The 269740-nt window shown below is 42.3% G+C and overlaps 15 protein-coding genes across 21 annotated transcripts in view; 10 read left to right on the top strand and 5 right to left on the bottom strand.

Moving 5' to 3' along the window:
- phc2a (polyhomeotic homolog 2a) overlaps window positions 1-4863 on the bottom strand; it is a 36849-nt gene extending 31986 nt beyond the window's left edge. The window contains exon 1 of the mRNA XM_083675165.1: window positions 4796-4863. The gene's annotated coding sequence lies outside the window, so the exon portion shown is untranslated. The remainder of the gene's footprint in view (window positions 1-4795) is intronic.
- Window positions 4864-26834: 21971 nt separating this feature from the next.
- Window positions 26835-41241, top strand: LOC310807748 (solute carrier family 2, facilitated glucose transporter member 1-like; the record flags this gene model as incomplete). Of its 2 annotated transcripts, none has more annotated exons than XM_083674339.1 (10): window positions 26835-26852; window positions 33241-33333; window positions 35543-35703; window positions 36290-36530; window positions 36819-36981; window positions 37695-37882; window positions 38162-38266; window positions 39852-39953; window positions 40188-40391; window positions 41035-41241. In XM_083674339.1, 10 exons carry the CDS (start codon window positions 26835-26837, stop codon window positions 41239-41241), a joined length of 1482 nt encoding a protein of 493 aa, XP_083530465.1. The 2 variants fall into 2 exon arrangements, with proteins under 2 accessions (XP_083530465.1, XP_083530464.1); XM_083674338.1 differs by having other exon boundaries at window positions 33238-33333.
- A 5046-nt stretch (window positions 41242-46287) lies between these two features.
- Window positions 46288-48908, top strand: trappc6b (trafficking protein particle complex subunit 6B). The gene is made up of 6 exons (XM_083674352.1): window positions 46288-46650; window positions 46791-46858; window positions 47002-47119; window positions 47224-47307; window positions 47431-47524; window positions 48592-48908. Exons 1-6 carry the CDS (start codon window positions 46570-46572, stop codon window positions 48621-48623), a joined length of 477 nt encoding a protein of 158 aa, XP_083530478.1. The 5' UTR covers window positions 46288-46569; the 3' UTR covers window positions 48624-48908.
- Window positions 48909-51385: 2477 nt separating this feature from the next.
- Window positions 51386-59579, top strand: tpx2 (TPX2 microtubule nucleation factor). Of its 2 annotated transcripts, XM_083674550.1 has the most exons (18): window positions 51386-51472; window positions 52120-52263; window positions 52377-52517; window positions 52749-52866; window positions 53291-53374; window positions 53676-53720; window positions 54008-54115; window positions 54246-54355; window positions 54589-54731; window positions 55039-55207; window positions 55340-55478; window positions 56008-56227; window positions 56412-56507; window positions 56747-56920; window positions 57418-57564; window positions 57855-57966; window positions 58485-58672; window positions 59059-59579. In XM_083674550.1, the coding sequence occupies exons 2-18, from the start codon at window positions 52143-52145 to the stop codon at window positions 59167-59169; spliced, it is 2226 nt and encodes a 741-aa protein (XP_083530676.1). In that variant the 5' UTR covers window positions 51386-51472; window positions 52120-52142; the 3' UTR covers window positions 59170-59579. The 2 variants fall into 2 exon arrangements, with proteins under 2 accessions (XP_083530676.1, XP_083530677.1); XM_083674551.1 differs by lacking the exon at window positions 53676-53720.
- A 1578-nt stretch (window positions 59580-61157) lies between these two features.
- mylk2 (myosin light chain kinase 2) lies at window positions 61158-69773 on the top strand (the record flags this gene model as incomplete). Its single annotated transcript, XM_083676045.1, has 15 exons — window positions 61158-61199; window positions 61293-61650; window positions 62341-62630; window positions 63007-63079; window positions 63376-63733; window positions 63893-64116; window positions 64850-64955; window positions 65349-65442; window positions 65593-65702; window positions 66386-66527; window positions 66963-67033; window positions 67604-67732; window positions 68420-68572; window positions 69438-69570; window positions 69693-69773. The coding sequence occupies 15 exons, from the start codon at window positions 61158-61160 to the stop codon at window positions 69771-69773; spliced, it is 2364 nt and encodes a 787-aa protein (XP_083532171.1).
- Window positions 69774-71970: 2197 nt separating this feature from the next.
- Window positions 71971-75940, bottom strand: plagx (pleiomorphic adenoma gene X). The gene is made up of 2 exons (XM_083674710.1): window positions 75834-75940; window positions 71971-73941 (listed from the first exon to the last, which is right to left on the bottom strand). Exon 2 carries the CDS (start codon window positions 73455-73457, stop codon window positions 72132-72134), a length of 1326 nt encoding a protein of 441 aa, XP_083530836.1. The 5' UTR covers window positions 73458-73941; window positions 75834-75940; the 3' UTR covers window positions 71971-72131.
- A 13329-nt stretch (window positions 75941-89269) lies between these two features.
- On the top strand, window positions 89270-101612 carry asxl1 (ASXL transcriptional regulator 1). 2 transcript variants are annotated; one of them, XM_083675504.1, is made up of 10 exons: window positions 89270-89380; window positions 89730-89886; window positions 92017-92138; window positions 92633-92717; window positions 94715-94831; window positions 95833-95999; window positions 96383-96479; window positions 97054-97159; window positions 97281-98280; window positions 98541-101612. In XM_083675504.1, the coding sequence occupies exons 1-10, from the start codon at window positions 89294-89296 to the stop codon at window positions 101466-101468; spliced, it is 4866 nt and encodes a 1621-aa protein (XP_083531630.1). In that variant the 5' UTR covers window positions 89270-89293; the 3' UTR covers window positions 101469-101612. The 2 variants fall into 2 exon arrangements, with proteins under 2 accessions (XP_083531630.1, XP_083531631.1); XM_083675505.1 differs by lacking the exon at window positions 94715-94831.
- A 2508-nt stretch (window positions 101613-104120) lies between these two features.
- On the bottom strand, window positions 104121-113819 carry pcmtd2a (protein-L-isoaspartate (D-aspartate) O-methyltransferase domain containing 2a). Of its 2 annotated transcripts, XM_083675636.1 has the most exons (8): window positions 113669-113819; window positions 113533-113567; window positions 112414-112727; window positions 109208-109310; window positions 108853-109024; window positions 108542-108665; window positions 107630-108077; window positions 104121-106312 (listed from the first exon to the last, which is right to left on the bottom strand). In XM_083675636.1, the coding sequence occupies exons 3-8, from the start codon at window positions 112718-112720 to the stop codon at window positions 106282-106284; spliced, it is 1185 nt and encodes a 394-aa protein (XP_083531762.1). In that variant the 5' UTR covers window positions 112721-112727; window positions 113533-113567; window positions 113669-113819; the 3' UTR covers window positions 104121-106281. The 2 variants fall into 2 exon arrangements, with proteins under 2 accessions (XP_083531762.1, XP_083531763.1); XM_083675637.1 differs by having other exon boundaries at window positions 113533-113819.
- Window positions 113820-115437: 1618 nt separating this feature from the next.
- myt1a (myelin transcription factor 1a) lies at window positions 115438-133045 on the bottom strand (the record flags this gene model as incomplete). The annotated part of the gene is made up of 23 exons (XM_083676044.1): window positions 115438-115581; window positions 115866-116009; window positions 116560-116663; window positions 116886-116974; window positions 117663-117884; window positions 118103-118198; window positions 118315-118377; window positions 119097-119165; window positions 119521-119583; window positions 119862-120016; window positions 120375-120599; window positions 120840-121060; window positions 121700-121914; window positions 122264-122386; window positions 122938-123028; window positions 123246-123365; window positions 123758-124930; window positions 125288-125523; window positions 126132-126194; window positions 126412-126442; window positions 126734-126788; window positions 128537-128628; window positions 133021-133045. The coding sequence occupies 23 exons, from the start codon at window positions 133043-133045 to the stop codon at window positions 115438-115440; spliced, it is 3819 nt and encodes a 1272-aa protein (XP_083532170.1).
- Window positions 133046-146534: 13489 nt separating this feature from the next.
- On the top strand, window positions 146535-159312 carry LOC310807915 (protein-serine O-palmitoleoyltransferase porcupine-like). Its single transcript, XM_083674572.1, has 13 exons — window positions 146535-146562; window positions 147162-147326; window positions 148625-148817; window positions 150820-150863; window positions 151610-151791; window positions 152253-152383; window positions 152659-152784; window positions 154239-154339; window positions 154677-154753; window positions 154956-155019; window positions 156533-156618; window positions 157254-157364; window positions 158678-159312. The coding sequence occupies exons 2-13, from the start codon at window positions 147191-147193 to the stop codon at window positions 158777-158779; spliced, it is 1353 nt and encodes a 450-aa protein (XP_083530698.1). The 5' UTR covers window positions 146535-146562; window positions 147162-147190; the 3' UTR covers window positions 158780-159312.
- A 1771-nt stretch (window positions 159313-161083) lies between these two features.
- Window positions 161084-166236, top strand: LOC310808015 (organic solute transporter subunit alpha; the record flags this gene model as incomplete). Its single annotated transcript, XM_083674712.1, has 7 exons — window positions 161084-161150; window positions 161381-161532; window positions 162341-162414; window positions 162637-162792; window positions 165034-165145; window positions 165355-165607; window positions 165770-166236. The coding sequence occupies 7 exons, from the start codon at window positions 161084-161086 to the stop codon at window positions 166234-166236; spliced, it is 1281 nt and encodes a 426-aa protein (XP_083530838.1).
- Window positions 166237-167588: 1352 nt separating this feature from the next.
- suv39h1a (SUV39H1 histone lysine methyltransferase a) lies at window positions 167589-173525 on the top strand. The gene is made up of 6 exons (XM_083675460.1): window positions 167589-167640; window positions 168297-168442; window positions 169410-170069; window positions 170594-170740; window positions 171585-171714; window positions 172176-173525. The coding sequence occupies exons 1-6, from the start codon at window positions 167622-167624 to the stop codon at window positions 172307-172309; spliced, it is 1236 nt and encodes a 411-aa protein (XP_083531586.1). The 5' UTR covers window positions 167589-167621; the 3' UTR covers window positions 172310-173525.
- An 8570-nt stretch (window positions 173526-182095) lies between these two features.
- On the bottom strand, window positions 182096-183369 carry gpr173 (G protein-coupled receptor 173; the record flags this gene model as incomplete). Its single annotated transcript, XM_083675824.1, has 1 exon — window positions 182096-183369. Exon 1 carries the CDS (start codon window positions 183257-183259, stop codon window positions 182096-182098), a length of 1164 nt encoding a protein of 387 aa, XP_083531950.1. The 5' UTR covers window positions 183260-183369.
- Window positions 183370-200390: 17021 nt separating this feature from the next.
- Window positions 200391-216747, top strand: foxp3b (forkhead box P3b). Of its 3 annotated transcripts, none has more exons than XM_083674359.1 (14): window positions 200391-200417; window positions 201087-201146; window positions 207602-207791; window positions 208573-208650; window positions 209290-209404; window positions 210292-210469; window positions 211217-211321; window positions 211834-211921; window positions 212045-212119; window positions 212268-212415; window positions 212733-212809; window positions 213807-213908; window positions 214132-214253; window positions 216068-216747. In XM_083674359.1, exons 3-14 carry the CDS (start codon window positions 207633-207635, stop codon window positions 216123-216125), a joined length of 1305 nt encoding a protein of 434 aa, XP_083530485.1. In that variant the 5' UTR covers window positions 200391-200417; window positions 201087-201146; window positions 207602-207632; the 3' UTR covers window positions 216126-216747. The 3 variants fall into 3 exon arrangements, with proteins under 3 accessions (XP_083530485.1, XP_083530483.1, XP_083530484.1); XM_083674357.1 differs by having other exon boundaries at window positions 210289-210469; XM_083674358.1 differs by having other exon boundaries at window positions 200401-200417; window positions 207631-207791; window positions 210289-210469.
- A 13467-nt stretch (window positions 216748-230214) lies between these two features.
- On the top strand, window positions 230215-268053 carry sema3gb (sema domain, immunoglobulin domain (Ig), short basic domain, secreted, (semaphorin) 3Gb; the record flags this gene model as incomplete). The annotated part of the gene is made up of 18 exons (XM_083676042.1): window positions 230215-230322; window positions 245129-245259; window positions 258381-258541; window positions 258721-258783; window positions 258934-259053; window positions 259696-259789; window positions 260214-260333; window positions 261129-261274; window positions 261375-261489; window positions 261845-261914; window positions 262145-262289; window positions 262959-263181; window positions 263580-263668; window positions 264781-264822; window positions 265243-265400; window positions 265712-265779; window positions 267300-267427; window positions 267643-268053. Exons 2-18 carry the CDS (start codon window positions 245160-245162, stop codon window positions 268051-268053), a joined length of 2253 nt encoding a protein of 750 aa, XP_083532168.1. The 5' UTR covers window positions 230215-230322; window positions 245129-245159.
- Between the last annotated feature and the right edge of the window lie 1687 nt (window positions 268054-269740).

Here is a 269740-nt window from a genome sequence, read left to right as displayed (position 1 = left end):
TCGCAGATCTCCCCAAATGCGATTCCAGTTTTGAGCCTAGTTTTAGACTTTTTAAACCTAGATACAGTTTAACTGCTGGCATATCCAGTTTGTTGCAGATGTGTCCAGCTGTCCATCGAGGTTAACGAGATGACGCAACGGTGAATTTAGTTTGAAACCTATCAACCCTGCAATGTGCTGACCCCTCCTACCACTTCTCCTACAGGGCATAGCCCACTGCTGCTTCTCTATCAATCCCAGGGCGTGTGAGGAGACAGGTTCTACTGGGCAGATAGGGGGAGATTTGTGACCCTCATTTCCTAAAGATCTCTCATAAACCTGCCTGCTTTGTCTTCCAGGCAGGGCCCTTTGAGTGAGGGGAGGCGCAATGATATACAACCTCTGTTGTCTTGGTTTCATTGATCAGGAGGGAGCCACGCACAGAAGGGTTGTTACTGCATTGAGGATGTGTCTCATTTCCGTGGCTACTGTTAAGGTAGAAAAACGAGATAGCATCTGGAATCTGAAGGTGTCCTCCTACTAATTGGTGTCATCTATGGTGATTACATTCCTGCTTAAAGGGAGTCTGTCTGTCGACCCTTCTCAACATTAAAATGTACTTTCCGTCTCACCACTTAATGATTCATTTAGACAAAGGGATTTGGTTGCTTTTCAGTAGTCTTCGGAAACCGACCAGTCTTGCAAGATCACTTCCTCTGGGTTGCAAATGTAGGCAGGGAACATTTCCAATGAACAATATCATATTGATTGGGAGTAGTCAAGCTTGAAATCCATATATTTTTTTCTTCTCATTTGCATATAAATTAGCTTTCTGCTAGAGGTAGGGAAGGGAGGGCTTGTGTGCTCTTCAACTGGAGAAATGGGCAGTGAAGGAGATACAGTGCCCTCCAAAAGCATTTTGTCTTCTTTTAGCTCTATACTCCGACAGTCTGTATTTGAAATCAAACAATTACTATGAGGTTAAAGAGATTCTCAGCTTTAATTCAATGTGTCTTGACAGGTGTTTCTGGCTAGTCAGATGTGTTCCGTCATTTGTGTAGTCATAAGAGAGCTGCCAGTGTCTAGTATAGATTCTAGGCTTTGCATTTGCCTTTGGAGTCTTCTATTCGTGTTTGTTAACGTGAGGACTAAAGGGGCGTCAATGAAAGTTAAGGAAGTGATTATGAGGCTGAATTATTAGAAACATATATTTATCCAAAACCTTAGACTTACCAAAATCAACAGTTTGTAAGATCATTTAAAAGAAATAAAGCACTGGTGAGCTCAGCAATTGTAAATGGGCTGGTAGGCCGAGGAAGACTTCTACAGTGGATGACCGAAGAATGCTCTCTATAATTAAGAAAAAAACTAAAAAACAACTGTCCCACAGATAAGGTACACCCTCCAGGAGGTAGGAGTGAATGTGTCAGAGACTACCATCCACAGCCAAACTACAGAGGCTTCACTGCAAGGTGCAAACCACTAGTTATCCTAAAAAAATATGGTCAGTTGGACAGATTATTAATATAATTAATATTATCAAGTACCAGAGTGATTGCAAGAGGTTTGGGGAAAAAAGGATCTGCCCAAGATCTGTGAAACATGGTGAAGGAGGTGCTATGGTTTGGGCATGTATAGCTGCCACAAGAACTTGCTAACTTGTCATAATTTATGATGTTACTGCTGACAGCAGCAGCAGAATGTATTCTGAAGTGGACAGAAACATCTTGTCTGGTCAAGTAAAAGCAATGCTTCCAAATTCATTGGATGGTACTTCATCATACAGTAAGACAATGACCCCAAACATACTGCCATAGCAGCTAGGTAGTTTTTCAGGGCCAAAAGGGGAACGTTCTTGACTGGCCAAGTCAATCTTCAGAGATAAATCCAATTGAACATGCATTTCATTTCCTGATGATGGCTGTAGTACAGGCCTGGCAGAGCATCACCAGAGAATATACCATTGGGTCAATGGGTTTCAGACTTCAGGCAGTTACTGCAAATGATTATTGACCAAATACTAAACGTGAGTACTTTATTTGGACATCATATGATTTTTACTTTTGGAGCCCTGAAATAGGGGGAGTCTGTTTAAAAAATGTTGTTCTTTCTATATAACCCAATCTGAAAGAAAAATCATTGAATTAAAGCTGAGAATATCTACTTTGACCCCATAGTAATTGTAATTAATTTAAAGTTTGATTTCTAATCCAAACTGTTGGAAAAATAATATTTATCCAATATCCAATATTTATGGAGTGCACTGTACATTGGGATGAGTGAGGCCATGTTTGAGTAAGGCCCCATTGCTGCATGTTCATCTGGCGTTGAGAGCAGAACACTGGAGTATGCAATAGCACAGGTTAAAATGAAATGCTTGGAGATTCCACAATACCATAATAAGGTACTTTTCTAATGTACGATCAGGGAGGCATCACCACATAACTAGTGTGCAAACCACATGCCAATCTCTCAATTAATGGAGGACACTGACAGCTATCTATCTGTCTGCAGATACCTACGTATCTGTCTGTCAAATAATGAGGTCTGTTTTTCTGTCTGTTTAACTTGTGTCTGTTTAACTTTTAGATCCACATAGGGATAGACCACCTGGCTGTCAAACATGCCATTTGGCATTGATTAGTGCAATGGGACAGGTCAGCCCAATTAGTGTAGTACCCTGTGAGCACTGCAGTGACCATTTAAGCCTGTCTTTATGGGCCACAGAACACCTTTTCTAGATTGCTTCGGCTTTTTAAGTGATATTTCTGCACAGATAAATACATCTACCACAGACACTATTCAATCAAAACAGGCAAGAAACAGTAAGAAAGCATGTTTGAAGTAATAGTCAGAGGGGTACCTTTTGATTTCATCCTGACTCACTGTACATATTGTTTTGCTGAGCACATGAATCTAAACTCATGCTGGAAATCCGGTGACCACAGCTGACTGGATAGGGCTCTGTTTTCTTTCTCCACAAACCCAAAGCCTCATTCCATGATATCATGAACCATGCCTCACGCAGGTGTGAGTGCCTGGGGTCCAAGCTGGACTTTCAGAAATGGGAGATTTACTCAAAGTAAATCTGCTCCTGTGCCTGCTCCCGTATTTAGGCAGGAGACTAACTAACACATGGAGATAAAGGGAGAGCAGGAAGAGAGAGAGAGAGCAGGAAGAGAGAAAGCAGAGCGACTAGGAACACCTGGATGTGAGAGGGAATGGGGGGGGGGGGCCAGGCAAGAGGGTGGGAATTACTTTCATCTGCTCCCATAAGCACTCTGGACCAGCTGAACTGACACCTAAGGGGGGAGCGGGCATGAACATAGTACTCCGTACTACGCCTAGGCACTCCCACCTTTCCACACTTAGCTCCAACGACACCACCACCACTAAGCTCAGCTGTCAGTAGGTCTCTCACTGGACTTTTATGATCAGCGTTCATATACGTCTATAAGTTCAACCAGGTGAATGGACAATGCACTTAAAGTCTGCAGCCCTTCATTCACAGATCTTTAAACACAGAGAGCATTCCCTTGGATATGATCAAACGTGTGTTGGGGGAGTGGGTTGTGAGTTCAGAGAAAAGCACACTGCTATTTAAAGTAACATGTTAGTAGTAATGAGAGATATAGCAATGTCTCTAGCTGAAGTTGGTGAAACTTACACACATGCACACACGCACACGCACACGCACCGACACACACACATTTGGATTATCTCTGTTGGGGAGCGGGTGAGACATTAAAGTTCTTAGGGGTCCCAACGCCACTAGAAAGGTAATACTTCCAGAAAAGTCCAGATGGACCAAACCCGTCTACTGAGTGGGTTTACCCCCAATAAACTCTTAGTGAACCCAATGGGAATGAGGCAGTCCAATCTTTCCTTCAATGGCAGTATGTCACTAAGGGATCCTCAAATTCATGCATGCATCCAAATAAATGCAAATACATGGAAAAGGATGTCTGTTTAACATGTGTTTAACCTTTAGATCCACATAGGGAGAAACCACCTGGCTGTCAAGCATTCCATTTGGCATTGACTCCAATGCATGATCTTAAGTCAGGGTTTAATCCATTGGCCATGTACTGTACGCATAGCATATGCATAGCAGTCACTCTCCTTCAACAAATACATAAATAAATGCCCTGTTTGAAATCACTGGATTGTGATTTGAATTTACTCCGTGAATTGAAATTCTCTGAAATTCAATGGACCCAAAGCCCTTCAGGCTCGCTTGGCTGAGGAAGGAAGAAAACACAGACTCGCCCTTGCAAGTCCTGATCCAGTCCTGACACTCTATAGATTCTAACTGATTGAACAGCTGTTGCTTTTCTGTTTCTTTGCTGTCACCACAAACTCTTGCCGATGTGCCTCAATACACAGAACAGCAGTGCAGCAGTTGCAGTGGTCAGTCAAGATGTTGGCATAAACACATGGGCTGACTCAACATGCATAGTCATACCTTGTCATGACTCATACTGTATCATTGCTATGCTATGCTGTCAAACAAACTACATACACACACACAAACACACACACACACAATTCAGACACACTCACAAGCATAAACACACACATGCTTACCTTAATTAACACTTACATAGATCACCAATGAATCAATACACAAGCAAGCATGTGCATGCATGCATGCACACACACACACACACACACACACACACACACACACACACACACAAACACACACACACACACACACACACACGCTCTGACTCTGTGAGCCAGGGGTTCAGTAACAGCAGCAGCCAGGCACAGATCTACTCTTTGAAAAAGACACAAAGCCTTGCTTCCATACCTTCAACACAGACCTCCTTCCTTGCTGTTGGTTTCTGGTTTCTTTCCTGTTATCCTACACCATATCTGGGGCTTGCTCTGTGTGCCACCCTCGGAATAGACCAAGAGGAGAGGAGGAGTTGGAAGTGAAAAAAACAAATCCATCCAGTATGAATTAGCATTCCAAAGGCAGTCACGTGATTCCTTTCAGCCAATGGTTGAACTCAATTTGCTTGTGGCCATCCCCCTTCCCCCTGGCCCTCCTCTCTTGTTGTCTTGTAGAATAGGGATGACAGGGCCGTAGGACTGAAGGCCTGTCATTGTCTCCATGGCAGCACCGAAGGACTTAACCCTTACTCGCAGTTTTATAGCATCTCCCCGCCAAACTGGGAGCTGTGTTGAGAGAGAGAAAGCCATTGCTATGCAGTTTCCATGCATTTACTGTAGAATCATGCAAGTCACACTTTAAGAAAGTGTGTGTGTGTGACAGAGAGAGAGAGATCCCGACTGCACGTGTGTGTGTGTCTGTGTGTGCGTGTGCATGCGTGTGTGTGTGTTTAAGCGAGTAGGAGTGCGAGAGAGAGAGGGGGGGAGAGAGAGAAAGATGACAAGCCCCACATGTTATTACAGGGTTATATAGTCTCATTACTGGGGGCTGTGGGGAACCTCTGGGGACTGACCCTGAACCTATGTTTATGGCTGCTTTCAGCATAGTGCAACGGAGAGTCATGAATGATTGAGAACAGAGTACTAGTAAGCACATTATTTGTGAGTGTTCATTTTCAAACGACTCAAATATTAACGGTTTTACTCTCAGCCTTGGGGTAATAAAAGGTTCTGAAATTAAATTCTGTCAAAGAACACCCGAAGGCCTTTCAGTGATTGTGCGAGTAATTGTGTTTGGCACACAGGTGCACTGGCAGCAGAGGGGTAATTAGCTAGGCCAGGAAACGAACGGCTGAGGGGCTGAAGGAGGGGATTGTGTCGTATTCTCCGCAGGTAATAAGTTTTGTGTACTCTTTGTTGACGGGAGGACAGCTTTTATGAAATCATCCTGTGTTTCACAGACAAATGGGGAGAGAGAGGGAGAGAGAGAGAGAGAGAGAGATAGGAAGAAAGAGAGAAAGATAATCACTCAAAGATAAGCAAAATATGAGTTTTGAACTCACCATTGACATGGAAATATTGTTCAAATATCATATTTAACTAATGTATTTGTTTGTATACATGTATAGCATGGCCCAAGTTGGTAGTAGGCTACTTCACTGTTTAGGGCAGTGTGTTTTCGGACAGTCAGAAGCATATCATTTGCATATTCCAATGATTGGTATCCATTTTAATTTAGACAACTCTATGTATTTGCCTATTGAATTAATTATTGTAATGTTATGTTTGCAGGTATGCGTTAGGTGATCAATCCAAGCAGTAGAGAGTGGTGATATATTGAGCGCCAAAGCTTTTTGTTGTCCCCCTCTCAATGTCCTGGGTCATGATTGACAACTTCCTGTCGTCACCACTTCCCTGTTGATACAAATCTAGGATCTCTTCCTCTCCTTGTATCACTTATTTCATCTGCACTGACATGACAGAACTAGGCTGGTGGAGGCAAATTTATGGCAAACACGGCCATTTTGTTTTCATCTGTCCTGTGTCATCATGGCCCTGCATGCAGAAACCACTGACATTGCCTTTAATGATACCTTATCCCCATAGCTGGGGAACAAAAGGGTCTGGCAGGCAACCGGCTCAAAGGATGAGGATCCATCATGCTTTATGGCTGCCCTGTCACGGGCTTCTCCAGCTGTAAACACCCTTGTGTCACTCTAATTGCCCCCCCGCAACACACACACACACACACACACACACACACACACACACACACACACACACACACACACACACACACACACACACACACACCATACAAGGGGTCCTCCTCTTCCCCACCCATCTCTCCCACTGCGGGAGGCTATAAATCAGTCACACATCTCACAATGAGGCTATGAGAGGTGCTGTGGTGGCCATCCCAGCACATGGCAAACAGAGGTTTGATGATGCACTACGTGACCATAGTGCCAAACATGTACATTTTGCCAAGATTCCTATATCATTGATCTAGTCTGTGAAGTGTATTCATGTTTTTAAGCATTGAGTTTCGTTGAGTCTCTTTGTGATACATCAGTGATGCCCATATGAGCTGATAGATTATGAGTTATTGTATTTAGAAGTTCAAAGTTGCCGATGAAGTACTGCTGAAGTGTCTGAGCAATATCAACATGGCATGTAGCCCCACTAAGTGGCCATTTTCAGAAGTGCAGGTTTGGGTAAATGATGTTGAGAGTGAAAGATGTTAGGGTAGAGCAGGGTACCAACCCTAGGCTACTGTTCTCGACCAGCTCTAATTCTCTTCATTCAATTTAACAAGTTATAATCAAATATAATTTTATATTAGTATATTTCTCATCAGTGCTCAAATAATATGGGATCATAACGATTTGCTAGTTGAATTAGTGTTTTAATGCCGGACAGGAACAAAAGTCTGCGGACACTGATGCTACCTGAATTTGCCACATAGTAATTTTACAAATGTTCCATTCCGAGAATAAATTACCTTTGTCCCGGGTAACCCGGGGTTTATGGAGGCTATGTCTCTCTCTCTCTCTCTCTCTCTCTCTCTCTCCTGAATTGAATTTTCCTGAATTGTTGACATTCCAGGGGCGTGTTTGAATGTTTAATCTCATATTTGTATTTACTGTAGGTCCATATACTATGTCTATCTATTTAGCGCTGCCCATAGACACCGCCGGCCGTGCGGCCTCATTTTTAATTTGATCATACAATGGAGAAAAACTGGTGGGAGCCGCCGCCGGTGAGTTCGCCTTTAAATAGGCGGTAAAACTTAAATTGCCCGTGTAGTAACATTGTAGTCGTAGTCTTAGTAGTAGTAGTAGTAGTAGTAGTAGTAGTAGTAGTAGTAGTAGTAGTAGTAGTAGTAGTAGTAGTAGTAGTAGTAGACTAGTAACTACTAGCAGCTAACTAACAACATATGAACACTAGCAGCACCCCGTCCCAGTGAGTTGTCAATAGACGTATAGACGCGCCTTTACCAGCTTGACCAACACCTCTGATATAGAAACGGACACCATGGAATACTGCATACACCCCATCCTCAATCATTAATTTGACTAAATGCATTCCTAGGCTATTACTTGTCCCCCACGTCCGTTCGTATGTGACACGCTTTTGTGACCCATTTTTATATTGTTCTGTCAATCATCGTTCTTCGATACTCCCTCCTCAATAGGTTACTTGCGTTTGTCAAGCTGAAAACAGGGAGCTGTCTGGTGTCTTGGAGCCACATTTCTCTCTGTAACAACGATTGAGCGCGTCTCTTTTCACTTTTAAGGCTGTTACGCTGCTCTTTCACTGACAAACAGCTGTTTTTGCGGGGGAAATGTTTTTTTGAACTGGAGGCTACTTTCACTGGACGATACCATACGAATACAAACAAGTGTACAGTAAACATGTTGTCACCCACGGATGATGTAGCGCCCCTCCTTGTGTGAATTAGTGACAATTGTTCAACGTATAACTGAACAGTTAACGGAACGTGTAGTGCTGATTTCATTCCTTATCAGTCTTGCTTCTTACAGCTTTGCTTTTGCTTGAAGGCAGTCCACGGATTTGAAAATATACCGGAGCTTGTAGGCCTAGTGCTTATTTGATTAATTACAAAGGAGAAAGTGGAGAAAGTGGCAAAGGAGATGGAGGAGAGGTGTCAGAGGGAGATGGAAAGACCAATAGATGAGATGAAGAGGAGAGAGAAAGAGGTGGAGGAGAGAGAGAGGGTGCTGCAGGAGAGAGAAGGAGGTAAGGAAGAGAGAAGAGAGATTAAAGATGAGTGAGAAGGAGACCGAAACAGTGAGAGAGGAGATTCAAAAGATCAAGACCAGAGATGGAGAGAGAGGGAGAAGATTGAGAAGGAGAAAGAAAAGGATATTGAATGGATGAGAAAGTAGATGGAGACAATGAAGAGGGTAGAGGCAGTCGAGAGAGAGAGAGAGAGGGAGAAAATCCTGGAGGAGAAAGAAGGTGATGCTAAAAGGGTGAGAGAAGAGATGGATGGGATGATAAAGAATATGTTGGAAAGGAGAGAGAGGGAGGTGAAAGAGGAGATAAGAATGATTACAGAAGATGTTGTGAAGAGGATGAAGACAGAAATGTGGAGAGATTGGGAAAAGATTGAAAAGAAAAAAGTAATGACGGCGAACCTGGAGTTAGCAAGAGAGAGCATGGAGAGGGCTTTTCATAAAGGAAAACAAAATACAGGTATGCCCTCCATTATCTGCTTACAGTGCATTTCAAGCATGATCCTTATTAGATAGTCTGTACCAAAGCAGAAACTACCATCAGGTTTTGTCAACAAGGAGGCAGGGTGTACTCCAAGCACTACAGCTGGGTTCTGTGATCTTATTGTCAAGCATGTACTGAACCTCCTTCTGAAGGTGAGCTCGCTTCACAGGATTTAATCTGTAGGGATGTTGTCTAATCGGCGGGGAGTTTCCTACGTCAATATTATGCTGAATAAGTTTAGTTCTTGTTGGCACGTTGGGAAACAAAGACAAATGCGACTCCATTAAACAGACAATATCAAGCTTCTCGAACATGGGCAAATGCAACAGACAGGTCTCAAGATCACTCAGGATTTTAGAATAATTTAGTCTACCTTCTACAAGGCTCTTGGCGGGAGCAACAACATCTTTCTCAACTTCTGCCACAAAAAGTCAGATCTCCCATCTTCTCCATGTAGTGTCACCACTGGTTAGCTCTGCAACATGGCCAACACCAGAACCAGGCTTCAGCACAACAGAGAGAGCCACAGGCTTAGGAGTAGAGGCGCGAATACAGAGTCGGACAAGCATAGCAGGTTTGGGTATTTAATGAGGGGATAAGGGTAGGGGGTAGTCTGGCAGTGGACAGGCGGCTGGAAGGCAGGTAGCACCGGCAGCGTGGAAGGGTAGGCCGGTGAGCGGACAGGCAGGCTGGTGGGTAGGTGGAATCTAATACGAGGAACAGGGAGATCAGAATGGTGAAACCAATTTGTACAAATATTATCAAATAAAAGCTGTGAATCTCTACCTCAAACCTCATACTACAAACAACATACTTATTTGATTTAAAATCCAAACTTTTGGAGTGTAGAGCCAAAAGAAGAAAAAATGCTTCACTGTCTCGTTACTCACGCAGGGCAATGCATTTAATTTGTGATTACAGACTGATTGTCTGTTGAACAATGAAAGTTATGGAGTAGAGATTTACTACCATGGAAGAAATAGCTATAGTGTTTTGTTTGTGAACACTTAATAGATTTGTCTGTCTTATGTTGAGAGTGTTTAACAAAAAGGTACTTAACATTTGCATTTTGTTTCAAAGCAATTGAGAGGAGAGAAATTACTAACTGTTTTGCTAAAAATGTCACTGTTTTGCTCATGTACTGTATGTTATTGCTGTGGGCATGTGGACGTCACTTTCATACAAATGGTGGAAGCAATCAAGAAAAACTTATGAAAACTTATATTACAATGTTATTAACATTACAGATAATTAAATGCCAAAGCTCACTAATTGCTGGATGTCATGTTCATAGTAGCCTACAACAACAGCTACAGTATAATAAATTAGGTTACTTATTGTTGAGTTCATATTGGTCTAGATTAGAGGATTGAGGTCACCAGTAAGTTTGTGGGTCAAACACTGTTCAAGGTCCACAGGTATGTCAGTATTGCTAGGTTATAGGTGTGCATTAGGTCAGGTAATATTGGTATGCCTTGGTATGCCTGGTAAGACTTGATGAACAACTTTAAAAACAACCATACAAATAGTTAAAGATTAAAAGCAAGTTTAAGAAGATGGGGTTCGAGGGATCTACTGCAGTATTGTGATGCATCCAAAGAGAGGGGAGAGGCAGAGGACGTGAATGGAGAAACTTCAATGGAGGGATTAAAATAGAGGGATGTAACACTTGAATACTGCTTTTGACACTTATTGTTATGCAAAGTTTTACTTGCGATGACTGTGATGTATAGCTGATTCACTTACTAGACAAATGTACTTATTGTAGGTTGCTCTGCTTAAGAGCTTCTGCTTAATGAATAAAATGTAAAAAAATGATTCCTCAGCAAGTTATGTGATATAGTTACCCTGCCTTCCAATCAGTCACTCTAAAGGTGATGTTGCCCCAATAGCTCCTATGTCAGTGAAGCCACTGAGTGGTGGAAGGGACTCACTCCTCTGGCTTGGCTCAGACCATTACAGGACTTTTTATTAATGCAAAATGTATGTAATGCAGTGACTGCGGTGCTCTTCAGACATTTCAACATGATTTATACAGTTGCCTATGTCATCCAGAAATGTACAAATACAAATTAGCTTAATGCATTAAATAATGCATTAATTATGCATTTTTTATTCATAATAAGGTTTGTGTGTGTGTGTGTGTGTGTGTGGCCAGGGGGGTGGGGGGGGGGGGGTGTCTGTGTGTGTGTGAGAGAAAGAGAGAGAGTGTGTGTGTGTGTGTGTGTGTGTGTGTGTGTGTGTTGGGGGGCCGTCTCAGTGGTCTTCTTCTATGCCAGAGGAGCACTTCATCATTTTCCAGACGTGTCTGAAGAACCTCCGAACTCCTCCCTTCTTCTTCTTCTTTGTGAGCTGGTCGGCTCCATCCTCTGAGGAAAAAGGACAAGATACTCTTCCATTTATGATATGATTCATTTAACTGTTTACAAACAATGATTTGTGTGATTCAGTTTCATGAGGCCAGCATTAACTTTTGCCCCATTGTAAAATATGAACACTGAAGGTTATTCACCGCTGCACTCATCAGATGCCACCCTGCTGCAGTCAGCAGCCATGAGCTCGGTGGGCTGTAAACAGACAGAGTAGAACAGTCTTAGAGGAGGAACAACAACACATACTATCCTGTAGTAGACAACGGGATATACATTCAACTTTGAGGACTTTTCCTCACCATGAGGAGATGTGGAGCCATGATTGGGCTTTGAGATGCAAGAGCCAGGAGTGTTTCCTCCTCCTTCTGCACCTCCTCCTCCTTCTGCACCTCCTCCTCCTTCTTCACCTCCTCCTCCTTCTGCACCTCCTCCTCCTTCTTCACCTCCTCCTCCTTCTGCACCTCCTCCTTCTGCAGCACCTCCTCCTTCTGCAGCACCTCTGCCAGGACAGCTGTGCTGGTGCTGTCGTCGTCAATGTTAACCCGGGCCATGGCCAGCTGGTTGAGAACAGCTGTGTTTAAGGAAGCGTTGATGGAAGGCTGAGCTGTGGCCAACAGTGCAGCAGTGGCATCCTCAACTCTGTCCTCTTCTTCGGCCACGGCCATCTGTTGTTTCTCACTGCCGATGACCTCGAAGAAGATTAGGACCTCCTCCATCGCCAAACGACTGACCAGGCGCTCCTCTGCGCTGGTTGAGTATGTGTCTGGGACTCGCTTCCCTATGGCGATGCCCACCAGGAAGGCAATGTGCCTGTTCGCACTCCCATCACCCACTGCTCTCTTCAGTGCAGCCTTGTTGTAGGCCAACTCCTCCAGCTCGGAAATGACGTTTCTGACGACGGCCATCTTGTCACAGTCTTGGAGGAGGACATTCGCTAGTTCCTCCACCTCTGTCACCTGGACCCACGGCAAGAAGTTCGACATCGTCATCACATCAGTTGTCAGAACGTTGACCTGAGACTCACTGTCCCGGCCAACAAAGGCCTCCTGGTTGAGAAGCAGGAGTATTTCACTGAAGATTTGTCTGAGAGTGATGTCCAGAACTACGATCTGCCTGGGGATCTGCGGCAGACGAGAAGCAGCTGTCTTGACCTTCATATCCATCTCCCACACCGCGTCCATGGCGATGACCCTGGCATCCAACGACTGCCCATCAAAGCCCAACAGGCGAAAGGTTTTCGCTCCCTCTGTCAGCTTGACGGAGATGGCACGGACCATGTCTAGGGCCACTGCCTTGGTGACTGCAGAGAGAATGACCTTGGCCACCTCATCTCCATACTGGGAGAGAAAAGGGATGGCTGCTTTCTCCACCAGCTCCCTGATGTCCTTGGCAGCAGCAACCTCCCACTTCCAGTCCCTAGGATGGACTCCCACGAATGGGCCCTTCTCCATGGTGGGGGTCTTTAGTTCGGCATCTGACCTGGCCTCTGTTTAGGATTTTCACAAGTTAGGACACTTCTATAAAATCTAAAATCCAAACTGCAGTTGAAATAAGGTTAAAATCCTAACTGCAGTAGTGTGGTGCCATGTTCTGTCATACCAACACAACTAAATGCTGTTCATAAGTGAGATAAATAGGATTTGACAGTCGCGATGCTTCTGTATTACCCACCCAGGAGATGTTTATAGGCCATCTTTACGATCTCTGGGGAGAGATCCTCAGCCATTTTAGCCACTCTGTCCTGCACATAGAGCTCAGCAGAGCCCCTCTTGACCTTCATGAAGCTGGTCAGGAGTGAGGAGAAGACAGGAAGGAGGATCTTCTTGACCTCCTCCTCTGCAGCCGGTCGTGTCTTGCCCAGGAACATGTCCAGCCCCTCCATGGTTACCTTCACGTGAAAGAGAGAGAGAGTTAATTCAACCACGCATGTTGAGGTTTGTCTCCAGGAAATGGCAGTGGTGTGGTGTGTTGTGTTGTCATACCCTTCTGCCCAACAGCAGTGAGAGGCGGTGTTCTTCCTCAACCTCCCTGCGGAGTTCCTCCTCCATCTGCTCCATCCTGAGGCGCCTTGTGGCTTTCCAGAGCTGTGCACAACATCACACATTATCTCTCGCAGGAGAGTTGGGGCACTATTATGTCAATGAAATGAATTTAACTGTAAGCTTATTGCTTATAACCCTGCCTGTTATTGCTGTGTATGTCAGTAAACATGTTTGTGTGTTGTCCTCGTAGGCCACTTACCAGTTCAAGGAGATGGAGCTGTTTTAAGTTGGGCTCTTTCTCAGCCATTTCATGATACCTTCATGTGAATAAAATAATGTATCAGACTGCTATCCATAGAATATATCAATCTATCTGTACAGTTTGATGAAATCACTCACTCATCCAGCAGGAAGTCCCTTCCACTTAACAGCCACTTCCTCATGTTTTTAACTGTGATGTAGGATGGGACCTCCTCCTGATGTTTCATCATCATGAAAGCCTTCATGAGCTTTTTCTGTAAAAGAGGGGGACACACATTAAAATTTGAACAGTTTGTCTCCTATGCATTTGTGCCTGACTTTTGTTTCAACTTACCTCCCCGTGGAAGAGTGCTTCATATTCATCTTCCATATTTGATGAACTGTGGTCATAAAAATGAAGGAGAGAGAAACATGAAAAACCAACAGTTTAAAACAGCTAGTAACTGTAAAGTAACTGTAAAGTAGAGACACATATCAACATATTATACTGAGCATGTCATTTCTGATACATTGGAGGAATAAATACCTAATGAAGAACAATAAATAATGGTTATTGATTGTGAATACTCAATAAAAACGCAGTGATAAAATAATTTCGCTCGAGAGCTGAGTATATTCTGGCAGGTCAAAACTTCTGCCTGTGAATTTGACAATGCGCAAAACATTGTGACGTATATATTATTGCGTGGATTCAGAGCCATACTTTCTAATCCATTATTGCGTGGGTTCGCTCAGAGATAGGTATTAATTGGAGGGCGACAGCGACACTAGGTGGTAGAACGCTGTTACTGCACCGTAACTTGACTGAGATGCCGTCTGTTTGAGTGTTATAACGAGCTCACTCTTGAAAGTGGGCCTATCGCCTGACGGTGTTTAGTTGATTACAACTCCAGGTACGACACATCCAGACTGAGGAGCTAATTGGAGGACTTTTGATAGAACCATGCACGTCTAATCGATATGACACTTGACCTTGGTGCTTTGTCACAGAATCGTTGTGCATATGTATTAAACTAACATCATTCTTTCATTATACAGTGGCACCATGCACAAATAAAAACTAGTGTGATAACAGATTTATTTTATATTATATATTATTATATATTACATATTCCAAGGTCATGCTACACAGTCAAGGCGCAGTAAAGCAGCAATAAACAGTTTACTTCATGTGATTGTTTCTCCTAATATTGTGGTATTATGATGTATTGATTTGTGTATTGAACTGTATTTTTTTGTGTTGTTTTGTTATTGTGTAAATATTATGGACAGGTTGGAACTGCAAAAGAGGCCTTGGTCTCAGTGTGTTTCCCCTGTAGAAATAAAGGTTAAATAAAATACATTTAAAACAAATAACATATTTTTGGGAGAAAAAAAAAGAAAATGAACATAAATAATGTATGTGCGTTCTATTTGGCAGTGTAAACATGAACATTAAAAGGGTCCATATACTCACAATTTAGTGGGAAACATGGGCCTGTGCTTCATTGATGAGTTTAGTCATTCTGGGTGGCAGGAAGGCAACTGCAGTGATCAGGCTCTTTTCCAGGCATAGCTTGTTTCTTTGCTTTGTTTTAATTTGGGTCATTGCCAAAAAGGAGGTTTCACACAAATAAGTTGATCCAAATGGTAGTAGCTGCTCCAAAGCTTTCTTTCCCAGCTCAGGGTGTTCCTTCTTCACACACACCCAAAACTGTGTGAGAGTGGAGCTCTCAAACTTCATCTGTAGGCCACGGTCAGATGACATCAATGAGATTTTCCTGAAGACTGGCAGGAAGCTTGATTCTCTTGCTTTCAGCCAAGAGAAATGGGTTTCTCACCCAGTCCAGTTGTGCAGATTTCTCTTGAATATCAGGGAAGTAAGAATTAAAACCACTAGTCAAGTTGGCCAAATGTCCCTCTATTATTGCCTTCACTGGAGCTCTATCCACATCCACAAGTTTTGCAAGCCAGTGCATGTCCTCAAACAAGGTGACATGGGGAGATCCATGGTCTCTCAGAAAGGTGCGCACTTCCGAGCGTAACTCAAACAGCCTGTTAAGTATTTTGCCTCGGGAAAGCCAGCGCACTTCTGTGTGGAGCAGCAGTTGCGTGTGTTCAGCGCCCATATGTTCACAGAGGCTGCGAAACAGTCGCGCATTAAGTGGCCTTGACTTGATGAAGTTAATGATCTTGACAGCGTCGTTCAAAACTAACTCAGGACTCATTCTCTTTGATGCCAATGCTTCCCTGTGTATGATGCAATGATTCCACAGCACATTAGGGTTCTTCTCCCTCACTCGCGCAACCAGCCCTTTGACGCGACCTGTCATTGATGCGCCGCATCAGTGCAAACACTTGTGCATGATCTCCAGTTCAGACCGTTTTCACCGAAGAATGCAACATTAAAAATATTTTAAAAATGATTCGCCAAGTTTTCCCACTACTTGATCAACGATGTCTGTGCCCATCGTATCAATTCTGCGGCTAACTGTGTCATTTGACAAAGGCTGGAAACAGCAGGTCTTCAGCTATGGTGAATGGCTTTTTAGCTTTAGCTACAAGCAAAGACACTGCATAAGAGGCCTCGAGTGCTTTGGCTGATGTTGTGGAGGCTTTTCGCATCACTTCTTGGGATGATCTGAAGTCGGAAAGTGTTCTCTGAAAAAACTCTGGTGGCTTACCGACATGACATTGATGCTTTGTGCTTAGGTGTCTTTGGAGGTGGGCTGGCTTCATGCAACTGTTGGCTAGTTTCTCCCCACAAAAGAAGCACAACGCCAGGGGAGGGTCAGAGCATGTGGAGGTGAATCCCATTAAAATATATTCTTCTTGATATTGACGGAATTTTGGCGTTTCTGGATGAGCTTTCTTTTTCACTGGTTCTCCTTTCTCATTGCTGTCAGATTTGCGTTTTAACCACTTGTCCATTTTCTATTATCTTGCTTTCAGAATTACTCTGGGTGAAAAAAAAATGTATACAGTTAGCTAGCTGGCGCGAAAGTATTTTTTGATATGTTGACATACGTCATTGTCCCGAACGTGATATGCTCATTGCTTTTTTAAATAAAGATTTAGGCTATCAAACTTGTATGTTGGTACCCAGATTTAACTGATTTTATTAACGTGGGATTATTTTAGAATAGTCTATAACCAATACCTTAAAAAGTACCAAATGTTTCTGAGTACCCCCTGCAGTACTCCAAAGTACCCCTAGGGGTACGCGTACCCCCATTTGAGAACCACTGGAACATGCGTCCCCAAGTTCGCGTCAATACCGAGAGGATTGCTACAATTATTCACGAAGCCCCCAACAGTAGTTTAGTTGACCTAAAACGGACTATGCACACCAATAGTATAAACTGTTACCTCCCAAAGCACTGTATAACAGCGCATGCACGAAAGCCATTTAACATTGCTTCAATCTAATCGCTGTCATTAACGTTACAGCATCATCGAAGTCCAACGCAAAAATCGCAAAACACAACGCTATAGATAAAGCGTTCAAATGCTGTAATATCACGGGCATCAAAACTAAATCTGAATTTATCTCCGAAGCTGCGCGGCCTAAAATAGTTAAATGACGCACATGCGGAGAAAAATACATTTAGTCTAGGGGAAAACAAAAAGGTGTCTCAAATCACGGACAAGCGCCCAATTTATGTTGCGAACTGCCCCAGGCAACTCACAACATGAAATACGCCACACAAAAAATAGCTCAAAGATAAGAATATTTATTGATTATATTAAGAATAAAGCGTAGAAAAGAAAAGGAGAAAATTCACAGAGCTGCCATGGAAACATGCGCCATCACCCGATGTGGAGGGGCATAACAGTACCTGACACATAATTTGGAAAAGTGCATACACACCAATTAGCATGGCTCACCACTCAGTGTGCAACGCCCACCACTTCCTGTCTTCTATAAAGAGTCCTGGATTAGATTGATCTCCCAAAAGCAAAGCCCCGCTGCAAGATTCCTCCTGTCCAAAAGCCCAAATGGTGTGAGTTTTTCTATGCAGAGTGGGCATTGTAATATAGAACAGTTGTAGCCACAACTCCCTGCCTGAGTGACCATGCGCACGTTTACGCTGTTTTCGGACCAAGCCGCTCTTTACTTGACCTGTGAGCTCTGAGCTGTGCCTTTTATTTTCCGTATGTCTGTTTTCTCGTATGCACCGTTAAGCGAACCTTCTGATACCCTTATTTACTCCTTTGAAAGTTGTTCACTTCTTTTGGTTAGTTTCTCCTACTGACGGGTTAAAGTCTCAAATGTCATGTGCAAAAAACATGATAAACCACGAACAAAGCTGAAGAAGCGTGAACATTTTAGTGAACTAAATTCACAAAGTATTTATTTACATAGAGGCATTATTTTATTATAACAGAAGAGACATAATTGTTAATTATTGACCCTGTATGCTCTGAACCACCTTCACTCCCCATTCAGCACATTATTCCCTGTGCAGTATTTAGGTTTTCTTTGTTTATTCCATTGTATGGTTGATTACAACCTGCCACCCAGAGTCGGCTCTTAACGCTGCACGTAGTGCCCCAGAGTGCTAAATCAATAAAGATATTTTTAGTATTGGGGGGGCAGGGGCGTTGGGGGAGTCACGGTGTGCAAGGTGTGTGAGGCCTGTGTTTGCTTTGGGCCAATAATGGGTCAAACTGGCTCTGGTGGTGTCTGAACTAGCTATACAAGATATCTATGAAATAAGTACCGCTGGGTCCAACACCCAGTAGCAAGATAATGTAGATATTTTATCATATCAAATATACAAAAAAGCATGTGGCTTTTAAAAAGCTGGCACGATGCATGTCATCTGCTTTAGAAGTTTGGTTTGTAGGGGAGGTCCGTTGGGCTGTTTGAACAGCTACCCTGCAGTGTCAGGTGATGGCAGATATAGTGGTGGATGAATGGGAGATCTGATTGTCTCTCTCTCACACACACACACGCACACACACACACACACACACACACACAGAGGGAGGGAGGGAGGGAGTGTCCTGATCCTGTGAATCCAACCAGGAACATCAAACAGTTCCCTCCCTCTCTTTCCCTTACGTTTTCCCCTGGACTGCACCTCTGCCACTGACCCATCAGCCCCTCCACATCCAGGACCATGCCCACCACGGAGGGCAAGACCCCCGCTGCTACAGAGGCCACCAGCCTAGTCCAAGGCCCCAGCGATGAAGGGGTAAGCGCCCTACCTAGGGCATCATTTAATTTCCTATTATTTTTTCCTATTTTAGAAATGGGATTTTGTTTACTAGTATATTGGTTTCAAATTGATTGATACTTTTTACATCAGAAAATTACCAACACTATTGCTGTCATACTTCATTTTACACACCTCAGGGGAGGGATTGATATTGAATAATTGTGCATTGAGTGCATTTACTGCATATGAACACGATATTTTCTAGTGATGCAGCCTGGGACTAGAATTACGCTGATATTTGTTTCGCTGAGTACCCAAAGCAAATCATCAGTCAGGTTCCAGACAAGCTCACTTGAAAGATCTAAACAAATCTAACTTATATTCATGATAGCAGAGAGAGCAGTCCCATCACATGGTTGATGTATAACGGTGTGTGGTTCTTGGATGTGTAATCGGATTACTGTACTGTATGTACGTACATGACATGATAACATAACCATGAGCACACAGCATAATCCAGTTAGCAGGCTGGTTATGGAGGATTAGAACTGGGCAAACTCTACATGAGACACTTGGCTGACAGTTATGAAAGTGCTGTGCAACATTTAATAAAAAGGCAAAATGAGAGTGCATCAGTGCCACCCGGACATGTAAGAGGGTAGTATTGTGCTTCTAACCTGTATGTTTAGACACAAATGCTGAATATTAAATACCTGAATCATCCATCTTTGAAACGTTGATGCTACGTTTTTAAAGTGATGCAGGGAATCAATGTTACAGGCCTCACATTGTGCATGTGCACATGTAACATGCATTTCAATAGACTGGTGTGGCTTCCTCTTCCCACCCCCTTTCCTTCTTCACTGATGCAAAATAACTGGAAAGCTGAAAGCAGATTCCTTGTTGGGATCCTGCATATTGCTTGCACCTATATTCTCATTCACTGCAGATGAAGTAGAGGAAATGTGGAGATGAGGTCTTTAAACTACGGGGATGCAACCTCAAACTGTATACAATATCAATCCATCAATCATCAGTCAAATCCAGCGATTTGTATTCTTCCATGCAGAAATGTACTGTACCTGCAATCAAAGGTAACAGAAACTATGAAATCCACACACTGTTAAAACAAACAGAACAAATAATGACATTCATTCATATTTGATAGATGCATTTGTCATAATACTGCATTTACACATTTCTCTTTTTTACCTAGTAAAAAGTGCATGTGGGAGCCTACTGGGTATGGGAAAATCTGCAAAACGTTTTAGTCTTGTGTTTCCTACAATGTTTTGGTAATCTCTTGTCATGTGATAAAAATTAGAGAGGCAGAGGGGAAATATTTGATGTGACATAATGGTAATTGGAGGCCCTTTGCTGCGTACCCTGGTAAAAACAACACAGATGAAGGGGAGGTCTGTCTATGTGAACAGTGAGGCACTGTCGACTTTGGAATCATACACCACAACATTCTGAGTACCACTGGCCTTGTTGCTCCATCTGTTTACACAAATGCAATTATGCCTGGGGCAGCAAAACCTAATTAATCTGATTAGTCTGTTGTTAGTTTCCTTGTATGATGTCTGTTATATGAGACATTTCTTTTTCGAATTTTTGTTCATCTGAAATATTATATGTAACAGAAACTACGGTGGTATTTTACACACTATCATGAAAGTGATCACTGGTTTGATCGTGTATGGAAACACTGTCATGATGTTGTCACGAGATGCAGAGATTACTTCAAACACCAACAAGCAAGATATTTAGCTTGTTAGCAATGCCGTAATCTGCTCATGTGCATGGCAATGCAACGTGATGGCTATGTGACCAAAAAGGATAGCGTGTGAAATGTCTTGCTTCGTGCCACTGTCTTTGTTTGTTTTGGAAAGTGCCCTGTTACTAAATCTACTTATAGGGACCTTGTTGTGTATAATGATGTCACATGCATTTATGCTGCATTTAACTTCAATCATTCTTGGCTGTCTGGGAGGAGGTCATAGTACAGTTCTCTACTGTGATGGAGAAGTCTTGGGGAGGGCAGGCTTTCCCAGGGAGAAGAGCAGCTCAGTCTTGTTAAGGTTGAGCTTGAGGTGGTGGGCTGACATCCAAGTAGAAATGTCTGCAAGACACGCAGAGACACATGTTACGTCACCTGTGAGTCAGAGGGGGGGGAAAGAGAGAAAGAGAAGAGTGTCATCTACGTAGCAGTGGTAGGAGAAACCATGTGAGGAAATTACCGACCCAAGAGATTTGGTATAGAGAACAGTAAGGGCCCTATGAGGGAGCCCTGGGGGACCCCAGTGGTGAGGGCTCGTGGAGAGGACAGCGATCCTTTTTTTTTCTCTAATAACAAACTACACACACTGACACTGTTTCTGAGGAATTACCCACTAAATGGTCAATAACTGTTCGATGTACACCTATTCACTAGATTGGTCAGCAGATGTCCCTCTTAATTTTCTTTCTTTTTTTCTGTCATGCCAGGCTTGTATGACTCATCATTGAACTTAATGATTCTGGCCAAATGCAGGACTACAGCCCTGTTCGCCAATTTATCTCAGTGGCAGGAAACCAAGAGGCAATTTGGTCCTAATTAGGCCAAGGGAATAAGGGGGCGACAGTGTTTCACCATGGAGGAAACAAGGCCTCTGGCCAATTGCACACACCACGGTGGCATAAAACAGTGCCGCATTGGGTTGATGTTATCATCTTTGAAGTCTCGATTTGACAACCCTCTTTCATGCTGTGCCATTGGCGTTTGGACTGTGTCAATCTCAATAACAAGATGGCAATGCTGATGGCTGGGATGAGAGGGATGTGGGCGTATTTGTTGCCGGTACATTGGTCACACTCTGATGCCCCCGTCCACCCCAAACACTTCCTGTTTGAACTCTGTGAATGTGTTGACCACATTGTGCCACATACAGTACAGTACAGTAGATACTGGAGAGGGTGGGGGTGTTGGGAACATGGTGATCAGCGAAAGGATGGAGGACCACACAGTAACAAATTGACATTGCCATGGATGCAGAAAATTCACACTGTTTTCTTAGACTGAAAATATGTGTTCACTACTAAGCTGCTTGCCATTGAGTAAATTGATTGTTTTAGCATAAAAAACAAATATCATGGTGGTTTACCACAGTTCAGCTGAAGTACCATACTTTATCTCCATTTTGTTCAATGTTTTGGTGATACAGGTATTTGTAGTTGTGCAGTCCATAAGATTCATCCAGAGTTTTGATATCATGGACAGGCTATAAATGTACAACATGTACTATGTATTTCCATGTTCCTGTTTAGAACTCTAATCTAATCTAGTAAACCATCTGAAAATGAAAAATGCACATAGTATATGGTTATTCAGATGGTGCAAGTACAGTATGTGCTTCTTTGATTATTTTATTATTTATTCATTGTGCATTTGCCAATTTGTTCTCAATCAGTGTTTTTTACTGGCAAGTTTAATCTCTCCTGTGCTTTTCCCACCTGGCAAAGACATCAGATCAATGTTGAATCTTGGTTGATATGTGATTGTCATTGATTGATATTGAGTTGAAATAAATCAAACTTTGAAACTCTTATTGTTATGTGGTTTTCAACTTTGTACATTAATGACTTTTTGCTAATTTAAAACTATGTTGCCTCCACCATTTTTTTCCATGGAGTGTCCTTCTAAGGTGGTGGGGGGAGGATACATGCAGCAGGGCTGGCCTCAGGTGTCAGAGTCGGCAGATTAGATGGATCAGGTTCTCATCATGTGAGGGTGAGTCAGCATGGGGACAGACCTGCTCCCAATGAGAGCATTGGGGAGGGCACATGACCACCTAGATTAGGTATCATGTCCTGAATTGAGCTCATGTTCTCTCAAGGGAAGTCAAGATGGCCATCAGCCAACACAGTCACAGCCCTCACAACCAAGAGTGTGCAGTACAAACGCTTAGGTGAAGGTCAACAGATAAAGTAATTTTTCTTCCGAGCCCTGATAGAGATGTTAAATATCATACCATCAAGTGTTGATGTAATGTTTTTGTTGGTAGGACACCTACCATTGCAGCAATCAAAATGCAAACAGAAATAGTTAGTAGTTCCATAGTTTCTCGTGAAGGATTGACTAGGATTTACCCAGACAGAAAAGTTGTTTTCAAAAGCTGTTTTTCTCCCAAACATATATAAAACTGCCTTGTAACTTTGACTCTACAATTTAGATGACAAGATTACTTAATATGCACACAGTAAGAAGATTCACTCGGTCTTGGTATATCTGGTCCTAAGATTGGTTAGGGTTAGGGTTAGGGTTAGGGTTACTGTATATACTCTGCACATGTATATACAGTATCATGGTATCATCTTGTTTGTTATTTCTTCTTTCTCTCTTTTATGTACAAATAAACTAAACTAAACTCGATGAAACTCCACTTCGCCAGTGCATCAGTCAAGTGTCAGAGGGCCTGGTATCCACCCATTCAGAGGCGCTTCCTTAAAAATAGCTGCTGATGTGCTATGGGGATTACAGTAAGTGGTAGGCTCTTCTGTCCGCTGCACAGATTAGTACACTCTCACCTGGACTTAGATGAGAGAAACAGTGCACCACTACAAGGACAGACAGACAGGCAGGCAGGCAGGCAGCCAAGCAGTGTGAACCTGATTTAGGCTCTTGACAATGCATTTAAAAGGTCCAGTATTTAACATTCAAGCTTTTAGAAAGTTGTAATGATTATGTTCTATTGGTAGCGATCAGGGAAGTCCATTTCAGGGGTTTATATTATTATTAGGGAGGATATTGTTGTTTGGAACTTCTAACTGAATTTCACTGCAGTGGCCGGAGGTGGTAGATTTCAGACAAACTTACGCCCTGCTTCTTTAGAGCTGTAACATGGGTCCACTTGGGTGAACATTTTGAATATCAAAGTGTTGATGGAGACACACATGCACATGCACACACACACTCGCACACTATTCTCCTATTTTGAATGAGTTGGTATCAGGTACCGGGATCCTACCACAAGTTGGCATGCCGGCTCTCTGAAACAAATGATCGGCGTCAGAGCAGATCTTGTTTCTCCATGTGAACTTCACAGGAGTAGAAAAAGTGATGATTTACATGGCCGCCTTTGCTCGCTCCGCGATCCCAGCCAAACAGAGGCACTCTTTCATTCAAAAGAAAACCTGCCTTACCAGGGCAAACCATTTTCTGTGTCTCATGGTGAAGGCTATTTTGTATATTGTTTGGCTAGCATACAACCTGCTAAAAGCGTAATGGCCTCGCTGAATAACTGCAGCATCTGTTGGGTGGAAGCCCTTTTAGTGGTAGATGACACTATGTTGAGAGTGTTACGTTGGGAATGTCCTCAGGGCTCTGACCAAGGAACTGGTAGTCAATTCTAGAGAGAAGAAGGAGGTTATCAAACCTTCAGTGATTAGGGGCATGGAAATGTAAGTAGTGGAGTTCTAGTATCTACGAGTCATCATCATAAAACTTTTTTTTTTTAAAAGAACTGGAAAGAGAACGGTTTACGAAAGCATAATCTAGCCTATACTTTCTAAGAAAACTGCGGTCATTCAATATCTGTACTAAGTGTTGTGGCTAGCATGTTTATGTATGCTATAGTACTGTATGCTGGTGGCAACTTGACCAGAGAGTATGCATGCAAACTGAATAAACCTGTCATAAAAGCTAGCTCAACAATTGATCATGATTTACCCTCCCAGTCCCTTGAGTCCCTATTTGTGCAGTGACAAGGAGGGTCCATCACCCATACAGCATAGCATCTTAGTGAAGCAGCTTAGTCACAGGTTCATCATTCCCAAATGCAAGATAGAAATACTTGGATGCTCCTTCTTTCTGACAGCTATTAGACGTCTAAACTCCCAAGCCCTGACCTTGACAACCATCGACAGCTTTAGCTGTACACACCTCCTCCTCAACCGGAAGCGATATCTGATATCTGAAACACAATGACTCTTTCATGGTCACACTGACAGATGTCTTCAACTTCAACATCACCCCACTCTGCACAGAAGGTGTCAGCTAAATCAATATCCAAGTCAACCTGCAATCCGCTAGAAAAAAAACATCCTGGTCACTAGGTGGAGCTAGTTCATGATACATGAGCTGTCTATTTAGGCAAGATTGTCTGCAAGTGGCACATTTGAATAATCTGCATCAATAATCTGCACACACTCCAACTCATCCTTAGACCATGAGTGATAATTAGATTCAACTTATGACCGTGGTTGTGAGTCGGCCCGTCAACATGTTGAATAAAGAGCTCATCAAATTTAGATACTCAAGCGGCTTTAGAGTCGGCCGCATTATCCACATGTAGATTAAAATCACCTATGACCATAATGTTGTCATAATTAGTACTGACAATAGACAACATTTCTGTGAAGTCATCTGAAAAGATAGGACACTGTTTGGGGGGTCTATATATTGTTATAATAAGCACAGGGGGTTGGGATTTTAACAGTACAGCATGATGTACAAAGGGGCAAAAATCACCTATAGGGATATTTCTACAGTTTAGGGCGTCAGCAAATATAGAGGCAGTCCCACCGCCTTTTCTTTTTACCATGCCTTGTAGAATGCTCTAAACTATAGCATGGAGGGGACGTCTCAATAAGAACAGCAGGTCCGTCGCCATTTAACCAGGTTTCTGTTAGAAACATGCAGTCAGTTTTATGTTCAGATATGAGTTCGTTAATAACAAAAGTCTTATTGCTTAGTGGTCGAACATTAAGAAGTGCCATATCCAAATCAAGGCTGGAGCCACCAAAATCTGTCTACAGTCATACTATCCTTGTAGGACTCCAGGCTGAACTAAAGTAGAGATTCTTAAAAACTAGGGATACCTAGCTTTTGACCTACAGAACACATCTGGAAGCTGTTTCACATGCCCACACGTTCATAAGGTGATCTGGACAATGATTTTGAGGTCAAAATTGGTGAAGTGTCTCTTTGATGTATTTCTATTCCAGACTCTGGGCCAACAAAAGGTGAACATTTTGAAAGGCGGTGGAGACTTTCTATCTTTGATCCACATAGAGTAGCCTCTGCAGAACCCCCTACCTAATTCTATCTCATAGTTTTATAGCACCTGTTGTTCACATGGTTGAAAAAAATCCAGTAATAAATCCTTATTTATTTGGTTCTGAAAAGTTACCATATTTAAGGTAGCCTAGAGCTGGTGAAGGAGAGTGGCTTCGGAAAAATAATTAATAATGCTTCAATTACTAAACTTTTTAGTATTCAATAAAAGGCATGCTGAAATTAAGGTTAGGCCTGTTGATAATTTAAATAGCCAACATGGTTGGAATTGATGATAGAAATATAAACAACCATGAACGAGTGCTTTTGTTATGAGAAGTACACTGGAAGACAACCTTCGTCAAGCCCGTTTGACGTCAACACGTTTGAACTGAACTGGAAAAAGTAAAAGAGTAATGCCTCCGACATCGAATAAGAAAAAAAATCTGTCTAAAATGCAACAATACGTCATCTGCAGTTCTTCAACAGCCAATCATCAATCGTGTTACAACCAAGCCCCCCCGCACACCTCCAGGAGGTAGTCGCCCGACAGCCAATCACAATCCAGGCAGATTGAGTTATGTTAACCGGCTTATGTCCACCGGCCAACAGCATGTCAATGGGAGACTATAACGGATCGGTATACAAATGTAACTACATGAGACAAGAGATGGCTGGAGAATGAAACGCTCACACTGAATTGTGGATTTTAATATTTTAATAGTTTTTACTTTCATATCAGTAGCCTAATAGGTCTACGTAGTAGCCTAATAAGAAGCCTAATACATTGGATTTCATGCATAGAGGATACATAGAAGATCGCTTGTCCGGCATTTGTTTGTGCTCCAATAACCTTGCAGATTGTCCTGAGAGACTCTAGTTCTCTGCTATCGATCTACAGCGCTGACCTCTCACAATGGACTCCGGAGGCAAGGTAACTGTCCCACGATAAAATGATTACTTACAGTAGGCTACACCACTGGTATGACGGCCAATAGACAATGCTGCGGCTTCTTTACTTGTGCCCTGTCTATTGTATCAGCTTTATTCATAGGCTATACTGTACAAAAGACAACTATGGAAACGTTCTATGCACACGAATGCACCTGCTCGTGGTTGTGATATCACGTACAACTTTATAAAATGTTATTACGATGCATTACATGCCACTGGCATAGAAATGCATGTACCCATCTATATCGATTAGTGATCGTGTTATATATTTAGTGTATATGGCATTAGTGTTTTATAGTAGCCTAATTTCCTTTCTCACGTAATTCTCATGTACCATAAGTTATTGTCTAAATTATCTAAAATATTTAGGATGTTGCTGTGTCCTGTAAATACATAGGCAAATGGATGATTCAAGAGGTTGTCACAGTGAACCTGTTTGTTCCTGAGTACTTAGTTTATGATCAGTTTGGGCCCTGACTCCGCATATATGAAGCAGAGATCAATGTTGCCTGTAGCCTTTGAGTTGAATACAGCTGTTCCACTTTTGCTTGTGATTGGCTGTGGGCCACCATAAAAGTTAGTTTTTTATTTTTATTTTTTGGAAGGCGTTAAAGCCACACTCGCAAATGCATTCCATAATAAAAAAATGTACATGTAGATAGACATTTATTTATATGATACAAAGCAATACAACAATGCATCTGGGTGATGCTATTTCTACCGCCCCCCTCCCCCCCCACCCTAACCCTAACCGTAACCCCAACCCTAACCACGTGTCCGTTCATGCAGACGTGCAGATGTGCATGTCTCCCTGCCTGTCACCAATTAGTGGAACCTTACGTTTCTTTATTTCATTTTGAGTCATCACTAACTCTCGGGAGGACTGTTCTACATACTGGGAAACTACCTCCAGTGTCCTTATAGGAAAGGTTAAGGTTATAACGACACTGTTCTGATCGATGACATAAATAAAAATAGGGCCAAGTGGAACAAAGAACTGTTGAGGAAGCATTTTAATATTGGAATAATACAGTGACCTATCTTATATACATCATGGTCACACTTTATACTAAGTTGCCCCAATACATTCGTAAAATGTAATAAAAATGTACATATCATATATTTCACATATGTACAGTTAGTTAACTACCAATTCGACTTACTTTTGCTAGCAATCCTAGCTTCGTATTTCCAAAATGACATGGTGTTTCAGGTTACATTCTGCAGTTTCTGACGTATGGACTTGCATAGTGTGTCTGTCCGTCCGTTTCCATGTGCGCCAAAAGTTGCAATTAGTAGATTGTTTGATGGATAAACAGATGCATTCTTCATGCGTTTCATCCATCTGAATTTAGCCGTATGCTCCAGGGTGAGAGAGGTTTGACCTCCCCTGTCCAATGAGATCCAATTTCAGGGAGCTGTTCACTAGCACCATAGTAGCCCAGTAATGGCAGACAGTTTCTTTAAACTTTTTCACGTTAGCTCAGTATTAGTTTGTTTGACTTCAACATATTTACAGTTGACTGGTATATGATTCTCTGTGTATAATCAGACGATTGCCTGTCTTCTGTCCCATATGTCAGCACACAAATGTTAGTTACACTTAGTTACATTGACCCACTTCTCCCTTATTATCATCAATGTGGCCTATAAAATGGGGTTGCCTAAGTCTCTCTCTCCCTCTCCCTCTTTCTTTCTTTCTTTCTTTCTTTCTTTCTTTCTTTCTTTCTTTCTTTCTTTCTCTCTTTCTACACTCTCTCTTGCTCTCTCTCTCCCTGTCTATCTCTCTCTATCTATCTCTGAATGTTGTGCCTCTCAAGGCTGAAAAACACATAGATACCATCACAGTCAGCCTATTCAGCCCAGAGTGTGCAAGGCGGTATTGAATGTGTCACTGTCACCTTGAAGACTCAACAATCTATCTCTCCTCCTGTGCACCTGCATTGTAAACTTTCATGTGTAGGCTAGGTTGTAGCAATCTCACGATGGGTATAGGGTGGGTAAATTCTAGTATCATGCCTGGACTGGGTAAACCTATCAATATTACATTGAACTGGGTGAACGGAATATTAACGCAGTCATCCAGTATGTGTAATAGAAATAAGGCCTTTACTCATTTAAAAAAAACAACAACAACAACATTATCCTAATCTTCAACGGCACCAGCCACAACTGGTGTGTGTGTGTGTGTGTGCGTGTGCGTGCGTGTGCGTGTGTGTGTGAGAGTGTGTGTGCGTGTGCGTGTGCATCATTCCTGTTCAAAAGCAAATGGGTTCTTTTTAGAAAAAGTGTTTAACCCTCGGGATTGAAACTCATGTTTACTGACATTTCTACAGCCACTGACCACATGACCTTACAATGAAATACACTCACTGAACACTTTATTAGGAACACTATACAAATACTGGGTACTTTGCTCTCGAAACAGCCTCAATTCTTCATGGCATTGATTCCACAAGATGTTGGAAATATTTCTTTGAGATTCTGGTCCATGATGACATGATTGCATCACTCCTGCATCATTCCTGGAGATTTTTCAGGTGCACTTTCAAGCTGTGAATCTCCCATTCTACCACATCCCAAAGGTGTTCTGTTGGATTCAGATCCGGTGACTGGGAAGGCCACTGAAGAACACTGAACTCATTGTCATGTTTATGAAACCAGTTTGAGACGACTTTTGCTTTGTGACATGTTGCATTATCATGCTGGAAGTAGCCATTAGAAGACGAGTAAATTGTGGCCATGAAGGGATGCACAAGGTCAGCAACAATACTCAAATAGGCTGTGGCATTCAAGCAATGATTGATTGGTATTAACGGGCCCAAAGTGTGCCAAGAAAACATTCCCCACACCATTACACCACCTCCACCATGAGAAGGTGTACAGGTGTTCCTAATAAAGTGTTGAGTGAGTGTATATGCTGATGTTTACACCTGAAAACCAAAGGAAATAAGTTGTGAGGTCATGTGGTCTGTGCCTGTAGAAATGTCAGTAAACATGGGTTTGTGTGGTATATCTTTATACGTTTATCTTCTCTTAATTTCCCGATCTGCTAATAAGACCTTTCACCATCACTCTTTCTCTTTCGCTCACACACACACACACACACACACGCACCTCCCTCCTCCCCTTCAGAGTCCCCCTGTCCTTCAGCGAACATACCTCTGCTGCGCCCAGCAGAAAAAGCTAAAGGTGATCTAGGAAACGTCTCCATGGCAACGGAGGGTAAAGCTGGGACTGAGTGAGCATGACACAGCAGCAGTGGCTGATCCCTCAAAGCCGCACCCTGTATGCTGCCGCACTGGGTACAACCATTGTCACACACAAGACAGGTACCAGATTAAAACACTATTAAAAGGCTACTGACGTAACCTCCTCGGCAGATAAGAGGTAGACTGGGGTTGTGTGTTTGCGTGTGCGTGTGTGTGTTATAAACAGAACCTGGCTTACAGAAGAAAAGAAAAAACCCTCCATGCCCTATAGTATATATTGTACAGTGTCTAGAGAACATTTTTCATGGTCACATAGTGAGGGAATAATGAATGACCCAGTCAGCCGAGTTGTGGGCCGGATCTGGTCTTGTGATGGCACATATGGTTGAGTGCCGGCAAGTATTTTATGTGACAGACCTGGTCCAAATGTAGGAGACCATTTCTGGATGAGAGTTGGCACTTTGCTCAAGGGCCAGCTCTGGGATTTAATATCTGGTCCTGATATGTTCCTGTAGTTACTGGGCAATTTGTGGTTTAAATGTGGAGGACCAGTTCTAATTGAGAGTTGACACTTTGCTCATGGGCCAGCTCTGGGATCTGATATCTGGCCCTGATACATTCCTGTAGTTACTGGGCCATCTTTGGTCTGAGTGTGGTTGACCAGTACTGGGTGACAGTTGGAACTTTGCTTATGGGCCAGCTCTGGTACTGTATGCAGTGTATTGCTATAATATGTTCAGATTGTTACTAGGCCAGTGTAGGTCTCACTTGGTACCAGAACCAATAGAAAGCTATACGCAAATAACTTCAAACTTTCATTTTAACACAGAGGTTCCATGTTTTTGACTTGTCATCAATTTTTGTTTAAACAAACTACTGCTGACATCAGCTAATTTTAGCCCCCGTTCGACAAATCAAATTAAATACCTTAGTTACATGTGAATTTGTGGTGATTTGACCACAGATTTGAAACTTGGTCAGTATTTCCATAGCACCTTTTTTTGTTAGCAGTGGTTACAATTAGCTGAAGTTAGCATTGGATATTTCAGCACATGTGAATGTTATGTTTCTTCTGGCCCATACATTACTTTCACGGTAAGGAATCATATGACTATTGTGAAAAAGTATTTTAATTGGGTATCTTGTCAACAATAAGCACATAGTGAACCCAATAACTAGTTACCATACACATGTGAGATCTCTGACAATGCAACAATGATCTGGTTAGCATACATAAGGCTGGATTTCAGCACACTTGACAGTTCGTCTCTAAATGGGCCTGTTATGATTGCCATCAGTAAATCAAATCTTGGCCACAATTCAACCATAAATGGGTCTGATCTGGTTGCAGTACAGGGCCAGATCTGGTTGTCATAACTAAGCCAAATCTGATTTCCATAACTAAGCCAGGCCGTTGCCACAAAAAGGCCAAGCCTGGGCCAGAATGTTTGTTCCCTGGGCCAGAAGTGGACCAGCTCTGGTGGCCATATCTACTGGCCATTACCGTGAAAAGGTCACATCTTGGCTGGCATATGGATGTGGCCCAGTAAGAACTTGGAATGATGGTCCAGAAGTGGACCAGGTCTGGTTCCCATTACTAAGCCAGGCCTTTGCCATAAATAGACTGGGCCAGAATGCTGATGTGGCCTAGGTAAAATTTTGTTCCCTTGGCCATAAGTGGACCGGCTATGGTCGCTATACCTAAGCTGAATCCTCACCATGAAAATGGCAAATCTTCGCCAACATGTTGATGTATAAAACATCCACATACCGGCCAAGGTCTAGCCTTTTCATGGCAAAGATCAGGCTCAGGTATGACAGCCAGAGTCAGTCCACTTTTGGCCCGGGCAACAAAGTCGTACCTGGGCCACATCCACATGCTGGCCAAGGTCTAGCCTTTTCATGGCAAAGATCAGGCTCAGGTATGACAGCCAGAGTCAGTCCACTTTTGGCCCGGGCAACAAAGTCGTACCTGGGCCACATCCACATGCCGGCCTAGGTCTGGCCTTTTCATGGCAAAGATAAGGCTTAGGAATGGCAGCCAGAACCAGCCCACTTCTGGCCTGGTGATCAAAGTTGTACACATCCGGATGCCGGTAGAGAAAAGACATGGGCCAGATCTGGGCTGTCATTTCCTTGCTGACTGGAGAAGGTGGGAGGTGCACTGGCAATAACAACACTGGATTTGTAGTCGTGACATTTATCACACCGAGTCTATGTTGTGTTTATGAGATGATGAGCGATTTTTCAGAGGATACTGTATGACAAATGAAATGCGTCAGTGTGGGCCCAGCTCCTCCACGTGTGGTTTTGCTCTTCCTGTACAGCTGATGTCTCTGACGCATTACTAATTCTTTCCTCCATATTGCTGCCAGACTATCATTCACTAACAGGCCTCAGAGGTATGTTTAGGTGTGTTGGTTTCTTAAGGGCTTAGTTTGTGTTGAGCTCACAACAGGAATAAAGTGTGTGGCCTCTGTTGACAGACTGCCTGTGTGCGTGCCTAGGTCCTGATGTTCCTTTGTTTTAGATTAATGCACCAGATCCATCTGTTTACCTTTTGCTAGATGAGACTTTTTCTTGGCACTTTTTTATTGTTTCTGTATTGGATGTTGTGGTAGTTGTCTGTATTAGCAGGTGGAAATCCAATTTCCCTTTTGGGGATCAATAAAGTACAATGTTAGCGTAATTATGTAGTTGCATGTTTCAAAACATCTTCTTGATTTGTAATTCCTTGTTTGAAATTTGCAAATACATCTGCACACTTTATCAAAGTTGCCTATATGAGTATCAGTGGTCACAGGGAGGTCATTAAACCTTAAAGGGTATGTTAAAGGGTATGTTAAAGGGTATGTTGTGGATGTGAAGTGCCATGGGAAGGCAAAAATACACCTAATTATGGATGTTTCTACTGTGTTTTGAGGCCTGCTCATGTGTTTTCAATTGCAATGTTAGTTGCAAGGGTTTGGGGATAAAAAAATAAATAATAATAATAATAATTATGATGCACTAAAGTGGTTTCTAACTATGGGAAACAAGGCCCTGCTCATCTATTTGAGCATAATGCTTGTGTTCTGAAGCCAGTGACAGCTCAGGACTTTTATTTTGAAATCAACAAGACTTTTATGTGTGTTTTTCCTCTGTCCATAACAGCAGGTGACAATGCAGCTGATGTTGGCAGTGGGGACTGCCGTGATTGGTTCGCTGCAGTTTGGCTACAACACAGGGGTCATCAACGCACCTCAGAAGGTGAGTGGGTTGCACTTTACCATATGGTTTACACTGAAATGTTCCTGGTATTAACCAGAACATGATGAGGTGATAATACTTTCAGTTATTAAAAGCTTCTTTGCATTGGTAACTACCTAGTGGTGCTTCCCAAAGAATCCCAAAGAAACAAATAAGTATTTCAAAGGCTACTATCCTGTAATTATCATTTTACTATGTAATTTCTAAGTGAATAAGTAGTCATTTCTGTGTACTGTAGGTGAAGTGCTACCTGTGAGTGTTTGTCTATGTCTTTGGACAGGGGTGCAGTACCAGTGGCTCTGTTTGTGATAACAATATGTCTATCAGGTTCATGGCATACTTCTCTTTTTCTTAGATGTCCAAGGTATCCTTTAGGAAGTCCCTGAGTGGCTGTTTAGTGTTGTCTACATATTGTCCTCGTGCTCCAATCAAATAGCACCCTGTCTTCAAATATCTTGAGTGTTTGCTTGAGCCTAGCTGGAGTGCCAGATGGGGCGGGGTTTGCACAGTTGGGATTATTCCATTGGTTGTATTGTGCCAGGCAAGCTCACTCAGTATTCAGTCAAGGTCTGGAAGCTATGTTTGTGTCCCTGCAAAAACCAGCAAACCCTGATATTCTTCCTCCATATTCTTCCGCTCACTTTGCGAGTTTTACAGTAAGATGTTCCTTGTCCACTTGACTAAGTGACACATAGACATTGGTATTATAAGTGATATATGGAGCCCCAGCTTTGTGTGTGTGTGTGTGTGTGTGTGTTTGTGTGTATGTATCTGTGTTTGTGTGTGTGTGTGAGAGAGAGAAAGAAGACAAGCCCTTCATGTTATTACATGTGTGTTTGTTTGTTTATGAGTGTGCTAGCGTGTGTGTGTGACCATGTACATATGCCAATGTGTGTGAGCCTGTGAGGACACCTGACCAGATAGGCACTGTAAATAGAGTTGTGTAGATTACGATTACGTCTGTGTGCAGGTGCTTGGCCAGAGTTAGCCAGCAAGTCCAAGCCTCTTTGATACCTTGTCATGTGAGACATGCAGCAGCCTCCAAGGTCTAGGATGGAAAGCCACCCATCTATTGTAACCAATTTACTGGCTATCTACTCAGGGCCGTAACCAACCAAAGCCAATGGAACAGCGGACAATGGTTTTCCATTGTGACCAGTTCACTTTCAGTCTCAAATCTCTTGTGGTTCTCCAATAAAGAAGAGGTTCATAGTTGTAAGGATTAAAGACAGGAGGGGCGGAGTGGTGTAACAGCAACCTTGACAGAGCTTATTCTGGACACGCTGACTGTTCTATTCTCATACACAGTAGGGCCTGGAGTTTGCCTGACTATGTGACCGACCTGACCAGGAAAAACTCTGGGTCCTAGTCACAGCCAGAGTTGTTCTTGATAAGGTCATGTGAGGAGGGGGTAGGCTGCACAAATTTCACCTTTAAACTGAAGTCATCAACTGTGTGGGGTATTCATAGCCTGCAGTCATCATCAACACTTGTAACACTTGATGCAAGGTGAGTGAAGAATGCAGAAAGCTTAGATACTTTAAGTAGCTGCCTTATCCACACATACATAGAGGATATAAATATCCTCTGTCATAGCCTACTGATAGAGGATATTAGAGAATATAAATATCCTCTATCATAGCCTACTGATAGAGGATATTTATATTCTCTAATATCCTCTATCAGTTGGCTATGATGAAGCATAGTTGCAGGGCTATGGAACATTCTTTGAAGGGCACCCTACTCTGCCTGACTTATATTAACGGCAGTCTGGCATCTGTTTGACAACATGAAGTCCTCGTGTGCTGAACAATCCGACTTCCTGGATCTCCAGCCCCCTCTGCTGGCCAAAAAAAGGATCCCAAAAAGGTTCTTCGGCTGTCCTTGTGGAAGAACCCTTTTTGAATTATTTTGGGCTCCATGTAGAACCATTTTGGGTTCGATGTAGAACCCTCTGTAGAAGTGTTATTTGGGTCAAAAGCTAAGTTGACACTTTGACACACATTTTGCATTCTGGTTCTTTGCACTGGCAAATAAAAGGCTTTTTTTTCTTGTAGCTTTTCCATTAAGTGTTTATGTTGCATCCATCAATCTATCACTTCTCTCTGTGTCTGTCTGAAGATTTATGACATTATTGAACTTCAAAAAACACCTTTAAAGACGACGATGGTAAAGTATGTTCTTTACGCTGTGTTGTGTTGTGTCATAGATCATTGAGAGTTTCCTCAACGAGACCTGGATGAGTAGGTACTCAAAGCCCATCCCCCCCACCTCCTTGACCACTCTGTGGTCCATCTCTGTGGCCATCTTCTCTGTGGGAGGCATCTTCGGCTCCTTCTCGGTGGGCCTCTTCGTCAACCGCCTGGGAAGGTACGTCTACAGGAACACTTTATCTCCAGCTGCTGTCTCTATCTGATATTAACAGACAAATCATGTGATAACATTGGGTATTAACTGATGGTTGCAAGATTGCAACACAACTGGTAACCACCATTGCTAATGCTTGTTTCATTGAATTTAAATACGTAGCTAATGGATAACATAATGACCATTTCTACCATGAAAAGTGAAGTGAATACCAGATAAATACGTAGTTGACAGGGGCCAGACTGATAATTTGTTTCGTTTCATTCAGCCTGGTGACAGGCTAGGTTTATAGTTGCAGACAGTGAAACAAAGTGTAACCAAAGTCTGATCTCGCAAGTATAGGTATAGATCTGTCAACTTAGAAAGCAATGCATTTAGTCTCACACAGCCTACAAGATGTATTGTTCTGCTGCTCTTTTTTGTAAATTTGTAAATTTGTTATTGCTATTTTGTTAATACTTTGCTATTTTGTAAATTCCTTGTCAATATATATATATATATTTGTTTTGTTTTGTTTTGTTTTTTATTCTGATTGTCTTGAGGAACTGAAGCCATCCATAGGTTCCAACTGACTAGCTCTCTGTTACAGGAGGAACTCCATGCTTGTAGCCAACGTGCTGGCGTTTATCGCCGCTGGATTCATGGGCTTCTCCAAGCTGGCTGCGTCCTGGGAGATGCTAATCATTGGGCGTTTCATCGTGGGGCTCTATTCGGGCCTCTCCACGGGCTTCGTGCCCATGTATGTGGGGGAGATCGCACCCACCCCTCTACGTGGCGCTCTGGGCACTCTGCACCAGCTGGGCATCGTCATTGGCATCCTCATGGCACAGGTAGGCACAGTTTGAAAAAATAAAAAGATATCGATGAACCCAGTCCAAATGCAGCACAGGAGATAGGCAAAGAAATTCAATGAAAAGACAGTTCAATCTTCATTTACTCCAACTACGTTTTGACCATCATTGTCTTGTGTTTCAACCAAAATGCTAAATCAATGAATCTGTCAAAAATAAATGTGCACCTCTGTGGGTCCCTCCCTAGAACCAGGATTTGAAAAAACCCCACCTCTTTAGAGTCAGGGGGGTGTGTTGAAGCAGCTAAAGCCTGTGGTTTGTGGCCAGGTCTTTGGAATCGAGTCGATCATGGGCAACGCGTCTCTGTGGCCCTTCCTGCTGGGCTTCACCGTCGTCCCGGCCATACTGCAGTGTGTCCTGCTGCCCCTGTGCCCAGAGAGCCCCCGCTTTCTCCTCATCAACTGCAACGAGGAGGAGAAGGCCAAGACCGGTGAGACACTCAGCGGCTGGTCCACACACACACACATACACATACACACACACACACATACACATACACATGCACAAAACATGCACACTGACACACACACATGCACGCATACACACATAACTGTATGAACCAGGGGAGCAATCCTACTGAGAGACTTTGAAGCTGGCTATACTGTACCATGTGGCAATGAGGAGAACTGCAGGGCACTGAGATCATTTTTTTTCATTGCCCACAAACCACGTCTGAAGCATATTCGGGTTTTTTTCACTGAATTGAAAACACATCATAAGCATACTCACACTTCAGAGGCGAGTGCATCGGTAAAAAACACACCTCTACTTTATCTGCATTTGCATTGGTGCCGAGATTGGTGCCACCAATCAAATGTTGCTATGAACACTATGGCAGCGCCCATTAACGGCATTTCCTCGATTTACTGGCCAATGTACTTGAACACAGACATCTCTGCAAGCCCCAGTTCTATCACATAATGATATCCTATAACCACAGTAGTAGACTAGAGCCTCTTTATAAAATAAGCCATTTAGCTGACGCTTTTATCCAAAGGGACTTACATTGCATAAATTTTTCAGTATATATGGCCCCAGCAGGAATCGAACCCATAACCTAAGCGTGGTTAGCGCCATGCTCTACCAACTGAGCCACAGAGGAGCCTCTTGACTATGTGGTGTGGTGTGTGTTTGTTGCCGTAGTGCTCATCAAGCTTCGAGGCATGGAGGACGTGAGCGCTGACATGCATGAGATGAAGGAGGAGAGCAGGCAGATGATGAAGGAGAAGAAGGTGACCATCTTAGAGCTGTTCCGCTCGCCGGTCTACCGGCAGCCCATCTTCATCGCCATCATGCTCCAGCTCTCCCAACAGCTGTCTGGCATTAACGCTGTGAGTGGGGATGGGGGACGATACACACATATACACACAGGCAGACATGTACATACACACACTCAAAGGTAGACATGACCGTAGACCATAGTTACAATTGTACTCTTTTTCTAACTCGTGTGTTACAAATGCATACTATAATTCACACACATGCTGACTAATGCACACATACACGCTCACACAAACAGCCTGGAAACAAAGATGCACACACAAAAACACCTCAAATTATATCAGACGGATTAATGGCTGTTAATGGCACTGTGTCCTGTTATGCCGCAGGTTTTCTACTACTCCACCAGGATCTTTGAGAAGGCGGGTGTGTCTCAGCCGGTCTATGCCACCATCGGCGCCGGAGTGGTCAACACTGCCTTCACTGTGGTGTCGGTAAGCTATGAAAACACTGTACGACCGTAAACACACTGTGTTATGACCAAAAGAGGGAGCGGGGCTTGTTTCGGTCAAGCATAGACGCAAATGAGCCCTCTGGATTTCAAGGATACCGAGAGTAGAGAGAAAGGAAAGCCATGGGAGGTGCCGTTGTAGGAAAGTGACAGGGTCGTGTCCTGCCAAACCTTCTGGCAAGACAACCAGTTTTAAGATTTGGGTGACAACTGTGGTCTACCATCTGCCAGATGCATTCTTATCGTTTTTGGATCTCTGGAGGTGCCGTTATTCTCATCCCCATTTGTTTTGATTTGACTTTATTTGGGATAAAAAAAATAAAAAAAGAACATACGATAAAATGAAAACATGATAAAATGATAAACATAACCGAAAACACATTTATCATCACCTGCATTCTGTTCTTTAGCTGCTGATATAATCCACCATGCAGAGCAGGCATAGTCAAAATACCACTGGATGATGGCTCAGCTAATTGTTTCATTATTTCGATGTTCAATGATCTGGTCTGACCCTATGAGACTTTAATTTTGTTCACAGTTTTGGTTACACTTCCACTTTAGCTCTTTACTCAACGGTTCTTGGATGGCTGGCGTGTCTTTCCCTGATACAACTAAAGTTCAATCATCAACGTGAAGGAGAAGTTTACACTTCACTGCAGCTGGCATAAAAAGAACAAAAGAGGCCCTATGTTAGACCCCTGAGGTATTCCGCAGGTAAACTCTTTAGCCTCTGATATAACATCTCCGACATTGCATACTTGTGTTCTGTTAATCAGATACAATTTAAACCAGTTTACTGCCAACTCAATTAGACCTATGCATTTTAGTTTCAATAAAATAATGTCATGGTCTACAGCGTTGTGCCGCTGTTCTCTCTGCAACAAGTCGGTGCGGTTCGTCAGCGTAAAACTCAGTATAGGACAATATGAACAAGTCCAAATCCTTGGGTACGGCTGTTAGATTTGTATCGATCAAGGGTTGAGAGAGAAGTTTTCAGTTCCCTGACTGAAGTCATCTAGGAAGTGGTAAAAGTTGACAACATTATTGCAGAAAGATTGGAAAAATATGTGCATGATTTCATTCAATTTGACCAAATTCAGTGGATTATAAGAATATCCCATCCTCGCTCTAAACCGTCCCCCTAACCCCATTTAACCTCATAAGGACCAGTGGGGTAGACTAGGCTAAAAGCTTTAGTTTTAAACACAGAATAGGCCTGGAGTAAGCCCTGTTGAAGCCCGGGAATGACTGTGGAAAAGCATTTGGCCTTGGCACACACAGTGTATGTATGCCCTCTTGTGGAAAGCCAGCTAATGACCTCTTGCACTAGTCCTCACTGTCCCATTTTCCCCCCATTCTATTTGCCTTGTCTCTTGACCTTGCTCAGGCTGTGAGACAAAGTCCAGATCTCTGCCCTACAAGTGTTAAAAGGGGGTGTATATATATGTATGCAAATATTTCTAACTTCATACCACATGCTTTTCAAATATTTAAAGAGACATCAAACTCCCACTCACACTCCCATCCTCTTTCCTCCCCTCTTACTCTTTTTCTCTCTCTGCTAGCTGTTTGTGGTAGAGCGTGCAGGCAGAAGATCCCTTCATCTCATTGGCTTACTAGGAATGGCTTTCTCAGCTGTCCTGATGACCATCGCCATGGCACTGTTGGTATGTGTCTGACAGTACATGATGATAAGAAAATCAATTGTTGTTGATTTTACCCTTGTGTCCTTGCTATGTTCACAACTTGGTCCCGCATACTATCATGGCCACCTACAGAGGAAAACTTGCCCTTGGACATTACACCACCTTTGATAAACTTTGATTAAAAAGTGAACTTTAATTTTAAGTCTACCACCTTATCTGACCAACACCTCAAATGACAATGTGTGTGTTCCTCAGGACCAGTTGACTTGGATGTCTTACGTCAGCATCGCAGCGATCTTCAGCTTCGTGGCCTTCTTTGAGATCGGCCCTGGCCCCATCCCCTGGTTCATCGTAGCAGAGCTGTTCTCCCAGGGCCCGCGGCCTGCTGCCTTTGCCGTGGCAGGCTTCTCCAACTGGTCAGCCAACTTCATAGTGGGCATGAGTTTCCAGTACGTAGAGGTAAGGAGACGGAAAATCAACCCCCACGTAATTTTCTGATTTGTTGTCTCTTAAACTGTTTTGTTAAGGTAATTGAGCTGACGGTTCTATTCAAAGCATACCTCCAGCCAACTGATTTTGTCACAATTGGGTAAAGGTTGCTATGTACAGTAGGTCACTGTTTCAAATATGCATATTGTCATCGTAGCAGTGGGATACCTCAATGGTGCTACTGCGGCAGATAGTACTTTACGTTGGTAAAAGAGACAAATGCAAAACATTTGCTGTGAGGATAAATACCTCAGTTTACTGTGAGAATAAATTACTCACTTTAATTAGGCCTATAATGACTTTACATACATATAATTTTATGATATAGAGATATTCCCTCTAATACAATGTTATAGTATATTTCAATTCGTGTGTCAATGAGGTACAGTAAGCCTATCCATGAGCATTGCTCAAAGATGACCAGTTTTGGTGGTTGTAATACCCCCAAGAAAAAGGCAAATAGACTGTTACCACTGTCTCGATAACCGTACTCTGCTGTCGTTGACAAATTCATATATTAAACACTGACCTACTGTATACATACGTACATCCCTACATACTGTATGGCTTTTTAATTGATATTCCTCCCCCTGTGTTTTAATCTTCTCTCTAGCAATTGTGCGGCCCCTACGTCTTCATCATCTTCACAGTGCTGCTCCTGGGCTTCTTCGTCTTCACTTTCTTCAAGGTGCCCGAGACAAAGGGACGGACCTTTGATGAAATCTCTGCTGGCTTCCGCCAGGAGGCAGGACAGGGGGAGGAGAAGTACTTTTCACCTGAGGAGCTCAATAGCCTTGGGGGGGCTGACTCTCAGCTCTAAGACACCCCCCCCCCCCCAACACCCCCAGGCCTCCTAGAGCAGAGCTGTCCAGTTGGACCATGACTGCAACTATTGATAGACTTGATGGGCAGCCAGGGCATTTCCAGGGTTTGGGGGCAGCGCCCCTTAATATACAGAGATGACCACTGTCTTTGGTTGCTCAAGTTGTTGCTCAAAGACTCACACATATGTTGCCTATGTTTGCACTGGCATACCACTTAGAATGCACCAGCACATTGCTTATTTCTAAGGCCCCGGCCACACTAGTCCGTCAGAAAAGAAAAGTCACTGTATTGATGTGATCGGTGGAATTCGGGCGTGACATCAAACAACTCAACAGTCAAGTAACTCAACAACGCTTCCTCGTTTCTAACGGACTGTCAAAAGTTCAACTCCTCGGAACATTTCTGTCCGTAAAAAAAAACACAAATGGACACGGACAAACCCTCATCTCCGATGTCAGGTGGAAATTTATTTCGACATCCCCCCAGGGAAAGTAAGGATAGAGCTGTCTCTCTCTCTCTCTCTCTCTCTCTCTCTCACCATTTCATCAAGGTGACCTAGTCAAGCACTGAAAGAAACAGTGACTACAATCCCACACACACTGTCATTAAACTGTATTTATGATATATCTGTATGTCCCTATCTAACATATATTTAACTATAATATATTAATAATATATTAACATGTTTCCCTATTTAACATATAGCTAGTATTCATTCTTTGGAATATGCATTTAAACTGCATTAAATGTCCAGCCATGCCAGTGTAAAGGAGACTTCCAAGGATAACCTTTTCAAATTAATTAATGGGCATAATTTCTATCTGTGGTCCACACAGAAAAGACGTACTGTAGCCATTGCAGTTACCACAGTAAGTAGTAGATTGATAGACTGTATATACTTTTATATTGTAAGCAAGTGTAAAATGTACTCAACCTTAAGCTGTAGAATCTAGAGGGGGACTGTTCTGTGAATACAGAGGGGGATTTTCTTGTCCGGTTATGAAGATGCATAGAAGAATTATTCGTCTCTCAATCCACTGAGTTAAGACCTTTGGGTATGGAATGGTATTCCATGTGCTTCATGCATGTCATGGGTATGTGAGTGTGTGCTTGCGTATGTGTCTGTGTTATTACACGTGTGTGTGCACAAGAATGTACATGTGACATAATGTAAAAAGTTGTTAAAGATGTATAACCAGAATAAGAGTAAATATAATATTTGTACAGACATTTGTCATATAAGATATATACTGTAGTTGTGTAGCGCACTCACCTCCAACGCCTTCCAATGCAAAAAGGGCTAAAGGTATCTAACACAATAATCCCACCTAAACTCTAATTAGTCTGGTACTAAGCAGGGACACTCCTAACTTATCTTCTAAAATATAGATTTTATGAGTGAGTTGTACAATTGTATTATGTACCAAAAACAAAAAGCTAATCTGTGTGTGGTGGTGGGAGGATTGGTAAGTAGGAGTCAGGTGTTTTTTTGTGTTTCTTTTCTTTTTTCCTTTGTTAAACCATGTGCCAAGACGTGGTGCTGTCCTGACAGTTTCCCCCTGTGTTTTGTGAACAGTTGTATGGTAGCTAGATACTTGATCAATAAAACAAAGCTGCACACAGAGAACCGTATTCATGTCTTTTCCTACTGTTCCTATCATAGCATTGTCATTGGTCAGTGTTTTACCTAAATATTAATGATGATGAGAGAGGGACACAAACACATTGTCATTGTTGGATGTGAAGTCAATGTTTATTTTGAACTATTATAGCTTAGGGTTACTACTTAGGTGTGTGTGTGTGTGTGTGTGTGTGTGTGTGTGTGTGTGTGTGTGTGTGTGTGTGTGTGAGGATGAGGGTGAATGTGAGGGTGAGGGTGTGTATGTCTGTGTGTGTGTATGTGACAGAGAGAGCGAGAATATGTCAGTGACTCGCTCCGATCTCCTCTTCTGTCTGGCTGGGAGGGCTACTGAGGGAGCGTTTGGGTGAGCTGCAGTCTCCTTCCTCAGTCTGGCTTGCTGCTCTCTTGCACCCCCTGCTGCCAGATGCCTCCTCGGAACACATCTTCCCCCGTCTCTTCTTCGGTGGGAGCGTGCTGGGGTCTTTGAATGCACGGATCCTGAGGACCCATTGAGGTCTCTTGAGCTGGCTCACTCTCAGAGTAACAGGACTGTCCCTCAGGCCCTCCCCTGTCAGGGGGCAGGAAAGATGACCCAGCACCTGACTGGCACTGCCCTCCACATGCTGCACAGCACTCTGGGACAGGCCTGGACACTGTGAGACCTGCTGGGGCTGCTTGGGACAGGACACAGTCTTCTGAGAGGAGCTAACTCCAGGAACCCTTCTCAGGATCATCCTGATGGCAGTAGGGTTGTTGGGGTCCTCAACCAGGATGGACTCCCAGTGGACAGCCCCAGAACGGCGACACTGAGACTGTGAGACCTGCTGGGGCTGCTTGGGACAGGACACAGTCTTCAGAGAGGAGCAACCTCCAGGAACCCTTTTCAGGATCATCCGGATGGCAGTAGGGTTGTTGGGGTCCTCAACCAGGATGGACTCCCAGTGGACCGCCCCAGAACTGCGGCCAGGCTTTGAGCGGTGGCACCGCTCTGCTTTTCTAGCAAGGCGAGCAGCTTTGGGTCTGGCACCAAGAGGCAGAACGGTGGCTGGCCTGTTCTTGCTGGAGACCAGGGACACCTCCTCTGGTCTAAATGATATAGGTACCTGAGAAGTAGATAGTCTATTTATAGTATATCACATATAGTATCTGTGAATTACCTTTTCTCAAGCATTCAATTAATTAATTTGGGTACATGGTTCTGGAGGGATGGGTTCTAATAAGGAAGAGGAAATAATTACACAAAATGAGTAGTTAAAAAAAAGAAAAACAATTACTCACCTTTCTCATTTCTATTTCCATTTCAGATAGATGAGACAGGAACTGATAAAGGCTCTTTTATGGTATGAAATGTTGTGATCAGAGCTGCGTTTTGGCGTTGTCAGTGAAAGCACAGTTGTGGCTTCTAACTTTGTTGTTGCCGCGTTTTAAAAGATACTGGAACGAAGTGTCAAAATCTAAGAACGGTGGAATGGGGCGATGGAACGGGTGCGCACAGTCCATCACCATTGTTGTGCGGATCGAATTATAGGCTGCTTTTAATTGTTATTTTTTAAATTGCGCTACCATAGAAATGAAATATATACATGTTTTCAAATTCGAGACGCTCATTATTATGACGTTGCATTCTAGAACATTAAAACGTCGGTCCTTACATAGCTATATCTGTCTAAAATGAAAAGGTGCGTTTTTTTATCCCACTTTTATTTCATGTATGATCTCGCTAGATTTTACAGTATAGGCCTACCCTATTTGATGTGTCCACTATCAGCTGAGCTGACACAGGAAAATGGCCTCTAGGTCTAGGCCTATTTTAGGATTAATTCAAATAATTATACGGGAAACAAGTTATCTCAATGTCTAATAACACTAAATCTTAGCTTCTATACTAAAAATAGACATTCTCCATGTTTCAGGTATCTCTGATGGTGTCTATGGAGAATAGGCCAGCCATAGTTCTGTCTCTTGGTGCCAAACTCAAAGCTGCTCGCCTTGCTAGAAAAGCAGAGTGTTGCCACCGCTCAAAGCCTGGCCGCAGTTCTGGGGCGGTCCACTGGAAGTCCATCCTGGTTGAGGACCCCAACAACCCTACTGCTATCAGGATCATCCTGAGAAGGGTTCCTGGAGATATCTCCTCTCAGAAGACTGTGTCCTGTCCCAAGCAGTCCCAGCAGGTCTTACAGTGTCCAGGCCTGTCCCAGAGTGCTGTGCAGCATGTGGAGGGCAGTGTCAGTCACATGCAGGGTCACCTTTCCTGCCCCCTGACAGGGGAGGGCCTGAGGGACAGTCCTGTTACACAGAGAGTGAGCCATCTCAAGAGACCTCAATGGGTCCTCAGGATCCGTGCATTCAGCACAGTCTCTCTGAAGAAGAGACAGAGGAAGATGTCTGCCAGTTCAGAGACATCTTGCAGCAGGGGGCGCAAGAGAGCAGCAAGCCACTCTGAAGGGGAAACACTATCTCATCCAAATGCTCCCTCTGTATGCTTCCTGAGACAGTAGAGATCGGAGCTAGGAGCTGACATTCTCTCTCTCTCTCCCTCTCTCTTTCTCACACACACACACACACTCACACACACACACACACACACACACACACACACTTAAGGACAGTATAGTAGTTGGTAAATTGAAATTGACATTACACAAACAAATTACCCTGTGTTTCTTTACTAATTTCTGCAAATAAACAAATATCAAATCCCCCCATGATCATGAAGCAGTGATACCAGTGTCAATAGAATAAATATTTAATTATTGTCCATTGTGCAAGGTAGGTTCTTCACTCTTTATAAACTGTCAGATTGCAAACAATTCTTACATGCATGTGGTCTCTGAAATCTGTTGAGAAAATATGCCATCATATGACATTGCGTTTTCATAAGGGGTAGGCTATGGTTAGATGCATAAAAATTGGTCTATTTTCATTGTCATGTATTGAAAGAATTTTCCAACAAGTTTTGGACAACAATCTTTTGCAGTATTTGTCCGTACCATGCATAGTTTGACGCTTAAGGAAAATTCAACCGAGAGTCCAATGCAATAAAAATAAAAATAAAAATAATTAGATTGATGAGTCATTTAGGACTTGCCTCTTGACTCCTCGCTCTGAGGTAAGTACTAGATGAGGTGACATATTAAAACTATTCGGACGTAGCCGGCTAATATCTTTGTTACTACCGCGTATCACATGTGAAAACCCTGAAGAGACATTTAACACATACAATTACATGATTGAACTAAATTGTAAAATGTAGCTACCAATGATGAAATCGTGGCCTATAATATTAGAAGATAACGTAACATTTTCCTCATTCGATCTGAAGACTAAAGAGGTTTTCTATTCAGGCATACTTTTGGGCGACGTTTTGTTGATGCTGAAGGACCCCGGTTGTCTCTCTGGAACCTGTCATTTGAAAAAGCAAAAATATTGATGTTTATTGTTGCTTATTTTATGGGCGATTAAACTTAGCTCGGCGTTTGATGATTGCATAAGAATTCACATTAGAGCGCAATATAATTCTGGCAATTTAGATCAGGTTTTGTGTTCATTTTGTCTTGATCTTTAGAGGAGGTTTAACAGTTCCTACATCTAGACGAGCTCTTATTACAAATATACAACTATCTAGGTATAAATTGATTGTCTAATTAGGGTGGTTTCACCGTCATTAATTAGTGGTCTTTGACAAGGTTGGAACCGTCCAGGATGGCGGACGAAGCTCTTTTTCAGTTTTTACACAATGAAGTGATACAATACATTTACAAATCAGATGAACATGGGGAATTGGTAAGGTTTTCTTTCATTCTTTGTTTTTAGAAAATGGAATGAAACACGCATAGACCCAGTTAATCCTACCATAAATGTTGTAACGATAGTCCTCTATCTCAGTTGAATCAATCAATCAACTCAACCTCCTACTCCCTTAGGAAAATGGAAGATGCATTACCAAACTGGAAAATATGGGATTTCGAGTGGGTCAAGGACTAATAGAAAGGTCGGTTGATGTACACCTGCTTCTCTAAATTACACTCGAACCATTGTGTTTTTAGCCCATATGAGCTAACTCCTAGCCTTTGCACTTACAACTTAGCTCTTGCACTCAGAATTAGGTGAAAAGATTATATCCTTCTTCTCTAGGTTCACCAAAGACACAGCACGGTTTAAAGATGAGTTGGACATCATGAAATTCATCTGCAAAGACTTCTGGACCTGTGTGTTCAAAAAGCAAATTGACAACCTCAGAACGAATCACCAAGTAAGACTCAACTTTCCAATCACCTTCATTCACCTAGCAACTGTCATGGAAATGCTATGTTGCCAAATATTTGAGCTTAATTGTCATTTGTGGTTTGTTTGCAGGGTATTTATGTGCTACAGGACAACAAATTCCGGTTACTCACTCAGCTCTCGGCTGGTAAACAGTACTTGGAACATGCCCCAAAGGTGAGGAAGCATGTTCATTAAGTTTGTGACATCCATACTTGTGTTGCAAAATTCCTGTACGTTCGGAAACTTTCCCTAACCATGGTTATTTACCGCTAATTCTGGAAATCTATGTCCCTGCAGTATTTGGCACTAACCTGTGGCCTGGTGAGAGGAGGGCTTTCCAGCCTGGGAGTGAAGAGCATTGTGACAGCCGAGGTGTCTGTCATGCCTGCCTGTAAGGAAGTCTTTTTTTCTGCGTGACAATTTGTGCGCCCCTCACCTCCTTGCCTCTCTCGCACTGATTTAATAGGGGTGATTGAATAGGGGTCTTCACCAAAAGGTACACAAGATTGCGTGTCCCATAGTGAGGGGTCTCTCTCATCATCTTAAGAGAGCCTGGGTTACATTTGTGACCTTTAGTTTTCATGCAACAACAGACTGGTCCAAACCATTCGTCTACCATTACTCAACCACTTGACAACCAACTAAAAATGTACCTCATGAACGCACAAACCTGATTCCACAACATTTATGTTGTATTGTGGGTCATGAGACTTCAAGTTTCAAGTTTATTTGTTATGTCTCATACACAAGTGCAGGGAGTAAAATTCTTGGGCTCGGTTCCTTGACAATGCAGCTATGCAGCATACAAAATACAAATAATACAAATACGCAGTAGTGCAATGAGGTAAGGCAAGACTTGCTATGTTAATAGTTAGATCACTGTTTTTAAATGAACATGCTAAGATCACTGCTGTTTCAATATGGGTTTCAGATCAGGAAACTGCCATTATTACATGTCACTACTGTATAATAAGGGATCTCTAGAACATGTCATTTTACTGTCCGGTTTCAGGTGGGATTTGCCAGGTATTAATTGGAAATGATGATGGTTTGACGTACTTACCCTAAAGAATTCAACATATCACAAACTACCTGGCTGGTAGTTAAACAAATGACAAATAATCAAGACTTGACTTGACTTGGTACTGTACTATATGGTATTGTGGTGACCAAACCGTAATTACCATCTGACAGCTTCATTTCTGGTAAATGTTCTCATCATTTATAGGTAAATGAAGTACAATAACGCAAATTGAATATCATTGCTGACACATTTTTTTTCACATTACTTCACATCATATCATATCTTAGCAAAGTGATCTCAATTCCTTCATGACAAGTTAACACTTGAATGGACTGTTTATGCAACTGAGTCTATTGGTTGTATGTGATGACAGATGTGATATCATGACAGAGCAAGATGATAATCATATTTTCCCTGACTTTATTTCACCACAGGTAAATTCCAGGTCATGATCCAGAAAATGTAGCAGAAGATGGTGTGGCGTATTCACTCCAACCATCCATCACAGATGATTTGCCTTCAACTATTGCTTAGTAAAAAAAAATAATGCATGCAGACAGTGTTGTGGCATATACATGATTTATGTTTGTTTTCATCTGATTTATTTGTATTATGATTATTATTATGATTATGATTATTATTATTATCATGATCATTGTTGTTGATTATTATCATATTGTATCAAATCATTTGCCTTTATATCAGAAGTTGTTAAAGATTATTTGCACTGAGTGTTGATTAAAGACTGATGACAGTAGACTTGAATTCATTCATGATTCAAATCATTTCATGGGTTGTTAAAGCCGCTCTGATATTTGTGCATAGACAGTGGGTCACCAGAACAGAAATGTAAACAATTGAGCCAATGCATCGAAAGACATTTTCACATACAAATATTACTTGATTTCTATGATATATATATGTGTGTGTGTGTGTGTATATATATATACACACACACACACACACACATACAGTCATGAGAAAAAGTTAGGACACCCCCCAAAATATTAAGTTATTCTCTTAAAAATATGGACATATCAATATGTTATCTTCTTTCTAACAATGTCTATAGATAAAGGGGATGTAATTGAACAAAAAACTATGAAAATGTAACTTTGTAATCATTTATTTAACGAAAAATTAACAATAATGCCAATTCCTACTGAGGAAAAAGTTAGGACACCCTATGCCCTAATAGCTAGTATTGCCCCCCTTGGCTGAAATAACCTCAATTAGACGTTTCTTATAACTGTCTACAGGTCTCTGACATCAATTGGGAGAAAGTTTTTCCCACTCCTCCTTGCAGAATTCTTTCAGCTGTGTGATGTTCGAGGGGTGTCTTGCATGCATAGCCAGTTTCAAATCAATCCACAGCATCTCAATAAGATTAAGATCCGGGCTTTGACTTGACCATTCCAGAACTCTCAATTTATTTTTCTTGAGCCATTCCTTGGTAGATTTACTGGAATGTTTTGGGTCATTGTCATGTTGCATGGTCCACATCTGCTTCAGCTTCAACTTTCGAACAGATGGTCTCACATTTTCCTCAAGCACCCTCTGATACAATACAAAATTCATAGTGGATTCTATGATGGTGAGCTGACCAGGCCCTGCTGCAGAAAAGCAGCCCCAAACCATGACATTTCCACCCCCATGCTTCACAGTTGGTATGAGGTTCTTGTTCTCAAATGCTGTCTTGGTTTTGCGTCAAACATGTCTACTCTTACTGTGCCCAAATAGTTCAACTTTGGATTCATCTGTCCAAAGCACATTGTTCCAGAAGTTCTGGTCTTTCTCTAGGTGTTCTCTGGCAAACTTTAGTCTTGCCCTGATGTTTTTTTTTGACAGCAGGGGTTTCCTCCTTGCACACCTCCCATGTAATGCAAACTTGTTCAGTCTCTTTCTTATGGTGGATGCATGTACTTTGACATCAATTGTGGCAAGAGATACCTGTAGGTCTCGTGATGACATTCTGGGATTGTTGGAGACTTCTTTAAGCATCTTTCGGTCAGCTCTTAGGCTGAACTTGCTTGGGCGGCCTGACCTGGCCATGTTGGTGGTGGTTTTAAATGTTCTCCACTTGTAAATTATTTTCCGGACAGTGGAATGGCCAATTTCGAATAGTTTGGAGATCTTTTTATATCCCTTCCCAGACTCATATGCATCTACAATTTTTCTTCTGAAGGCCTCAGAGAGCTCTTTTGATCTCGCCATGGTGATGCAACTCACTTCAACAATCAAGAGCAAACCAAACTAAATATCTGAGGCTTAAATAGGACAGGCTCCTCCAAAATCCTCTGTAACGCTGTTCTAATCATTTGCACCTGATGTGGTGCTCTTTATTATAATTTTAGGCATTTTAAGTGGAACTAAATGTGGGGGTGTCCTAACTTTTTCCTCACAAGAAGATTGCATTTCTATTAATTACATTTTACCAATCATTTTTTAAATAATTTGTTTCAGTTGTATTTGTTTAGTTATATTACCTCAATTTTTCAATATTGTTCAAATGAATATCAAATGTCCATATGTTTGAATATGTTGAAGAAGACAAAGGTTTTCATAGGGTGTCCTAATTTTTTCTCATGACTGTATATATATATATGTATATATTGTTTAAGCAATGACATTAATGGAATTATTCCATTTTAAATTTGCTCACAAGTACCTGGACTATGCCCAACAGTCTCTCGGCTATGGGATTTTAATACCCTGGTGCTACTTTTTGATTTCCTCAATACCTGAATACCCAGTATCTGTTTGTGTGTTTGTGTGTTTATTAGCCCACCAAAGGCATATCTCACAATCCTTCCTCGACAAAATAAATGAATACAATGCATAGTGAATAAGGAATTCAAGAACAATGAATCAAAACACATTTTACACAATGAAATGACACACAAAAAAACACATGACAACAATACTTTCATCTTATTTACACTGTAACCCAATCACAGTACTTATTGTCTATATGTCTATGTCTATAATATGTAAAAATCGTATTATTTGAAAGATATGACTGGTACCTCTACCCATGATAATAGTATTACCCAAAGAATGTCAAAAATGTGTGTTGGGACAGGAAACGGTATTTGGTGTTTTGATATGACGTCAGTTAAATTAGCTCCAGAAGCCAATCGCTAAGCGAGGAATCGAGACAAGGCTGACCATTGGCTAGTTCAAAAAAGAGAGGAAATTTAAACGGTAGCTAACGCCAGTCCTTCATTGTGTTGTCCTTGTGCGCACAGTTCAGTCCAACGGCATACATTTTATTGTGTTTTGAAGTCTGTCTGTACCAAATAGGTATACGTTAAGGTAAGATGTTATAATTTTAACGGATACCGTAGCTAACTATGTATTCTGTAAGTGTTAAGGCTAAATAAGCAAACAGCGTTTTAACGAAAGCTAAGATGACGTTGCGGTGCTCATTTTGATTTGGGAAGTTAGCTAGCCCTAGAGCTAGCGTTCTTGCTTTGTGATTTCTTCTGCTATGAAATAATAACTTTGCTGGCCAGCCAGCCTGCTTGCAGTTACTCGATACCAAAGCTAAGGAAACAAATTATTCTTTCTTCTCGGGCAAACTTATTAGTGTTGTCTGAAGAAGGCGCATTCCCGGACTTGTAGGGTGGGATCTAAACAACTAGCTAGTTATGTAGCATAATGTGTGGTTCCAGAATGAAGTAATGAGCCTAACCCTAACTAAATAGTATTTATGCATTAAATCGCATTAATACGAATTACCTTGTACTATAACACTAAGTGAATAGACGCACAGCTTTTCATTACTTAAGCATGTTATTGATGGTTCCATGGCGGGGCGGCTTAATTTTTCGTCGCGTTCAAACCAGCCAGGCGAGCTAGCTAACTGGAACACAGCTTACTAACTCAAAAGCAGCTAGGCTTCCTAGGTTGTTTTTTTTTAACAGACAACTGTCGCTCACTGACAATGATGTGATGTTTAGGATAAGTCCTCAGCTGCTGGGAGATGGATGCGGAGATGGCTCAAAACGAGGGCTCTGCTGATCACTACGAATTCGATGCACCGTCCCATGTCATGGATTTCAAAGCTTTGGACACCGAGGCGGACAATGCAGACCATTGGTTTGGTAAGATGTTTGCTTGTGAGCCATTTTGGCAATGCATGTCAGCATGCTTTGGTAGATTTGTCACATTCACACATGTATGGTAATATAATATTGCTGAACGTAACTTTCTGCAGACCAATGTGGCTCCGTGGAGGGTGGAACAAGTGCGCATCTTGCCACCCCTATCAGAAGTGGCATGCCCTTTGGAGGTACCCTAAAAGCACACTTGCCCAGGGCTGTTGTCTCACCCCTGGTGATCAAGGAGTCAGGCTCTGGTTGGTCCTCAACTACTAGTTACTTTACCATCGACCTTTTAGCACAGAGGACAATGCTGCATTTGCACATCAGAGGACTTGCAGCTGTAGTTTGTTGGTGTTGTTAAGTTCAGCCTTCATAGTACTTCATGAATAATTGAGTGGTTACCTAGGTTTACTCACATTCACAGTCTCACCAGGGGTAGTGTGGTCCTGTGTTGTATTTGATGTGTGAACAATCTTCTCCCGCAGTAGATGCCCCAAGCATGTCATCTGCGCCCACTTCCAACATTGTTACTTCCTGGGGTAACAGTGGGCCAGCTCAGGTGGCCACCAAGCCAACCAGGGCACCCCCTGCTCAACCACGCAGGTAGGACAGTACTGCATTTGTTAAACATTTGCTTTGCTGACATGCTTGCTTGTTTGAAAGTTTGTTGACACTCTACCGGTTAACCTGATGCTCCACAAGCCACATTTATAGAATGTGAAATGTAGAGAATGTGCCTGTTTGAAAATGTAATTACCCACAGCTGTGTCTAAAGAACACCTCTTAATTAGCGCTGATGCAAGTGTTAATGCTATTAATTGTTTCCTTTTTTGGAGCCCTGCTGTTGTGGAATAAATGAGTGTTTCTCAAATGTTATGGGAAAAAAACAAATGGCCCCTTTTGGACTCAAAAGCCCCCCCTCCAAAGCTTTTCACCTCAAATTTTATATTAAACCCTTATGTCCTGCTCTACATAAGCTTACATTCCACACAATTTACACATTAATGAAATGTTCTCTCCACAAAAGGGTGTCAAAGCGCAAAGAGGCAGCCAGTACTGCAGAAAGGAATGCCACCATCCCAGTCGCACCACCTTCCAAGAAGCAAAGAAGGTCAGTCAAGTTTTCAATGGCTGGCTCTATCCTGCCCTCAGCCACCGTTATCCATGATAACCATGAGAATGTGTGGCCTGGTTTATAAACCAATATCTACTCTTGAATGTTGTCATGGCAGAAAAGGAGAATATTTGCAGTTCTGATATGGCTCCCTCGATGAAGATCCCAGTGGGTGTATTGTATCCGAGTGGAGGATAATCCTCTATTTGCTTCTGTCCAACACCTGAGACTATAGGATGTGCATGTTTGCTGTTGTCATGGCAGACTTGGATTCTCTTGACTGTATTACTCTTTACAGCAGTAAAACGTCCACTGTAAGAACAGCTTACCGTCCATTTCGAAGGTAAAGCTGCAGTGTCTTCCCCTTTCACAGTGGTGGCAAACCCTTTTTCAAGGGGTTGTTTTGATCAATAATGCACTGACTTGGAATGGCTATCAGAACTTAGAAATTGGGACTCTTAATGCAACATATTCTCTCACACTGGTACACTAACGTTTTGTGGCACGGTTTCAACTTGTAGTGTTTTGAGCAATATGCAATCAGTTTTGAATATAGATGCTTCTGATCAAGTCGGATGTTTTCTTTTGGACAATATAGCAACCTGACCCACGTTGTGCTTGTTTTCCCAGGAGCTCCACCTCGTCTCAGCCAGTCAGACGCAGGAGTGCCCCCCGTACCAGCAGGCGTCTGGACCCCAGAGCAGCCAAGGCTCGTGCAGCAGCTAACAGCAGCACCAAGTGAGTTGGGCAGAAAGGCAGTCATGGGCTGGTTTGATGTCTTTTTAAAATGCGGTCTGTAATATGTTTGTACTGACCTGTCTGAAAGGGGGGGAAAAAAAGAATATAATGAATTGTATGTCTACCCCAGGCAAACGAGCTCTGAGCAGCAGGAGTTGGAGCGCATGAAGAGTCTTCAGAAGGAAGTGGCGGAGCAGAGAAAGAGAAATGAAGCCAGCTACAAGGCTGCTATGGCAGGCAGTAAGTGGTCCTTACATCTCCCTAGTGCCCCAGTAACATCTGGGATTGGATGGGTGTAGGCAGCATGGTGGTACTGTTTTTTTTCCTTGACTACTAATGCATTGCTTACGCCTATCCAAACCTGGAGATCACCTCAAGTGCCTAGGGGGGTTAATTCAGGTTTGGGTATTCAAGTTGAGTGTTGCAACTGTCTTGTCTGTCTTGTGAAGAGGGATTCCAACTTGTGTCCTCAGGCCAGCCCCCTAAGAAGGTGGTTCTGTCCACCACGGTGCCCAAAGAGTTCCACTTCAGCACGGACAGCCGAGTGAAGGCAGGCACTTCAGAGGTCCACCGGCAGATGGACTTCAACGCTCAGCTACGCAAACACCCCTCTCCGGTATAACCTCAACCTCCACTACTGCTCTTGGGCTATACTAGCCCTAAATCATGACTTCATGTCACAGCATGTTGGAAACACTATTCTCTGAATCAAAATAAGGCTGTTGCTGGATTGCTGTTGGTCCTGTCATGTTGATTTTTCCTTTGAAAATTTGAATGGGTCACATATTACTGCAGCTTGGATGGTGGAGATCCACATTTTGGACTATAATAGGCAGTTTATTGGCATCCGATATTTTTCAAAATGTCAACTTCTTGGGTAATTTGTCCCCCCCCCCATCTGAATTGATCTACTTTCTTCTCAGATGAAGGCGTCAAAGGGCGCCACTGTGCCAAAGCCCTTCAACCTGTCGACTGGTGGCAAGCGGAGGGGGGATGAGGCTGCCTATGTGTCCGTTGCCCAGCAGGTTGAGCAGTTCCACAAACGCACCCCGACCCGCTATCACCTGCGCAGCCGGCAGAGTCAGGAGAAAGGTACCCCCCCACACATTCTGATTTGCTTCTTGAATAATCAATTCTGTGTCCCCATCATGGCTGGTATTCCTAGGCAATAGACAGATCTGACACTCCAACTGAAATATGCTACCTCACCTTCCCTCAATCCAGGTCCGTCTCCAGTGAGATCTGAGCAGCTAAAGAACACCATTCCTCATACCCCTCAACTGATGACCCGACAGAGGAGCCGCCCCACCACAGTGAAGAGCAGCGCTGAGCTAGAGGATGAGGAACTGCAGAAACACCAACAGTAAGTGGAGTTTAGTCCATGTTTTATCTGGTCTGCCTCCAGTTTTCTCTTATTTCTGTCTCAGATCTTATTTGTTGTTGTCGGTTTATTAGCTACATGGAAAAATGGGTGCATAACTGTGCTTCAGGTCAGTGACTGTAGATTTGAACACAGCTCAGATGTGTTGTGAACCAGCCATGGAGAAGGGTTGAGTTGCGACCAGGGCAAAAAATTAACACCCACCAAATGTGGCACAAGAAGCAGGGGAAATTATTTAGTGGTGTTTTGACAGGGAAGATCCTTAAACTTAAAGCCTACTGGAGGTTTGTTCTGTGCAGGGAGTGATTTTCAATGCTACTGAAGTCATGCTAATGTGTTTGTGACCTTTGCCTTATAATATTGGTTTAAAAATGTGACTGGTAAAAAAAATCTGTCTGAATTCTCATCCACCGGCCACCTTGGCTGGTAGACCAAAAAGTAAATGTAATGCCCTGATTGTGACAGTCGTGATTTGGGAGTCTCGGTTCTCTAACTTGTGTGGTTCTCCCAGGTTTAAGTTCAAAGCCCTGGAATTGAACAGGATGATCTTGGAGGGGGCGCTGAATCCCAAGAAGCCGGCGGTGAAGGAGCCCACGCGGCCCGACGGCTTCTTCCTGCAGATGGAGAAGAGGGCCCAGGAGCGGCAGGCCAGCAAGAAGCCTGAGGAGCCCGAGGAGCAGCACACTTTCCGCTCCCGCCCGGTGCCCCTCCGCATTCTGGACGAGGTGGTGGTGAGTGCTGCTAGCCAGGCCTGATGTTGGCACATGACCCACAATCGAATGCTGATGTGAGGTCATTTGTCTGGATGACGACATGGTTCTCAATGTTCTGCAACCTTATGCCACACTGAAGACAGCCCTGGTCTAATGCTGGGGTGGCTCTTGCATAATGGTCTCTACCCATACTTGTTGACAGGGTGTCCCAGAGAAGAAGATGGTGAATCCCACAGTCCCAGAATCCCCTGCCTTTGCCCTGAAGAAGAGGGTGCGCATAGAGAGAAAGGTGGAGGAGGTGAGGCAAACGAAGTGATGTTTGAAGTGAAACTAGTATGGCATTTTCTGACCTAAACAGTGGTCCCATGTGGAGCTCCATGGCCCACACCTTCTGGGTTGAGCTGTCAAAATGGCAGTCATCTAATTTCTTGGTTTTATTCAGGACTGACCCTTTTTTTTAAAGTTTGTTTTCGGAGTGAGTATCTACAGCTTTGATTTTTGAAGCCGGGAGTGAATCTGACCCAACTCTGGTTGCAGGTGGAGGTGTCCGCCCCGATCAAGGCCCACGGCGCTCCCCACTTTGGGCTGCCATTCCAGCCCAGGCTCCAGGAAAAGAACCAGGTTGAGGTGTGCCCCTTCTCCTTCGAAGAGCGGGAGAGGGAGAGGAAGGCGTTGAAAGATAAGAGACTGGAGGACCTGCGAAATGAAGAGGTACATCGTCTGACAACTCTCTCCTGAACCAGTCATAAACCTAACCCTAAATAAAGTGGGGGAAACATTTGAAACTGATGACTGGGTTCAAGCCAGTGCTGATTTTGCCAGTGCTGACTTTGATAAAGGTTCCTGCTAGGACCATATATACTGATGTATGCACTCACTGCAATGTAAGTCGCTTTGGATAGAAGCGTCATCTAAATATATTATATAAGCGTCAATGGCATGCAAGCTATGTACTGTGCCACTGGAGGTCATGCTGACATCTTGAAAAATATTAAAGGTCGGTAGAATTGGTAGCAATAGAACTACAGAATGAATAGTGAACAATATCAGAATATGCCTGCCCTACTGACCAGGCAAGTATTGCACCAGAGTTTGCTACATGGCTAAATTACAGCAATGGTCACTCCATTTGTGTGCACACCAGACTCCTGGAAACAGAGCCACACTGCCCTATACAATGTCAATGTTGTTCCTCTGGAACCTCGCAGGTGCCAAAGTTCAAGGCCCAGCCACTGCCAGACTTCCATGAGGTGGTCCTGCCAGAGAAGAAAGTGGTAGAGCCCACCAAGCCCGAGCCCTTCAGGTTGATGGTGGACGAGAGGGGGGCGGTCAGGAGTGATCGCTTGGAGGTCATGGTAAGAAAGTAGACATTGACCTAATTTGAGAGAATGTTCAACCTGAAGGTCTCTGCCTATTCAGATTGGTAATGTTTTTGTGGGAGACCGAATAGATAATCAGCATAAGATAAGATTCAGCATAAGAAGACTTGGAACTGTAGGCCTGTCTTATACAGTGTTTTGTTAGTTATTTGGAGAAAAATAATTACAACTTGAACCAGAAGCTTCACCCCCCCCCTGTTCTTAGTGCTCCATTAACAAACACACAGGTGCAGACGCACTAACGTACACATGCCGTTTCCTTCCAGATCAAGGAGGAGCAGAAGCGTCAGGCCGAGGCTGCTTCCTTTAAAGCTCGGCCAAACACGGTCACACACAAGGAACCATTCCTCCCCAAGAAGGAGAACCGCTCGGCCCTTGGTAAGCATGACCACCCACGTCTGTATCCACAGCTTGGCTCCTCTGCCTTTTGCACGGTGGTAGTGTTAGACAACCCTGGTCCATGACATGGGTTAAGGTTACCCTCCTTCACTTGCAGGGCTCCACAGTACCCCTAACATGAAGATGCAACGTTAAAGAACATTCTAGTTGAAATGCATTGTAGAACAGCGATCATTTCAGCTGCTCCAAGTGTCTTCCCTACGTAACATTTTGAATATTTGGTCTTACTGAATAAATGCCTCTTGGCTCATAAGCCACCTCTAGCGCAGAATGTATGAGTGTAGAGCCAAAACATGCCAGAAAAGTAATGATGGACCAGGGTTGCCTACTTTTACATGGGGATTTGTTTGGTTAACACTGCTTGCTACGCCTAACCTGTCTCTGTTTTGCCTCCCACCTTTTCAATCTTTCATTTTTCCCTCACGGCTACCACCCTCCCCCCACCTTTGGAAACACCCCCTGCCCCTTCATAACCTCCTCCGCTTGGCTCTCTTCAGAAGACATTAACAATTCCATAGTTCCAGAGGGCTTCCAGCTGTCCACGGAGAGGAGGGCTAAGGAGCGTCAGGAGTTTGAGCGAGGGGTGAGTGAGAAGGCGGCGCTGAGGGCTTCCATGGAGGAGGCGGAGCGCAGGGAGCAGGAGGAGTGCCAGAAAGAGGAGACCGCAAGGCTACGCCAAGATCAGGTGACCAGTTCATGCCTTGAAAAGATGGCATGTTTTCAGTTACTTTGAGACTTGCTTTAAAAGTGGATGTAGTGTGAATGACAATTGCTTGCTTTTGGGAAGGAAAAATTTATAATGGAAGAATTATGGAAGCATTGCATTTGAGGGCAGACTATTCTCATTGATGCTGGCTGAAACAAGCAGTTTCTTCAGAAACTTAAAGCATAGTTCATTTGTCATGCACTTGAAATTGAACAGATTCCTAGATCCCAGATTGTGCCTTTTGATGCAAGCGTCACATTTTGTTTAGACATTGTGATGGACTATTTCTATTAGTAGGAAAGCACAGGATGTTTTCGGCTGGTAAAACCAGACTTTGTCTGAAAGCTTTCAATCTCTCCCTACAGGTCCACAAGGCTCAGCCAGTCCGACGTTATAAACAGCTGGTTCTGAAGAAGAGCGACGTCTCTCTCACCGTACCCCTCACTCCCAACTTCTCTGACCGTTTCCGCATGTGATGGCTGGGGGATGGATTTTGTTAATATTTTTAACCACTTAATTGTTTTGCTGTTCTTTTCTCCTTCTTGGGTCATAAGTTCTGCCCTAGACTTTAACTGCAGACTGTTTCTGGACAACCTGACTTCACTCCCTCTTCCAACTGTATGCCCTGTACATTTGTCTACTTTTCACTTGTATTGTTAAATAAGTCATGTTTTTATTTTTTTTATTCAGATACTTCATCTGACAATGGTGGTATGTTTTACATTGAGATGTCTTAATTTGATAAATGGTCAACTGAATAATTGACTACAAAAATGGTCAAGTTGCAGCCCTCGACTTTATATCCTGAGTATTACTGTCTAATACTAGGTGTTTTAATGCTGCAATGTAGCAGGCAATTGATATACTTTCTGCCGATTAAAATGGATTATTACACTCATGAAGTAAGTTATTTTCTTTTGTACCGATTTGAAGTTCTGATTGGTTGTTCCGTATGCCTCAACCAATCATTGCATGCCATGTCTTCAACTGCAGTCTGACATCAGATTGCTGTCCTGCTGCATTTACTTATTCAGGAGTAGTGATGTCTGGTAAGTGACTGTGATGTTGTTGGCCTGGAATGCCCCCCTTTTTTTTTTCCAGCAATTTATTTAGGCAGGGCGGGACCTCCTCAGACCAAGGTCTTTTTCAGCTGAGTCCTATGTTATGAACATACAATTAATTAAATGTCAATTTATGGAATTGGATGACCTAAACTAAAGGAAGATTTACCTAGTTCAGATGAAATGTGCGGTACTTTGATGGTTGATAGTCTCTGGTTTGATATTCTGAGAACTGCAAGTGGAGAAGGGAAGTGAGGTAAAGTTTCTTTAAAAAAAAAAAAAAAAAAAGCTTCATATGTGAAGAGCTGGGCCCTTCTACAAGACAGGGATGGCCATCCTACATATTGATAAGTACATTGGAGAGTATGAAACCCATCACCAGTTATAAAATGGATTATATAATTGTATGTTCGTTCTTAAGTATATATTTTTTTTTTGTCTTTGTATCTGAGAAATGTTGATTGTTTCAGTCAACGTGTAACATTGTGCAGGGTTTCAACCCAACCGTTCATTGCAATGTATACTCATCAGGTGATAGCCCAAAATTTTATAGTAATGTATATGGATGTAATGGTGTAGTCCTCATCTGAATGCCATACCTTATTTCCACACGAGTCAAGGTTTTAAATAACACATGATGAACATCATGGGTCAGAGTCAAGCCAGTGCAGCCCAATAATGAAGTCAGTGAACACTAGACAGATTTTATTCCTGTTGGAAACTACACTGTGTGCTGGGCAGATGTTTATAATGAAATTCCATATTGGCTCCTGGCCCCTACTCCATACGCTCTGCTGTGGATGGGAGACGAAGTGGATTGGTCAACATGATTCATTGAGTCTTCTGATATATCAGAGGTGCAGTGGAATTTTTGATAACATTTTGGAAATGTTGGGTTTTTGAAGGTTATGGAAAAGGTAGACAACTTGTATATAAAGAATACATGACAGCTTGGTTAGTAAGAAGTGGTCCCATGCCAGCAGCGACTGTTTGTAATAAGTCAAGCTATATCAAACATTGTTTGTGTGCTCTAAAGAAGGTGTTGTGACAAAAAGCTTGGCAAATCAATTGAGCCCAAAGTGTGTGTGTGTGTCTTCTCCTGCATCAGAAAGACTGCATGTGAATCCTGCTCTTGACGTCTGTCTGGCCTGCCATGCATACCTCAGTTATCTGGTACTATTCACTGGCACCCTTTCCCCCTCTCATGCCTATTTCTGGACCCGAAGCTGGAGCTGATAGAGATAAAGCAGTCAACCAACTAGCATACTGCAGCTTCTCTCTGGATAGGACCAACCATACCGTCTCATCAACACAACTCCATTTGCTCATGGACAGGACAACCTAATTCTACCTACTGGGCTTTCTGCCGCTTTCCTTGACCTACCAGGTAGGTAAGTCTGAACATGGGAGAGGAGAGGAGAATTGATGACCTGATAGTGTGTTATGTTAGTTGGAGGATCTGTAACTATCTGACCAATTGTGTCTTTGAACTGGGTTGTGGCCTATCGTGACTTTTCTTAAATTTCTCTCTCTTCTAGAGGCTAAACACTTGGTTGACTGCTTGTAAGCGGTGCCTCTTTCTCCTGTGCGACTCGTGTTCGAGGAGGCCTGCCAAGGACTCCCGGTCATCATTCGTCATGGGTTCAGTGAAGTGTCCAACGCCTGCCTCTACTGTAGACCTACCTATACTAGAGGCCAAAGTAGATAACCTGGCTCACACACTGGAGCAGATCCTCTCTAAAAGAAATGGTGGTTGCCCCATCTGCTCCACCTGCAGTCTGCACTCCAGCCAGCAAGGGGCCACAGAGAGACAGCTGGCAAGCCAGTCCAGGCTACTAGAGAAGTTGGAGAAGGAGGTTGACAAGATGCAGAGGACCCTAGAGGGACTGTCCAAAGGTCCAGTGCTAAGTCGCTCTGAAACAATCAGGGCCGCTTCCCTGATCTAGATAAGCCTACTCCTAGATCTGTCTGTCTAGGGGCTACTTAAAGGGGTAGTTAAACCACATACCATGGCTGTGGTCGATTCTCTTTCCTCAATTCCTTCTCAAAAAGCATTGGACAACATCTAAGGTTCCTGTCCTTTAATATACTCCTCCAAAGAGTTTTGAGAAGGATGAGAGGGGTAAAGGAGAGACTATAGGGGCACAGTTTTGGGATATTTTATTCTCTAGCTACTATTACACAAGTGTGCTTCTGAATCTAAATATCTACTTGAGATTTTTCACTTATTGCACGATCATCAACTAACTCTATTAAATGTTGTTGTTTTAATGACATGACAACGTGAAACCCCACTCCATGATAAAACAGAACAATTAAGAACAGATTGTGTGAATCGCAACACTTCAATAAGGTTCAGCCATAATTCAGTATTCAATGACTGAGATGAGAACTGTGAACTGGCTGAACTACCTGAGTAGAGGTTTTTAATGTGGAAAAACGATTGTGGAGTGGATAATTATCATGTAGAATGATTTTTGTTCATTGTGGCTTGACTTTGAATTTTATATCAAGATAAGAGACTGGAGAGGGAAACGTGTTCAATGTCTGTTGAGGGTAAATCTGTTTTGTCTGGCCACTGTGTAGGTTTGGATGGAAGGGTCCTTAATGCCCTACAGGGGGCTGCCCCAACCATGGAGACACAACCCAGTATAACATCTGGGCCTTCCAGAACCCCACTCATCACTGGGAAGGTAGAGCAGCGGATTGGAGGGAATCCCCAGGAGATCAGCAGTCCACCAATGGCCAGGTCCCACAGACCAAGTGAGGAGGAGGGCATGAGAGAGGTGGTGGTGGCGGTAGTGGTCCCATCAACGTCGATCATTCAAAAGACAACGACCATAACAACCGCAGTGACTGAAAACAAACCAGCTACGGTAACTGTTCCATTAATGCCGGGACCCCATCAAAATCTGGAAAAGTGCTCTTTAATTTTTTTTCATCCTCGTTGCATAAAGGTTAAAATATAGTAGATAACACGTTATCTGTTGTATTGACATCATAGTGTATATTCATGGCTAAAGACCTTTGCCTTTGTCATTGCTTGGTCATGACACAGCAGTGACACACACAATACTACATTTCAAGCTCTGCGTGAATGGCTGGATTGGGCCAATTTAGATATAGGTATGAATGGCCAAACTCTTGCGGGAGCTAATGCCAGCATCTCAATGTTAGTATTTTCCTAGCAATCTGGTATGAAACGGAGTGTGACATGTCTCTGTCTGGTGCTGTATTCTCTCTCATCCTCAGGATGAGACCTCAAATCAGGTGGAGACAAACCATGTCACAAAACAACACACTCTTACCACTCCTCACAAGAAAGGTGAACTCAGTTACATTACAGCTGCATGACTTTGTACACTATTTGTGAGATTCCTTATTCTTTAAGTCTATGGTTGAATTAAGGTGACCAACATCTATGAATTAAATTGGCATTTTTGCTTGTTTGTCTCAAGACATTTAGATCTGCTTGGTATTATGAATAATTTACAAGACCAGTCATTCAAGACCACTCTCACAGTTACCAGTATAATAATGTACATTTGTTATCACGACACTTGTTAGCTCTTTAGAGATGTTTTAAAATGACCTCTGAAATAAAATATATTCAAATTGAAGATAATAGGCAAATGAAGCGCCTCAGTGCAGGTCCGGGGGCAATGCAGAGAGACCACGGAGGGACCACAGCAGAAGAGCAGCAGTTTGGAGGGAATCCCCATCAGGTCAGAGGTCCGAGGTCAGAGTCCCTCAGACGGAGTGAGAGTGAGGGCATGGGAGAGGCGGTGGTGGCGGTAACAGAAGCGGTCCCATCAACATTGGTCACTCAAAAGACAAGGACCCAAGTGACCGAGAACAAACCAGCCACGGCGACATCACAGCTCGCTCCACACAAGCTGTCTGGGTTGGCTGTCCCCATGGTGACCATGCAGAGCTCCTCCTTGAGACATGTGCACAGCTGTCCAGACTCCTTGCAGAGGTAACAGGCTGCACACTAAGGTTGGGGATCAATTCCATTCACAATTCGGTCAATTCAGAAGAACAAATTGAAGAGTGTCAGTCATAGTAAAGAGGATTTTTCATTGCTTGAATAGGAATTTCTTTTTATTCAGGCAGTGTTTTCTCTCTCTGGTCGTAGGCTCCAGAGCACAGGGCCCAAGCCCTTGTCTGTCTGCCCAGTCCCTGCCCCTCCACTGGAAAAAAGCTGTCCAATCCTGGCCCCTCTGCTTGGGAAGAAGTCCAGTGTGGTGAGAGGGACTGGCCCAGTCCCAGCCAGTGGAATCCAAATCAGATTAGTCCCAGCCACAGCAGACAGGACCCAAGCCAAGCCCCCACCCAAAACTAGCTGCCACAACGTCATAGGTAGATGCTCACTTATTGTACGTGCAGACGAAAGACTAATACTCAATTCATTTTTCAACCTTGTTTCCAATTGGAACCCCAACTCCACGACATAATGATTAGTCCGTAAGAGTTAACTGACAGAAAAGTACCTTCCATAACTTTTCCCCAATATTTTATTTGAATCACAGATATTCAAAAGGCTCTGACCAGGCTTTGAGTAACTTGCAGATCAAAGCCAGAGAGACATGGTTATTATGCTAGCTACAGGAAGGGAGTATTCGGCATTAAAGTGTTTTAACTAGAATACGCTATTTTGCAGGATTCTGGGTATCTCTAGTTGCCTACTCCGACTTCACCACCAGTAATCTATCTCTCTCTCTCTCTCTTTCTCTCAATTTCAACTTGTGCTTTTTTGGCATGAACAAGCAAGAACAACAAAATACAACAACAATAAGAATCAGCGGAATCAACAATAAGGACATAATGTGTAGCTAATGTGAAGTTATAAACAGTCAATACACTGTCACTTTTTATGATGTGGAAAGAGGTCACATACTTAGCTGCCAATGTGGCACACTCAGTTTTTCCCCCAGTAAATAGAGGAGCTTTTTATCAAATGGAAGGTCTTTAAAATTCTCGTAAAATATGTTGGAATTGGGGGAAGTTAAATGTTCTAATGTGCTCATAATTTTTACAAAATAGGAAAAAGTGTTTTTCTGTTTCTACTCCTCTCTGAATCTCTCTCCCTCAGATGACATTCCCCCCCAGGCAGCCACTTTCCTTCACCGCTTTGTGTCGTTGAGATCCAACCCTCCATCTGACGCTTTCATCATCCACATCGAAGAGGTCCTGGGGGGGTGAGCTGACATCTACTGTCGTCTATTTTACCATCCTATTTCCACTGGTATTTACTCAGTATTTCCTAATAATTACAACAGTAACGATGTGCACTTTCTGGCACTAACTTTAATATTCAACGTAATTCATTTTTTTGGTGCGACACTCTCCAGGATAACATCAGTGCTGATGACCTACCTTGTTAGATTACTGCAAATATATAGAAGTGAGGTGTAATGTTGTACTGGGACTCTTCATCACCACATGTTAAACAGCAACTCTTGTGTGACAGTGGGTACAGAAGTTGACAACTTCTGTGGGTACAGAAGTTGATACAGTGGGAACTTACTTCTAAGGCCTCAGTACCTACTTCTGTGTATGACTGAGTGAAGACAGACTTCTGTTTCCCCTAGTGGACGCTTTGGCACAGTGCACAGGTGCACTGAAAAATCATCTGGACTGCGACTGGCAGCAAAGATCATCAAGACACGAAATGCCAAAGAAAAGGTTAGTGTGCGTGCGTGTGTGTGTGTGCACACGTGTGTCTGGAAATGGCAATTATCTGCCAATGGTACAATTACATATTCATACAATATACTATGTCCATTTGTGTGTTAATGTACATACATTATGTGTTTGTTTGCGTTGGTCTGGTAGGAAATGGCCATCAACGAGGTGCAGGTGATGAACCAGCTGAGTCATGCCAACATCCTCCAGCTCTACGACGCATTTGAGACAAAGAACCAAGTGGTCTTGATCCTGGAATAGTAAATGACCACTGTTTATACTTTCTCAAACCTACTCTGTGTGTGTGGCAGTGTTGAGGGACCTGTTCTCTGTCTGTGTGTGTGTGTGTGTGTGTGTGTGTGTGTGTGTGTGTGTGTGTGTGTGTGTGTGTGTGTGTCTTGTGGTGGGGGAGTGGGGGCACCAGCAAGACTTGTAAAGACTTGTGTGCTTACTAATGTGCATTTTAGCTTAACACTATGGACGATGAAGGAAGATCATTAATCGGACATAGTGTTCAGGGACATATTTTCTGGTCAGATAAAATTATTTGATCTCTACATTTAGACTAAACTAAAAATTCCAGTCCCTAGTCACACTTATTAGTGGTTTCAGGTGTGAGTTAGTAATTCTGATATTTGGCAGCCTTGGACAGCCTCAAATTGCAGGCCTCCCAAAGAAAAAAGCCAAGCAGCTTGCAAGATATTGTTCTGTGTCAGCTGTTGTGGGAAGCTTAGCTGTGTAGTGAAGATGGTGTTACCTGTAACCATGACTACCTGTATGACCTTTGTTATATTTTGGGTTCTTTGATGTAATGCTTTAGTGTGAACCAGTACTGTAATAAAGTATTCAAATGTGTCAGTGTTGAGCGCCCTGGTCTGTGTGTATGTGAGGCGGTGTTGATGGAGCTGTTTTGTGTGTGTGTGTGTGTGTGTGTGTGTGTCAGTGTTGAGGGCGGAGAGTTGTTTGACAGGATCGTGGACGAGAGCGCACCGCTCACAGAGGTGGATGCCATGGTGTTCATCAGGCAGATCTGTGAGGGGGTTCACTACATGCACCAGATGTACGTCCTCCACCTCGACCTGAAGGTGAGTACTGCCGGCCATCTGTGTTACCTAGCCATGGCTCGATGTAGCCATCAAATACCAGGTGCACACACACTAACACACACAAATGCCAGGTGCACACACACTAACACACACAAATGCCAGGTGCACACACACTAACACACACAAATGCCAGGCGCACTTTAATCATCACAAAGCAAAATCTATAACTGCTTTGGCCAAAATGCGTTAAGAAATAGTCCATTTTCAACCATAAAACAAAAAATGCGCACGCACACAACACACGCGCACACACACACACACACACACACACACACATTCATTGAAGCCAGTGGTACACAATTGCAAATACCCTTGCCCTCAGTCTTGCTGGATCAATATTTGAAAACACAGATTGCACCTTTAGAACTTTGCTGTTAGTCTAGTCATTAAAATGAGTTGATGCTCTGTTCACAGCCTGAGAATATCCTTTGTGTGAATCGCAATGGACATCAGGTGAAGATTATTGACTTTGGATTGGCCAGAAGGTAATGCTTCTCTTTAGCTGTGTGTGTGTGTGTGTGTGTGTGTGTGTGTGTGTCAGACCTGGGTCGAAAAGTACTTGACATAGTTTCAAATACTTCAAGCCTTTGCTTGAGCCTGCCTGGAGTGCCAGATGGACAGGTTTGCCCTTTTAAAGGATACAGTAGGTTTGGATTTTTAACCAAATCTCTATTTTTTATGTAAATGGCATGTTGTAGAAGGGTACAGACACTTTTGTCATGAATTAGCTTGGTTTTGAGAAACTTACCGGCACCAGCGATACCTTCAGCAGGCAACAATGGAATTGATGCGGGCATCAGTATAAAAACACAGAAATAAGCCCTTTTTGAAACTGGGGTTTCATCCCATTGGTTCAATTGTGCCAGGCAAACTCAATTGAGCACAGGTAAGTATTAGAAATTATTTTAAATACTAAACCCAGGTCTGAGTGTATAAAAAAAAAAAACAGCAAAGATAACACACATCTGTATATCATGGTTGCTTATTTATTGGTGGTACTGTAGGTTTTCCCTCAAAGAACACGTTGATCAATGCTCTTCCTGTCTGGCCACCAGATACAGACCGCGGGACAAGCAGAGAGTCAACTTTGGAACACCTGAGTTTCTGGCCCCAGAGGTGGTGAACTTTGACTTTGTGTCCTTCCCTACGGACATGTGGACCCTGGGGGTCGTCACCTATATGCTGTGAGTCTGCCTAGAAGGACCAGACTTAGTGGCTCAGGAAGCCCCTTTTTTGATTCCCTGTTAAGGGAAAACTAAGGGATAAACTTTAAGACAAGGGTATTCATTCGGAAATGATAGAAAACCATTATCACTGCACTCAGATGAACGTAGTTTAACTTATTGTGTAACTTAGCTGAAGATATCTTAGCATTTGAGTACCACAGCAAAGGGGGTAAATACTTATGCAACCAGGTATTCTTTTTTTTTAATTTTTTTTTTTTATAAATGTTATCAGTTTCTTGTTTTTTTTTAATTTTATATTTATAAAACTTCTGTGGGGAAAATCAGAATTTAATGTATATAAATGTAAGGCTAATAGTGCAGGGGAGGGTGGATACTTTGCAAGGGACCGTATAAGGACAGTATAAGAACGATGGTAGTCGCTCCACTTTGCCCTCTAATAGGCTAATTAGAATTGTTGCCATCTTGTTTCTCGCTATCAAAGCCTTTCAGGGCTGCAGTGTCTAGGGAATGGGGGCTTGGGGTGTTTTTGGACAAGGCCCAGGACTAGCCTGATCTACATGTTCCCTAACTTTGATATCAGTTCCAAATGCTGTCCCCCACCATGCTGGTGTGTGGAGACCAGTGTTTTGTCCAACACTGTGTACTGGACTATATGTGGATGTTGTTTTCTCTGCCACTCTGCAGGCTGAGTGGCCTTTCCCCCTTCCTGGGCGATGATGACAGCCAGACCCTCAACAATGTCCTGGCTGTCAACTGGTACTTCGAGGAGGAGGCTTTTGAGCACATCTCAGCTGAGGCTAGGGACTTCATATCCAACCTGCTGATCCGAGAGAAGGGGTGAGGGGCACTAGCCTGGCTTATAAGCAATCAATGTCTCGGTTTTTGTTCACACTGAAAAAAATACAATGAAGACTTCATGCCAGTTGATTAGGCAGTGGAAGACCTCATGCAACAAAGAACTGTTATGTGCTAAAGAGGAACTGAAGCAAAAAACCTACTTTCCTGTTGAAGACATGGCCTCGGTAGTAGTCATATACAGACAGTGTCAAATTATAGCCCCAAAATTGACTAAAAAGTGTAAAAACTATAACTTTGGACATAAACTCAGTATTTTCATGGTTCCGTTGTTTCTGTTCTGAGAACAGAGCGTGATTGGCAGTGAATTGTGACATCCCGATTCACCCTGAGAAGTGTTTACTTCACTTCCCACTTTTTAACATCATATTCATCATCTTCAGCATCATGCAGGTGTCTGCCTATGTAAAAATGGCGATGTTCTAATATAAGGAGGCGTGAGAACAACGTGGTTTGAGGTATGGCTACACGAGACCAACCAACAGGAGTCTAGCCAGACCCCAATACTGAAAATAGTTTTAAAAAGCCACAATCTTTAAAAATAGTAATACTTTTTCTTTCATAATCATGATTTGTTTTGCCCCTCGCCCATGTACACACTTTAATAGTTTATAAGATAAATGGGGTCCAGAATGGGGTTCAAGATTTCCCATGCCCCTAATCTTCAAAAATCACTTGAAAACTATTTTTAAGACACAGGCAGTGCCATGACAAGTTGTACATGGGGTCTTAACATGTGCCACAGTAAGATGTTCTCTGGGGTCTTAACATGTGCCACAGAAAAATGTTCTCTGCAGTCTTAACATGTGCCACAGTAACATGTTCTCCCTGTTGTCTGATTGGCCAGTGGGCGACTCAGCGCTGCACAGTGTCTCAATCACCCGTGGCTCAACAACATCTCAGAGAAAGCTAAGCACCGCAACATCGTGCTCAAGTCCCAGGTCCTGTTGAAGAAATACATGGCCAAGAGACTGTGGAAGGTCAGTTATACAGAGTCTTTAGCCACACACACACACATTTCTTTATTTGAATCTCAGCCACACACCGACTTGTACAGTACCTTCTTGCTCACTCTGGGTTGTCAAATGTGCTTGTTTGACAGAAAAACTACATTGCAATAGCAGCAGCGAACAGATTCAAGAAGATCAGCAGCTCTGGGTCTCTGACCTCTCTGGGAATCTGAGACTCCCACATACAGAAACTACCAGTGATGATAACAGCTGTTCCCTTTTTGACACATGTTCAGTTTTTTGTGTTTTGTTCCCCTTAAATGTTATGTTTTTACTTTATTGTGGTTCATGAGAGTGCTATACAAATAAAAGATGTTATTATGATAATGAATAATATTAATATTGATCTATTAATAATAAAATGGCCAATGTGTGTGAATCATTTGGGGTTACGTCACTTAACTGTCAAAATTATCAGCAATAAGATACTTTCATATTTTTACTTTTCCATGTGAGCAGATGTGAGTATGTACTTGCAAAAGAGATCACAATTTGCCATTCCGTTTGTTTTACCGTGCGTTCTCTTCTAGGTTTTCACTGTGCAACCACTTCAAAGAAAATCGACTATGGGTTATGAAAGACATTCAATGACAGACGAAACAAGACAATGAACAGAACGAAAACACTAATAAGTCCGATGAAGGCCTACTTGGTCACAACTTTTCAATAAACTACAGTGCTGCATTCCAAATTATGCAGGTCTTCTTCTATCTTTCTATCAAATACATCTACAGTATACTCTGAACCTGCAAATAAGATGGACATGCGTACATTACTTTTCAGCAGATGAATAAAGACATCCACCCTTGAAAAATACATATTGTTCAGTTTCATCTACCCTTTGCTGTGTTTACTCAACCTTTGGTCATTCAATACAAATAATCGAATAATATAAAATTAGCGATTAGCATTTCTGGATTAAAAAAGGAAAGGTAGTTCATTGTGAAAGAAAGAGAAATCTATCAAATCTAAAAGAGTACTTTATTATTTTACATTCTGACAATAGGAAAACGCTTCAATGATAATGTGAAAAGAGCAGTTCGGCCATTCTCCTTTCTTCTACACTACAGGGTGATAGTACAAACAGCTAGAACATTGTCCTAAATTAACAAAATTGAGGAAGTGATACCTGCATATCAGAAGTGCTCCGAGCAAACAAACCCCACAATACAATTGGATAGAATCCAATCATTCATCATGTTTGATGGGAACATTACTGTTGTGCTAACATCCCTTCATCAATGTACTAGGCTAACCTCAATACAAAACTATAGCTATAAAGAATGTGCGTTTGTTCGACTGAAAAAAATAAACTGTTTTCTCTGTAATTACATGGAGAGTAACCAGTTGCACTTCTCTGAGGTAGTCAACAAGTATAAAATCATCATGGGCATGGATAAACTGATATATATCAGGTTAGGTTACACAACTACTGGTAAATGAGTAAAAACAGCAATGTTGAAGGAGGAGAGGTGTTTTCCAAATCATCTTCCATACCTTCATTTGTCAAACTGCTAAATTGTTACATATCCATGTACTTTAATAGGAGACGATAGAGGTAGCAAGTTTATGGGTCACTGTCTGTTGTAGCAAAACAACAACAACCTTTAGATTCATAAAATCTACATTTTCACTTTAGACCTAATGGCACTTAAGAGCCAAAGAAAGTAACTAGAAAAGAAGATTACAAAAAGTATCATAACCCACAAAGTTGTAGGAGCGCTTGTTTGTTGAGGTAAAATAATGACAAGTTGTTTTTTTTCTTATTTCATAAGACATCAGCTCTGTCTTTTCATAATGTCATAAGTGCTTAAACCCAGTCAAGAGATTAGTCACCCTAAAGAGGCACGGCAGTAGCATTTTAAGACATAGGTGCAACATTTCAAGGCTCATGACAATGTTTAGCTCTGAATACAAGATACGGTCAATTCTATGCAAGTATGGTGTAACCCAATCCAGTAACAAATTAGGCATTTCTGGTATCTATGTAAATATAAGTATTACGTGACACACCAGTAAACTTATATGGAAACGGTTGTGAAATATCTAGCATTGAACATTGTCATAAGAAAGTGACTCCCACGCACCTTATTGAAAATAAAATATGAGTGGCAGGTGTCACGTAGCACGTGTCCATCATTGTAAAAAAAAAAAAAAGAAAACATGTGGACGTTCCTTTCCTAAGTGCAACCATTATTAACAAGTTCCGGCAAAACATCTTCGATTTTGGTTGCTTAAAGATAACTCCATATTTTCCCTACTCTCAAGTTTCTTTTTTATTGGATGAGGTAATACTGATGAGGTGATTTGTTGTCGACATCAAGAAAATGTGCTCAAATTAGCAATTATAGCACCAAAAGCTAAATTAGCATCATTCTTAAGGACTAAAGGCTCATGCAAAATACCCCCCTCCCCCCCGCCCCCCATTTCAAAAGAGAATACCATTTTGTCAGTCATGTATTCCAAGTCTTTCTGGAGACGTTCCTCTCGTGTGGGATGACATGTTGTGGTAACGTACAGTATCAAGCTGCTCACTGTTGGAAGGCCTGGTAATATCGAGGTAGGGAGGTGGAAGTGCTCATGCCAGGGCTGCTGAACCCCTGAGGTAGCTGGTTGTGGTGGTGAGGTCCCAGGCCCTGGGGAGGGTGGGCTTGTGGAGGCTGCAGGAGGGTGAAGGGTCCTGGGGCCTGAGAGTGCAGGGGGGTGGAGGAGGAGGAGGGGGCAGTGGAGGTGGAGGTAGCGGGGTAGCCCATCACCAGCCCTCCCATACTCATATGAGCGCTGTAGGGGGGCAAGCCGAAGGGCAGGAAGCCCAGGAGAGGGCCAAGGTCCATGTTAGCAGCGCACGAGAGCTCAGCCGAGGAGAGAGTGGGGCTCCTGGACAAAAGGTGGGTGTCCCCGGCCCCTGGCCCGGCCTGGGCCTCCTGGAGCACCTCCCTCTGGGGGGAGGCAGAGGAGGAGGCGGAGGAGGAGGCTGCCGTTAGGTGTGGGGGCAGGCCGCTCTGCAGGTCCATGAGGAAGCTCTCTATGTCAGTGCGGGGGTATGAGGTAGATGCATGCTGGTACCTGGGCATGTGGGTGTAAGGCTGCTGCTGGGCCTGAGGCTGGGCCTGGGCCTGGGGCTGGAGGTGGTGGGGGTGGTGGTGGTGGTGGGGTGAGGGGGGCGGCATGTGGCGGCCCACCCCCATGGACGTGGACAGGGAGCCCTGCATGAAGGAGTGATGGTGGCCTATCCCTGGGTTGGACATGGGCTGCAGCGGGTACGAATTGTACATGTCTAATGGGAAGGCCTCGGGGGGCTCCTTGGAAGAGGGCCCCATGTCACATGTCACCGGGCTGGGCTCCTCCTTCACAGGGCCGGGGGTGGCGTGGATGGGCGTGGCCGTGGGGGCGGTGGGTGTGTCCGTGGGCGTCAGCGCCGCCTCCTGGGCGTGGCTCTTCTTCAGGTGGCGCGTCAGGTGGTCCCGGCGGCCGAAGCGCTGGGCGCAGCGCGGGCACAGGAAGTCGCGGCGGCCCGTGTGCACCACCGCGTGGCGCCGCACGTCCTTGCGGGTGTAGAAGCGCCGATCACAGCGCTCGCATGAGTACTTCCTCTCCCTGACCGGAGCGGCACCCTCCAGTGGCAGAGGCCTGTCAGTGTGACTGCCCAGCTGCTCCAGCAGGGACGGCACCCCCTCCGGACAGGGGAGCTCGTCAGAGAGGGCGGCGGCGCGGGCAGGGGCGTGGGCGGCCAGCAGGTGGCGCCTGTAGCCCAGCTGGGTGTTGTACTGCTTGCTGCACTCCTGGCACTGGAAAACCTGTCTGTTGGGGTGGTTGGCAGGCAGATGACTCTTTAGGTGGTCCTTCTGTTGGAACATCCTCTAGCAGAGGGGACAGCTCTGGCTCTTCTGCAGAGGGCGACTGGCCATAAGCCTGACCAGACGGACAGAACACTCATGGAGTATTTGAAGAGTGAACCATCAAACTTGAGACCTTTGGCACTGTCAATGGAGAGAGGTGTGTGGAGTGCCTGGTGTTGCTTGTTGAGTGTTTTGTGTTCCTTCAAGACGATGTACAGTCCGTGCTCCCTTTCCAGTGCAAGCTTCTATCCGGCAGGGGGTTTCCGTGGCAGCAGCTGCCATAGCAACCCAAAAGGGCCGAACAGATGGGAGGAGAGGAGTCACACAATCAGCCTTCAAGGCTCTGACTGGATGTGTGTTTGTCTGTGTCCCAGTGTGTGTGTGTGTCCCAGTGTGTGTGTGTGTGTGTTTCCAAAAGGGTGGCCTGGACTCACTGTCTCACCGAGCCACCACAGCCAGAGCAGTGGTTGAATATGAGCGGCGGTCTTCCATGATCACAGCCCTATAAAAAATAAGAAAAAACACAAAACATTATGATAAACGACTCTGGGGTAACCTTCTAGGAGCATTTTAACAGATAACCGATACAGTCCACTACTTGATGTTGTTGTGAGGCATTAACAACTCTGTCAATGCCTCGCCCTAACCTTTAAACTAAGCCTAGTGCAAATGCCTAACCTAAACCCTTACCCTCTCCACTCAGTATCTCACCATAAGCACTCAGTGAAATGTAAATAATTTACTTACAGCTGCTTTTCTTTAAGTAAACACTTATATTGTATGGCGAAGTACTGTAACCCTGTATAACAGTGAGATTACTTTGTATCGATACAGGGTGCAATTAGCTACATGAATAAGGCTTACTTGGCAAGTAAATAGTGTTTATTTCATACAGTACATTTCACTTGACTTAATGCTTGAGATTTGACAGTCATCAAACACTTTAATCGTTCTGGAGACTCTCCCGCCCCCTCTCAACCCTTTGTTCCAATACTCACTGGTCCCTTCATTCTGATTAAACCAAACTGTATCAAGGCAGGTTATCTTATTGTACAAACTTTGTGAATCTGAGTTTCAATATGTCATATTAGGGTTACAGTACTGTATTGTATACATTGACGTGTCAAAACGCATCATCATCTCACTTTTCCAGGAATTAAATATAAGCTTGTCATTAGGATGTCTATGAGGCTTGTATGATATATATCTATATATATATCTAATTATATTTAGGGACCATACTTATGGTGGACTGATGAGAAGAAGAAAAAAGAGAGAGAGAGAGACTTTTTGAGTAAAGTGCTCTTTCATGTAGTCTAAAGTTGCATATCCCCTGCATGCAATAACATTATCAGTTGGCAGTGTGACGTCTCTGGATGCCTTTGCAGTCTGTTTTAGGTATTTTCTTGCCCAATGAGTCTTGGGACATGTTAATATAAGTGAGCAGTCCGAGGACATGTTTCTGTTACTTCTAAATTAATTCTGATGTTGCTGAAACGTGAATAATATAAGAATAGAGTTAAGAATATAAGAATATAAGTTACAGAGGCTAGAGCTACCAAAAGACAACCACTCCTAAATCAAGACCAAAAGGGTTGGGAACCTAGGTTGCTGTAAATACAAAGATGAGTTCTGGAACAAATGTTTTTGGACAGATGAGAGTGATATTACGAATGTGTCATTCAGTTTTATAGATAGAAGCCCTTCAGGTATTGCACTACACTACCTTTCATATTCAGGATAGACAGTGCCTTCCTGCGGGACCTGGAATGGTGAGTCTCCAATTGGTATTGAGTCTATTCGTTTAATTTATTGGGCCACTCTACAAAAAAAAGAAAAAAAAAAGAAAAAGAAAATCCGATAATAAAAATGTAGTTCGAAGGGTTTGTGTCAGTGGAAACCAAATCAAGGGTGTCCCAAAAATATCATCACATCCTACTACTAATTAATTCGAAGTTTCATTCATCAGGTCATTTCTGAAAATATGTTCATCAGAACACATGAACAATGAAACTCAAAGTTTATACGTGATAGGAAGTGTAGTAGCAGTAAGAATACAGACAAATCAGCTTCATTAAACCTGACGTATTCATATTATGTTTGAAAATGAGGCAGGCAGCGTTCACAATACGCGTGATCGCATAAAAACGCGATTTACATTTCTGCATTCTGAAAGAATTATAGCCTATGACACCGCGGAAACGTGCTTATTAGTTTCAATAGCAGTGAAAACAAAAACACAATCAAGATCACTGCTGTTTTTAAATTTAGGGCAATTCAGCAAGTTTATGTCATCGAACTTGGGCTCACAAGTCGGCAGCATGAGTCGATTTTACTATCAAGTTGGCAGCGTATAATGTGATCACTTTCCCTCCAAACTTGGCGAAAACGTACCTTGAGAACTTTCCGAATGGCTTCCTGGGTCCTTTTCTCTCAGATCGTTGATCAAATAATTTTACCAATTTTTTTAAATCATATTCTTTTTGGGGCCTGGCTCTCCTGCGCGGCGCTGAAGTTGGAGAGCGCGTGCATTGTGGGAGCGTGACGTCACGCCACTTTGACAAACTTTTGGCGTTAAAACTGACCCACGATCAGCGCTCAGAGGGAACTTCACTTTGGATAACATGCATCTCAGGTAGGTACACACCACCCAGATTTCTTTGAACTTTCGGCGCTTGTGAGATGTATAGGTACATTTTTCTATTATTCCCTGAAAAAGTAGACCCACTGTTGACTGGTTATTACAAACAACAAAAGAGGAGTATGGGTGGGGGGACTGAGACAGGGAAGTGTGTGTGTGTGTGTGTGTGTGTGTGTGTGTGTGTGTGTGTGTGTGTGTGTGTGTGTGTGTGTGTGAGTGAGAGAGAGAGAGAGAGAGATTGAAGATAGTCCTTGTGTAACATTTTAGGGTTGGTATACCCATCATTATGATGTTACTGTTTTGTACCACAGGTTTTTGTTAAATGAGAGGAAATCCAGGCTGAGATATATATGCAGAAAGACACTAGAGTAGCACAGAAGCAGGAAATCTTGCACAAGTATGTTTGCTCACACACACACACACACACACACATACACACACACACACACACACACACACACACACACACACACACACACACACACACTAGGGCTTGAAGTGGAATGAAAACGGTAGGCTACTCATTTTAGGTGCTGGTTAATTTTACAGGACCAGTGTTCATATTTTCGAGTAAATATTCTGTAAGAGGTGCTGGTACCATATACCGTCAACGACTGGTAGTCAAGCAGCAGTGTTATTTACTGGCCTAACTCAAGCACTGACAGTGACATACATTCACACACGGTTCTGAATATCTCAAATAGGCAGCTGATAGCTGGATAGCCAGCCAGTATTAGCATGCTAAATGCTATGGCATTCTATAATAACCATTTCATTCACACCAGGTCTGCTATCCACAGTCATGTGGAGCCCTGGTTACTCAGCATAGTAGATAGCTTGAACTTGCAATCCGAAGGCCCACCCTCAGGCATAAAGAGGTGCTTTGCATAGACAATATATCATGAATCAGAATATATATTTCTGTTCTGCCGCCCCTTGCCTCTGGAATGAGCTTCCGGGGGACCTCAAGACAGCCCTGACACTCTCCTCCTTCAAATCAGGCTCACAGACACACCTCTTTAGACAGGCCTTCCTGTATTGCTCTTTTTGTTTTTGTTTTTAAGTGTCTTGTTTGTGTTTCTGTTTTTAATGCACTCAGCTGTATGTACTTTGAGATTGTACAAATGAAAAGCACTACAAATGAAATTTATTATTATTATTATTATTATTATTATTATTATTATTATTATTATTATTATTATTATTATTATTATATGGGATTTACTCTCCATTTAACTCATACATAAGGACCTGAGGAATTGTTGACTTGTTTTTTTCTCTTGTAGTTCCATTCCCCAGCATCAAGAGGACGACATAACGCTCTCTCAAACCATGTGTTGACACACAAGTTGCAGACCCATAATACTCACAGCACTTTAACCAGAATGCATATAAACTTCTCTTTTAACAATGTTTAAAGGTGGGTTAATTATATAAGAGAAAATGTCAACTTAAAGTGTGGAAATCTGTTTACTGCTTACTGTCTGGAGACAGGCGGCACATGCAGTGCCACCTTGAGGATAAACTTTGCATTACATGTTGATAATATGGCAGGTCAGGTGGTCAAGAATTGACTAGGTACTCATACAATCTAATGCACGCGGGACACAGAGGTGTATTTGGTTTCGCACACTGTTGTAATAAATATTGGTCTGCTTTACGTTCCCTGTGAGTGTTATTGAAGTGTTAGAATTGGTACCACACTAAAATTGGCATTTAACTCTCAGTTTCCCAGACCTAGTCCTGGACTCAATCACACTGCCAATTGAAAATCTCATCAACCTCATCAAACTTCACTGGCTGCCTGTAAAATACAGCATTGACTTAAAAACTCTCCTCCTCACATATAAAGCTCTCCACCACCTGGCACCATCCTACCTCTCTGACCCCCCTGTAGGCCGACAACCTCAGAGGGTCTCCTCGCCTCCCCCTTCCAACCTTCCAACCCCCATGGTTGTTTGAGCATTCAGTTGCTCAGCACCCAAGCTCTGGAATCTTCTCTCCCAACACATTAGACACACTGACACCCAAGCCACCTTCAAGAACCATCAAACAACACACCTATGTAAACGTGCCTATTCACTGTCATGTCTTGTCAAGGCCCTTTGGATAACCTTCCTTGTGCTACCTGCCCTCTGTGTTCTGTCCTGTCTTGGTGTAATATTATTTTATAGAAGCAGCATTGAGAAGAATGCTTAATTAATGACTGTGTTATAAATTGTGTGTGTGCGTGTGTTTAATGTGTGTTTACATTTCCTCCTCAGGAATTTGCTCAGTCCGACATGGCAACTGTAAAAATGTGAATTTTCTCACTGAAGAGCCGTACACTCAGAAATTCGGATCTCAAAAGAATTCATTTGACATATTTTCAGTGGTGCCGTTGTGGCTCCTTAAAAAAAGAACAGCCCAAAAAGAGCCCCAATAGCTTGTTCTCTGTGTCTCCTAATAGCATCGCATGATTTGTAGGGCGACTGAGGGGGAGGGAGTGGGAAAGGGGGTGGGGAAAGTTGTTTTGTGTTGCATTCCTGCAGTGAGTTTGACCTTTGACCCCGTTGTTGTGTTCTCTCCGCCTTGCATTCCAAAGTGAGGGTTTCCTGCAGTATGCTAGCTGGCTACACCAGAGGCGCTCGTCGTACTACAGGGCTTCGCTGGTTACCGTTACTGCCCCCGGTGTGTTTACTAGGTAGCTTAGCCTTCAGTCACATACGCTACTGGTCGACTGCGTTAGAGTAAAGCCACAACACATTTAGATTTATAGCCAGCGGTAGCCAGCTCGTAAGGCTTGTGTGAAGACGGGGAGAAGACGGCTAGTTAGCTTGCTCACTAGCGCACACGGTTTCCTAACACACCGATCGTATTTTGCTAAGCTTCGGTTCAGGCGGTTTTGCTTGGAGCCAGCTGAGACACGGACACAGCCCAAGAGGACAGCCTAGCTACGAAGAAGGGAGGAAATGAAGGACAAACAGAAGAGAAAGAAGGAACGCACGTGGGCTGAGGCGGCTCGCATGGTAATATACTTTTATAATCCGTCTTTAATTTGGGTTCTTAGTCACTGACAGCGTCAGGGGAAATGACCACAGCAATCGAACAAAGATTGCTTGGAACCTCGGTAATCTTAGCCTGCTAGCCCGATCACGGCTTGCTGTGCTGGTGATGCACGCAGCAAGCTAGATGGCTAGCTAGCGAGGTGTACGTTCTGTACGCGAGGGGGGTGTTTGAGATGTGCACTGCCAGGCAGGCTTACAATAACACTATTCGTTTTTAATTACATGCTCCTATGCATCTGAGGGCCACACACCAACGTAGTAAGCTATATTCTTCGGACCAGCCATCCCCTGACCGGTGGCTTGTAAGCTAGCTAAGCTAACGTTCATTGTTGACAGTATCAGACAGCCTGAGCTGACGAGTAGTTGGCTGGCGAGCTAGCATACGGATACGCCTGCCTCCCCGTTTGACCCTTTGTTTGCTAGCGAGTTAGCGAGCTGGCTAGTAGCTCGCTAACATACCACACACCACACACAGACTAAAAGGGCTAGCTATTGCCATTGTTTGACAGTGAAACCCCATAGTCACTGTATTCTCAACGCCATGCACTATTGCATGCATTGCTAATATATTAGCCAATTTGAATTGAGCTGTCTACAAATGAGGTTGTTGTTATGTCTGTTTGCATATAGCTAGCTACTAAGCTAGCTAGGCAGGCCTTTTGTCAGGAGTAGCTCGAGAGGTCGGCGCCTAGGGTCAGGGAATAACCCCAGCCTAAGGTTCCGATCCGCTGGTTGCGTAGCATAAAGCCATCTTAACGGCCGGGGTTCTTGCTTTAGATAGAGATGCATGTATTTAAATGTTTTTGGTTGACATACTGACGCGCTAACTGATTGGAATAGCACCACTTACAAACGCGCCCTAGCTAGTTATTCCAGTGACAAGACATTGACTAGGTGGTGTTTAGCTACACATTTCCTAATGCAGCATTGTAAGTCCATGCGCATTCTCCTTTAGATCCTTAGAGAAAGAAATCTTTTTTTTTTCCAGCAGATATTTCCTCTCCCACCCCCCCACCCCCCTCCATGCATGGCAGAGGAGTATGATGATATGGTCCCAGATCATTCTATTCTTTGTGAGGATCTAGGCGGATTGATGGTTTCAGAGAGCATTCAGACGTTCAGGGATATCCGCTCGGTACAGGGATAAGAGCATTTATATGTAAGGGATACAGGATGGACAAGAAAGCCAGGGAGTGCATATAGCACTCCCAAGATGTGAATCGATTCAGAGCAGGATGATCAGTGGGACCAAGTACCTTTGCATATCAAAAGGTGACTGCATACATAAGGTAGGTTAGGGGATGTTTTTTTTTTTTTTTTTTTAAACAAGTAATTGCCGGTTAGCTAGTTTGCCAAACTGGCTGAGTTGAGATGATTGTTTTAATGTAAAACCACATACCATTCCCTAACCTATTGACACAGTTAATTGAATCTTGCATCATATACGCTGTTGGCAATTATATATAGCTGCATATGCAGAAAGTGTACAGATCAACAGCAGCTCACTCTTCCTTCCTTCCAAATATGGGATCATTTGCCGTATGCGTCTTGTTTTAACAGTTTTAATCTTTTTGTGAGGCACATTGCATTCATGTATGAAATGTGTTACATAAATGACATTTGAATGACTAATTGATCCGGTTCAGGGCGGGGCCGGGTTCAGGAGCCAGACCCTACTTGACTGTTCCCTGCCTGTATCAGCATCCAGTGCTACAAAGCCATGTGCCATTTATGGGTTTGACTGTGGCCAATGCATGTATTTATAAACTGGGCCCATATGTCACTGCAAAGCCTTGTGGTAAATACATTTGGACTGAGCGATGAAGTCTGTCTCCAGACTGAGTAAGTTAATTTAATCTGGTTTAACTCAGTGTGTTGCTGGTAGTATTGCTGTGGCTATCCTGCCTGAAGCCATGGGACCTAGTTTCTGTTGAAAACAATCTGCTTGAAACCAATTGCTGTCAATCTCCAGTGGGAGGGGTTGAAACTTCTCTGCAAGGTATTTAAGTCCCTACTCAGCTTTGACTAGAACTAAATACATTTGGACTGAGTGGTGAAGTCTGTCTGGTCGTGAACTGATCGTTAGGTGGGAGGTGCTGCAACCCTGCTATGTCATCAGCAATTACAGAATCTGCACTTCTATCCTGACGGTCAAAGAGCGACAGCCTCATGACACGAAATCTGTGGAGTCCATGGAGGAAGGTCAAACAACTAAGTATTTTTATTCTATTTGATAATTTTTTCCGCTACTCTGACTATATTGAGCGCTACCTACATCTTGTATTGCCCACAAACCCTCTGTCTCTATACCGGCAAATATTACAATGTGCTTTCTCCCCATTCCTGTTATTTCATCCCTCAGGAGGACACATAGATGTTACACCTCCGCTCGCAACCCATCTAATCTACCCACCATGCTCAACTGACCACAACCTCACTGTCACGGGAGGACTTTGGAACTGCCGGTCAGTGGTCCGGAAAGTAGAGGCTGTCTTAGCTTGTGCCTACTTCATGTCCCTCCACTTCCATGGTCTCACAGAGACATGGATTACACCGGAAAACACAGCTACTCCGGTAGTCCTCTCTGATGCCTGCTCCTTCTCTCATTCCCCTAGACTCTCTGGTCGAGGGGGAGGCATAGGACTCCTCATCTCACTAAGTAGTCACATAATGTCCTTCCCCTGTCGCACCTGTCCATATCCACCTTCGAATTCCATGCTGTTTCTGTCACCTCCTCTGTCAAACTTTGCATTGTTGTTATCTATCATCCCCCAGGTCAGCTTGGCGACTTCTTAGAAGAGATGGATGTCCTTCTCAGCTTCTTCCCTGAGGACGGCACACCGCTCTGACCTTACCCTGTCCCACTCTCCTCCAACTCATAAGGCGGGCTATCAGCTCGACCTTGTCTTCACCAGATCCTCCCATACCTTCAACCTTACTGTTACCCCTCTTCCAGTTTCTGATCATCAGTTTGTATTCTTCTCCCTTCCCCTCAAATCCACCCCCTACCTGTCAGACTCTACCCACAGTGTGTCCTCTCATCGCAACCTGCGTACCCTCTCCCTCACCGCTCTCTCTTCCTCTGTCTTATACTCCATACCCTCTGTTGAATCCTTCTCCCTTCTATCCACTGATGCAGCCTCCTCCAACCTCCTGTCCACTCTTTCCTCATCCTTCGACTCTCTGTCCACTGACCTCAAGGCCAGCACTATCCTCTCCACACGCTCCTTGGCTGTCTGAAACCCTGCAAGCTTGTAGAATAGGGCTCCGGGCAGCTGAGAGGAAATGGAGTAAAACCGGCCTTCCTGATGACCCAAACCATATCTCTCTCTCCTCCTCAACTACACCTCCTCTGCATCAGCTGCTAAAGCTTCTTACTGCCATTCCAAATCCTCTGCCTCTGTCCCAAGGAAACTGTTCTCCACATTCTCCTCACTCCTCAACCCACCTCCCCCCCCCTCCCTCCTCCCTGTCTGAGAATGACTTTGTCACCTACTTTGAAAAGAAGGTTGATGACATTAGCAGCTCTTTCTCTCTACCTCTCTCCAACACTGCTACCACTCCTCCCAAACCCACTGCGCTACACTCGGTCTCTGATTTATCAGCTCTTTCCCCTCTCTCCCCTGATGATATTCTAAAACCGGTCACATCCAAGCGGGCAACCACCTGCCCTCTCGATCCTATCCCCTCCCCCTTTCTCCAATCCATTTCCAAATCAATTTCCATTTCCTCCTCCTGTTCCTTACCACCATAATCAATTCCTCTATCCACAGGATCTGTCCCAGCTGCCTTTAAGACAGTCAAAGTCAAGCCTCTTCTCAAAAAAACAACTCTTGACCCGTCTGCTGTTCATAACTATAGACCGGTATCCCTTCTCTCCTTCTTATCTGAAACCCTTGACCTTGCTGTCTCTAACCAACTGTCTCACAATCTCCTTCAGAACAACCTCCTTGACCCTCACCAATCTTGCTTTAAGACTGGGCACTCTACTGAGACTGCTCTCCTTGCTGCTCTCCTTGCACGGAGGCCCTCCACTCTGCTCGAGCTTCCTCCCGCTCCCCTGTTCTCATTCTTCTGGACCTGTCTGCTGCATTTGACACAGTAAACCACCTGATCCTTCTCTCCACCCTCTCAGAACTGGGCATCTCGGCCTCTGTACTCTCCTGGTTTGCATCCTACCTGGCCGATCGCTTACCAGTCGACGTGGAGAGGATCGCTGTCCTCTCCATGAGCCCTCACCACTGGGGTCCCCCAGGGCTCTGTCCTAGGGCTCTTACTGTTCTCCCTCTCTACCAAATCTCTTTTTTCAGTAATGTTGGCACGCTCCTGTAGATTCTTCCTCTACAACATCAGAAGGATACGTCCATTCCTCACAAGAGAAGCAGCACAACTCTTGGTCCAGACACTTGTGATTCCCCCGCCATGACTACTGCAACGCACTCTTGACCAGGCTCCCCACCTCCGCCATCAAACCTAGGCAGCTCATCCAGAATGCTGCCGCATGTCTGGTGTTTAATCTCCCCAAATTCTCCCATCCCCCCCCTCTCATTCGCACCCTTCACTGGCTCCCAGTAGCAGCTCGCATCAGATTCAAGACCCTGGTGCTCGCCAGGCGGCAAAGGGAAAAGCCCCTCCCTACTTGCAAGCAATGGTCAGTCCCCAAACCCCTGCCCCCCCCCTCACTCCGCTTTTGTACCTTGGCCGGCCGCCTGGCACCGCCGCCTCTACGTGGATGTGGCAGTCGCGCTTTTCGGTCACAGCTTTTCACTGTCCTGGCGACCTGCTGGTGGAACGACCTTCCCACTGTTGTCAGGACCGCAGACTCACAACCTACCTTCCGCCGTAGACTAAGACCCATCTCTTCAGGCTACATCTTGACTGTCCCTCCAAAAGACCTCTTCATCCCCACTTACCCCCCTGTACGGTTTCTCGACTGTAAATAAATTACATGCATTAAAAAAAAAAAAAGTAGTTCCTTTTTCTAGCATTGTAACTGCCAATGGCCCCTGGTCCGAGCATAGATTTCTTTTTCTGATGAAGACTTTCCTCACTGACTCCATGTTCAGGGTGTCGCTCAGAACGAGTTATTTCTGGTCAACACATATCTAGCAAACTAGCGTGTGTGCCCTTCTCACCGCTGATTGGACTGCACCGACTTGTGTATACTTGAACTACAGAAACACATGAATTGCATCCTTTGCATCAGAGGGAGATGATGCATGAGGGAGACAGGCATGTGTGGACTTGTGCAATGTGCAGCCCCATCTCGTCCACATCATTTGAAACAAGCCCCCAAAAAACACATTGATATTTGCTTAATACATTGCATGTCTGTGGATTTCATGAAATATGGATCGCCACGCCACACTTGTCTTTCGACAAATAACCACAATCTCTTGTGCAGCCTGCCAATTCCATCTAGCAGAGATAGATTGATAATTAAGAGAACCAGACATGGTAGTATCTATTGTGCTATTGATATGTGCACTTGTGGAAAAGGACTGGCTGAGCTTATAGTTGGCCATTGTTTTCAAGTCAGACTCCAGGTTTCTTATTTGAGAAGTACAGGATTCTGGTGACATTTTCAGGGAAATGTGCCATTGTGTATGTGAGTGTTTAAAATATGTGGGACAGGAAGGTCTTTGAACTGGTGTTTAAAGTGCCTCCCTTTGGAGTGGGGAAAGCTGCAGGCGACAAGAGTCTGATCTTGCTAATCACAACGTTTCAAAGGAAGAGGAGGGGCCAACTATTAACACTGGAACACCAGAGCTTCTCTAGATAAATAAAAGAAATTAAGGTAGAAATCTACTGGGTAGATCAGACATTCCTTGTCTGACATGTAGAGTAAGTAATCTACTCACAGCTTTTCAATCTGCAAAGTCCTAGTTCCGTGCGTTGCCATCTCCTCCTGAAAGCGACCCAGGCATGTGTTGAGGAGACATGGAAGGGATTGGTAAACGATGAGCGTCTTATTGGGTCAGGACAGGTAGGCCCTGACCAGAAACAACCCCGAGCCCCCTTCACCCTCGACACCCAACCCTAGCAGAGCTACCAGTTATGTATTCAGGCTGAGTCAAGGACCTCACCATAGAATACGTGTCACGTTACAGGGCTCACGATACTAGTATTGCAATACATTGCGATCGCCCAGAGGTTCCTCAAATGTTACTTGTTAGGATGTCACTTGATATTCTCTCCAATTCATTCTAGGCTAGTTGTCATTGTCACTGACATAATACAAAGCCTCATAGACTCCACCACTCAAATATGGAGACAGGCAGAGTGCGTTTGCTCTAGTTCTCTGGGTGGGTGTGTGAGGATTTTCTCCATCTTCATACTGTGGCATAGGTTAGTCTGTGTCACTTTTTCTCTCCAGACATCTAGGAGAGCCCCGACAGGCCTAACTTATGCACCATCTGGCCCCTTGATTCCTTATGGATTCCGTTTTTAACTTTCCCTTCTTTGCGGGAAGAACATAGTCTTGTGACAGAAATTATGTCCGTTCTGTTTTTTGTCAATAGTCAGTTTCTACATCACACAGCTTCTCACGTGCGTGTTAGTGTGTGCACGAATAAGCTTTGTCTGCATGCTTCTCTCCCTGACTGAAATGCCCTTCCTCTCTGTCCCATTTCCTGTGTGTATGTGTGTATTGTGTGTGTGTGTGTGTGTGTGTGTGTGTGTGTGTGTGTCCTTCAGTTGAATTGAAACAGTGCCCAGTGTGCATTCTGTATTGTTGTTGCTGGAGGAGCCTATCCTGTCATGACACATGAAGAGGGGCTTGATGGTTGTCAGAACCTCAAGCACCTATCTGGCAGAATTACAACAAATCAATGCATTCACTGGAAATTCAGGTTAGTTGGGGAGGAGGTTTTAAATCCACAGATGAAGAGTGTACCCTCACTATAGGCATCGTTAACAGTAATGGTATAATGTATAAAGTTGTGAACATATTTGATTTAGAGCGAAAAACAAATCCTCTGAATTTGATCACCACACGCAGTAGGGTTCCATTCCCACTCAGGCTGTGGGTACAGATTGTGTGTTTGGGACGGGTTGCTCTGCTAAATGTACATGGCATATCCCTCACATTATAGTCTTCTTACGGTGACAGCCCAGAAGGCTGATGTTGGAGAGCCCCATCTGAAAAAAAACAACCTAAATGGCAGGAAACACCATTCTAAGGGGGCTAAAATGTAACCCCCCCCCCTCGACAAAAGGAGATTAAAATCACTCATGGTGATGGTGTGTTTGTGTCAGCATAACACTGAGCACTTTATGGGAACACTATACTAATACTGGGTAGGGCCTCCCGTTGCTCTCAAAACAGCCTCAATTCTTCGTGGCATTGATTCCACAAGATGTTGGAAACATTCCTTTGAGATTCTAGTCCATGATGACATGATCGCATCACGCAATTCCTGCAGATTGTTCAGGTGCACTTTCAAGCTGTAAATCTCCCGTTCTACCACATCCTCAAAGACTGGGAAGGCCACTGAAGAACACTGAACTCATTGTCATGTTTATGAAACCAGTTTGAGATGGTTTTTGCTTTGACATGGTGCATTATCATGCTGCAAGTGACCATTAGAAGATGGGTAAATTGTGGCCATGAAGGGGTGCACATGGTCAGCAACAATACTTAAATAGGCTGTGGCATTCAATCGATGATTGATTGGTATTAACGGGCCCAAAGTGCCAAGAAAACATTCCCCACACCACCTCCACTATGAGAAGGTGTACAGGTGTTCCTGATAAAGGAGTGTATTTGTCAAGATATAGTGCATAGAATCGCATATGAAAAATCCCAAACAATTCCCTCAAAATACACCCGCGGGTCTGTAGGTCATTGACATCATGTTGTCTAATGTCACATATGACTTATTCTATTTCACTCGTTCGGCAATGTGAAAAGTGTGGGTCTTGTAAAAGTAACCAAAACCAAGCTTAATGCACTCATTATACCTTGTTATCTCCCAGCAATTTGGCTATAAACCTTATACCCTTAAGGATTGTCGTGTTGGTAAACAGCCTCCCTGGTTACTTTCACTTCATGCAATGCCATGTTTTCCACATTGTGATAATGGTGCATGAAGCAGGGTCGCGGTCAGTTCACATGCAAAATGGAATTGAAGATTTTTTCCACAACGATTGTTCCATGCGTTAATAGCATTATTAATTATCTATTTATTTATTTAAATGTGAATGGTCCCTAACCTGGCATGCAGATGTGTATAGTCACTGGAACAAGGGGGCTGTAGTGTGGAACGGTGGTGCTGCTAATGGTGAACTAGTGAGCCATGGTGTAGGCAGCATAGCTAGCCCACAGGCCTAAGGGGAGGCTGGCCCACAAGCCTAAGGGAAGGCTGGCCCACAGGCCTATGGGAAGGCTGGCCCACAGGCCTAAGGGAAGGCTGGCCCACAGGCCTAAGGGAAGGCTGGCCCACAGGCCTAAGGGAAGGCTGGCCCACAGGCCTAAGGGAAGGCTGGCCCACAGGCCTAAGGGAAGGCTGGCCCACAGGCCTAAGGGAAGGCTAGCTCAGTCGACAGACGGTAGTGATATCCAGCTTAAAGGTAGAGTCAGCGATGTGACGTTACCACAGGAAGTGGGGCTTCAGAGATGTTTCAAATTCATCTAAGCAAGATGTTTCACTCACTAGCGCTTCAGTCTGTGCTCAAACACGGCAGTGCAACAGGATAGTTGGTGTCATGCTGTCCTCCCACTAGAGTCGAGGATGCTACATCGTTGATGCTCCTGGTGCTGGAGTGCTACTTCTGGCATTGGGTGTGGTGTTTGTGTGTTGTGTGCGTTCTCAGTTTTTGACTTTTTTTCTATTTTTTTTTGGAGATTGAAGCCATATGCTTTCTGCTGGCAAAGCTTTCGTGGTTAGCTCAAGTGTTTGAAGCATTTTAATAAGTGTGTGCTTGTTTTAGGCACCGTCTTTGTGGGCCTTTCACTCTCGGAGTACAAATATTTTCATTTTGTTGCTGTTTTTTGACCTACTAGGCCACTAGACCAAGACTCACTTACTTAAACAAATGTATTTGTTGCAAGTCGCTTTGGATAAAGGCGTCTGCTTAAATGCCGTAAATGTAAAATGCATACACTGGATGTTAAAGGGACATTTCACACATATTTTTTACTTTGGCAATTGTTTACATAATTGTTTACCTTCCAAGTGCTCTGTAGTTGGCCTGTGTGCAGGTACAATATTGCAGCATAGATGCAATACTTCAATTGAAACGTCACGTCACATTTTCCCATAGGAACTGATGGGGGTAGGTTACTACTCTAGAGTTCACCTGGAGTCGGAGTCAGCCGGCTAGTAGCCTAGCTAGCTACCAATGCTAACACGTTATTTGACAGAAATACCGTCTTTAGAATGGACAACTTGCCATGTGTTTGTTGTTGTTTGCTCACCTTTACAAACAAGTATACAACAACGGACAACCGTACTGATTTTGAGAAACATTTATTGAAGAGTGAATGGAGCTGTCATGCTGCTGGTCTTTCCCATTCTGTTCTTAAAAAAAAAAAAAGGGTGAAATGTCCCTTTAAGTGTGCTTTCAAAGTTACGTATTTGATAATTGATTGTTTTGTATGTTTTGCAGGTCCTAGAGAACTTCTCAGATGCCCCAATGACACCCAAACAGATACTGCATGTTATACAGACCAAGGGGCTCAAGGAAATGAGGTAACCAAACAGTGCAGTACACAAACGCACGTGCCAAGCATTCAATATCCGCCCACCTGCTGCCTCTCTACAGAAATGTAGCCTACCAGCAGTAATGTCATACAAAACATATTACCCATAATGTGTTTTGGGACAAGTCAGTAGAAGTGGAGTTGTGGGGATATCTGGGACAAAGGAATGGGGTTTTTTTTGCTTTTTTTTTTTTTAATCAGTGTAATTTTCTTCCCTTTCCTCCAACATCTCAACCTGGATTGATCCGAACACCGTTCTCCATTAAAACAGAAGGTAAGATGGTTGAAGTAACGAACAAAAACACAATTTTGGATTTTAAGTTTTTTGTTTCTTTGAATGTCAATATTTTTCTTGCCCCCCTCCCCTCCTGCTTTCTCGTTCTCTTTCTCACACTGTTCTCCCCCCCCCCCCCCCTGTGTCTTCCCTCTCAGTGGTACGGCTCCGCTGGCCTGTCTGGTGACCATGCTGCACTCCCAGGTGAGGGGAGACCGAGTCAAGAACAGCATCTTCTTCAAGCTGCCCGGCAGGATGAGTCTGTTCACACTAAAGGTACGGGACCCACCACACACACCGCTCACATTCCTACCCCGCAAGGGACACACACACACCGCTCACATTCCTACAGAAGAACTTCATGACCCCCCCCCCCCCTCGCCATCACCTTATTATCTCAATAAATCATCAGATTACCACAAACATAGATTCTAAGCAAGTGGCACTTTCCTTTTTAATGAGGCATGAGTGACTTCTGCTGGAAAGTTGTAGGCAACTGGACCCTCATGTAATGCACACACCGTACCCAGCACACACACACACACACACACACACACACACACACACCGTACCCAACACACAGACACGCGTATCTCAAAGCAGTCAACCCTCTGTCCCATTGCAGAAGAATGCCCCACAGTGGACCAAGGGTTCTGGAGAGCCAGAGACGGCCCCTGCCACGGCCGCCACTGCTACCATGGCAACAGCAGGGCCGGCAGAAGGGGCGGAGCAAGAGAGTGGCGACTCCTCCGAGACTGCAGCCGCCAGCGGAGAGAATGATGGTGTGTACTAGGGCTATACTAGGGCTATACTAGGGTTGTTGTACTAGGGTTCTACTAGGGCTGTGCTGTACTAGGACTGTATTATACTAGGGCTGTCTGTACTAGGGCTGTACTAGGACTGTATTATACTAGGGCTGTCTGTACTAGGGCTGTACTGTACTAGGGCTGTACTGTACTAGGGCTGTCCCAGTGTCCTTTTACTCTTATCCATACTCGTACTCCTTCATTTGGACTTGATACTCATAGTTGGATGATACTTGTGATCGTTCAACCAGAACTGCCATTTAAATGCTTACAGGTCAGAGGTGTCCACGTCTGTCAATCAGGCACATCACACACATCCATGTTTACATACAGCTAAACTGGCCAATGGAGTCATTCTTTTGACATATAAAGGAATCCTCTCTGATAATGATGATGATCGTATCTATAAAATGCCCCAAATCTGTGACAAGTATTAGTTTTGGTTGGTCTCTGCATCCCCTGCCACGAGAGAACCACACCAAACACTCGTCTCAGATAAAGGCAGAATGCCCTTGAGAGAATTCATTTACGTGTCCTGAACTCGAACAACATGGCAAACCAGAGACATGGATTATTTTTTTCCTCTCCTAAGGATGTGTTTGTTGCCATGGTTGCATGTGCACATGACACCGCTAGCTGTGGCCTAGATCAGAGTTGTGTGTGATTGGGTGTTTGTGTGCGCATTTCAGTGTGTACAGTATGTGTTTCATTTTCTTTTGTTTTGCAGTGATCTTTTGTTGCGCAACCAGGTTGGATTAGTTGGCTACTTTTTCAACATAGCACACAATAGACATTCACAACGGGCACATAGACAGACATTTACCACAAATGAAGTTTCTACCATATGTACGGAGGAGAGTTTGGACCAATCGGATGACGAGACTTCAGCGACTCCCCTGCACACCCAACGGATCAGCCCCACACAGTACATTACCAGAACTCAACCTCAACTCACTATCTGCTTATCTCTGCGTCCCCCCCCCACCCCCCCTGCTCTCCTCCTCTTTTCCTCTCCTTCTTTTTGTCCGGAGGGTTACAAACAACCTCGGCCCATGGCCCAGGGCTGGCCCCCGCCAGATGGGAGGGTCTCATACAAACTCCGTCAGTCATCCGATTGGTGGAAACTCTCCTCCTGAACATGTGTTTTAAACTTTCATTTGCGATGAAGGAGTGACTCTACCCACAGGGAGGGACACGCTGGTCCTCTGGTCACGCCTGATAAGAGTAGCATTCAACCCAAAGCACATCGTACAATACTCATACACCCACGCATAGGCATTTAATAGGGAGAAGCCCAGCTTGTGAAATATGAGTCATATGTGACATTAGACAACACGGTGGCAGTAACAGACCCTGTGTGTGTCAGGCTTCTCCCTCGGATGTTTGAACAGAGCGGCGCTGGATTGTAATATCAAAAAGGCAAGTCGGGGTTGTCACGTCAAAATGCACCAAAAAAGACCGCTAAAACGCTGAATTCACTGAGGAACACCGTAGCGCTTTCAAGCTCACCGCACGGCACAGCGGCACTCGTACATTCTTTAGGGAGAACCCTGTGTGTATTTTTGAGGGAATTATTTGGGATATTTTGTATACCAGTCTATATACTGTATGTTGACGAACATACGGTGACACAAACACACCATCACCAAGATAGTGATTTTAATCTCCCTTTGTGAGGGGAGGGGGGGGGGGGTGTCGTTTAAAGGGAACTTTATCTTCCCATCACAATGGTTTTTCCTGCCATTGGGGCTCTCCAACATCAGCCTTCTGGGCTGTCACTGTTAGAAGAATATAATGCTAGGGATATGGTATGTACATTTAGCAGAGCAACCCGTCCCAAACACACAATCTGTACCCACAACCCAACCCATAACCCTTTCATTGTTTGCAACTCCTGTTGCGGTGTGTTGTGCTTTTGCTCAAAGACAACATGAGCGTTTAGCTCATGCTTTTATCCAAATGATGTAGTTATTGAGTCCAAAGTCCCAAACTGACTGGTGTACTTGCGCTAAATGGTCCACAGACTATTTCTCCACAACTAAGCCAGAGGAATGATGTACAAATATGGTAATATGGTGTCTGCCCCCCCCCCCCCTCCCCCTACAGCGTCGGTAGATGAGACCTCCTCCAGCGCCTCCTGCTCCACAGAGCCCCAGCCCCGCCTCAGCAGGTCCGGACAGGCCCGCTCAGAGGCCCAGGCCCAGACCCGGCTCAGCAGATCCAGACAGGTACAGTACTGCACCTGAACTTAAATGCTTTTATTTTAGGATTTTGGGTCATTGGTGTTTGTTTGTCTGTCTGTATGTTTTTATTTATTTAACCTTTATTTATCCAGTGTAGTCTCATTGATGTCTCTTTAGAGATGTATGAATGTTAGCACGATTTCAGTCTGAATGGAAGGGCACAGTGTTCTTCTACCCCTGGTTAAATTCTTAAAGAGTTATCTAGATGTGCCAATAACTCTAGGACTAAGTGTAAACGTCTGTGTGACTTCTCAGTGTTCTATAGTGGACCAAAAGTGTGTGTGTGTATGTGTGCGCGTGTGCGCATGTTGTTGGACCTAATATATGTCATGACGTCTCAAACTTTGTATAACCGCTTTTGTCTGAAGAAACCTGCAGCTATTTGTGATCATAAATAGTCGCCAGTTCCTATGTTTCTTTTTTTTTTTTTTTTTTTACCCTGCTGTGCCTCTCACCGGGTCCTTTCCCCTGTGCTGCAGTCGGGGAGACAGAGGAAGAAGGCTGTGATGATGCCGCGTGTGGTCCTCACTCCACTGAAGGTCAACGGTGAACACGTTCCATCAGGTTAGGACCGCTGTTTACTCCCCCCTCCCCCTCCCTACACACACACACAAGCATTTGCCTCAGCAAACTTCTATGCTCCTTTTCATTGGTCTCTTGCTGCTACCCTGTCACAGCTGCAGTCTTAGACAGTGAACTGCCTGAACACTCTCTCTTTAAAGGTAGACTCTGCAACACAACATGGTCTTAAACACCAGGGCAACCTCTTGCTCACAGACATCAACAAAAACTGAATTAAAGTCAGTCTAGACTGCCAGTATTGGCCCTTCCCAACCCAGGCATCCAAAAGCCTTTCTTGTTGTTGAAGTCCTTCAGTGTTAATGCTGAGTTGATGTTGCTGCGTTGCTTTCTGTTCCTCAGTCATTTCTACGTATCCCAGAATGCCCCCCCTGAATGATCTCCCGAGTCTTTGGCATAGCACAGTATGGGAAAGGTTCCTGGGATGCACCTTTTGTTGGAGTCCCTAGTGTCTCTGTAGGTGCGAGGTGATGCACATTCTCCCTCCTCCAAACAGATGGGGCGTACGCTTAGTTCTGACTGCTCCTCATGTGTGCAACCCAGTCTTTCTCTCACTTCTATGACCGAGACGGATGAAACTGGTAGTGTTCGGATATGCTTTTTGAATTTAATGCGTAGTGGAGGTGTGTGTGTGTGTGTGTGTGTGTGTGTGTGTGTGTGTGTGTGTGTGTGTGTGTGTGTGTGTACACGCTACTGCCTGTCAAAAGTAGAAATCTTAATCTTTTTACATATGTCAGACATACCAGTAAAAACAGGGCAAGGAAAAAACACAGCTGTATTCTGAGTCTGAAGTCCATCAACGTGTAAGCCCCATAGGAAGTGATTTGCTCCATCCGTTTTTTTACGGATACAGAAATCTTGTCTTGTCTTGCCCTTGCCCGAGCTAAGGATGATACAAAGCAAGAGGCTGGACATATTAGCATTTGTGGCTAACCCTGCTTACACCTAGCATTGGAGTGCATCATGGTATACAAGGAGAAAAGATTCTCATTAGGCCAATGAAAATGAATGAATAACACCGCAAGTGGTCATTCAGGGGAGTTTTGTAAACAACAAAAAAGAAACATCTAGACCAACATGATAACCTAAAAACAATTAGTTTGGGAATAAATGTAACTGACATATTTCAAGTTGTTTCTACCTTCTGTTGAGGAGGAAAGTGGGTTTTAAATGCAGGAAGCACACACGTTCAGGAGTAGTCGGTGTAGCAGCAACGTACGAGACTTGCTAAAACCACAGTAATTCACCCCAGAACAGTATTTCCTCTACCCTACAACTATCGTGACTCAGAGGTGAGGCTATAAAAAATATATATATATATACAAGCTTATTTAGCTTAGCTATCAGTTACTAGCCAAGCTAGTCAAAAACCAACTTGTTCCTGTATGGTGGGCGTTACTTGTTGCTATGGGCAATGCTAACAGTGCACACTCTTTCCTATGTAACCTCTGTGGAGCTATTCTGAAAACTTTCCCTCCTCCTGGTTGGTTGCCTGTCACTATGCGTGCAAGACATATCTCTCTTCCTCTCAGTCCCTTAGTGCATCTAAGGGACTGATATCTGCCCCCCCCGCCTGTTTATCACCTGTTTCTGTTGTGTGCCCCTGGAATATGTTTATCTGCCAGAGACACCCGACTGCTCTGTTTTTTCACGCTTTGGAGGTGTGTGGTGTGGTGGCATACGTCCTGAAGGCCCATTCCAAGATGCACAGCTGGGATGACTGCTTACCCCGCTCCCTCTTCTCCCTGTGTCTACTGAGCCCTCGGCACCTGGCCCGCTCCCCCTTGCTTTGTCTTACTCTGTGCGGACCTGCTCACTCTCCCTCCCCCAGTGCTCTGGGCTTTGCTGCCCCCCCCTCCCCCCCATGGCCTGTCTTGCCTGACCCGCCCGCTAGCCCACCCTGTTTGTCAGTCTCCCCCCTCTCACACATGAGCAGAGTGTCTGACCAGCCCCCATCACACCCTCCCACCTCTCCCCCTCAGGAGCAGCTGGGAGGCGCAGGGAAGGCTCTAGGGGGGGTCCGGGCCCCACACTCCGTGCCCGCCCCGAGCTGGGTTGGAAACTGCAGCACTTCAAGAGCATGCGTGGCCTCCGCTCAGGTACAGGGCTGAGACCCACCAACACCAACCCCCCCCCCCCCTCCAGTAACCCCTAAAACACCAACTCTACCCTCTCCTTATGACTAAGTCTAATCAATTAGCACCAGGATGGTATTTGTAATACCTCCATTAACCAGTTGAAATCCACTGGATCTGTGAAGGGATGGGGTTGAGGGTCTTGCTTTGGGATTGAATAAACAACAAAGTGCAACTTTCTCACGTCATGGAAGCCAAGATGATAGTTTGAGAGTCTCTCCCTCTAATTCAGAGATTGTACATTTGAGGGTGGTTATATATATATATATATATATAATGACTGGAATATGTCTGTCACAAATGAAGAGGCGAAACTGTATAACCTGGGTGGGTGTAGAAGACAACTACTGGACATAATGGCTCAGTTGGTAGAGCACAGCACTAACAACGCTTAGGGTGGGTTCGATTCCCGCTGGGACCATATATACTGAAATGTATGCACTCGCTGCAATGTAAGTCGCTTTGGATGAAAGCGTCAGCTAAATGGCATATATACATGCTGTGCAGTCGACTCATCTGCAGTGTACATGTTGCGAGAGCAAAACCTCAACTTTGACCCAGACAGTCGCACAGAGCAGAAACAAAAAAAGCCCAACCTTCCACCGCTAACCGGTGCCCTTCTGCTGGTTGCCAACATTGGCGGCAGGCTGTGTCGGTCTCGAATGCCAACTGAACACCAATGCTTCACGGTTTGCCAACTGAATGCCGGGGTCAGGTTACAGGTAGCTATGTGAACGCTGGCCGGGACTTAACCATTCACTGACTGTTGTTGTGATCGTGTTTGCTGCCCTAACTAAAACGCCTGCCTGCGCTCGCTGCTGGGTACTTAACTGAACGCTTGAGTTTATGTTGGCTGGCAATGGAACGCCTGGTTGTGCTTGCTGTTGTTAGGTCAAATGAACGAAGAGCTGGAGTTTTGTAGCGTTAGACACTTGCTACGCTAAAAGGTGGGTTTTTGTCTGCAGGGCCCATGAAGAGGAGCAGAGGAGGGGTGGAGGTGGACTTTGAGACTCCTGGTTCCATCCTGGTCAACACGAACATCCGTGCCCTCATCAACATGCGTACCTTCTCTGCCTTCCCGCAGCATTCCCAACAGCAGCTCCTTCAGCTCCTCCCTGAGGTCGACCGCCAGGTCAGTGTGTGTGTGACTCAAGGGAGGCTGGTGGAGGCAGAAATTGGAGGACGGGCTCATTGTAATGCATGGAATAGATGATAGATAAGGAATGGTATCAAAGACACGTCTGATTCCGATTCTACCTCCACCAGCCTCTTGCGTGCAGTCTCATCATTTGTCACTCATGAAGGCCAGGAGTTTTTCAGTAGGAACGGTCAGAAGCACTACGGTTGAAAGGACGAGAGATGAATTGTCTCAGAATGTCTCATCCCTCTGTCGTCTCACATTGTTTGATATGCATCTTTCAAGTTTGTCAGACCATGTGCTATTGTCACGTTTTCTCTATCATCTATACCTCTTCATTGTGTGTGTGTATGTGTGTGTGTGTGTTCCCACTCCAGGTTGGTACTGATGGTCTGGCTCGTCTCAGTGGCTCAGCTCTCAACAACGAGTTCTTCACTCATGCCTCCCAGAGCTGGAAAGAAAGGCTGGCTGAGGGTGAGTACCAACATCCACTTTAAATTACCTGACAAACTCAAGGGACAAGGGGATAGTTGGCTTAAAAAAAGATTCCAATGTTTACCAACTTAGGCTACCTTGGCTGCAGTCGATTCACCAAGACAGTGTGGGGATTTTTAACACACTTACTTATGTACTTGATATATATTGATGTACTTGGCATATATTGTCACGTGAGTGTCACAAAAGGGCCACATTCATTCTGACAGTATGTCGGAAACGCCTTGTAAACACACCAACCCGACTCTGCTATGCATTTCTGAATCCAAAAGCACTTTTTGTCAGTTTGAAAAGGCACTTTGTTTGGCTGTAATCCAGCATTGAATTTTGATGTTGTGATGTCAGCAACATATCACAATTTATTACAGCGCAGTAAAGTTACTTTTCACCCAGTCAGAGAATCGTTGCAGGGATAGTTCAAGGGAAAGTTGACTGAAAGATACAAATGTGTATTTTGAGTGATTTATCTCTAAAGGTGTGTGTGGACTACAGGTGTGTGTGTGTGGACTAAAGGTGTGTGTGGACTAATCTGGACTAAACGTGTTCAACCCAGGTGAGTTCACCCACGAGATGCAGGTCCGCTTCCGCCAGGAGATGGAGAAGGAGAAGAAGGTGGAGGCCTGGAAGGAGAAGTTCTTTGAGGAGTACCACGGTCAAAAGTAAGACTGCTTTGTGATTTCACCAACCCATTTTGAAGAATATTTAGAGATGTTTAAATGAACTTATTCTCTATCGTTGCGTGTGTAGCAGGTGTATTAACGCTGTGTTCTATGACTGTAGGTCTGGCCTGACCAGAGAAGAGTCTCTGAAGTTGACTATGAGCGAAGCTGCAGATGCCGCTGCCAGCGTATTGGACAGTGATGTGACCGCGGCGGCCGGAACCCCCAAACGCCGCAGTGTGGGCCGCCGACGGCGCGACGGCAGGATGAGGCGGCGCTCGCGGGCCGACCTGAGGCGCAGGGCGCGCCGGACTCTCTGCAAGGCCACGCCCCCAGCCCTGCAGTCGCCGGAGCAGCCAGAGGGCGTGCCCGTGTTGGATGGGACCCCGGCCTCCGTCTCCCTGGCCTCGCCCCTGGCAGAGGCCACCGCCGTGCAGGGAGAGGTGGTGCTCCAAGCAGACTCTGGACTGGAGGTCCTGGCCGAGTGCGTCTCCCCAGAGCGGACGCCCTCCCCTGCCCCTGTGCCCGCCGCCGTTCCAGAGCCCACGCCCGTGGCCACCCCCACCCCCAGCCCTACGCCCAGCCCCAGTCCCACCCCCAGCCCAACGCCCAGCCCCGCCTCCATCAGCGCCACCGACGAGCCCGAAGTCACTGCCCGCCTGCTCCCCGAAGAACCTACACCTGCCGTGGCCTCCACCTCCTCTCCTTCCTCTTCCTCATCTTCCTCCTCCTCTTCCTCTTCCCCGTCTTCATCCCCCTCCTCCACCTCCGAGAGGCAGGGGGCTTTCGCAGCCGGCCTGGACTCATCTTCCTCCTCCTCCTCCTCTTCCTCCACCGCCGCCGCCACCGCCGACCCTCTGGACGACGGGGCCTCCGTGGTCACCTCCGTCACCGGGGGAACGGCCACCAGCAGCCGAGAGAGCAGCCCCGCCACCAGCCCCGCGCCTGCCGCCCAGCCCAAGGAGCAGAAGAGGAGACCAGACCAGCCCCAGGCCTTTGCCAACTTCCCCGAGAAGAGGCCGCGGCTGGACGACCGTCAGTCCTTTCGTACCACAATCGACAGTGTCCACTCGGAAAAGCCGCAGCCGACAGCAGAGGAGCCCAAGGTCCCACCTATCCGGGTATGAGCTCCCTATTTGTAAGTTCTTTGTTTTTGCTGTAGCTGTGCAGTGGCAGAAAATGTCCTGGCAAGCCTTAATCGTTATAAGACCTGGGATCCACAATCTGTAATGTAAGTTGTAATGTGGCTTTTGTTTTGTCTCAACTAATATTACAATACTTTACAGCAAGTTGCAATGAGGAATTTTGTCATTGCACAAGATGATTGACTCCAGTTTTACCTTTCTAAACATTTGACATGCCTTTTTTTGTCTCCCCCCAGATTCAACTCTCCCGAATCAAACCGCCCTGGGTCAAAGGGCCGCCCACCTACCAGATCTGTCCCCGCATCGTGCCCCCCGGCGAGGGGTCGCGGCGCTCGGGGACGGGGGCGCGGACCCTCGCGGACATCAAAGCCCGTGCCCAGCAGGCCCGGGCCCAGCGCGAGGCCGCTGCTGCTGTTGCAGCCACTGGGGACGGGGCAGGGCCGGGCGGGGGCAGGCCTGCTGCTGGGGTACCGGATCGCAGCAGTGGACGACGAACGCGAGAGCACCCAGGACCTATCGAGCCCGGAGGAGGAGGAGGAGGAAGAGGAAGAGGAGGAGGTGTGGAGGAGCAGGAATCGCCTGCGGGCGCTCATCCGTCTGGAGCACAACTACAGTTGCCCAATGTAGAGCCCTCGGAAAGGGCCTCAGTGCCCACTCCGCAGACGGCACCATCCCCTTCGCTGTCCACCTCCTCCAACCCTTCCCTGTCCTCCTCTGAGCCCCCGCAAACCCCCACCCCACCCCCCGGTACCCAGGAGGACAGAGCAGAGAGCGGGGAGGTCAGTGGAGAGGAGGGGGCAGCGCCACCGGTCAAAGGCACCTCCAACGGGCTCTCAGACAAGGTGTCGGGCTCGCTGGCCCTGGAGGCCACGGTAGGCAGCCTCCGCAGGCGAGGCCAGGTGGAGGACCACTGTGATGACAGAGCTCCTGTCCTTAACAGCGCTGTCTCCCAGGCAGCAGGGGGAGGGAGTGAAAGCTTGCCCCTGGCCCCCACCTCCATCCCGGACTCTATGCCCAGATTCGGAGCCCAGGGTGTGGACGTGATCAGGACCCTGGCGGCGCCCTCTCAGCTGTGGGAGGGAGAGCAGGCCAGGGGTGAGCACCGGGGCGCGGGGGGAGGAGGTGGAGGCGTCATCCAGCATGGTTCCCACCACGTGGGGCCACAGGAGACACCCCCCTCGGCAGCCAGAGAGTGCCGCAGCCAGGGGGAGAGACAGCAAACGGATCCCACCGAGACGCCCTCCCTCTCGCGACTCCCCTCCCTGGCCAGAGACCGAGAGGACGAGGCCGGGGCACACAGCGACTCCACAGAGACAGCCTCCGATTGCGAGAACGAAAGCCAGGAGGAGGACCACCTGAGCGACTGGCGCCACCACCTGGCCGCCGCCCAGCGCAACGGCAACGCGCACCACCACGGGAGCTCGTTGTCGCAGGCTCACGGCCAGCCCGTGATCCGCAGCCCTCCCACGCAGAACCAGCAGCCGGTTATCCAGGCCCACGTGTCCAACCACCACGGCCACGGCCCCACGGTCATCCAGCCCCGCTTCCCCAATGGCCTGCCCAGCCCGACGGCACTCCAGCCTGGCCACCCCGGACGCGCTCACCTCCACCCCGCAGACGGCCAAGCTCAGAGGGGCCGCAGGCCCAGCGACAGCAGCAGTAACACACTAGCCAAAACAGACACCCATGACGATTCCAAAGCAGCCGAGGAGGAGTGTAGAGGGGGACAGAAACTCTCTCAGACGCCCTCCGCTGCGACGGCGTGCTCCAAAAGGCTCCCCAGTGCAGCCCGGCTCGTCTCCACCGTGGAGGCCAACAACCCCCTGGTCACCCAGCTGCTCCAGGGAAGCCTCTCTCTGGAGAAGGTCCTGCCCCAGACACACACGGCCAGCAAGCTGGAAATCAACAGACTCCCTGGGGGTCCCCAGCCTCATCCCCAACCCAGGGGAGCTCCCCAGACCGGTGCTCTGGTCAGAAACACAGGTCCCCGCTTCAGGGGGCCCTCTGAGGCCACGGGAGCAGGGGAGTCCCCCGTCCCCGAGGTTCAGAACCAGCAGAAGTCTGCGGTGGGCCGGGGCTCCCCTGGAGTGGGCCTGCCCTCCCGCATGGCCTGCCTGATAGAGGAGGCCTCCTCCCGGGCCACGGCCATGCAGCAGTACCTCTCCCAGCAGCCGGGTGGCGCTGTGCCACCGGGGGCCGTGCCCGTCATCACCTCCCTCTCTTCCTCCTCCTCCTCTGCTTCCTCCAGACGGAGCTTGGACTTCAACTCCCAAAATGCCGCGGCCTTCGAGTCTGCCGTTATCAGAGAGTCCCCGGGGCCTCAGCCCTCCCGGGGGGCCACTCCGGACCGGCCGGCCAGCCTCCAGCAGCACCTCAACAACCACCACCCTCAGCCCCCCTGCCGGACCGCGCCCGACGCCCCCTCGCCCCTGCACGGAGACCTCTGCCCCTCCGAGGTGGTGCCCACCGTCAAGATCAACTGGCACCCCTCCAAAGCCCAGCAGCAGCAGCCCCATCCTCACCCCCTCTCGCCCGCGCCCAGCGTGAAGAGCGAGGTCACCTCGCGGTCCTCTTGCCAAGCTCTTGCCAAAGCCTCCCCTTGTGGCCTGAAGGGAGGCGGCGGGACAGCCGGGGTCCTCACCAAAAAAGAGCCTCTCAACTCAGTGGACGGTTACCTGAGTGGAATGGGTGGAGGAGGGGGGGCAATGGTGGGACTGCTGAACATGATGGCAAAGAAGGAGCAAAACAAACCTCCATACTCCTCTGCCTCCCCTTCTTCCTCCTCTTCCCCTTCCTCCTCCTCCCCGGCCTCCTCCTCCGTTCCCTTTCAGCTGTACGGGAGGCCCAGTAAGGCTGGCGGGCTGGGCGGCGGCGGGGGGACGACCCCGGGCTTCAGCTACACGGCCAACGTGTCGGTGGTGGACGGCAGCGGCTTCTCGCGCAGCATTGCCGACGGCGTCCTGCAGCTACGCCAGCGCCACGGGACGGACCAGAGCGCCGCACTCAGCATCCAGGCCTTCGCCGACAGCGCCGCCGAGGAAGTGGCCCTCAAGTGCTCGTGCCGCCTCAAAGCCATGATCATGTGCCAGGGCTGTGGTGCCTTCTGCCACGACGACTGTATCGGCCCCTCCAAACTGTGCGTCTCCTGCCTGGTGGTCAGATAGTATGTTTTCTGCCCGACAACAGTAAAGTCATATAACACCACGCCACCTCCAGTATACCTGCTCAATGTGTAGTGTTACGCACCCAGGACTTGTTAGTGAGAAAGATGAGGGTGTTGGAACGTTGGGCTTTGACGTGTACAGGACCCTTGGGGAAGGGTGGGGGTGGGGGGGTTGGGGGGGGGTCACAAGGGCAGGATGTTGCCTTGTATTATAAAATTGGTCCGTATTTTTTGTTGCATATTTTTTCTAATGCCGTTATGATGATGTTGTTGTTGTTATTATTATTATTATAATAATTATTATTATTAATATTATGTGAATTTACTGGGCACAGTTGATTGTGAATTGTGCCTTTTTTTTCTTTTTTTCTTTTCTCAAAAACATTTACCTCATCTTATCTCGACACACTTGTCATCATGTTCAGTGTGAAAATGGTGGCTGTTATTGTTTGTTTTGATTTCCTCTCCTGCCCGGCATGGAGAGACTTGTTGTTCTTGTCTCTTTCTCGCAAAGAAATATTTTTTTAATCATTAAAGCAAGCAAATGACATGGTTTTGTTTTCTCATACGTGCTTTCATTCAGTAGTTTTCTCCCCAAAGTCAAGTCTGTACTGTGTCATTGAGATACCGGTATGCTAATATGCTATGAAAGTCCATAAGTGCTGCAGAATGTAAACATAACTTGAGACTTCTTCAAGGCTTCACAGATACGATTGCTAACAAAAGTGAGTTGGACTGGTAGTTAATTAACAGTACACATGTGGACTGGTTCGTCCCAAGGTTAACAAAGTTTGGCAGATAAATAACTAGTAATTTGTATAGGCCTATAGTTAGCTACTGTACCACCTCCGACCTTTTGCTAGTGTCGTAAAGTTGCCGTCTGTCCTTAAAAAATGACTAGGCGTCTCACATTATGATCATACACAGCAGGGCAACTTTCTGTTGACAGATCAACATTTAATTGAATGCGCACACATGATTTTCAACCTGTGGGTAGGCTAATTCTGCCAGGTTGGACAATTTCAACTTTTTGAGCCTCGTGGCATATGCCGAATGACCTGCAATAGGGGTGGGGGGGGCGGTATTCCAGAAAGAGCTCTTAGCAAATTAGACAGAACCCTATCTAAAGAATTGTGGCTTCAGCTAAAATGAAGTTCTAATCCAATGATGCCACTAAATCACACCTGAATTGACTTGTTCACATTGTTCACATTGTGCACTGAAAGGCACAAGATAAGAACACTGAACATTAAAGTAATGCAAGCTGCAACAATGTGCCAAGTCAGCTGCCGTGTCTGAATGCTCACATTGCCTCCTATTTTTAATAGGTGTTTTCACTATGCAAGATTCTATGTAGTATTCTTTCACAGCACGACTATTTAGGAAGTCGTCTCCGATTTTAGTCCCACAATTCAAAGGAGCAGGTAAGGGAGGCGGGCAGGAGCGAAAATGAAACAATTAGCATGAACAACATGGTTGAGCTACAGATGACATTGGATGTGACCGAAAGCTCATATTGCCTACTGTTTACTAAAAATATCTACTACATACTAACCATACTACATACCATTTAGAGCCTACTGTTCAGTCAAATGTATGCAGTAAGCAACACATGTCAACATACTACACCTCATTCATACTGAAAAACCATCTTATGACGCTCAACCATGTTGTTCATGGTAATTGGTTGTAAATGTAAATTGGTTCCGTTACACTACTTCCGGCATCCCTTACCATTGAATTGTGGGACTAAAATCGGAAAGGGCTTCCTGAACAGTGCAGAGAATTCATACTACATCGAAAGGCAAATCTAGTATGACATCCTTGCATTTTATCAGGGATGTGAAGTATATTAGGTTAATCGGGTTCATTTGAAAATGAATCTGTTTTAATCAGATGGATGTAAATCACCTTACTGTACCTGATTTACCTGTTTTGCTCAACCTTAGGTGCCGCCGTCATTACCACCTGTATTCCTGTTGATAGGTTACGAGCTGTTGCATATATAATGCTGAATTTGCTAAACAATCTAATCATATTTACTTAATATACACCCCACCCCTGATTAATCTGTATCTTAATCTTGCACACTGAAAACGCCTACTAAATAGGACACAGTAGGACCATTCGGTCACGGGCAGTTTCTCAGTATGAATGAGGTGTAGTATGTTGTTGCTTACTGCATACATTTTTACTAAACTATAAGCTCTAAATTGAATGTGGTTCGTATGTAGTAGATACTTTTAGTAAACAGTAGGCAGTATAAGCTTTCGGATACCGCCAGTGTGGTCCGCCAGAAACATTGAAGAAGAAAGCCTCTGAATATTGATTAATACAAATTTCAGCATGTCTAACATCAGAGACAGAAGCTATCATTGGGGGTGAACACAGCCATTGAAAACTACAGCCACAAACCCCTTTCCCTGGCTGTTTGTTTGTAAATGACCCCTGATGACATCATAGGTGGTTGTTTTCTTATGGCCTTTTCTTAACATAGGAAACTGCAGTTTTCACATATGTTGACACTGGTACAGTGCTGGTTATAATGTATGAGGTTAAAATGTGGTGAAGTGCCCCTTTAATTTCACAATTAACCACAATCACATTTTCAAAGCCGCAGAAGTCAGAAATGAGTGTAGTCCATTAGTTTTACACCTCAAAATACAGTTTATTTAAAATCAACACCCGTCAAGGTTAGTATATTTTTTTTCCCAAGGCTACAGTCTTTTTTCATCACACATACATATTTATTCTATATGCAGATCATTTTTACATTCGCTTAACAAATCGACATATTGAAGAACCAAACATCTATAGAAGAAATATTTGGGCCCGTCCGGTGCTGGATAAATTTGGCACTGAAAACTTGTCAGACTGACAGAACATTAAAAGAAAACAACTCAACACTACAGCATCAACAGGACAACACCAAGTATTCACACAGAAGTTTCTACCTGTTAAAAACCACACCCAAATTCTTCTGTACCAATAACTATTGAGAAAACCTAAAATCTGTGGCGGAGTGCACATTTGAAATCATGTTACCTTGATAGTGTAAAGTACAGTACCAAAACAGATAGTTCACATTTCTCTAACCCACCAGGATTTACCTCATACAAGTGAATACATTTGCTGGCTTACCCTATGACAGCATATTAGTAAAACCATCATATCATACACCGAATAACAAATCCAGCCACTGCCCCTACTTGTAGAACTGAAATGATTGGATAGGTGGAAAGAACAACCTATCAGAGAGCATGGTAGAGCTAACACCTATCCCACCTACCTTTTCAGATCTACAACTGCCTTTGGGGCAAGGAGTTGATTTGGAATGGGGCAATTGAAGCAGCTCCAACAGAGGAATAAGCATTCAAAGGGCACGGCTAAATCGTCAAACGGACAATATCAAGGCATACAGTTTGATGCATGGTCCTTGCAAAACGGTCAGCCACCGTTTTACAACTGAAACAGGGAAAAGATTTCACCAACATATGCAGACCCATAAGTGCAAATACACAAAGTGCTTTAACTTTTCACTAGTGAATATACGTGCAGTCCTTTTCTTTGATTACACAAATTTCACTCAAGATTAATACGTTCCATTTGCCATTCAAATATTTTAATAATCAAGCATGTAGTTTTGCGCTTTGTGGCCACACCAAAAAAATTTGAAAACGTAAATATGCTACATTTTCTAAAAGCGCAAATATGTGCATATCCTAGCAAACAAACAAAACGTCAAATCGGTACGTAAAGGCCAGTGGTCCACCACGATACAATATCTTAGGAAAGGGCTTTGTTTGGACCAAAACAGCGCTATTCACTGACAACCTTTATCATGCGATCTCATTCCTTGATTGCTACCAATTCATCATGGCCATTTAGCCCTATATTTAAGCTCAGATCTACATACTGGACCTTTAAAAACATGATTTGAATATATTTATATTATATATGAATACACCTGCAATAAACTGTCTTGTGGAATAAACATTTCAAAAGCATTTCAATTGCATTGCAACAACATTTAATTGCAATACATAAAGGCGTCAATTCCGAGTTCTGGAATTTTTTAAAACTTTTTTCTGCAGATTGATTTACGCACTTTGGAGATTTTGGTTATCAGACCAAGCTTGCTTCAGCGCATACCCTTTGTGGGTGGCTAGATACATTTAATACAACACCCGAAAACCCAACCACTTGCAGTCGACAGGTTTGCTAATTGTATTCCAGGTTCTCACACCTAAGGTTGGTGGAATTATGCCAACCTCAGAATGCCCGGATCTGTGTACTCAAATGGACACTTCTGTCACACAACCATTTCCATCGATCTCCGCCCCAATCACGTACTGTATCTGGCTGGCACCTACATTTCCTAATGTTTAAATCCAATGTCAGAACTAGGAGAGGAAAGTGTGGGAAGTTATTGAGCGTGTTTGAAAGGATCAATTTTGAGCAGTTGCCTATCAATACCTGTTGTATGATGGGGATAAAATCTGCCTCACCTGCTAAAAAAATTCAGCCGCTCATGCAGTTTTTAGAGCGACTGAGGCGCAGTGAATCACACAGCTACTTCTCACAGATTGCATAAAGCAGCAAGTGACTTCATTGTGGGAGGCACTTTTCATGGCCAACTATGAATGTTTTCTTGATACGTGTTGTCACCGCCGTTCTGCAGTCAGAATTACACTTCATTGTCCAACTTGAGGCTGCACAGATACCCCACCTGTTCTTGCCTAGCCTAGCCTTGAATTATCGTCGGATTCATTTTGAAGTCAAACAAGCCCATTAAGTTCCACTTCATGGACACCTTATCTCAAGTTGGAATTTAACCAACAGGACCTATAGAAAGTAAAAGAAAAATTATTTTCAGAAACATTTCAGAAATTGATTAGAAATGGGAAACTGAGAAGACTTTTCAACATTATCAACACAATACATATGCAAACAGGTCTTCTCAGTTTTGTGTTTGTTTTTTGGGATCAATTTCTGAGAATCTATGTCCAGTAAGCTGTTAATCAGTGGAGGGGGAAAATTGTAATTGAATGTGTTTCGATTTCAGGCTCTGAGGCATCATAATGTGAAAAAACTGTGCAGGGGTTTGAATACTTTTGCAAGGCACTGTATAGTGATTATTTCAGAAATATAACTTAGAAATGCCTTATGAGCTAAGCACAACTGTCTATTCAAGTAATCCGAAATATAAGGTTTTATTTCTCCGTTGTTCACAAACACAAGACATAAACAAACAATGTATAGCTACAACATATGTTTAAAATATGGCATGTGGATGTCATGGACTGTGAATTTGAGAGCGGTTACATTTCCCCAGCCCCAACCCCAGCTGTATTCCAAAAGAAGTGGAAGGGCTGCCGTTTTGTGGACAAACGAATCCCAGATTGTGGGTTTAATGTTAGGGAAATAAAAATTCACAAAACAGGTCTGAATTATGTAGTCCAGTTTTTTTTTTTCCACCAATCTGTAGCCTTCCTGACGTTTCCCTTTACAGGAATGGCCCCTTCAGCAAAATGAATTACACAACCCTGCTCTCAACAAATACTGTACTTTCAATGCAGACCACAAGAGGATATGAAGACAATGACATTACGAACACAGTCCATGAGCAAATATCCATACACCATTTTGGACTTGAAGCAAGTCCGGGTCAATAGCTACACTGAATCGTTTTGCCTGTCAATCCACATGATTAGATTCTTAGAGAAAGACAAATCCAATAGACAAAATACAAATAGGGAGAACTATAAGTAGAACCTTAAAAGGGTCAGTTTCTGGCTCAAGACAGAGGATGCCTCACAGACACACACCCAAAGGGCGTGAAGAGGGATATAAAGAGTGAAAGGGTTTTGCAGTGAGAGGTTGGGTCTTCAGTGTTCAGTGGGTGTGGTGAGGGCTATGGGGGATACAGCTGGACCTAGCTCCACTTTTATTCGCTAACTCGCTGCCCTCTTCATTGACTCTCCCTCCAAAATCGGAAAGGATTGGGTACGTTTAAACAATATAGTGGAAACTCAGCTGAGCCATTATCCTAATTCTTATGCATATCCAATGCTTCAAGATCCAGAAAGGGATGCCAAGGAGGGCGGTAGGGCTAGGAAGGAGTTAGGGACATTGAGCACACAGCCTCTGGTCCTACCCTACTTCTCCCTGTAGTGCAGCAGGTACATCTTCAGGGGCTCAGGCAGGGGCAGGCTCAGGATCCTCTCTCTTAGCAGGTTGACTGGAGCCTCATGCAGCAGGGCTCCACCCTCCCTCCTCTCTTCCTCTCCCTCCCTCTCCCGCTCCTCCCCTTCCTCAGGCTCTCCTCCAGCCCTGCAGTCCTCCTCCTCCTCTTCTTCTTCGGTGTCTGAGCCAGAGCGGTTGTTGTTGTCGTCCATGGGCCCCGGGATCATGCGGCTCATGAAGACGTAGCGGTTGGACAGCAGGGCGGAGCCGCGTGGGTGAGCCCGCCTCAGTCTGATTCGCTGCCCTCCACCGCGGACCAATATCTTTCTGGGTAACGGCCCTGTACCCGCCACAGTTTTCTTTAGAGTGTGGCGGATGGAGATGCGAGCCAAGTCCTGCAGAGTCCGCACCTCAAACATGGCCGCTGAGGACGTACAGGTACACACACACACACATAATACACATACATACACATACATACACATACACACATACACACACACACACACACACACACACACACACACACACACACACACACACACACACACACACACACACATTAATCGAGTGAAAATGCACATGAAAACTATCACACGGTAATCTTAATATTAGATTAGATAAGAACTAATATTAACTAATAATATTTGCTGCATTACCTTTTAAACATGATTTGAAGCTATACACAATATCTTTACAAAGTCTCCTGTGATAACCACATTAGCCAACTGAGCTCAAGCCTGAGCCAGCCCAAGTCTATACGCATCACACGAGGCTAGCTTAACGAACCACCTCCGCTACATCCACAAGTGTAACAGAGTCCCTGGAATCTAACTCGCGTCCTTTATACAGTCACACAGTGTTCTCTGAAGCACAGTAAAGGCTTACGTAAAGGCACTGCTCTGGGTTTGCTGTTGTCTCGATGTTTCGGTAACACCAGCGGGGCGAAGGACACAGCAATGATCTTTTTGGTCTCCCAGCTGTTGTAGCCTGTCCGAGTGATCTTGGTCAACTGAAAAGGAAGTCGTAGAACAGGTTTATGAGTCGTATACCTGTAATGTTTGTCATGTAGAAACAGTGTGTTTTTAGAGAGTGCTTTTAGAGGTGTGTGTGTGTGTGTGTGTGGGGGGGGGGGGGGGCTGAGCTTTTGAAGTTAAATTGCTTAACGGATGCTGAACCTGAAAAGTGTGTGTGCTGACCTTTTCCTCCAGTGGCAGCACCAGGATTCCTCCCACTTTCAGCAGGTTCTTCATGTAATCCTCATGCTCTCTCTGCACCCCCGCACCACAGTACACCCTGTCATACTGTCTGCTCTCAGGGGCGATCTCCAGGCAGTTCCCCAACACAAAGGAGGGCTCACAGAACTCAAACCTAAACACACACAGCAGCACACACACTTCTCATGCTGAATCACACAAGAGACGTTCTAAAACTTTGTAGTTCAGGCCCAATACGATGTTCCTAAAACCGTCTGGTCTCATCATTCAGCTGTTTGATCTGAACCATCCATAAGACACACACTGTAGTGTAGTGTCTCTCTCTCTCTCTCGTTACCTGTCAAAGCTGTCACTGCTCTTGATGAAGAATTCCAGTTTCTGATATGCATACTCGATGACATCTGCATGCAGCTCAACCCCATGGTTCACACCAAACGGACCTACGGGGCGAGGGAGAAACCTGGTCAGACATGGATTTTCTTTTCTCATTTTTGACCAGTTGAGAGTTTTTTTATCGCTTTTGATTTCTAAAAACATTCTTCAGTTAAACCAAGACAAGACTAAAGTCCTGCTTGTTGTAGCTAAAGCCCAGATAGAGAAAATGGTTGAAAATTCGAACTCAATGTTTGCTGACAGGAAAGTGCCTCCTGGCTCTTGCCATATTGCTAGTGGTAGAGTTATATCTCTTAGAAAATAACGTAGTAGTCGTAAAAACCAAATAGATACATCTATTGTGTCAGGGCAAGAGTGTACACTGTGGCTACATTATTTTCTTAAATAAGGGGTGAAAATCGTTGTTTGTCACATGGTACACCTGGCAAAATGAACTTTTCAGGTGAGGTCGACTCCCACTCAACACTAATGACGGTGCAAGACAGGGGGCGGCAACGACCCCCTCAATCCCTGGTGAACCGTGACAGACCAGCTCCTTAGTCCGAGGCAAACAACGACAATAAGAGCAGCTTCTTGTCCGACTACAGCGTTGATGTAGACTCAAGTTGATGAACCTTCCCTCCTTCGCTATCCTGCCTTCTTGTTTTTTTACATTTTAGCATTGGTAGAATTTTGAAATTTCAAATAGAATAGGCCGCTAACCTCCAAGTATCTAAAACATTGGTTTCCACCAAGCACAAATCTGTCTCTCCTCACTGATGACAATGGGCCATCTAAACTCACATCGAATCAATATAACACTTGTAATTATGAACATAGCTGATATGATTCAATTGTGGAACAATGGTGTAATTGTAGATGGATTTGGAAGACATAGTCATTTAGTCATGCGCTCGTGTGTGTGGGAACCAAAGTTTTGACTTAATGTACATGTGGCTGATACAATGACAGTGCTGTTTTATCTCCTATTGTGAATGGTCATCAATGCCCCCCCCCCCCCCCCCCCCCCCCCTGCAGGATCTGCCTCCTGCCTGTAGATACAAATTCCATTCCATTCCAATCATTCGCCAAAAGGCTTCCCCCATTTGATACGGATCTTTGATGTTTCTATTGTTGGGATGGTATACAGAAACACATTTATTGAGTTGGTTTAGGCCCAGAGCACTAACTCCTGTGTTACAACAGTCTTATCATTTATTTTTATTTTTTTCACTATTCAATTGATTATTTTGTACTGAGTTATCCTATTTTGCCTCAATCTAATATTGGAATATTGTATATCTAATACACCACAACATACTCATGACCAGGTTTTTACATTGAATTTATTTTAATGTTATTTGTCAGTGAATATAGTTTCTAAAATAAAGATAGTCATCAGACTTTAGGTATTGCACCAAGTGCCGTAGACATCACGATTCCTTGCAACTCTAGCATGGCAAAAGCATATTGTGATTCTTCTCTGTAGCCGAGGCTCATATATGACTTTCTGTCATGCAGCGATGACCAAATAATTATCAGTCATATTATTCATATCATCTTGTGGTGTCAGATATAACTTAATGTTAACTTGTGTCACTGTGTCCTGTGACCATTGTTATGTAAAGTCTGCTTTATTATGTCCATAACCGTCTGGAGTTGTTGAGGGAATAAACGTACAGCTCTTATGACTGTTGTGTTAATATCTTCCTCATGACAGGCATAATAGGAGAGGGAGAGACAATGCTCTGTGTTGGCTATCATCTATGAAATAATAGCCTGGTTGGGACCATGAATACAAACATGGCGCAAAACAAGGCAGACGTCCAGTCATTGAACGCTTTTAGCAATGGCTCAGAAACGACCTTCAAACTGCACAGAGAGACATTCAAATGCTATCCATGAGTTTATCTGACTCTAGGTAAGTAGGAAATAGGGCTTAATTGCCAAAATGTCCCATTACATCTGGTGCCTTGAAATAGGAGGATTATGTATAAAAAGTGTTGTCATTTCTAAATGGTGAAACCAATATGTACACCTCAAATAAAAGCTGAAAATCTCTACTTTAACCTCAAAGTAATTGTTAGATTTCAAATCCAAACTTTTGCAGTATGGAGCAAAAGATTTACACAGGGCACTGTATTTATAGAGGAGGTACTGGTGGTATGAGGGACTATCCTCGACGGGCTACAATTGCTGTGCTCGTCATGATTAAATAAGTTTCTATTTTTGGCTATTGGTAATTATCATTATAATAATTGTTGGACGTGGAATGGTTTGCCAACTCTCCTTGACAAGTCCGCCGACACTCCCATTTACTGCCCTGCTTATATAGGTGCTAAATTTGGTCGTAGCAGACGCATCTTGAGGTGTCACCAAATTACCAAAACGGTATTTGCACATAGCTTTTACCACTGTTCAGCGGAAGGAAATTGGAGCCCTAAGTCTTTAAGGACTAAGCGAGATGACATCAAACAACACTTAACTTCCTGATTACAGATACAGGTACACTGCCCACTAGATCGCAGCTGTTGGGTCCATAAATGGAAGAATTCGCGAGGTGGAATAATAATACTATATTTAATGAAACCCTGCCGATGTCAGCTATGGAACACAAAACAGCACACCCAACAACACAGAGGCTGAGATGCCGGTGTGCTCTTCAGCAGCTGCTTTCTCACAGCAGGATGTCCAACAGCAGGGGTGGGATTTTCAGGACAGACAGGATGTTTTCTGCTGGTAGCAAAAATAACGATCACACTTCAACTATTATTAGTCAATAATACACCAATTCATTTGGGAACCAACTTAGTGTGAGTTTATACAAATACATTGAAGTTATCAAGGGGGTGGTACAAATAAAAATGAAGCTGCACGTTTCTCTTCCTCTCACCCAGTATGAGTCCACTATGGTGCTGAGGTAGTGTTGAAGTACAATGAATTGAGGAAGACTGAGGCAAACCCACACAGTAAGAGACCCAGTGCCCAGTATGAGGCCCACCATGGTGCTGAGGTAGGTAAACTCACCCAGTATGAGGCCCACCACGGTGCTGAGGTAGGTAAACTCACCCAGTATGAGGCCCACCATGGTGCTGAGGTAGGTAAACTCACCCAGTATGAGGCCCACCACGGTGCTAAGGTAGTGTTGAGGTAGTGTAGAGGTAAACTCACCCAGTATCAGCCCCACCATGGTGCTGAGGTAGCCCGTGCCGCTGCCCAGGTTGAGGAAGGAGAGGCCCAGCTGCAGGTCCAGAGCCTCCATCACCTCAGAGTAGATACACGGAGCCGACAGGTGGATGTTGCCGTGACGCCAGGCCAGGTCCTTGTAGGCGTTGTCCCGGAACTCGTCCAGGTAGTAGTCGGCCCGGTCGATGGCCCGGAAGGCCCGCTCCACCAGCTCAGAGCGGATGTACTGAGCCTCCTTCAGGTTGTCGATCAACTCATCATTATCCTCCCCAGCGCTCACGGCACCACCCATCCTCTCACTGAGAGAGAGAGAGAGAGAGAGAGACATAGACATACCGTAGAGCAGAGGTAGAGGGGTGAACTATGCTTGGGGGTGCAAACACACACACACACACACACACACACACACACACACACACACACACACACACACACACACACTACCACCACCACCACCACCACCACCACCACCACCACCCTCTAATAAAGGGAATACAGGTTTTGGATTTGAAAGGTATAAGCGTTCAAGTTTCTATATTTAAATTAACCCTTTTTTTCTTTTATCAGATCCTACCATCTCCACTCCAATCAAGTAAGAAGCATGTCAAGGTTAACAGTTTTGCCCTATTTTCGGGCATATGAGGAAAAGTACAGGTTTGATACAAACCAGTTGTTACGTCTTTCATAATATGCTGTTCATATTATACAACATTCTTATACTTTGGTCCCGCGTTTTCATGAGCAACCGAGCGGTGGCGCTGCCACACAGGCGCTTCCACCAGTGACTCCTGGGGAACTGCAGAAGTGATGTTTCCCACCAATCAACGCACACAGAAAATACAGCTGCGCCACTGAATAACAAGAGCGTTTTTGTGTCTCATATTACATAAACATGTCCGATGTCTACCAAACTGCTGCGACATACGTGTCGTTCAGAAGTTACTACAGTTGACACGCATGGCCAGGTGTTTTTATAGACGTTCTTTTACAACAGTTTGTTAGAAGGCTGGTTATCAAAACCCCACTATTTCCACTTATCTCCAACAACATAAATATCAACAAACAGTTGACAATGCAAGTCACACAGAATAACACCATAATTACCTTCGTCTCTCTTGATATGCCGTCTATAGAGCGCTCTGCAGAGGTGCACATGAGAGATAAGAACAGCTAAATGATCATCTGGCCGCATCAAACAAAGAAGATCGCCATCAAAACATGAAGCAGCTTTTTTTTTTACCTAATGGGAGTGACGTTTTATCGACGGTGCTTAAGAGTAGCAACTGTCCATTTGGCAAAATGAGGTTGAAATCGTGTCAGTGTTCCCTTCTGGTTTCTCAGCGGTCTCTCTCCCCCCCCCCTCCAACTCACCACCATTAACATTCAATACATGTCACCCCAGTTCGGGATGTAAACAATGACCAGCTGACAGCCTGACGTCATTCACAAAAACACACCAAAATGTGCGCTGTTCCTCGCAGATCTGCTCTGCTCGGATAGGCTGAGAGGGTCACAACAATGGCAAATCTGTCCAATCAAACGTAAGCAAGGCATGAGTGCGATTGGAAGATCATTCAAAGTGAAGATCGATCATTTAAACCAGTGTTCTATATCTCAAGATGTGCGCGTTATATTGTTGCCATATTCGCTTCTACAGTGCAGCTGCCACCTTCAAATAACGAAATATTTATCAAGCTCACTGCGCAAATAGTGGACATTTATTATCAATATTTCCTGAATTGTCCGACAGATGTCATCGTAGTACAGAAAGAGTCTTGTTATTGTAAGCCATCTCAAGTAACCATGTAATCATTTCACACAAAATAACCAACGGCAAAGATAAATAACATTAACACACTTTCACAATAGTTATGCTCCTCATTATCATAATAAATTATGACCATGTCCATGATGCTAGTCTTAGGATGGGTTTTCCTTTATTTCAGTGTCAACATATGGGCAAAGACTAATCCATACACGGCCATCACTAACACATAGATACAAAATAAATTAACATCAACATCTCCATTCACTTTGTTCTTCATAACCAAATAAATATTAAATACATACATCACATTTTTCTCAGTTCATTGCAAGTGTTTCAAAATACTTCTATGGAAATAAAATAAAATTATATAAACAAAAGACAAAATCTTTTAAAAAAATTATCAAAACTCGTCGGTTACAAAATATTTGCACTTAAAAAAGATCCCAGTATTTCAAATAAATAATAAGATATATAAAAGAATTTATAGTTGATATTTTTGAAAATATTTCCTCTTTTTCAACAATGCAGAGGAAAACCTCCTCTCAGTGCCTCCTTAAAAATGTCTTCAGTAGCATTTTGTTTTGTAAGAAAAATAAATAAGTCAATAGATGCTGAATAAATAAGCAAAATTAACACAAGGACATGAATAAATAATATATTAAACAGACATTTCAAAGACTCAAATAGTTACACAACAATAGTAATGAAACTACAAACTAGACCTGGTAGTGCAACATCTATGCTCATAAATACTATCAACGTTACTTGATGGGATTGAAATACATATACACTATTTAAGAGAATATGGTATGGTGGGGTCAGGGAGTCAGTATACTGCATTCTAAGTCTGTTCTGGACCATTATAGTAGGTGGCAGGATATCTGATATGCCCATCAAAACGTTTCCTCACACCAACACAGTTTTACTCCAATGCACTCAAGAATACTTGAGACTTAATTGACACTTTCATACTCATCCATACACAAGTCTGTCCATTGATCCTGATAAACGGTCATGCAAAGAGGGAAGGAAGCGATGTGAAATGGACACCACGTTTGCTTCCAAAAATAAATAAGAGAATAACCAAGTATGCACTCCAAAAGCACCTTCAAAAACTGATGAATATGGGTGGTTTTGGTACACCACTCATATCATGACACCCTCTCCTCTCTCCATCTCCTTCCTCCTCCCTCTGTCTTTCACATTGTTCTGTTTTGCCTGTCCCATTTTTCTTTTCCAGATTATACTTCGATGCCTTTCACTGCCTGGTTGATAGACTCCAGTAGAGCACGGTTCTCTGGGTTCTGGTAGCAATCTTTATTTGAAAACATATGGGTCAGGGTATCCACGTAGGTATCGAAGTTCTGCTCAGTCATTGGTTCCTGCTGGAGTAAACACAAGGAAGAAGTCAGAGACTGAGCGTAGGGGTTTGATATTGTCTGCAGAAGTCTATAAATGAGTAGTACCCATGTGCATTGAGAGTGTAAATCTGTGCATGAAGGTGTGTAAAGCTGTGATTGTCTGAACACAAAGCTGTGTGTGTGTGGGTGGGTGTGTGTGTGGCTTCAAGAGTCTGTTGTGATGGTGTGACATGGTACGGTGTGTTTTTGTGTGCAATTGAGTATGTTCATTTGCATGTATGTACGTGGGGATTGGGTGTGTAACTCACTATGTGTGGCAGACGGATGTTGGAAAGGCTTCGGATCAGAGCCTGGCTCAACCCAGAGAGCTCTACAAACAGAGCCTCATTCCTCTCCTCAATCTGCTTGTTCTCCTCCTCCATGCTCTTCAGGTTCTTCTCCATTGATGAGATCTGGAGTGAAGACCCAGAAAACAGTCAGTAACAGACCTCAGGTCAACCAGAGAACAGTCAGTAACAGACCTCAGGTCAACCAGAGAACAGTCAGTAACAGACCTCAGGCCAACTAGAGAACAGTCAGTAACAGACCTCAGGTCAACCACAGAACAGTTAGTAACAGACTTCAGGTCAAACAGAGAACAGTCAGTAACAGACTTCAGGTCAACCAGAGAACAGTGTGTGTCACAGGGCAGTGACAAACTAGTCTCTTTCCACAGCCGTTGTGGCTTACAAGAAGAGCCCAAAGCAAGCAAGACTTGTCACAAAACAGCCAACAACAGGCCTTAGGTGAGCCAGAAACCAGTCAACCACAGACCAGAAACCAGTCAACCACAGGCCACAAAACAGTCAACAGGCCTGAGGTCAGCCACAAAACAGCCAACAACATCAGTTTGAATTAAAAATGGAAGGTTAAGACATTGGTGGTTACTGTTAGGGCCAGGTCTTTTGTCTTGACCAGGTGAGCTGAGCAGGAAACACTCTGGGCTAATAAATACAGACTGACCTGTGTGTGCAGATTCATCATGTCTGACTCCATCTCGCAGTTGGACTCGCTCAGGTCACTGATCTCCTGGTTCAACTGCTTTATGTCTTCATCATTGTCCAGAACTGAGGAATCAAACCCACCAGTTAGAGAACCAGACAACCAGACAACCAACCGTGATCCAACATCAGCACTCACTTGATGCGATTACTCACAGAGCTGTTGCCTTGTTTTAAAGTGATATACAAAGATAACACTACAAAGATAACACACCACAGTAGAGTTGTCGTAGATATGAAATAAGTATTCTGTACAATCAAAAACCTAACAAGGGTTGTCAGTCTTACCATCGCTGGCCCTGAATTTAGCTGTGATGTACTCATCCCCAGGGAACTTGGCTCTCTTCTTAGCAGACGCTCTAGGACAACCCGAAAGACTGAGGACGAGAGAGAGGAGAGGGGGAGGGATGAAATTAGAGTTGGAGCACTGCTAAAATTAATTAACACTGATAAAATCAATTATTTGCATGCAAAGCAGACATGACACGTGCAGTAAGAATTACAAGACAGACGAAGACGGCGAAAACATCTCCTATTGAATATGCTCAATGGGAAGTATATTTTGGAAATATTATTGAATAAAGTAAGCGAATGACAATTAATGAATGACAACTATGGCTATGACAACCTTAGTTTGGATTCTTATTACTATTATTTAACCATTATCTTAACCTTTATTCAGGAAGTCTTATTGAGATAAAAATGAATCTATTTTCCAAGGGAGACCTTGTCAAAAAGACAACTACGAAGTACAATATACAACAACCATATATTAAGGATTATTTTGTAGGATTTAGGTCTGCATTGCTGTGTTCATAAAGTCTATGTTCATAAAGACATTCAGATTTTACATTCTGATGAAGGTCATGGTAGCCAAGACATCAATGTTTCAACTTGTAAAATATGAGATAGATAGACAGACAGACAGACAGACAGACAGACAGACAGACAGATACTGTAGATAGATAGATAGATAGATAGATAGATAGTTGTTAGATAGAGTAAGAGAGAGAGAGATAGATAGATAGTTGTTAGATAGAGATAGAGAGAGAGAAAGAAGTCTACCTGCGGTGTGTGAGGAAGCTGCCGTTGGCGTGTCCAGAGCCGTCACACCCCGGGGTAGGGCAGGAGGGCCCCTCCGTCTTGAAGGCCTTCCAGGAGAACGGTGAGCCGTTAAGAAGCCCCTCCTTCTGCCGCCTTGCTGCCAGCGGGCACCCATAGGCACTGCGATGGGTGGCATACTTCCCACTGATGTGACCCAGGCTGTCACAGCCTGGCACAGGGCATCTATGGAGGACAGAGAAAGGGAAGGCGGGAGGTGGTAGAGAGCAGGAAAGAGAGGGAGAAAGAGTATTAACACTTATTGTTCAAAACTTTGTTTTGGCAATTGCTGCCCCCAGTGGCCACACTAAGAGTAAATATGCAGTTTTTTAAGTTTAAGTTTTTTTTTTGTAGTGGAAAATACAGTACCCTTCAACCTTAATGTAAATAAAAATTGTACGTACTGTGGTACCAACCTTAGAAGCTCTGAGTCTTCTTTGTCATCCTTGGTGGGTGTTAGTTTGACCCCTCCTTTCTTGGCACGAGGGCATCCAGACAAACTGTCAGAAATGGATAAACACCTCATTAATGACGTGCTTTAGAGTATTAACCCAGTAGGACTTTTTTTGTGCTTGAATGAAACCAGAACCAAAAGCAGCAGCACATGTTTGCCTACCTTCTGTGGGAGGCGTAGTTACCAGTGATGTGTCCTGATCCATCACACCCTGGGGTTGGACACCTGGGGTGAACAAGACAGAGCTAAGCACGATTTAACTACATACATGTATCATGCATTTGTGATCGGTGATGTCTTGGTCTTACTACACTGACAAACCGAATCGATCAATTGATAGTTGTCTGTCTGTCTGTCTGTCTGTCTGTCTGTCTGTCTGTCTGTCTGTCTGTCTGTGTATCCATCTATCATAGCACTGTATAATAGAACAGTCTACCACTGTGAAAAATAGCATAGGGAAGCACAGAACAAAACAGAATCGAATATAGCCCCTAGCTCTGTTCACTTGGATGGATTTGAGGAGACAGTATTTAATGATTAGGTTAATGATCATTCTCCTCTTTGTATGTTCATAGTGGTTACATATTTTGACATCAATATAAACTATTTTATTTCTCCAAATAGTAGTCCTCTTTCTCTGAGAGACATGCTGTACAATACAGGAAGTATCATCGTAGTATTGTAGTAACAAAGAGAACACCTGTAGGGGTCAGTAATGTCAGTGTACAGTGTACAAGGTGTAAGGACAGTGGTGGGCAACTCTGGTCTTGGAGAGCTGCAATGTGTGCACTGCAGACTTCCACTCCAGACCAGCACTAACACACCACATTAAAAAAAATCTGGACTTCAATTTAGGCCAGAATTAGGTGGCTATTGCCTACTACAGCCCTATTCAAAGGCAATCGCCGGGTTAGTAGGAAGGGGGAATTCAATCACAGACATACTTCAGTTCAGCAGAGTGGGCAGCCATGAGGGTCCGAAGAGACTTATCAGCAAGAGGACAGCCTGACAGACTGGAAGATATGAAAAAGAAGAGAGAGAGGGAGAGAGAGAGAGAGAGAGAGAGGGAGGGATAGGAGATTGTATTGATCTTAATAAGTGCAGAAGTAGGGGAAAGGGTAGATCACTATCTTTAACATGGATATGAATTTCAAGATTAATTGGGATTAGAGTATGGGTAATTATTGAAAGAACAGGACTTGTATTACAGATGTATAGATTAGTTGAGATACAGCATCAGTTCCACAAAGGAGGACCACACATGAGATTGTATTTTATTTACAGAGGAGAAGAGATGGAAAACCGTGAAAAAGCACTGCCGACCAGCAGCATTGGGTTGTAGTTGAGGATAGTGGGTCTGTGCCTTACCTACGATGCGACGCGTAGTTTCCAGTGATGTGCCCACTACCGTCACAACCTGGTGTGGGACATCTAGAGAAGAGAAGAAAGAGTGGAGGCAGATGAGATGATGGCGGAATTCATTAGAAATGCATTCCCTTCCAATCCTGTTATTTCTACTGTCAGGATAGATACAAAAGAAAGATAGATAAAAAAAAAAACACCTAACATGAAAAACAAAACATGACATGGCATGTGCTGATGTTATTGTTGTTGTTGTTGTTGTTGTTGTTGTTGTTGTTGTTGTTGTTGTTGTTGATGTTGTTAAGGTTAGGGTTAGTTAAATTGTACTGCTCTTCACACAGACTTACAGTAGAATTTCTTTCTTGCAGTCTTTGGGCTGGAACTTGACGTTGAAGCTGGAGGTGGTGACCTCACCAGGGTACTTCCTGTCCTCCATACGCTCCTGACTGAGCTCATCGTCCTCTCCATCAGAGGAGGTGTAGGAGTGAGCCACATACTCCATCTGGGGAAGGCCCAAATACACCGGTATGGATGGACAATAGTGTTATGATAGTTATCAAAATTCACCCTTTCTTCATCCTTTCCTTTCCTTTCCTTTCCTTTCCTTTCCTTTTCTTTAATTTCCTTTCCTTTCCTCTCATTTCCTTTCCTTTCCTTTCCTTTCCTTTCCTTTCCTTTCCTTTCCTTTCCTTTTCTTTCCTTTCCTCCCCTTTCACGGCTCTACTATGATAGGTGAAAGCAACATTTCCCTTGTAGTAAGCTCACCAATCCTGGCCCGTTGGATCCTGAAGCAGGGCCTATCTCACTCCCATTATCTCTAACCATCACATGTCTGTACATATAGGGATAACTGGTCTTACCTCATCTTGCTCCTCCTCCTCCTTGGGACAGCTTGGCTTGGTGAAGTCCAGAGGCCCCTCCCACTCCTCTTGGGCATTGCCCTGGGCTGTAGGCGGGCCTCCCAGGTGCTGAGAGGAAGAGGAGGAGGATGAAGAAGGGTCCAATGATTGCATCCCTTCCATGTGAGCAGGCTTCTTCATGCTCAGGTCCAGGGTTCCGTTCTCGTCCACTTCAATGCCCATCTCCTGTGGACATAACATCGGTATCGTCTTGTCATTTCTTGAAACAATTTACAAAATTATTGGTAAACAAAAGAAGTGGTACCTTCTATTCTTCCTTACAATGGGTACCCCCACTACCTTAGAGGTCATTCATTATGTAATGACAATGTAATAACAATGATACCATCGTTACCATATGTTCTGTGCTCAGGTAAAGTTGTTGTTATAAAAGGTGTTATAGCGGTAGTGGTGTAGTGAGCCTACCTTGGTGGCTGGCTCTATAGCTGGGTCCGTCTCCTTGGTGCTGAGGTTCTCTGGTCTCTCCCAGCAACGTGTGGACAGGTTGAGGATGGCTGTGGCGGCCATGTGAGCGGCCTCTGCATCGTGGGAGTAGTCATACCCACTAGAGGAGGAGGAGGAGCTGCTCTTGGCGTACCCTCCAGACAGGCTGTGACTAGGGGACGAGGCCTTAGGGAACGGTTTCGCTGTGAAGGGGGAGAGAGAAGAGTGTAAGAGAACACAACGTTGACCATGGGCCCTGGCATGATCACATGCACCAAGCTGCGGACACAATTGTCCTACATTAGTGGTCTGGAACTCGTTTTCCCGGAAGGAACATATGCATGTTTGTGTTCCGCCCCAGCCCTAGAACACCTGATCTGACTGGTTAAGAAGTTAGATCAAGTGTTTTAGAGCTTGGCTGGAACAAAACTCTGCATACACACACACACACATCGGTCCTCCAGACCAATGGTCTGAGACCACTGCAGTACAACCAGGCTGGTCAGGATCAGGGTCATACAGTATATGGAGACCAGACCTGGGCAAAATACATATCTGAAATGGTTTAGAATATTTGGAAAAATGTGAAAAACAATTAAACCAATGGAATAGTCTCAGAAGTGCAAGCGCCGCAAAAGTTAAATCAAGCACACCTCAAGTTTTTCAAATAGTTGTCATTTCAAATACAGATTTTGCTGGACACCAGGTCTGATGGACACCATTTATGGAGAGGTATGGCTCTGCTCAGGATCTTAAACGGTACCGACCCATTTCTAACCAACACTGAGCAGAAAAACAATGCTGAAATGACCCTGAAACAGAAACCTATTTAGAGTCCTTACATTTGAAGGCTTTAGGTGAGGTTTCGCTGGTGGGCATCTTTGGAACGAGCATGGGCTTGCCGAACACCTGGACGTCGAAGCTTGCATAGTCGAAGGAGACCTTGGAGTACTTCTCCAGCTCCTTGGCCAGGTTGGCGCGGGGCGTGGCGGGCACCATGTTGGGCCCGTAGCTGCCGTACTGAGGGATCTCCAGCTGCTTCACAAAACACATGGGCCTGTAGGAGATAGGGAGAGAGGGAGAGAAGGGGAGAAGGAGAGAGGGAGAGTGAGTGAGGCAGAGAAGGAAAGAAAGAGGTAAGACACCGGAAATTGAGGAAACTGGGGCACACTAAGAAGACTACACAAGCGTTATGATACCAGAGTCATCAGTGGAATAAGCCTGTAACAAGATAACAATAACATCATTTGGAATAGAATAGAATAGAGAATGTGAAGGAATACAGTAGAGAGTAAAACTAAAATATACACATCTCTGAACAGAGGAGAGGGGCTGGAGAGGAGGTGTATAGAGATGTCATGGAGTATGAAGGGTGGAGAAGACGGAGGAGAGAAGGGAAGGTTTACCTGAGCACTCTGTCTGAGTGGGGGCTCCCCGTCGGTGGGTCGCTCACTGAAGGCTGAGGGTGACTCTGCTTCTCATGGCACTTAGAGAGCTTCTCTGCCGCTGCGATGGGGCAACCGGACAGACTGACAGGGACAGGGGAGGATAGCAGAAAAAAAGTGAGTGACGCTTTATTTCCCAGTTCTAATACTACTGGTTCTTACATGGTAGTTACTATGAACTTACGTGCCAAAAAATGCTGGTAATTGCTTGAAATAATTACTAATTACTCATTTAATTAATAATACAAAATTGGTAACTTCTTGATTAAAATGTGTACCTTCTGGTATTTGCTACAGTGAATTCCTAAAAGTCATAATGGTTACCATGTCGTTTTTAAAGCAGCTATCAGCTAATTAGAAAGCTATAAACTGTGAATGAAACAAAATAAAATATTTCATGAATAAAAACTAAATATTGGGGATCTCAGGAGGAGTTTATGTGTGAATGCCCAGGGTAAACTGTATTTGTTATTGGATGATTGGCTGTCACCTTGTTTTAGTTTAGTTTTGTATTTGTATGTTTACATTTGTAATAAAATATATTGAAAAAAATATAAGAATATTGAACATATCCTAACAGACACGGAAAGTTGCAGCGTTAAAGTGGTAAGTGAAGAGTTCTAGACGGTACGTACCTGCGATGTGTGTTGCGGTTGCTGTTGACATGACCCTGGCCTGTACATCCAGGAGTTGGACACTTCAGCACGTTCTCATGCATGGCCAGGACTGGGTGGAGAGGGAGGCATGCAGAGAAAGTTAGACATTTACGCATAGTCTACATATCTGGTCTTGTTCAAAATAAGTATGTAATTACTCTGTTACATAAAATAAGATTACTTCCCAATACATTTTCATAAAATGGAAATGTTCCCCTTTCCCTTAAATGTTAAAAACAGACATGGACAAAACATAGAATACATAGAAGTACTTCCTCAGTACTCACTCTCAGGTGGGATCCTGTCCTTGTGAGGGCAGCCAGAGAGACTGCGGTGGTGGGGGTACAGTCCAGTCACATGACCTGCCCCATCACACCCTGGGGTGGGGCATTTCACTTCCTTCTTCTCTGGATGGACAAATGGGGGTCAGAGAGAGAGAGTGAGAGAAAGAAATGTAATGCCATGACTAAAGGATACTCCGGTCTTTGGAGAGAATGTTAGTTAGTCTTGAGACATTCTGTGAGCTTGGCTAGATGTTAGTGTAAATGTAGTCTTGAGACATTCTGTGAGCTTGGCTGGATGTTAGTGTAAATGTAGTCTTGAGACATTCTGTGAGCTTGGCTGGATGTCAGTGTAAATGAAGTCTTGAGACATTCTGTGAGCTTGGCTAGATGTTAGTGTAAATGTAGTCTTGAGACATTCTGTGAGCTTGGCTGGATGTTAGTATAAATGTTGTCTGGAGACATTCTGTGAGCATTGTGTGACATTCTAGGTGGTTTAGAGAGTGTGGCGGTCCTACCCTTGCTGTGGTGTCCTGCCCTGCGCGGGGCTCCGTCCATGCTCCTGTCAGAGGCCCTGTCCTCTGGGCTGCTGTGGTAATGCTGGTGCCCTGGGGACGACGGCTCCTCCTCTGGCCCTCCCACCTGCTCTGCCTTCAGGGCGATGGCCTGCTCCAGCAGCCCCAGGTTCCCCCGCGTCATATCCCATGTCTCCGAGTCATCCGTCATCCCCGAGCTCTGGGACAGATGGTCCCCTTCCTCTTCCTCCTCCTCCTCTTCCTCCTCCTCCTCTTCCTCCTCCTCCTCCTCCTCGTCCGATCGTACCTCGATGACCACAGTAGGCGAGGCTTTGTTGGAGTTGTGGTCCTCTTCCTCCACCTCCCCCGCTTCCGTTTCCTCCTCCTCCTCCTCCTCCTCTTCTTCCTCTTCTGTCATTGGGGTGCCAATCTTTACTACACTATGTACCATCTCGGGTTCCTCTGACTCCTGAGCAGGAAGGACGGTAGGCTGTGGATGGGCCTCCTTCGCTCCCTCCTCCTTCTGCTCCTCCTCTTCCTCTTCCTCTTCCTCCTCCTCTTCTTCCTTCTTTTCATCTTCCCCCGCTTCTTTGGCCTGAAGTCTACTGTAGTCTCCGCTGGAGTATTGGTGATCAGAGTTCTCCTGGCTCATACATTGCCTCTCCTCCTCTTTCTCCTCCTCCACTCCCTCCTCTTCCTCCTCTCCTCCTTCCACCTCCTCATTTTCCTCTTCCACAACCTCTGCCCTCCCTGTTTCATCATCTCCTTTGGGCTCCTCTGTTGTCCTGTATTCGTCAACCGTCTTCTCCTCTGCTTGCACCTCCTTTTCCTCTCCCTCTTCCTCCTCCTTTGCCTCCTCCTCCTCCTCTTCCTCTGTAGTCTGAACATCTGCCACTACTTGCACCTCCTCCTCTTCTTGGTTCTCTGTCTCTGCCTCTGTGATAATCTGCTGTGGGGTGTTGGGAGCTGTCTCAGTAGAGTCGTGATGTGGGGTTTCGGGAGCTGTCCCAGTAGGGTCCTGCTGTGGGGTTTTGGGGGCTGTCTCAGTAGGCTCTTGCTGTGGGGTTTTGGGGGCTGCCTCCTCTCCGTCTTCCCCTGCTGCCTCAGCTCCAGGTGCGGCTACGCTATCGGCCACTACAGGCGTTTCTGTGTCTTCAGGTACCACTGGGGAGCAATCTGCTGGGTAGAATGTGTCGAGTTGAAAGATTGATGATTACGATTGATTGAAAGGTTGATGATTATGAAATGATTAAATAATTCGCTGTACCCTGTATTTGCTTTTACTTAGTGTCATTATGTCTGACACATCAGCACCCACGCATATAATGTTGTAAACTATGACATTAGCATATTGATATATGTATCATGTGTGTTGTGTGCTGGTCATGTGTCATGTGTGTTATAATATTCTTTCTGCATTGTACAGATATTGAATGTGTTATTTTTATCTCTTGTGAGTACCACCAAGAACAACGACATTTTGTTGGCATGACAATAAAGTTTTCTGATTCCTTGCCTTGTCTGGTGACTCACCTTGCATGGACTCCTGTGGGTTTGCTGTTTTACTCTTTGCCGTCTCTTTGAGCTCCTCCCCCTCTGACTCCTCCCCCTCTTTTTGCTCCGCCTCACTGTCAACATCGCTGTCTGCGTTGAAGCCCTCGTCCATGGCTAGTTTCAGGGGCGGGGCTTTCCTCTTAGGGGCGGGCTGATTCTCCTCTGCCTCCGCCTCCTGGAGTTTCCTCTTCTTTACAATTGGGCATCCCAGTACGCTGTGGGGGCGGAGCATATTGCTTACAACCAATCCTTTCGGATCTACACAAGCTCCTAGGGAATATCTTTTTGGAACTGAGCATATTTTAGGGGGAGAAATCCAAAGATATACTGGCACAACCTTCAATAAAGGATAAGAGAACCCTTAATCACACACATACAGTACCAGTCAAAAGTTTGGACACACCTTGCCAAGACTGTGCAAAGCTGTCATCAAAGCAAAAGGTGGCTACTTTGAAGAATCTAAAATATAAAACATATTCTGGTTTGTTTAACACTTTTTTGTTCACTACATAATTCCATATGTGTTCCTTCATAGTTTTGAAGTCTTCAATATTAACCTACAATGTAGAAAATAATACAAATAAAGACAAACCATTGAATGAGAAGGTGTGTCCAAACTTTTGACTGGTACTGTATATATATATATTAGTATGATTCATAGTGATGCTTTTTTATCAGAAACCAAAAGTCCAAAGGCTTTTATTATACCAAAAAGTTCTCATTTCATTAATTGTAAGTGACGGGTATATAATAACACACAGATAGTATGTGTTTACAGAACATCTTCAGCACTAAATGTTGTTGGTGATAATGCTATTAATACCTTCTATGTCGTGAGTATCTTCCACTGACATGGCCTGAACCATTGCAACCAGGAGTGGGGCAGCTGTTTATGGAGACAGACAGTCCACAAACGTCAGTTTCTTCACTTTGTTGTTGTTTCTTCAAGCTACAGGGAATAATATAGCTTACATGTTGAACATTGATAGATTGACAGTACTCTACATACATCTATAGCTGAAATGGAATACAATACACATGTATACAATATAATAATTATACATGTATAAGAATATAAAATGTATGAAAACATGTTTTTTTACCTCATTTCTTGTCCCACGTGTTCGACAGGTACTGGAGAGTGGAAAGAGAGGGAGGAAACTTTATTAGATACACACCGAGTAATATTCGAGACAATCTGAAATGAAACCCCATTAATTTGCATGTTTTATAGTATTATGCTATTAGGATAACTGTGTGTGTGTGTGTGTGTGTGTGTGTGTGTGTGTGTGTGTGTGTGTGTGTGTGTGTGTGTGTGTGTGTGTGTGTGTGTGTGTGTGCGTGCATGCGTGTGTGTGTGTGCGCGCGCGCGCGTGTGTGTGCGTGTGTTTGTGCGAGTGCATGCTGGTGTATCGTGACATTCACCTCTGATGCCTTTGGAGCGGGTTCGTGTTCGTGTTTCTGCTGCGTCCTGACTCATCTGAAACAAAGAGACTAGTGTCATACACACGCAGCAACACACATTTGCTGGGCTGGGCAAAGCACTGAATGGTGTTGACAAAACTCTTGAGTGCACAGCAAACCTGTTTCCTCCAGTTGTTTTTCATGCTGATATCACCTGTTTCCAAAGAGGAACACAGACCCACCTCGCCATACTCCTTTACAGACCCACCTGGCCTTACTCCTTTACAGACCCACCTCGCCATACTCCTTTACAGACCCACCTCACCATACTCCTTTACAGACCCACCTCACCATACTCCTTTACAGACCCACCTCGCCATACTCCTTTACAGACCCACCTCGCCATACTCCTTTACAGACCCACCTCACCATACTCCTTTACAGACCCACCTCACTATACTCCTTTACAGACCCACCTCACCATACTCCTTTACAGACCCACCTAGCCATACTCCTTTACAGACCCACCTCACCATACTCCTTTACAGACCCACCTCGCCATACTCCTTTACAGACCCACCTCACTATACTCCTTTACAGACCCACCTCACCATACTCCTTTACAGACCCACCTCGCCATACTCCTTTACAGACCCACCTCGCTATATTCCTTTACAGACCCACCTGGCCTTACTCCTCTGGTCTGCCATATGAGATGGGCCTTTGTGGCATTATAGGAGTTTACTTTACTATTACTATACTACTATATTTACTTTACTAATAGGAGTAGTACTTTACTCAAAAATTATTTCCAAGTATATTTCTCATCAGTCCACTGTTGATATGATAAAAAAACGTCATCATCTCATAGGATATATATGAGGCTTGTACTCACAAAATAATGACGTTTTGACACTATACTTATGTTGGACTGAAATATACTCCAAAAAGTAAAGTACTCCTTTTAGATTGTCGTTATCATCTGAGCCGTTTCCCAAAAAACATAGTTGCATTAAAAACTGATGAATAAAGAGCAGTAAGTCACTCTCTATGATGGTTGGTGCATTCATCTAATATGGGGCAATTCAATTACAGATATTTCCAGCAGGCGAGAGACTCTCTGGTGTTATTTGAGACACTCAATATCATATCCATGTTAGTAATTATGCGACATACAGAAAGACCATCACATATGGGATACCCGGCCATGTTGGATACACTTCCCTTTGCTTCAGAGAGCATTTTTGTGTCATTTCTCTGCAAATACTCTGCACAGAGGGTCTCCAGATCTGGGAGAATACAAATTTCTCCGTCCCTCTATGAATTTCCTTTCGCTACTTCCCACACAAAAGTATTTTGATCATACATCTATAAACACCCATAGATATGCAAGTATAACATTTCTACTGCTCCCAAAGAGGTGTGGGAGAGACCTTCCCAAGAGCAAGATCTGGTTACAAAACCAAAGCCCTTATCAACTCTAATAAAAGCTTTTAAAAGGACAATTCAATTACCTCCTTCCATTTAGGGAGGTGAGCAAGGGAGAGAGAGAAAGAGAGAGATAGAAAGGCGAGAAGGCTTTGTGCTAAATGAGAGGGTCACTGCTCATAAGTATTACAAAGCAGTAACTGTCTGCCCCTCTCTCTCTCTCTCTCTCTTATGCACGCATGTACACACACACACACACACACACACACACACACACACACACACACACACACACACACACACACACCCATACACACACACACACACACACACACACACACACACACACACACACACACACACACACACACACACACACACAGTGCTGCTTCTCACTTTGATTCGAAGGCTCCTCTTGGTCTCACAGCTGCTGATTCTGTCCCCTCTTGTCCACCTCTGGCTCAGCAGCTGGCCTCTGAACTCATTTTCTATTGGACAAGACACATAGGGCAAAAAAAAGCAGCATTAGCATAGCCATTCTCCAGTGTCTCTGCCTCGCAGGCCCAAATGGACATGTTTCAAAGGCGGGTGTGAAGTGTTACAGAGGTGGTTCAGTGTACCACATTTGCGTGATGGGCAACCTTGCCTGAGACCTAAGCTTCAGCTCAGCCGGTTAACAGTTTAAGTGACTCAAGTGACTCAAGTTCAAACCTAGTCATTCACACATCTTCATTCACACATCATCTGGGCAACCTGTAATTTGGCATGGTTGACGATGAGCAGGTGGTTGTTAACGATGACTGTTATTGCACCCAAGAGAGACGATGACACAGGGAAGTGCGAGTGCCAGCAGTAGGCCTACATCCTGACAGGGATGCTACGATTTTGCACAACGGGGGAAGAAACGCAGGGCATGGCCCAGCTGCTCCATACGCGCACTACATCCGCAGCAGTTGCGTCCTATGGGCACCTGGTGCCTCTCTGTTCGCCAATGGGGCTGTGGGTGAGATTCCCCCGGAGAAATGTCACGGCCAATATGACAACAACACTGCTTTTACATACAGTACATCTCAAGGAATCGTGGTAGGCCCATTTCAAGATAGGCCAACAGCCTGGTTTTCCAATAACCTACAGTATATGCCAGCGGTCAGTAAAATGTCAAATGAAATGTCAAATGAAATGTGATCAAATATACAAACAGCACATCCCATGTTAAATTCTTATTATAGATTTTAAGCTATATGATGGGCCTTTGTGGATGGCTTTGGCTGGTATTTGTCGTTAAGACCAGTTGAAAGGGTATGTGCATTGAAACAGCTCAACATCTTACATGGCATTACCCAATAGCTCTCTCGCACATTTGATACATATAGGCTACAAGCCTACGACACATTTGTATCCATCATTCATTTTTGATGGTGGGTTTAATGAGAGAGAGGAAGGCTATCAGGCTACAGGCTTTGTTTTGTTGAAAGGGCCTTGCTCACAACATCACGATATAAGCAAACACTTGCTTGGCACCACGCCTCGATCGGGTCGACGGAGCTTAGATAGCCTTCAAACTAGCATGCGTGGGTGGGGTGGTGTTTTTTCTACTGCCACTAGATTCACAAGCTCGTTTTAATGGCACTCTCAGCGCACATAGCCCCGGGAGATGGTGACATTTTAAGGGGCGCATCGGCTCTCGGAAATGTAGCCCCACCTCCTTCTGTTTCCTACCGACACACTTTTTAGTCCTCGACTTTACACACGACCTCCTGTGAGCCGAGCGGAGCGGCGAAGCGCTGAGCAAAGGCATAAAGGAGCACTATTGCGAGCCGAGGCAGCTTTTGTCACTAGGCTAGATAATGGCTGAAATAAAGCCTTATAGGCATGTAGTGAAAATCCAATGGTATGAGAACTACAAGGATAAAGAAAAAAACTACGAGATACTAGGTGATTAGAACAAACATAATTGAGGCTATAGCTACTGTAAAAGGCCTGTCTCTCCTGGTTGCAAAAAAAACAAAAACGACGCTCATAAAACATGCATATTTTAGGCCTAGCCCTATATGAATGTTATAAAGCCAGTGCCTCTTTAGCTATTTCATATATCACTTCTAGATTTATGGAGAAAAAGATAAGATTAGAAACAGAATAGTCGAAATTGCAAAGGCACATTGTCACGCAATAGGCCTATATTTCAAACTTCTCAACAGAATAGGTCTCTTCTCTCGAAGTTTAAGTAGGCCAAGGCTTAAGATGTCTATCTACTAGCACTTAAGTTAATACAACATAGGCTATTCATTCTTTTAAAAACAATCAACATTAGCATATCCTTAAACTCATAGTTTAGCCTACAAACTGAGAGTTTAGCCTTCGTCAGTTCGTCTGCTTGACAGAGGTTATGATCGTCGCTAAATAATCATAAAGCCTTATTGTGAAATAAAATTGTAGCCTAGTATTATACTGTGTATACCGAGGGTACTTCTCTAATAATTATGACGAGGTATGTTATAAAAAACAACACGACCCTAGCGAAAAGGGAGCCTAACAATTCGATTGAAAATACATTAGAGAAAAACACTAGGCCTACACGATTTAACAGTACTGATGCCAAACAAATAGATTAGAATAAATACCATTGTGAAATGTCCCTGGATGTTGTGTTGTTTTCAAGTTGGTAAGATGGGCCTCCCGGTCCCTATATCTCAACTTCTGTTCAGCGTTGAATAGGCGACTACATCCACTATCCCCGCACCTCCGTTATTGACCGTTAGAGACATCAAACATAATCCGGCGATAAGCGCTATTCGGCTACGTCTCCACTTTACAAAAGCGACATTAGTCCAACCAAATACCTTTCGAATAGCCTATTCTAAATTCATCATAAAAACATGGCTTCATTTGCCTTTGTCAGCGAGATGTAGCCTATTATTGCCTTACCTTTCGCTCATGGGCCATTGTTCACCCCTCCCCCCTTGCTGTGACATCACCATAGCAAACCCCACAACATAAGAGGGGCAGGGCTTCTGGTACATCGGGTAATTTTTGATATCAGTCATCTGCTGCATCAATCATATTATTATTATTATTATTATTATTGCAGTCGACCCCCTCCATCCAAACCAGCATCAAAGCAGATCTAAGTACTGGAGCAGAGTAGTTCAGTACCCGGGACAGCGCCATGGCGTGTCTCATAGTTTCAGGACCATGGACAGTAGCAACCATGTTTCACCAACAAGCATGAAATTTGATCGCAGAATTGTTCTCAGTGCTCAATGCAAAGCATATTGTAGACTGCAACACTAATCGAGTAAACTTCGGACGACTCTATTCTTTGCTTATTGAAACACTATGTTTCACCTTTCTCTGTGGCTGGCAGAGTTCGCAAGGTCTACCATTTTGCATTTCATCGAAAGAGAGTTAAGTTTAGGACAGGGAACTAGTTTTTCTTGCGTAACGATACACAGGCAGTGACCCGCAAAATATGATTACTAGCCCGGATAAAGTAGGCTATGATATGCTAGGAGGCTACGTGCTCTTTGCTGCTTTTGTGGTGATGAAAATCAACGAGAAAGTCGCATTGGCATGACCTTACAGTCTACAATCCACCACTACTGAACAACAAGGAGGCTATATTAACGTACTGACACCTAAACAATACAACCTACAATATCCAACGGTATGGGTTTATTGACAACACCCTAATATGATATTAAAATTCCCCTGGCTAAAACACAATTACGTGCTATAACATATATAGGCTAATCCGATTTCAATAATGTAGGCGTTTACTCCAATTTTAGGAAAAAGTGTCCTGTAGGTGTATTTCTGAATAGGCAATACAATACGTGCTTTTTGTGCTTCGCCTTACATTGGACAAGAAGAAACTCTTAACTTTGGCACTGTGAAAGAGGGAGTAACTTCGAAAGACTTTTGCATATTTAAAGAGTCTCAACTCTTCTTCGGGTACCAGCTGGGGCCCTTTTTTTTTTTTTTTTTCTTTCTTTCTTTTTTTTTTCTTTTTTTTTTTTTTACATCTCCGTCGTTTCTTAGAGCCCCAGTGCAGATGGACAGCCCTGTAGCTCTGGAATACAATTAGCGTCGGGTCTGTGACTGGGACGGGCTGTATAAATATTACATTGAACGCCACCGACAAGAGGGTAGGCGACACACTCTCGACTGCCCACAAACAGATGGACCAGTCTGACAGACTCCCCCACCCTGTGCCACAGAACGTTTTAATACGCCTGCAGACTGACGTCGTCTATACAAAGTTAAGAGCCACTAATCCCTGAGGGGACAAAACTTTCCTTTGTCTAAAAAACTGTCTGGACCGGCAGTGAGTTCAGGAAATCTTTTGGCCGGCACAATAGACCTTGTATGGTTGGATTCAACGTTGTTTTTTTTATTTTTATTTATAAAAAAGAAATTTATATAGCCTAATATGGTCCAATGTTTAGTGTTCCATTAACGAAACGATAAGTGTCTGCTTGATAACTTAACTTTATAAAAAATAAAAAAAAGTTTACCAATAATGTCGAAACTATTGAGTGAGGGCAGGTTCTCCGTCCTATCATTCTAATGCATCATCAGGAAACGAAATGAGCAGTTTACAACACAAACAATCTAACCTATACACTAATCCAACTCACATAGGCCTATAGCAGAGTAGCCTAATGACATGTTACAACATCAGATTTCAGACTTTACAAAATGATGCAAATGCAGAAAGAGCAAGTTGAAAAGAGCAGGTTATTACACCCCTCCAAAATGACTAAGTAATGACAGATGCTATCTCGTCACATCTGTTCCTTTGGAGAGAATTCAGTAGCTCATACACCCACACCCACACCCCTTGGTGAGACATAACAACCGAAATGAGTAGGCCGACTCACCTAAGAAAGTTTTACACAGCTTCATCTTTGCGGTGATTTTCGCCCTGCCACCGCTTCCAAACACCGGCAACTTTACTGGAGAAAGTTTGGGAGAAAAACTTACTTGTAGCGGAGGGGGTGTAGTGGCAGCTGTAGTAGCTGTTGGACCAATCAGATCGCGGGTTTCGTGATCATCTCCAAAATTAGCCAATGAGGGCGAGGCACACCGCCAGCGTTCCAAAACAATGGCCATTGAAAACGAACACAAAGGCGTTGCGGTGTCCCCCTGCAAGTCACATGGCAAAGTCCAACTTCTTCCCCTTTATCTGTCTGCAACTCCTCAAAGATGCTTGAACTATGAAAGAGCCAATTAAATGAATGGAAGCTTTAATTCCACAGAATTTCCACCCAGAATACGATCAGCAGGTAACATCAAGGTATACACATTTTTAATTTTGAGCCAAAACATGCCAATACGTTGCCAATATGCAATTGTTTGCAAATACATACTTTTTAATTTTTTACTAGAATGTTTATTCAGACTAATTTAAAGGGCCAATATGGGATTCAAACAACAACAAAGCGGTCTCCCCGTCACTTTTTTGGTAAACAACTGAGGGATGGGGCTGACCATCCATGAGATGAAAATGCTATCTTTAACCATGTTTTGAATTGTTGACAAACAATGGAGTAAAACAATCTTATATTTTGGGTTCTGATGGGGTAAGACAGTTGAACTAACCTCATGAGGCATTTATAAGTCATATTCTTCAATAATCAATAGCTATATATTATTAATTTAAAAGTTAAAAAAAATATATGGATGCACAATCCCAGATTGTCCCTTTAATCAAATGCAAAACTAAAATGGAGTAGACTAAAGGCCATCAGTCTAACAATCATTCAGCCACTCATTCAAATATACAGTATCATATTTTACTCAATGTTTATTCAGATTAAGGGATCTGCAATCTGGGATTAAACAAGAACAAAGCAGTCACCCCACCACCTTTTCTGGTTAACACCTGAGGGATGGGTCTGGAGAAATGTAACCACTCTCAAATTCATAGACGGAGCTATGGATGCAAGGACTGACCATCCTGACCATCAAAATGATAGTTTTAACAAACAATGGAGTAAAATAATCTTAGATGTTGGGTTCTGAGGGGTAAAACCATTGAACTAAGATCATAAGGCATTTATAAATGATATTCTTCAAGAATAAATGGCTATAGAACATTAATTAAATCCAAGATTGCCCCTTTTAATCAAATGCCCCTCTTAACTCAAAAAGGTTATTGTCAAGGCCCAGATCCTCAGTCTAGCAATCATTCAGTACATTTTCAATTTTCTCATTTTCAATGAGTATGGACCTAAAGAAAAAACCTGAACACTTAACTTGACCAGGAACATTATTTATATCTATTTGTCTATTTGTCTGCCTGCCTTCCTGCATGCCTGTATGCCTGTATGCCTGCCTGCCTGCCTGCCTGCCTGCCTGTCTGTCTGTCTGTCTGTCTGTCTGTCTGTCTGTCTGTCTGTCTGTCTGTCTGTCTATTTGTCTGCCTGCCTGCCTGCCTGCCTGCCTGCCTGCCTGCCTGCCTGCCTGTCTGTCTGTGTGTTTGTCTGTCTGCCTCTGCATTTACTTATCTGTCTCTCGTGAGTGGTGTGCTCTGAAACTTTGTGGAAGTAGCATATGTCCTGAGTTGCTGCTACTTATTCTCAGGCTGAGTTGAGACTGAGTAACCCCCATACACCCCTATGGCAGATGGTACTGCAGATAATGATGACTGCAGCCCCCCCCCTCCTCCCTTCTGAGGGGCATCTGCAGAGCCAGGGGCCTGTGGGAGAGAGGGAGGGAGGGAGGGGAGTTGTGTAGCTCTAGTCATCAGATAGACAGAACCTCAAATGCAGAGACAATAAAAGCGAATACAATGCCTGTACAATCAATGAGTGTGAAGTGTATAGTGTTGCTAAGATACGTGATTTTAAAAGTGTGCAATTGTGGTACTCTATCATGTTTTCGGCACAAATGTTCTGAGTGTGACTCGTTACTGTGACTCGTCATGTCATTTGAGCTAAACAGAGTTCTTTATCACTCACACTTGCTAGCCTTACTTCCCCGCTTATACTTCCCCCGCACAGTTGGATATGGCTATGAATGGAGGCCGGGAGGAGGCCTTATACATTGCCAAAACTTGCTGCACTCCACACACACACACACACACACACACACACACACACACACACACACACACACACACACACACACACACACACACACACACTCATGATGTCCCCTGCACACACCCTCATGTCAGTGCCTGATTACAATGACAAAGACTGCTCACACTTTGGGGCGGAGCCAGCAGGATGATTTCCAGGCCATTGAACAAGAGCCTGGTTAATGAGCACTGTGTGTGTGTGTGTGTGTGTGTGTGTGTGTGAGTGTGTGTGTGTGTGTGAGTGTGTGTGTGTGTGTGTGTGTGTGTGTGTGTGTGTGTGTGTGTGTGTGTGTGTGTGTGTGTGTGTGTATAGTGAGAAAAGGATTCTTTGACACAGCTGGAGCAATATCCGTCTACTCTCATCTAAAATTTGTGGGAAAAGAAAAAACTAGTTCAAAAAATAACATTTTCAAGCTTGTGGATAATACAAACAATGGTATATAATCAATAGCCCTGCAACAATAAAATGATTCTTTGTACATGAGCCTTTCAATAAGTTATACTAGTTATACAGTTATACTATGAAGTGACTAAAACTAATATATATATATTTATCCAGGTTAGTCTTCTTCAGATAAAATCTATTTTTCAAGAGTGACGTAAATTACTCTTGAAAAAAAAAAAAACTTTTGAAGTAATTGCAATTTTAGTTGTTACAAATGCTTTATTACGAGTAGAAGAAACCCTCTGGAACTGTGGAAGTGCATGCAGTGGTGCCCTGAGGATAAACTGTGAATGCAGGTAAATTATGTGACAGGTCAGGTGGTCAAGAAGTTCTCTGGGCCTTATGCATAACACAAGGTTGCAGGGCCTAGAAATATTCATGTTTAGGACTGTCAGAATCTTGCAAACATTGTCAACTTGCAAATGAGAGCTGTAAGAATAACGCTAGCAACAGGAATAGTTCACAATATGACCATCAAAACGATAATCTGGGATTCAAACAACAACAAAGAGTTCACCTGCCAGTTAGGGATGGGGCTGGAGAAATGCAACCACTCTCAAATTCAGACTGAGCAATGAATGCAAGCACTGACCATCCATGAGATCAAAATGATCGTTTTAACTACATGTCTTGAAGCTATACAGTGTTTGTCTACAATTATTGTTTAGAAACAATGGAGTCAAACAAGATTATATTTTGGGTCTGATGGGGTAAAAAACAGTTGAACTAAGTGCATGAGGCATTTATAAGTTATATTCTTAAAAAATAATTGGCTATATATAATTCATTTCAAAGTAAAATGGAGGTACCAATCCTAGATTGCCCCTTTAAGTTTGCTGTGAAGTTTGAGAGAGCTGTACACTATGTCTTTGCCTAATAGGCTTAGCAGATGTCCCAAAGTATAGGTTTACTGGGTTTATTTTTTTGTTTGGGGGGGGGGGCAGGGAGACGTGCTCTCTCATTCATCCGTCGACCAACCCGTTACACTCCCCACACCCTCCCAATAAGACAATTTGCCTTCTTCTCAAGAAGTCCTTACCACCTGCCCTCGTGCAGCCACCCTCCCACCCCCCCTCCCACCCCCATCCCAATTCACATCTCCTTAATTAATCACACACTTTCTGGACTCCAGATCTTTTTACATGTGTCACTTTGCCCTAGGCAATACCAGCCCAATCTTCCCTCCATTAAAACAATGCTTGATTAAATAAAACTCTACCTGCAAAGTCAGACTGCTCAGGTCCAGTCATTATTGCACTGGGTTCTTCTGGATTCAAATATCCTCAAAGATTGATTAACCCCACCCCACCCTCCAAAGTATCCATGGTAATTTAGTTTCCACATTCCTGTCACCATGGCGCTGGGCCAATGGGCCAGCAGGCTCCAGTCCCAGAGCAGTGACAGGGGTGCTGAAACCCCTCCCCCGCCTCTTTCACATCCAACCAGCAGGCTCGAGTTGGCATCTGTATGCAAATGATCTTAATGGTATATGGATAATGTATGGTGGGTGAGGGGAATGTAGGGGCTCCCCCATACTTATGCACTTAGAGGTAAATTGTCTATTACAGACAGCTGTCCCCCTTCTATTAGTCTGGAACCATCCGTACCAGCTAATGCGGTACGTCTGGAAATAATGGTTCCAGCTTTTGAGAACTTCGAGAAGGGAGAAAAAAATCATCCTGGGAGACTGACACCTCTATCAGCAAATCACGAGTTTGGGAAGGTGGGGCTCAGAATGAAGATGGGAATTGTGTTCTCTGCAAATATAAATATATCTATATAGCTAGTGCAGACAGCTAATGAGAAGCCTGGTGAAGTTAGTGACTCATTTGGTGTTGGGAGACGAATAACGATAGGCGGATTTCCTGCACCTGGATGTCCCCTCCCCTCCCCATCCATTTACATTACATTTATGGCATTTAGCAGACGCTTTTATCCAAAGCGACTTACAACAAATACATTAGTTTTAGTAAGTGAATCATCTATCCAACAGTCATCATAAGACAAAGTAATCAATGCTCACACCAGGGGCCATTGGCAGTCGTAATGCCAGAAGCCCTTTTTTCTTTTTCATTTTTTTCATTTTTTTCATTTTTTTTAACAGGAGAGAACTTGTACAGGGGGGTAGTGGGGGTGAAGAGGTCTCAAGGGTTGGGGTTGGGGTTAGTACAGGGGGGGTAGTGGGGGTGAAGAGGTCTTTAGGAGGGACTGTCTATAGAGCTTGGAAGACGCCTCTAAACAGTATACCAGGAGCATATGCAATTTGTGTGAGGCAACATGTTGGAAGAGAACACACAACAGAGTCAGTTGTTAATTGTAATTAATCATTGTTGTACATGTACCGGTGTCTATTGACATTGATATTTGCTCTGTGTGGACATTTAAATCCTTGAGAAGGTGTTTCTAATACACTGTTACGTCTCTTATCTAACGTTTCTTATCTCTTAATTATTATGACAGCCACAACTTGGTATTGCAACAAAACATTTTTGTCTACCTTGATATGAATGGCTTCGGTTTTAATATTTGTAAAAAGTATATGTTTCGTTTAGCCCCGTTCAGCTTTAATATGTATAGACCCCCTTAACTGGTGAGGTTTGTCCTTCTATGTTTAAATATGAGTGGTACATTTCTGTGGGAAATTACCTGACAAAGATCCTTGTTGGATCGAAACGTTGCCTGTCCTGTGTGTCTGTCACACATTAATACATAGTTTCTCATAATCCCCTTTTCCTTGCCATTTCCAATGCTAATATTTTCCTGAATCATGGTTTGAGACAGTTTTGTGGCTACTGCCTAGGCCTTATTCATAATAATAATAATAATAATAATAATTAAAGCTGCAAGCAGCAATTAACGGGGTCTAAGCCTCATGGCAAGGTCACGGGATCAAACAGCTGTCTGAGAATGGTCAAAGGAGAGAGCCTTTGAGATGTCTACCAGGTTTATAGCAAAAGGATAGACCATCTTTGATTTATCAGTTTTTATGTGACTGGTGTAAATGCGTAAATGCTCTTTTGCATCTGTAGATTAAAGAGTTACTTCATGAGTAATGGTTTTGGACCCCATTGACTTTTTGAGAAAGGGAGACAGTTTGAGTTCATATTGTTTTTCATTAGATTTGAGTATGCTATTGGTTTCACAATGTTATTGGGGCAGTACATTGATAACCATGGGGTACATGAAGTACATTTATATTTACATTTATGGAATTTAGCAGACGCCTTTATCCAAAGCGAGTTACAACAATACATTTGTTTAAGTAAGTGAATCATCTATCCAACAGTCATCATGAGACAAAGTAATCAATGCTCACAACAGAGGCCATAGGCAGTCGTAATGCCAGTAGGCTATTTTTAATTTTTTTATTAGCAGGAGAGAACTTGGTAGCGGGGGTGAAGAGGTCTCTAGGGTTGGGGTTAGGGTTAGTATAGGGGGGGTAGTGAGGGTGAAGCGGTCTTTTGGAGGGACTGTTAAGATGTAGCCTGAAGAGATGGGTTTTCAATCTACGGCAGAAGATCGGAAGTGGAGTATATACTATAGCGGTTAGACAGCCAAGATGAGCTCTATGAATGTTCGAGCTCAACAGTAACCTAAAGACGTTAAAGAATAAGAAAGAAAAAGTGGCCACAGCATTACAAACACTCCTTGTTTCTCACAATACGTTAAAGACAAGAATATCTACACTAGAAAAGGAGAATAGTGTACTACAGGATCGGGTCAACGATCAACGATGACCCCACCAGTGCCCCCCTCAAGTCACTCACACACTCACTGACATCATAACACACATGCACACACATAAATATCCATTGCAGACTCATCTTCCACTGTAATTATCTGTACTGTCAACCTGTCATTGCCATTGTATATAGCCATTCCATTGTGTACATTGCTTCACCGCTGTTTATACTGCTTATACTGTTTATACTGGTTATATTTTTTATTATTTCTATTTTATTTTATTTTATTTTAAAACTTATTGTTGCACTACTCTGTGGCATTGTCACTTTTGCATTTCACTGTATACTTGTATGCACGTGACAAATAAAGAATCTTGAATCTTGAATCTTGAATCTTGGTCGAACAGCAAGCTTCTGCAATCAAAACATGTCAATCTCAGACTAACCTTTGTGCAGAAGTTCAGTTACAGCTAATGAAGGAAGTTTCTGGGCAAAAGGAAATCGTTGCTGCCACACAAACAGCGTTAGAGGACACATCTGTAGCTTTAGTGAAAGTGCAGACAACTTATGATTACATGCAATAAGAGGTTTGAACACACTTTTTGGGATAGACAAACAGAGCCAGACACACAATGGCGGGGGGATAGATTATCTGTTAATAGAGTAAGGTTCCCCGTAGCCCCAGTGCATAAGTCAACCACTTATACAACAGCTCATGCTGATACACTTAGGCACTCAGTCATCACCACAACAGTGAAATCCATGTCTCCCAGAGACATATAATCAATAGTTAGGAATATTGGGGAGTTTGGACCTGCTCAGCGGGACCCTGTGGAATTTTTAGCTACTTTAGAACACCAGGCTGATTTACACAGCTTAACTGATTGTGACACGTGTGTTGTGTTGATGGTTTGTTTGCCCCATTCTTTGGCCAGCGCGCTTCCTCAGAATATACGGACTAAGAACGCAGATGCAGAAGCTAGGAAAAAGGCTTTGCTTGCTGTATTGGGTACTTGTTCAGTAAACTGGCAAAAGATAAAGGAGGTACAAATGACACCAAAGGGCATCCAGCAGTATATGCATTTAGATTGTGGGAAGCTTTCAATTCATACAGTGGCATTGTTGGGTTAACTCAGCAAGACCCCCTTTTCAAGTCAGCACTGATTGCGCAGAGCGATGCTAACACAGGACAAGCCTTTGCATTATGTATAGATTTTAACAACCCGTACACAGACATAGTGATAAAAAATGACCAAAGTCTACAACACTACTGTCAGAAACTTAACTACCCTGTAGCTGTTTTTGGGGATACACAATGTACCCCCTTTGGTAGGAGAGCATCAAGGAAGCGTAGAGGTTACAATACCCCAATTGAAACAAAGCGGCCAAGAAGGGAGAGACCCCCAACATATGACTCAGATGGAGTTATTATTTGCCTTAAATGTGGGGAGAGTGGACACATAGCAAGACATTGTAAAAGCTTTCACAAGGAGAGATCCAATGGAATGGTTGTCTGTTTTGCATGTGGTAAGTTAGGGCATATTGCTAGACAGTGTAAAAGCGTTGTTTGTTTTGCATGTGGCAAAACTGGGCATATTGTAAGACAATGTGAGTCCCATTAAGGTGATAGGCCAAGCTATCAGGACCGTTTGAGGAAGGTAGAGGAGTTGCAAACTGACATGGCAATACTTTTAGCAGCAACAGATCACAGCCATATACATTTTTAACTATTACCCGCAAGACAAATGTGGCAGCAGCGACACAGTAGGACATTTGGTTTAGTATGAATTTGAATTTGAATTGGATAATTATGATTGTGACCAGATATTCAATCCTGTTCATAGTCAAGGGCGGAACATCTGGAGGTATAGAGTGGGTTATGCAAAATGTAGCTCTTGATACAAGGCAGAGACTCAATGAGGTGTGATAACAACACCTTGGGGATAGACTGGGATAACATGATTAGTAGACTTCACATGACACTGCAGTCAATGACCATTACATAATCCAGGAAATGTTTACAGAAAGAGCAGAATCAGATGGACTGATGGAATCACTCTAAAGACAAGTCAGACATCCGAGGAAATGCAACCTCATCAAAAACAATGGTCACTGTTTCTAAAGACATTGGACGATGTGTGGATACATCAGATTTAATATTTTCTCAGATGGTGTTTTGAAGTTGGATTTAACATCTAAGGAGATATTGCATGAACTGTTGCACAGTATGGAACCTCTGAAGGAGAATCCACAGCCTTAAACTGGAAGGACTGGCATACATATTTTCTCAGATTGCATTCTGAAACTGGATGTTGGTATTTGGAGACTATGAACACTGTTCTGTTGCACAACATGGAGCTCAGGAGGGAGCAGCTGGATCATTACACTTGAAGGACTCCTCGATGGCCAGAACAATCATGGATTACTAATTGCCCAATTCTGATTTATTTACTTTTGTCTGAGGCAGATATATTTCAATTAAAAGTGAAAAACATCATCAAAGGGTGGAATGTAAGATGTAGACTGTGAGAAGACATACTAATCAGGCCAACCATTTGGAACCATCTGGAACTTTTATCATGATTGGATGAATTGTCTTTTATTTATAACCATTTATGTGAGAGGCCAAGATAGGTTTGATGCAGATAGGTCAAATCTGTAAAAGCCGTAGTGTTTCAGGTGTTTTTCACAAAATTCAAAATGGTGGTCCAAGAGGCTTTTTTGTTCATCATGATGAGGGGGCCTATGGACCAAATTTGGTGACTCTAGGTCAGGCTTATTATTTTGAACATTAATAAACATCTGCAAAACAATCCCAGCCCAAATCTGATATTTGGTGCCAAAACGAACCAGTAGGAGAAGTGTTTTTTCCCTGTTGTCCCGCCCATTGAGTAGTGCCAATCTGAGGCAGGAGCTTCAGTCTGTGGGCTGAACACCCATTTCCTCCTAACAAATGAACACTGTCATCATTGCCTGAGAATTGCCATATAAACCAAACCTTTCTGCTCTTGCCCAGTCAAAGAAGTGCAATTTCTCTCATTAGAAGGGGAACAGATCACTGTGTGCTGTGTTCATATCCAGCAAATGAGGAAAGTGTTATTCAAAAGAAAGTATGTACTTATATAGGCCTGTAATAAGCAATTTTAAAATACATTTGTAAATAAATAAATTGATTGCATTAATTAAAGGTAGTCTACTTCGTAGGAATATAGTGGTGTTTGTGTGTTGTTTTACAAGTGTATACAGTTATTGGAAAGAATAATGCATGTAGAAAATATCTGGCCCCTTTGCAAATAACATTTTGAAAATCTGGCCCCCTTATCAATAGAGTTCAATGTAGGAGATAAGGAGATAAAGTTGGCAATTTAAAAAACCTGTTATAGTGCCTCCATTAGGCCAATGGGGGTAATATTACATTTGGGGGTAGTGATCACCACTTCCTATCATACTGTACTGCCAAGTTTCATCTTCTCACCTATCTATCTCATCTGTCTCACAGAAAATTGAGTTATGGCATCTGAACAATAATAATAATAAAACCCCTAACAATAGCAATAGGGCTCTACTCCCTATGGGGAAAGAGATAAGACGGACCATGCCTTGAAGAGCTGTTGATAGTGAGAAGGATCTTGCATGTGTGTGTGTGTGGGGTGGGCTGAACAGGACTTCCAGGTCGTGCTCCGGTCACGCAGAGAGAAGCAGGACCGTTGATGTGCAGCCTCACTGGTCACTGTTTGACCCTTGACCCAGAGGAGGTGTGTGGTAGCAGAGGTCACCACCCTTGAGACGCTTGCCTTTCTCTATTTGCAGGAGCAGGTGTTCCAACAGGGATGACCTCTTGAAAGAGAACGACTGCGATTCGTTGATTTGCTGGGTTTGAATGCGCCACACGTGCCATTCTCCCAAGGGTTGAGGGAGACACAAAAACAACTCAATCAAACGGTCCTTATAACATTGCATGGTTATTACATATCACAATATTGCATGGAAAGGAACCACGTGATCTGACCAGGGAAACCCTCTGGGCCCTTGTTATAGGTGATGATTATGATATACCAATGGCTTCTTCGGTGCTTCTGCACATTTGTGTGAATCGTATCGAGTATTTATGACGTTGTGAAAACAAAAGGTGTCTGAAGAATAGGTGTCCCTCTACCCTCATGGTTCTCCCCAACTAATCCCGCTCTCCAGCACAGAGGAGATAAAATGAGATTAAATCAGGATCTCTTTAGGGTCTGACTGCTCTCTGCACACAGAACAAACAAGCATCTGAAAAGAAGTGGATCTACAGCCTCCGACCACCCGGAGGTGGATTCATTATGCACTATAAAAACCTTCTGCTAGCACAGTCAGTCCTTTCTCCACTCCGCCACCACAATAACAACAGCAACTACCAACTTCGCTAAACAGAAACACCTGCCACAATAGGAGCTTCTAATTAGCAGAGCTTTGCCGAGTCACAGGGACATATGCTCCTGGAATAGGAGAGGGGGAAAGGAGAGGAATGCAGCAGGATTAGCCCTGGGCATTAAGACAGAAGGGCTTGTGATTGACGGGAGAGTCATAAAAAATGACAGAACAAAAGAAGGGGGAACCAAACCAATACCGCCTGTGGCTCAGAGGAAGGAAACTCCATATCACATACCGCTAGAGCAGGGGTGCCCACACTTTTTCGGCTTGCGAGCTACTTTCAAAATGACCAGGTCATACCTATTTTTGGAGCAGTCTCAATCTCTCTCTGACAAAAAAGACTAACTTTACATCAGTAAACACTAGCATCTTTGTTGATACATGTAACATGACATACCTATTTCTTATGTCGGCACTGAACTAAATAGAATATTACATAGACATTGCATGCTATTTGCCATTAAGCCACTCTATGTCACATTATAAGAGCACATGTGCTTTCCACAGGTGCACAATGACAGCAGGGAGAAGAAGAAGAAAACATTTATTTTCTCAGTGAGCCCTGTCCCCGTCTCCATAATGACGCATAATCACAAAAAGGGTAGTTAACAATCTGTTTGCCTTGGCGAAGCATGAAATCAAACCACTATTCAAATCTTCCTATCCCTTCTAGACATTTGTAAGGTTTATTGAGAACGCCTCAGTAATCTGGAAAATAATAACTTTTACTATTGGGGACCCCCAATAGTAAATAGTAGAAGTTTAAGGCATAATTCAATTGATCTGAACTAGTAATAAATAATGGTTAACAGTTTATTACTTTTATATTAATATTAAGCTCTATCATGTTTTTCAATGAGTGCATTGCTCTCTCTCTTTCTCTGTCCTGTGCTTTAATCTACTACTTATACTATCAGCACAAGTAAAGCCAATTAATCACTCATATTCCACTTCAAAATGTCTATGCCCTTCATGCAATGATATACTGTGTTAGGCAGCATTTTTAAGAACATTTTTGGTCGACTATTTAAGCATGTACAAGCATGCCTCTCTTCTTGGATGTATTCCTACCCGTGGAATTTTGTAAAAGAGACACAAAATGCAGGGACGTGGTTAAAGATGGGATAGTGGTGGGAGAGCCATGCGAGATGGAGGGGTGTGTAAACAGAACTCTGAAAACAGAGAGGGAGAGGGACGAAGGGCAGCAAAATACCGTATATGATTAGATCTTACCTAGTTCATTCTTTGGAAGAGGCAAGTTGTAGCAATGTTGCAGCATGTAATTCATGATTAAAAAATGCATCTTTAGGGTCTTTGATGAAAACAGTACCTTTAAAAGAGTAAATAAGTGTCAAATATGTTTTATTACTAATGATTAATTCACTCCATATGGAGTTCAGAGTGCACCAAAATACAGTTTTTATACACACTCAAAATGTAGAGCTTTCTAGAACGGGGCATGGCGTTAAAGGCATAGCCCTGGATTTGTGACAATTTTACATGTGAGTTTTATCCATCTGTGAGAGTTATTTATCTTAATTTAGTTTTACCCAATTCAATTAGCACTTTGTCTGTTCATAATACAGTCTGAAACTCTAGAAGTTGGTTTCCCGGACACAGATTCAGTTCAATCCTAGACTAAAAAACATCGTCAATACAGATTTTCCATTGAAAGTGTGATTAGGACTAGGCTTAATCTGCGTCTGGGAAACTGCCCCCATGTGCCATAGTTGCACTAAAATTGAATCTAATCTCCAATGAAGTGCCAAAAGACAAATATTGTAACCAACTACTTTGACGGGAACTCTGCATTTCCCCATACATGATGCAAGAGAGTATATGGCTTTAGTCTGGGTCAAAGAAATAACTGCTGTTGCTGAAGACTGCCCCCTGCTGCTTGTTTAATTTTTGTCATTATGGATTTTACATCACAGCAGAAGTATGAAAACCACATAATGTGCATCATCCAATTAATAGATATCAATAAATAGTTAAGATAAAACAATATCCTTGTAATGAAAACAGCACTGAGATAGTTATCATGTATCAGCACTATTTATTGATATATATATATATATATATATATATATATATATATATATATATATATATATATATATATATATATATACTATACTATTTATAGAGTACATCCTAAGCTTTCAAAGAGTGTGTCAATCTCTCAATTTTCCAAATGACGATATTTGAAGATTGACCAGAAAGAGGAATGAAATGACGAAGGAGAGGATGAGAGGATGGAGCATAATCTTTCTCTTTGGGAAGATCTTTTTCCTCCCTGTGAAGTGGGACTGAGCCAGCTACTGAACATGTTTTATCACACAACACACACACACACACACACACACACACACACACACACACACACACACACACACACACACACACACACACACACGCACAGACTGCCATGACGATTATATTTCATTGTCCCGAATAAGTCCTACTTGACATGACCCTAATCAGTATAGGCCTATCTTAGGGTGAGCTATGGGGGAATGTGGTTTTTTGTCACTGATTCTTGTGAGATTGTCACTGATTGAGAACTATATTTGACATCATCCTATTAGGGTGGTGATGGAAATCCGTGAAAAATACACTTATCATCAAAACAGTAGAAACAGAGACAGTCTTACTTTATTTCTGGTTAAAAACAGCCCTATCGATAGGGGGATTCTGTTAGGGAGACAGACCAGGCAACTTTCGCCAGCAGAATCCTGAGAGGGATTCTGTAAGGAAAACTTGGCAACTTCCGGAGGTACTCAGCAGCATCAACAGTCAGGTGAGAAAAGTCGAACTTAGCCAAACAATGTATTTGACATCCCGAAGAATGTAACGGTGACACGGAGTGATACAATAATAACCACGAAAAAACACAATGTTCTGTCTCGTTGGCTCGCTAGTTGATGTTTGCCTAAACTTTAGTAGCTAGCTACCTAGGCTATCGTTTGCTGGCCAGATTCAAGCAGGCTACTCCTACTGTAGCTAGCTAGCTACTTTCCGAACGGTCCCTACTCGCTAACCTAGGTTGAAAACAACAGAATCTCAGGTACTGAAGACGAGTTCAGAAGACGAGATCTCCATCGAAAGCAAGATTTGCTAGCTTATATACTTTCCATCTAGCGATCTTGCCTTTGTTTGACCAGCCCCTCAGCGACATAGGTTATTTGCCAGTCTTTGTCTTTCTAGTGGATCTCCTTCTAAGTTCTAACACATGAATCAGAATCAGAATTCTTTTATTTGGCCAAGTATATTTGCACATACAGGAAATTGACTTGGTGAGGTTGGTGCACGGGACAGAAAAAAACATTCATGCGTGAGATGAAAGAAAAGTATGAAATGCTTCCAGATTCCAGTCTGTATTGTTGTTCTCTCCCTCAGCCAGAGGCAGTGTTGGAGGGACACCATCCATGGCCTCTTTTAACAGACTGGATTTCCTCCAGCAGCTAGCAGAGAGCTGTGTCCTCCCCACCGTCCAGCAGGGAGTGGGCCAGGTGTGGCAGCTGCTCCTGCTCTGCCTGCTCTGCAGACTCCTCTGTAGACAAGGTGAGTGGAGCATCAAGAATCACTAACATGGGATATTATATCATCTAATATCAGGGAGTGGGTGATGTGGTCACAATTTAATCGAACATCATTTTCCGCATTTTGAACTATGACGATATTATGTCATGATATGTGTTATTTTTTCCTAGAACTACAGTTTTGTTTTATGAGCAATGCAAAGAGTGGATTTAAGTTCATGAATGACGAAGATCCAGAGTGGAGACCAAGAGTAAATTAATGCCAGGGTGTCAACGACTGGCTGTCTCCATATTTTTTGTTTATTCCAAGTCATTATAATAACCAAATCTATGAGGAACTTTTACTCCATTGCTGTTTATGTTGCCATAGCTGGAAACTTACCAGGCCAAGTATCACTATACCAAGTAGTATCATGATAACTCTGTCAATGATGGCACACTTTAGTCACCTGTTCACTGCCATAACATCTGATTTTGAATGAATGGCACTTCCAAGATACATGGGAGAGAGATGGAGTGTCCTCTGACTTAACACAAATAAGAGGCCTTTTTAAAATGTTCACATGACACATATGGAAACATGTCGTTGTCTCCTCTCCCCTTGTTTCTCTCTCTCCCTCCCTCACACACACACACACACACACAAAAACACATGAAAAACAAATCGGTCAAATCAGAACACTAAATAATAGAAATCATAATCGCATTATATATTCAATAGGGAAACATGCCTTTTAGCACCAGCCTCTGCAGTGCCCCGTATGGCCACATGGTATTGCATGCTTACATATCTTCAAAACAGCAATGCATGGCTGGATATATCCTGGGTCATTCCATGTCGAATCAATGGACAAAAGGCAATTTCGTCACCCACCATCTCAGATTGTTCTGAAATTGCTCCTGTAGTTAGAAACAGATAAGTATGCCTGCGTCATTATTTTGTAGAAATCTAGTTTCATCCCTGATAAATAAGCTAATTGATTGTACCCAAATTTACCATTTTAATTTTGTCCTACCTGATAATGATTAAGACATGAGGAATCCAAAACAATGGTCAAAAGTCACCCATGAACCCTCCAAACCCCTTATTTGAGAAGATTTTAAATGTTAACAGCCCTCGTATTGTTTCCCAGCATTGAAAATACAGCCCAGTCCTTATTTTTCCATAGGCTGCGGACGGAAATGGATGCAGAGTGAACTGTCTGGCTCCTCCTTTCTCGGTTGCATTAGTCATTGAAGTTGTGTGTCTGTCCCATTATACAGTGTGATAGTACCACTGCACTGTCCCTTGATAAGTTGATCTTATCTTATTTTTTTCAGATGTCTCGCCCCTTGTGAAACACCTTGGTTCCGTAGCGGGGGGCCTGTATGCCCTCTACCTGTTCTTTGAGGAACACATGCTGTGGGTGTTGCTGCTCAGTGTGCTCTGCTACCTTGTCCTATTCCTCAACCGCCACTCCAGCAACCACGGCATCATCCTCACAGGGACCATTCTCATCTATCTACTCATGGGGTAATACATCAGGTTGTGTGGGCAGACACAACTCTTTCACCAATGTGTAGCAGCCAGGAAATGCTCTGTGTTGAAATGTAGTATTCTTTGGACTTGTAGCCGACCGACATCAGTATTAGTCGTTTTTTTAACAATTGTATTTCCCCTACTGTATGTCTTATTGTTTGTGTTGTATTGGTGAAAGTGCCACTCACCGTTGAATGGTTTCCTTTTTCTGAGAGCTATTCTACTTATCTGCAATTTCAGATCCAGGAATAAGTTAAAAATATCGATGCGTAGCAAGAATGCATGTATTGTACTTGTATGTAGTTGAGTGTCTATTTGTTACACACTGTAAACACTGTTGTTTTTGTATAGTGCATTCGAATGCAATCATACCATTTAGTGTAAGAATAATTATGTTTCTGACTTTAAAGATTCAATTGAATAGCAATCTCTGGTTGCAAAAAGTGCCCTTATACAGTGCCCTGCGTAAGTATTTGTAGAGTAAACAATTTTGTCTTTTTTTGTCTTTATACTCCAGAAGTTTGGATTTGAAATGAAATAATTGATATGAGGTAGAAGACACAGATTGTCAGCTTTCATTTGAGGGTATTTGTATAAATAATGGTTTCACAATTTACACAATTTAACACTTTATACATACTTTTTATACATACCTATTTCAGGGCACCAAATATATTTGGACAGATTAATATTATGTCCAAATTAACCACTAATGTTTAGTATTTGGTCGCATATCCTTTGCATGCAGTAACTGCCTGAAGTCTGCAACCCATTGACCCCACCAGATGCTGGGCATCTTATCTGGTGATGCTCTGCCAAGCCTGTACCGCAGCAATCTTTAGTTGTTTTTTTTGTTTTGAGGTATTTTTGCCTTAAGTCTCATCTTCAGCAAATTCAATGCATGTTCAGTTGGATTTAAATCTGGAGACTGAGTTGGCCAATCAAGAACTTTTCCATTTTTGGCACTGAAAAACTTACTTGCTATTGCAGTATGTTTGGGACCAATGTCTTGCTGTACAATGAAGTGCCGTCCAATGAGTTTGGAGGCCTTTTTTTTGTGCTTGAGCAGACAAGATGTTTCTGTACACTTCAGAATTCATTCTGCTGCTGCCTTCAGCAGTTACATAATACACAAAGTTCAGTTAACCAGCTACAGTGGCAGCCATACAGTACATGCTGAAGCCATAACACCCCCTTCATCATGTTTCACAGAGGAGGTGGTATGCTGTGCATCTTGGGCAGTTCCTTTTTTTTCCTCCATACTTTCCTCTTGCCTTCACTCTGGTACATGAGAATCTTTGTCTCATCTGTTCACAAGACCTTTTTTGAGAACTCTGCAGGCTCTTTTAGGTACTTTCTAGCCAATTGTAACCTGGCGTCTTCTGCCAATTGTAATCCTGAAGTCTTCTGCAGAAGTCTTCTTGACAAATCCACACCTACCTCCTGGAAAGTGTTTCTGATCTATTGTTTTTCAACAGTTTTTTATTTTTATTTTTATTAATTATGGTGAGCATTCTTCAGTCATCCACTGTAGAGGTCTTCCTAGGACTACCAGCCTGTTTACAATCGCTGAGCTCACCAGTGCTTTCTTTCTGTTTAATGATGTACCAAACTATTGATTTTGGTATGCCTATGGTTTGGGCTATGTCTCTGATTGATTCTTTCGGGTTTTTCTTTCGGGTTTGGTCCTAATGTTGCCAGACACCAATAGCAGACTCCTTCACAAATGTCCAAATACTTTTGTTGCCCTGAAATAAGGGGACTATGTATAAAACGTGTTGTTTTTTCTAAATGGTGAAACCAATATTTATACAAATACCTAAGCTGACAATCTGTACTTAAACCTCATAGTAATTGTTTGATTTCAAGAGCCAAAAGAAGAAAACATGCTTCAATGTCCAAATACTTACACAGGGCACTCTATGTACAATTGTCTCTGTGTTACATTGATGATAGTACCATCCTCTACTGAATTGTTGTTTGATCTATTTTTTAGAGAGCTGCATTTGATTGACACCGTAACCTGGCATAAATTGAGAGGTAAATCTACATTTAAAGTGATAGTTCACCCATATTACAGAGTCACATATTTGGTTCCTTACCCTAAATCAGTTAGTGGTTATTGACAGTGACCACACTGGCCAGATAAAAAGATCTAACGTTTTAACTGAAATCTGTCCTTGTCCATAGACTCAGGAACCAAAGGTATGTGATTTTGGGATTAGGGTGAACAATCCCTTTTAAGTTTATATTTTGTCCATGTGCTAAATACACAATAGCCATTATCATGCCGATGCGGTGTCTGGCCAACATTGATTTGATACAAGTCCTAAAGCTTGGTACTGTGTAAACCTTCACCTGGCCAGGGATTTTTAAGTCTCACATTTATATAAGGTTCCTCCTCGATATGCCATATTCACCATTGCTGTTCGTTTTTCTAACTGATTCCACATGTGAAATTGCTGCACCCCTTCACCAGTTGGCTCAGTTAGGGTCCTAGGAGTTGGCCAGGCTATAGCTGCCAGGCTATAAGTGCAGTGTTTCAGCAACTGATCAAGCTTCCACCAATCACCCCTCAGGCACGTCACTTGAATAAGGAAATGGCGCTTGACTTGTGTCAAATCAATGTTGGCCTGATAATGGCTATTGTGTCTTTAGCACATGGCCAAAATATCAATTTAAAAGGGATTGTTCACCCTGAGCTTGCCCTGAGCGCGGTAGTGTAAATGATTGATCATTGACCATAGGTGCAAGTCCAAGTGAAACCTGTCACCGGTTCTCCCTAGGTTCTCAGATGGTGGTGGCTATGAAGTGCATCTCTCTGGCGTTCGATATGGACAGAGGTGTGGTGCCTGCGTTGCCCTCCCCTCCAGCGTTCATGGGCTATATTCTCTTTGTGGGCACGGTCATCTTTGGGCCCTGGATCAGTTACTCCAGCTACAAGGAGGCCATTAAGAGCCGCATGTTGGTAGGTCACAGCCCCAATCACCACTGGTTTGTGTTCTCACTCGTCTCACCTGGTAAAGTAAAGCTGAATAGGTAAGTAGATGGAGAGATAATTAAGGTTCAGTATGGTACATAACGTAGGTGTGTGGAGGTCTGTGGCTCAGTTGGTAGAACAACGCTTAGGTTGTGGGTTCGATTCCCGCTGGGGTCATATATACTGAAAAATGTATGCACTCACTGCAATGTAAGTTGCTTTGGATAAAAGCGTCAGCTAAATGGCATATGTATTATTATTATTAGGAATGATGGCGGTCCTACTGCTTACATGAAACTCTAGGCACACCTCCTCAATCGCTTCAATTCGCTTCATACGAACAATTTCTCTCTTCATACTTTGGGCTCAATTCAACAAGGGTCCACTCTGAAATAAGTATCCTGGTGTTTGTGTACGAACCTTTCTTGAACGGGAATTCTCTTCCTTAGAGTTGGTCCTGGTTCCAGAAGATTTCTGTCAGCGGGGTGAAGTGTCAGGTTTGCTTGGTGATCTCCAACTGCATTGCCCCATACCTGTTCCCTTACTTCATTCCAATCTATGGAAGCAGACCACTGCTCACGTGAGTCTCTCGCTTTACTGAGGAATTCCTCTCTCATGCCATTCCTGTGTCAGTGCTCTTTCTATACAATGTACAGGACGACAAATGTTTTTCATGTAATTGTCTCCCCCTGCTTCTAAGAGGAAAGTAAGCAAGGTAAGCTTTAAGTTGTTGAATAATGATAAATGAATGAAGGAATATCTTCACAGTCACTGATAGCAGTAGTGTGGATGTGGGTGGCAGTGCTGAAGGAATTAGAGGTTGTACAGTATGTTGAGTATTTTCTGTGTGTGTAGGTGGCTCTCTGCCTACCAGAACGCAGTGTCCTTCCACTTCAGTAACTACTTTGTGGGCCATCTGAGTGAAAGCACAACAGTGTTGGCAGGAGCAGGCTTCACTGAAGAGAAGGACAATGTTAAATGGTGAGTTCTGTGTGTGTGTCTGTGTGTGTGTCTGTGTCTGTCTGTGTGTGTCTGTGTGTGTGTGCGCGTGTGTGTCTTTCCACATTTTGCTGTGTTATAGACTCAATTTAAAATGGATTAAATGAAAAGAATTTGACATCAATCCACACACAATACCCCAGAATGACAAAGCAAAAGCACATTTTTTTAATTTCTGTAAACTATTAAAATTGAAATACAGAAATACCTCATGTACATAAGTATTCAGACACTTTGCTATGACACTAGCATTAGCTAAAATGCAAAAATGTCATCAACAAATCACTCAATAAGTTGAATGGAATCCATCTTAATGCAAGGATAATAGTTCCTGTAATTTTGGAATTAATATCTTTGTTTTTATAGGGTCTCTTTGCATAGAAATCAATTACACACTGTGTGGATTAGGATGTCACTACCAACTCAGCAAATGTCATAATTTTCTTTTGATCCTGACAAACTCCCCAGTCCTTGCCAGTGACAAACATACCCATAACTTGACGCAGTTGCCACTAGTCTTCACACGAGAGATGGTGCGGAAACTGCATTGCATGTGCTGGATTTGCACCAAACTTAATGCTTTGTAGTAAAACCAAATAAACACATTTCCAGCCACTTTCTTTGCTGTATCACTTGAATTCGTTGTTTCAAACACAATTATGGATATGAGAGAGATTATTTTCCATTAAGGGATTCTTTTTGGCCACTTGGTTATTGACCATTTTTGTAGAGTGGCTGAGATGATCTTGTCCCATCGACTGTGCCCACCATTCAACTTTGTAGATTTTTGTATGTCTTCCCAGGCCTCAGGGTCACATTCCTGAGCAGTTTTGTTCCTCTCCATTTGCTCAGTTTGTAATGACAACCTGATCCACACGGTGTGTAATTGATTCCTATGCAAATCAGAGACCCTATAAAAACAAAGATATTAATTACAAAATTACATGAGCTATTATCCTTGCATTAAGATGGACTCAGTGAAATGTATTGAGTGATTTGTTGATGACATTTTTGCATTTTAGATCATTTTAAGAGTGTCATAGCAAAGGGTCTGAATACTTATGTACATTGAGGTATTTCAATTTTAATACATTTTGCGAAATTTCTAAAAACCTGTTTTCGCTTTGTCATTCTGGGGTATTTTGTGTGGATTGATGGCAAATTCTTTTAATTTAATCCATTTTAAATTGAGTTTATAACAACAAAATGTGGAAAAAGTCAAGGGGTCTGAATACTTTCCGAAGGCACTGTATGTGCATACTGTATATATGCTAGGGTTATTGAAACTGTTGATTTGATTGATGTACTAATGGGAATAATCTGTCTCTGTCTGTCTGTCTGTGTGTGTGTGTGTTTGTGTGTGTGTGCGCGTGTGTGTGTGCGCGTGTGTGTGTGTGTGTGTGTGTGTGTGTGCGTGTGCGCGTGCGCGTGCATAGGGATCTGAAGGTCACAAAGCCTCTGAATGTGGAGATGCCCAGGTCAATGGTGGTGGTTGTGAGCTCCTGGAACATCCCCATGTCTCGCTGGTTGAACACTTGTGAGCATCATGATACCCAGCTCATTCTAAACCCGTAGAAAAATAATAACCTGCCAGACAGTTAACAGGAGGTTTCTTTTTTCATTCTGTAATGTCCCATTTTTGTTTGTTTTTGTAAATCCAGTTGCAATTTTGAGCAATGCAATCAATTTATTATTACGGATTTTACCCAGGAAACTGGAAACCAGGTTTGAATGAATATGGAGTCAACTGTACTTTTAACAATACACAGAGACTCCATGCAATGGTTAGGCTTTTCTCTTCTTACCAAATGTGCTTTGGACACGCATTTCCCATGAACATCTGTCAACTGTCTCTATCCCCATATGCCATACAGATGTTTTCAAAAGTGCTTTAAAACTTGGCACATTTCCTGCCATCCTACTGACTTACACAGCCAGTGCCCTGTTACATGTGAGTATGAGCCATCAACTATGTCAATGCAGTTGTTTATAACAGGAAAATGTATGAATGTTATCTGACAATTCATGTTTGGTGTCTTAATATGACTATATGAAGAATGACAGGACACAACAAGAACAGAATGGATTTAGCATTTTGAAACTCCCCTTTTGTTCTTCTGCTATGAGCGAATCCACCATTTTGTGTCTTCCAGGGTCTCAGTTTCCATCTTGGGGCCGTGCTGCTGTCCCTTGGCTTCATCACCTATGTGGAACATGGTACAGTCGGCTCTCCTTAGGGGCATCTCAGATGCATCATTAATCACCTCTAGCAACCATCAACCATATGACTTCCAACATTTTTATTTGACCAAATAACTTTTTTTTAACAATTTCTGAAAGGAATAATCCACCATAATGTCTGAACATTTACGAGTGCATCACTGCTGACAGGTGTGCCCACATTATATTAGTTTAATATCAAACTGAGTGTCTAAGTCTACTTTATTAAGCATTTGGTAAAATATATCCTTGTTGTTTCTGATCCTTAGATGTTAGATTACCATTCAAAAACATATTTCTCTCACTTATTGAACATAGAAGACTATAGAAACCAAATGCATTTACTCCTGGTGTGCATTATTTCTTTAATGTCGTGTATGGCCATGAGTTTATCCCGACCATGTGACCTAACCAGGATAGACTTTGGCCCTAGTTATAGGCTATAGGTTGTATAGGTCATAATAGGGTCCAGATATTTTCCTGGTAAAAAAAAACACATTGTGTAAATTAGATTGATGGCTCTTGTTGCTTTCAACACATTTCCATGGATCAGAATTGGCAAAATATAAAAAGAAAACAGAACAGAATAATCAGAGAAAAATTGTGAGTAATAAGGACATAAAATGTTTTACTGATGTGCAAATCATTGCTACAGTAGGTTACTCACATAATTGCATTTACGCACGGCAAAGGAATCAATGGCAAGAAGGATCTGAATCTGGCTTCTCTTCACTCTGCTGGAGGCGAACTGAACTTGTCCAGGCAAAACTCTGAGGCCAAACTACAGGACGTGATACAGAGGAGTGCCAATCTGAAGGCTTACGTAATCGAACTATATTACAGGACAGAGCAGACTGGCTTTCTCACAGTTACGCATTTGCAACAGTGATACAGATCATTTTTTGGTGATACTATTTTTAAGTTTGCTATGTGAGAACAGTTTGCACTTGGACAAGCGTTGGACAACAGAAAATAATCAAGTTTAAAGGCCGAGTTCACTGGAGAGAAATATTTGTCTTCTCTTGTCTTCAGGATGCAGTATTCTTCAGATGATTGCCAGCCCATTGCTATTGGTAGATCTAACAAAACATATTCTAGATTTTCAATTAGGGATGTTTTGGAGGGGTTATATCTTTTTCCCCATTCAATATTTCATTTCTGAATATTCATAGTTGATGTTGAATATTACAGCAGCATCCCCATTTGTATATTCAGTATGTTTACAATAAGCAGTTCCACATTTCCAAACATAACATGCAAAACAAAATGAACCAACTATTGGGTTCAACGCGTATTTCACTGTGTGCTTAACTATATTCTTAACGCTGCCACTCCGCTGGCTTTCTGTGAAAACACTGTCAATCAATTTTGCCATCCCAGTCTTTTTTTATTGTTACCATGTCTTGTGCCCTTAGATGAGTCTCTTGCATAGGGCTATGTCACATTTTCATTTCTTTAAATGTATGATTTTGCTTCATAGATGTTTGGGTTTTGTCCTTGTTTCTTTCAGTTCTGAGAAAGAGGCTTGCAGCCATCTTTAGTGCCTGTGTGCTGTCCAAGCGTTGTGCCTCCGACTGCCCTCATCAGCACAGGAAGGTGTGTACAGCACATGGTTCATTCCATCAGTAAAGGATTTTCTGTTGTGATAACCTGCTATTTGTTCCATAGGATTACATTAAAATGGAACAACTGCACATTTTCGGAAATGTGTCTATGCCTAAAAGGTCCTTCAAGCTTTCTAAAAGCTTCCTAATGGTTGTAATGGCTGTTTCGTCTGTAGTTTTCAGGGACTGAGAACCCTTCAAATATATTTTTCATTTACGACTGTGTTTTGGTCCTGCAAACACTCCACTTTCTAAAATGGAGTGACCTACCTGATACTTGATACGTTTGTATACAAACATGTTGTTGTAGCCAGGGGAGTTCTAGGGGATAGGGGAGTGGACTCACAGATTTTCACTTTTCTGTCTCTGGTGGCTGCCTCTTCGAACGTGCCTGTATGCAGAATCACAACAGCTAATGTCCGACACTGCAAGTCCATTTCGGGGGGTTGTCATTATTATTTGGGAGGATGTAAAAAAAAAAAAAAAAAAATTGATAATGACAACATTTTGACATGAAAATTCAAACCTTTGAACAAATTCCTCCTGACAGCTGCCTTGTTTGAACTTATTTTTTGCTAAATGTGACATCCCTCATGGTGATGAATCTTCTCTGGGCCTCTCCTTCAGGAGCTGTGGGTGTACGCCATCAACCTGGCCTTCAGCGTCCTGGTCATCTTCCATCTGACCTACCTGGGGTCCCTGTTTGACGCTGAAGTAGATAATCTGGCAGCAGAGGAGGTGATGTACTTCTACTGCTGGCTTGGCCTGTCAGGCCTCTAGGCTCCTCCTGTTGTGTCCATAGACACACAACTTTAAATGTATATATATAGCCATTGATTCTTGAAGAATATCATTTATTAATGCCTCATGAGCTTAGTTCAACTGTTTTACCCCATCAAAACATCTAGTTTTACTCCATTGTTTGTAAACAACATCATTTAAAACAAACACTATAGCTTCTATAGCTTCGAAACATGGTTAAAACTTGAATTTTGATTTTATGGATGGTCAGTACTTGCATCCATAGCTCCATCTATTAATTTGAGAGTGGTCATTGGAAAACTGTTCAGCCCCATCCCTCAGCTGTTTACCAAAGAAAGTGGCAGGGAGAACGCTTTGTTGTTGTTTGAATCCCAGATTGCCCCTTTAATGGGTAACATGAGTTTGTACTTCAAGTTCCATATTTCAGAAACTCTAAAAGCGATGATGCACTACATTTACATCTTATCATTGTTTTGCGTTTGGATTTGATGTGGTTAATCATAGGGCTGAGCGCTATACCGTTTTTTGTTGTTATACCAGTCTGATCTGCACTGTGATATGAAATTTGACTATACCGTCAAAACCGTTGTTTTACTCCTCTCGTTATAACACGTGCAGATTGTGTGCTGCAACAGTTTAAATCATAAGTTTAACATGAATATAAGACACACTATGTCACCATTGAAACGTTAGCTCATCTGCAAAATGAACAGCTTTTCATACATATGATGGCAGAGACCAGCAAAATAGCTGAGAATATGCGTGAGATGAAATAGCAGAGAATTGACATGAGATTGACACTCTATAATAACATGAACTGACACATTTCCATTAAGACAGGAGGTTAGGTTATCGTGGGATTGAGACTGGAAAGGTAAATAATCTACTGTATCCAGGACAGGAAAAGATAATTTCCCTTCCCATGCCACCCTCTACTCTGAATGGTTAACAGACTTCATGCCTATGGTGACTAGGCTAACCTGTCTATCAAATTTGTGACTGTCTGAAGATGCTAAGGGGTATCCCCTGTGTCTTTGGTGGTAATGTTGTGAAGTGAGTTTTTTTTAATTTAATTTTTTTAATTCTGGCAATTCTGGCAGTCTAAATATAAGATCAATGCACATCAAAACTGCCTGGGGTGGACCACTTTGAATACTTGTGATAGGCAACTACAACATGTAAATATAGTGGAGCGTTGCTTTAACAAATTAATAGTTATGGATTTCTTACCTCCATAGCTAATTGCTTTTCTCTATTCGTTAAATAAATGAAATGTAATTACTTTTCAGGGTTATGTTGCCAACCACACCATACAGAAATGGTCGGAGCTGAACTGGGCCAGTCACTGGGTGGTGCTGGGATGCTGGGTCTTTTATCGTCTTATTCAGTGATCTCATTGGGCCGTTGACTGGATTGATTGAGTCTGAGAGAGGATGGACTTCGAGTACCTGACTAATCAGCTGCTCATCTGGGCCTTTGGCTGAATCAGGTGTGAATAACCCCCTGGAGACCCCAGGAGAAGGGTTGGCCTCTCCTGTGGTAAACACTAAAGAATCAGTCACCTTCCCAAAACTGGATCTCATGCTTGTCAGAGGAGGAACGGCTATGATGGATCACACAGTTCAGAGCCAGCTGAAGTCTGAAGATTTATCAGTGGCTTCAGGTTCTGCTCTTCATCTTCAATGGGTTTGGCATTTGACCAATAGCCATGTCCCTCGCTGTCATTTTAGGAATATTTATGCCTTCACAAGGTGGAAATCAGTCACACAAGATTTTGTAATTGAAATTATTATTATATGTTGGTCTATTTATAACCGCAAGCGTTGACAATAATGTTACAAAACATTGTTTTCACTGAAGGTGTTACAAACATTCAATGTTGTCCTCTACTCTTTGTATATCTGTTTTCTAATAAAATGTTATTCCTGTTTTGTATTTGTGAACCTGAGTAAACTTCATGAATTTAGGAAACTGGTATTGGTCAGATCACTCACTTTTGTCAAGTTCATTCAAACTGTTAAAGGTAGTTTCAGCGATATCATGTTACAACAGGAAGTGGGATGACTTCAGAGATGCTTCAGCTGCACCAAAGCAGAGACTGTATTTATATACAGTATATATATACAGTGCCTTCGGAAAGTATGCAGACCCCTTCTCTTTTTCCACATTTTGTTGTGTTATAGACTCAATTTATAATGGATTAAATTAAAAAGAAATTTCAGTAAATTTATTAAAACTAAAATACAGAAATACCTCATAGATAAGTATTCAGACCCTTGCTATGACACTCTTAAAATTAGCTAAAATGCCAAAATGTCACCAACAAATCACTCAATAAGTTGAATTGAATCCATCTTAATGCAAGGATAATAGTTTAGTAATTTTAGTAATTTTGAAATTAATATTTTTGATTTTATAGGGTCTCTGATTTGCATAGGAATCAATTACCCACTGTGTAGATTAGGCTTTTCTTTTGTCTTTTTAGCTGCATTACTTGTTAACTGTCCTTACTGTGCCTTACTGAGGTGTGCCCTCTGCTGCCACTGCCATAGGAACTGCATGTTTTACTTACTTGAATGGGAAAGACAGGGAGTGGAAACGCTGTCCTTAGACGGCTGTGACCCAAGCAAGAGACGTTTCAGTTGTTAGTGATTCCATAGGAATCTGCACATTGAGCACAGCAATGCAGCGTGAAAGCTGCATGATACAAAGTGTATGATCTTTCTGTCTGTAGTCGCCCCGCTACTTCCTGGCGTCTTCATATAGCTGTCATTTGTGTGTTGTGTATGATGACATCTACCTATGGGGCTATATGGGATTGCTACATCTTTTGGACTTCTAAATTAACAATATAACGTATATAGACATTGATTCTTGAATAATATAACTTACAAATGCCTTATGAGATTAGTTCAACTGTCTTCGCCCATCAGAACCCAAAATATAATGTTGTTTTACTCCATTCTTTGTAAACAATGTAATTGTTAAGAAACACTTTATAGCTTCAAAGCATGATTAAAACTATCATTTTCATCTCATGGATGGTCAGTCCTTGCATCCATAGCTCCATCTATGAATTTGAGAGTGTTAACATTTCTTCAGCCCCATCCCTCAGCTGTTTACCAGGGAGACTGCTTTGTTATTGTTTGAATCCCAGATTGCCCCTTTTATGGAGTAGTAGGCTTATGGATTGTCATGTTCAATGACCATTTTATTTAATTTCTAATACCTCCAAGAGTTTCACACATTGTTTAGGATTTGTCTGATTATCTTTTGGTCAAACTTTTGTGGGTCTTTCATGCTCGGTTCAGCAACAACAGACACACTCATGGACTTCACTCCCCACCTGTCAGCTTACCTGTTTCTAGTCAATCATTAATCACTACTATCAGAAAGGTACCATCTAGACAACATGACGCCATCTCAACACGGAACTCACAAGACAAGACAATAACCAACTCTGTCCTCAGCTTTAGCGAACAAAAAAACAAGGTCTTGTCCTTAATTGGATTGATCTTCTTGTAATTCACATGTATTCAATTGTTCCTCCAAAAATGTAACGGATACTTGCAGCTTACAATTATGCATGGATATGGTGGTGTTAATGTGTTTTATGTGACTTACTTCTCCATAACTACCAGACAAGGGGGCAGGCTAGTAAGTAGGTTTGCTGATAGAGTGAATGTGGAGAAAGGATGGGGAGAGGAGACAACTGCAGCTTGACTGGAGCTGACATCCCACTGTCGTCCGAGTTTGTCAACGGTAAGAACAGCCTCTGAGTAGAAACATACTTTCAAGATTTCAAATGTCACACAGTTTTCACACCACAATAAGAGGTGGTGACTACTCATTACAGAAGTATAGTAGTGAAGTATTTTGGCTGCGATTGTCATAGTAAAGTATAGTATCACTCATATTAGTAGTCGAAAATGATTACATTTCTGTGGTGTATGATTTGCTAGTCACCACCGCTCCTCTATGTATGTCATCAGTGATCAGGGATGAGCTGTGGCTGTTCCTCATCCCGGCTGGCTTGGCTGTGATCCTCCTGGCCTTGTTCTTGGAGGAGGTGGGATTCTTCCTACGTCGCGTGTCCTCATCCAGCCGTAGACAACTCTACCTGTGGATACTGGGCATGTACCCGGTAAAATGACCTTTCCTTTTTATCCAACGGTTCATCCAGAATATTTAGGTTTGAGGTCAATTTTATTTTGAATTTGGTCTACTTGGGCAGTGAATTGTGATTCCATTAAATATTGAAAATAAGAAATAAGTACTTGAACTGGAATTTCAGTTGAAAATCTGAAATCGAATGTGGTTGACTTCCAATCCTGAATACATAAAAGTGTTTTAAAAATGTATTCCTGTACGGTACGATGTACCATGTCCTGTGTAATTATTGGGACAGTGAAGCATTTTTTTCTTCTTTTGGCTCTATACTCCAAAAGTTTGGATTTTAAATCAAACAATTATAATGAGGTTATTGTCAGCTTTTATTTGAGGGTAAAAGCTGACATATTGGTTTCACCATTTCATAAACAACACTTTTTGTACATAATCCCCTTATTTCAGGGCACCAAAACTTTTTTGATGAGTGTTTCTGATTAGTCAGGTGTGTTCTGTCGTATCATTTGTGCAAGCGTACTTCAGGCAGTTCATGCATGCAAAGGATATGTGATCAAATACTAAAGATGAGTGCTTCATTTTGACACAATATGAATCTGTCCAAATACCTTTGGTGCCCTGAAATAGGGAGACTATGTATAAAAAGTGTTGTTGTTTTGTACATTGTGAAACCAATATTTATACAATTACCCTCAAATGAAAGCTGCTCTTATTCCTCTTATTAATTGTTTGATTTCAAATCCATAAGAAGAAGAATTCTTCACTGTCCAAATACTTACGCAGGGGACTTTAAATGTTTGCTATTGTTGATTTCTCCACTCTGTCAGGTCTTTGGCTTGACTTCCATCATTGCCTTGTATGTTCCTCGATCCTCCTCACTGTGTAACTTTTTTGCCTCCCTGTGAGTATCCGCTATCTACACAAAAAATGTTTCCGCAATCACCATGTTTGTGTACAAACTTCACTGTAAAGGATAAGGCGTACTGTTGCTACAGTATTGTCCAACCAAGGTGCATTACACCCTTAAGCAAAGTAATAACATCTAACTACGAACATCACTGTGACGGGGTAAGGGTTAACCCTAACCCTAACCCTAACCCAGAATCTCTCACTTTCTCTAAAGCTACCACTCCATCACCCTGCTGAAGTTCATGGGGCTCATCACAGGCTTCTTTGGGGGAAAGGCCCGCATGCTGGAGGTCTTGGCTGGAGAGCAGGTCGCTCCAGACCCTTTCCCCTGCTGCTGCTGCTGTTGCCTCCCCATGATAGGCATCAACAGGTACATACTGTGCAGTGCAGAGAACACGTGTGAACACCTACACATTTCTTGCATTTTTTTTCTTTTTTTGAATGATCTACACAATCTACTCCATTAGAACACTATAGTTAGAACATAAACCAAGTTGAAAATCTGAGGGGAGACTAGAAGATTACTGTCCATCAACAATCCCCAACCAACTTGTGTGTGTAATTGATTCCTAGGCAAATCAGAGAAAAAACTAAAACAAAGATATTAATTCCAAAATCACATGAACTGTTATCTATACACTGGACTCAATTCAACTTATTGAGTAACTTGAAGAAGAGATTTTTGCATTTGAGCTTTTTTTTTAGGAATGCCATAGCAAAAGGGGTGAATACTTATTGAGCCTGGTACAACATTCACTCAAATCTGATCCAAGGGGTGTGAGTTGAATTATTTTACTTAGTGAATCACAGTGAGTTAGTGAGATTAGATGGTAGGCACACATTTCTCAAATACATTTAGCATTAAGGCTATTATTTAGCTGATTGTCTATACCTTCTGACAAACTTGTCATGAATACCTTCTGACAAGTTTGGGTGGTGCAGCTTTTTGACTTGAAAACCTCTCTTCTCAGTATTCCCTATATTGCCATTCTGGAAAGTCTGTGATATATTGTCAAAATTGATGAGCAAGGATATTAGCTATTTGGTCCTCTTTAGGTTATGGTAGCTATAAGGCTACAAGTAAGTGGTTTTAAGGGTGGTGCCAAACTGCTAAGTATTATTATTTATTTTTTTCCCTACTCTGAGTGTACTGAGTGCTACCCACATTTTGTATTTCCCACAAACCCTCTGTCTCTATACAGATACTATACTATACTCTATCCTGTTATTTCCTCTATCAGGATGACACATCGACGCTACACCCCCTCTCGTAACCCTTCCAATCTAATCTACCCACCATGCTCAACTGACCACGACCTCACTGTCACGGGAGAACTTTGGAACTGCCAGTCAGCGGTCCGAAAAGCAGAGGCTATCTCAGCCTATGCCTGCTTCATGTCTCTTCACTTCCTTGCTCTCACAGAGACATGGATTACACCGGATTACACAGCTACTCCGGCAGCCCTCTCTGATGCCTACTCCTTTTCTCATTCCCCTAGACTCTCTGGTCGAGGAGAAGGCACAGGACTCCTCATCTCGTCTAAGTGGTCACATAATGTCCCTCCCCTGTTACACCTGTCCATATCCTCCTTTGAATTATTCCATGCTGTTTCTGTCACCTCCCCTGTCAAACTTCACATTGTTGTTATCTATCATCCACCAGGTCAGCTTGGCCACTTCTTAGATGAGATGGATGTCCTTCTCTGTACACCTCCAAACACTTCTCTCGCCTTGACTACTCCCCTCCTCTGCACCCTCCACTGGCTCCCGGTGGCAGCTCACATCAGATTCAAGACCCTGATGCTCGCCTACCGGGCGGCAAAGGGAACAGCTCCTCCCTACTTGCAAGCAATGGTCAGCCCCCAAACCCCTGCACGATCACTACGCTCTTCCACCTCGGCTGGCCGCCTGGCACCGCCGCCTCTAAGTGGATGCAGCAGCCGCACTACTCAGTCACGGCTTTTCATTGTCCTGGCGCCCCACTCGTGGAATGAGCTTCTCACTGCTGTCATGACTGCAGAGTCACTACAAATCTTCCGCCGTAGATTGAAAACCCATCTCTTCAGTCTACATGTTAACAGACCCTCCTAAAAACCTCTTCATCCCCACTACCCCCCTGTACTAACCATAACCCTAACCCTAGAGACCTCTTCACCCCCACTACCCCCCTGTACAAGTTTTTCTCCTGTTAAATCTGTTGTTGAATCTTTTTCTAGCATTGTGACTGCCAATGGCCCCTGGTCTGAACATTGATTACTTTATCTTATGATGACTGATGGATAGATGATTCACTTACTTAAACAAATGTATTTGCTGTAAGTCGCTTTGGATAAAGGCATCTGCTAAATACCATAAATGTAAATGTAAATGTGTGCTTACCTGGTTTTAGTAAGAAGAATAGTAAGAGTCGTGTTTGTGACAACCTTCACTCTCCTTTGAACTGAACTGAACATGCGTGAGAACAGTATTTGGCTAGCGTGTTTTTGGGCCTACACTGAAGAATGACCACGTTTATGCATTGTGACAATGTTCACATTGTGCACATTCCTACGGCCATAATAATAAGTCATGCATATTCTTCAGCCCTGCTACCTCTTCCGTTCCCCCACAGGACCAGCCTGGGGTGGATGATGGCTGCTGTACTCCAACTGTCTGTGGTCAGAACCATTCTGTTCTTCGTCACACTCGTTCTCTGGACAGATGAGCAGTATGACTATGGAGATGTGAGTGACTTAAATGTGCCTCGCATAAACCATGCTTGCTCTCTGAATAGGCATCGGTACTTGCTTTGTAATCAATCACCATTTTTGTTTTATATTTCATCCTATATCTAAGCAGGTGAGTTTGATAATACTAGACTTAATCTGTGTCTAGGAAACGGCCTCCTCCTTTCTGTCTTCACAAAAAAATATATCCTTGTCGTTTTTCACAGATGGCCTCTGTCAACCCCAATCTGTATGTGAATGCCATCATAGGAGTGTCTACCTTCCTGTCCTTCTATGGCTACCTGCTCTTTTACAAGGCCACCAAGAGGGCGTTGCATGGCTATGGGTTGAGGGCGAAGTTTGTCTGCATTGTTGTGGTGTTAGTGTTGTGTGGCCTGCAGAGTGGGATCCTGGAGACCATGGGGGCTCTGGAAGTCTTGCCCTGCCACCCACCCTTCTCTCTTCACATGCGCTCACAATGTAAGTCGAAATAAGTTGTTGTCATATTTATGTGAACAATAGAAATATCGACTTCACTGATTACATGAAATCACCAATATGACGTATTGATGGTGACATCTCCTCTCTCAGTGATCTACCACTACTCAGTGACCTCTCCTCTCCTCTCCTCTCCTCTCTCAGTGATCTACCACTACTCAGTGATTGTGGAGATGTTCAGCATCAGCCTCTTCGCTCGCCACACGTTCCGTAAAGTGGAGCCCAGTCCAGAAGAGGGTGTCGGGTTGGAGGAGAGGCCCCACCGAGTCTTGTTGCTAGAGAAGGCGGTTCAAACTGAGGATGTTATGCCGCTTGGGGGGCTGGAGCTCAGACCAAGAACCCCCCCAGAGGACCCCTGCTCTGGCTGGAGCCCCAGTGGTGGAGCCTCCAATCCCAGTTACATCAGTGACGACAGTCTCTGTAAGATAGAACATGCCCCTCTTGACCGCTTCCCTTTCCCACCGCAGCCCAGACATCAAGACTCCACCAGGACAATGGAGAAGACTCCACCAGGACAAGTCTTGGAGGAAAACGGCACGTTGGAGGTGCCCAAGTTGACTGTCACTGCCGACATAAATTATGATGAATCTAGGGATGCCACTGTTGTATGACATGATGAAAGGAATGGCCTCTTCTTAGAATATCACAAAGATAACCAGAACATAACACTAGGGTCTGGCTCACTTGGTTCTCGAACGGAAGAACCATCTACAGTGCCCTCCATAAGTATTGGAAAGCATTTTGTCTTCTTTTAGCTCTATACTCCAACAGTTTGGATTTGAAATCAAACAAAGGTTAAAGTAGAGATTCTCAGCTTTAATTCAATGTTCTCTTTTTCAGATTGGTTTCACCATTTAGAAATTACAACCCTTATATATCATTATTTTATTTCAGCGAATCACAATGTGGTGCGCAAACACTAGGGGGAGGTGTTGTGGGAGATGATCAATTGGCTATGCCACTGGCAGATTCTCCCGGTCCTTGTATTGTAAACCTTGTATTGTGAGTTTAATGCATTGGTCCATGTAGTAAACAAACAAACAAACACACACACAATGCTTGATTTGTTAGGAATGTATTACTGGGGCAGTTAGGGGTTAAGTGCCTTGCTCAAGGGCACATCGGCAGTGGCAGACACCTTGGATATGATGCCAGTGACCTCACTTTTTGGCTTGAAGTGTCAATTTCATGTCTTTCCTACCTTAGAAGTGATGAATTCTATGGGTGATGAAATGTTACATCCAGCAGACCTTCCGAGCATTTGGCCGGAGGTGTCTGAGAACAAGATTAAGCTGATACCAAGGCTAACATAAATATTGCAGTTTCCACTTGTGGCCACAGGGGAGCCAGATTTCATGTGTAGCTCCTTTAAGGTGTTACTGTTGCATGGTGTATTCAGTTATAGTCTTATGCTCGTTTTTATCATGATTTTCTTCTCTGATTCTACAGTATGATGTTACTTGTGTCCTCAAGGGGAAACCGCTCAACAAGTCCACGTTTGACTTGTTTTGATGTTCTATGCATATGAATAACATTTCAAATTGTTGTCCAGACTTTTAAAACAACAATCTCCGAATGAAAGGACACTTCCTCGGCCGTAGAAACTCTTAAAACATCTATACAAAACAATACCTGTCCAACACCTTTGAATCTTAGTCATTACAAAATGTATAACAACAAGTTCAACCATTTACTTCAAAGTTCTCAATAAAAGTTATGTCATGATTGTATCAAAAACAAAATCTTTGTTGTATGTTTTCTTCTCCATTTAAGATTCCCGCTTATGAAACCTTTTCAACTGGTTTCTGCTTCCCCAAACAGTCATGGCGTCTTTCGTTCTCCTTTATGAGGAAAATGCTGTAGACCGTTCATGTGGTTGGTGACCAATCAGCAACATTGCAACAGTCACTTCCTCAAACTACTCCTCCAATCAACTTCCGCCAGTTTTTGGCGGTGCGGAAAACCAAAGAGAGTGCAAAAACACGTCGCGGAAAACATGGCAGAGTACTTGAAAGGTAGGTATGATTCTTGTAAACGGATATCTATTTGTTCTGTTTTAGGCTCATCGTGGCTCTTTGCTGTTGCTAATGTTCCACTTGATGCAATTTCATCGTTGACATGTGTGTCATGAAACGCTTAAGTTGGCATCATTATTGGGGGGAGGGAGGGGACGGGGGTAGACAACTGGACTATTAGTGCTCACTTAGCCCGTGGTTCTTCACGCAGCCTCAGGCATTGTTGACTTTCAGTGGTGCAACATGAATGTGTGGCGAGTCGTCGAAATGAACATAACATGGCAACAGATTCCCATGCTAACTGCTGACGATTTGCACAGGTTAGCCGTCGTCATATTTATACAGAATACGTCCATGATCCATGATTCTCTTGATTTTCTGATCACTTCGAAAGGCATACAAGACCTGGTTGTGTGATGACCGTCTTTACGCGCCAAAACACACAACCCAAAGTTAGGTTGCTCGTCGTTCTAAATGTATATTGCTAAATGTATATATATACGGCTTCAGCAATGCTAAAGTTGTTTTTCCACGCGGAAAATTGGTCTTATAAGTTAACTTCCTGTTGGGTTATATTGGGTGGCAATTGTGTTATTGCCTTAACCACTTTTATATTGTCCGATGGTTAACTAAACTACATGTTTACTACTGTGCAGGTTGTAGCGTGTCGTGCAAGCTGTCATGGGATGACCTGCAGGCTGTCTGCCGCCGAAAGAGGCTCTACTGCAAAGATCTACGGGTGAACAAGCATAACTTTCGTGACTTTGAGGTTGAGTACCTCTGCAACTACAAGAAGACTAAGGTCAGTGACGAGCTTTTATTTGGGGGATGACTTCTTTTGAATCCTATAGGCACAGTATTTCAAAACGGTTCATCAGTATTAGAATGATCCTGGCAGTCAGGCCAGATTGGATCAGATTGAGCTGGCTGATTTCTCCAATACTACTCATCCTTCTGGTTCTGATTAAAAGTTGGTGGTGTTAACAGTACAGCAATCTAAGATGGAGTAGTGTGCCCCTCAGCTGTCATTGTGGTTTTAACAATGTACATATATTGCTTCAATGCAGCATTACCCATGCATTTGTATAGGGAAACAAATGAGAAGGGTGACTGCCTTGGGTGGAAAGTGTGATACACATTAAACGACATAATAGGAGAAGTCTCAGATACATTTTAGCTTGTGGTAAATCTCTCACAACTAGGCCCCCGTCAAAATGTGGTTTGTGAAACTTCTGTCTTAAAGCTTGCTTCCTCTCTAAGTGGAAAGAACTCCCAGTCATTTGTCCCATAGGGATTTTTTTTCAATTGGATAATATAAGCTTTGTGTTACATATAGACATACAGTTTCTACTTACTAGCATTTGGTGTTGGTAACTGTTTCTCTATGATGGAGTTTCTAAATGGTAGTTGATCAGAAAAGAAGACGTTCAAGAAACTGTAAGTCTATGTAAACAATTATTATATTAGCTATTTGAAAAATTCCTTGTGTGAAGAATGACCAGAGATTTTCGACTTTAAACTGGCATTTTGACAAATGCTTCGGAGCCCTGTTGTTCAGTGTACTGTATAGGTCTCTATATGTTTTGTTTAATAACAATATCTGAAGCACAACATGAGTAATGCATACTGCAACAAAGTATAAGCATTGCCGATTGCACATTATTATTGTCGAACAGGTGACTATTTCTTCCAGTGGGTTGGTTAACTGTCCAAATGTAATAGTCTTGCTCGCACTAACACACATTATATGTCCTCTTGTCACGCCTTAGGAGCAGGAGTTCTACCTGGTGAAATGGAAGGGCTACCCCGAATCTGCCAACACCTGGGAGCCCAGGAAGAACCTCAAATGCACACTACTGATGAAGCAGTTCTCCCAGGACATGGAGCGGGAGCTGAGGCAGCTGAAGAGGCGGCACAACCCCAAACGGCTGGACAAGGACGTGGCCTCGGTCCTGGTGCAGAAAGCCAAGCTCCGCCTGAGGCTCCAGCGCTGGGAGGCCGACCTGAACAAGACCCGCAACCACCCGGGCAGTATCCTGGTCCAGAACGAGGTGGACCTGGAGGGCCCGCCCCGGGACTTCACCTACACCAACAATTACAAGGTGGGCGAGGGCATTGTGCTGGATGAAATGGCAGTGGGCTGCGAATGTAAGGACTGCTTCAGCAAGCCGCTCATGGGCTGCTGCCCCGGGGCCTCCCTCCACCGCCTGGCCTACAACGACCGGGGCCAGGTGCGTCTCCGGGCGGGGGAACCCATCTACGAGTGTAACTCGCGCTGTTGCTGTGGGCCCGACTGCCCAAACCGGGTGGTGCAGAAAGGGATCCAGTTTGACCTGTGCATTTTCAAGACCGAGAACGGCCGTGGCTGGGGGGTGCGCACGCTGAAACACATCAAGAAGAACACCTTCGTCATGGAGTACGTCGGGGAGGTAGGCCTGGAGCCTCTTATCTAGATGCCTGCACAGGTACTGTACACATACAAGATACCGATAACTGATTTCCACCGAGAAATGATTGCGTGGAATGCTATATACATCACGTCAATGCTTTCGGTCAGTGTTTCCCAAAGTGTGGTATGTGTACGTACGCCCACGGGTTTGCATGAGGGGTACACAGAAATGTCAAGCCCAATGGGTACCCTAATCGGTTTTCATTATAACTTAGGGGGGCGGGGAGGAACGTATTTCTGTTACTTGAGTTGCAACGTCCTCTGTCACACTCTGCTCCTCATGTCTTCCAAGGAAGGTCATTCCCAGTTCATAAATATTCATTGACAGTGTCGTCATCAGGTCTTTAAACCAGCACTATATACACACAATACCCAGCCCTAGTGGTAATGTGAAAGAAAGAAGTTTAGCTCACCGTCTTAACATGGAGTTGAATGTTAGTGCAGTTTACATGAGTGTTTGTATGATGAGTTGCTGAAGTTTATGTGCATGTCTCTCTCTGCTAGATCATCACATCGGACGAGGCAGAGAAGAGAGGTCACATGTATGACAGACAGGGCGCCACCTACCTATTTGATCTGGACTACGTGGAAGACGTTTACACGGTGGACGCTGCTCACCAAGGCAACGTCTCCCACTTTGTCAATCACAGTGTGAGTTTACAGTACCTTCCAAAAAACCTGAACAATACCTCCCTTGTGAGCAACATATTGTGCATGTCTGTTCTCCCTCCTCAAACACACAAAAGCATACTGGTAGAATGGACGTAATTCAAAATGCCACAGATAATTCTATGCTACTGTGAACAGAGTACGGAAGTGCACGTTCAATTTCTTTTCCTACTCAGGCCCAGAAAAACGACTTGTTCACTAACTTATTAGCCTACTAGAATTGCTATTTAGAAATTTTAGAAAACTAGTGCCAATGTAATTCACCAAAAATGCAGGAGCATCGAACTGTAGGCAGAAATGCTGCATAAATCCACATAAGAGACACTGTAAGCTGTTAAAGAATTGGTAAGCATTGAACTTAGGAAAGAGCACGTATATCAATGAAAGAATGACTCAGAAGATGAACTGTCAAACAAAAACGCAAAAAGAAAATAAATAAATAAATAATAATTTTAAAAAAGTGACGACTTTTCTTACAAAAATACAGACAGTGACTTTTTAGATACCCAAGGATGTTTGGAAATGAACATCAGAACGATGACATGGCCCCTTTAAAGCGATGATTTATTATTCTTTTGCAAACCTAAAAAAAAAAACTAACTGAAACCTAATAAAAGTAACTTCATCCTTAAATGTTTTTATTAATTAGCTTTCCCAAAGTATTCTGCTACATTGGAATGGTGAAATGGGTAAAAACATGGATTTTCTGATGGCCTGTGTTTTGAAAATGCAGGTTCCTGGTAGCTAGCACAACTTCTCGGTGGTTCTGAAAGACATAACTCTTTGCTGTAGATGTGCTTTGACCTTAAAATGTATTTTTTTGCAGTGCAACCCCAATCTGCAAGTGTTCAACGTGTTTATAGACAACCTCGACGAGAGGCTCCCAAGAATAGCTTTATTTTCAACACGCTCCATCAGGGCAGGTGAAGAGCTCACTTTCGACTACAAGATGCAAAGTAAGTGTGTTCCCTTTGACTTGCTAGCATTTTCCTACTGTCTAACATTTCCCCCACATGACCGTTGAATCCGTCAACAAGCTTATGTTGGATACATCGGAACTCCTGTTTCCTCCTTGCCTAAATTGCCCCCATAGGCTCTTGATTATTAGCTTAGATTAGACGTTTTCAATGACCATGAATTGGTCCACACTTATTTCTACAATCATTTGATTCATCGGAGAGTGTAAGCATCAGACATTTCAACACAAAATCTGGTTTAGCTTCATGCATCACATCACATATGGTTAGTTCAGTTAGTTATCCAAAGTGACTTACATTGCAGTGAGTGCATAGATTTCAGTATATATGGTCAGCAGTTAAAAAATATGTTGTCTGTGCGTGTAAGCTTCTCATAATGTAACATACCTAATATTACTGCAGTTGTCATCTTGGCTTAGTTTGGCTCATGTCTTTTGCAGTTGATCCAGTTGATGCAGAGAGCACAAAAATGGACTCAAACTTCAGTTTAGCGGGACTTCCAAGCTCTCCCAAAAAGAGGATTCGCGTGGAGTGCAGGTGTGGGTCAGACACCTGTCGAAAATACCTGTTCTGAATTGGTTTATGAAAAGGACATTGGAGCTTGAAGAGAGAGAGAGAGAGACGGCATTTTCTGTCTGGGAATGATGGGACATACATGGGTGGGTTTTCCAGGCCGAGGTAAAATATGAGGTTTGCTTGATTTAGCTTTGAATTTGCATTTTTGGGACTGTTAAATTTTTTGGTTCCATTGTTCAAGTGAAACTACATCAAGTATAGCTTTTTCTGAATTTTTCTTTTCTGAATTTTTTTTTATTTTTTTTTAATTTTTTTTTTGACCTTTTCACATTTTAGAGCTGCATTCACAAATGAATGCCATGGGGTAAATCATATAAGAATTGATAGAGTAACTTTGTAGTTTGTAACGTTTAATTAAACCCTTTAAACTTCCCTTCTTATCAAGTATTTGGTTCAAAACATTTTTTAAATTGCCCTACTGGACTGTCTAAAACTTTTAGAGCTGGAAAAAGTGAATTTGGTGTTTAAAAAGTGTCTACACTTCCAAACTATGGGCTGAATCCTGACTTGATCTCTATGCATAAGCTTTGTGTGAATCTTGCATTGATGTCAATGGGAGATTTGTGTGTGAGTTACACCCACAGAAGTCAAGGGTTCAACCCCACGGTTGAGGTTGCAATTTTCTCAATGTCTGTATTGTTTGTTTTTCTTTTTCAGTTGCATTAAAAATCTCAAACTATCAATTATGTGGAACCGAGTGACTCCAAATGTCCAGTTATTCTCCTCAGTAATTGCTCCATGGAGCTTCAGGCTCCATCATTGTCATATCAAATGCCATGAGGTGTACTGTGTATACTTGTCTGCATTGAAAGGATTCAGTAGGGCACATCTACTTGCAAGTGTTATGAAATAATGTGTATGAATTGTGTGAAATCTTAAATTGGTGCTTTGATTGATTAGAATCAGCCAACTTATCGCCCTGTAAATGTTTCATTTTTGAATTGCAATTTGATTCCAAAACGTTTTTTTTTTGTAAAAGTGGGTCATGTGCTTTGTGTAGTTGAAAAGTCATTTTCTCCGTCCATGAAAAGTAACAAGCGATATGAGGGCCAAAGTCAACAAAATTGTTGTGAATGTTTTTTTTTATTCTTTCTTATTTAGAGTACTGTTTTATTTTTGTATTCATGTTCAGTTTTATCAATGTAACTTTTATCATTTTAGGTTTTCCATTGAGCAAAAATATTGTAAATAAAAGTTTTAATCAGATAAATATTTTTCCTGGTCAGTCTTTTTTATTACCATGATGCATCACTACCAAATAAGTGTGTTATTGTGTCTTCGTAAAGATTTAAGTCCTATATACGTAGATGCTTCACAAATAATTTATATGCGAATTCATACTAAAGAGTGAAAACAATACCTACTTTTGGTCCTCTGCCATATGTGGCATAACCCTTTTGCCACCCTTCCTAAAACATGACATTTGCTTAGAAATGATTAGTGAAACGTCTATGTAGGCCAGATAGAGCCCTTAAAACCCCACACCGGGATTCCAGCACCCCGGATCACCAACAAAACATAAACATTGGAGTGAAGCTACTATATACATAATTTGTTTGCAAAGTCTCCTAGGACGACAAAAACTTAAGTAACAAACAATTCTTGTTCTGGTTATGAAAAGGTAAGCCATATCATATCATAATCTAAGGGTAAATTTCATTATTTGAAATTTCTGAAAATATTGGCAGTGGCTTTAAAGTTATAATTTGTTTCGACAGGACTGTTGCTACTTATACATGACACTGTTTTGGTTTAAACTCAATTGATTTAATGTAAACGACAACCTACCACTAGATGGTGCAATTACATTTGTAAGACTTTAACTGAGTCCTATTAAAATACACTGCTATCTACATTCAACCCTTCTTCGAACCATATCTATTTGGACATGCTGATATTTTCAAGCTCACTGTCACACAGTGGTATTGCTGGGATTGTTTATGATTTATTGTAAGTCTATTTTCTATGACTTGAAAAATCTCCTGTGGTTTTACTGTCAATACAACCCAGAATACAGACCTAGTACATGTATACTTGCTGTGACATTAACTACTGTATTTGCAAAAGCTTTAAAAAAAAAAAAGTGACACACCACTCGCTCCACAGTTATATTTTGTGTAGATGCTTTAGTCATTCTTTTCTAGCAACAAGGTTGCAGTATTTGCCTAAGAGCACTAGCCTGTTTCTCTCTGTATCTCACCTTCACAAGGATGTCAGCCCACAGACCTTATACACACACACACACACACACACACACACACACACACACACACGCTCCTTCCTCTCTGTCCTTGTCCCCTCTGCTCTACCTGCTCTCACCTCCCACTCTCCAATATGAAATCACTAGGCCACAGCCAGCTCCGCTTAATTTCCATTGCTTGCATGTGCAGCCATGACTAAAAAGACCACGGTACAGTACATATCCTTGAGCCAAGAGCATAGCTGGCTGTGGCCTAGTGATTTCATCTGGGAGAGTAGGAGGTGTATCGTAGCCTTGGCGCAGGGCAGGATGGCACAGGACTGCTCCATTTCCTCCCCCACCTCCCCCGGCCCCCTCAACCTCCATGGCATGGCACCTTACAGAACATTCATTTCGAGCTGTTCCTTGTGAGTTATCATTCAATCCTAGTACCCTGAATCCTCCAGTCAGGCAGTCTGTTCTGGTTAACGTTGCCGCTAGCTTCCCTTGTCTGCTACTCCTCCCCTCTGCACCGATGCCCAGTATAACCGGGGACCCATGGAGAGCTGGCCTGGGTGTCTGCTTGGAGAGGCCCCGTTATTGGATTGGGTGGATTTCTGGAGGATCAGAGTCGGTAAACACCAGGCACAGAAACACAGGAGGCTAAGGAAACGGAACACACAGATGGCCAGTGTCTGGATCAAACAACCATGTGGGGGAACTTGGTGTTGATTATGAATGGGGATGACTTGCAGTGTTGTTTTCTGTTTCTGATCAACAAATGATCATGTAAACAACTATACCTCAGATGGTCCGATCATCACTTGAAGTTTTTTTGTCTGACTGCACATATGATGACAGAACAAGCTCATAATCAAATACGGGAAGATTACATTTTCTATCTATCTAGTCAAACCTTAGGATATCAGCATCTGGCATTATAAAATATCCATGAAATATCAATTTCATATCAAGAGAAAGATATCAATGTGCATATGCTTGTTTGTCTATTTCATCTATAGCATTTGGGATGGCATCAATTGAAATCAAATGCGCTGTGAAGCTTCACACATTCTTCAAAGTTTGACTGACAACCTAAAGTTACCTAAAGAGCTGACTGAGGAAGGATGGCCTTATGTTAATACATATTGGAGGTGGACATGGGCTTCTCTTCTGCACTACAGGGTGCCCGTCTTGGGCAGATTAAGGACAAGTGTTAGTCTAATCTGTGGCTGGGTGATCTTCTGGAGACTGGGTGACCTAGTTAAGTTACTTGACAGGGCATTTAAACTATGGGCTGTCAGTCAAAAGAGAAAGAACGTCCTTGAAGTGTCCCAGAAGCTTTGTAGCTAACAGGGTACTTTATCTATCTTGATTAGCCAAGACCCACCCCACTCAGATAACAGTTAAAGGATTAGTTCAGTATTATAGTCAGTTGGTTACCTTGAAAGTAGTCTTGGGCAATGAGAAACTGTAATCCATGGTTCAGATTTGTTTAAATACCTGCTACTAACTTCCAATAACTTTAGCCACCTCTTACAGAACACAATGCTTGACCAAGTTTCACATTTGTGGCCAAATAACTCCCAATTAACATCAAACAGTCTTTGAGATTTGGCTGTGCAATTTAAAAGTTGGACAAGCTGCCCCTATCAATCTCATTGTTTTTTTGTTTTTTGTTTCTTTTAGAGGTAACATTAGCTAAAGTTAGTAGAGGCTATTTAAACAAATATGGATTACAGTTTCTCTTCGCCCATAGACTACTTTTAGGATAAGGAAGAATATAAGGTGTAAAATACTATGCATATCCTGTGCTTTGTTTAATGAATGTCGACCATAGACAGAGGATATGAACAATATGAATCTATATTTAGATACCCCATGCAGATGAAATGTGAAATTAGTTTTCAATACAGGTTGTGAATTCTGGTATCTCCTGTGTTTACATTCACGTTAAAAACACGATATAACATTTGGACTAGCTTACAGTCACATTCTATATTTATTACTCCAAATCATGTGTTTTAATGTGTAATTGTGTAATAAGATGGTTATGTAGTTAAGGTGGAATACTTGTTCTGTTGCTTTGGCGGTTGAGGGCGGGATAGGTGGGATGACACCTAACCCTAACCCTATTTTCCCAGAAAATGTTGCAAATGTAAACCTCCACCCACTCATTTGCCAAATTTGTATGCCTAAAAACCTTAAATGGACTTAAATCCAACAATTATATTGGGTTAATATCACTCAGCAATATACAGTATATGTCTGTTCTTTACAGCATATCACTTGTACTGTTATCATTAATTAAACTTTTGAATGCAATCCCGTAGCAGAGAGGAACATAAAGTCATTTTACACAGAGAAGTGATTTCTTAATTTCATCCTTAGTTGCTTACTGTGCTTCCTACCTGTAAAGAATTTGTTACATTTACTCATGCAATCTCTCAATAGTTTCAAAGGAAATTTATTTTTCATTACAAAAACCAACAACAAAAAATCATAAATGGCCAGAGACATGCTTAACAGCTCAACCAGTATTTTTTTTAATAATACAGAAAAAAATGGAATCCACACCATCTAGACTTGCTTCCATGATATTTAGGGGTCCAAAGACATTTACATAGGTATCCTTCAAACCTCTCATATTTATGTTTGATATTCAGCTGCAAGTTGTTCTGTGAACTTTTCAGGGTTCAGTTTAAAGGGTAAAATCAGTAAAATATGCATTTCAGTTCGGGGACTCTGAGTTAGGACCACTATTCAAAGATGTTGATTGTTTTCATGGATTTTGTATTTAATTGACTGTGAAGACTGTATTATACTGTATCAGCAAATAAACTGGACATTTCCAGTGACAGTGCTTCTTGCAAATCCCAAGCACGAATGTGCATGTAGTACCACAATCTGAGAACTTAGATGAGGAATCATCAAATACTGTTAGATATTCAGATGTCAAATTGGCTTTTGACTACAATGGGCTTTTACAAAGCCAAATTACTGCTCACAAGAGGCAGAAACACACAGACAGTTGAAATGTTAGTTATATAACTAACATGAATTTTTAGTTTTTCAAATTAGACCCCAAACCAAGATCATATATAACATTGTTTTATCTGACACAATTCCCTTGTTCATTTACAATTAACTTCAATCGTTTCTATAATTCTGTACTTTATTTTTGACAATCACTGACACAATTGGAAAATAATAAGAGTGCAATAATCATAGTAGCTGTGTGAATAGAACCACTCACACAGAGCCGTCATCTCAAACTGATTTAAAACGTCATATTCCCATACATGTAAGCAAGAACAAAACCCCAATTGATATTGTAGGCTCTCTAGTCCAATTTAGAGGAACTGGATATGTATAAAACGTTATATCTCTCGAGGCTCTTAAGTTGAATGAGTTAAGACACACTGTGTCATCATCTCATGTTTTGAATGAACCTTGTTGGTTTTTAGCACATTCAATTCTCTGAGGAACAGGCAGAGGATGAAAAATACTGAATAAGCATTTGCAAGAGTGACATTTTTCAAAATGCATTGTGTTTCTGGCCATTCCTTTTCCCCAGATGTTCTTAGTTTCATCCCTCTAGCCATCCTCTACACATACGCACATTCATACTTACATACATAAACACTCACACACACATGCATGGTAAAAATATGATGATCAGGAACCCCCATCCCCCCTCAATTCGAAGTTAGTCCATTGTCCATATAATACACATTAAATAGTACAGAGGTCACAGTTAATTTACAAAAGATAGTCTGCCTGAAGCAACTAAAAAAGCACTGTCAGGCATTTCTGCTTATCAAAAACATCACTTCCCGTCTCCCTCCTGCCCTCCCCACCACCAACCCCAAATTTCACACTTCTTTTTTTCAAATCTTGTTTTTATCAATACACAACGCCACAGTGGTCCTCCCTCCCCTCCCCCCTCCCCTGATAAGAGAAAAAAAAACAACAACAAAAAAATTATCAAAGAAATCCACAATAATCCAGGAAGGGCTGTCATTAATTCCATTACTTGTCAGTTTTTGGATTAAAGTTTCTTCAGTCCTTTGCACACAATTGTACATTCCGGTGTTACAATTTGGCAAATGTATTTTTTTCATAATTACGATCTTCATTAAAAGTTGTTGACTGGAGTTTTTAAGGTTGCAAGGGGGAGAGATATGAGTCCTCCAGAAGTCAATAATTACACAGTGTTGTGTTTCCCCATTGGTTTGAATAATCCCTTTGATGTTTATTACTTAAACACATAGAGGCATACAGCTGTCAACTCTTCCTTGCATTGGTTATACCAAACTTTTTTTTTACGGAGTAAGGCCATAACGCTGATATTAGGATTAACAATTCAATTCTCTGATGCTTGTTGTTATTGTTAGTTTCTGTCATTGTTATTGTTTTGCAACAGCAGAGAAGAGTGGAGCAATTAGAAAACCAAAAACCATAGTTATCCCCCATAATGGGAAAACATATTTCCAGACCTCTTTGAAACATTCACTTATAGATATTACAATCTCTGTGTCCTGGCCTATACTTGGTTAGCATTCTGTTTCAAGTCAAAATCATGTTAAGAAAAAACAATTCACAGATCATCAATTCCTCAAGATGTGTGCAAAAATATAAAAGGGGAAATGTGCCCCCTCCCCCAGCCCACCTTAACCCCAACCCACCTTAACCCCAACCCACCTTAACCCCAGCCCACCTTAACCCCAACCCACCTTAACCCCAACCCACCTTAACCCCAGCCCACCTTAACCCCAACCCACCTTAACCCCAACCCACCTTAACCCCAACCCTCCAATACTTCCATGTGAGATGACAATACCATCAACTTACTCATCAAAGATTCTCTCTGATGATCTAAACATTCTGGCAATTTTTTTTAGGAACTTTACTAACAACTCCAAACTCCATTAAAGACAATCAGCCCAATTTTCCTCCCGCAAAAAACACACAAAATGGACAAAATGGGCACAAAATCGGCAAAGACGTTAGCTATGACAACTTTGGTATTTTCAAGTCTCCTTTAGGTGTGTCTGCACACATCGAAACAAACTCTGCAACATAGGCAGAGCAATTAATCGTGGGATTGTATAGTTGGAGGGCCTTATACGAACGGAGTACTATAATAATAATACTTTCTATTGATTATTTCCATTAATTGTGGTACACACATTCAAAGCAACAATGATTGGTCCATAAGCCATCATATAACCTAAAATTCAATTCAAAATTTGTATCATCCTAAAATACATTTATAACGACCCAAACCATTATCAAGATTGTAAATGTGGGGATGTGTTTTCTGCATATGCAGGTCTATAAATGAAATATAAAGTATATAGTCAAGCAACTTTTCAATCAAAATAAATCAAATGGGTAATTTGCCCACTCCAACAATATTTTTATATGTTTCATTAGATAGATGTGAAAAACTGGATTTATGCATACTTGCTCCAAATACAATTTACAGTAGCTCTGGTTTATCAGCCCAAACAACAACGTGCACCTCATCACCTGTCATTTTGTTGCTTATAGTGGCTACGTGAATGTTTCATTCCAACATTTTGGGACCTATCTTGCAGAAAGGTAATACAAGTCAGTTCAGTTGCCAGGCGGTCAGTAACCCATTTCTGTCTCTGAGGTTCGCTACTATATGAAACCTAAAAAAATGTATCACTATCAAGTCCAGCCCATTTGCTATTTCACTTCCTGAAACTTTGCGGGAGGAAAATAACAAACCTCCACAGAACTTTGCTGAGATCTGGATTCTGCACATGGTCGTGTCTGCTATTATTTCATTTTCATCATACTTAGACACTCTAAAAGTTGCTCTGGAGTTAAAAATGTCCCCCTTAAAAAAAGTAAACCATGATCAGAAAAAGCTGGCATTTTATGGAAGCCACACAGCATTTCCTGATGAATGAAGTGATTTCCAAAGTTCCACCATCTCGAACAATACCACCTGCCGCATTAGCAATTAGCAAAGCCGGAATTAGCAATAACATATTTTTTATCTGCCAATTTATGATTTGGTCTAACAGGGACATCTTTAAAAGTGTTGTTGAGAACATACTGCTTTTCTGCTCTCAGTGTCTTGTGGCCTCAGCAGATTTAGCGTGGATCAGGGCACAGATGAGAAATCACAGGATAACACAACTTTTTAATCTAAACATGCATTTAGCAACTGTCTGCACAATATTTCAGAATTCCTCTGCTCAGTTCTGGCCCTTTCTGTTCAATACTCAAGATAACACACACGGATGGAAATATTCTAAATGGCAGCTTTTGTTAAATGCATGTTTTTCCCATATCCCAGAGTTGCTTCATCTGAAGTGTTGACCGAATTAGAATAGAATAACACACGTTCATACATATCTCCATGATACCTTCCAAATGACAGCTTTTTTGTCAGCTTTGGCTTCCAACTTCATCAACTTCATCAAATCCTCCAAGTTATCTTTTAAGGGTCATAGTTGTGCAATGTGTAACAATGACTGTAGGCCTATGGAGCATTTTGAGATATATCAAGATGGACAAATAAATAAACACAATAACCAATCAAAGAAAAAACTAAATAAAGCCACTCACGGTAACAGAGTGCCCAAAAATGCTATAAAACTCATAATTTCCATTAATTTTACTGTTACTGATGCCTTTGATTCAAGCAGATGTAAGAAGCAGAGGTGATATACCCTCCTTGGCCATTCAGAACATCTTCACAGGACTATCTGACACTTTGTTTGTGAAAAAACAGAGGAGGGTGTGAGCAATACGGCCAGGTCAATCCCTCAACCTACAGAAACCATGTGTCAGCCTCACTTCAATCTCTTTCACAATAGTAGGCCCTAGAAACACCTACATTTCACATAGCCTCCCCCCATTTACAAACTGTCTCTCCTTGCATTCTATTTTCAATAGTTTTATCAATCTCATATTTGTTTCACATTAAAAGTAAGGATACATACATGCACTGAGATTGATTCTTTAGTTGTCGGTTCATTCTCCTTTTCTTCCTGTGTGGAGAAGATCGTTTTCACCCCTCCGAAATGACGCACATTTGTTTTCAGATCGCAACAATGTATTACATAAATGTATTTGAAGAACCTCACTTGAGTGATTATGGCAGTTAGCACTTGACTTCATCCAATCTCAAATAATACTGTGTCTAATAGCGAGAGTCAAAGTTGTTTTTGGTTTCATAATACAGTGATGAAATAGTACCTGTACCATTAACCCTAAAATACTTAGACCAACAACATTTGGAGTCATTATGATCATTGTTATCTTGGTTTCCACACCACAGCACTAGCATGCCTCTGCTGTGTGTAACCCTCCCCCAATCAGATTTTTTAAGAATTTAGAACACCTCATACAAGCTTGAAAGGCCTCACCTCTCCTTGGACCAGGAGAAACCAAAACGCATCACAACTCAGTTTCTCACCCTTGTATGTCAGCCATTCCCACCCCTTTTTAAAGCATCTTGCACTGAATCAAAGGCCACAACAACTCAAACATGCCTCCCTTGTCCCTAACTCCGCCTCTACCCATACCACACCCTCCCAAGGTAAAAACCTCTGGCTCTCTTCACATGACACAGTAAGGCTCTCGGGGCAGATGAGGTTTAGTCCTACAGTAGGCTGGCAGGTGAGCCAGCAGCCCCTTCTTCAGGTCCTTGTTGAGGAAGAAGCAGACGATGGGGTTGACCCCGGCCTGGGCGAAGCTCATCCACACCGTGGTGGAGAGGTACCGGTGCGGTATCGTGCACGCCTTGACGAACACCCGCCAATAGCAGGCCACTATGTAGGGTGACCAGAGCACCAGGAAAAACAGGGTGATCACATAGAACATCCTGCCCAGCTGCTTCTCTGCCTTGAACTCCTCCATGCCCAGCAGGCGCCGGTTCTGGTTGTGCAAGTTTTGCCGGATGCCCAGCAGGGTGGGCGGCATGGGGCCCCGGCCGAAGCCCGCAATCCAGTTGGCTGCCGCCTGGCCGGTGGCACCAGGCCCGTGGAAGGTCCAGTTTTGGCTGATCGCCGGCACCATCTGGACGGGCTTCATCTTGCGGTGCTTGTACTCAAAGAGGAGCAGCTTCATGTAGACCACGTGCGTGGCCAGGATCAGCACGGCCAGCATCAGCATGAAGCCCAGCGTGTCGTTGGCCTTGAAGTAGCGGTGCTCGAAGATGCACTGATCCTCCTCGCGGATGAACTTGTAGGTGCCTACGTCGAAGACGGGGGGGAAGGCCATTGCCACCGAGAGCGTCCACACCATGCACACCACCGCCACGCACGTCCAGAAGGTCATGCGCTTGGAGTAGAAGCGGTGGTGGGCGATGGCCATGTAGCGTGTCACGCTGATACAGAAGAGCATGAAGGCGGCGTGGAAGCAGAAGAGCACGGCCATGAAGGCCACCACCTTGCAGCTGAGCACGCTGTAGGTCCAGGCCGAGCCGTTCTTGATGGACACCAGCACGAAGGGGAAGCAGACGGCTGAGCGGATGGTGTCGGCCAGGCACAGGTCCAGGAGGAAGTAGTAGGGAGCCTTGTGCAGGGCGCGATCCCTCAGGACCAGCAGGGAGACCACCAGGTTACCCACCAGGCTGATGAAGATGATCAGCCCCAGTAAGACCAGTTTGATGTAGGTGGACACGGCTGAGGAGGGGCCCCCGGCCACCATTCCTCCCGTGGTGGCCACCACTGCCGCCAGGGGGCCGGCGGGCCCATCGCTGCTCTCGTTGCCGTTGGCCATGCCGTTGGCTCCTCCTCCTGTGGCACGCCCTCTTTTCTCCCCAAAGCCACTCTTCCTCCTCCTCCCTCTCCTCCTCCTCCTCCAGCTGCCCTTTCGTTCGTCCTCGTGGTTGCCTCTCCTTTTGAGCTCACATGGAACCGGAGCACTTCAGTCCGCATCGCCCCATGTTGCTCTGAGCCCCTTGTTTCCTGTGGTACTATCACCTCACTTCCTCCTCTTCTCGTCACAGGCCCTGTAAACAGGAAGTAAAAGGAGAAAGCATTACACATTTGGATGGGCTTCCAGCACCGAATATACAGTGCAAGCATTTTACGCCACTAGCTGAACCGTAAAATGTCAAGTTGTGTTTTTAAAAGCTTTCTTTAATCTAACAGATAATAATAAATAATAAATTGAGCCTACGTATCACATTACATAGGACTTACACCAGGTAAGAGTAACTACAGCGGAATAACAATACAGCAAGGGCAAGCGCAATGTATACACTGTCTTTTCACGCCATCTCACTTTTCTGTTTGAACATGTGCGAATACACTGTGAAACTAGTTTACAAGACATCACCAGCAATTGCACGATACCCCTCCACCCCCTTAAACATAACACAAGGCCTGAAATTCCATACATCTCCTTATTCTTTTGCCAAGTGCAAAATAGTGAAGAGAAAGACTTTCCCATTTCTTATATACAAGCCTGTAAAATGTCATTACCGATTACACAAATCATTTGTCCCACAAAATCAATCAATTGTTCCTCCAACGAGCGAAACAGGGGCTTACATAGACATCTGCTGTAGCATGCTGTGGAAACATCTTCTCCTTCCCCCTCAGCACGAATCAGATCAGCTGTTTTCTCCACACGCTACATGGCATGCCAGCAACTACTCTGTCACGGTAATTACCTTGCTTGTTGCTAGGCTACAACACCTTACATCCTTTTTGTATGTGTGTGAGGAGGGGGGGGTTCCTTCTGTGTGTATGCACATGCTTGTGTGTGTGTGTCTGTGTGTGTGTGTGTGTGTGTATGTGTGTGTGTGTGTGTGTGTGTGTGTGTGTGTGTGTGTGTGTGTATGTGTGTATGTGTGTGTGCGTGCGTGCATGCATGCGTGCGTGGAGGAGACAGTAGCAGAGAGAGGTGGAAGGGAGTGATCGGGGTAGAGAAAACAAATCACATGTCATGTGAGGTGAGGTTGAGAAGGCATAGGCATTTTCTTGTTGAGCCGTCGTTGGCGCAGTCATAAAGGGGACCACTGACCAGGCATTTACAAAAGAGGTTGCATCGCACAATGACACCTACAGATATATATGTGATGGTTCAGTACTGTGTGTGTGTCTGTGTGTGTGTGTGTGTGAGAGAGGGGCTTCTATCTGTATTGACCACACCGCCAATCTCATTTGTATTGAAGGAAGCATCCAGAATGATGAGGGGAATGCACAGGTGATGATTATAGAGTATACAAGTCCAACAGGAGAGAGAGTGGCTCAGGACCATTGTTTCAGTGCAGGCATACTAATGTATTTCTGTCACAGTAATTACAGCAGCTTGTTGCTAAGCTACAGGACCACTCTACCCTGTGCACGCGCACGTGCGTGCGTGAATGCGTTTGTGTCTGTTGTGTGTGTGTGTGTGTCTGTTGTGTGTGTGTGTGTGTGTGTGTGTGTGTGTGTGTGTGTGTGTGTGTGTTTTAAAATACTCTAAATGCACTATCATGTGGAATGGGGAATGGGAATAGTTCAGATATGATCAACAGAAAGAAAACCCACACCAACAATGTCTTCCCAGCAGAGAATTACTGACACTCAACTTTACATGTGTCTACTGTAGCCCTGTAGTTCATCTGAGGGGTGGAGACCGCAGGTGGGCCAATCAAGGTAACAACTCATCTGCAATGGGCACACTGGGCACAGAATCTGAATAAGAATATATGTACATGGGATAACATAAATATAATATGATATTAACTGATATAATAAGCTATTACTTGTTATAAGCATTTATAACATGTTTAAATCATGTTTTATAATCACATTCATAATATTTTATGTCTCTCTCTGAGACACCAACTGACTCATAATGGCTAATAATCACACAGGATCTATTTATGAAGTTTTATAATGCATTATGGTGCTGTGGATGCAAGGAATGACAGTCCTTGAGATTAAAATTACATTGTAAACAAAGTAAAACAACCTATTTTGGCTTATGATGGAGTAAGACATGTTTTTACAATCATGCAGATTGTATCTTTAAAGGGCCAGTATTTAGATTTTAGCTTTAAAATAGTGCTAAATGGCCCTAATAAATCAGCAGCCATCAAGGAATGAGATCACATGATGAATAACGTCCATTTAGGACACTGGCCTTTACATGCCTATTTCACTTTTAGTTTGTTTAAAATGATATGCACATGTTTAGCGCTATTACAATACGTAGCATATGCACATTTTCAAATTGTCAGTATGGCCAGCGGGGTAATTCTTGACTTTCATAGAGTACATTTCATACATAAGTTAATTACAAAATATTGTCACTCAAAGGTTTTGACGCTTCGAAGAACGTCGCCTTGTTTTACGTTTTTATAGCCAAACGATTCCTGACGTCACAAATTGTTATATAGTAAAGATTATTATCAGTGCTGGACATCGCGATATCTCACACTCTTTTGGAGCTTTGGGAGAAATCAGCCTGACATCACCGCTCAAGAAAACTCAGTTCTGGCGAGAAAATATAACATGCTGACATTTCAGCAACATGAAATAAACAAGATGGATATGTCTCCATGGACATTGCTTTCAATGAGAATTATTTTCTATAAAATATAAATAAGAAATATAAAAATATTAAATATAAATATAACAAATATTACTTTAAATTGTTTGATAGCTGATTGGTGCTTCCCAAATAATGAACTTACACTTAGGTGCTCAGTTATTTATGCTTTATAAATGCTCTTATGAATGTTTCTGAATTCAACCCTGGTGTGTCATTGTACAACCTTATTTGCAATGGTTGCACAGTTTCAAACCAGTTATTTTCTTGTGGATATGATGCATTGGCTCAAGCACATTTCAATGTATCTCTACACATCTCTAAATACAGTGGAGGTCAAGCCTACTTCTTTTCCATGTCCATCACAAGGAATGGCCCATCAAATTAAGAAGAAGTTGGGGCGAGATTTGCAAGAGACAGTTGAGTGAGGCAACTAATACAATCGTCAAGGCAGGAACTCAACTATCTTTACTCAACAGATAAGGTGGCCCGCTTTTCGTGCTCTATTGAATGTCCTCTATTTGGTTTCTGAAATACTCTCTTATAAATACAAGATTTCTATATAATAACATAAATTCTCAAATGTATTTTGTTCCCTTGATTTAGCAAGTTAGTCTTTATGTTTCTTGGCGATGCCTAAAACTTTGTTTTGGCATCATTGGCAATGTCGCTAATCACCGGCTAGCTCATACTCCAGACAAGACAAGAGGGAGAAAATGTCTGAGTTGTTGAATTACTGAACTATCTGGCTGAAATAATACCTTTGATTAAGTCTCTGAATAGATGTGTCAACCAACCCATTTAGATATGTATTTTTGTTGTTTCAAAGGTAACTATGCCTAAACTTTACATTAAGGTATCATGTCTTTCAATTAAAAATAAATGAGTTATTAGTCTTGTGAAACCAGACTATAATTGAGTACATTTTTCTACCTTTTTCTATTTGTAACTCCACCTCTGTGACATCATGATTGGCTCTCCGGAAGGTTCATGTGTGTCATTTTAAAGGGTTCGAACCAGGCTCTGAGAAGTTGGCTGATCAGAGCCTGGAGACGAGGATAGTAAATTGTCATGGTTTTACATTTAAGTGTCATTTCATCAGCTATAAATGTTTTTTAACCTGATTTGATAAGGTGAGAAACTCACTCCTCAAGTTGAAATACCCCCCACCTGAATTGCAAGCTTTTCATTGGCGTAGCTGGTTTCCAAACCAGCTGGTTTCAGTGACGGTCACGTATGTTGGCAACACAGAGGACACAGGTTCCAGACTTGTAAGGAAGCAATACTGTTTGCAGTAGCGTAATGCCTGTTACATTGGTGCCGTGACCCGAATCCACAGTTGTGCTCAGCTCAATGGCTAGGGTCGCTGTGATGTTGTGCATTTAGAGGGGTGAGTGCAACCGACTTGAAAAGGTGATAAACTCACTCCTCTAGTTGAAATACCCCCACCCAGCCATCAAATTCCTAGCTTTTTGGTGACATAGCTGGTTTCCATTGGGTATTTCAGTGACTGTCACGTGTTGGCAATACGGAGGACACAGGTTCAAGACTCGAGTGAGCTTGGAGTCAGAGTAAACAATACGGTTTGCAGCAGTGTGACACCTGTTACATGAGATACAGATTAACAGTGTTCTCACAGGGCATAGTTAATCATAAATCACCCCAGAGCACGATTCACCAGTTAATTCCACTAATTAAATTCCACTAATTAAATTCCCTCTCCTGGTAAATTTCATAAATTCAATTCAAATTCAGCATCAAACCTTTGAATTCAGAGTCAATTCAATTCCTCTCAATTCCAAATGTCAGTATATTCCAAAAGTACAATTCCCAATATTCAATATTCTCCCGAAATAATTCCATTAATTCAATCTAGACCAATTCAGTTAACTTTATTGAATTTCCTTATGTTCTGCAGCCCAAAGGCTGATCCCACAAAGACTTTTTGCAAAACTGATCTAAAATGGACCAACCAAATGAACCTAAATGGAAAGTACTGTGAGTACTTAATACCAACTCCTTTTTTACAAAAAAAATCTAAATAATCTGAGATACGTTTAAAAACAAAAAAAGGAGAAGTTTAATACTATGTCATATTGTTGTTATGACTGAGAAAAGTCACTTGTACTGTCTCCATTACTATAATATGCAATATGCACAACTCAAATTCATATGATTTATGGCTAAATTCTAATTCATTCAAATTTCAAAGATTGAGAAGTAATCTACAGTAAATTCCACTGCTTGAACATGAAATTCCAATTCATCAATTGATCCATGAATATACATTTAAATTGGAATTGACCCCAACCCTGCTAACCACACACATCAACGAGCACAGAGAAGGTGTAAGTTGTGGTAATACAGTATTAACAAATCAAATCTGGGAACATGGATGGTGGACATGATAATGACGGATGTGATGACCAGGAAATCAGGGTTGGAAGCATAGGGCAGGAAACATGGGGACAGTTGACTATAGGTCTGAAAAGAGACCTTTTCGGTAGCAATGTAGTTCAGAGAGCTTTGGAATTTGCCTTAATTCTTGGTACCGTAAAGGTATATCAAGACCTACTTTGAGAGATCTTCACATAAGAGATGTGTTAAATTGTCCTTGGTGCCAGTGCATCAGGGTTTATTCCAGAAACATTTATAAATGTACTTATAAAGCATTAATAACTTTGTGTCTAAATGTAAGATGACTGCATAAAATGTAAAATGTAAGCTTAAAGCGGTTATTGAACTATTTAAACTAATAAGTTATAACTGTATACCTTAATTTTGATTATAAAAATCAGCTGCTTAAAACCTAAAGTAAGATTTGGGATTAGGGTAATCTGATCCTAGATCACTAGTCAAGTGCAACTTCTGCAGAGTGTGATATATGACATAGTTGTGGAATAATATTGTTTCCACAAGGCACTGTGGCTCCAGGTACAGTACATCATTAGGAGATAAACAACAGCTACCAGACAGTAACTAGATGTAGTCACTGTCAGTAGCCTATGTTAACCGGATGGAATAGCCAGCGGCTCATCTAATTTTTGACATACTGTTATGTGAATTTGAGATTGAATAATTCAGCAGCTTACTTTTGATAAGCACCCCATCCTCATACTGTACTTTCTTAGAAAACAGTTATACATGCAGTAGAACCATTTTGTCACCTCGCAGAACCCTTTGGTTCAACCTGGGAAAAAGGTTCCTGCTCTATCTGACCTGAAAGGGTTCTGTAACCTTTTTCAGAGGGTTCTAATTTGGTGACAAAATGGTTCTTTCATGCAGAACTGAAAGGGTTCTACTTAACACCAAAAAGGGCTGTATAATGGTAACAAACCAAGAACCCTTTATTGGTACTATTTGGGACCTTTTTTTTCTTAGAGTGTACAATGGCATTTCATAAAGGAATGAGTAAGCCTATTTCATGTTTTGATAATCTTAATCCACAGAACATTAGAGAGCATTTTAGGCCATAACGGTCAACAGTTCTAGGGTCAAAAAGTGCATTATAAAACCATATAGACCCTCAAAAGTACATCATTAAAACCTTATGGGAGAAGATAGAAACAAGTGAGCCGAAATCTAATTGTGTTCAATATTGGCATGTCGATAAACAATAAGATTAAGCTATGTAATTTTGGTTGTTGCTTGCAAAGTGAATCTACAGTCTCAAATTGCTGTATGTAGGCCTGTAGGCCAGAAATGAGATCCTCCTTACCGACAGCTCCACGGGAATACCGAGAGGCTATGGATCATGAAGGGAGGGGCCTGAAAATATGGGAGTTGGTTGGTGGTAGAGGGCTGAGCCATTGTCAAGAACTGGATAGCAACAGCAACCGAGTAGGCCTGCCGCTGCCGTGGACGCGGTGGGAGGAGGCGACGCGAAATTCACCAACCAACAGAGCCTGCATCTTTCTGACACTGTCCAACACCGACCGAATACAATTATTATAGGCCTAACGATATTAGAATATGAATAAAAGCATCCGGGGCTGATATGATTTTTTTTTAAAATAATAATTAAATATGCAAGCCGGCCATACATATGGTTATAGATGGGCTCGACGCGGCATGTTTTACAAATAACTGCATACAATTGCATTATGTATTTATATCGCCTATATGTAATGTAGCTTCAATCGTGCCCGTCAGAATTCACGAACAGATGTTGAGGTTGATAATAATTCATCACCGAGGGCTGATGACGAGACCCCAACACCCAATAGCTTATGCACCCCATTCGCAAACTGATATATGACCTGTATCGATGCTGTCATTAAGGACATTCGTCCGTTAATGGTGAATAAAGCCACTGGTTAAAATACCTATGTAGTCGACCTGCATGTGTCCATAACACGATCTGCCGTTCTTATTTACCATCTAGGGCCTAGATCACATAAAGGCCACTCAAATCTGCAGTGGTGTGTGTGTGTGTGTGTGTGTGTGTGTGTGTGTGTGTGTGTGTGTGTGTGTGTGTGTGTGTGTGTGTGCCGGCTATGATAACAAGTAGATTAATACAGGCCTACATGTAGCCTACAGTTTGTGCATGGCATGCGTCATGCCTGCTAGGATCATAACAGCAATAGGCAATGTTGAAGCCACAAAAAGGAGTTTCATTTACGTGTCAAGAATAAGCCAGGTACCTGAGGGAAATAACAAGGTTGTATGAGGCCTCCGAGTAATTAGAAAACACAGGAACAGTCAGGAAAAATGGCATAGGAAGGTGAAGGAAATCTTACCTTATTTATTATGCTAGTCCTCGAGACAAAGGCTTTGGATTTTATTAATCTAGGCCGTTTGAGGATCTTATTGCAGTCCACATTATAAAGGCTATATTCAAAGATCATGTGAAAGCAACAGTAAATGGTATAGAGGGGTCAACAAAATCGTGAATTCAAAATGTAATCCAGAATGAACGTCGACATCTTTAGGAATTTAAACAGAAAACATAAAGAATAAATAAATCAATTAATACAGGGGATTGTCGCCTCCGTAAATTCGTCCAAATCTTTATGGTCAGATATTTTTTTTGCTTTTGTAAGGCTCCGTCAATTAAGCCTGTTGCAGACTTCTTAAATAAACACAGGTTTTAAAGAACAAAAAGGATCGTTTCCTCTTTTTTCGTGTGCATGTCATGTCTTCGGTTTTCCATAAGCTCTCCCAGTGTTCAGCAATAAATTCCCATCCCACTGACAGAGTAGAACAAATGTGTAAATTCCAATTCTGACAATTTAATTTCTCTGTTTTCAAATACTTATTTTTCCGGCGAATGTCATCAACTGAATGTTATTACTGGTAAACGCATCTCTGTTCTGAACATAGCGGTTGTCATAATAGAGCACAAGACGCTCTTACTGGGAGCCACGGATCTTGGTCTGCTTAGCCTCTCGATAAAAAAAAACAGAGACGCCTTTTTTCCACCATTCAAGTCTTCAAAATAATGAGCTGTCTTTTCTCTTTTTCATATCAATGATAATACATCTTCCTTCATATCCAGCTGTATGCGGGCTCCGTTCACAGAGCACAGTCATCCTATGTGAAAATATGTACACAGTGCCTGTAGGCGCCCTATAGCCTATATTTTAAATGCACCCGCCTGGTTCTGATAGAATTCAAAGAAGAAGAAAAAGATTCCAGTTTGCGCTGATAAATCCACAGTTTTACTTCTTGGACATGTCAAGGCGTTCGGAATCCAGCCTCAGTCATTGTATAAATAATGAAAACGAGAAATGACTAAAATGAAATGGCTGTTAGCGATGGTGAATTGGAAACAGCGGCTGTCGTCTATGCGCCGAGCATCGGTTTGCCCTCGGCTCTTTCCGCAATCGGCGTGGCAAGATTCGGAATCTTTCGGCAAAGGAAGAGTAGTCCCCTTGGTCTATGTACCCTGGATAGGAGATAGGGGGCGCTAATCTGGGAGTACCGCCGCTGTCGTGTCAGTATGTGTTCCCTTGTCAGATAGTGGTCCCGATCTGACAGAAGGTGTGTTTTTTAAGAGTAGGCCTAATCTAATTAAAAAGTATATATGTAATTATGTATAATTATTCCAAAACAGTTTCATTACTGTAGGTATTAAAAATATGCTATTCATCTGAAAGACGTTGCTGATGCATCTATAATCTTCTATTAAGTCAAGTATGTTGATCACTTTTGGTGTTAATTTGACAAATTGTGATAACATAAATTAATGTATTAAGCCATCCTCAATGAGGTTTTGCCTTAAATACCTCTTTAAACCACAATGAATAAATGTTAACCCTACAAGCAGCAGGCCTAAAAGATACAGAGGTAGGACTAAAATGACTTTTAACCCTAAAATGACTTTTAATGATGATAATGATGATGAATTTAGTAATGATAATGTTAAAGGTGAAACATGTAGATTTGCGCGTTGCTGCCCTCTCTGACCACACAGAACATTTGAAAACATACATATGCAAATACGTTTTCTAATAACGGCAAGCATGTGGATATCACTGTAAACAAATAAAACATAAAATTGGCCAGTGCTGGACCTCGACACTGGAAACATTTTAGAAAACGCATTGTTTGAACATTCTTTATCATGTGATCTCATTCCTTAATCGCTACCGATTTACCATGGGAATTTAGCACACAAATTTAACAATTTGTAAAATCTACATACTGGACCTTAAATAAAGATGATAATAATTGGAATAAATGTCATCATCATCATCATCATCATACATCATGATACCTCAGCGATGGTCTGATTAGTTCTAGGCAACATGGCTTCACAGAGTGACAGTGTATTTACATAAAATGCTGTACAGCATGCCTCCCATGGTAGGGTTCTTGGTGCCCAACCATTTAATCCTCCTCTAAATCCCTGGTAAAAAGGTGTTTTGTCTCGGCATGACACACCACTGTGCTGTGTGCCCTCATGCCTGCCTGAACAGCTGTCCAAACCACTGGAAGCCAACGGAACAGATGGCAACACCTGACAAAGGGAAATGTTAACCGAAGGTAGCAGGACACTGAACAGCTCTCCAAAAAATGAGAACTAACCATTTGAAATGTTACCAAGTACTGTGTGTGTGTGTGTGTGTGTGTGTGTGTGTGTGTGTGTGTGTGTGTGTGTGTGCGCGTGTTTGTGTGTGTGTGTGTGTGTAAATAATGATACACAGATGACTGCAGGAGTACCAGGCCGGCCCAGACATAGTCTTCCTCAAATACTCTGATGATACAGTCGTCCTCGACGTGTCCATGTCAGAGGCCAAGCTCCAGTCTACAGTGGACCACTTTGGTCGGTGGTGCAGGGAGAACTTCCTAGACCTAAATGTTACCAAAACAAAAGAAGTCTTAATGGGATGAGGAAGAACATCCTGCACCTCCAAACCACCAAACCTCAATGACCAAACAATAGAGAGGGTGGACAGTTATAAATACCTTGGCACTATCATTGACAGCAGACTCAGCTTTGGAGAGAACTGTGAATGCAGTTATCTCGAAATGCCAGTCACGACTCTACTTCTTGAGCAAACTGAAGAGGTTGGACACCAATCCATCAGTCCTGCAGGCCTTCTACCAGTGCGTCACAGAGTCCATACTAACATTCAGCACAACATCCTGGTTTGGTTCTCTGACCATCATGAACCAGAGCCGGCTGGAGAAAATAGTCAGTGATTGGCAGGGTAGGGGGCATTAAACTGGGCAGCCTCAGAGACCTCAGAGAGCGGGTACATCCAGCCACAGGATACAATCTCTGCCCATGGTCTCTGAGAAGACTCACTAGCTTCTTTGAGCGGCACTCATTATAACTTGTCTGTTACCATTTTGGCCTACGCACTATATTGTAGTGGTTAATCTAAATGTATGTTTACTAGGTACTATTTTGTAATGTTATGTACTGTTATGTGTGCTTTCGTGTGAAGAGTATTATTTCCTGGATGTGTCTGACACCACAAATGATGTTAAAAAAATGTAATTCAAATTCTACCTTTCCTCGCCCCTCTTTAGCAATGTACAAAATCTGTTTGGATCACACCCAACTAACTACAACATAGTTATTCAAATAAAATATTTGTAAAAATGACCATTCTATCAATGTTGATAATTGCTGTGTGTTGTAGGCAAATCTTCAGTCATTATTGTTTCAGCTGTGAGAAACAGGACAGCATAAATAATGTACAAATTTATGTTTGCGCATCCTCTAGGATCTCTACACAGTAGCCCTGTCACTTCCTACCTGATATTTGTGACTGCTAGTTAATGATAATAACACATCAAATGTATGACATCAAAGCGCCTTTCAAGTGACTCAAGGACACTGTTCAAAAGAAAACACAAAGCAAAAAAGACGAAGGGCGAGAATCAAAGCTACTTATCTAAGTCAAAAGTCCTGCAGGAAATGGCTAGTCCGAACAGCTGGGTTTTGGGTCAGGTTTTGAACGTGGAGATGAAATCAGAGTTATGGATGATGGGGTGTACTCTGAATATCAGAGATTGGGGGCAGCAACCCTGAAGGTTTGAGGATTGGTGAGATGTCCAGTGTCGGAGGAGCACAGCCTGTGGGAGGGGGTGTAAGTATGTAGCAGGTCGGAGAGGTAAACAGGGCCAAAGGCTGAAGGGACTTAAAGGCAAGGAGGAGTAAAGTTTGAAAATAATGCAGTATTTTATGGGGAGCCAGTGAAGTTGGTGCAGAGTAGGGGTGATGTGCTCCAGGATTTAGTGTGTGTGAAAACCCTGGCAGCAGAGGGAATATACTGGAGCCTATCCAAGGCTTTGCTTGACACCCTCAAAAGGACTCTACTGCAGTAGTCCAGATGAGATTTTACAAAGACGCGTATGAGGGTCTTAGCAACAGTGATGGCTGGAGTCTTCAGATTGAATCTCAAAAATGATGTTCGGCTGTGTTCCCCCAAATAACAAATTTGCATAATCCTACGGACACATGGAAAGTGATATAGGGTCTCAGAGAGTCAGTGACAGTACAGATTCAGTACAGCTATTGGAGCATGTTAAGGGGGGTCCTATCACTCTTTTTTATGCACTCCATAGTCAGTGTTAAAGCCACAATCTGTAATTTAACAATCTAACAACAAAACATCAGTCATCACATAAAGCTGATTTGTTTGTAGAAATGTTACATCTCTCAAATTCATAGACAGAACTCTGGAACGCAAGGACCATGGGATCACCATGGGAGTTTTAAGCATATTTTGAAGTTATACATTGTTTATTTATGTTCCTGTTGTTTATAAAACAGCCTAATACTTTGACATATGATTGTGTCAGACAGTTATATTAAGCTCATGAGGCAACAATTAGTAATATTCTTCAAGAATCAATGTATGTATAAATTATAAATGTATACATCTAAAAACAGTGCCTTAAATGCTAACAGAGATTTTTCAACTCAGCAGCAACAACTCCCTCATGCTCACATGTGTTGGTGCTGCCCTCTGTAGGTATGACTGCAGTGTCTTCTGAACTAACTAACCCGAAACTAACTAACTTAAACCTGCTATAGAGTCTGACTTCTGCTTCTATTGAATTGAAAGACAAGATACTGCTAGGGGTCACATTAGCAATTGTTATTCTGAGCATGATTATGTACTTACTTATGTACTATGCACAATACACAGTTACAGAACATCAGTATGTGTTTGTTTTACAGAACAAAACAAAAATCCTTCAGCATCAACTATAGCATCAGCTTTGTGTTTCAATACAGGCTGAACCACATATGGAATATGAAAGTGTCATATAAAGCATCACTGCTCTAGATCTTTTTTTTTTTTTTATACTTGAGAGATATTGATTGACTATAATTGTGAAAATGCACTTTCCCGTGTTTGAATAGCACGTTATTCATAAAATGTATAAGCTCTAATATAAGTTCCGGTAACTTTACTCAGGGCATACAGTTATAATGCACATTCTAAGACCTGTTATAAGCATGTATGACTATCGTGACATATCGTTTCATAATCCTGAAATACTAAAAGCCATTTTCCATCAGATGAAATAATGTCTTGTAGACAGACATCACATCCTATGATATATTATAAAGACATATAAGGCATTATAGATGTTTATAATGAGTTATGTTTGTGTGCATTATAGAATGTGCTACCAAAGTTTTTTTAGTTTTGTTTTATGAGTGGGGCAGTCCCACTCTTATATTTCTATATTGGATAGACACAGTGGAGAGAGACAGGAAAGTAAGGAGGAGAGGGCATGCCAGCAGGGCATGGGCCGGACTCAAACCCATGCCATGTGTGTGCACTGTAGGCCGTGGTGCTAGTACACTGGACCACCCCAGGCCACCAAAGTTCCTTTTTAACTATACTTTGCAAAAACCTTCACAAAACCATATTCAAAACAACAAAATAACAACCTGAATTCTCATTCAAGCTATTTGGGTTAGATTTTCCTGTCAAGGAAAAGCATGGCGTAAAGGAAATAGAATGTTTGAGTATTAGCACTTGATAATTACACGGAAGAAGTTTTTTTTTGTCTTTCGTTTTGTTTCAATGGATATCCTTCTGTTAACACACATTACATTTGGTTACTATATCCCTAATTTATGAATATACCTTTCTATACTTTGCTTACCTTACCTTATTGCCCCTTGAAGCAACATTGTATTCATATTTATATATATTTTCGATTTAGTCATCGTGTACATTGTAATAAAGTTGAGCAGTATTTATAATTACACAAGTGGAAATAGGAAGAGCATATTTATATAACAATACCACTTCAATTACAATTAATTACAAAACAATTGCGAAGGATTTCCTTAATTAGTAAGTAACAACATGTTGATAAATCATGTTACTACAACTACTATTATTACAGTGTTACTGCACAGGCATAAGAGCAACTTCATGTAAAGTGTGAACCTTTTGGTAATTTCAGTATGTTTTATACATTGTTGTATCTTTAGATCGCAATGTACAATTACTGTAATTCTTTGTCATTTTGGAATTGCTACCCAGGATCTGTAGTTGCAACGCACAATATGTCTGCATTTATGTGAAGACAATTCACATCGTTCCTAACAAAAGAATAAAAAATGTATTAACTACCTGACTGGACTTACTGGCATGAAATATACAAAATGTACAATATCTTACTGTATATAAAATGAGAAAACCACATTGTTTGAATGTGACTTTATGTTAAACAAAACCAGAGAGACCATCATGCAAAGCGCTGCATACTATTGTTTTCTAACAAGGGTAATATTTCATAAAGGTTCTTTTAAGGAAATTGAGATGCTAAAGGACAACGCTTCTGTTCAAGGTTTGTGGTTTATTTTGGATAGATGACCTTTGACAACCTGAAAAATAACGTCTTCTGAGCAAACTGTTTACACCTGGTATGTCACTTTACCTCCTGTGGGCTTCCCCACTGCGTAATGGGTCATGTTTCATTGGTTATGTTAATGTTTCCTCTGTAAAATACTTATGCAACACTTCACTATCACCCCTCCAATATGCTATAGCCTATCTAGTGACAATCGTGGCAATACTGCTGATAACAAAAGATAAAATAATAAAATAATGAACATGACATGAACATTGACATGAGAACATTCCACTATCAATCCACCTTTTGGTGTGATTATCATGTTTCAAATGTGTTTTTTCATAATTGTTAGATATTTCTGCACACATTGTAAAATACATTGTTCATGTCATCCACTATTTGGTTTCCAGATGAAGCTTCAACTCAGATAGTCGCCTCACCTAACCCCACTCACCACTCAAATCAGCTTCGTCAAAGCTTCGTCAAAGGCCAGGGAAAAGTTGAATCAGAGACGCAATATGAATTTCAATATGAATCACATTCACGAAAGGATGTTAATCTGACAACATATACAAATCTTCCAAGGACGTGTCGTGACAATACAGAACGTGTGGTCAAAAACTGCAGATGGCACAATCGTTTCCTTTCTCTATAGAATGAGGTCAGAAACACGGTTTCGTGAGAAACAGCATTGGTTTTTTGTTTTTCCCTCAGCTGACAGACTAGTACATTCAAAACACAATGGAAATCTAATTGTTACTACACTGGTACACTTTCCCTAGTACACGTGAGGGATCATACTACAAACATATGCCGTTCCAAGGGTTAAACTGGGGTAAAAGCAGTTCGGAGAGTACATTGGAAAGTTGTTTAGTAATGTGGTTATGAGACAGTGGGAGGTAATTGTAGGCAGCATGCAGACTTTAAAGCCTGCCAATATCACAACACGTCCCATCCCTGGGGGTGTCAGGAGGGATGAAAAGATAAATCCTCCAGATGAAAACCATAGCATCACCATCGAACTTACACTTCACTTCACATCACTTCACTTCACTTCACTACACATCATTCAGTATGCATAACATCCAGTGCTATACATTAGCTAGTCAGCAGTATCAGTATCACTTAATCTCCAAACCTACATTTTTCAGAAATATGAAATCTATTTTTGGCATCTGCCATTAATATATGTTAGGATGTATTCTATGATTGAGATGTAATAATACAAAGTAATGTTTGTTTCTGAAACGATAGAATGCGTTAGCACGCAAGTGGTATTTTAGTATAAACTGAAGGATTTTTCTTATTCCAAGAGTCATGAAACATTTATAGAGAGTATACAGAGTATGTCCATGATAAAAAAATAGAAGGTCTTGTAACACGAATGGAAAGCTTGTGGTTTGATTAGACATAAGGCCAGATTCAATAAAACCAACTGTAACAATGTTACTGCTGCAGTGTCTTTGTTCACAAGCTAATGCCCACATCCACAAAATGATCAGGTAACATTTATTTAAAGCATACAATTATAATGTGTTCATAGTGTATCATGTGTCAAGACTTGTTATGAGCATGTATGACTACATTATCTGAAAAAATGTTCTTATAGACAGACATAACATATTATGATATACTATAGAGACATTATAAGACATCGTACATGCATATAATGAGTCATAATGTGTTAAACGTCACATGTGTGCCTCACAAAAAGTTTGACCATTTATAATTTTTATAAGGTTTGTTTTGATGCTATTGTTTTATTACTGCGAATTAGATCAGCCGGCTCGGAATAGAAATTGTCGAGAGCATTCAACATTGTGTTAACCCTCTTTTCAGCCCTATTGGATCCCCATTCTGCCTGGGTTCCAGTTCCACAAGTAGTTTGAACTGGTAAGAAACAAACTGTATTTTAGCATCATTACTTGTCTCAGTTTAAGTACAGTAAATGGAATGATTTCCTGTCAAATGGCCTTCAGACTGTATGTGTGCTTAGGAAGACATATAACCTGTCAAAAAATAATTGATCGATTATAAACTGATATATTGTAGCCAGTGGTAGTCCAGTGGTCTGGTAGATTATAAACTGATATATTGTAGCCAGTGGTAGTCCAGTGGGGTGTATGTGTGCTTGGGAAGACATGAGTCCAGCCTAATGCCCTTCTGACGTAATCTGTCTCCTCTTACCGTTTCTGTCTATCACAGTCTCAGTCCAACATCAACTTGTAAAAAAACAACCAAAAAAGATGATCAACTTATACAGTGCACATGCTTTGTTAGTTTGCATTTTCTTTACTTTTGTTGTTTTCAAACTCTGAATATATGAGGACAACATTTTAATCCTAGTAATTACAAAATAGATTTTTCATTACATTCGATAACATTTGTGCAAAATAGCTTGCTTTGTTTTGTTTACCTTGAGGTTGGTGGTGTTCAGAGAATTAAATAGCCTAAATCTAAGTTTATGATTAGCCTACCTGTCATGAATAGTGATGTATAGCCTAATGAATTAATCACTTGACACTCTGAATAGTGTTTGAAATTCTTGGAAGCAATTGTACTGTATGTTATAGGCCTCAAAAATACTTTCTAATCTATAGTTTGTGTAAGCTCGAGGTGTGTTTGCATTTTCTCATATTTGTCATAATGTATCATTACAGTGACTGACAGGCTACAATACAATTACAGCGATAATACTGTATGAATAAATTTCTGTTGTTGTGAAAGTCTTAATCTTAGTAGGCTAAAGCAGAGAGGGTAATAGAGGCGTATTTATCAGACATGTACACCCCTTCATTTGTACCGGTGTGTCTAAAACTCCTGGCCTAATTTTTCGTCTCAGAAGGTAAAGTAAGTCACTATAATATACAATATAAAATAACAGCAATATTAGGCGAATCCTAACTTGAGAACCAAATCTCTCACGGACCTCAATGTGTGATGTGTGTGAATGTCAGAGTTACGTGCATGGGTCTCAAGTTACGATTCAAAGTATCAAACATGACAACGTAATGAGGGAAACTTTCACTCCAATAGTATAAATACGGAGTGGATACTGTAAATACACATTTCACACACCCATTTCCTCTAACACAGCTTGTGGCATCTTTAGGTGAGTGTTGAACAGACAAGAGGATTATGATTTTGTATTATGTATGCCCTCTGTAATAGAATATTATATATATTATATATATTTTGATTTCATTTAATCTTTCAGCTAAGTCAATTTAGATCTATTTAGCAACATCCAAGATGATAGATCTGGCTCGAAGGACCACATACATTTACTACATACATGTTTGCACTGTGTTCCTTGTCATGATTAACACATAAGGACCTTGGGCTTAGTATTTTAGTATTAGTAAGTTTAGTATTGCACCAATAACTTTAGAATCTAACAATTTTAAAAGTGACCTCAACTTCAGAGAGCACATGATATGTTGGAAATGCTAATATACTATACTATACTATTGGTGGACATTAGCATCAATGCTGAAATGTTTTTCAAACATCAACACCTGCTTGTAAATTATTTTCTCTAAAGGTTTCCTTGCCTATAAGAAAAGGCTATGTGCTATTTAGAAATAATAGTAATCCATCTATCAAAAATATCACCACACAAACATACTTTTAATCTGATATTTTTTCAGATGGTCAGACATTAACCTGTATCTTACATTACAGTACAGTACTGTATATGTTGGTGTTAGTCTGAGCACAAAATATACTTTTAAAATGAGTTGTGGATTATAACTCCCACTTGTCTCTGGTTTTTTTTCAGCGTCTCATCCTGCTAACAACAGGAAGATAGAACACGAGCCGGAGGTTCTCTCTGTGTAAGGTAAGAAACATCTTTCCTTTTTACTACATGCCTTTTAATCTTTAGTCATGTAATAATTTACTTTCAGAGACTATATTAATTTGCAAGCACACTGTGCAACATAAGTGACACAATTTGGGTAAAATGATGTTTCCCAAACTATAGTACAGGTACCTCAAGAGGTAAACAAGACAGCTCCAGCCAGGGGTAGTTTGAGAGATTGTGGGGGAGTAGTTTGAGAGACACCTGTAATGGCGGACGTTGTATTTCACAATATTAAAAAGCCCACTTTCCTATACTTTCATTTGAGTGACTACGATGAGAGATGAGAACCATTGACACCTATAGGCATGTAGTTATAGCTAAAATGTCAATAGGCATATATTTGTCAAAGGGGAAGCCAGGGAGCTGGTTGGTCGTATTAAGGGTATACGATTAAGGAAAGTTTGGCAACTACTCCAATAGAGTGACAAACTGGTTAAAGGGTTTGAAAATACCATTCTTGACCGAATTGTACAAAGAATAAAAAACTGTAATGAGGCAGACATGTGAGTGGATTAATGAACTAAATCACGCAGACACTCATCTAGCACTGGTACAAACTGGAATCACTCTTGAGATGATATTCATTATGTTTGGGGTCGGTTTATTTGAAAACTTGAAATTAATTGAAACTCCTTTCACACATGGAAAAGATGTGTATATAATCAGATGTAAGTGGTAATTCTCCAATGTGTAAATGGATTCCATGCAATTCCCAAAATTATTTGAGTTGAAAGTAAATTGTCCCCAGAACTCAGATGCCCTGATGTTCACAATACATGATATTGATGATATTATAACTAGTCCATCACTCACTCACTCACTCACTCAATCTATCAATCAAGTAATCAATCAACAAACCAACCAACCTATCAATCAATCAATCAAGCAGATTGTATTCGCATATAGCACTCTTTACTAAAATGTTTCCTATAAAGTGCTTAACAGAGGCCTGAGCCTAAACCCTGCAAATGTGGGCATTGTGTTCATTATATCTAGATCTCAACATATGATTGTGGTGCTTACTATCCCTGCATGAACATTCAGGGTGGGGTGAAGGGTGGGGTTCACATGTCAAGACCATCGAGGCCAGACAGCTGTCCATTAAGACATGAGCTAGATTAGTAGGCAGGTTTGGCCATAAGGCTTGGCAGCAGGTAGAGGACATGTAGTGTGTGTGTGTGTGTGTGTGTGTGTGTGTGTGTGTGTGTGTGTGTGTGTGTGTGTGTGTGTGTGTGTGTGTGTGTGTGTGTGTGTGTGTGTGTGTGTGAGTGTGAGTGTGAGTGTGAGTGTGTGTGAGTGTGAGTGTGTGTGTGCGTGCATGCATGGGTGCATGTGTGTGTGTGTGTGTGTGTGTGTGTGTGTGTGTGTGTGACGGTTGGGGGACGGTAGAGGCAGTGGAGGACACAAAATAGTCTATCATGCAAAAATTTTACAAAAATAATTATTCAATTTGTACGCACTGGTATCACAAGATGTTGATACTGTATGTTGGTTCTGTGACTATGAGTGCATTTTACCACAAAAAAGCCCATTATGGAAGTAGTGCTTTTCGATACAATGTTAACAAGTATGAATCACATGGAAATTGTGTTGTTACTTTGGTCTTTCAATGACTTTTGATCTCTAACACACAGACTTTCAGGGTGGAAACAATATTATTTATAGTTGTTTCACTCATTTTAGGCAAATTATTGGATATCGCTCTGGATAAGGGCATCTGCTAAATGACTGAAATGTTAACGTCAATCTTTATATGATTCCTTTGCAGTCAAGACTAAATAGAATAGTACACTGTACACCACACAACACGCTAATCTGCAAGCTGACAAAACATTCCAAACAGACGGCCTCAAGTTACAAGGTTTTTACTCAAACCACACGGGTGGTTTAACTTTAAAGGTTATTGAAACTGCATAATAGATGAATACGGAGGTCAAAGGACACAATTCCATAGTATTGTAGTTATACAATAATAAATGTAGGTTAAATTCTATTGAAAGCAAATAGGGAGGTATTAGTCATAGCTCTAAATTATGTGTCAATGTGACATGATTCTATAGAGTGTAGGATGTGCTCATTCCAAAATTAACAAGAAGTTGGTGTTATCTCAATTGCCTTGAATTGTACGATTTGGTTTCATGATTAGTTTATTAGTCCTGTTGGAATCATGTCTATTGCTATAAGCGAAAGGCCTATAAATACTATGATATTACAGTTAATATGTTAACCAAAATGTTTTTTTCTGAATGTTGATTTTCAAATGCAATAGCTTTTAGTTAGTCTGAGCACAAATTATGCTTCTAAAAATGAATTAATTTCAACATGTTGATGATTAGATTAAATCATTGAACAAGAAGAAAACAGTGAAACTATCATTGAAGACCTTCATTCCAAAACCCAACATATCCGTTGTAATCAACCTGAAATAAAGAATCAAGATGAATGACATTGTCAAGAATATGATTATTATATCACATAACACTGCTAGTGTCCTTTCTAATATACCACAAAAAGCTTTTAAATTTATGACAGCAATAATTGACATTGGTGGATATAATGGAATAAAAACCTTTTTTTTATGTTTAAAAAATAAATAATAATTAAATAAAGAGTATTTTTTGGATGAAAGGTGAATGTGGAGTATTCCTACCCCCTACAGTATTGTAGGTCCATGAATGGCACCCACAGGTTCCTTCCAAGTGCCATCAACCGACAGATATTATAGATATGACAGGATTTGTGAGTAATAAAAACCCACAATGAGACAAAAATATCGATATGAGGCACTAAACTTTCCATACTGTAATATGGAAAATTTATGAATGAATTTGAGTAGGAAGAACACTGTATGCAATGCTGTTCGTAACATTTTGAAAATCAAACTTGAGGACGACAAGGTGAATAATAATAATTGTCCTCCATTGTGAGAGTGTTACAACTTCACAGTGTTTTCAATTGTAATCTCACTGTGGCTAGTTCAATCATCTAATCATGCACCAATAATGCGTGGTGTGATGCATGAAAGCAACCCCCCAACAATCTACATTTCTTCAAAACAATGTGACTGAAACTTCTTTTTGCATTACAACAAATGTTAGTTTTGATGGTATCTCTCTGTAGAGCAAACACAGACAGCGGGGGTTTGGTTTTGCTCATGAAATAGAGATAAAAGTGAGAACCCACAGAGAAGCGCAGTACTTTCTCTTTCGACTGAATTCCTGTTTCCTGTTCCTAGGTAGCTAGGTGAGAGCGTGCATTTTGCACACATGCACACAGTGGTCGCCTATTGCCCCGTTTGTATACTTGTTGGTAAAATGCATCTCCCCTTCCTCTCTTCCATGAAGTCATCACTGATCTGACACTGACGTATACAGTGATTTCCAGACTCATTGTGACAGTAATTATGGCTCCATACTCAAATTGGGTGTCAAATCATGACAATGTCAACTTTCATTTGAGGGTATTTTTTTTATACATATTTTTTCACCATTTCAAAATAGAGGCACTTTCTGTATTTAAGTAGTTCCCCCATTTAATGGAGTTTTAAGGATTTGGACAAAATAACTATATATTAAAGTAGTCTAAATGTTAGTATTTGCATGTAACTATATGATATTTGATATTATACTATATTTGGGTCATGTCTTCTTCAATGGTGACTGAATGGATTGAATGCATCTGGAGACATTTAATTTAGTATTATTTATGAGAGGGGTTGAAGACATCACATATTTTGCAATACACAATGTATCAGTCTTTCTTTTTTCTTTTCTTTTCTCAAAAATAAATAAGTTATGAAAAGAGTAGAGACTGATCAAATGAATAAAAATATACACATGACATGATTACAAATATGCTTCGTAGAGGCTTCTGCTTGTAGTAAACAGTAAAATGGCTAATAATGACCACAGAACAGTACAAATGAAGACACTTATTTTTGTAAGTGAACAAAGTGAGCAGAGAGGATGTTTCTGAATCCATTCTGACACTGCCATGATGATTATGAAAAGTCATGAATGAATCATGAACACTGAATGAAAAGAAACAAACAAAAACAAAACATTGGTGGTATACCTGTCAACACTAACCCTGCCTAACCCTAACCCTAACCCTGCCTAACCCTAACCCAGTTAAATGTTTTGAACTGAAACAAATAGCTGTCAGTATCCCAATAGCATGGGTTAGCACAAAACGTTGTAATGTGCTAAAGTGGTAAGAATTGGAGCACCCTTTCCCCGTTCCCTTCCTTGTTTGAGGTTTTTGAGATCCCTGTGATACTATCAGTACGATCTGTGCACTTTGCTGTCAAGGGTTGCACCTGTGCACAACCACACCATCTCACTGCCAAGACTATGTTTGAACTCCTCTCCCCGTTGTACTGTCTGATAAGGTAGCAACAGACATATTGTACAGTAGTGTCTCTGAACTGGTTGGGGTCTAAACTGACCAAAGAGCCTATATGTGTGTTGTTGTCATTGTTGTTGTTGTTGTTGTTGTTGTTGTTATTTGGTATTTGGTATTTACAGTGCTTAATCCTTATCATACTTTGTGTGTTTTAATCTGTCAGGGAGTTGTTTCGACCTGTTCTAATTAGCTTACTGTTCTATTTTGCCTCTTTGATTTAACATCTGTATGATGTTGGGACTAAGGAGAAGATCAGCTTTATGGGATCATGTAGTTTCAATGCCAGTATAAGAGGAGGAAGCAGTCAAGCTGGCTGTAAACTTTAGATTTAGATTTTGGGCGAGTGCTAAATTTGTTGTGTTTTTTAAAGAGTATGGCTTTCGCTTTATTTTGACAACAGGGACAAAGAACAAAATGTGGGTTGAACCCCTGCCAGTAGAGGAAATACAATCCCAGAGTCAGCAACCCTAGCATTTCATTGACAAACAGCCCTTTCTAAAGTCCAGTGTCATTGTATGACACAGATTTGTATACAATTGGCAGGGGGTGTTCTCAACGCTTATCCCAGCTAAACTCTTAACATTTAATTTCTGAAAAACACATCACTAAAGTTAGGCTTGCAAGATAAAATGGTAGATGGCCACACGTTACCTGGACAACATGTTTTTTTGATAATACAGATTCAATGTAAACAATAACATTCTCCTTCTGTCAGACTGTAAGGGTCAAATTGCAACCGAAGTTCGGGATGACCATAAGAAAAATACGGGATGACCATAAGAAAATACGGGATGACCATAAACTGGTCTCTTGTTAGATTAGATACAGGTGTGAAAGAGATGATCCTAATTGCAACCAAGATTCCCCCTGAGACTAGAGCACCAATTAATATACACTAGAGCACCAATTAATATAATCTCCTTATTAGATAATCTAGTTGCTACCAAACATTTGCAACCGACATGCCCCCTCCAGTGGACGATTTCACAGGCCTAACTAACCTGCTTTTCGACCAGAATAAGCATGCTTTTTATCATCGTTGGAGAAAATCATCTGTCCATTTTCGATCTTTATTTTCTTAGTAATTAGACAAATAAAAACAATATTTCAGTTCAGTTCAATTTACTTAATATTAACAACATTGAAAATGAACCCACCGTTCTCTGTTGGCCATAACTTTGGCCTAGGCCTACTTCATTGCGGTGAATTGTCCTCATGTATGGCGTTGCAGAGCAATAACCTGCATTATATCATGTAGCTGTCAATTTGTTGATTCAGTCTGATATCTGACAACCACTTCACATCATATACTTCAGCCTCAGCTGCTGAGAACACGAGGGAGAGGGGCAACACGGAGCCGAGGGAGGGAGAACTGAGAAGCGATATTCTCCGCTATTTGATGGTTAGCCTACCTGTGTGTTGTTTATTAATTCGCTTTACATTCGCCATACATGTTTGTGCACAGAATCACTGTGATACACTCCTCTCTGTGACTACTGATTGTGACAGTCACAGCATATTTTCATGTCGATGTGTGTGTGGGGGGCAAGGATTGGAGATAGGAATCATCAAAATGTTTTGAAAAGTAACTGAATTTCTGAGGTGGCAGATTTTCCTGCACCTTTAAATTCTTATCCATCTCTGAATCTTTAGCTTTGAACCTGTTGACCTTTTATGTACAATACCCTCTTGAAAATAACAGGTGCAAACTTTGCTCTGACGCTTTTGTAGATCTGAGCCTTGGTGTCAGAATGAGTAATGCTCTATGTAATATGTTAATCATGATGCATGAATGACCAACAATATTTGTTGTCATCAATCTATGACAGATGATTTTGCTGATTATACTAATAAAGGGGCTAATTGTTCATTATATCAAAATCGGCCTTTTCAGTCTGATTCTCAACCTGGTTTGAAATTAATTCCATCTTTAGGATACAATAAAGTGCTATTCTATTGTATTTATTCTATTCGATAACAAATGAATCCTGCAGATTTGCAATTGTTTACGTTGTCTACATTTGCAGACAGAGAGCTGTACATTCCCCCTCTGTAGAGATGCCACAGACTGAGAGCGAGAAGTTGAAGAGTGGGCGGCCGAGTGGTGGGCGACAGCCAAGCCTGCCAGTGCCAGGTGAACGTCGAGCAGGGCCCGGCCAACCACATCCCAGTGATCCAGCCTCACTTCAGCCCTCCGCTTGGGCCTCTGGAACCCAGGTGCACATGCTCTATATTGTTTTCACACTTGTGTGCTGACCTGAACCGTACTGTGCCGGCTCAGATATTTTCCTTGCACATTGCATTTTCTGTTACTCATTGGCTTTCTAAAAGTAAACTGAACTAGCCTTACAACATTTGCGACAAGCTATAACGTGTAGAGAAAGTAGGCTGAACCTATATTGTGTACTCACTGAGAAGAGGCATGACTGTGTGAAAATCCTAATACATATTTGTTCTCTTCTCGTGGTTCACTTGAAACTAGGAGCAAGGTTATTTAGGACCAAGTATGCACAAGACCAATTGGCACCTGTTATTCAGAAGAGGGAGTGATAGATCAAATGAAGAGAGGGGGAGATGGTATATACCCATTGATTCTCAAAGAATATCATTTAATAAATTAATTTACATGCCTAATGAGCTCAGTACAGCTGTCTTAACTTATCATAACCCCAAATATAAGGTTGTTTGTAAACAAAAAAAGCCAAAACAATGTATAGATAATATATATATTTAAAACTATAATTTCAATATCATGGGCTGTTAGTCCTTGCATCCAGAGATTTGTCTATGCAGATGGTCAGATGTCTCCCGCCCCATCTCTGTCAGTGTAAAGGCAATTTCATGCTTATAGCTGTAGTTTTCTTTTAGTTTAAAATTACATCCACATTTTGCACCGGTGCAATGCAAACACTTCTCAATCTCTTTATTTTCATTATTCTAAATAGTTTTTTGTTTTTGTTTTATTCCAATGAGATAAATGATATTTCATAATTCACAGATGACCTTTCCACTAACAATTGGCCCTGGAGGTCCACGGATGACATCATCCCATCTCCAAAGCATACTTCTACAGCAGGTATGATAATGCATGTCATATACCATCTTTCAGAGATCTATCCTGACCAGTGATGCAGGGGAGGCTGGGGGAGGTAGAAATTGGAGGACAGGCTCATTGTAATGCATGGAATCTAATGATATTCCCCTTCTGAGATGTACACGTTGTATTTTCACCCCAGTTAAATTCTTTCCGACAAGAATACAGTACAAAGCATTGCTCTGAGCACCCTCTGCTGGTGAAATGGTATTAATGTGGAATTACTGTTTGGCAATTGGAAGTGAATCAGTCATCAACAACTCTTAAATGGGAGCCAGCCAATGTTTCACTCCATTGATGATGACAACTATTACCCAAGTACAGTGGACACAGCAGAATTGCAGGAGTAATCTGGGGATTAAATGCTGTACAGGGGATGATGCATGCTTCTGTAGAGCACTTTATTCAACTTGGTTTCCTTTTTAAAACAAAAAATCTATCCTCACTCAAACCAAGAAGTTCCCATTGGCACATTGAATCTGGCCATGAAGGCAGGTATAGCTAACCCTAAAAAAAAAAAAGAAAACACAATGAGACTCATCTAGAACACACTTTAATGTAGTGAAATATGCAGTGTTTGAGTGTGTGAGCCCCTGTTGTGTTGTGAACCTCTCCCCTCAGTGTCACGGGAATGAGGAGGAGGTGAGGCAGCTCCTGCAGCTGAGACAGCATAGACCCTCTGTCCTGCGGCAGGGGGGCCGCGCCCAGGCTGCCCCCCTACAGCCACCACCCCAGGGTATGCCTCCTCTCTGACTGACCCCTACACTCCTCTCTGACTGACCCCAACACTCTTCTCTGACTCACCCCAACACTCTTCTCTGACTCACCCCAACACTCCTCTCTGACTGACCCCAACACTCCTCTCTGACTGACCCCAACACTCCTCTCTGACTGACCCCAACACTCCTCTCTGACTGACCCCAACACTCCTCTCTGACTGACCCCAACACTCCTCTCTGACTGACCCCAACACTCCTCTCTGACTGACCCTCTTACACTCACACATTCACAACTAGCAGATCGCATGCTGTTAAAACAAAGTGTTTCTTGCAACTAGCTTGTAACCAAGGATAATGTAATAACACTGGATAATGTCAAAATGGGTCATAATTAATAACTTTTGCGTTTGAAATGTAATGTAATATAGCTGGATAATTAAATAGCTTGCCGGATGACGTAATAAACCTGTTTAACGGATAACATAACCGTTTTTAATACATTAAAAATGCAAAAGGTATTATATATGACAAGTTATGACGTCATCCAATTATCTGCTCTTAATGATCACAGATGATTTACTATTTCATTATCATTAAGATTAGATTCACACTTCAAATCTTTAAAGTATTGTAAAGCATCCCTGAATTGACTGGAATATATAGATGTATTCTGTTTAATACAAATCATAATTTGAGTAGCCATGTTGTACACATCTCTCTCTCTCTCTCTCTCTCTCTCTCTCTCTCTCTCTCTCTCTCTCTCTCTGACAAAACACTTCACCATCTATAAATACATAAGTGGCTTTTAATGCACTCCTACATAGTGAGTGTTTCTTCATAACACCATTTTGTTATTACTTCACCTTGTTTAAATCGGCGTTGCCATCATCAACCACTCTAGCAGAGACAGCGTCAGCTCAGACCATCCATCTGTGCAAGGTAGAGGTGGAGGTGGACACAGGGAGCCATAGGCAATCCTCTCCCCCGCACTCTGGCCCATCTCCCAGGCACTCTCATCACTCCTCTCCCTCTAGGAGAACCAGTCCTACACAAAGCAACATCACTGCCAGGCATCATGATGGGTGAGTGAGTCCATTACATAAGAAATGAGGGTGAGGGCTACTGCATTATGGTGTATGTACGCTGTAACATACCCTGTTTACCCATGATCAAATAAAATCATCCGATGGTTTTGGGTAATGTGTTCCAGCTCCTCTCACTGCCAGATGACTCCAGGTTTCAGAATTAGACTTGTGTATGTATGTATGACTGACTGACTGACCACATTATCCTACTAAGCTAAAGCCTAGCTCTGGGAGTTGAGTCCTTAGATCTCAGAAAAATTTAGATTAGATATTACTTGATTATTCCCTGCAAGGAAATAGACATAAGACACACATACAACAACAGACATCCCCTGCTGCTGTCTTGGACCAGGGGTCAGTTCCCCGAAAGCTTCGTAGCTAAGGTAGTACTTTATCACTTCTGAAAATCCAGGCCCACTACTCTCCTAGACCAGCTGAAGTTCTTCATTTAACACATTTTGCTCCTTCACACACAGGAGATTGACCTGCAAACATTGATTTGACAATTTTACTCTCTCAAGGCTTTGCGGTAAGATTGTCGGGATAAATTAAGTACTACTTAAGCCACTAAGCTTTCGGGAAACTGACACCAGTTCTCTTCACCGTACCACCTCTGCTACATGTTGGTAGAGTTGTGTAAAAATAATTTGCATAAACATTGAGCTAAAAAGCTGAGCTAAAAGCCTAGGCATTGATTGTCACTGATTCTCCCTCTGAGGTTGACCTCCTGCCCTCCCTCTGCAGCCTAGCTCTTCTGACCCCTGGTGGCTCCAGTGCTCTATTTCTGAACGGACATTGCCGTTGGCCAGGCTGTGATTCAGTATTTGAGGAATTTCCCAATTTTTTGAAGTAAGTCACAATTTCCTAGGCCTGGTAATGTTAATGAGAAATGGCTCCTGATACGGAACGTCACTGGAGACACCCAAAAAAAACTGACATGAAAACGGTCATATTTGTCAAACTTGATCCTACCGTAATACAATTAACTAGTGTTCATTATTTCACTTTCCCCATAATCCCAGAAATGGAGACAGTGTGAAAAACGATGCACGTTATTTAAAAACACAGCGACTCATCACGTTAGCCACATTATTTGTACCAGTACACGTCTTGAATATCAAATAAAAATATTTTATCACTCTCAAAAAATAGCTAAAATAGCTTTATTTACTAGTCTCATATGGAGCTTCCAATACAAACTTGCTATATTTATCTCCAGACAGCATCATGGTATTCTTTGATTATGATGCAATCAGCGTATTCAATCAGCGTATAAGTGAATATTTAATTGGTCAATGGACATTGGCAAGTGTAATGCATCACAAAGTAAATACTGTTGATATCCTGTCTCATATCTCCAGGCACCTCCATGCTGACCATGGTCATGGAGACAAAAGCACAGCACAGTGGAGGGTACAACAGGACATGGTGCAGTATATGGAGAACCAGGTTGGTCCATGTACTGTAGTTCTAAAAACACAATAACAGGGAGGTTCTATAGCTCCAACTGATGTAATACTGACAAGTTGGCCACTAATGATGACCAATTAACTTGAATGAATTCACTTTTAGCTGACTCTGGAAAAACAGAAGCTCTTCGCAATGCAACTCCATCTGCACCTATCTGAACTCAAATATCCCGACTTGGTAGGTTTTGTCCAACCCTCTCTGTTAAGTGAAACTGCTATGCACTTCAAAAAAGTTACATTTGAATCAAGTTCCTTTGTCGGGTAATGCCCTCCAATGACACTACAGTGTTAATGTGGCCACAACAAGGCCGTCATCTCCATCCCAGAGAGCAGGTTCAGACTGGACCCACAGCCTGGCACTCGTCATGCCCCAGGCCCAAGCACCAGATGGAGTGTCACGCACTGTCACTAAACAGTCAGAGGAGCTGGCACAGCACGAGTACTGGCCCACTGGCCCTGCCCACCTACTGCCAGGTAACACCTGCCCCCCCGCCCACACCCCCCCCCCCCACCACCACCACCACACCCCCCACGCTGCTCTTTCCTCCACCACACTCCTCTACAAAACATTCACATAGCGCAACACCGGCCAGCCATGAAGGCTGATTCACATTGGTTCCCATTGATTTGCTCAGTAGCCTGTGACATGTTCTCCATTAAACACTTGAACAAACACTTTTCCGCATTCCTCAAAGGGTTTGCTTGTTTTTGTTTGGTGGTGTTGCCTTTTCATACCTTTAAATCTGATCCCAACTCAAGAACGGCCTTGTTTTGCTTTGGCTGGCCCGCAGATCTGGTACCGAGTATGGAGTGTTACAAATACAACAACATCAGGCCTCCCTACACCTACGCCTGCCTGATAAGATGGGTGAGATTTTGGATTTCAGAGAAGTGTCACAGTGCAAGAACGCGTCTGTGATGATGTGTGATGTGATCCACTTATACTGGGTTACAAATAGATAGCACTCGGGATAATCTCTGACTTGATACTAGTGTATGTTGAGGTTTTTTGTGTTGAAAGTTCTATTCAATTTCCTGTCTTAACAACACTGAACATTGTCACAGATTGATAAGAATAATTCATAGAGACAATAGGGCTTTTCACACTGCAGTTTCTTAGCCTAGAGCTATCCTTAGCCCAGGGTTAAGACTGGCCCAAGGCCAGCTTACCTTCGATTCACACATGTATTTGGTAACCCTGGGTTTACTGTTAACCCTAGGCTAACGATTCACACTTGTGCACCAAAGCCCTGGGTTAACTGAATTGACCATAGCAACATGCGACCATTCTAGCCATGCAAGTTGGCTAGCTAACTAGCTTGCTAGTGCGTTGTCGGCACCGAAACCAACAAATTATAGACAAAAGGAAACTATATACTATACTGGGCGAAATAAGGGAAAAGGAGGCATAACATGTACTGGATATTTAAGTTTTATCTTGTATCTTGTAACAACTAGTCAACTGTTTGCTAGCAGCTAACCATGATTAGCTCCATAGAAAATGCCTTGGTAATGGTCCAACTGTGTGATTGCATTGCAGGTAATCCTGACCCTGTTTCACACAGGCTAGTTTTGGCACTGTGCTTGGGAGATTTCTGGGGTTAACCCCGAAAAGTCGGTGCTAACCGTGCTCCAGAGCAGGGTCAGCTGGCCCTGGGCTAAAGTCAGAGCTAGCCCACTTAAGAAAGTGCAAGTGTGAACAGTTGCTTAGCCCCAGGCTACAAGCTCTCTTAGCCTAGGGCCTTAGCCTAAGTGCAGTGTGAAAAGGCCTAATGGTAAAATATTGCTTGCGATAACATACATAGAATATTTGAATCAAGCTAATGTGCTAATGGCCCATTGCCTTATTTCCACTGTGTCTACAGGCTATCCTGGAGGCTCCTGACAAGCAGCGTACTCTGAATGAGATTTATAACTGGTTCACCACTATGTTCTTCTACTTCCGGCACAACACGGCCACATGGAAGGTTTGGATTCTCTGTGGATCATGTTAGGGACCAAGAGTGTTTCAGACCACATAACTTGACCAGTACAAACCACAGGCCCCAGTTATAGCCTATGAGCCTAGAGTTTTACCTGGTTAGTATACATGGTCAGGAATAGCTCCAGCTCTGCCCATGTTACAATTGAGTCATGAGTCACAAATGACTTCTAGAATCCTAATGCATGCTTTATTCCATTTGCCCACAGAACGCTGTCCGCCATAACCTTAGCCTCCACAAGTGTTTTGTGAGAGTGGAGGGAGGCAAGGGGGCAGTCTGGACAGTGGATGAAACAGAATATCAAAGGAGAAAAGGACAAAAGTACCATAGGTACAGTACATTCTCTTAAATATTCTCTTAAATCCAGGTTGTAACTCCTTATAAACCACCTGTGTACTGTGTCACATCTTCATCTTGTGTGAAGTATGCTGTGAATGGATTCACCAAGCCCTTTTGGGTTGTTATTGCTCAATTTTTGGGAAATAATTCCAAGCTTTACAATCAATGGGAAATTCTTATCAGCGCTAGCATTCCTTAAGCTGATGAGGAAAAACTAAAAGATGTTCCCTTTTTAGACCTAGATGTTTTGTTTACTCACCATACATTGGTTAGCTACAGTAATTAAATATTTTCTTTGATTTGGCTAGCTTGGCAGCTAGTTTCCGTTGCCTCCACTGCTACCAGCAATAACATAAGCTGACACCTATGGTAATGCTAGTAGGAAACTAACTTCCATTGTTGAGATTTTTTCTGTACATTTCGAGGGGATAGAGAGCCACCACTTTTATTTTTGGTACCAGAAGTGCATGTCTGTCCTCTCTGTTCCTTATTAGCTGGATTTCCAACCTGTATTGTAAGAGATCAAATCACGCTCCCGGGCCAATAACATGTTGTGATCTTAACCAGTGTCAGTCAAGCCTGACAATATGTGTGATATAAATGTACAACAAAAAAGATTTCCCTTAAGGCCGCATCACTCCGCTTCTGAGTCTCCGCACGCACTACACGCTTGTTCGTCATGACCCTCTCTCCAACATGCTTAATCATCGCCAAAATATTAAGTTGTAATCAGCTGCATACATCTAGCAATCAGCTGCATACAGTACATCCAGCTGTACATGAGTGAAGGCCCAGGACACAGACTTCTGTTTCCCATTTATTCTGGATAGACTGATAACAGTGGATATGTCGAACGACAGGTGTGAAACAGCGACGACTAGCGGCTGAAACTGAGGTGGCGCTCAACACTCATAAAATTACGAATATAACTCAACACTGTGTTGTATTGCTGTGTTTGTCAAACAGTCACATCTTTGTATTTAATTGAAATCATTGATGATACAAAGCCTCGATGGAGCATCTCCTGGATAAATTACTAAATGTATCGTACTAGGGGGGTAACAAATATACGTAAAAATGCGTAACAAATGGGAATCCATAAGACCACACCCCTCACAGGTACAGGGTCTTGCCATTGACACCCATCAAAAATACCCCAAACTTATCCTCACTGTTCTATTAAACCTGGCACTAATGTTGTTTCATCATTAGTCTGCTATGTTGTTTTACTTGTCACTAAGAACATATTTTAATAAAATCATTGTACACTGTCGACAACCACTACAGATGCAGTAAATATGACCTAACATGCTAACAGCCATTACGATAGACTGGTAGCATTACTAGCCTGCTAGCATCCACTGGTTGATGTTGAAGTAACTTCTTAGTGTGATGCAGTTGATTGGCGAAGGTCATACATAAATATATCAAGCACAAAATGTATACGGCAATGAAAATCCTGTTACAATTTTAAAATGTATTTTATAAACATCTGTTGCTAATGCGTGATTTCAGGCTACTTTGACCAGGTAGCGAGGGAAGTGTCCCAAGGCTTTTCCCCAATCTTAATTTAAATCCCTGGATTTTCGACTAAGTATCCGGATCAAAATTAATATACAGCTTGTGCATTCCAAAACGTGTTCATGAGTAATAAGCTTGAAGATAAGCTTCCTTACGTTAAAATCCTTTAGAAATGCTACAAATACTTGAGCAATTACTGGCATACAAGTAGTACATATGTTAAGGTGGTCGTGTAAAAGTGGACCTCTCATAGAAGATGAAACTAATATATTTGTATTTTTCAGGGATCATCCCATGAGATGGCTGACACCCTACTCGTTCTTTCGTCCAGGGGAACCTTGAACACACTCACCCCTTCAGTGATGGAAAAACTAAAGTGTTAAAAATTGTTTAAAGCCACAGTCTGTAATATTCCCAGATATCTCAACTAATGAAATATACCCCTGAATTTGGAAGAGTGTGTCTTACAAATATCTTAATGAGATTAGTACAACTGGTTTATCTGAAATACCAAGGACCTATTATACTATATTGTTTATGTTTTTATTGTCAAAGGAGACATGGTAAACAAAACAATGTGTAGTCTCAAATCATGTTTTTAAAAAAAATGATGCTGGCCTTGTGGAATGTCATTCCATGAGCATGGCAGTATGTCACAGAAGTCATGTGCTTTTCAAATGTATTTATGTTTTGGTGCTTTATGTTTTGGTGCATGACCCATTCTTTAAAGGAATGCACCAAAACATAATGTGGCTTGAAATATGGACATTGTGGTTGGCATGTGTACTGAAGATATTGAAATGATGTCCAATTTGAAATGATGTCCAGCAGAGGGTGATGTATCATAGCACAAGACTATATTTCACCTGTGATTCAAAACCTAAGATGATTATACAAAGAACTGTGCATTGGTGGAATGGTTGTGGCTATGTTGTAGTCTTTGAAAGAATAAAAGTCCAATAAAATACGCAACCATTTAGTTTTCTTGTTCTGGCTTTATATTGTAGCATGCACCCTCACATTTGACAAAGCAGCATAATTATTTTTTTCAAGAAACACTTGGGGCTCCATTTGCAGCCGGTGCAAAATGGATGCAGGTCCAAATGCATATTGGCAATTTGTGTTGGCTTTTTGCACTAAGTGACGTCACAAAAAGGCTATCCCTGAACTCTCTCTCCTGTTTACTATTAAATAGTTTTCAATTAATCAACTAGACAGCATAAGCAGCACCAGAAGTGTCTTTGATTTTGCCAAAATAGGAGATGCTCTCCTTGGCAGAGCAGAACCGATGAAAAACGTTCATATCCAGCTTGTTTTTGTGTCCATTTCAGGCTATATTGTAATGATAGCCAATGCTGCAGGACAATCTTGAACTGCAAAAATTGTGATGAAAAATTGGCCCACTCTTCATGGGGTACACAGATAGAATAGTTGTGGTTGTATATTCAATTCTAAAGATAGTAGAAAGGGGGAGGGGTGTTAGAATTGTATTAAAGTGTAATCAATATAACATGCTGAAATGGGTTTGAAATGTGACCATTGAAACAACAACCTCAGAGATGGACATGATTTCAACAGCCAATTGATGTCGAAATGTTTGCTGGGAGGTGCTAACCCAAATTCACTCAGTTAGGGTGACTGTAGGCCTAGTTTAATCACAAGACCGACACTCATGTTGTGGAGTATAATTCTTGCCATTCTTGGTCCTGCCCTATTAACCAATAACCACTACATGTTGGTACATAGTTGTGGTTTCAGATGGCCAAATGTACACAAAACAAATAGTCAAGTAAAATGAATAGCGTGAAGTGCCTATCTAAAAGGCCACATTTTGCCCTGTTTTGTATCATGGATTATAATTGCTGCACAGGTCATCTGATAGGGGTAGCCTATTTCAGCACCATGGCGATTAGATTTCCCCTTTGACTATTGAAGCTATCAAGCTTTAGGTGAATTTTGTTGGAATATTTGCATGATTCATAAATTAGTGAAAATCAGAGGATACAAGTTGTTTACATCAACAATCCATATTTCATTGTCTAAATCGCTGTATAGATTTATGGGCTCCCTGCCTTATAATATTGTATTTAATGTTGTTTTACTTCAGACGGGGAGCTATATCAGAGCGGAGCCACCCAATTACAACAAACCTAATGTTATTACCATTTTCATTCAGTTTAATAAAACGACGTGTCCTGACTGAACCTTATAGTAATTGTTTCCAAACTGTTGGAGTATAGAACTAAAAGAAGACAAGATGCTTCCTCTGTCCAATACTTATGGAGGGCACTGAGGATTCAAATATGAGCTACCCACAGAATGCATTTCACATTATTCTCCAAAGAGAGGTAGAGAATATATCTAATGTGATGTAAAAAGCCCTGCCTAGCAGCCTTGTTATTTCATCTGCAAGCAACCTTCAGCTCCCTGGTGAGTATCAGTCAGAAGGTGAAGTATAAATAAAACCCATTTTCCTCACTCTCCCGCGGGGCCTTGTTTTGTCTGATGCTGCGAGCAAAATGCACAATATATTCCTCAATGTATTCCTCAATGCTCCCACATGCCTCTGTTTACCTCAGGGCCTTAAGACATCTTTTGTTTGTGGTATTGAGGAGGATGTTTTCATTGCCGTTGAACTTGAGGTGCTCTTTCCCACAAACAGACAAAAGAGTGGGGACTGTGTTGTAGAGATGACTCGAACGATATAACGAACGATTCTTCTGTCTGTCCGTCTGTCCGTCTGTCTGTCCATCTGTCTGAGTCTACAGTATCTGTTAGTCTTTCTATTAAAGGTAGCCCAATAGAATAGGGATATGCTACAGGTCCTACCAGGAGGTTGTACAAGACTGATGCCCTAAAACATTGATGGTATGAAGCACCTACATGTATTATGCATGCATTTAAAGTGCCTTGTGTTGCATCTCTTGTACATTATAACACTTGCTACAAAGCAATCATAATAACTCCAGGCTAATTATAACCTAATGTTAGTGTTAACATTGATTCTTACCATCAAGTCACTGACATGTAACATTTTATCTAGATTATACAGTATAGTCACTAAATGGATAATATTTCCTAATTCACTTACACAATTCAGTCTGCAGGTGCAACTATATGAACTGGTCTTTGGATTCCCTGTAGGGATAACCATATCAACTATTTCAGAAGGACAAAAGCTCTTTTTCATGTCTGCCTGGTTAAGGATACAGTATGTCTCCTTGCTCGGGGCACACCCTAGACTGGACCAGCTCAATTACAGTGGCTTGTCATTTAATCTAGAGCATTTCCTCCTGTTAGCCGAAAACTGTACAGTGTTCATCCCTCTCCACATCCTCTCATATCTCGAAATCTACGCTACCCGCAGGCAGGTGCTTATTACCTGCAGCGCAGCGTTCTACTTCCTCCCTAGACGCTAGCCATCAAAACAGGTGGTGCTTGCCGCCACAAACCCCTGGATGTTTTATGTTCTTCAGCATTTACAATTACACAAACAGACTTCCAATGCAGTGGAAAAAATCGAAAGGTATTTCCTTTTGGTATGTCCTGGCTTTCCCTCTCATTTATAGTTAGGGAAAGCATACTCTTTCAAAGTACAGTTGTGTGGAAAGTGAGGAGAGTTTGAACTAATCATAGTGTTTTACCATGTGTGCAAATAAGCACTCATAGCAGTGCACGTGTTCAACTTAATGTAAGGGAAAACTGAGTCAGTCCAGTTATAAATGTTATAAGAAGTAAATGTTAACTACTTAATAAACACTCGCAATAAACACTCCAGATCAAGTGAGTCAAATAGGAATCAACTCCAAAAAATGTCTGTCCTTGGGTTTTTATAAATGTGCTTAAATGTCTTTGTTGTATGTGTTGGCAGTTAATGCATGTATCTGTATGTACGGCACAGTATGCAATTTCTGAATGGAAAATCACTGTAAATTGTGTCTGTAATACTATCTGAGGTAGGTGTTTTTGCACTTGCATTTGCTTCTTTTCTGTTTCCCCAGACAGAAAAAAAGCACCATATTTCGTTACAAGTCAATAAAATGTCTGCTTCTTATCTCCCACTGACAGTCTAACATCCACAATCATGCCATTTCTCAGAGAGATGGCCTCTGGCCAGGTATTTTTGACAGGATGAGACGGAGATAAAATATTGTAGAGATGACACTTTTCAAAACCAAAATTTCAGGGCAGAGCCATAAATCGTAACTAGCAAAGACCTGTTCAAGGCAATCATATATCTAACAAACTGTAATATATTATATTGACATATTTACACATAATTCAGATACAGGTAGCTACAGTACATATGATAAATATTTCCTGATATTTCATAATACACAATAGACAAGTATGTTTGTGAATAAACCAGTGCTATACCTTTTAGATGTAACATAAACTGGTTCTGTTTTGCACTTCTTTCAAAGCTTCTTCGCCCTTTCTCATATTGTTTTGTGTTGGATTATAGGGTCAAAGGGCACTCTTAAGGTCAGACAAGCTTGTCTAAATTTTCAAGCCCTTTACAAGCCCTGCCCAAGAGCCTAAAGGGAGACATTTGAAGGCAATATTTGAAAGTAATTAATAACAGGGTCCATTATTGATTATAATTAACATAATTGTTGCATGAAAATAGTATCAAGAATAATGTTAACAGGTGAAAAACTACACTCAACAGGCAAATCCTTTCTCCCGCTCGATAGCACTATTGTGTGGTAGTGTGGTAGCACTTTCTATGAGGCACACACATATAATGCCTTAAAAGTGCATTTATAATGCCTTATGATGCACATTATGTGGATTATAACACCTACTATATGATCTAGTAGTTACACAATCTTTTCAGTTCACTGCAATATCTGGCGTGGCGTCTTAAACGTTAAAGGTACAGTATGCACGGTTTTGCTTTGCTGCCCTTTGTGGCCACACAGGAAATTGAACACGTAAATATGTGCATATCCTGTGTATATCCTTCTAAACAACCAACAAGTAATATCATAAAAGTTAGTGTTTCACCTCAACACCATATTTTGAATTGCGATCATTTCCCACATGGTAATAAAACGTGTAATCAAACAGCCTTGATAAATTATGTAAAACAGCTATTTTAGCTCCTTTCAGTATTTTGTGGCTGTGCAGGGAACTCCCCAAAATACATACATGTATGCATTAATAAAGCAAATGCTCAAAAAACTCTTTACCTTGTTTCACATATGCTAAAACCCTACTGCCCCCCTTGTAACACACTTGTTTTGCCCATGCAAACCTTAAGTAAATCCCCTGATAAACTAGAATGGATTCATCCCTGATACTCCTGATGATTGCACCACCCTATACACATACATAAAAAGAAATCAAGAACAATAGTATTGTTAGTCCTCCTGTGAGAGATTCCTTTGCAGTTCTGCCAACCCCTTTGTCTTTGAAAGAGTAAAAAGCTCTGAAGAGATGAACATGAACAACAAGAGAACTGGTTTCCATTTCACTGGATGGGGTAGTCCCTCCGGAGGGCATGACAAGCTACTGATACTGTCTGACAGCCGAGGACTTTCCACAACTTTGATGCTCTGACATTTGAGGGAAGCTGCCTGAGGGAAGACAGATGATAACTTGCATGGCTTCACCCATTTTTCTGTCTCCTGCTCGCGGGTCTCTACAAAGATAATTGCTCAGAGCGTGATTGAAGTCCCCAGCAAGGTGTAAACACATTAACACACAGCAGTTGAACACAGCAGTCAAAAGAGAGACTCAAATGTAACAAGTTTAACTATGTGTTGTAGGTAAAGTTGTATAGTCTATATATATAGATATAGATATAGATATACAGTATATGTTTTTATATATGGAACTACAGATCAACTTATTCAAGGATCTGAGGGACTCGGAAACTATACATATTTTGAAACTGAATCTGGCTTTTTATTAGATTGGTTTATTTTGTTTGGTTTATTCCTTATTCTCTTACTTTCGTTTCTATGGCTGATTTTTATTTTGTTAATTTCTCTTTTGTTTCTAATCTTGTTCTTAAATGTATTGATCTCTTGGCTTTTTACTGTGTATGTCTGTAAAGCATACTGAATGACATTGTGTATATGAATTGTGCTGTATAAATAACATTTGACTTGACTTGACTTAACAAAGAGAGACACACACCCACACCCACACACTGTGATTATAGTGAAGAGTGGAATGGTGCATATCTGGATAATTTGCCTAATTCCTTAGATAAGACAGAGTTACGCTGGGTAACATCTACAAAATGTAACTTACGTTTTCTCTCAATGAAAAGATTTTTCGAGATGTTTCTAGGGATGTGTTTGTTATTATAACTGCATGGAGTAATCAAGATGAATTATTGTTATTTGAGTATCTTATCTTAGAGAGCTACAGTATCAGTGGTCCCCAGTATCTTGGAGTTGCCTCTATGCCAAACTAAAAGAGCATAAATCATCGGTGAGTTGAAGCATCACCACAAGCATAGTTCCCTGCACTTACAGTATGTTATGAAGTGATAGATCATGATCATAGATCATTTTACTGGACAGATATCCCACTCCCTCTTTGGAGCCAGAGTAACATCAGTAGCTTCTCCTCTCTTAAAGTACCAATAAGCCTTGGAGGAATTTCACTCAAATACTACCTGCTGTCTCATTTGCCTCTTATTAAAAATTTTTTTATAGCCATCTCATTGCATAAACACCGTCTTTTGTTGTACTCTATTCTTGTCAACTGAATGGACCCTGTTGGTGAAAACATTTATGAACACAGCATGGGAGCCCATCACAGTGGGTGCATAGTTAATTCATTCAGCAGCACATTATAGTTAGTGCCAATTAGGATTTGTGCCACACGAAGCACAGCTAGTCTTTTTTGTTTTGATGTAAGAAATATTTTTACATAATTTATGCTTGATGTAGCTCAGAGGTTAGGTGGCTTCAAGGTAGAACACCTGTTTCACACAAACCAATGTTTTCCGTCTTGTTGGATTTGCAACACATGGTTATGGTTATTCAGTAAGGCAGGGTTTACATGTTATCCTAGTATTGAATGCTGATTTAGTTGCATGTTGGTACATAAAAACATGTATCTCCTTTCCTCGCAGGGGTAATCTAACTCAGGAAGTATATGCAAGTCCTGTGGAAGCCCACAACAACAGGGTGTGTGTCATTTCCACATTACATATTCACTAATCAGGAGACATTTGAGCGCTTTTTGCCACAGCTCAGTAGACTCAGCGTCGTAGGCCTTAATCTGAGTATTGAGGCAGCTAATTATCACAGAGTTGAGCACCCACACAAAGGACATGATAATGTAATAACACTGGATAATGTAATACATTGTCACAATTATACTTTTTCATCAATAATGCAAAAAATCAGATTATGTAATATACAGCTAGACAATGCAATAGAAATGTTGAACAGATAACGTAATAACCTTTTCCAGATAATGTAATAACATATTATATTATCTGGTGTTTTTGATCAATAATTTTTGATAAATAATGTTTTAATATCAACAGATAAACACAGCAAAAAGGTGCGACAGTCCCGAACTTCAACATGATGAGTCGATTGCAGCCAACTGAGGTGAGATGCCGCTTAGCTGCGTGCTTACATTTGATTAATTCATCGAGGGAGGCAGGAGATCGCGGGGAGAACAATGAGTGATGACCATCACCTGCGTGCGAAATAAAACTTTTTTGTGCACATTTTGCTGGGGATCAGCTGGTTTGGTATACATTCAAATGTAAGTTTGCTTTGATCCCAGACTGTGGGAAAATCATTTCTGAGGTTATGTACCTACACCCCAAAGAATACCCCCGCCTAGCTGAACACCCGTCTAGCTGAAGTTGATGGCTTGTTTGACTTCCAAATCCAAAATCCAAAATCAGGCTAGGCTAGGGAACAGGTGGGGGCAGTGTTTCTGTGCAATCTCAAATTGGACAATGAAGTGCAATTCTGACTGCAGGGCTTGAAATCCTCAATAAAATATCTTATGAATTCTCTTAGAATAATCATGACATAACACAACCATCAACTGAACATATACAGTTCTCTGTGTAAGTAATGGGACAGTGAAGTTTTGCCTTAAGTCTCCTCTTCAGCAAATTAAATGCATGTTCAATAGGATTTAAATTTGGAGATTGACTTGGCCAGTCAACAACTTTCCACTCTTTAGTCTCTTTAGCCTCCCTAGTTGCTATGGCAGTATGTTTTGGGTCATTGTCCTGCTGTATGATGAAGTGCCATCCAATGAATTTGGAGACACTTGCTTGCACTTCAGCTGATGAGATGTTTCTGTAGACTTCAGAATTCATCCTGCTGTTGCCATCAGCAGTTACATCATCAATGAAGACAAGTGAGCCAGTTTCAGTGGAAGCCAGTTCCTTCCTTTTTCCACACTATACTCTTGCCATCACTCTGGTTGTTAATCTTTGTCTCATCTGTCCATAAGACCTTAGCAAACCTTAACCTGGCCACCCAGTTTTCATGGCTAACTAGTGGTTTGCACCTTGCAGTGTAGCCTCTGTAATTCTTTTTTCTTAATCATGGTGAGCATTCTTCAGTCATCCACTGTAGAAGTCTTCCTTGGCCTGTTTGCGATTTCTGAGCTCACCAGTGCTTTCTTTCATTTGATGTTCCAAACTGTTGATTGGTAGGTTTAAGGTTTTGGCTATGTTTCTGATAGATTTTCACTGATATTTCAGCCTCATAATGCCTTCCCTGACTTTCACTGACTCCAAAGACAAACGCAAAGCCTAGAATAAATACTAGACATTGACAAACACCTGTCAATCCAATTGTCCCATTACTTTTGAGTAACCTGAAATAAAGGGACTATGCATAAAAAGTAAATATTGTGTTGTAATCTCTGAATGGTGAAACCAATATGTACACATATACCATCAAATAAAAGCTTAGAATCTCTACTTTAACCTCACAGTATGTTCAAATCCAAACCTTTGGCGTGAAGAAAACATGCCTCACTGTCCCATTACTTACGCAGGGCACTATTACTAGTACTACACTATTACTAGTACTACCAGTATGTGCAATCAATAGATCTCTCAAATACCATGATGATATATAACATATACCACAGTCTAGACATCGCACCATATAGGGCTTTTACTGGTGTCAAGAAAACATTCATGATTGGCCATGAAAAGTGCCTCCCGCGATGAAGGCACTTGCTGCTTCATGCAGTCTGTGTGAAGTAAGGGATCTACAAGATCCAAGCCTTAGAAACAAGGCTAGGTTAAGCCACCTTGCTAGAGAAGCAGCTATGTTATGTCCTATAACCCAAAATCAGACAAAATATAATTCTATTGCAAAACCATGCATATACTAGGTGAAATCCTAATTAAGGATCAAATCAAATCAAATCAAATCAAAGTTTATTTATCAACTGCACAATATACAGGAATGCAATGAAATTAAGGCAAGCTAGCTCCTCAACAATGCAACAATCACAATCAAACAATCAACAATGCAATGCAATGTAAAAATCATAAATAAAAAAACAACAAAAAAAAACAATAAGAAATTAGCAGCAGAAAATTCACAACAATGTTGTGAAAGTAGCGATGGTAGTATGAGTAGTATGTAAGTGTGTGAGTTCATGTGCGTGTATATGTGTGTGTGTGAGAAAGGATTGGAGAATGACGCTGAACTGGGTGTGGGGGGGGACCTGAGCGTGGTCTGAGGTATAGTTCTGGGGAGGGGGGGGGGGGGATTGGTGGGATGCCCGAGATGGGGTGTCAGTTGTCAGTCTTATGGCCTGCGGGTAGAAGCTGTTCCGGAACCTGTAGGTCCGGGTCTGGATACACCTGTACCGTTTGCCAGATGGTAACAGAGAGAACAGGATGTAGCTGGGGTGGCTGCGGTCCTTGATGATCTTCCCAGCTTTCGTCTTGCACCTCCTGGAGTAGATGTCCTGTAAGGCTGAGTGATGGACTGAGCCGTTTGAACGAACGAACTTGAAGCTGTGGACTCTCTCCACTTCAGCCCCCCCCCCCTTGCTTCCTCATGAAGTCCACGATCAGCTCCTTAGTTTTGCTGATGTTGAGGGAGAGATTATTATTCTGGCACCAGTCCACCAACCCTGTAGGTTGACTCTGTAGGTTAGTGATCAGACCAACCACAGTGGCGTCATCAGCAAACTTGATGATGAAGTTGGAGCATTGCGTGGCCACAGAGAGTACAGCAGAGAGTACAGGGTGAACAGAGAGTACAGCAGGGGACTGAGCACACAACCCTGGGGGAGCCCCGTGCTGAGAGTCAGTGGAGGAGGTGATGCTGGAAGTCCAGGATCCAGTTACATAGGGAGGTGTTAAAACCCAGGTCCCTGGGCTTGGTGATGAGCTTGGAGGGGACTATGGTGTTGAATGCTGAAATATTCTCATGTAGGTATCTTTCTTGTCCAGGTGGGAGAGGCCAGTGAGCAGAGTGAAAGCAATGGCATTATCTGTGGATCTGTTGGGACGGTATGCAAATTGAAGTGGGTCCAGTGTGGTAGGTAGTGAGGAATTGATGTGGGACTTAACCAACCTCTCAAAGCACTTCATGATGACAGACGTGAGTGCAACAGGGCGGTAGTCGTTAAGGCAGGTTACCTTGGTCTTTTGGGGAACTGGAACGATTGTGTCACCTTAAAACAGATGGGGATTACAGACTGGGACAGGGAGAGATTGAATATGTCCATGAAGACATCTGCTAGCTGGTCAGCGCATGCTCTGAGGACGCAGCCCGGGATGCTGTCTGGGCCAACTGCTTTGTTTATGTTGACACACGTCAGCTGCAGTGTTTGATAGCACACATCCTCGCGAGCAGCAAGAGCCTTTATGGGCGGCTTGTTGTTATTTCCCTCAAACCGAGTGTAGAAGGTATTGAGCTTGTCAAGTAGCGAAGCATATGCTGTCAGATTTCCTCTTATAATCCGTAAACGTCTGTAGTCCACGCCACATACCTCTCACATCAGTGCCCTGGTATTGTGATTCAACCTTGCGTGCATGATGCATCAGATAAATAATATTTGTTTGCCTTTACAACATGATTCCTCTATGGCGATGACATCTTCATCCTGTTTGGATTATCTTGAGGATTGACTGTGTATTTTTCATTGTGTGTTGATGCAAATGTGTGTGCTGATGGTGGAGTACAGATCAAAAAGTAGTGGTAGTATGCCTATATTAGATTACATAAAGATAGTAGAAAGGGGGAGGGGTGTTAGAATTGTATTGAAGTGTAATTAATATAATATGTTGAAATGGGTTTGAAATGTGACCGTTGAAATGACCTCAAAAAGACAACCTCAAAAAGATGTATTTTCAACAATCTCATCAGACTTCAGCAAACTTTCACTTTGGGCCCTTTACTGACCGGTCCTCCAATGTTGGCGATTTCATCGGCCAATCAACTTCTAAATGTTTGCTGGGGTTCGATTTGTAAATGTTCTATTTTCTATGATATGGCAAGACAGAAATTATGATATGGCAAGACAGCTGATCAAAGCTCATGAGGCATTTTTATTGGTTATTTGTATATATTGTATAAATTGTTTTATTCACTATGCACCACCCATCCACAGGTGTAGGGAACTGTAATTATCACTACACCTGCATATCAAAAAAGATTAGGCTGTTAGGCTGTTAGGCTGTCTGGCCAAAAGTAAAAAAGGTAAAATGAGGTGACGCCTTTGAGCGTTATTCCATGAACTTGGGATTTTATTTGAAGTCAATGCTACATATTGCAGAGCACCCAGCCCACGGCATAGCGAAGCAGCTCACCTGTTAAGTTATACACTTCAAGATTTAAATGGGTATACAGACAGTTAACCTAACATTTTAATTTTGGGTCTATACTCAACTTGATGGATTGTTATCTTTCAAGTTGTAGATCCCCTTTTTAAGTTGGTATAGTTGTTGTGATTCCAAGTCATTCATATTTTTGGTTAGCACACATAAAAAACAACAAATTAGAGTAAGGTGTTTAGCAGGGATTGCAGTCTAAGTAAACGTATGGCATTCCAAAATATCAATGATGATAAATGTAGCCCCAAATAGTCAATACATGACTTGGCCAGTGGACATAAGGGATACATAAGGACAGTTATGTCCCTGAGGCATCAATAACAGGCATTGTTCTATGAAATATCAGGTTGATCTCACCTAAGATGCCGATATAATGTGTATCCCTACATTTTAAAGGAAAAACATTGACTCAAAGCAAAAGGTATTGGGTCAGGGTTAGGGTTAGGGTTATTGCCCTACCTCTAGGGATAGGGCTGTGCCACTGCCACAATGGCAAAATGATTAATATATAGTTGAGCCAGTTTGTGTTAACTACAGATTTGGGACCATTTCCTCAATGAATAAGTCATTTTCTTCTAACTTCCCAGTGTATAAACTGAGATGTCAATGTGTTATCACGAGTGTGTGCTCAGAGGATACAGGACAGGACATGGGATAGCCCAACAGTGGCCAGGGTGGGTCCAAAAACAACATCCCTTTGTCTGTAATAAATCATCATTCTTTTTGGGCAACAACAGTGGATGAACACAGATGACAGTTAAATAGATGCACAATTGAGCCTGCTTAGGGGCTAGACAACAGAGAAAGAAACACAATTAGCAAGAAACACAAGATTGTAAAAAGTAGTCTCAAGGCTTCTCCATGCAAACTACATAGTCATTCCCAACACTACAACAAGACTGTCAACATCAACACTGCAAATTAAAATCCCTGTTCCATATTGATACAGGTAGTTTTTCCTGTTTAGGTCACAGGGTGCGAAAACTCAGAGCAATACTTTGTACTTTGTTTGTCATGGACTGTTATTTCTGACTGGGATTTTCTTTTATCAGTCAAAATATCAACTCTTCACTGCTCCTCCTATTTTATGTGTCATGATTAACATTCAAGGGGAACGGGACACACCCATGTCACTGACTAAGTTTAGAAATGAAGAACACCCATTCAATTCCTGTGTATCTGTGATTGCCATTTTTGTTGGTCCCAGGGTTGCATGGGAGTGAGTTGGTGAGAGAGTGACAGTTCCCTCACTCTTTAGTGTTTAAGGTGACCTTTTTGAACAAAGGTCTTGTGGGGGAAGCTGGTTTGTTTTGGGAGAACATAAGGAGGGGAGAAATAGCTTTGGCTGGCATGTGAATGCTTTGCCTAATCCCCCCCCCCGGTTGCCCTGCCTATATTGTTGTGTGCCATCAAACCAGCGCACCAGGAATCTCTGGAATTCCCAGACACTTGCCTTTTCCCAGTGCCTTGCAGAGCACAATGACAATGACATCTTTCTTGAATTGCACAGCATGAACTCCATTGCCAGCTTTCTCTCATTCCCCCCTCCCTTTCTCTCTCATTGTCAAATTCATCTACAATCCTAAACAGAAACACCAGACTGATGTCTTACTTCAATTTGAGACCCTAACCCTTGTGAATAGTATAGTGTTGTAATGCCTACCAGAACGTGGTGACACATTCAGGCTACTAGACAAGACAAGGTTACTCATGACAAGGTTACCCGTAACAAGCTTACCCATCATGTGAGTGTGGTTCCAAACCACCTTTGGATAATTAATTATCCAAATGTGACCTGCTTAAAACAGAGACCTACACCACGCTGGGCATCACTATAACTGGTGGGATCGACATCTGGGTCTCCTGCTCGCTAATCCAAGCTTTAACCATTAGACCAGGAGAACATCCTTGTGGTACAAGGGCGACATTCAGGCTCACAAGTCTCCAGGCAAGGTCACTCATCACCCAAGCATGGTTCCAAACCACCTTTGACACACCTGGAATTTGGAAACAACTTCAATTTCAATGGTTGGATTTATAAATATGCAAACATTAAAAGTATGCTTCTTAAACCCTAGTAGGCCTACTGTCGGTGCTATTTGAAGGGTTTTCCAGATTCCTGTGAAATAACATTCTATGAATCTTGTGCAGACTTTAGGCTCTTCTAAAAACTAAAGCAGTAGACATGTAACACCATACTGTAGCACAGAGCCCCCCTTTATTCTTGTTAGCAGTGAAAGGTCAGTGGTCCTCACTCCAGCATTGAGGTAGTTAACTATGACACGGTTGACTTGGTTTTACAGAGAGGTAGCAAGAATGGGACAAGCGACTTTCAGTGGTAGAGCAAAGAGCGGTGCACAACACCTGCTAGCACTTGACTATCCCATTTTGCCATTTAGTACAGTTGTTGTCTGGCTTTGTCATTCCGGAGGCGTTTTCTAGAGGAGTATGATTTAAATGGAAACGTGAAAGATTTCTACAGCATCGTGTCATTTCCATTGGCCGCAATTTGGAAAAATTGCAGTCTTTGCAAAAGGCAAACTTTTTGACCACTTGTAAAAACTTTACCAAGGAGGTACGTGGAGCAGTGTTCAAAGTGAACAGAACCAACTGAGATACATTGTAAGTTTCATTTTGGAAACATATTTTATTTGCTGCGAGTTGCACCGCCACGGAATGTGACATCTACTAGACTGACAACAACGCCGACCTAAGTTACCTGCATTTGAAGTGAGTTTGTGTTTCATTTGCTTAGTGAGTCAATGTGCTAACGTGTTTAAACTATATCTACCTTTTTAACAAACTTGCCGAATTTGTATGTGAAGAAAATGTGTGTCATTCGTGTGCGCTCGAGTTGAGGATTGTCCTCTGCTTTATAAAAACAGAAACACATCATTTCGCACATAAGAAGATGATGTGTTCGGTCATCAAATAAGATTTAACAAAACTAAACTACAACACTCCAGATAGTAGGTGTTTTGTCGTCACTGTGCAAATACACTATTATCCACTGATTCAGATATATTGAGGTTTAGTCTAGTCCTTGGGATTATGGTGTCCAACGAGATCAATGACGACGGGGAACTGAAACTTCTTGCGTTGACTGACAAATGTGTCTTTGCCCCATATCATCTGACATCACCTTAATTTACAGTCTATGGACATAACGCTGTCGTATTCAATTCATCTGACATATTACTTGCCGTCATCTCTGCCAATATCATGTCGGATTATCATCAGGATTACTAATACATGACAATACATTCTGATGGCTAATCCATATCTCCCAACGTGCACACTATCACCAGCCACTGAGTGATCATTTCTTTTGTTGCTAAACTAACTCATGAGACAAGTTTTTTTTTTGGAGGATCAGCGATGAGATTTCAAATGCACATTATATGTTCCCCTCTTAGTGGTCCTTTGTATAATTCATACCGTGCGATGCTGTCTTAAGTGCTTATACATAATGTATTTTAAATTGAAAGCACAACCTAATCTGGCCAAGCTCAAATAATGTCAGAACATGTTATTGACTCCGCAGGTATGGATATGAACTCCATAAGACTTCTGTTCACACACTCCTGCTGTACCTGTGGCCATGCTGTGTGTTTTCCCTTTACTGGATACAACTTGTAGGTTTATACCAGCATGAACAGCAATTCACAACCAGCAGTAGATACTAGGGCTGATAATAACACTAGCCAAATTATTATATATTATTATATATCTTCTGTAGCATAAAATGCAAGCAATGTTTGGCATGGACTGTCATTTTTGACTGGGATTTTTTTTTTTTTACAGTAAAAATATCAACTCTTCACTGCTCCTCCTATTTTATGTGTCAAAACCAGTGATATAGCTGTTTGCTAGTTGAGAGGGCCTCTACAAATATACAAAGGAAAAACATGAAAAAGCTCTCAGCGGTTTTTGCCCTTTTCTAGCCATGGTTGAAATATTAAACGATATTCACAAGGACATCTATCGTTTCAGTAAAATCATGTCATGGTTTTGCATTTTAGATGTGTGGTAAGATGGCGGAGAAAAAAGTAGAGTAATGGTAGGGTTTGCTAATACATGTGATCAAGGCCAAAATGGTTCTACAGTGGTGGAAATGCATATTATGCCTCTTTTAAGGTTCCTCTCTGAATGAATACTGTTAATCTATTTTCTTGTAATTGTTCTAACCTTTCAGTATGGTTCTAATTTAAGTATGGACATGAGTTATTTGTGTTGATCTCTCTTGCTATATATAAGATAACCACACAGTAACCACATCAACCTTGGAAATTTAGTATATTTTTTACTGCATTGAAATTGCCATGTTTGTTACCCTACATATTATTCATATAATGTTTGCTTTGCGAGTAGTCAGACATTATCTCCACATGCTAACTGTATTATACTGTTGCTCCTAGATACGATTTTGTATGTCTATGAGTTCTCATTAGGGCTTCTCGGAAACTGTCAGCTGTTTGTTTGTGCCCTTAATTGTGGAATTAACTTGATCACATCACATTGTTCCATCACACTGCACATGATTGCAGTTCAGTAAGGTTGTCTATTGAGTGTATCTGTCATGATTAGTGTAGGATGTAGCCAAAATGAACTGTTTCATTCAACCAGCCTCAACTTCCAAGGGTCAATTTTGAGGTGGATATTGCTGATCGCTGCTTTAAGTGAAGGGGCTTACTGTACAGTATGTTTTACTCATCCTCCCTGTGACTTTTAGCTCAGGGATATGCCAGTCCGTTGTACAGTTTAACTTGCTCTTTTTTGCAATAAATGTTGTTCCCAGTGTATTTTGAAAGCTTTTTAAGTGCACAAGGCAATGGACAGTTTAAACAAATAATAGAGTTCAAAAGGGTATTAAATAAATGAGCTGTTGGATTTAGAAAAGGCTTATAGCTCTATTCATCTAGTGAAACACATGGCTTTAGCCCAAATTCAAGCCCGCTGAGTCATGTCTGAGTTTGGAATCTAGTCTGACATGAAACTTCTTACTGTATAGAGAAGTCTCGTCTGTTGCAAAACCTTCTATCCAACAGTGGGCTATCTTTGATCACAGTTTGGAGAAGCAAACAGTGAGATTGGAATTGGAATTGGTATATTTTTGTTTTTCTATTCCAAATTTGGATCTGTATCATCATTCTCTTTGCACCCTTGAGTCCTCCACTCTAAATCACCCTAGTATAGAACTAGAGCAAGGGAAATAAACAGTAGTACTCTTCTTAGCCAGTGCCTCTGCAACCTTAGTCCTAAGCACATTAATTAAATGTTCCATCTTGACATTCGATGCAGGATAACAACTGGAGTTGATCCTCAGTCCATCAAAACCGGACCGCAAAGCTGCCAGTTTAATATCCGTTCAGATAGGGATCTGGCTACTGTTCATCATCACTTCCCTGACACTCTCCCTGCCTTACATTTGTCATCGAGGATTTGGTGCATTCAAGCGGTTGCCATGCTCCAACTCACCACAAATACAACAGGTCTCTTGAGACGGTTGTCATGACAGCCTCAGTGAGGCTGTCGGGGTCAAATCGGGGCCAGCCTGGACCCAAGAGGTCAAGAAGAGGAGTAAGAAAGTTATAATTGGTTTTAGCAGTTGCAAGTGTTGCAGACCTGTTCATGATACAGTATACAACAGGTGCTGTTTTCATTAAATCCAGTGTTTTGGTTATACTTTTCAAAATTATTTATATTAAAAAATATATAATATTAACAGAAAACATTTGTGTTTTTATCACTTGCCTCAAAGTCAACTTTGACCTCTTGTGACATATTCCAGACATGACACAAGTTCAGAGTAATGGGCTGTATGATGCAGGAAGACACTGCTGGGCAGACTAGCATGTTTCTAGCATTACTCCAGAGTGTACTCCTCTGACCACAAAATATGACCACACCACATCAAAGACCAAAACAATCATCAAAGTCATAGATAAATGTCCCTCTGCAAGGAAGGGCAAGTTCTATTTTATTATGGATGTCAGCCCTTTGACTTTGGGGAGATATTATCAAGCTGATTACATACTATTAATACCATATAAATACTGTGTAGTGCATGTCACCAAGACTTCAAAAGCAGAGGCACCTGACTTGACTTTAGAATGTTAACCCCCCTCCACCCCTCCCTGACTTACTCTCTTTCCTAAGTCTGGTGCAGCTTTTACAGGGAAAGGCACAATACAGGGGCGTCAATGACAGCGGGCAGGAGGAGCTAATCCATGCAGCTGTCAGCCCGCGGGGTATTAAGCCTCCATTCTGGAGATTCTTGGACAACTGCCAGATGTAGAGCCAGTCTTTTTCAGAAAGACATGGAGGGACATGTACTGTATCCCACTGTACTTTGAGACAATGTGGATTGTGAATTGAATACCATTCTGAAGATCGAAGATGTTAACCTGGGGAGTGTAAATGTCTGTCTGTCTGTTTGTAGGCTGGGTTGTCTTGATCTCTGTCCTCTGTGTCCCACTTTGATTGGCTCTCCAGTTAGGTGTCTCACTTGTTGCCCTAGTGACTCGGACTATTGTGGACATGAAGAAAGAGTTTTCTGTGTATGCGTCATTGATATGTATAATAACTAGACACAATTATCTCTGAGTTACATCAGTAGTTATTGATACATTTTAACCATTGATATGCAAATGCTTCAGTCTCCACTGTTAGGTTGTGTTCTGAAAGTCAGTTTCGGACATCGTATCAGAGGACACTTGACGGCCATGTGTTTAATGTCTCTGTCTAATTAAGGCACAATAATTAGGGAATGTTTGTTTGGACAGTATCACTGTAAACCAGGATTTTGGTCTGGCAGAAACAAACTTTTATGGATTTATTTTTTTTATAAATGAAAAAGTGGTAGTCTAACAGAAGCCAATCCAATGTTGGAAAACAGCTGGTGGGGTATAAATAGTTGGGGCAAGAGGTTCTGGTAATTGCAAAGGAATCCAGTGTTTATTGTGTAAATGAAAAGCGCAAGCCCCTTTGAAACAGGTGTTGGAATGCAATGGGAGGGTGAGGAAAGCTGTCCATAGATCTCCCCCTCTTTTTTTGCTCTCAGAAAAATAGTTCTCTAATGCTCCCTCGCTCATTTTGTACCATTACAGCACACAAGACCTCCGCTTTGAGGGATTGCGCTCTTGGGGGCTGGATTACTAACAGAGACGGGGGGGGGGGGGCGGCGGCTTGATGGACCACATAAATGTGGGGTGACGCAAAAGCTCCCCTTTTGTGCTGTCCCTGTCCCCCTTGGCCCTCACAGTCCCTATACAGACTATGAGGATACAAATTACAGTGGAAGACGTGCAAGTTGATCTGCTAACACAGCTTGACACTCTTCTTTTGTTAGTTTTTTAAGGCTCAAACTAAAGCAGATGCCAATTCATCTTTTAAATCTCAATTTATCTTGTTGTCAATGATACATAGAAGGGAAGTTTCTTCACATGTTTGTGTGTCACATATAGTAGTTAGAAAAACTCACAAATAAGTCTCAGATTGAAATTCAGTCACTTTCACCCACCCTAATTGACATGAGTCTTGTGCTGGGTGACACCTCTGTTGTGGAGCCACAGAAGGAGGAATGGTCATGGAAGTGTACCACTTCAAAGAGGGGCAGATAAGATGGCAAGGGCTTAACAGCCTTTGAAGAGAGGTGCTGAATCCGGTATTTAGGAGCGCAGAAGCTTAGCAGACAATTCCAAAGTTCACCACTTGGCCCTGGATTATACATTGGACCCTATACCAGTCTGGAAGCAAGCTGGTTACAGCTGCTACAGACGAAGAGCCACCACGCTCCTACGACCTTCCAAATGGCAGCACTCCCCTCTCCTCAAACCCACTGTTGGACTCATAAAGCTAGAGTTGGACAGGAATATTCCCGGTACAAACTTTACTGAAAATCTCTGGAACATTGGTAATTTACCAGAATTTTGGGAATTATTAATGCATTGTCTGAGATGCACATTGAATCAAGATTTTTCTCCAATTATCTACACAGCCTACTGGACACTTTCAATGCAAAATAACAAATATTTAAAATTCTCAGATTATCCTTTTAACACCCAATGTTGCATATAGGTAACAATGTCTTTAAACACCTGGTAAAATGTCTGTTATCGATCAATTCACAAAAGAGTGTGTTTCCCCTCTGAAGAGGGGAAACAGGAGATATGCTTCCATCCTAATGACTACTATATCTGTCTGTGGGGTTATGGTTTTGGCTTCTTTCGCTAGTTAACAAGCAAGCTGACTTTAATTGTATATCTCTCTGAAACTAAGTTCTACCCACTTGTAACTTGAAGACAAGATGGGCACACAGACAGGGAATACAGAAAATACATTTTACATTTGCAGAGTACTATTTTAATAACAATTTCTGATAATATCCAAAGTTTCCATAGATTTCCAAAATTACTACCATGGTTTAGGAATGTTTCAGAAACGTAAGGGAATTTTGCAACCCTACTTAAAGAACAATGATTTAGGCAATAAAGTCATAAACCATGGAGTCAGAAGTTACCAAAGACAGGTCAGAGTAATAGCGGAAAACACTACATCGGCCAAATATAACTTAGTATCAAACTACTATTAGAATACATTGTATTATAGCGAACAAACAGACCTTTTTTCTGATTCTGGAGAAAGATTTTGTAGTATAAGAGATGAAAAGGCTTGTGACATCTACACAGGTGTGTCCGCAGGTGGAGTTGAGGCTTTACATTTGCATTTACATTTTAGTCATTTAACAGACACTTTTAACCAAAGTAACTTACAATAAGTACATTTCTCTAAGTAAGTGAATAAACTATACATCAGTCATTGTAAGTATGACCTTCAATAAGAAAAAGTGCCATCGGCAGTAACAGTGCTAGAGAAAGGAAGAAATATTTTTTGTAAAAAAAACAAAAACCTTTTGGTGTTTGGGGGTGGAGAGGTCTGAGGAGGAGGAGCCCAAGTGTACTCTAAAGAGATGGGTCTTTAGTCTACGCCGGAAGATGGCCACTGGGGCGCCAAGGCACAGAAGAGCCGTGACTGAACAGAGCAACTACTACGTCCTCGTCCTCTCGCCAACACAGGTGGAAGGATTGACGGAGTGATGGGGCTGGGGTTTGGGGACTGACCATCGTTTGCAGATAGGGAGGGGCTGTTCCCTTTACCTCTCTGTAGGCGAGCACCAGGGTCTTGAATCTGATGCAAGCTGCTACTGGGAGCCAGTAAAGGGTGTGGAGGAAGGGGGTGTCATGGGAGAATTTGAGAAGATTGAAGTCCAGCCAGAAGTGGGTTGCAGTAATCTAGGCGGGAGATGGCAAGTGCCTGGACCAGGAGTTGCGCTGCTTTTCTCGTGAGGAATGGACGTATCCTTTAAATATTGAATCTACAGGGGCGGGCCATCGCTCTGATGTTAGCCACACAGGACAGTTGGTTGTCCAGGATCACCCCAAGATTCTTTGCTGTCTGGGAGGGGGACACAGTGGAGTGCTCCACCGTTAAAATAGTCTGTGAATCAAAGATTCCTGTTCTGAGTTAGGGGGGCCAAGTATTTGTCCCCTTGCTAGGAGGAGACAGATCAGGCACTCTTTACAGGAATGTTGCACAAATCCTGCAGTATCACATTGACATTTTTGACCTCTTTCACATGGGAGTTTGCCTTTCATTATCCTATGATCTATATGGGGCCCCGGGCTGTTGCAACTCTAAACAGTAGGGAGAGAGAGAGATCCAACCCAGTGTTGCGATTGGTGAGATGGTGCTAACAACAGGGGATGGGCTTTGGTAAATAATTATTGTGTTCTCTGCAGACGATGTGGAAACATGACCCCCATTGACCCTTACTCACGCTCTCCTTCCCTCCTGGGGCAGCCCTCCAAGCCTGTGGCAGCTTGCCTTCCAAGAGGCCGTGCTAATGAGCTCTCACATTGACAGCCCTGTCCCCGGTCTCCGTGTGTGGAGATGTGCAAGGGACAGCCACTCGTCCTCACATCAGGGACAAATTGCTGGCCGAGTGCTCACTTCACGCCCCCCCCCCCCCACACACACACACACACACACACACAGCTAACCTACTGTACTGACTAACAACTATGTTGCTTATTGAAAGGTGACTAACAAAGTCTTTACAGGCTCGAAGGTAGGTAGGTGTTGGATAAGCACTCAGGGAGTGAAGTTGTAGAATATGAGAGTGTATTGGGAATTTGACGATTTGGGAGATAGTGCTGTCCTAAATTGTGATAACTGTCTAGCTGTAGCTAATATCCTTTAGGTAGAGATGAGGTGAATGCCTGGACTGGAATGAATAGATGCCTTTATTCTATTTTGTCTTTCTGTTTATTTTGTTTAAGTCGTTCGCCTGTGTACTGCTCAAGGTCCACATGATCAAAACAAAGATGGAAACCAGCAGAAGGATCACAGGATGTAGCATTTTGATTTGATTTATTACAATTGGCAGCTTATTGAAATACATACCAGATTCCCACAGTCAGACCAATTCAACATACATAACATTGCAGCATCTTTAGATTTTAGATGTTGCATGTTTAGAGATTAGATTATCATGTTTAACTAAAGCTTGATAACAAACAAAAAAAATAGAGTTACACACAAACCTCCATCACAGACTCTCTCCCCAAATACCCCCTGGAGCTGGCTTGCAAAATGTACCGGACCAGTTTGGAAAACAGTGGTCCATTGTTCGCTGAGGCCTCCTGGAGCAATAACAGATTTTTATGAGCCACTTGATTAAGGCCCAATCTCTGATGAAGGTACAGAACAATATTCACGGTGATGATAGTCTCTCATGGGCAGCTCCTTCCATTTCCCCAGTGACCATGTGCCCGAGAAAACCTTACGCAATCTGTCACTTCAACCAGCTCTTAATCCACGCTTCATCTGTAGAAAGCACGTTTCCCACTTGCCTTACAGTATTTCTACTCCATATCCATGGCTTTAGGAAGCCTCTAGGAAGAAATATGCTTATATTGCTTTTATGGTTTATACAAAACAGAAACAAAGAGCAGGAGGATTACTATGAATTGTGGCTTATTCAAGTGTAGCCTTTATGGACACAAAACCACAGAAGTCCTGTGTAAACTAACTGCTCACTTGTTTACACATTCAGTGTGGTATATGTTTCACCTGTTGTGAACTTCTAAGATGTTGGTTGGCTGGGTCCTTTCTGGCTGACACACGTTAATCTGTATTGTATACTGTAGTATACTGTAAAGTGGGCAGCAGTCTGAGCTTGTCCATTCAGAGTTTGTCCATTCACTTAATAAAGGACCAGCTAGTCTCTTAATTTTGGAAACACCTTTTATTAAGATTGCCTTAAAGGGTTGGTGTGCACATTATAAGCATTTGTTAATGCATTTACAAAGCATTAATAACAGGGCAGTTGCAGTTCATTCAGATTAATACACTATCTATAAATGAATAATAGTCAGTACACTATTTAGAATTCCTTTATAAAGGCAACCTTAATGTTAAAGGAATAGTACACTCGAATTACAAAATCACATATTTGGTTACTTACCCTGAAAGGAGTCTATGGACAAGGACAGACTTCAGTCCACACTTTGGTTCTGTTTATCTGGGCAATGTCACTAACCTCTAATTGTAAGCATTTAAAAAAACAAACAATGCAAGTCAATGCATTCAATTCATGCTCAAATCATCTCAGTCATTGAGTATTTTGAGAGAATTTGAGATGATTTTGGGCATGACAAACATGCTAATTCCATTGACTTCCAGTGCCCAGATAAACAACTGTTCTTGTCCATACACTCATTCTGGGGTAATGTACCAAATGCCCGTAGGGACTGATGCTGAACATTTGTGCAGGCTTAAAGATTAAATAACCTGACCTGTTGCAATTCAAGTGTTAGTGTTTTAACTGTATCTATCCCTATTCAATAAAAATCTGATATGCTAAAACAAATAATTTATATTAGCATGCCAGTGTAGCCTGTCTCAGCGACAATGATGTGAAAATGATACTGTATCAGCTGTTGTAGGTTTTCAAGCACCAGCATGTTTTCTCTGGGGTGCTGCTCTCTCCACACCACTTTAATGACTGTGATTACAGTGTGATATGTGGGTAGGCAGCGGTACTGTGTGTGAGGTAAGACATGTTGAAATGTTTACAGATGCCCATGGTCACCCCTTGTCTGCTTAAACCGATTGCAGGAAGGATTAAAGGATCTACGTTTGTTGCAATGCCATGAGGTGACTTATTTTGACACTCTCAAACACCCTTTCTATACATGCCAATGCTTTGGACATTTTTCTTGCAAGATGCTGGCAACCTTGGAAGACATACACACAATTACAATTACAGGACAAACATTTTTCTGAACTATGTGTGAGAAATCCTCTTTGAATGGCAATATACTGTAGTTTCTCTGTCTCAGACAACATGGGTTGACTGACCCAATATCTCCCAAACACTTGATGCAAAGCCAGTGTTTTTTATGTTTTAAATGTTTAAGACAAACCCTTGAAAGGCAATAGTTTATCTATCTATCTGTCCCAGACAAAATAAACATGTAAAACTTCACTTTAACACTCTGTACCAGCCAGTCAGTCTTCTCTTCTTCCCCTCTTTCCTCATGTTCCACTTGAGGGATCCTTTGAGGTGTTCCTTTGTTGGGGTCCCATCAATGGATCTGGGCATTCCTTATCGCAAGTGTGGTTTTCATTGATAGGACCACCCCTATCTAGACTTCTGAGGAGAATTGTTTGTTCTGTGGAACTGACCCCTGAAATACAGCTGTGAACCACCCCCCTCCCCCATTATGTCTGTGGAGTGTGGACCCATCTCCACAGGTCAGTATGAACACAAGAGATCATCAGTGACGTAAGCACAATTTGTGTCCCACATACCTATCTACTGTGATGTTTACGTTGTCTAGAACTGTCTTTTCTCCATGACATACTCCTGCTATTCAGTCACTTGAAGGGGTGAATGCACTTTGTGAAAATGGCAGTGGCAGTTGTGCCGTTCTCATGGAAACTTTAAATTCCATTTAAGGAGGATTTCAGAGAGCTATCACCCGAAATTTGGCAGGGAAACTGAGGGAGTAGAAAGGAGCTTGGGTCAAATTGATGACTTCTTGTCATTTATCTACTGTGGGCAAAGTTCCAAATGTATGACTCAGTTGTGAAAATCTGCCTTTCTCGTGTGATCGTTTTCCTCTCCAGCATGTTTTGTGTCCAACCCATCATGCTCATCTCCTCTGTCATATCTTTCCCTTCTCAGGTTTCCACTCCCTTTCTCACCGACTCTCTCGCATTATCTCTCTCTGTCTCTTTTTTCTCTCTCTCCTCCCTCCCTGTAATGTGGTTTGTGTAGCCTTGCACTGGCTCATCTCAGTTGAAGCATTAGCCGGTGTGAAAATAAATCAAGTCGGTACTGTAAAACATGTTCAAGGAGGAAATCAGATCTAAAAACAGTTGTTGGAGTGTGCTCATTTATCAAATATAATGGACCAGCCTAATTAACTGAGCGACGTTTGGAATCTTACGAAAGGATAATGGCACACAAACCTTTGATCTTAGAATAATACATTCTTGTAGAACATAAACCCATTCTAGAACCCTGTTCTTTCTGAGCCTCTTGTAACACTTTTAACATTAAGATTGTAGAAGTTAGTGTGCACATTATAAGCATTAATGCATTTTTAAAAAACAGTACAGCCACATACAGGCTCACTATATTGTATTTTTTACTTAGATCAATGCATGATTTAATTTAGAAATTAGTCTAGAACAGATTCTGCATACTTATAAGCAATTTTTTTATAGGCATATAAAGACTCTCTTAGTCTAAAACGTTGGCCACATTTCTTAGCTCCTTCTTCATGTCTTTGCTCACCCTCTATGCACATCCCCTTTCATCTTCAGTGGCGTAAGCTATTTTGGGGTATGATGAGTTAGCATTAGCAAGGCCCATCCCTCCGTCTAAAGTGTGCAGGTGTAGCTTCCTCTTTTAAATAAAGGCTCTCTTGGGTCTGATGATAACAGGCTCTCAGTTGCCTGTGGTTTATGATTAGAGGCTAGGCTACATACTATATGCAAACTCAGACCTAAACGCCAATTCCTTCCACAGCACCTTGTCATATATCACATGTTTCTCACATAGGAATGATTCATGTTTGCGACACTTGGCAATCATTTCAGTAAAGCCATGTGAGGCTCGTCAGCTACATTGACTGTTCTGGACAGTATTTTTCCAGATATATGAAGTTGCTAAAGCATAAAGAAAGGTTAAGAGAAAGGAGTAGGTGTGAAGGGAAAGAACTGGAGATGAAGACAGTTTGATGTGTTGTGTGTTACTTGTAGATCTGGTTTGACATTTTTTGTGGCATGGAGTCAGTGAGCATGGCTGGTCTGTGCCAGTCAAAGGCAGCCAAATGTTCTACTAACCTTCAGCAGTGCGGTGGAGGAAATTACAGTACAGAATGTTGCTGAGCAAGTCAATCAGAGGCCCTACTGCTCTCCTATTTACAATTACAGCCATTAAAATGTAGTCGAGTTACTGTTATTAACATTTTTTCTCATGTTGTTGAGACCAATGCACCGTCTCCAGTTGAGGTATATCATTTAGGTAATGTGATGGAGCATGCTATCATGAAGTATCATTTGACTCAATTTGACCCAACTGAAACTTCTCCATCAGTCAGCATGTTTGAAAGTGTGTTTGTTGTTATGTTACCTAAAGTAAGTATGTTACCTAATATTTACCCAAAAATGATTTGATTTGGGAATCAAAGTCACTTTAGTGGGGCAGATGTTTTTGCCATATTGTTACAGTAGTTTGTTACAGTAGATTAGTAAATGAAATATCTTACAGTGCTGCTTGAAAGTATGTGAACCCCTTTTTTTTTTAGTTTTTACCATGAAATCTTTATTTAATCAGAACCAGTCTGACATAACAGTTATCTGACATAACAGGTTCATATTTACCAATTCCATATGTTGGTTTAGAGGAAATCATGTGTGTAGTAGAAAAACTAAATTATAAAGAAATTAATGCAGGTGCAAAAATAAGTGAACCCCAAGTTACATTGGTTAAATCAAGTAGGTAAGTAGAATCAGGTGGGTAAATAATTGAGTACCAAATTATCCAATCAAAGGAGAGATCTTTAGGAAAGAGTTTGGGTGGGACTCTGATAAATAGAGGTAAGAAAACTTGTCAGTTTTGTGTTACCATACAGGTGAATGTAAAACACACCATGCTGAGAAGAAAGGAGATGTCAGAGGACATCAGGAAGAGGGTAGTGAGAGCACATCAGTCTGGTGAAGGCTATAAAATCATCTCAACAAGATTTAATCTCCATCAGTCCATTGTGAGGCAAATAATTTACAAATGGAGAGCATTTAATATGACAGCAATTCGGCCTAGAAGTGGACGTTCTTCCAAAATATCCCCAAGAGCCACAGGAAAAATAATAAATCAGGTAAAAGCCAATCCAAAAATAACATGTAGAGAGGTAGGTAACTGTGCATGCTTCAACAATAAGAAGAACACTGAATCAAAATGGCATTCATGAGAGGGTTGCTAGGAAGAAGCCTCTGCTGTCATAAAATAACCAAACTGCCCATCTTAACTTTGCTAGAGACCACCTGGACAAGCCTGAAGGTTTATGGAAGTCCGTTCTCTGGACAGATGAGTCCAAAATTGACCTTTTTGGTCACAATCAAAACCACTATGTTTGGCGTAAACCCAACACTGCCTCCCACCAAAAGAACCTTATCCCAACAGTCAAGCATGGTGCTGGGAATGTCAAGGTCTGGGGCTGCTTTTCCTCCACTGGACCGGGATGACTCCACATCATTAAGGGAACCATGAATTCTGAGGTATACCAGGAGATTCTTGAGCAGAACGTCAAGGAGCTAAAGCTGGGCTGAAAATGGGTTTTCCAACAAGACAAAAACCCAAAGCATTCAAGCAAATCTACCAAAGAATGACTCAGGAGAAAGAAGATTTGTGTTTTGGATTAGCCAAGTCAAAGTCCTGACCTAAATCCAATCAAGATGCTGTGGCAGGACCTGAAGCGGGCAGTTCATGCCAGACACCCCTCAAACCTCACTCAATTGGCTGAGTTCTGTAAGGAGGAGTGGGCAAAAATCCCTCAAAACAGATGTCAGAGACTGATTAGTGTCTATACAAGATGTTTACTCCAAGTTATCGCTGCTAATGGAGGTGCCACAAGCTATTGACTGAAGAGGTCTGAGTTTTCGTTAAATAAACAATGAAAATATATAATATTTGGAATGTCTTTATTACGAATTGGGGTTTAGATAAAGATTTTATAAGTTAATTTTAATATTTTATACAAAAATAATGACCATCCCTGTAGGGTTCACAAACTTTCAAGCAGCACTGTATAAAGTCAAGATGTTTTAGATTGACAGGGAACAACAATGTTATTGATAAAATGTATGGCATAGTTAGTGAAGGGTAATTGGAACTAGAATGTAAATAGCTATTTAATTACATTACATAATAGTTCCATTTACCCTTTACTAACTTAAGATCTCTGTTTAGACTACTCTACTTTAAACAGACTGGATGTACTGAAAATCCTGAGGCCTCTAGGGAGGGAATGTGTGATATTTATTACTGGTTCTCGCTGCCAGACAGTCTCTTTTGTTAGAGTTTAAGATTTAAAGCAAGACAATGTGACAGGGATTTGTATTAGCTTCCAGGATATGGCAGCAATGTTTAAGAACTCTCAGTCTCGGAGGCCATACTTTCCTAATCTTCTCTTGAACGTGTCACTCTGGGATAAGTCATAGCTGGCCATCTCTCACACTGCCTTTTTACACTAGGACCGGCACACAGGGATTGGGCATAGGTCAAAAAGACATCTCCTCTGTCCTTTGTGATCTCTGTCTAACTGCCAAGCTATTTAATAAAAACCCAAGAACAAACAATATTGTTTTTCATTCATTTACTTCCCATTTATCTTAGTGTCTGTAATATAAAACGAATGCCTGTGACTGAATAACTTGATAAGGGTGCATATCCAACACTACAAGTCCTCTGATTCTTTCAGTATTGCCAATTCCTTGTGATGGGAAATACACCTTTTATGTTTTTCTCTTGAATGTGTTGTTGTCCCACTTCTCCCTATGATGTTCTTGGAATGTGAATGTGTAGCTATTGACATGCTAATGATATTTTCAGCAAACATTCAACATTCATTTAACTCCTAACTCGAGTTTCGAAGCTGTGCTCACTGACCGGCAAACAGATTATTTTAAGGGTCAAGGCTTTTGAGTGGGGGTGATTTTAGTGGCTAATGGGACATTTCAGATGGCTGGGAGCATTTTAAAAAACATATAAAAAAGAAAGCTAGTTTTCCAGTATGATGTATGACTTCAATCTTTAAAACTACATGTTTCAGTGTCAATGATGTTTCTGTAGATGTGAAAGCCACTGTATATGGCTGAAAATGTAAATGTTATATTGGTGTGACTTGAAGTTCAGTTAATCTGTTTCGCCTTTTCTAACTTCTCTGTCCTCTCTCCTTTGTAGGAATCCAAAGGTTAACTCTGCTGTCATTGCTATGGAGACCACACAAGCCCTCCTCTTTCTCTTGAGTTTATGTGTCTCCAGTTGCCATGCCAACTCTCGGACTGCCCCCAGAGTGCATTTGTCTTACAAAGGTGAGTCTTTTTTTTCAGGGAGGGTTCTTTTGACAGGTATTGTTGTGAAAATGTTTTGTTGGAAGATTTACCTACAATCTATTGAGTCGAATGTCAGAATGAGCATAAAACATCACGACAGCCACATGTATTCTTTCAAAATAAAACTGATCTGTAGGTTAACTTAATTGCTTTCCATGGTTGTGTTTTTAGCAGATGGTGCAAGGCAGATATTACAATCATTATCCAACAGCAATTTTCACCCAACACTAGAGATCATTTCAGACAATGCATTTAACTTTTAATGCCTTTTATTATTTCAATTTCAGTTTCACGTGAATGATTTCAGAGCTGGGTTCTTGAGAGACTTTTGTGGTCTACCAGGAACAAAAGCTTACATTTCACACTACTTTGATAAACTACTTTGATAAAACCATATGAAAGCAATCATTCTTTTAAACACAAAATCAAGTTGTAAACCCTATGTTTGTTTGTTGTGAAATGTTGACTTATTTTGTATAAGGGCACTTTTCCTTTTAATTGAAATGGGCTTTGACCTTTCTTCATACAGCAATATGCAGCTTACATACAGTATCACCTGTCCTTGCTGTCTATGTGGATTTCTGTGTACTGTGTGTGCGTGTGTGCGTGTGTGCGTGCGTGTGTGCGTGCGTGCGCGTTTGTGTGCGTGTGTTTGACACAAAGAGACCCCCCCCCCACACTCACACACACACACACACACACACACACACACACACACACACACACACACACACAGGGATGACAGTACAAGATGTTGGCTCTCTGCCATGGCCATATGTTCACTTCCACTAGTGGTGCTCTGGTCTCTGGGGATCTGAGATCTGCATGTAATACTAGAACAACAGGGAGTTGGGGGATAGATGGTGATGAAGGGAGAAAGGAAGATGAGAAATCTGGGAGAGGTTTGATGAAATGAAAGAGAGGGAGATGTGAATTACAGAGAGAGAATGAGAGAGGGAGAGAGAGAGTGTGTGTGTGTGTGTGTGTGTGTGTGTGTGTGTGTGTGTGTGGGGTGGGTGGGTGGGTGGGTGGAGAGGACACTATGAGGGAGAAAGAGAGAGAGGTGACAGGGGGTGGGTTGTCCTGGGTTATTGTGTGCGTAGGTGACAGCGAAACGGATTCCTCTTCTGAGAAACAGGATAGGGCAATGGTGTTACCGTGATATAAATAGTTTGCCATGGTTGCTGTGTTTACCTCACAGCAACCACACAGGGAAGCCCCCCGAAGAACGCAAGGGCTGGGCTCCAACAACCTGCTCCAATATTCGAGACAGACATGTGTGTTATGTGGTGCGGAGTCTGTCATCTCGCCCCAGACGGTCGCCCTCAAAGCAGACGATGAAGCTCGATTCTGCCTTTTCATGTCGTTTATACTGTAGTTTAATTCAGTTGTGTAGTATTCACATAAGAAATACTAATTCATTAACAAATTCTGGAACCAAATAATATAGGTACAGTAGACATAAATAAAAAAAAAGAGAGTAGAATAGAATACTTGGATGAATGGTGTACAACAAGTCCTTTAATGACCCACGTATTAATGTGCTACCATCCATTTGAAAAACAGCTTGTATGTAATATTGTTACGTGAATATTCACCCCATGCCTTTCTTCTTACACTGTTTTACCTCAATACAACTTCTTTTCTCACTGTCTTGCCATTTTACCATTGCACTATTGAAACAGCACTTTGACTGTCTCCTCTTCATCCTGGAGAGTGTTGAGGTTTTCCTCCTCGCGAGTCTCTGAGACACAGACCAGGCTACCGGGAACTGGGCTTCTTTCCCAGAGCCCTCCACGTGCCTCAGTGACAACAATGACGTGTTTCTGCACTGCATCAATTAGGGGAAATGTTTGGATATCTCGGAAGAGGATTGAAATAACTCTGTGGGAAGCAAATCTCCTGTTCTTGGGTTCTTAAACTTGACACGCTTAAACTTGACATAACCCTGGACCACAAATAAAGGATAAAACAAAGAGGATTATTTTTTTGCAAAATACAGTATAGTGCTTTTGTTTGTATTCTGTCTTCTTTAATGGGTCTGTCAATTGTCTCTAAAATGCATCTGTTGAAACATTTAATCTACATGTCTTCTTTTCTGAGTATCTAAGAAACATCTAGCGTGGTACTAGTGCTTGGCAACATCCATTTCACAAAGTGTATAATCCAATGATGTCACTTCAGGAAGAGTAACATTCAACATTTAACCCTTTAATGCATACGATCACATACAGTGCCCTCCAAGTATTGGAAAGAGGAAGCATTTTGTTTTTCTTTTAGGTCTATACTCCAACAGTTCTATGAGGTCAAAGTAGAGATCATCAGCTTCAATCCACTGTTTAGTATTGGGTCAACAATCCTTTGCATGCAATAACTGCCTGAAGTCTGTGACCCATTGACCCCACCAGACTCTGCGTATATTCTCTGGTGATGCTCTGCTAGGCCTGTACTGCAGCCATTTGCAGTTGGTTTGTTTTGAGGTCATTTTGAAAAATCTTATCATCAGGAAATGGAATGCATGTTCAATTGGATTGAAATCTGAAGATTGATTTAGTCAGTGAAGAACATTCCGCTTTTTGGCCCTGAAAAACACCCAAGTTGCTATGGCAGTATGTTTGGGGTCGTTGTCTTGCTGTATAATGAAGTGCCGTCCAATAAGATTGGAAGCATTTGCTCGTAATTCAGCAGACAAGATGTTTTTGTACACTTCAGAATTAATTCTGCTGCTGCCGTCAACAGTTACATAATCAGCCAGTTCTAGTGCCAGCCATACATGACCAAGCCATAACACCCCCTCCACCATATTTCACAGATGAGGTGGTATGCCGGGGATTTTGGGCAGTTCCTTTTTTTCTCCACACTTTACACTTGCCATCACTCTAGTACATTTTCATCTTTGTCTCATCTGTCCACAATACCTTTTTCCAGAACTCTACAGGCTCATTTAGGTACTTTTCTTTTTTAAAACTGTAATCAGGCCATCCGGTTTCTGTAGCTAACAAGTGGTTTACACCTTGCAGTGTAGCCTCTGTAGTTCTGCTGGTGAAGTCTTCTACTGATAGTGGTCTCTGACACATTCATGCCTACCTCTTGGAAAGTGTTTCTGATCCATGGGACAGTCGTTTTGGAGTTTTTCTTAGTTTCTTTCTGATTCTTTCTGATTTCTCAGCCCAATAAAGGCATCCCTTGCATTGACGACTCTTTGGTCTTCATGTTGACAGATACCAATAGCAGACTCCAAAGGAAAACGTAACGATTAGAATCAATACTCGGTATTGGCAGCTCTCTTTTGCCTGCACAAATGATGTGACGGAACACAACAGACTAACCAGAAACACCTGTCAAGACAATTTTCCAATACTACTGGTTCTCTGAAATAGGAAATAATGTATAAAAAGGGTTGTAATTTCTAAATGGTGAAACCAATCTGAAAAAAGAAAACATTGAATTAAAGCTGATAATCTATACTTTAACATCATAGTAATTGTTTGATTTCAAACTGTTGTTGAGTATAGAGCTAAAAGAAGATACAATTATTATTCTTTCCAATACTTATGGATGGCACTGTAGTAAGACATTTTAGCTGTAGTCATGCTCAGAAAAAGCCTAAAAAACTGTAGAATTTGGACATGATATCCTGGTGCAGAGGATTTTTGGGATTTTTCATGAACATTTTCATTATATCAAGAAGGCAGCTTTGGTCCTGTCAGAGCTCCACAAGTTTTTCTTAAATTTCATAACTTCCAAACTGAGAATTAGATTGTATTATGTAGCTTTTATTTCAATTATTAAGTATTGTCCCAACTGGTATGGATTGCAGTTTTACAGTGAATTCTGCTTTTAACAATCACAGATAACAATCAACCGTTTATAGTGGTCCGAAACCATGGGATCAACATTTAATGTATAATGTACTCTGCTTGCAAGAATGTACATCCTCCTGGATCTATCTTTTTCCATATTTTTGTGTGAATTGTGTGAAATGTGTCATTCTGTCAACATGTATGGGTATAGATCTGTCAACTACATACATGCATGGGTGTGTCATCAGTGTGTACTCTTTGGGCACACTGTTAGAAGAAAGTGACTCAAAACATGCGTATTGCTTTTTGAAACTATATGAAGTGGTCTCCCTTAGCTAAGATCTGAATGGTATTTGAATGTAAACCCAATACCAGTGTTATGATACACTGAATGTGATTGAACACAGCATTACAGTGCAACAAAACACCCACAGTGGTTCTTAATTCTGATGGTGTAGAGAGATGGTGTAGAGAGATTGTGGAAAAAGAGTGCTTTGAAAATACATTTAGTTTTTTTCATTGCACTTAAAAGCGACATTCAAACTAAAACACGGTTTGTATGGTATGTTTTGCCAGGCTGCGTCATCCATGTAATCAAATACCGTAAGTGAACAGACAATGATAACATGAGCTGTGAGAGAGAAAACAAGTGCAGTGTCATAATATTCATATTTGCAGTATAAAGAAATATAGATTATATAGATAATAGTATAACAATCTGCAATGATGGGGCTTGAACACTGATCATTTGTTCTTCAGGCGACCACTTTACCCACTGCTCCAAACAGGGATTCACCACTTGGACTGCAAGTTTGTTATGCTTATGTAGGCGAGGATCACTACCATATAAAAATCTATGTTTTACACATCATACTGTATCAACATTTTTGCATTAAATTGACAAATTATAGTAATTTACCAAGCTGTTCTAGAGGAGCCTGTGACTGATCCTGAAGTGAAGAGAGAACAGCACTGCCACTGTGCCATAGTGGCTCAATTTACGGACATAGATGATGTCATACTTGACTGACTGTAAGTAAGGTGAAACTTACAGGTCAGTCATTAAGTAAATAAAGGAAAGGAAAATAAAACAAAAACACTGTGAATTTGAGCCCAGGACCTCAGTATAGAGTAGTAATGAATCCCATTGAGCTAAAGCCTGTGTACTCATAATAGAAGACAAATATTTAGATTATGGGAAGGATTACTATAGAGGGCTTTGTGAACTATGAACTATATTGTGCTGGGAACAATTCATACAGATATTTTTTTCCTAGATATCAAGGGGGAACAAAATATAATACACACTAGCTCTGTCTTAGACATATAATCTCAAGTTTCACACTCAGACATTGAAGCAGTCCAAAGTTACATTCTGGAGAATTTTGCCCCTGGGCGTCCTCTTGAGCGACAGCAGTAGGGAATCAGCTCGACCATTTGCCATGTTCCAGGAGGCATAATGGATATACTTACAATGTGTTATAGTGTGTTTACAAACATTGCCACCTGATGAATTACGTGAAGAGTAGCTTATGAGGAGAATTTTGAAATTATGTCCTTGGATAAACCTTAATTTAGAACAAATCATGTCTTCATGGACACTTCATAAAATGATGTCGGACATGGAATATGTGTGTCTGCAAAATTGCATATTGATTAACTCATAACTCATAAGCCTAAGATTTTGGCTATGTATCAGATTTTTCAGCCTAATAAAGGCTTCCTTGACTTTTATTGACACCGCTTTGGTTACATATGTCAATTGTCCCATTACTTTTGGGTACCCTGAAATAGGGGGACTATGCATAAAACGTGTTGCAATTTCTGAATGGTGAAACCAATACGTATACAAATACCATCAAATACAAGCTGAGAATCTCTACTTTAACCTCATGGTAATTGTTCGATTTTAAATGCCAACCTTTGGAGTGTAGAGCCAAAAGAAGAAAAACAATGCTTCACTATCCCATTACTTACGCAGGGCACTGTATGTTTAGCTGAAATGATGAGTGTAGGGGACATAGGCCTACTCTTACTATAGGCTAACAATAACGAAATGCAGCCTATTTGGGAGGAGCGCACTAGAACAACATGCACCCCTGGTATGAACACATCCTCTGCTGTATCTCCCCCCCCCCCTCTCATTCTCTCACACTCATTGTAATTTATACCGACAGAAGGATGGATCTTTTCAAACATCCTTCACAGCTCTTGTGAAGCCTTGTGGTGGCTTTCGCCAGCACTTCACACACCTTCACAACGTGTCTGCCGCAGCAGTGGCATTGAGGTAACCCACTGTCGTGATGTGAACCTTTTAAACACTGGCCTACTGTAGGTGAAAAAGTGAGTTGGGCCAAATGCTTATTATTAGGTAATGCTCTAGAAATAGAATGGTTACTGGAACATTGATGGACAGAAAGCTAGTAGACACTCGAGCAACAGGGCTGAAAAATAAGCAGTGCTTGATTACAATTCTCTCTCTTGAGAATGATTGTGGAATCCAGTCTAAATCAGACGCTTGAGGCAATGTCAGTCTCTGTCCCAAAGATCTGGAGTGCTGGCTACCTGCCAACACTGGGCTATCAGCCACTAATTCAGCCCAAAGTACTTCTAATGTTTGAAAACAAAAGGGTGGTGTCAGCGGCATATAAATACACTGTTAAGTCTTGCTCATTTGAGAGGTTTCATTAAGAGAGCTAGTTGTTAGACCAGAAATCAGATAAAACTGAGTTTCCTCGAGGAGCCCCCTTATGCAAGCCAAGCTGTGTTGGATGTAGTTTCAACCTGGCACTCACAGGTTACATTTACATTTTACATTTAGGTTCAATAACATTTTGGATTGACTGAAAGCATTGTATTTGTTCAACAATAAAATTAATCCTGAGGTATACAATTTTCCTAATAATTGTGCATGCAGTGTAGTGCCTGCAACAGGATTGTGTTCAGTGGGCATTAAACATGAGAGAACATTTTGAAATGGAGGAGGTACTGCTGTACCTGAACTTCTCCAATTGGCTGTGTTATACATTTTAAAGTGGTTCTCCAGTTTCTACTTTCTAGTCTCTACTGAATATGACCTAGGATTGTAAAGGAGGTTGAGGGGCTGTCATTGTTTATTACAAGGGTATGACTTACCATGGATAACATACATTCAAAGTCTGGACTCATGCTGTGATTGCATTGTGAAAAAGCCTTCGCCTTTTTCAATGCCAGGTTTCCATTGAGACATAATTGTTTGGCTGCCTCTACTGCTTCAATGTCATTTACGAGCATCGCAGGAATACTTGTATACTTGTATATACCAATACAAGGTTGTTTACAGACACACCATTTTGTCTGTGTCTCGAACGAGGTATCAGATTATGGTAAGAGAGAGTGGGAGAGAAGTTTTTAGGGCCAGTATCACTTGTTGATGTAGTCTTTGATGTTATTGGACAGAACATATATTAGGGAGTGGCCCATCCCATCAGAAAATTTCAAAGTTGTCAATATAATCCAAATTTTTTGAAGGGCAGAAGGATTTCAGCCAGGTATGCAGGTGCAAAATGGGGCTACATTTCCATGCCACAGTTGTACGTTGGTATTGTCCCAGAAATAAAAGCATGCCTTCCTGAGCATTGCAACCTGTCAATGAGCACTGTGAAATCCTTTTTCATGTCCGATTCACAACAACTGATAAGACAGCTGTTTCAGAACTGTATGGAACTTCCAGTTACGACCACCTCCGGGGGTTCGAGAAGGAGATCTCTGCCCAGTAGTACCAGGCCTCTCCACGGGGCCCATGTAGAGATGAGACGCATTGGAGCTTGATGGACCATTGGTGATCGTTGAGGTTGAACGCTGTTCACCAGGGGGAGGAGATCAGAAATGTCTCATAGTTTACATGAAGTAACAACATAAATCCAATCCATGTGTGCTGTCTTGGTATTATTAATGTTTCTATGTCATTATCATTCAATGAAAATACATAACATACCTATAATTTCAGGCACTTTGTATGGTGCTTACACACGTGGGGTCTGAGAAAAATCCTCACAACACCTACACTTGATTCACGCGGCCGAAAGTAGTTAGTTGTAGTTTACATTGACTACAATAGGAGTGTATCAACTCTGTATCATGCCCGTCTCACAAATGTGGATTTTACCTGTCGGGTTTAGCAGCACTGTTTGTATATTAGGATTTGACATATAGCCAAATGTATGTTGTACACTTGCACAAATGTAAAAATATGCACACTTGGACATGTGAATAGCCTGCTTTGCGTTTATTTTTTTCATTGACATTAAAGCAAATACGATCTAAGATAAAAGTGTGCGTGTGCGTGTGCGTGTGTGTGTAATTCTAAAAAGTTGGGAGGACATGTCACTCAGTAAAACCTACGTCCATGTTACCTTATAATTCAAATGACGCAGTGGCAGTTATTGTATGTGTGCCTGGTGGATCAGCTGGTATCCTGTTTTTGCCACGGAGAGCAGGATCAGTCACCTCCGGCCTCCTTCACCCATCCTGTAGAGTCACAGATCCACATGCTATTAGCACTTCCTTGACCAGTATTCTTCCGTCAGAGCGGACAGATCGGTTTGTTCAGTCCCCCACCTACCTCTGTGAGACGTTTTGAGAACTAGCAACGCACAGTATGTTATGACAATGACGTTATTTCCCTGTAAGCTTGCATCCGGTCGGGTAGTGAGAGCAGTCTATCCTGGTGACGGGTTGCAATAAGGGTTACATATTTTGCCCAGTCACCACCAACTCAGTGCAGAGAGCCCTGGTCTCAAGACCTGATTCCTTCTACACCCAATTGTTCATATTGCCAGTGGAAAATGTGACCACTTTTGTGCCTCACTAATAAATTCTATTACAAGACTATCTGGCAGCCTTTTTGGCACAATGTGTACACGTATACACACACACACACACACACACACACACATACACACACACAATCACAGCCATGGTCATGGCCAATTGGCAAACAAAACTAGATTCCACTGTGGTAATGGGACTCCCTAAAACCTTCGTCTCTCCCTCAGTCCTGCTCTGACATGGAGTTGAGAGGGAACAGTGCTGTTTGTTTTTACTCACATTCTTTAGCATTGATTCAATGTATTCTAAAATTTCCCCCAAACACCCTCATCACTTCTCATCAACTCTACACAGCCATGTTCATAGTTCTGTTGATGTCAGACCAAGGCTGCTTTGCTTGAGTTCAGTAACACTCATAGTTTGACAGGACTTGACACATTATTATTATTATTATTAATAATAATAATAATAATAATAATAATAGCACCTTCTATATCGCTTTTCTCCGTACTCAAAGACACTGCAGTCCATGGAGAGAAGAAGAATAGACGGATAAATAAAAAGTAAAACAAAAGCACAATCAGTAAAAACAACAATAAAACTAGTTCAAGATTAAATGCAAGTTTAAAAAGATGGGTTTGAGGGATCGTTTGAAGGAGTTTGAAGACGACATTGCGTTGGTAGTGCTTGTACTTAATTGGATTAAGTATATGATGAACCTGGGAAAAAATGCAAAAATTAACTTGATTTCAGAACTACAGGTGATATACAGAAGCAGATTATAGCATGGCTATTATACACAGCTATGTGTGGTGGAACATGTTTCGACCGCACTTCTTCAGTCCTCTGCTATCTTCTTGAGGCATCATTGAGGTGGAAGGAAACACTTTGTCTCTGTTGCTTTCGAGTCCTTGGGTAGGGAGCTCCCTAGCTAGCTAGCCCCACGAGTGTGGGTGGCACTCTGTGACCTCTAATGCTAATGTCGGAGGCAGTGGAGTCGCTCCACAGTGGCAGAGTGGACCAGAGGTGGAGGACAACAGAGCGTCAACAAGACTCAACATAATTGCCTTTTCCCTTGAAGCTGCCCATGACACACAGTTCACACCGTACTGTTTGTTTGCCACTGGAGGAAGCTAATTTGATTACTAACAGATGAAGGTGGAAAGGATCAATGTTGTTAGAGAGCAAAACTGCAGTGCAGTAGTCTAGAATGATCTGTTGTGGAAGTGTCGTTACCAGGCTCTACTGAAAAGTTGTTCAGTCTTGTTGCTGGCTCCCACATGATCAGTCCAGACCACGTTGGATTTACAATTTAAAGGGGTACTTTACACAAAAATCCTTTTCGAGTATGTTTATCCCAAAATATAATTATATTTTGCATGCAGTACAAGCCTTATAGATATCCTAATGACGAGCTTATATTTACAATTATATAAATTGATATGATGAAGCGTTTTGTGGTTTGGGACAAAAATACACTTATAAAGGATTTATGAGTAAACTAGTCCTTTAATGACAGAACCAAATTAACATTATATTGTAGTGGCTTTATGAACGGAGCAATACCATGGAAAGTGAAATCATTTAGAAGCCATTTTTTCCTGTCGCTTTCCACAGGCCGGTGGAAACTATGTCTCAGCCTGCCTCCAGCTGTATTCAGCATCACCAGAGCAATGCTCCTGTATTTAATTCACCAGAGCAATGCTGCTGTATTTAGTGCTCCAAGAAATGTCTTTTAAGTTGCAACATCTGCTTGACCTTTTTGGGGAATATTAGACACCACTGACCAAATTGAGTCAAGTTTCGTTCACGAGGGATGAGACGAATATATGGACGAAAAGGAGGAATCCTCCCCTGATTTCAATTAGCTCATGAATCCACTTTTCTCTCCTCTCCCCTATGATAATATGTTTTCAGTCAACGTACCTGGTAAAATAAGGGTAAACAAAGGAGAGGCCCCAATTTAATAATTTGCAGACAGAAGCAAACCATTTTGGGATGTCAATGAGAAATAAACTGTATTTCAAGGACAGTTGTGTTTCAGTCTATATTCAGTGACAGTGTTTGCTTGCTGGGTGGTCAGTTTTATGTAGTAAAACCCCTCCAATACAATAATACGATTCTGAGTGAAGCTGCGATGCGATTTTCCTTTATCTACAATTGATTGAATTGGGGGACTAATATGTACAATATGCGTTATTTCAAGGTACTATGCGCACATGCAACAGATCCATGTATGTAAGATATTATATTATGTGAAAAGAGAGGAGGACAATACTAGCACGCTGTGTAGCTCAGGGGTGTCCAACTCCAAAATCAGGGTGTCCAAAAATACCCACAGTGATGGAAACCTTGCTACAAAATCTACATCTTAAAAATGTATCTGCTGTAAGACTTTATTTTATAGCCCAGCAAATACTTGGTAAAATGGTTATTACCTGATCATTTAATATTAATTACATAATTTTTTTAATTCACTGACTCAAGCACCTCTCTGTGGCACTTAGTAGGTAGTTACTAACTGTGCTGAATTCATTGAGGTAAGTACCAAAAGGTACCTCCTGTTAGCCCATAGACCACTGGGTAAATACCAGCTGAAAAAGGGCTGTAAAAATAAGCTGTTACCGAATCTGCTTTTGGTCAGTGGGTAAACAGTCCTAGACTGGCATAGGCTTCTCCTGTCCTCTGACAGCAGGTGTGTCCCTTTTCAAAGTGTCAGCCCCTCTGTCCCACCCTTGCCGAAAATAGTGGATTTTGGGGATAAAGCCACTTGGAATGGGATGAGAGGAGCCCTGAGAATAGAATCCGCCTTTCCTACCCTCTCCTCCCCACCCCCTCCTCCCTACACCAAGCAGCCGGAATCCTATGCCCTCGACGGAGCGGTGACGGCTGGAATGCTATGGATTGTTTGCGGATCACCCGCACAGTTGCGAGAGAGACAGACAGGCGGCCACACTTCGCCACCTAGTTAGAGCCCCAGATAAAAGCACCCAACATATCTGCCTCTAGCCTTCTCTCAAACACACACACACACAGACACACACACACACACACACACACACACACACGTACGCATGCAGCCATCCCCGCACACATACACAGACTTGTATGTGTACACACACAAACACACACTATACAGTACGCATAAACTCTCACCCATGGGTTGCATGTTCACACGTATGATGGTCATTCATTGAGATATTAGCTGACACATACAGTATGTCCCCATATAGTTATCTTACAGGCCTGTCATTGATAATTATCCATGTTTGGGAAATAAATACATTTATTTTAGATAGACAGACAGAGTTTTGATAGTTTTAAGTTTGTTTTAGTATGACTTTATTTTGTTTCTTTCTTACATGAGCGTAAGCATTTGTATGTTTTTAAGCAATTAGTCATTTTTGTGGCACAGGTTTGTGGAAAATAGTAGGAGGCAAATGAAAGCTTTCTGTTTCTCTGCTTAGTAACCATTCAGATTAAAAGATTGAGGTCAAATGAGCCGCCGGCATAAAGCATTGTCCAAAACCTATTCCCAGAACCCTGGCTAGTTATGCCTGTGACCTTCTCATCACCATGGCTAATACTATTTTTATTTATTCAGTAAAGTTTCAGGCCTAGCCTAGACAGGTTAACATTTGGACGACGTGCAGCAATACCTTTCGGAGATCAAAGTGGTGCTGGTATGAGTCGAACGTGAGTCATTTATAGATTGTGTCTGTGTCACTGCTACCCCGCGCCTCCCCATCGCCAAACTAGCACCCGCTCGCATATGTTCGGAGGGCAGTGTTGTCTTCACGTCCTCATAACCCAAGATTTATGGCTAAAGTCAACGAGCCTGCTCTCCCTTTCCCATCCCCCTGCAGGTCACATGAATGTGAGGCTTCACATGTTCTGTGCCATAGTGAAGAGTCCATTATCCTGTGGTATATTAGACATATAACCCTTATACACATTCTTTGTTATTATGGTCTCACACACACACACGTACGTACACACGTACACACACACACATATATTGTGTCCCTTGGTTGAGAAACAGGTGAAACCATCTTTCATCTCCCCACTTGCTCGGGCAATGGCTTACCTCACACTTACTGAGAGAGGGCTTGGGCGCCCTCTAATGTTTGATGAGTCACATTACAACAAAGGCCCTGTCTCTTTCATGTTATTGATCATTTTGTTTATATTTATACATCTTAGAAATTCCTATAAGTACTTTCTGACATTATCCTAACCAACACCAAACAACTTTTCTGGCTAAAATTGTATTCTTTACTACAGCATAAAAGGAATTATTTTGATTGTTGAATTGATATGCACTTACCTGACACTAAACCAGGACAGACTCACAGGTACAGTACCTGAAGCTCACCCTGTCCATCTCTCTGTCGCCCTTTCTCCTCCCTTCTCTCCCTACCTCTCTGTCCACTTTTCTACTGGTCCATCCATCTGTCCATCCGTCCGTCTTGTTTGCCGTGGGTCCAGAGCTCATGGAGACAAGGACAGCGCGGCCCTTCTCCTTCTCCTTTAACACCAGTGACTACCGCATCCTCCACATGGACCAGGACCAGGGCCGGCTCTACCTGGGTAGCCGGGAGTACCTGGTGGCCTTGGATATGCAGAACATCAATAAGGAACCCCTCATTGTGAGAGCACACCCATACAACACTTTCCCTGCATCCCTAATTCTTTTAAAAGATAGTCACACACCCCATTGCTCCTAATTGCATATTTAACTAACCAAAGTTTTGGCACCCAGTGCCTTCTTCAGGATAATACAAGTGGTTATTGTATATGAGATGTTTTGGTCACCTTTTTGCCTCAGATTCATTGGCCTGCTACTGACCAAAGGAAAGGAGAGTGTAGAATGACTGGGAAAGGTGGACAGGTGAGTAGTAGTACTTCTTGGTTTAACATGGAAAGAACAAGGGAGGGGATTGTGATATAAAGAGATTACAGATGACCTAAATTGCGGTTCATCAAGCCTGTTGCCTACCAACCAACTGACCTAAAGCTTTTGGTAAATTCTTCTTATCAGGGGGAATGTGCAAACTTTGTGCGTCTGATTGAACCCTGGAACCGAACACACCTCTATACCTGTGGCACTGGGGCCTACAAGCCTATCTGTACCTACATCAACAGAGGATGGAGAGCAGAGGTAGAGTACCCCTCTCCACACACACACACACACACACACACACACACACAGTTAACATACCCAGTTAACATACCCACATTTACTGCACTATAAACAGTTACACACACACCATAGAATGTAAGAGTAGCACTGCACCACGCTGTGAACTTGGCCCCGCCACTATGTAAACATTTCAAGGCAAATTAAACTATATTTAGTAATGATAGAGTAACTACATTTGATCGCCAACAAAATCCATGTTAAAAAATGAAAGGGAAAGTGAATGCGTTATGATGTTCCTCAGTGAATTCAGCATTTTAGCATTTTGACATGAATAAACTTGAGTCGGCTTTTAATAATGCAATCCAGCACCACGCTGTTCTAAAATCCTGGGGAGAACCCTGCACACACACACAAACACACACACACACACACACACACACACACACACACAGACTAACTGTAGGGGAACACTGGTTACCAAGTTCAGAACCATTTCATTGGGGTCTTATGTAAATTAAATGGTTCTAACAGTCTTACAGTAGAGTTACAGTAGAGGATAAAATATCCAAAGGTATTGTACTGTATTCCTATAAAAACACACACACACACGATAATCACTGTACTCATGGCCTCTCTCTCCTCTGTCTTCTCTCTGAGCAGGAGTACCTCTTCAGGCTGGTCTCCAGCTACGTGGACTCAGGGAAGGGGAAATGTTCTTACAACCCTCGGCAGGAGAATGCTGTTGCCCTTATCAGTGAGACTCAGTCATTAACTATTTTAAAGGAGAATGGAGTCTCTTTAATCTATCTTTGTAATTATTTGTTATTCAAGTTTGATTTATTAGACAGAGTGAAGTAAGGAAAGCTTTAGAGGAAAGTTGGGCCAGATTCAAACCCATACCGACATGGGCATATGTGTGCTCTGAAGGCGACGATACTAGACCACTGGATCATCCCAGGCTACTTTCTATTTATTGTGCTTTATTTGGATAGAAGGTTCAGAAATAGGGAGGAAAAAAGATGAGGAGGAGACAATAAGGAAAGGCAGACATAGACAGTACATGGTTCCAGAGTCAGGTGTGTTACCAATGAGCCAGACTCCAGTTGTCATCTCTGCATCTTTACATTACCCATCATTATCATCATCATCTTTGTGCTGTCTTTTTCTGTCTCTGTCAGATGGGAATCTGTATGCAGGGGTCCATGTGGACTTTATGGGTACCGACCCAGCTCTCTTCAGAACCCTGGGAGATAGGCCAGCGGTCAGGACGGAACAATACGACTCTAGGTGGCTGAACGGTGCGTTTTTCACTGGAGAACGGACAGACGTGATATGACATAGATATACACTCATAGTTGGAAGTGTCCAGTGTTGTCAATTTGAACACCCCCCCTCACACACACACACACACACACAGATACACAAGTCTAGAAAATGTAGCTACTCTTATGATTCTTTGACTTACATTGATAGTGAAAAAACATATTTGACACTGTCATTGATGCAAGTCTGACTCAGTTCTCTACTTCTCACAGTATTTTTTGGCCGACATTTGTGAGGCTCAGAGCGAAATAGGTATATATTAGGACAACATTTTCTGGTGTCATGACATTGTCACATTTGCAGTAACTTAAAGCAATATATGACAACTATCTCTGAATAAAGTTGGCAACACTGGATGTCTTTAACTTAAAGGAGCAGAATGTATGATTTTTTAGCTTTAAAAAAGCTCTAAATGTCCATGACAAATCGGTTTTGCTCTCTAAAAACCCCTTTCCTGGTCTCTAAAATCGCAATTAATTCCTTTGCGATTTCCTTAGTCCCATGTATTTAGTATGTTTAAAACAGAACAGAGCATTTTATTTAAAATCATAAACGGCCAAAATGTACATTATGGTTGGCCAAGTATTTTTTTAATTTCAGCTAGTGCTGTTATAGACTAGAACAATATTCCACTATAAGATATAGTGGAACATCGCACCTGGACAGCCTATAGTCATCTTTAATATGGTCTTTCACAAACTCTCTTGACCTCCCTCTCAGTGTCTAACACACTCTCTTTCTCAAACTCACTAATATCTCTCTGTCTTCAGAGCCGGTGTTTGTCAAGATCCAGCAGATCCCGGACAGCTCGGAGAGGAATGATGATAAGCTGTACTTCTTCTTCCGGGAGAAGAGTCTAGACACGGCAGGGGGGAGCAGCCCCGGTGTACTGGCCAGGGTGGGCAGAGTCTGCCTGGTAAGAGGCCTTGAATTTTCCCGTTTCACTTCACCTGTTTGCATAAGTATTCACCTCCTTTGCTGTAAATCCTTAACCTGTGTATTTTTCACCCTCTCAGAATGATGATGGGGGTCAGAGGTCGTTGGTGAACAAGTGGACAACATTCCTGAAGGCTCGGCTGGTGTGCTCTGTCATTGGGAGTGATGGTGTAGAGACCTATTTCGACGAGCTGAGTGAGACTGCTGATCTACTCATATAGATTAATTTCGCACTTAGTTTGTATTGATACCCTGGCTGGAATTCAAGGAAGCTCACCACAGCAATGTTTAAGTGTCTTTGTTTACAAAAGACTTAAAGACTTTCTTTGCCTGAGCACATACTCCTTATTCTTAAAACTGGAATCATCTATTTGTGAGGGGAGTCTACCTGGTGGCAGTAGCACCGATAGGTTTTTACAGTTGTGACTTCTACGATGGATTTGACTACACTGTAACAAAAACAGCTACAGCTTTATTACAGTAATGAGGCTTTGATTGAATTCAGCTTCATGCTCACATCTAAGTGAACCTGCTTCCTTCTGGTTTCCAGGGGATGTCTTCATTCAGCCAACACAAGACGAGCGTAATCCAGTTGTGTACGCTGTCTTTTCCACTGCCGGGTAAATAGCACTTTTGTGTCAGAATTGTGTCCATTAGGGGTTTACTTCTTATGGGTCAAATCCTACATTTGAATACAAACATATTCATGGAAGTCTCCCATTGACCAAAATGCATGGCCTCAATGAAAGTGAGTCTCAACTTAGGATGCAGTCTCTCAGTCTCCATATTTTCTTTTCTCTTACACTTTGATTTTGTCACTTTGTTTTTTATTCTTTGTACCCCATCTTAGGTCTGTGTTCAAAGGCTCAGCCGTCTGTGTGTACTCGATGGCGGACATCCGAAATGTATTCAATGGCCCCTTCTCACACAAGCATGGACACAACTACCAGTGGACCCCCTACACCGGCAAGATCCCCTACCCTCGCCCTGGGACGGTTTGTACATATACTGTTTCCTGAAAACACACATCTCTATTTGAATGGAACATTTAAATGTAATAACATGCAGTATCATGCTTTTATGTAAATGACTGGGTAATTGCTTAAGAAAACACTTTGGAGTAGAACTTAAGTCACACTGCTTTGAAAAAATGTCTGGCAATGAGCCATATGTGCCACCACAAGACCAGATCTGGCCCACAATTCTCTGGGTAATGTCCTCCAGCCTTGCAGTTGTTTTTGATGCAACATTTTGATTTGCTAATTAAAAGCATGTCAAACTTTTTGTTGACCTTCGGTGTAGTCAAAATAGACAGTGCACAGTTGGGCTTAAATAATATTTCACGCCAAATGATAAGTTTGCCAGATGTTTTCAGACCTAAATGTGGTCTTGCGGTGATGATTCCACATTTCACACCAATATGACATATCAAATTCAATGGTATGAGTTGCAAAGAAAATATCTAATTTCAATGATTATAGACCCTAGCTATCTTTCCCGTTCATTTAGGATTGAGTCACGTAGGTTCTACATATCAACTCGAAATCATCAAGAAATAAGACATTTACTTTTTAGCTCTGAAAACATCTGGCAAACTAGGATTTTGTACTCAACTGGTTAAACAAGAGGTCTGTCTGACCTGTCCTTTTTCCCTTTGCACACAGTGTCCGGGTGGAACATTCACCCCAGGTCTTCGCTCCACCAAGGAGTTCTCAGATGAGGCGGTGAACTTTGTTAGAGCCCATCCCCTCATGTACCACCCTGTCTACCCCATACACAAGTGCCCTCTGGTGGTTCGTACAGGGGTAGACTATCAATTCACCTCCATAGTAGTGGACCTAGTAGATGCTGTAGATGGGAGGTATGAGGTGCTCTTCCTTGGCACAGGTGAGTCACGTGCTGAATCCCAAATTGACCCTTAGCCTGCACCCCTTGACCCAAAATTGGGAATTGAATCTATAATCTGCTTCTAAAATAAACAAATCAATTAATTAAACTACTGTGCAAAGAAATTACATGTTGCATATTGTGCAAAAACTGTCCATCAATAACAAACCAATGTGTCGAGTTATACACACACTTAAACCGAGAACAAATTTGTAATAAGAAAACTTTGATGAATGCCGAAATGTTCTTGAAATGTATATTGTGAACGATACAAGGTCAATGTTCTGTACACTATATCATGCATGGTTGATGAATGAGGCTCATTATCTTCTGAGCTATACACTGTACTTTTTATTAAGGTTATTAGTACTGAACCACTCTCTCCTCTTTTTTTGTAGATCGTGGAACAGTCCAAAAGGTCATAGTACTTCCTAAAGACACCAGCACTACAGAGGAGCTCACATTAGAAGAGGTGGAGGTGTTCAGGGTAATGGCAATTCATATTTCAAATATTTCATGATCAATAATCAATATGCGAAGGCAGCAGTGACTGAAAATGACTTTCAAAAATGAAATGTACCCCTTGATCTTGAAGACTATGACCTATAGATACCTAATGAGATTAGTAAAACTGTCTTACTTGATCAGAACCTTAGACACAGACAGGGTGACTTTCAAAGAAACCTAAAAGCTTATGTACATGCTGCGCCTATGTATTGAGAAGCTATTTTCAAAGACCTTACTATGCTACACTTCGCGAGGAAAAGGCTTTACTTACAGTACTCGTGAACCAAGTGGCCATCGACGGCCTGGGTATGGAGGGGTCACTCAAAATCCAGATGGACAATACATAAGAACCACCTATAATATGTTCATTATTTTCATTTAACATCATATGGTTTGGACTGTTCGTATACCCTTTCGTTGATTATAGGCTTAATGCTGTTTTTAAGATGAACCTTCACCCTCTACCGAGCGTGATTGTCAAATCTATATTTTCTCGGTTGCATCTGAAGCATCTACAAAACTGTACAAGTCTTATATATTCAATTTTCTGAGGAGCGTCTTTGTCAATAAAGAAATTGAAATGCCATTTTTCCCAAGTATAGTGCGTCACATCCTACCCTTGTGCAACTTTTCCACGGGCGTATGTGCATACATATTTTAGAAAATTTAGGCGTGAGCTGCGAATATCGTATTAGCATATTTTGTGAAGACGACACACCCCTCTCTGCAAGCCAGGTGCAGGTGGAGCACAGAGGTGTTGGTGCACCATATCCATATCCTCACTTTTGAAAATTGACCAAGAGCGCAAATCAGGCTAAAACCTCAGATTACGCTTGCATATCTGCTTGCACCCATTTGAAAATCATCCTGTAAGGACCTAGAAGTTATGTTTTTGTTAATACGAATAATATATACAGCTTCATGTTTTGAAAATGTAATGCTGCTCTCAACATAGAAATCAAGTGCTTTTTGCACCATTGTTTACATATTTACTAACCCTATTTGAAGGTATGCACAAATGGTGTGTGTGTCTTTAATTCAAGCTTCCTTTATGTTGTGTGATGGCTTTCTTTGTGATCTCTCCACTTGCAGACTTCAGCTCCTATAAAGACTATGAAGATATCGTCAAAAAGGGTAGGCTCAATCACCATGGTATCGCATTCTTTTATTTCATGAAGTAACACCTAGTGGGTAAATAATCTGTAATAATTTGCACCATTATGGTTAATTGGACATGGCATGTAATTAACGATTAATTACTATGATTAAAAATAACTTAAGATAAACCACTAATTTTGAGTTTCAATAAATTAACCCCATACATTGTTTACTATTTCAAAATGTTTTCTCCCTAACCCTGGTGTTCTATGTTTGAATCCCTGGTTAGAGGAAATCAGTTAATACCAGAAGTGTTACGGCCCTCTGGTATTGTAATTGAATTAGCCCATGCTGTATATACAGTACACATACAATACATCTGTGATTTAGGTACTGGTGTTGTTATTGTTGTTATTATGTTTTTAATGTTTTTTTCTGTCCCCTTTTGACTCACAGCAACAGCTGTATGTGTCCTCCGAGAGGGGACTTACCCAAGTGTCCCTGCATAGATGTGAGGTCTATGGGAAGGCATGCTCTGACTGCTGCTTGGCCAGGGACCCCTACTGTGCCTGGGACGGGGAGAACTGCGCCCCCTTCACTGCCTCCACCAAGAGGTGAGAGACCTTGGCACTCAAAGAGAGCTTTACCTACAGCTTTTTAACACAAGGCCCAGTCAATCAATGTCATTAGGGAAGACTTACTGTAAACAACATTCAACTTACACTCCAAAAATACACTGTAAAACCATGTGACAACATTACTACATAGCGGTCTATACTTGAATACTGTAGATCATTTGTCAGTTTTTTATTATATATTGTTCTCTAGTTAGCCCTAACCCTCTCAGTGATAATAAACTTTGACAAAAGAAAAAGACAAAAAACTTGACATTTTAGAGTGGATTGCTCTTATGTGTTTTCCCCAGGCGAAGCAGACGACAAGACATCAAACACGGAGACCCGTTGCGTCAGTGCAGAGGGTTTAATGCAAAAGGTATGTCATGTCTCATAATGGGTTAGGGTTAGAGCTACGTTTTTTTTATGCCTCTACACACAGTTTATGACTCTACATACAGTGGCTATAGCACTACACAAACAATAGCAATGCTTCACTTTGAATGTGTTATTCTGAGTAATCTGTGTTATGTTCACCTCTATATTTTGCAATCTAAATACCTCCCATTTCATATAGATTGTAAACCAAGTAATGCATATCGGTATATATGCATATCGGTATATATATGGACTAAAGACTTCCCATGGTTTAGAAGAAATTGTACTTGCCCTCACTTTGGCTCAATTTCAATTGCATAAAAAACAAGTTCCTTAGATCAGTTGTGCAAGTCTTAATAACAAGTGATGATGGCACATTTACAAAAGAAAAAAGTTTACATGAAACACAATGTCCTTCTAAGTGATATATTAACAATATGCACTGAACATATATATAATAGTATTTACTAAGAGTTTTTTCTCATAAGCCCTTGGACAGAATCACTGACTTTGAAATTCCTCTGAGAACCAAGTATTTTTTGTTCTATCGGAGGAGCTCCAAACACATCAATGAAAGCCTATAATGCACGCTACTCCGATGCTTACCTATCTGTCATATGCCTTGTGATCGTCTTTGCCTCCACCCTGCCTCCTACAATTATACAATTATGGATAAAAGTGAAGAGCAAAAGGCTGTATTTCATAAATCGTAAAACAATTCATATTCAGCCTGTTCTCCAAGCAGGGGGAATACCTACATACTATTATGGTCAGATCTAATGAACCAATGCGCGGACACAGAGTCAGGACACAAATATAAAATAATAAGATATTTAATAAGGAACAAGCAGGGAATGGGACAAGCGAGGGGAATGGCAAACGGGGTAGGGCAGGCAGGTAGGTAGGGCAGGTAGACAGACAGACAGACAGACAGGGAAGGCGGGCACATAGGGCAGGCTGGGCAGGCAGGCTGACAGGTGGACAGGTATACCAGTAAAAGTAATACTAAGATGTGTTCACAAATAGTATATTTCTAAAAGTGCAATGGAGTAACGAGCTGCATTAATTTCACACTCCAAAATTAAATGTTTTTCTGGGCTAATGTAAGAATTTAACAGTTAGAGTCTGGATGTGGTGTGGCTTTGCATAGAGAAAATGGCTCCTGAGAAAATCTAGGAATGATAATAGTAATTAGTTTTTTACTGTCGTCATTCCATTGTTAAGTGGATACCCTACTACTACACACGTTGTAAAGGCAGCACTCTTGTTATCATGTTGGCTGGTTTTCAAAAGTTTCGAAAATCTCTAACCACCTCAATTAGTAGGTGAAATATAGGTATTAAACACATAGGAATAAATACCTGAATTTCTCATATCCACTAGATTAATCAACGAATAGGATAGCCCAATTATAAATACGAAAATACCAAAAATACCACCTTTTCACCAAAAATAAATAAATGGACGACCTCTGGCCCTGTCGAAGGAACTAACACAGGTCTTTTTCTCTCTCCCTCTCAGTCGAGAAACGTCTAAGTGAGACAGTGCAGTTTGGGGTCGAGGGGAGCAGTACTTTCCTGGAGTGTCATCCCAGATCTCCCCAAGCTACAGTAAAGTGGCTCTACCAGAAAGACGGCAGGAGAAAATTGGTAAGAGGAAGAGGTGGACTTTCTAACCATTTACAAAGAGTCAGGTAGGTGATGTATGGTGAACTTTCTGGCACAAAATGGTTGCCATGGTATCGCCCAGATGGGAGGTTTGTCATGGTAGTAGGTATAGGCTGGCGCTACAACCTGTTATTCATTTTATAAACTTTTATTGTTGTCTTCTTTTCTCTCATGCTCGTGTTCCACTACCACCCCAGCTAAGCCGAGACAGAGAGGTGCTGAAGACAGGCCACGGGATCCTCCTCAAGTCTCTGACCCTCTCAGACAGCGGGCTCTACCATTGCCTGGCCACGGAGAACAACTTCAAGCACACGGTAGCCCGCGTGTCCCTCCGCATCCTGGACAGGGAGATCGTGGAGGCCCTCACCTCCCCGGACGCTACGCCCGATGAGGAGCCCCATCACCACCACCACCACCACCCCCCGCCTCCCCCACCGCCGCCTCACGCCCTTCCCCCGCAGTTCTCCTCCCAGCCAGAGATCCGCCTCATCAACCAGTACTGTCAGTCCTACTGGCAACAGCTCAACCCCAATCCACCTACCAAACGCACCAACCGGAGGCACGCCGAGAACCAGCCAGACTCCCAGGGGCCCCCTGGTGGCCCCTAGACCCTACTCACCTCCTTCACCATCACCAAGCCTAGGTCTTCTGTGGCCCGTCCACACCAGAAACCGGCAGATTTGGTATCATGTTGTTATTTATCTTTCCCCTAAGTACAATCATCTCTAAATGACCAGTGGCCCATTAAGATCCATGGATGTTGATCTGTCGTCCACCCAAATGTTGCATTGAAATCAATCAAGAGATGTTGGCAAAAATATGATATTTTGATGAAACTTTTATTTGATTTCAATTCGAAATGTGCTTACAAAAGTAAGCCGGACTGATAGTTAATTAATGGTAAATATGTGAACTGTTTTGTCCAAGGTTAACTAAGCTTGCCAGCTAAATAACTAGCATAATTTACTTGTATTTATTGTTAGTTAGCTACCGGCTCTGACTCTCATTTGCTAGCAATTGTAAGGCTGTCGCCTGTCTCCAAAAATGACGAGGTGTCTCCAGTTTACATTCTGCGGTCTGTGACATATGGACTTTCATAGCGTATTGAGAGATTTCCATGAAAATTAGGGTTGCGTTCAGATATCAAGAGGTTTTGGCACTTTTCACAGAGAAAAGATGGGGACTGAAGCATTAAGCTGCGGAGTCCAAGGTCTTGAGGATCTAGGGCCTCATTGATAAATTGTACTTCGTTTTCTAGCTCTGGTTCTAGTAAGGCATGCTAAAGCTGAGCCTATACAAACACCCTGTTGCGGTCAATACAACCCACCAAAGTACTGATGTTGATAGACTGCCGACAACCTGTTTTTCTCATTTCTCCAAAATACGAAATAAAAGAGAATCCGAACACTTTGTTTACTGTCTCCAGAGTTGAGAATATGGCATGAGTCACATGGTCAGAGCCCTGGACTGCCCTGCTGTGATCACGTGACTCCTCCCAAATCAAAAACTGGAGACTGTAAACAAAGTGCTCGGATTCTGTTATTTCGTATTTTGGAGAAATGAGAAAAACAGGTTGTCAGCAGTCTATCAACATCAGTACTTAGAAAATAGTCGCTAAAGAATTGACCAATAGAGAAAAGGCCAACAACATTTTGTATTGACCGCAACAGGGCGTTTGTATAGGCTCAGATTTAGTATGCCCTACTACGTCCTGGACCAGAGCTATTGTTTTCTAATTTTTTATGTGTGAATCAAAAATAAGCATGTTTGGTTTTATACTACAATTTAAAAAAAAAAAAAAATCTGTCAATTGCACATTTTCACATCATGCTCAAGGTTTATAAATCACAACTTTGTTGTAGATTTTGACATACCTATGTATGCGTACAAAGGTCCCATAAATGAAGCCCCAGGGCTGGTTCCTCCTGTATAAACCTTCATCTCAAATGAGTTCATGGAATTAACACCTTCATCCTATTCAAGCCAAACAACAACAACAACACATAAATGCAGACATGCATTCTTGCAGTGCAAGAACAGTCTTTGATTTCTCCTGTAAACATGGTTAGAAGGATTGATTGAAAAGAACGCCTAGTCCCTTGAAACGGTACTCCTCAATCTCTGTTTCCGCCCACAGTTTGTAAACCAGGGATTGGACTTGACAAATCTGCCACTGAGTTAATTTAATTATGTTGTAATGGCCCGCAAAACTGCCCCCTCATCTTTAGTTTGGGGGTCAGTTACAGCAATGTTAGGACCTCATTGAGGTTGGAAACAGAGATTGAGTGCTGCATT

Source organism: Argentina silus (assembly GCF_951799395.1).
Source record: "Argentina silus genome assembly, chromosome: 8".
Lineage (NCBI taxonomy): Eukaryota > Metazoa > Chordata > Actinopteri > Argentiniformes > Argentinidae > Argentina > Argentina silus.
The sequence above is the reverse complement of the archived record's forward strand: the minus strand, read 5'-3'. Positions and strand labels throughout refer to the sequence as shown.

What these genes read in the sequence shown, in the direction of transcription:
- trappc6b (XM_083674352.1), top strand. Translation starts at nt 46,570, where the DNA reads ATGGCGGACGAAGCTCTTTTTCAGTTTTTACACAATGAAGTGATACAA. An exon ending in GGTCAAGGACTAATAGAAAG is followed by an intron (nt 46,859 to 47,001) that starts GTCGGTTGATGT and finishes CTTCTTCTCTAG; the next exon opens with GTTCACCAAAGACACAGCAC. An exon ending in GGTGTCTGTCATGCCTGCCT is followed by an intron (nt 47,525 to 48,591) that starts GTAAGGAAGTCT and finishes ATTTCACCACAG; the next exon opens with GTAAATTCCAGGTCATGATC.
- tpx2 (XM_083674550.1), top strand. Translation starts at nt 52,143, where the DNA reads ATGGATGCGGAGATGGCTCAAAACGAGGGCTCTGCTGATCACTACGAA. An exon ending in CCCCCTGCTCAACCACGCAG is followed by an intron (nt 52,867 to 53,290) that starts GTAGGACAGTAC and finishes TCTCCACAAAAG; the next exon opens with GGTGTCAAAGCGCAAAGAGG. An exon ending in GGAGAACCGCTCGGCCCTTG is followed by an intron (nt 57,967 to 58,484) that starts GTAAGCATGACC and finishes GGCTCTCTTCAG; the next exon opens with AAGACATTAACAATTCCATA.
- plagx (XM_083674710.1), bottom strand. Translation starts at nt 73,457, where the DNA reads ATGTTCCAACAGAAGGACCACCTAAAGAGTCATCTGCCTGCCAACCAC.
- asxl1 (XM_083675504.1), top strand. Translation starts at nt 89,294, where the DNA reads ATGCTGCACTCCCAGGTGAGGGGAGACCGAGTCAAGAACAGCATCTTC. An exon ending in GGCTCAGCAGATCCAGACAG is followed by an intron (nt 92,139 to 92,632) that starts GTACAGTACTGC and finishes CCTGTGCTGCAG; the next exon opens with TCGGGGAGACAGAGGAAGAA. An exon ending in CGGTGAACACGTTCCATCAG is followed by an intron (nt 92,718 to 94,714) that starts GTTAGGACCGCT and finishes TCTCCCCCTCAG; the next exon opens with GAGCAGCTGGGAGGCGCAGG.
- pcmtd2a (XM_083675637.1), bottom strand. Translation starts at nt 112,720, where the DNA reads ATGGGTGGTGCCGTGAGCGCTGGGGAGGATAATGATGAGTTGATCGAC. An exon ending in CATGGTGGGGCTGATACTGG is followed by an intron (nt 109,311 to 112,413) that starts GTGAGTTTACCT and finishes CTCGCCCCGTAG; the next exon opens with GTCCGTTTGGTGTGAACCAT. An exon ending in ACCCAGAGCAGTGCCTTTAC is followed by an intron (nt 108,078 to 108,541) that starts GTAAGCCTTTAC and finishes GTACGTCCTCAG; the next exon opens with CGGCCATGTTTGAGGTGCGG.
- LOC310807915 (XM_083674572.1), top strand. Translation starts at nt 147,191, where the DNA reads ATGGCCTCTTTTAACAGACTGGATTTCCTCCAGCAGCTAGCAGAGAGC. An exon ending in CAGACTCCTCTGTAGACAAG is followed by an intron (nt 147,327 to 148,624) that starts GTGAGTGGAGCA and finishes TATTTTTTTCAG; the next exon opens with ATGTCTCGCCCCTTGTGAAA. An exon ending in GTCTCGCTGGTTGAACACTT is followed by an intron (nt 154,340 to 154,676) that starts GTGAGCATCATG and finishes TATGCCATACAG; the next exon opens with ATGTTTTCAAAAGTGCTTTA.
- suv39h1a (XM_083675460.1), top strand. An exon ending in TCATGGAGTACGTCGGGGAG is followed by an intron (nt 170,070 to 170,593) that starts GTAGGCCTGGAG and finishes TCTCTCTGCTAG; the next exon opens with ATCATCACATCGGACGAGGC. An exon ending in TTTCGACTACAAGATGCAAA is followed by an intron (nt 171,715 to 172,175) that starts GTAAGTGTGTTC and finishes TGTCTTTTGCAG; the next exon opens with TTGATCCAGTTGATGCAGAG.
- foxp3b (XM_083674357.1), top strand. Translation starts at nt 207,633, where the DNA reads ATGCCACAGACTGAGAGCGAGAAGTTGAAGAGTGGGCGGCCGAGTGGT. An exon ending in GAATTTCCCAATTTTTTGAA is followed by an intron (nt 211,322 to 211,833) that starts GTAAGTCACAAT and finishes TCATATCTCCAG; the next exon opens with GCACCTCCATGCTGACCATG. An exon ending in ACGCCTGCCTGATAAGATGG is followed by an intron (nt 212,810 to 213,806) that starts GTGAGATTTTGG and finishes CTGTGTCTACAG; the next exon opens with GCTATCCTGGAGGCTCCTGA.